At 48.1% G+C, this 243,793-nt stretch overlaps 2 protein-coding genes and 1 pseudogene across 5 annotated transcripts; 2 read left to right on the top strand and 1 right to left on the bottom strand.

The window, feature by feature from the left end:
- The first annotated feature begins 12,233 nt into the window (after positions 1 to 12,233).
- Positions 12,234 to 223,377, top strand: GLIS1 (GLIS family zinc finger 1). Of its 4 annotated transcripts, none has more exons than XM_016120330.2 (11): positions 12,234 to 12,321; positions 13,334 to 13,634; positions 138,055 to 138,232; positions 143,737 to 144,622; positions 200,107 to 200,268; positions 205,190 to 205,288; positions 209,000 to 209,132; positions 213,921 to 214,074; positions 218,674 to 218,852; positions 219,474 to 219,641; positions 222,033 to 223,377. In XM_016120330.2, exons 2-11 carry the CDS (start codon positions 13,376 to 13,378, stop codon positions 222,188 to 222,190), a joined length of 2,376 nt encoding a protein of 791 aa, XP_015975816.2. In that variant the 5' UTR covers positions 12,234 to 12,321; positions 13,334 to 13,375; the 3' UTR covers positions 222,191 to 223,377. The 4 variants fall into 4 exon arrangements, with proteins under 4 accessions (XP_015975816.2, XP_015975814.2, XP_015975817.2 ...); XM_016120328.2 differs by having other exon boundaries at positions 205,190 to 205,300; positions 222,033 to 223,376; XM_016120331.2 differs by lacking the exons at positions 219,474 to 219,641; positions 222,033 to 223,377 and having other exon boundaries at positions 205,190 to 205,300; positions 216,717 to 218,767.
- LOC118602469 (thymosin beta-4-like) lies at positions 122,795 to 127,971 on the top strand. The gene is made up of 3 exons (XM_036220126.1): positions 122,795 to 122,809; positions 124,211 to 124,280; positions 127,780 to 127,971. The coding sequence occupies exons 1-3, from the start codon at positions 122,795 to 122,797 to the stop codon at positions 127,959 to 127,961; spliced, it is 267 nt and encodes an 88-aa protein (XP_036076019.1). The 3' UTR covers positions 127,962 to 127,971.
- Positions 159,039 to 159,154, bottom strand: LOC118605067 (annotated as a pseudogene).
- Positions 223,378 to 243,793: the final 20,416 nt, after the last annotated feature.

Here is a 243,793-nt window from a genome sequence, read left to right as displayed (position 1 = left end):
CTGCTGTCTATTATTCTTATTTCAAAAATTTTAATGTTTTGTGGTTGCTATTAACTATAATTATTATTAGAACAGAAAACCACATTACTCTTTTAGATCTTCTTAATTAACTAATAAGACTTATTTTTGTTGTCAGCAAATATTTAACAAGCTTTCTGGGGATAGCAAGTAGCTCAGAGTAACAAAACAAAGGCTCTAGTAGGGGGAGATAGACAATGAATATGAACAAACATCATGTGGTGGTGAGTACTCTGAAGAACAAGTAGAAAGTAGGATGGGATTCTATTTTAGATATGTGGTCAGCGAAGGCCTTCCTGATAAAGTGATATTTGGCCAGATGCCTGAATGAGGTAGGAGAGAGCCTAAGTGGTTATCTAGGGGGAGAGTTCCAAAAAGCAGAAGGACCCTGAGGCCAAGAGCATGCCTGATAAGTTCAAGGGATAACCAAGAGGGCAGAGTGCTGGGCACAGTGGGTGAGGGGAAGAGTGGTGGGTGGGGTCAGAGACATAGTGGGACCAGGTCATGTCAGGCCTGGTCGGCTACAATAGGGACTTTGCCCTTACTCTGAGTCAGAAGCAGACATTGGAAAGTTTTGAGTAAAGGAGTAACGTGGGCCCACTTATGTTTTAAAAAAGTACGCTTGGCTGTTCTGCGGAAAATAGACTGGCGAGAGGGGGTGGAAGGTAGGAATGAAAGCAGGGAGGCTAGTGAGGAGGCTATTGCTGTAAACTCAGTGAAAGGGGATAGTGGCTGGGACCAGAGAGACGGCAGTGGAAGCGATGCAAACAGGCCCGGGTCCGTGATGAAGACAGAGTTGACGAGAGCCTACTTCTGGATCTTCTTTTATGTGAAAAATACATAAATAAGTTTCTATGTTATTTAAGCCCCCATTATTTTGAGCTTTTCAGTTATATGCAGCCAAACTCATCTTACCTACCCCCCCCCCCCCAAGGAAACCCATTCCTTTCCCAACTCAGTAAATGGCAATTTCGTTCTACCAGCTACTCAGGCCAAACTCTTGGAATCCATATTAATGATTTGTTTTCTTTCATACCCCATAACCCTTCTCCCACCAATTTTTAGGAAGGTTATCGGGAATTCAGGCTCATTCTAACTCTCTCCTTAGCTAGCCCCAAGGTATAGTCCTTATCCTCATGGTCCCATATGGCTGCTGAAACTAGAGCTATTACATCTGCATTCCAGGAAATGGGAAGGGACAAGAAAAGGGGAATGGTATACACTTTCCCTTTTGGGGAGACTTCCTAAAAGGCCTCATACTTACCCTTGCATCTCATTGGCTGAAGTGTAGTCACATGGCCACATCTGGCTGCAAGGGAGGCTGGGAAATGTCTTTTGGAGGTTATGTGTGACCCTCAAATAAAATTGGGGTACTATTACTGAGACTCCAAATGAATGTTAAAGTTAGGCTGCCAGTAGTCTCTTCAGAGATTCTAGTATGACTTTGGAAGAAATGAGTTCTAGTCTTATCTCTGGCACTATTTGGCTATGTGATTTTGAGCTAAGATTACATCACTAAACCTCTATTTCACCTGCAAAATAAAATAATTGGACTGAGTGACTTTTGAGTTCCCTTCTAACTGTAACATTACATGAGTCTTTGTATTTGTCACTTAATAAGGTAAGTATAGTTTTCAAAAAGAGATAAGTCTTGAAAAGATTATGCAAGAAGATGTCTATCAAATGTCTTAAGATTGATCTTTTGTAATTGAAAGATTCATTTCAAAGTTATTCATGAATACAATGCCATGCTTTTTTCAGAATGCTTTCTTCATACAGGTATAGACGATTTTAACATATGATTGAAAAGAAGCATATAAATTACATAATCTTAGTGCATACTGGAAAACTTGATATTTATTTTATAATAAAAAGTTTTAATAAAAATATGAATAATCAACTATCCCATTCCTTACTGCGTGTATACATTTGTTGTAGCCTTATTTTCAAACTTTTGACCTGTTTAAAAAATTTAGTACGTGTGTTCAAATCTACACACTACTGCTTATTCTCATATAACATTAAAGTCCGTGCCTTCAAGAGGTCTGCAGTTTATTATTGGGAATACAATAATACACAAATAGTATATAATAAGACAGAAAATAAGTGCTCTTTGTGTGTTTGGTGTTTGGTCGGGAGGGGAAGCAGGCTGTATGGGGAAGGGGCCAATTGAGATAAGCCTTGCAAATATGGATAGGGCTGGGTGGGAGTGGTCAGCCACAAAAGCATTCTGGATGGAAGAGGAGAGGTCAGGTTACAGCGAATGTTCTAGTTCAGTTGCGGATGAGGTAGGGTGGCACAATGGAAAGATCAAAGATCATGGTATTTAAGGTCTAGTAAGCCTAGTGCTAAAACCTGAAAATGCTACTTGCTGGCTGAGACCTTGGGCAAGTCAATAACCTATTTGGGTCTCATTTTCCTCATCTGTATCCTCACAGGAGCTAATACTACTCTCTTCATATGTTGTCTGTACTGAATATAAATATGTCCTGTCATCTGCAGTAATTTACATAAGAGAAACTTCCACAGGGCATGGACTTCTGTGCTTCCATAAATAACAGGCCCCTTCTCCTATATGGAAAATTAATATTAGTCCTCATAACTTTTTAAACTCTCAAATCTTGTCTTCATTATCAGTATTCGATGTGCATTTTATATTAAGTCTGATTTCATTTCCCTGCAAATACAGTGATGTGCTGAAAACCAACTAAACTTTTTATGAAAAGCAGTCACACAGTAGTGAGAACATAGAAGAGGTATGACTTAGTGGCCTGGTAATTGTGGCATCTTTGCTTCCGGAAACCACCCCTAAAGATGAAGAATGCCTTGGGCCATCCAGGGGAAGTTCCAAACTCAAAAATTGCTCTTCTGCCAGACACCCAGCCTCTCCTTTTCCCTCACTCCCTTTCACTCCCATCACCCAGGCTTGTCAAGTTTACTGAATTCCAGCCACTCCTCTCCGCCTCCACCAACCCCTGGCGGCTGGGCTCCAGCTCCTTGGCATTTCTCTCTGGGACATCTCCTGACTGTTCTTTCAGCATCCACACTTGCCCCTTTCTCAATCCATTTTCCACACAACAGATAGAGTATTTTCAGAACAGATCTGATCATGTCAGTTTCCAACCTACAATCCCTTCACTGATTTTGTATCCAGCCGTTTTCCTTCCTCGGTCTCATCTGATGCCTTCTCTCCCTTCACTTGGTGGCTCCAATCACGCTGCCCTTCTTTTGCTGCCTGGAAGGAATCTTAGTTCCTATCATTTCAGGACTTTGGCACATACTCCTTCATCTGCTAGAATGCTCTTCCTCAACTCTACCACCAGTGACTTCTTATCCTCTTAGATTCTATTTAATCATCATCTCCTCTGAGAAGCCTTCCTTGACCCTTTAGAGTCCATCAAGCTGACCCACCTCATTACTTAATGTCTTCTCATAGCATGGACCATTACTCCCTCAGGGCCTTTTCCTTATTTCTGAGTATGTATTCATTTGTATGATTAGTTGAATACCTTTGTCCACCATCGGTCAGAAGCTCCATAAATCTCTGGCACCTAGGGCAGTACCTGGGACATGGTAGGTGTTCAGTAGATATTGTTGGATCAGGATGGAGGTGCTCTGGGATAGAGACCTTGGTGCTTCCTACTGCTACTCTTAGCCATTGTTTTTTGACCTCTCTGAATGAATTTCTAGAGGGCCTGTGCATCCTTTAACACATCCTTCATCCACTTTGTTAACTTATGCATTTATTCAACTATCTTTCACTGAGTATGTATGGACATCAGGCACTGTACTTGGTACTAGGGCTACAATGACAAATAAAACAATTTCTGTCTCTGCGAAGCCAGGAGAACTCGAAGGCTTTAAGCTAGGAGAACAATGTGGTTGGATCAGTGATGTAAAAAGACCCGTTTGGCTTCAGGGGGGAGGCTGGGTTGGAGGGGCCAGGCTCGAGGCAGGGGGACCAAGGTGAGAAGCCTGTTTAGTGACTCAAGCTAGAGATGAAGAGGACTGACGAGGGCCACAACTGTGTAGATGGAGAGGAGCACTTATAGAAGGCACCCAGGCAGGAATCACAGGCCCGGGAGTCTGAATGTGGATGGAGGAAGAAAAAGGGGCCTAGAATAACCCCTTGGATTCCAGCGTGGTGGTGTCATTGGTCAGGTAAAAGAAAACACAAAATGAGAAAAGAAGAAAGGAGGAGAGCTGGAAGAAATGAGTTTAGTAGAACTTGGCTTCCCAAGCTCTTCAACAGTTTCTATTTCTAGAGTGTGTCTGATTCACTGGAAACTTCATTCAGAAGAGACTCTAATGTTAAAAATAATCAACTTGACTCTTTTGTTAGTTTTAAATTTACATACAGTAAAAATCCACAGTGTACTGATCTATGAGTTTTGGAAAATGCATAGAATTGTGTAAACACCACCACGATCAAGATATAGAACAGTTCAGTCATTGACCCTTCCTCCCCCAATAGAGAACCATTGACCTGTTCTGTATAATTTTGCCTTTTTCAGAATGTCACATCAATGGGATCATACAATATGTAGTCCTTTGAGTCTGGTTCCTTTTATATACAATAATTCATTTGGTTCACTGATGTTGCTATGTGTATCAATAGTTAAGACAATATTCTTACTGAGCAGTATTTCATTCTGTGGTCTTACCACAGTTTATCTATTCTCCAGTTGAGGGATATTTGGCTTCCAATTTTCGAAGATGACAAAGTTCCTCAAAACATTCATGTACAGGTCTGTGTGCAAACATAAGTTTTCATTTCACTTGGGTAAATATTGCCGGCCTTGAATGGTTTGCATGGTAAGCATTGTGTTTAACTTCATAAGAACGTATCAAACTTTTCCAAAATGGTTATTATCTTTTTGCATTTCTACCAACAATGTTTGAGAACTCCAGTTAATCTATATCCTTGCCAGCATTTAGTATTGTTAGTTATTTTATTTTATTTTTAAATTTTAATCATTCTAATAGGTGTGTATTGGTATCTCAATGTGCTTTAAGATTGCATGCCCTGATGACTAATGAGGATGAACATCTTTTCAGGTGCTTATTTTCCATCTGCATATTTTCTTTGGTTAAGTATCAGTTCAAATCTTTTGCCCATTTAAAGACTTTGGTCATTTTCTTTTTATTAATTTGTAAGGATTCTTTAAATATTCTGAATACAAGTTACTTGTCAAATATATGATTTGCAAACATTTTTTCCCAGTTTTTTTTTTCATTCTCTTAACTGTATTTTGCAGGGCAAAATTTTAAGATTTTTGATGAAGTCCAATTTAACATTTTTTTTTCTTTTATGGTTCGTATCATATATAATTTTGGTATCATATATAATTGGTATCATATATAATTTCTCTTTACTTAACCTGAAGTCACAAACATTTTCTTTTAGGCTTTTTTCCTAGAAGTTGTAACTTTGCATTTGAGCCATTTCGAGTTAATTTTTGTGTAGTGTGTGAAGTATAATCAAAGTTTTTTTTTTTTTTTTTAAGTATGTACGTGTAGCTGTTCCAGCACTATTTGTTAAAAGACTATTCTTTCCCCACTGAATTGCTTTTGTACCTTTGACAAAATCCATTGGCCATATGTGGGTTTCTGTAGACTATGAAATATTGTGTTTCATTGATCTATGTGTATATTCTTTTGCCATTATCACACTGTCTTGATTACTGTAGCTTTACAGTGAGTTTTAAAATCTTTTTCTTTTCAAAATTGTTTTGGTTATTCTAGTTCTTTTGCCTTTTCAAATACATTTTAGAATCACCTTGTTGGCTTCTATTGGAAAAATCTTGCTGGGATTTTGATTGAAGTCATGTTGAATTTATAGATTAATTTGAGGAGAATTGACAATTTAACAATATTAAATCTTATAAACATGATACACCTATTCATTTATTTAGATCTGTTTTGACTTTTCATCAGAGTTTTGTGGTTTTCAACATATATATTCTGCACATATTTGTTAGATTTATATCTATATCATTTTTAAGTGCTATTATAAATGGTATTTAAAAATTTTCATTTCTAATGGTTTACTGTTAGTGTGTATAAATACAATGGATTTTTAAAATGTTAATTTTGTATCCCGCAACCTTGATAAATTTATTTATTAGTTCTAGGAGCTTTTTTGGGGGGCGGAGGGAGGCGGAGAGATTCCACGGGATTTTCCACATAGATTATCATGTTATCTGCCAATAAGGGGTTTTGTTTTCTCCTTTCCAACCTGCATGTCTTTTCCCCCCTTGCCTTACTGCACTTGCTCAGACTTCCAGTGTGATATTGAATAGGAATGTGAAAACAGATGTCCTAACCTTATTCCTGATCTTAGTGGGAAAGCATTCTGTTTTCACCATTAATATAGTACCAGTGTGCATTGTTAGCTGTAGGCTTTTGTTTTTGTAGATGCACTTATCTAGTTAAGAAAGTTCCTTTCTATTCCTAGTTTAGGTTGGTTCTTATTCTCTAACCACGTATGAAATTTCATCTAAAACATCTTTATTGGCTCTTCTTGACTGTGTGCCATAATGAGCTTCGAAGGGTTTGTTTTGTTTTGTTTTGTTTCTAAAAGAGCATTTTATACTTGAAACCTCTAGAATTTTATTAAACAATGTCACTCCAATAAATTTAATAAATAAACAAACAAACAAACAAACAAACAAACAAATAAATAAATAAAAGAGCATCTTTGAGTTTTAAGATGCACTATAGAAATGGTGGGAGAAGTTAATTGGGCATTTCATTAATCATCATCATCACCTCTCATTTTCTAGTTGAGTTTATTTTTTTCCACTTTCTCATTGAGTCTCCACAGAAGTCCTGATGAGTCAGGTACTATCATCTTTATTTGGCAGGTGCAGTATCACAGAACCAGGGATGGTGACTTGCTCATGTCCCTTAGCTTCATAGCACCAGCGTCATAAACATTATAGAATCCATTCTATGGACTGTCCTCAATGAAAGCCTTGAAGTGCAGTGAAGGAAGCCCAGACTTTGAACTGGCAGACAATCTTTTTAATGTTGATTAAATTAAATTTTTTGGTGTTGCACTGAAATTCACATAGCATTTAATTAATCATTTAGAGTGAATAGTCCAGTGGTATTTAGTGCATTTACAATGGTGTGCAACTGTCACTTCTATCTAACTTCCCAAAATTTTCATTACAAGAATTTTATAATTCCTGTAAGAAACCTATACCCATTGGGTAGATACTACTGCCCATTTGTCCCTCTCTCTAGCCCCTGGCAACCACCAATCTGCCTTCTGTCTCTGTGGACTTACCTATTAAGGATATTTTATGTAAGTGCAATCATATAACATGTGACCTTTTGTGTCTAGCTTTTTCAACTACCATACTTTTGAGGTTCATCCATGTTGTAGCATGTATCAACACTTCATTCCTTTTTACATCTAAAAAATATTACATTGGAGATACACACACACACACAGACACACACGCACACACACACACACATATTCAATCACAATTTGCTTATTGCTTATCCATTCAATCTTTGGTGAACATTTGGATTGTTTACACAACAATGTTTTTTGGGTATATACCTAGGAGAAGAATTGCTGGGTCATATGGTAATTCTATGTTTAACTTTTCGAGGAACCATCAAAATGTTTTCCACAGTGGCTATACCATTTTACATTTCCAGCAGCAATGTTTCACTAAATTCTTGCCAACATTTGTTATTTTCTATTTGGTTGTTGTTGTTGTTGTTATTGTTGTTTTTAATTATAGCCATCCTAGTTGGCGTGAAGTAATATCTCATTGTAGTTTTGATTTGCATTTCCCTATTGGCCAATAATGTTGAACATCTTTTCATGTACTTATTGGCCTTTTGTATATCTTCTCTGGAGAAATGTCTGTTCAAGCCCTTTGCCCATTTTTTTGATTGGGTTGTTTGTCTTTTCATTGTTGAGTTGTAAGAGCTCTTATATTCTGGATACTAGACCCCCATCAGATGTCTGATTTGCAAATATTTTCTCCCATTTGTAGGTTGTCTTTTTACTATCTTCATAATGTCCTTTGATGCACAAAAGTTTTTTCAAGTACTTTATGGTTTTTAGCTCTTACATACTTTTGTATATGGTATGAAGTAGGGATCCAACTTAATTCTTTCGCATGTGGATATTTAGTTGTCCTAGCATTATTTGTTGAAGAGAATATTCTTTCCTTAATGAGTAGTCTTGGCACCCTTATCAAAATTCAGTTGACCATAGATGTATGGGAAGCAGCGCTCTTGATTGAGAACTTTGGCAAATCACTTAATTTTGAACTTTTATTTTCTCACCTATAGGAAGGGAGATAACCTCTTTCTCTCAGAGTTGTCAGGATTAAACAAGAACACATACGTAGAGTGTCAGCCATATTACATGGAACATAATAGGTTCCCCAATGAATGTTAATTCGTCCATTAACTGCAAGAAATAGAGGCAGGGTAAGCAGCCTATTCACCTCTATTCCTTCTCTTTCCTTATGCCTCCAGATTGCAGGAGGCCCTGGGCACACAGAAATATCTATTTTTGCCTCAACCATTTGCTGAATATATGCTTACACCCCCAGACGAAGATAGTGAGGGTGGTAGGTCATAATAAGGTGAAGAAGTACTTAGCTAAAAAATGCAGGCAAGCAAATGAAGTACTAGTCTTTAATTATTCAATCAGCATTCAATAAACATTTACCAAGTGCTGATGCCATGCCAGTATCTGTTCTAGGTTCTAGAGTTACAAAGGCAAAAGGCTGCCCCTGCTCTCAGAGAGCTCTCAGTCTGGAGGGAGAGACGGGCTGTTAAAAAAAAAAAAAGTAGTTATAAACCAGAATCATAAGTTCTGAGATAGAATGAAGCAGAAATTGCTGTGGGAGTGTCCAGGAAGAAAATAATTCTAGCCAAGAGATTCAGGGAAGGCTCTGGGGAAAAGTGACATATGAGCTAAGTATTAAACGATTCATAGAAAGGAGTTAGAAGATGGACAAGAGGGAAAAGTGTTAGTATAGGAAACGCCATATGTAAAGCTAAGAAGGCATGAATATATGTTCTGGAATCTAGGAGATGAAAAATATTTTAGGGTGTTTGGAACATAGAGTAGGGCTAAGTAGTAGGGTGAGAAAATGCTTTGACTCTTTAGATGGCTATTGAGATCTGTTAATTATTATTGGCTTAAACAGGGAAGTGACATGGGTAAGTCTATGTTTCAGAGATTGATAGGGAGACTAGTATGGAAAATGGATGGTAGGAAAGATGATGAGGCTGGAGGCAGGAAGAAGAGTTGGGAAGAAATGTAGTAGAGATGATAAGAGGAGAGGGATCGATAGGTAGATTTATAGCCAATCAGATATGGGAGTGTGGGAGAGGAGGAGCCTTGGATGACTCTCAGATTTCTGACTTAGGAGACGTGGCCATGGGACCATTCACCCAGGTAGGAACATCTGAATGAAGAGTGAGGTCAGAGAAGAAAACATGATGTTTGCTTTTGCAGATGGATCCAGATAGAGATATCCAGTAGACAGACAGTATGTGGGACTAGAGAGCAAAAGAGAGTTTGCCTGGAACATGGATTAGTGTTTAAAAGCATGCATTATTTGTCTGGTCTGCTAATGGGAGAAATGGGTTTTATTTGTTTTGCTTTGTTTTGTTCTTGACAATTAAAATATTTGTGACTTTTAATACAAAAAGTATAAAGACAAAAAATTACAGCCCATAATCCATTACTTAAATAACCTCTGTTGAAAGGGAAGGAGGATAATATATGTTGCTAGAAAATACAACAGTTCAGAAAAGTATGAAACGAAACATACAGGCCTCCCTCCAGTCCTCCACTCCCTTAACCACTGTTAACACTTCCTTGTGTTTCCTTCTAGGAAAACAAAATGCATATCTCTATATCCCCAAAGGGGTCTTGCCACATACAGTGTTTAAGAAGTCCATTTTATTGAGAAGGTTAACCTTCTCATTGCTTCTCCAGGCTTCACAGACTTGTCTGTCCTGGTGGGGTGGAGTTGTGCACTCAGTGGGAGAAGACAGGATCTCCAAATCCCTAGCTCAGGTATGGGGGCTGGCTCAGGGCAGGTACTCAGTAAAGAATAACTGAATGAGCAGTTGCTGCATCTTGGAAATTTAGAGGCCTTTACCTGCAGTTCCAGTTGGTTAAGCGACTTATTCAGCAAATGTTTTCAGAGTCCCAACTAAGTGTGCAGTGCTGTGTGTGCACGTGTGTGGTGAAGGAAGAAAGACAGAGGACCTGGCTCCTGAACTTACTGAAGGGTAGAACTGGAAAGGCCAGTGATCTTCCACCTTCTTGCTTTTTAAGGGGGAAAATTGAGGTCCAGGGTGAAGTTATGATTTGCTTAAAGCCGCCAGACTTAAACAATTCATAAAAATGAAAATGCAGGTGGACAAGAGGAAAAGTGTTAGTGCAGGAAATGTCATATACAAAGCTATGAAGTATATGAGCCAGCACTGAAACTTCAGAAGCGTGTGTGTGTTTGAGGGGTGAGGTGGGGCGGGGAGGATCACCTGGTGGCAAGTTTGAGGGATTGGTGAGCTACTTTTGCTTCTTTTCTGCCCCTTCCCTTCTTGCCATGAAAGTATCAACAACCCCTCAACTCTAAATCCCCATCCAGAGGCAAGACCTTTGAGACCTATGCAGCTCTTGGGTATTCGTCTATGTGTAATGGATGGGTTTGGTTGACATCTTGTACCTGTTGGATGGCGTGGCTGGTGCAGGAGGAAGAGCACTGGACTGAGAGTCAGGAATCTTGGATTCTAGTGTCAGCTTTGGCACATTGACCATACTGCTGGGAGCCTGTCACATTCTCTTTCCTCTGTATGTGGGGTGGGTCTAACTCAATCTCTGAGGTCCTCTGTGCTGTTACTGCTCTCTAAATGTAAGATGCCATATTTAATCAATTATAGGAAATCGGATTTTAGGATTCTGTGGTTCTAAAATCCTGGTTTTCAAAGATTCTGGGATTGCTGCTTAAGATCTATTACTCTGCAGAATCTTGTTTTGAGATCTGACCTGTTGTGTAGCAGGGAGTGGCTCCATATACATTTTTCAGCTTGAGACCAAGGCCAAAGTGATCTCTCTCTTCAAAAAGTGCAAAGCCAGATGGGATTCTTGCAACCCACCCAGGTCACCAGCAAATAGTGCAGAGAAGACAGGCTAAGATGAAATACAGGGACCCTCTTAGGGACATGATTGGATCCTCCAGTAACCCTGGCAAATAGTCTGAACCGGGGTGAACAACCTAGTTTTGTACAGGAAGAAACTGACACTCAGAGAAGGGAACTGAGTCCCTGCTTCCAGTTACCCAAAAGTCTTGTTCTTTGTCCAGTGTTCTTTCTACACATTAGGCAGGGGTCCTTGAGACATTGCTGTCTGTGAGAGGAGCCCAGAATGCAGGGGAACCACGTTCCAGGCCCTGGAGGAACTTGGAAGACTGAATCTCAAACCCCCAGGGCTGTAAGATTCTCCTGGAGCTGCCTACTCCCAGGTAGATTCATAGATGCAATTGGAATAACTTCTAGTTGAGATCTGGGATTCTGTTTTTGTTTGTTTGTCTTTTATCCTTTGAGTTTGAGACCCTCTAGCCAGGGCTTTTTCCGGTGAAAAGCACAACAAAAGCAGAAAGGTAAAAAAAAAAAAAAGTGGTCTGAGAGCTCTGGGTTCGGGTCTCAACTTCGAAGCTTACTCGCTGTGAAATCTGTGAGAGCTCTCAAGTGAGCAAGTTGGGTTCCGCAAGAAAACTTTTAAGGCACTTTCACATCTATTACCTTCCCATCTGAGGAGAAAACTGACTAGAGACATGGGAAGGGTCTTGCTCCAGCCACTGGAAGAGACGGACAGAGCCAGGTCGAACCCGCTCTCCTGACGCACAATGAGCTCTGCCGCCCAGGCCGGCCGGGTCCCAACGACTGAGCCCAGCCTCAGTCACCCGTGGCACCGCCCCACCGGCCTGGTCCCGCTTGTTGGCGGGAGGACGGCGGACAGCGCAATGCTGCGGCCGCCACGGCCTGTCAAACCCTCCGCCCCGCCGCGCGGCCAGCCGGGCTCAGCCCCCCAGGCGGGAGGTCCCGCCCTTGCGCCGCGATTGGCCTTATCAGGGCGGCCTCAGCTAGCCAGTGGCCAAAGTCTCTGTCGGGCAGGCCTTGGCCCCGCCCCCACCTCAGGGTGCCGCCCCGCAGGACGCCGCGGCTGCAGCCGCGGCTGCGGGGGCTGCGGCGCCAGTGGAGGCGCCGCGAACAGTGCGCCTCAGGAGCTGCTGCAGCTGTGGCAAGGTGAGAGGGGGCGCGGCCGGTGGCCCGAAGAGGGGTGGGCGCCCGGGCCTGAAATCGGGGGCTAGAGTCCCAGCGACACTCGAACCCGGGGAGCTTTGGAATGGCGCGGGGAGCGCCAAAGGAAGAAGAGAATTGGGGGTGCCAGCGCCCTCTTTACAGGAGAGATGATGGAAGGGCCGAATCTCTATGGAGAGGGCCCAGGACGGGTGCACTAGAGAGTATAGTATATGTAGTACGTCGTGTCCCTGACTGTGCATTAGCGGGGTGTGTGTGTGGTGTGCGTGGGAGTGGGGATGCATTGGCATTACTGAGTTTGTGCGGGTTGGAGCGCGTGATCGGTTCAATTTTTCTGCTGCGCGTAGGAGTGTGCGTGTCTCGATGTCCGCATGATGGGTTCGCCGCACGGGAGTGAGCGCTCATCCTCAGACTCCCATTCGGACTCCCATTTTTCGCAGCTTAGGTGGTTGTGGGTGAATCTCGGAGGGCCTGTGCTTGGGATCCGTGGGTGCGCAGTCCGTTGTCCTTGCGCACAGCCTTGTCCCCCCAGGCGCAGCTTGCGACCCTCCTGGAGCAGTCCCCTCGGCTTCGCCAGAGCCCTACCCCGGGAATCCTGGTTGCCGTCCACTCCTGGTCTCACCGGATGACGCCGCACAGGCGCTCTCCCCTTTCCAGGCCTCAGTTTCCCCATTCGCCCAAAGAGGGCTTGTATGGGTGGAGATGGTGGAGGCGGATTTGGGTGGGAGGGTGTAGGGACTTCAGGGTATGCGCTGTAGTGGCCGGCAGCTGGGATCCCCGACTCGCTAGGGAAGGAAGTGCGAGCCGCTCCTGCCCTCGGGGAGGAGCTTTTACCCAGGGTCAGGTGGGTTTGTCAGGTTAGGGTAAGTTTGGTGGCACTAGTCTTTTAGAGTGAGGAATAAACCAGGGAGTCGTGATCTGTCTAAACTCCAGCCCCGGGACAAGAAGGGGGCCGCTCCCCTCGTACCGACGCTCGTGTGCTGTCTCCCATCCTCAGGAGCCCTGCGCGACCCCCAGCAGTGCGCCCTATCCCGGCGCGATGCACTGCGAGGTGGCGGAGGCGCGCTCAGACAAGAGGCCGAAGGAGGCTCCCGACGCTCCCGGTCCCGGCCGTGGGCCTGCAGGCCTCGGTGCGCACATGGCCTTCAGGGTCACCGTGAGCGGTGGCGGCTGCGGGGATGGGGACCCTCGTGACCTGCTATCCCGGACGCCTGTGCCACTGCCGCATGCACACGACCTCCTCCGGTCCCGGAGCCCCCGAAACTATGGTCCGTCCAAGGTCGCCGCCGCCGGGAAGGGTAAGTCTGGCCCTGCCAACAGGCCGGGCCAGGGGTGTGGAGGGGTGTTGAGAGATTCCGGCTGCCTGGCGTCTCCACCGCACGCCTTTGTAGGAATCCTGGGGAGAACTTAGTGTTCGGAACTTTCTCCTGAGGTTGTCAGTTTCTTTCGTTGTTTGGGACTAGCTTGTCATTCTAAAGCAATGCCTGTTTAGGAACCATCTAATTTAAGCGCAATAAGTCTATTTTGGGGACGTGTGTGTCTATAAAGGTTAGATTACATAATTTTGCTCTTGTATGTTTCCGATAAAAGCTGTGTGAAAAGCGTCAAAATCTTATTATAAATTAGAATGAGTAGGCACTCAAGTATTTCCTCTGAGCGAACTAAAGGCATATTTTGAAGTATTCCAATCTCCCTCAATAACAGAAATCAGAGGTCTTCAGCAAGACCTTTCCCCTCTTGGGACCTCAGTTTCCCCATCTTTCAAGCGAGGAATTAATTATGCGGGATGATTTCTGGATTCCTGATGGAAAATTTTATTAATCTATGAGCCAGCCTAAGTCAAGTTCTGACTTGAAAAATGGCTTTTCTGTACTCAATACTTTAGAAGCATAGTCTTTAGTTAAAAGTTAGTTTGCAATACTCTTCCTTTACCCAGTAAGGTGAAGGCGCCAGTACAGTTTATGGGCTCAAAGTCAGCGATGATGCTAAGATTCTCATGCGCATGTTCTTCTCATCACAGTTAATGATTATTGAGCCATTATTTGTTAGTTTCATGCTGACAGATAATTAACCAGAAATTGGGGAAATTGTTAAGGCAATGTATCCCCCCACCTTCCACCCTTTGTTTTTCCCGTTGGGAGAAACCAAGGCTTTGGGGTTTCATTATTTCCGTGTTTGGGACCACTTGCTTCTATTTCCAAGTGATTCTCAAGGAAGACAAAAAGTTTCTTTTATGGCACTGTAGGCATCACTCCTTTAGCATCAGCCCCAGCAACTTAGAAAAGGTAGAGTTGGTTACTGTTGGAGATGAGAGCTTGTTCTGGGTAAAAAATATCCAACTTTCTTATTCAGGGACTGACAAAATGAAGTAAATTCAAACAGTTTTTTTCCTTTTGAATGAAAACACACAACTTTGTAGGAGAGTGCTGTTTCTTGTCTTTTTGTTTTAAATGTCAGCCTCTTCTCCCAGAAATAGAGATCGTATTTTAGAGGAAAGATATAGAAAAAACACCTTTTAGAGTATTATTGCTGGAATATACATATGAGGTTCTCTTTAAGGAGAGAGGAGAGCTACACAGCAAGACATAATATTTGCTACCCTGAGCTCCCTGGCTTCACCCCCTACATACGTAATCCTCCCTTAAACAGATACCCTCTTGCAACGTTTTGGTTTTGGGAAAATCGGAAAATCGTAGCTGTCATCTGAAGATACTGTCTCCACAGACCTACTGAATGGCTCTCCCGAACAGAGCTTTTGTTCTAAGTCGTGGTTAGAGATTTTTCATCTGGATGCTCTGTGTACGATTTTCCAACTTCTATTGCCCCAGACCCCAGTTATTTTTATTTATATTCCCCTCTCCCCAGTGTCTAAAATATGAGATCTTTAAGTCAAAATTTTATTTGGGAAGGGCAGAGGAAGATAAAGGGATGGGAAGAAGAACTTCTTTTTTTGTACCTTAAAATGGTCATTCTGGTTAAGCTTTTTGTAAGAGGCCTCTAAACTGTTTTCTTCACAGCCTCCAGAGGCTGGTGGGGTACGATTTATCACATCCATTTAAAACATGAGAAAACTGAGGCCTGAGAGTGAGAGAAGTGTCTTGTGTGTAAAAGGCTACCCAGCAGGTCTGATTGGGGGTTGGGGGTCTCTGGCCAACCCATTGCTCATGGACCTGGGCTTGAAGAGGTTTCAAGAGGTTTCAGATCTGGCTCTGTCCGTCTGTCCCTCCCTTCTTCACGGTCAAGTTACCCTGTGGCCTGAGACAAAACCAGAGTTATGGCGACCCTTTTAAAAGTGCCTTAAGGAAACAGCACCTTATTCCCCATTCCCATCAAAATATTCCCCAGACCACATAACCCTTCGAATGTTTGGTGTTTAGCTCCAAGTCTGAGACTTATTGGAAACAGACAGATAGAAATACCAATCGAAAAATATTTATTGACTGTGGTGGAAATTATAAGACCCACCAGTGATGATCTGTGGGACCTTGGGGAGGAGTTATTTCATTCTCTGAGCCTTAGTTTCTTCATTTATAAATCTACTGGGAGACTTACTTTGAAAACTGAGGAGAGCATTAGTGATAGAGTGTGAAAGGGCCACTTCAGTGCCTGATTATTTGGGGAATTACTCTTGTAATGTGTTTAACGTTGTCAACCTCTGGTTTTTTATTTCCGCTAGAATAATACTTATCTCCCAGGGTAAAGGAAACAATAGTTGTAAGAGTGCTTTATAAAAAACATAGAAGGAGTTTCTTTTATTAATTCATGCAGGGCACCATGATACAGATAGTGATCCCTGAGATAAAGAGAGTAGGGCCAGAGGGGAGAAAAGTTTGATTTTTAAAATATTGAATATGTGAAGATCACTAACTGGTGCTCTAAGCAGGGGAAGCTGAGAAGAACCAAGCTTCAGGTCTTTTGTGGTTACTGCTGCCCAGTGACAGATACTGGAATCAGGTTTCAGATGATCTGTCTTCTGCCTTGGACAGACCCTAAGCTGAGGAAGGGAGCGAGCTCTTAAATCCGGCAGCTTATTTGTAAATGTTGGGGTCCTCTGTGTTTCCAGATCTGGAGTCAGGAGGCACCGGGGATGGTGCGATATCATGGACTAACATTATCATCATTTACAATAAGAATCATGATCTGTTTATGGCAGAATCCCGTTTATCCAGATTCCAAACAGCTGGAAAGGCCAATTTACCAGATGTTGCATTTTTCCTTCTTATTTTTAAACACCCGACTCTCTGCTTTTGGAAATCCTAACAAGGAAAGAAGGTAGGGTAAACATCTGGGCTTTATGAGGTGGTCAGCTTTGTGACGATGACCTGATGAGGCTCATTCCCCGTGCGCACTGCTTCACAGTTTTCAGCGTGGGTTCCCACACATTCTCTCATCTGCCCTATACCAGCTGTGTTCTGCCTATCTTGTGGGCTGTTTCAAGGGAACAGATGTAGAAACGCTTTGCAGTGTATAGAGTGCTGGGCGGATACTGGCTCCTATTACTCTGATTCTCATTTTCTAGATGAAGGCATTAAGGTTCAAGGACATGCTCAAAGCAAGAGACAGTAAATGGCAGTTTTCGAGGTTTCCTCTTCCAAACATTTGACTCTGGTGCTACAACTTGTACCTTCTACATGTGTGTGTTGGTGGCTGACAGCAGGCATTTACTATGGCCTCCTTAACATTCCCAGAGAAATGAAAATATTTTTTGCCTTTGGTATTTTTTCTGTCTTGAATCTTTGGAAATAGATAACTAATATCTATGCCATTGTTAGAAAACACCTTAGTTTACCAGATGATTCCATTTGTCTAGAATTACTGTTCCCAGACCAAACCAGACAATAAACTCACTTTTTAATTCCCAGAGACTCACTGGGCCCTTTTCACTGTGCGCTGAGACTAGACATATCCTAGCAATAAAAGGGGACTGATAATCATGACAAATGTGGACTCTGCCATTAGTAAACAGCCATCATAACATGGCTGTAACTTCCAAAAAGTAGTCAATCTTGTAACGAAAGCCAGCATATATATATATATATATATATATATATATATATATATATATATATATATATATATGTGTATGTGTGTGTGTGTGTGTGTGTGTGTGTGTGTATCTCACTGTGTCAAAGGAAGCTTAAATACATATATATATATAAAACAAAAAAGGAAAGCAGTTTTAGGTTGTGTATGGATGTTAAGGGTGGCTGGTACTGGTAAACGTGATGGGTTTGGTGGTGTTACATGATAGAGTTTCTTCTTCTGAATCAGAAGCCACCATGATATTCTGGGGAGACCTTGCAGGGCTAGCGCATCCGTAATAGAAAGGTATGAGTTATTTTGAAAGCATTTACCCCCTCTGGGTCTGGTGGGCAATTTGCTTGCATTTCATCCATTTTAAAGTGCTGGTCCTATGATCCGGAAATAATCAGATCCAAATTTTTTCGGTGCTTGAGGTTTCAAATAAGGGGGAGAAAAACCTGCTGGCCAAATGTCAGGCTCAGTGAGACAAAGAGAAACATGTATGTGTGTGGGTACACAAATAAGATAGGAACATGTTGCGTCTACAGTCCTTGGAGTTACGTATTCGACAAATCTTTTATAGACGTGTAGTGGAAATATAATTCCCAAAGGTTCCCTGAGAGCCTTGTACGGCTAGAATTTCTCTTCCCTTCTTGCCTCCCAAGCTCTCTTGAAGCTGCTAAGACTTGGCGTGCAAAATGGAAAGAGGACCATCATATGGAATTGTAACTTAATTTAGGCTTAGTTGTTTTTGAGTAGTTTACCTGCAGTGCTTAGCTGAGGTCTCAGGACCCTCTTAGCTGTGGAATCATATTGATAGGCTGTGTTGCTCTGTCTGTGATTAAAAACCATGTTTCTTTATATGCCGTGGTTTTCCCTCACACTTCTTCTGAAAAAAAACCAAAACCCACCCCATCTCCCTGTGTTACATTTGCGTGAGAAGCTAAGTGAGCCATCACACTTATTTTTATAGTGCGTTGAAACCCCATTACAGGCATAAGTGCACAATGAATCATTTAAAAAAATATATTCTTATGTTCTTTGTTCCGAACGTTGCATAATTATCATCATTTTCTTCGGTTTTATTTTGTGGAGTTTGGCCAGCATTCTAGAAAAGGAAAGAAACTAAAGTTTGGAATAGGATTTGCAATCCTTTTTTGGATAGGATTAGAAAAAAAAAAACAGCAACAAACAAATACCAACTTTATTTGTAAGTTGACCAGTGACTCTCACTAACTATGGCTTTTGGGTAGAGAGGGTAATTTTCCTTCCTTCTCTCAACTTTCTTGGAAAAGAATTCTCTGTTTTGAAGCCCCATGTGGTGGTATTTCAACAATCTCACCTTATAGCTATGGTTATATTCAAAGTTAAATTATGTGTGGTTTGCTAATTATTTTTCCTAATAACAAATTTTAGTTGCAATTAGTTTGGACCTGGAGAGTCGTGTTGTGTTTTTTGGTAGGGGGTAGTTTATTTTTGTGTTTGAAGAAACAAAGACACTTAGTGCAAGGAGGAGAAGAAATGAAACAAACGTTGCAGTGGGCTTTGAAAAATTCAGCTGCATTATGCAAAGATCATAGCTGTAATACCAGGGCCGGGGGAGAAAAGAAAGAGCACACTCTGAAATATTTGCGCTGCTTGCTTTCACCGTGCTAATGATTCTAGCAGTTTAAAAACAAACTTCTTGTTTATCAACAGCCGCTGCCTGAATTAATAGTTTACAATGAAAAAAAAAAAAAAAAAAGCTTTCGGCATTAGAAGCAAAGTCCAGGATTGATGGCTGAGTTACTGAGTAAGGAAAGGAGAAAAAAAAAGGGGGGGGGGGATGTTTAGTGGTTGCTTTGGTCTCCCAAAGCCTTATTTATAAGAAACTGAAAGAAAACAGAGGCTCGGATGGGGTGAGGGTAGAGAGGATACAGCCCTAACCCAATGGTCTTATAGTTTAAAGTCAATTAAAACATCTGTTCCCCCCACCACAATTCTTTCCCTAAACTCCAAAGGGTTATTCCTTTAGAAGATTTCCAACTGGTCAAGGCGGATCGTGTTAGCATTACGAGCTGTGTTTTTAAAGTCAGCATTTGAGTCAGATGCACTGAGAGACCTTCAGTCCGCTAACTGAATAATGCATTTCCTGTATGGCCTGAATTTATTTGGTGGTTATGGTTTGGCCTGTCTGGAGCAAACACATGCACCATTGTATAGCCTCCATTCATGTAGACCTCGGCTTTCACTTTGAGCCTTGATTTCCCCATCTGTAAAATGGGAAGCAGTTCTATAGGATGATCCATAATCCCTTTCTGCTTTTATGCTCCGGGATGCCACATGAACTGGGCTGGGAAGATTGGAAAAAATCTAGTGTATATAAAGAGGTACTGTCTTTGTCTCAGGCCAGGTTATAGACTTGACCTCTTATTGGAACTCTGACTCCTGAAGCTAACCTCCGAAGGAACCGGAAGAACGGGGTCAACTAGCCTTTATTGAGTACCTATTCTGTTCTAGAGCAAGAACTTTATAGCTGTGATTACATTTAATAATCCCCAATAACCCTGTGAGGACAGGAGGCCTTATTCTAGTTTTAGATGGGGGAACTGAGGCTTGGAAAGATGATTGATTTGTTTTAATAATAAGCTCACTATTTAATTCATAGTGACTTGCTGTGTAGATAGTAAGTAGAAGAGCCTAGGATTTAAACTCAGCAAGTCTGGTTCTTTCCCACCAAAGTATAGTGCCCTCGAGGACAGCCTTTCAATCCTAAGCAGTGGCCAGAAGTCGCTGTGGCTATAGAGTGTGCCCGGAAGCTGGGGGAAAGGCAGCAGAAGGCTACACAGGCTGATCCAGACAGCCATTCTCTAGAGCAGCACTTACTGAGTCTCAGCTAACAGGCCCAAATGTAACTTTCAGGGGAGACTCTATCTCTGTTAGGACTCTCCCCACTGCCCTGCTGCAGAAAAAGGAGAATGATAGCGATTCCCAGTTGTGCCATGGGGTCCTCAGGCAAGGACTCTTTGAGGCTATGGAAGTGCCCCCTATAAGCACCCATTCTCAGAAGCAGTGGCACACATGCACACCTCATTGGTTGAGGTGGATTCTAGTCCCCATTTGAGCCTTTCGCACAGTCTGGGGAGGTTCCTGGCCCAGGCCCTAGTTGCAGTTTCCCTTCTACTGCTTCTGAAGACATCTGTTTGAAGACAATTCCTCATGATTCCCACCACGCCTGGTGGGTAAGAATGCATGCTTCACTGGGCCATGGTGTCTTGAGATCTATTAAATAATTATTTCTTATTAAATACTTGGTGGGGTGAAGGAGGGCTTGGGAGAACAGGCCAGGGATCACAGTGAACTTGAGAGTTTGTTTGTGGGAAATGGGTATTGTGTATCAAATGATGAATGAACCCAAATGACCCCCTATGGAAGGAAAAGGTCCCCCTGCTGGTTTGTGTTTGTGGTCTTGCATGAGGGCAAGTGCATTCATGAGAATGTATGTGTGGACTTTCTCAAGGCATTATACTCATTCTGAAGGTGAAATTGCAGGAGTCTTTATTGCCCAAGGCTTCTCTGCCTTGGAGACTGGATCTGAAACGGAAAGTGGGAATAAGTATCAGCATGGCCCTAGTTATGAGGTGGCCCAGCCTCTCTCTGCCTATTTGTGTCTTTTTAGCAACAAGATTAGTCTTTTAGATATTGTTGCTTTTGTTTTTAAAAACAGGTTTGATGGAAAATAAGGCTTTAGCAAAAAACCAGGGAATATTATAAATCTGACTTAAAAAACACAGATCCCATTTGCTGTTTTAAGCTCTCTAGAGGGCTGGAGATTGGGTTTATTTTGGAACGTTGCTGGACTATATGAATTACTTCTCTGAGGCTTGGGTATTTAATACCTAGTAGAAGTTTGTGTAAGAGTTGATGATGTATTTTGCCGACTTTCCAACCCTGTAAATAAATTACACGTGCCGGCAGAGGCTGCCAGGATCCACTGTGTCAAATGAAGCTTAATTTTTATCCCAAACCACTTAATACTTTTGTCCTAGCGAGCAGAGAAAGTTATAGGGTTCTGCCCAGCAGCGGGCCCATTCCAAGATGTAGACGGCTTCACAAGCCTGTGAACAGGCCTCCGTGGATTCACCGATCTTGACACAGTTTTTGGTGGTTAAGTGGCTTCAGCCCTCTCAAGTCCAACCCTCGAGGCAGAGAATGATAATATAATTTTAAGGGTATCGTAAAAATGAAACTCAATCGCTTCCACTCCCCAAACCTGTCTCACTCCCCTTCTCCCTGGAGAAATCGGCCCGTAATTGTGTGTTTAATCTCAAGACCGCCTGTGCATTTTATCCTGTTTGAGTGCAAAGCCCAGGTAATAACGTTGGCATTTCCAGCGCGAAACAAAATAGGGTTTCTAATTTGGAGAACACTATTAAATATTTCATGCTTCAACCAAACTCAATTCTTTTTCCCTATAATAAGTTTAAATATTAATTCTCTGGAATGTCAGATGCCTAAAGCTAGGCATTTAGTGATCTGCAGTTTCAAGTATCTCGAAGGTTTATGAAACAGGATATTTCTCTGGGAGGGATGAGTAGTGTGTTTCAGTGATACCTGAATTCAAGGCAGCGTCTTCTGATTTACTTTTTAAAGGGAAAAGGTCATAAATAAGTTGCTTTATGTGCTGAAGGATTAAGTGGCTTAGGCTGAAATAACAGCAGAGACTTTACTGTTTTTCCCCGTTATATTTTAACAATGCTTTTTGGGGGAGGGAGTGGGTCATTTTCCCGCCTGGTTGTCTCCTCCCCCCCCAGCCAGATGGCTTTAATTCTAACCAAATCCCATGCTGAGGCCAAATGATTGATCAAACAGTCATTTGTACTTACGTAGCGCTCTTTCTGAGAATATCTCTGCGTTGGAACTTCTCGCTGGGATAGGCTCATCTTTGGGCCTTCAGATGGTTGATTTCCAGCAGATCGAGGGGCTTGGAGTGGTGAGGGTGTAGGGGTGGGTAGAGAGCAAATATCCCAGACCTTGAAACTTAGGAACTCCTTGCTTAAAACTTTTCTGTTACTTCCCATCCCTGCCAGCAGGGATGTTCAAGTTTTCTAAATGCAAGGACAAATTTTTTTTTTTCTGTTCACATGATAGCAATTAAATTTTTAGTGTCTGTTGATGGAAAAAATATCTAATGAGATTACTAGTTTTAAGAGCTCTTTTAAACAGATTTGTATTTTATCAACTACTCACACATCTGTAGAGATACCGATTTGTTCTATAGTCTTGGTAGGTGCTTTAATGTGCTCCCCTGAACTACAACTTGCTTGTAGAATGGAAACCAGTTGGCCAATGGGAAAAATCCAAGCCCTTTGATCTGGTGGTCAAGGCCTTCCCTCCAGTGCAGCTCCAACTCCATCTCTCCCTAATGCCTGCTTGGCCTGTTCTTGAGCATCATAAGACTTTTTCTTAAGCAGCTCAAGACCTGGCATTTTCTCTTTACTTGTCCTTCTGTCCTTTTACACTGTGAGATTCTTTTAATTCATCTTTGTACCTCCTTAAATCATTTTCAGGACAAGTTGGAAAATAAATAGTTATTATTCAAATATTCATCTTTGTACCCAGTACAGTAGAAAGTACACATCTGAGAAGCATATAGGGTGCTCATCGAAGCTGTGGGTGTGGAACCAGGCCAGTAGTTTCAAATTCTGGCTCCAGATACTAACTGGGAGATCTCGGGCAAGTTATCGAGCTCTCTGGGCCTCAATGTCCTTATTGTAAAATGGGCATAATAATACTAATGGTCTCAAAAGGCTGTTACAAGGATGAAATGAATTAATACATGTATATCTAAGTGTTTAAATACCAAGATTGGCACATGGTAAATTACTCAGTTTTGGGATTATTATTATTGTTGTTATTGCTATCATGTAAATGTTTGGTAAACAAAACCCTTGGAAGGGCCTTTCTTCCCTTCCTATCCCCCAGATTGACTCCTGCTTATTCTTTGAGACCCTACTCAAGTGCCACCTCTTCCCAGAAGCCTTTCCTTTCTTCCTAGGCTGGGTTATGCTAGAGCTCCGGCACTCACAACCCTTGTTCTTCCTTCTGCTGTAGCACTGGTAACTCTCTGTGGTGAATTTCTATTTACTTGAGTGTCTTTGAGGACAGGAGCTGAGTCTCATTATTCCTGCTCCCCATGTGCCCATCATAGGATCTGGCTCAGAGTGGGTGTCCAGGAAGGTTGGAAATGGAGTCCAACCTCATCCCTACCCTTAAGGAACTTGTAGCCTATAAAGGAGGAACTGAGCTTTATATTCTTTTTCCTACAGTGTTGAACACACTGTAAGCTCTCAGTATATATGAGACTCCAATAAACACGATGAGTTCTCACATGCAGACACACTCATTTTCTCTTTCCAGCACCATCTTGGAGGCTCTTCATAATGAGGTCTGACCCTCGCTTGCAAAGTAACTTTGGGAAAGTCTTCTCACCTCTCTGGGCCTCCCTCTCCTCTCTTTCCTCCTCCCCTCCCCTCTCCTTCCGTCTTCTCCCCTTCCCTCCCCATTCCTCTCCTCGAAGAGTTGGCTTCATTGATCACAGACCCTTCTTGGTTGCAAGCCTCAGAACTTCCAGGCCAGGTGGTGGAGCAAGGGGCTTCACAGCTGTCCTGGTGTGACTGGCCCAGGATTGTAGACACTTTTGCTGCAAACCTGCCTTCCTGTCTAGGCAGAGTCCTGGGTGCTATAAAATGTGTCTTGTCTTGTGGTTTAAAGAGCGGATATTGGTGGCTGTAACACATCTGACCCAGATTTCTCTAAGATGAAGAAGAACTGGACTAAGTATTGGAATTAGGAGTCAGGAGCCAGCTCTTGGCAGCCCTCCTGGGGTGGAGATTGAGGTACACACCCCAGATCCCCACTCCAGTGCAGGCTCATACAGGGCCCTAGGGGCATTGGCCTCCTCACTTCTCTTTAGGCACTAGTGTGATTTGACCTTTGTAAATTGTAAAGCTCCACCCAAATCATCATTATTTGTTCAATTCTCCTTTGAACAGATGGGAAGACTAAGGTTCAGATAGGCCATGTTGCTTGTGCAAAGGTGGCCACATGATTTTTGGAGTCAGAACTGGTTTCAGATCCTGACTAGACCACTCGCTGGACCGTGGGTGAGTTCATTGGACTCTGAGCCCCAGTTTTCTTCATTGGGGGAAATTCATAAAGTGAGATAATTCTTGTCTCATAGGGTCGATGTGTGGATCAAGATGAGAAGTCTGTAGAGCACCTAGCTAGGGGCTAGCATAGGGCTGGTGTGTAACAAAGCTGAGCTCTCGTTATTGTTCTCACCGAGTGCAGAGCTGGGACTATGTCCCCAGGCCTGACTTTGTCTGAGGCCATTTCTCCTCTACACCACAGTACTCTACCCCCTTACTCTGATTTATATATTTCTTTTTTGGTATAATTAAAAGAGTAAGGACTTTGGAGTCAGAGAGACTGAGGTTTTAATCCCACTGCTAGAAGACACCGATCAGTTTGGTGGGCATCTTGGCTTCACTTAGGGGTAGGGGAAGATTAGGAGCTATGTCCTTTGCCGAGATGGGCATGGGCTACCTCTGCCCAGCTCTCTGGCAGGTCCTGGCCTTGGGGTGGGTCTAAGGCACTCACTCAGCCTGTGGTGGCTCTGATGTTGGCAGGATGGGGTGTTTGTGGCGTAGGTCAGGAGGCTCAGGTCTCCCACTATTCCTGTTTTTTTGGGTTGAGAGTTGCCTTCTGACGCTAACATTCAGTTGAATTACTTTGATTGTACCTCCCAAATGTATGATACCATTACTGTTCTGCTCCCACTTCCTCATGCTGGTGGTCCTCTGTAGTACAACAGCGGCTTGCATTTGTGGAGCCCTGCTGTGAACAGATACCTCAAGAAGCCATTTAATTCTCCTATACTTACTCCTTGCGGGGGGTGGGGGGGAGTATTATCACCTTCATTTTACAGAAGAGGAAAACAGAGTCCCAAAGAGGCTAAATGACCTGTCCAAAGTTTTGGAGCTGATAGGTGAGAGCCACAGACCTGTCTGACTTCAAGACTCCACCCTTTCTCACCTCCTCTCTGTGTCTTCTCTCAGGTCCTCTGGAGGTCTGCTGCCTTGGGTCTAATCTTACCTGTTCATCACACAGTCAAGAGACTGCCTCCTCTGGCCAGAATGACCAAAGCTGAGCTCTTATTATTGGTCTTACTGAGTGCAGAGCTGGGACTGCGTTCCCAGGCCCGACTTTTTCTGATGCCATTTCTCCTCTACACCGCAGTACTCTACCCTCTTACTCTGATTTATACATTTCTTTTCTTCCACCTTCTGACTGCCCTTTGTTATTTTTCTCTCACTGAACAGTCAGGTATATTTGAGATACTTGGCTCCAGGTTTTCCTTCCTGAGGAGCCTGTGGGCTCCTTGGAGCAGGGTCTGTAATGAATGCATCTCTGACTTGCAGAAAGAGTGTGGATCAGAGAACAGAATGAATGCAGGACTCCAGCACAATTAACCTGTCCTTCTCCAGTAAGGTGTGGTTTCCTGGGGTGTTCCCCAAGCAGATTCTCAAGGCAGCAACCCAGAGCGGCCCTCTATTTCTGAGTCTCAGTTTCCCTTTTGTAAAGTGAAGAGAGTGATCCTTACTCAGCCAATTGTTAAGAACATATGGGACAAAGAAAGTGTAAGTATCCTGAGAATGGGAAGGGCTACACCTAGTTGTGGTTGTCGCTTGGTTGTTCATCAGTATATATTAAATGGCTGCTATGCCCCAGGTATAGGGCTGGGCCCTGGGACACCATGGTGGGCTAACAGAGCCCCTGCCTGCACTAAGCTTGCAGTCCGGAGGGCAGATGGACAGTGGGTGAGTGCTCACAGCCTGACTGGGTTTCCAGTTGTCCTCTGTGAAGCTTCATCACCTTATCACCTGGCTCACTATCCTATATTCACTCCTGGGCTCCAGTGAGTTTAAGCCTTGTCACCTCAGGCAATCTCACTGAGCATTGGTTTGCTGGCTCACAAAATGGAAATATTTACTAGCTAGCTCCCCTTTGGAGGCTAGTGAGAGAATCAGTGAGGTCATGGTGGGAAAGGGCTGACTGCTGCGTCCCTGGGGACAGCAGGAATGCAGGTATGTAGAGCAGAGCAGTCCTCTGCAGGACACTGGTGGAGGAGCGCACAGGTTAGTCAGCCCTTTTATTGTAGCTGTTGCTAGTTACTGTTTACTTAAGCTTTCCTCTTGGAGGGAATGTCCTCTCTTCTTGTCTCTGGCAATTTAGGCTGTGAGATTGCATACTCTTTGGTCTCTCCTGTCGCAGCCTTATACCCTCCCTCCCTTTCCCAGTTTTTCATTTTCTCAATAGCTCTGGCTGCTTATGCACTCAGAATACAGCAGAGCTATTTGCTAAGGAGACAAGAGCAGAAGTAAATTCTCATTGTGTGATATTGCCCAAGTTGGTGGGGGCTTTGGGTTGTTAGGGGGCTCTTGTCTTCATCATCATTTTCAGTGATCATCTGTTGAGGACTGCAAGACACCGTGTCATTTTTTAAAAAATTGATCTTATATAATCTTATAACTGCCCTGTGATGTACATGTTCTTATGGGAGAACTTATGACTATTTAAATTAAATTTAATTATAATTAATTTATTCACAGTACGATTAATTAATTAAAGATTCAGTCCCTCAGCCATACTAGCCACATTTCAAGTGCTCAGTAGACACATATGGCCAATGGCTACCATGTTAGACAGAGCAAATATAGAATGTTTTCATCACCACAGACAGTTCAGTTGTATAGTACTAGTCTAAGATATCATTCTTTAATTTATTTATTTGTTCAGCAAACATTTCCTGGAGCCCTATCATATGCTAGGCTCAATAGCGAGCCCTGGAGAAGTAAGTATAACCCAGGCCTGGCCTCTGCCTTGGGTAGAACATCCAGTTAAGAGGGCCAGCAGATGGACATACCAGCTTGGAGATGGGGCTAGCATGCTGGTTACCAGGCCTGGCTCCTGTTCGAGATACAGACATGAGTCCTAGGATCTGTCCTGATGTCAAAGAGCTCACAGGCCAGCATCGGTGAGAGGTATCAGAGTGGGCTTCCTTGAGAAGGGACATTTGAGTGGTTGGCTCTGGTGGGTGTGTTCTGTTGGTTCCCTAGGGCAGCAGCCCAGAGAGGGCAGATGATTCATACAAGTGCATCTCTGAAACGGGCATCACGCTCAGGAATCCTGAAGGCACACTACGCAGCCACTTAGACAGGAATGGGTTCCTGACTTCCAACAAAGTACTCGGTCTCACTCCTAATCCTTCTTTGCTAAGTGGCCGACCTTTTAAAGATAATTTAATTTAATAATCCCACTTATGTCAGCAGTACTTACTTTTTGTTGAAAATCTGGAAACTACAGAAACATATAAAGATGGAAATAATATTTGCTCATAATTTCACCCCCAGTAATGATAACTGTTTACATTTGGTATATTTTATTTCAGCCTTTTTACTACGCTTATCTATACTATATTAAATTTTTTATATCATTGAAATCATGCTGAATATAAAGTCTTGGGTATTTATTTCTAAACTTAATATTCTAACATAATAAACCCTTTCCATGTTATTAAAGTTCTTTGTAAACATTCAAAAATGTATCTCATTTTATTAAATTTGTTAAATTATTTTGAAAAGGCAGTGCATTAAAATCGTTCAAAATTCAGAAAACCCAAGACAGATTCTTAAGAAAAGCCTTCTTCTTCTCTTCCTGCTGTCCCCAGTACCCATGGCTGGAGGCAACTAGTAAAGTCTGTGTTTATGCACACACAAACAAATATGCATGTATATTACTTGTATGTGCATAATGCTTAGGTTCAGTTTTCTCCCTAGTAAAGATAATGCTGCAGTGAATATCTTTATGCAGTAATCTTTATTTGTATCTCTGATTATTTTCTTAGGATGGATTCCCAGAAGTGAAAATTACCGGGCTAAAGGGTAGTAACATTCGACACATATTACCAAATAGCTCTTTAGAAGGTTGCACAAATTTTCACAACTGCAGGCAGTATCTTAGAGCATTTACTTCCCTGCATCTTCACCAGTGTTTCCAAAAGAATTTCCTTATTCAAAGGTGGAAAAGACATTTAGTTATTATTTCATTTTACATTTATTTGATTGTTAGTATAGTCGAACATATATTGTGGTCGATTTGCAGTTCATAACTCCTCTTTTGCAAGTTGGCGTTCATGCTGGGGTCGGAATATTTTACTTATAAAATTAAAAATTTAAATATTTTAAAGTTCTCAATTAAGAATATTAACACTCTGTGCATAGTGTTTGTTGCTAATATTTTTATGAATATGCTGTTTAAACAAGTTTTTTATCATGATTTTGAAACAAAAATATAAAATTAAAAAAAAATTATTATGATGACATTGGTTAACAAAATCCAGTAAGTTTCAGATGTACAATTTAACAGTGAGGCATATATATATTGCATAGTGTAAAAATTTTTATATAGTCATATTTCCAAGATTTTCCTTTGTCATTTTCTTCATTGCTTTTCTTTTTGTAAGGACAAAAGTCCTGTTGTTTGCTGTTACTACTATTTTGGGGAGCTTGTTTTATTAACACTCTAAAAATAAATTCTATTTTTAGCAAAATAATGCTAAACTAGCAAAAATAATGCTAAACTTAGTATTTAAGGAGAGTCCGTTGTCTCCTTTCCTTCACTGTCATGCTCCTGAGAGCTAGCTGACTTCCACCAGGGCTGGTGGGATGTCCACCTCTAGGGGGCACTGCTTATGCCCATCCATGGGGACAGTGTTCTCTGGACTTGAGCAAAATGGTGGCCCTGCCTTCACCTCATTTAGTTTGTCTTTTTCTAATATTTTCTTCCCTATGTCTCAGTTACAAAAATAAAAACGGTGATAGCTAAACATGGTGCTTACCATGGTCCAGTCTTGCTCTAAGCACATTATAAACATCATTCCTTTAATTCTCCACACAAGCCTATGAAAGAGTTCCTTCTATTATCCCTGATTTGCAGATGAAGAAACAGACCCAGAGGAGAAGAGCGACAGGTCCCAGGTTTCCCAGCTGGTGGGTGGTGAAGCGTTCACCACTGTGCTGTGCCTCCTCTAACACTGCTGCTGGTTCTGGATCACTTGTACTTACTCACTGTCTGCTGGCTTCTTGTTAGGATAGATGAGGATTTAGTTCTTTTAAACCACATCTGCACTCCAGTTCTTATCCCACTCGCACTGCCCCTACCCTTCCTGCTCTGGTCGTAGCCCGATTCTTCAGTTAAGCCAGTGCACAGGTGGGACTGCGTGTAACAGGATGCCACTGTGGGGATTTTGCTCGCTTGGTTCTGGCTGAGCCCTGAGACAGTGGGTATTGACAGTAGGTATTGGACATTACCTTCTAAAGTGGGACTTCAGTACCTTCTACTGTGGGACCGTAGGTGCCTAAACCAAACTCTGGTTTTGAGACCCTTACCTGGCACACGCTTCGAAGGTGTTAAAGGGTTGAGGTGGAAGAGACCAAAGAGAGGATATCCTTGGAGAGAACTGTGAGGAAGCTGTGGGTTTTTTCTTCCCCTGTGCCAGGCAGGCGGGGATGGGATTGCTTTCTCCTCACCAGGACTCCCGTGAGAGGGGCTCTGAGAGGCCCACTCAGAGAACTGGGCACAGCCTCTGATGCTGCAGGATGACCATGTTTATCCATGCTTGAAGGTGTCAAAGGTGGAAGATGTGGCTGGAGCCCCTGCCCTGGGGAAGAGTAAAGCGAGACAGCTGGACTGTTGTATTGTGACAGGGCAGAGGGTTGTGTTCCAAGGTATCTATCTGCCTGGAGGTTATTTTCAGACTGACTCACCTGCTCAAGAGGGCTTCCTGCCAGGCAGAGGTGAAAGAAACTGGAGTATCCTATGGGATGCAGTGGAGTGGGAGGCGTTTGTAAACCAGGGGAGCTCTCCCAGGACCCCACAGAAGTGGGAACTGTACATCCGAATCCAGAGATCTTCCACGGTACCTGGCAAGTGAGCCGCTTCCTGCCACTCCAGTAGACAGAGCAAGGAGACTGGAGACATTGCCCCTCCACCCAACCCAGGGTCTCCAGCCTGAGGCAGGCCTGGAGGGGGAGGAGGAACTTGACTGCAAAAGAAGCTCAGAGTGGAGATTATTAATCTGGACGGGACATCTTAATTACTAAACTGAGACTATTCTTGGGACTAAAACTGTCTGGAAGATGTTTTATGACCTGAGAGTGAGCCAAAGAGTTAAGGGAACTGCCATAGACTTCACAGGATGGGGAACAAGTTTGCAGACTGTGTTTTAAAATGGACAGTGATGGTAGTGGGGTAAAGATAAATTGTTTCTATAGCACCCTCTGGAGTTCACTTTTTCAACATAGTGATTACATTTGGAACAGGATGTTGTTGAATCGAGTCATGCAGATGGGAATTTTTCTTTGAGTACAATCTTTTGTTTTTCTGGAGTTAAATATAACTTCTTTTTTTTTTCTTTGCATAGTTTTATTTGTGTGTATTTAATATGGTTTTCCCTAAATAGTCCATCAAATGCCTGTCTTGGTAATTTTCTAAACGCTCAAATGCATTGGGTTATCTTACTTCCATGTCCCCCTCATCCCAAAGAAGTAGGAGGTACTTTTACTGCCCATCTAACCTCTGGGGACTCCTTCCAAAGCTCTCCTGTGTAGGATTCCTCATGTCCTGGCTTACACATGTATTGCACACTCTGGCTGATTTAAGTGGAAAAGAGATTTTTATTACAAGGATGCTGGGTGATTCTCAGAATTTCCTGCTTAGGCTAGAGAACCAGGCTTGGAAACTACATAGCCAAGAACCTTACCTCAAATCTTGCCACAGGACTGTGAAGTGAAAATGCATAGTGAAAGTGGGTGCCTGATGTTGACAGCAGAGCCACCATCACCGGTCACTGGCTGTTGCTGACTTCTCTGTGTTTACTTGTGCAGGTGGATTTGAGTCATCTCCCTAGAGTCATGTTCTGGGGTGGATGCTTCTAACTGGCAGAGCTGAGACCACGTGCTCATGGCTAGGCTGCAAGGGAGGCTGGGAAAGCATATATTTTTTTTATTCGACAAATTTTTATTGAACACCTGCTATGAGCTAGATACTCTTTTAGGGGCTGGGAAAATAAGCAAACAGGCAAAAATTTCTGCATTCATAAAGCTCACATTCTAGAGGGGAAAGATACAATTATCAAATAAATGAGTTTACCAAATAATGGCACCTACTATGGAAAAAAAGTAAGATTGGGGGACTGCTGTTTTATAGTGTGGTCATGATAGGGTGACATTGGGCAAAGATAAAAAATGGGAGGGGTCTGGCATTTTCCATTTCTCTGTGTATTCAGCTGTGTTTTAATGTGTGTATGTGTGTACATGTGTGTACGTGTGTTGGGATGGAATGGGAGGGTGCCTTATAAGACGAGTAATTTTAGTAGTAGCAAGAAGGCATTCAGATGCTGGGAATTCAAAAAGAAAGGCACATGTCCTTTGCATTGTATTTTTCTTTTTCTCGATTTAACCCTATAATTTGTTGGAACACATCCTGCAATGACTTTGTAAGAAAAGTAAGAAGGGACATTTCTTTGAAAAGTGCCTCATTCCTGATTAATAGTTTGGCTGGGAATTTTAATGATAAAAACTAACCTGTAAGGGCTTACTAGGTGCCAGACACAGTTCTAAGTGCTTTACATGGATTCGCCTCACAACAATCCATTGAAGTAGGCGGTAGTGACTATGAGTGCTCATTTTGTAGATGAGGAAACTGAGACCCAGTGAGGTTGAGTAACTTGGCCATGGTCACACAGCTAGTAAGTGTCAGGGCCAGGACTGAGCTCAGGGTTTCTGGCTGATCTGTAGAGCTGATCTTGTTCATAATTTTGAGGATAGTTCCCCATTGTCTCACAGCTTCCCTCAGCTGTTGAGAAGCCGAAAGCCATGCTGATTCCTGAAACTTTGCATAGATTTTTGGCCTCTGACCCCAGGTGGGTGGAAGGCCCTCCCGCTGCTCCTGTTCATCTCAGCAGCGGTCACACTACCTCGTCCATCTCCCCAGGGAGGCAGGGTCATGCTTCATTCACCTTTTTGGTCATCTCTGCACAAGGCCTGGCACAGCTTCCATAGAGGCTTTGTTACTTCTTGTAAGAAAAATGCATTCTTATTAATATTGTCCTTAGTTTTGATACTGCCTACAGCTGGTATAGAAAAAATGGGAGGGCCACAGTAGACCTGAATTTCCATACCGTCTTTAGCACCGGGGCTGCCGTGTAAAATCTCTCAGTTTTTTTTCTTCTGTAAAATGGGGTGATAATCTGTGCCCAGGATCCTGTAGTCTTAGGGAAGATACGAGGTAGGAAAGGACTTAAAAAAAAAAAAAAAAAAACTAAAAAAAACTAAAAAAGAGGGTGTTTGTGTAACCCATCTTGCAGTTTAAATGCAGTGATCATTTATGAAGCGTCTACTATGTGTTAGAACAAGGTACTGTTCTCATGTTTACATAACTCATTTAATCTTTTCAATACTCTTGCGAGGCTCCTGGTGATTTTGTACCCAAAGGAGCTGAGACTTGGAGATGAAAGACATGCTGGTAATTCGTGGAGCTTGTGATGCCTCTGTTTACTTAGGCTCAGCTCAGTCTCCTGTGAGTTTTGGACTTTATTCGTCTTTAGACAGAAAAAGAGAAAAAAAAATTCCAACTTGCCGTTTGCAGTTTCTTTCTTATTTGTCTTTATTTAGTAACTTTATGGGGGAGGAGGAGGATTGAGGAAGAGAGAGGAAAGTGGGGAAAAAAACCTTAGGACTTTCCCTAGCCAGCTACATACCCAAAGCCAGGGGTGGAGGTGCAAGGCACGACACGAAGAGGCCGAGGCGCTCAGGGTACCAGTGTGACATCTTGTGGGGAAGCTGTCATATACCCTGTGGATAAATGCCTTTCGGGATGAGTTAGCTGCAATCTTAGGGGCTGTCCCCGCCCTGTTTTTTATTTCCTCTCCCATCTCTCTTCTTTCCTTCTCTCTTGTTCTCTAGCATGCGCTCCCTCTTCATACCTGGTCACTTCTGTTTTCCTCCTTTTGGTGTCTCTCTCTATACTGTTTTTATTTCTCATTTTCTCTCTCTCTCTCCGCAGCCCCCCCGCCCCCAGAGCTTTCCATGTTTTCCTATCTAGGCTTCTCTCTGCTTCATATTTCCTCTGTGTTTTTTCCTTCCTTCCTCCTCTCTGTTTCTGCCTTTCTGAGTCCACGTTCACATTTAGGCCCCTGATACCTGCTATTTCTGGCAAGAGGCACTTTCATGATTGTGTTATAGAAGATAGTAGCCCCTGGCCCATGGCAGCTCTTTGCTGCATCTGAACTACCTAGAAACAGAGCCCTGGTAGAACCAGGTAAAGCCTCACATGGTCCAGTGAGTCCTGGGGGCAAGGTGGTTTGAGAACAACCTCATTGCCTGTGACCTTATTCAGTTAGGGGACATTCACTGACCCTCCCTATGCAAGTCCTGTGCTGGGCATTAGGACACCGTCTCACCCTTAGGGTCTCTTGCTAAGGACATGGAAACTGCTAGGTAGAAGCACTGGGTAGGTGATTATCAGTTGTACACATAGGAGACCAGCAGGGGCTTTCCGAACCCTGCTGCGGGTGCTGGCTTCTAGCAGAGAACTTGCCTGAGTTAAGCTTTGAAGGATGAGGAGACCTTTTAACATATGAAAAGCGAGAAGGCATTCTAGGTCCCTCGTTTTCACAAAGTGAGGTCTGCAGACCAGCAGTGTGGGATCACGTGGGGGCTTGTTAAACATGCAGAATCTCAGCCCAACCTGGACCTACTGTATCATATTCTGCTTCTTAACAAGATTTCCAGGTAATTCTTATGCACACCAAAGCTGGAGAAGAACTGGTCTGGGCAGAGACTGTGCAAAGGCCTGGTGGGGAAGGAACCCATGTGTGGGGCAGTGGGGAGGAATTTGGTGTGGCTCAAAGTGGCCGGAGATGAGGCTACAAGGGAAGATTGGACTCAAACTTTTCTGGGTCTTGAATGACCCATTGAAGATGAGAATGGAGAGGGGACCATGCCTGCTACTTCTCAGCACCTCCCAGGCCCACAGACCATAGGATGCTATATCAGCAAAGACCTTTTGGGATCATCAAGCCTGTCTTCTCATGAGATGAATGGAGAAACTGAAGCCCAGAGACCCCAGTCACACAGTGAATAAGACAAGGGGCGGGACTAAAAAACATAGCCCACTGACTCCACAGTTAGTGCTTCTTTAGGAATGTGTTTGTTCTGCTACTTATTAAGGTCACACTACAGACCACGCATGGAACCAAATGCTTCCCATTGGGCTAATGAAATAGGCCATTTTCCTATTGTGATCTGCCTTTAATAGACAGGAAACTAAGGCTCTGATAGGCAAAGTCATTTGCCCAAGATCAAGCGACTTGAGAACAGAGCTGGGCTCTGAACGTACTTTTGACTGACTCCAGAGCTGCTGTGCTTACCCACCTGAGGGACAGGCAGAGAAACACTAGCTTTATTCTGGAGGTGTTGGAAAGCCATGGGGGGTTTTTGAGCCAGGGGAAGGACCTGGTCAGACCCCAGGTTTGGGAAGATCCACCTGGTATGGTGATCACTAATCTCTTTGGGTGGCCTTGGGTGAGCAGGTACCTTCCTCTTAGTTTTCTTACCTATTGGGTTTCCACAGCAGTTCTCATAGATACTGGGTCTTGGTCCATTCTGAGTCTGGCTTTGTGTATGTCATGCTATGATGACAGAGCCGCTGGTGGGTAGCTTGGCCCTGGTCCCACAAGAGTTTTCCTATTGGTTTGTAATGGGGTGCTGGTAGCGTCAGACCTGGGATGGGAGGTAGGGTGTGTGTGTAGTCCAAGAGACGTGGCTTAAGGAAAGCAGAACGGGTGGCAGTTGTGTTAGGGGAGGAGACTGACCAGCCCCCTCCAACTCGGCCACCATTGCTGACTCCATCCCACATGTGATTCTGATTAGGGGGCCTGTGTCAAAGTTACCTAAACACCACTCTAATTACTCTGTTTAGGAACATTCACATGCGTGGGAGGGTGCCTGGCACTGGCTTCCCACATGTGCTGGGGGTCTGCGGGGAGGCACCACGTTTGCACGAGCGTGACCAGCACCATGTCGGAGCTCCTCAGCCACCCGGGAATGGAGGATCCTGCAAGACGCGCTCAGGGAGTTCTTCTCAGAGGCCCGGCAGGCAGATGGGTAGGAGTGAGTATTCTAGGCAAGTGCTTGTAGAGGAGAGCTTGTTTAGAGCTCGTTCACTCTCCCTGTATAGTAGGTGGTCTCGTCCCCACGAGGAATGGTGCAGAGCCTCAAAGGAATATACCAGCAACAGAGCAGCAGTTTGGAGTCAGCCAGACTGGTCCTTTCACTGTATGACCTTGCCTTACCTCTTGGAGCCTTGGTTTCTTCATCCATATAAGACTACCTGCCTTGCGGGTTTGCTGTGAAGACAAAATAAGATAAAGCATTGCGTGAGGACTGCAGATGTTGGATAATCGTGTCGGCCCTTTTTGCACAGCTCCACTCGCTGTGTGAACGCACAGACTCTGTGCCACGCACAGCTCCTACATGTGAAGTGTGAAAGGCTTTGGACTGTTTATTTTATGTACAGTCTAGTGAGGGAGATGCCCTCGGGCTGGGTATGATTCGGAGTGCCGCCTGGAGAGGGAGAGGGATGGCATTTGGGGGCCCAGCTGAGAATAGGACAGCTCCTAGGACTCTCTGGAACTTCTGGAGGAAGGAGCCTTTGTCTGAGCTGATGGCAGTCCCAGCGGGGGCTTGCAGCTGGTGGACTATCAGTGTCTCCCAACTTCTTTAGGCTCGGATGAAGGGGTATGTCATCCTTAGGAAAATTGTGACATAAGTAAATGTCTCTTCTGCCTTGTGCCTCCCCACCCAACCTCCTTGTTCTTCTCCATGGACTCCCTTCCCACCCTCTGTACCTCTGTGGTACTCCCCTGGGCCTCTGCAACTTGATACACAGCATCCCCCCTGACAACGAGGCTTTCACCCATCCAGCTGTCCACTGTTCTTTTGCCCACCCAGCCCCACACCCATCTTCATGCCTGTTTGCATGAATACCCATTAGTATTTTCATCCATCCATCCACCCAGTCACCCATCAGCCCCATCATATTCCCTGTGCCTGCTCAGAACTAGATTACACTGAGATGAATCAGAGGTGCCTCTTTGTGAGGGTTCATTGGAGGAGAGTGTGGCTTTCTGTCTCTGACATCAAGGAGAGCCTGACTCTCTTTTGAAGATGAATCAGATCAGAGAGTAAATTTGAGTGAGATTTTCCTTTCCTTCCACCTACTTGTCCATTTACCCATTCACCTTATTCATTCATGTGTCCATCCAACTGTCTGTTCACCCACCTACCTACCGACCCACTCATCTGTATAAACAACCATGAAGCCATCTAACTGCCAGGAACCACCCAACTACCCTACTCCCCATTCAGCCACCCAACTACCCACCAGTTCATTCACTTTCACACCATCAACAAATACTGTATATTTTTAAGATCCCAATATGTATGAGACATGTATTAGATTCTGGAATACTAGCCTAATAGATGACCTGGGACAATTGAATTACTGGGACTTGATATTAACACTCTGATATTCTGTAATACATAGGATAAAACTGGGATCCTACTTTCATTTCAACAAACCATATAGCCAAAAGTTACTGAGTGCCTATTGTGTACCTGACACTTTTCTAGATCCTTGGGATATTGTGGTGAACAAAATGACAATCTTCGACCTTGTGGAGTTTACATTCTAGTGAAGGAGACAGTAACTAGTAAACAAATGAAGATTGTAGTATGTGTCTCTGTGTGCCGGGTATGGGCTAGGTTCCCTCGGGGAGCTTCCAGTCTAGTTAGAGGTGAGACAAGCGTGGGTGAAGGGAACACTCCAGGCTTCGTGTATGTGTGTGCTGTGTTCCAAACTGCAGTGCACTCACACAGCAAGCACTGCAGAGGGTCAGAGGGATAGCCAAAGAGGACTTCCTAGGGAAGGGAGTCCAGAGTGCAGCCTATAGGAGGTTACAGTACCCGGTAATCTGCTGACATGTGCAGACAAAAGGCCATCTGACCATGAGTGCCATCTCAATGCTTGAAATCCAGTGTTGGCCTTGCTGTCAACTTGCAGGGTGAAGCCAGTGCCTTGTCCACTCTGATCTTTCATCCCAGAGCCACAAAATGAAGCATTGGATTGCGTGGGCTATAAAGTCTCCTGGACCATCACTCTGAGATCTATGAATTTAATTAAAAGGGTGGGTGGGGGGAGACATATTTATATCACTTTTTACAGTGGAATTCTTGAATGCACATTTTGGGTAATAATCCTTGCAACAATCCTGTGAGGGAGGAGGTGCTCTCCCCATTTTGCAGATAGGAAAACAGAGTCTTCCCACTTCATCAAGCTGCCTTCGGTCTTTCCTTTTAAAGCTCTGGGGAAAGCGTCGCTGGGTGTGGATGGAGGTATGTGTTTGAAAGCACCAGCCCTGAGCAGGGTTCACACATCAGGGGGACTTGATCCCCATTTTTGTCCATCTAAGATGGCAAAAGCTCGTTTTCATTTCTTTTTGAGGAAAAAACTCAGTAAATGGTTTTGACGTCTTTAATAGCAGGAACACTGAAACAATATGTTGTAATTAACTGCTTTCCTATTAGATGAGGGTCCTACAAGTGGCAGTAGCCACTTGGTCCTAAATGGCAGAGCTGGGACTCGAACTCATCTGTTTCTGAGCTCTGTAAACAGCCTGGGGGAGTGTCAGGGAAGAAAGGGACTGAAAGGGAAGAGGGCAGGTTTTTTATTATACCCTTCTCTTCAGCATCCTCCATATGAGGAAAATGGGGGAAATGCCCCCTCTTTCTAGGGCTCGCTGAGTCTTTTTGTCATGGAGAGAGCCTGTTTTTGGTCCAGTGAGGCATGCTCTGTGATTTAACAGGTGCTGCAGAGGCAGGCTTTTTTGTTGAAGGGCTCTGCATGCACTCGCAGTATACAAACGGGACTGGCTCCAGCCTCCCTATTAATTATGAACATTTAGAAATGTTCCTGACTATGCTCAGCGTTCCTGCTCATGAAACTCCCCAGGTCAGAGGCCACACATGTTTTGATTTTCTTATTTGAGGTATTATGTGTTCAAGGTAGATTTATGCTACAACCTTTGTTTATTGACTTGTACTTTTCCCTGTGAACCTAATGGAACATGACAGACGATATTTACAAGGCACGTGTTTCTGATTAAATCATGTGAGACATTAAAGCTCGATAAATGAAAGGCCCTTTGAAAGGCCAGGTTCAGAGAGAAGGAGGCAGTCCCCGATGGGGCCTCGATGGTGGAGTCACTCCAAGCTGGCTGCAGGAAATGCAGAAGGTGACAGGCAGTCCCTTTGCTTAGATGGGACCCATTGGTCACTACTTTCTAGTTAGGGACCTAGGCTGCATAGAAGTGTGAAAAAAAAAAATGGACACAAAGAGAGCTCTTACTCTCAACAGCCTGAGGAAGAAGGAAGGGAAAAAAGGCTCCTTTTTAGAGCACCTACTATGTGCCAGGCTCTGTCACATAAATGCTTTCCTACAGAGTCTAGCTACAGAACCTTACAACAGCTTGAGGATGTTATCTTCCTGAAGGAGAATCAAAATGGCATGGGGTTAGGAATGTTGACTCTGTCCACAGGAAGACTTTCAGGTCCTGGCTGGCCTTGCCATTCACTGTCTGACTCTGGGCAAGTTACTTAACCTCACTTTCTTGGTCCCTTCACCTATAAAATAGGGATGATAATAATATCTGTTGTTATCTGTGTTCCATAGTACATTAGCCCATATTATTATCATCATGAACTGGAGGCATGAAGAAGTTCAGTAATTTGGCAAGGTCACTGCCTGTAGTGGGTTACAGTCAGAACCCAGGTTTTTGGGTTCCAAAGCCTTTTCTGATGCTGCTCAGCCTGCTCTGGGGGGGATGTACTGGGCAGCAGACAGCCAGTGAGGGCGGCCTGCTGACTTCGGCACCAGGACGTGGGATATTCCCTTGGCCTTTCTTAGGCTTCCTAGGAACATGAATGGGAAAGCTCGGTAGGCAGGATTAGCCTAATCGGGAGTCTTTCTATGGAGGTCAATTAAAGGATTTGGGTAAATATAAAAAGTGGAAACAGCTTGGAAGTTTTCGCCTGCCCTCACCTCCTTCCCTCTCCCTCCTACTTTTGCTCCTTGTCATCTCACAAGGGATCCTGGGGCTACCGATGACCTGTGGGGCTGAGCACAGCCAGAAGATCCATCTTTTTTTTTTTATTTTTTATTCCTGTTCTGGACACCTGGGGGCAAGTGACCTGAGAACTAATGAGAAGAGACTGGGTTTTTTTTTTTCATGTTTAAAATTTCTTTTTAGGACCTCTACTAGCTCAGCTGGTTTATAGGAGCAGAGACTGACACAGACGAGCAGGAAAGACGCGTCCCTGTTTTGCCTCCGTGAATGGAAAAGCTTGCTTTTGGAAACACTGGCTTCCTCTCTAAGAGCCTTTATTGATCATCATCGGCCATTTCTCTGGAGATGGGACATCTGATTTCCGCTGAGTGGCTGGGGCAAGGGAAGACTCTGTGAGGTTGTGGGGAAGCTGGCTTTGGAGTCAGCCCTCTAGGACTCACCCTCTGGCTCTACCACTTGCCAGCTGGGTGGGTACCTTGGGCAGGTTGCTCCCTGCTGAGCCTTGGTGTCCTATGATAAATAGTTGCCTTGGGAGTCAGATGCTGTAGTAGATGTGAAGGTTCAGGACTGGGGCCCACATTAAGTTAAAATCTGCCAGATCTTCCCAGGAGGCAGCACGGGACTAGGAAAACCCCTAAGAACCAAAAGCCTGCCTTCATTCATTGCCTGGTGTCCTGTTTGGCGTGTGCTGGAGGCAAGTGTGAGTTCAAGCTGCCCCTGCTTATTTCCTTTCCCCTGGCCTTTCTTCGCTCATCTGCAAAATGGGGAAGAGAATCCCTTTTCTGCTTCCTGTGAGGTAGTGCATATGAAAGCACCTGGAAAACTGCAGACTGTGCAAATCACAGTAATGATAGCAATGATCATGCTTCATGTGAAAGGTTACAAAGAACATCGTCTCCTTTTAACCTCACAGCACTTATCTAGGGTGACTATCATCTTTCTCACTATGAGGCAGTCCTGGGAGGGGAGGTGACTTGGTTGATTTGGGGGCTACTAGGTCCCACAAAGCCAGGAACTAAACTGAGGTTGGTCTAACTCCAGGTCAGGCCTGCTCTGTCCCAGCCCTGATATCCCACTCTTAGAGAGACCTTGGACTCCTGGACTCCGAATGGCTCATGAAGCAGGAGGCTCTTCTAGCTCCTTCTGTTCTAAATGAGCCCTTCCTTTTTCCTCCCTCTTCTTCACCATAGCTCACGTATACTCACTTGGGCTTAGGATGGTATGGCTGAGTGGTGAAAGATGGGGAATGCACTGAATTAAAAGCTCTGTGAAAGAACAAATGAATGACCGTGCCGCCAACTCTGTGTGTCCTTGGGAAAGTTACTTTCCCTCTCTGTGCCCTTAATGCTCCAGCAAGACAAGATTGATATCACCTGCTTTATTCTTGCCACGAATTTGTTCCAGGGGTTAAAAGTAGCGTTGACAGTAAGCAGGTGGGACCCAGTTAAAAGTGCTGTCAGACAAGGTGCTGTTATGAGCATGGTAGTCCTGGGAGAAGGTCCCACGTTCTGTGGCCTTGGCTGTGAGAAAACGTTTCTTTCAAGTGAAGAGAAAAGGATTTTTAAAGGCCACATACAGTCTTAAATGTGCAAGTGGGAGTGAGGGAGAGGGTTTTGCTTCTTTAGTAGGTAACATTGATTCTCAGACCGAGCTAAACAAATCCCCCTTATTAAAGAATGTTGCTTGGGGCTAGGCTTGATTAAAATCGGAAAATCTAAGAGGCTTAAATGCGTGCGGTTTGAGTTGTGGAGGGATCTGGAGTGCTTTGCCCTGCCCTGCATCTCCCAGGCTGTGGTTATGGAATTGTGAAGCCACAGAGGGTCTGTAGCAGTGACCAGACCATCCAGCACCTTCTCATCCTGGGCACACAATGATCAGAGCACCTACCCTGGCTCTGACTGCCTTGGGTTGGCAAGTTTGTGTCAAGGGCTCTGTGAGGATCTGTTTTCTCCATGGATTCTTTGGGACATGACTGTCCTGTTATTCTCAGAGATCCTAAGCCCTGCTGTCATCTACTCAGGGGATGGAAGACTCATACTTTTGAACAGCTCTGGGCCAGGTGCCCTGAGTAGATGTCTCCTGTACACCTGTCTGTCTTGTTTCCTCCTCTGTAACGTGGGGATAATAACAGTACTTGTTTCATAGGGGAGAGGTGACTGTAAAGTGAGTTAATATATGGAAGGAGCCTAGAATAGTGTGAGAAACAGGGTAAAACACAGTCAATGTCAGCTCTCATGAAGCCCCTACCAGGAAAGGATGGAATTACATTTTATACTGAATGTGGCTTGCGGGTACAGCCATTTGCATGCATTCATGAGTGGCAGAGCAGAGGTTCGAGTCTGGACGGGCTGACTTTAAAGCCAGAGAAGGTCTGTGATGTGATGCCTTTCAGGCAGCAGGAGCACCCCACAAGGTCTCCCAGGCCACTTTCTCCATCAGCCCTGTGGACAGGTCAGGCTTCTGAGGATCCCAAGGTCTGTGGGAGGGTTTAGCAGACTGGCCAGGGCTGGTTCTTGGCTTAGAGTTCTATGGCCATGCAGAGAACACGGCTAGAATTTTCTGTGGCAGATATCCTGAGGTAGATGGTCCCTTGCTAATACAATTCTCATTAATGGGCTGGATTGAGTTTGGGGGTGGACTGCCTAGTGGCAGTAACTCCTGCCTTGGAGAGCAGCCCCTTACCCTCATACCCCTGCTACCTGGGGTTGCTATCAGGGGTGCTCCAGGCCTGGGCTATGAGTGTGACTTGGGGATAAGAAGAAAGCTCAGGTCCATAGGTGAGTGGCTCAGAGTCAGCCATTTTTCTCCTGTTCCTACACCAGCCAGGAAGCCCTGCTACCTTGTGCCATAGGTGATAGATCTGTGCTTCTTCACGTATCAGCAAGGGGGAAGATGCAAGGAGAAGGCCCCCTCATGGGAGCCGATGTACTGTACACTTGTCCTGCACCTGGCACTCCTCCAAACTCTTTCTTCATATCAACTCACTTAATCTTCACCTTAACCCTATGAAGTAGGTACTGTTATTATCCCCATTTTACAGGTAGAAAAGCCTTGGCATCCTCCAGGAGGGTAAGCCTGGTGACAGGGAGGACAATGACCTTGGAGCCAGGACTGGAGTTCCAGCCCCAACTGGACCCTGTAGTGCCCTGCTGCCCTTGATGGAAGGAAGGAGGTAGAAAGGGATTTGAGGTAGAAGTCACCTATGTGAGCAAACACACTGAAGAAGAACGATGTGAAGCCTGCCTCCCGTAAACATTTATTAAATGCCTGGTGCCAGGGGGTGTGGCTCTGGGCTGACCGCAGAGGAAGCTGGGACTTCTCATAGCAGTAATAGCTAATGGTAGTGCAGTCCTTTAGTTTTCAAACAAAGTGTGTTCCCAGCATTGTCTTTTTTGACTCAGGAGGTAGAAGTTCCTGGTGGTTAAGAGCCAGAGCTCTGGAGCCACACTCCATCGTTGGCATCCTGCCTGATTCCGCTACTTCCGACCTTGGGGCAGTCGCTTCTTTCTGTGCCTTTGTTTCTGCATCTGTAAAATGGGGACAGTAATAGGGCTTAGAATAGTACCTGGCACATGACGAGCAGTCTCAGTAAATATTCCTTTTGGTAGGAGAGGAGGGTATGGGACAGGAGGGCCAGGAGGTAGAGCCAATTCTGGAGACTCTGGATCCCAAAGTTTTTCTTTATGAGAGAAGAAGACTGTCTCTGAGTTAAGACTTCACAACCCTGCCAAAACCACAGTGAGATGCCATGGCACATCCACTAGGATGGCTATAATAAGAAAGATAGACAATAACAAGTGTTGGTGAGGATATGGAGAAACTGGAATCCTCATACACTGTTGGTGGGAATGTAAAATGGTGCAGCTGCTGTGAAAAACAGTCTGGCAATTCCTCAAAAGTTTATACAAATAGTTACCATATGACCAGCAATTCTACTCCTGGGTTTATACTCGAGAATTGAAAATATACATCTATATAAAACTTGTACATAGTGTTAATAATAATATTATTCATCATAGCCAAAAAATGGAAACAACCCCAAATATCCATCAGTTCATGAATGGATAAAGAAAATGTATTCTATACATATAATGGAATATTATTCATCCATGAAGAGGAACAAAAATTCTGATACATGTTAAAACATAGATGGACTTTGAAAACACTATGCTAAATGAAAGCCAGACACAAAAGGCCACAGATTACTTAATTCCATTTATATGAAATGCTCAGAATAGGCAACTCTATAGAGACAGGAAGTAGGTTAGCGGCTGCCAGGGGCTGGCTGGGAGGGGGAATAGAGAGTGACTGCTAACAGGTATGGGGCTGAGAAAAATGTTCTGGAATTAGGTAGTGGTGATGGGCATACTACTCTGTGAATATGCTAAAAACCACTAACTAATACACTTTAAAAGGGCAAGTCTCATGGAATATGAATTATATCTTAAATTAAAAAAACGAATAAGGAAAACAAAAGCCTGTCCTGATAAGACCCTTTCACCTCTTTGGGAATGAGAATCCCCCTCGGTTCTCCAGGCGGTAACACCTGGGGCAGTCAGGCCTTTGCTCATTGGCTTCTCCATTCTGTTCCTCGTAGGCAGGCTGTCTTGGGCCAAGAATCAACACTTCATAAGTGATATCTCAGCAAGAAACCAGAGCTTTGGAGACACCGAGCCTTGCATTCTCCCCTTCACACCCTTTCCTCTGGGTCTTAGTTTCCTTCCCTGAAAGCTTGGTGTAGAACTATAGTGAGGAGGAATGAGGGCAGGCGGGGGCCTGGAATGGGTATCAAGAGTAGAAGTATCTGAGTTCTTCATCGTGTATTACTTCCTCCAGGCTGAGTGCCTTGCGCACTGTAGGTGTTCCAGAATTCTTGAGGGTCGTGTAGGACAGTGGTAGAGTCCAGAACCTGGCTGAGCACATAGTTGGGCTCTGCCATCACCTGGTAGAAGCAGCCCAGCTCAGAGTCTTGGTTATGAGTCAGGGAGACCTGGATTTGAATCCCAGCTCTTCTCCTTCTATCCGAGTGACCTTTGTGGATCACTCAACTTTTGTGTTGCGGTGTCATCTTTAGTAGACACAGGTTGTGGTAGGATTGTTGAATTGTGTAGATATTGAATTGTGTCTCCCTGTAATTCATATGTTGAAGCTCTACTCTCAGTGCGATGGCATTTGGTTGGAGATGGGGCCTTTGGGAGGTAATTAGGTTTAGATGAGGTCATGAGGGTCAGGCCCTCATGATGGGATTAGTGCCCTTATGAAAAGAGACACCAGAGAGCTCTCTCTTTCTCCTTCTCTCTGCTCTGTGAGGACATATGGAGAAGATGGCTGTCTATAAGCCAGGAAGAGAGCCTTCATCAGAAACCACATGTCACCTGATCTCAGACTTCCAGCCTTCAGAACTATGATAAATAAATGTCTGCTGGTTTATTCTCCCAGTCTGTGCCAGCCCAGATTAAGACAAGTCATTAAAAACAATAATGAATGTATAGCTCAGAGCACAGTGCTTGGCCTGTGGTAAGCATACCTGCTTTTGCTATTAGTTGGCTCTTTTTATGACTGTGATGGTCATTAGTAGTTGTGGGACCTTGGGTGAGTCACTTTATTCTATGAGCCTTTACCTCCTCTGTAGAATGAGGTCAAGATGCCACCCACGCAGGGCTGCGGCAAGGGTCAGATGAGATAATCTAGGTCGAGGGGCTTGGAAACTGTGAAATGGCAGGCCTGTGGAAGGGGCTGAGTGTTTATGGAATGGAAGCAATGCGAAAGCCCTGCAGAGAAATGTGGACGAAGTGTGAACAGCACCATGATGACAGCAGGTCCAGAGGACACCCCTGGCTAGGAAGCTCTCCATGTGGCCCTTTTGGGAAGTGACTGTTTGGAAGCATCCGTCTACCCATATCCAGGTGACAGTGGCTCAACAGAGGTCCTTGGGATTGACCCCACGGCCTGGTGCTCTGGGCTCACAAGTGTCTCATCACCAAATGGGGAGCCAGGCAGAGAGGAAGGAGGGCCAGTGCCCACAGGCAGCAGTGTGTGCTCAGATGTGGGAGGGAGAGGACGACCAGCAGACAGCTCATGACCTTGCCTTTCGACATTGTCAGATCCAAAGTGAGGGAGAACCTTGGGTAACAGAGAAACCTCACAGGCTGTGGCCAAAAGCTGCCTTTGGGGAGATGAGGAGACCTACAAGCATGAGCCCAGTCGGCTCCTGTTCCCGCTCCATGACATCAGGGACTCGGAAGTCTCTGATGGAAAATCACCGTCTGGAACTCCTTCCGCGTCATCCTCTGGCGTGTGTCCCAAGGGGCTGTTGCCTGTTGCATTTGTCTTCAGAGCTGTGGGCTGAGGTCGTCCCCCACCCCAGCTCAGACAACTCCCCCAGCTCAGACAACTCCCCCAGCTCAGACATCCCCGGACTGGAGTGCAGGGAGGGGCATGTTCCGGGAGAGTTTATGGGATTTTCTGGTTGGTTCTTTAATCGTGTTCTGTTTGTTTGCTGTCTGGTCTGGGGCGGTGGGGTGGGTGGGGTGGGGAGTCCTCGGAATGTTGGGCTAAGCAGCACAGAAGGCCTCTCTAGGGCAGAGGAGGGCAGACGTCAGATGTGGAGACGGGGAGGTTTTTGAAAGTAAAGAGTAAAGGGGTTTAGTTGCTAGAATAACTCTGGTCTGCCCCTACCCTAGGTCCTTATATTTCAGAGGCATATGGCTGTCATGGTTAGAACCACTGGGTCTGAGCCCAGTTCTGCCTCTGATAGACTCTGTGACCTCAGCAAGTTTCTTCATCTTTCTGTACCTCCATTCCCTCCTCTGTAAAATAATAATAGTAATACCTACCTCATAGGTTGTTGTTAGGATCAAGTGAGGTGATAACATGCAAAAGCAATTAGAACAGTGTCCGGCACAGAGTAATGCTAAATAAATGTTAGCTGGATTGTGCAAGCGGCGTGGAGGCTGGGGAGGTCCTTCCAGCAGAACTGTTTCTCCTTCAGCTCCACTAACGTTCCCTAACACCTCAGTGAGGCCAAGTCCTCCGCTGTGAATGGATCCAGTCCTCTGAGCTTATCCCAGAAATGCTCACAGCCTGGGCAAGGGAGGCCCAAGAACAGACAGTGGCTGCTCAGAAGAGGGAGGGATCAAAAAGGTGACACTGGACTGTGTTTTGAAGGATGAATAGGAGTTCCTTAGGCAGAGTGGTGGGGAGCAATTGCATGTGTAAGGCAACTAGAGTAGGAAGGGAAAGTAGAGAACGGGGTGACGAGGCTGGCGACCTGTTCGCAGAGGGCCTTGAATACCAAGTGAAGAAGTCTGAACTCTGCCATGTAGGCACGAGGAGCCACCAAAGGGTTTTAGGCATTGTCTGTCCCCTCAGTTTTCTTACAGAACCTGTCACTGCATCCCTCTCAAGGTTGTAGGCCATGCGAATGTCTTCCCTGCTACCTCGTAAGTGTCCAGAGGGTTCCTCATTTTGCCTCCCCCCAGCTTCCTTTCGGGGTGTTGAGGGAAGCAGGCCTTAGGAGTTATTGAGTTCATTTATCAGTTCACTCAACGTATCTGGATCCACCTCCTATAAAGCCCTGGGCACCATGCTGGGCACAGCGGAGGGGCACACAAAGGAGAATTGCCTGGTGATACCATGTCAGAGGCATTCTGTTCCTACTCTGAGGCAGCTCGCCCGAGAGGCTGTCAGCGAAGACGGAAAGGGGAATGTCTTCAATGAGGCAAAGAGAGTTCCATGAGCGGATGACCTATTTCAGCTGGGGAACCCAACCAGACTGGTGGAGGAGCTGGGCCTTGGAGCATGGATGCAAGGGGCATTCCAGGCAGCACAACCTGCATGGGCAAAGGCCCAGAGGCAGGAAAGCAGAGGGCGGTGTGGGGAGCAGCAGTGAGTCCTGCTTGGGTGGAGTAAAGCGTGTGTAGAGGGCATAGAGGAAAATAAGGTTGGAGGGCCTTCGGTGCCAGGCCAGGCGGAGTGGGGAGCAAGCTAGCTTTGTTTGTTTCCCTGTTGGCACAGGAGCTCCCAGCTGTGCTGTAATACCTTTAGTTTTTACATATTATGTTTCTTTGGAGAAGGGGCAGGAAATGAATTTATTGGTCTTTAAGATGCGGGTGGGTGGTGGATCCTGCATTTGCAGAAAGGTAACTTGTTATGAAGCCATTACAAAAATCCTCCGAGATTTCTGCCATAATAAAGGAGGCAGTTTTTCTTCCATAGATTCTTTAAAATTTGGGTTTCAAGTGGGGAATAGCGACACATAATTCATTTCTCCTGGTGCTTGATCTGGGGTCCCATGGGAAAGAACAGGAAGGAATTAGTGAGCTCTATATTACAATTTAATTGCTTGAAGGAAAAATATTATTTTTTATTGTTAGCCATTAGCTGCTTCTAGTTTTATTAAACTCAACCCTCTGCGGAGCACAGCATTAGCCACTTGGAGCCTGCCGGCTCCCCGAGGGGAGGAAAACCCTCGGAATCGTCCCACCTTGTAAAGCAGGGTTACTGCTGGGATCTGAGCAGCCCTGGGGACACTTGCATTTCAGGCATCTCTGTAGTTGGAGTACAGCCTCATGGTGGTGGGTTCAGCCCCCATTCAGTCCCCTGGCACTCGGGACAGAAGCTAAGGAGGGCTGAGGAAAGGACTCTGGTGCCTGAGTTAAGCCTGAGTCTCTTCTAAGATGGGTGAACTTGGATGCATTACTTAATCTCCTGTTTTACAAATGGGGGTTTTTCATTTCTAGGGGTAGTTGCTAGGGCTAAAATGAAACAGTGTTTGTAAAGTGAATATCTTGGTATTCGGTAGGTGGTTGATAAATGCCAATTAATGGGTCCTAGTACTGTGTACTTCTCCAGGCCATTTCCCTTCCTTGGTTCTGACTCCAGGCTCTAAGCTCTTGCCTACTGAAGCCCTGCCCAGAGGGCTAGCCCCAACCCACTCCCTGTGCATTGGGCAGATGGGAGAGGCCCCACTCAGCCTGACTCCTCCACTATGCTGGGCAGTTCACTTCTTGATGTCAGCTTGATGCCAGCTCCATGCCTGCCATGTGTTAGCACCGAGAATGTTGTGCCTTACGAGCCCTGCAGGATGGGTGAACCTTGATGGTGAGGGTTGGTCAGGGACAGCACTTCGTCCACCTGGGGGACTGGGGAAGGCTTCCTATGCAGGTGCTGGGGGCAGTTCTGTGGGATTAGGAGGAATGAGGTCGCTGGGACAAATGGCCTTCCTTTACTGTCACAGTGCCCTGTCAGCTATTAAAGTGAAAGCATCACACTCCATCTGAGTCCACGCTTTTCTCCACCCTCTTCTCTCTGCCTAGAGTGCCTCATGCCCTTCTTTATTTGGCTAACTCCTGTTGGTCCTTTAAGACTCATTTCAAGGCCACCCTAGAAGATTTGCTCTAAGCCCACAGTCTCCTGAGCATCTCTCCGCATAGCACTGACCACCTGTACCTGTTCACTGTTCGTCTCTCCCACCAGGCAGATCTTGGGGGCTAGGACTGTGCTTATTACTCTGTCCCCAGTGCTTCCTATCAGGCCTGGCATGCTCAGGGAAAGTGTGTCCATTTTAGAAATGATAGAGTCTCCTTGCAAACTGTATTGTCTGTTATATCCAAAGCATGTTCACATCCATTGTCACTTTGAGCCACACAATGGTTGGAGAGTTAGGTAAGGCAGTGGTGAGAAGGTGAGGAAACTGAGGCTCGAGGAGCTGCCCAGTGTGATGGTGGTAGAGCCTGGCCTCCAAGTCATGGCTTACTGTGCTCTCTCCCCTTACTGCCTTCGAGATGCCGCAGATGATGCCAGATTTTGGCGCCTACAGCCTTGGCGACCCCCAGGCCAGGACTGCTTGTAATCAGATGGCCTTCTTCCCTACTGAGCTCATGCTGCTGAAGGGATGGAAATTTGGATCAGTGGGTCGGGGTGAGAGGTTAGGCTGGAGGGGCAGCTCTGGATGGGGATGCTGGGGGACCCGAATGGGATGGGGGCGGCTAAGTGAATACGTTAGAATCAGACTTAGTGGTTTTGGTCTCTGGCTTAGGGGCTACCAAAAACCATCCAGAGTGGTTGGCCTGGTGCCTGCCCCATGTGTCTGGGTGTCCAGAAGGTTTGGATGGCCAACAGCGACAGGGAAGATGGATCTGACCACTCTGGCCTGTTGGGGTTATGCTGGCCATAGTGGTGGCTCCAGAGGCTGACTGCCCAGGGAGACCTGGGTTCAAGTCTCTCCTGGTCAGTAATGCCACTGACTTGCCATGGGGCCATGCGAGTCACTTCCCTTCTCTGTGCCTCAGTTTTCTCATCTATAAAAGGGGGATAATAGTCTCTGAGGGGATTAGTGAGGATTAAATCAGTAAACAGTGCCTGGAATAAACTGAGAACCACAATTATTTGTCTCTGTGAAATGGAGTTGTACCCTACCCTGCTTATCTCTGTGGGTTGATGGAAGGTCCAGATGCAGCAATCTGCATACTGTAAAGTCTTCTCTCAGAAAGAAGGGAGGTAGATGTGGAGGACAGAGCCTGGCTCTCGAGCTGCTTCCTGGGGAGGATTAACCCCAGGAGCTAACCCCAGGCCAGGCTGACATATGAGCCAGTCTGGCCAGTGAAGACTGAGCATCTTTAGCCAGAGCACAGGTGAGCAGTCAGTGGGGTCCAAGAAGAACTGCAGGATTTTCTGAGAGTGGCTGTGCTGGTCCAAAAAATCAGGCCTGCGGGGGGATGAGGGTGGGGGGCTGGGCCGGTGTGTGGTTCCAGCCCAGTGGGGAGAAAGAAAGATGAAGCTGGGTTCTCTAACTTCTCAGCTCTGTTCCTCATAACAACCCTAACTCTATATATCAGGGACAACAATAACACATACTTGGCAGGTTGTGGTGAGAGTTACTATAACTCTGTGAGGTAATGTAAGTAATATCAGTGTTAATATGTATATAGTATGTGCTCAATAATGTTAAATGGTGTTTTTATTGTTATTGTTACATTCTTTACATTACTACATTCTTTCCACGCACATTCAGAACATGTTGGATGCCACTTGCTGTTTTATGGTTGTGCTGAGTGCTGTTATCCTTCAGGCAGTGGGGAGCCATGGAGGGCTTTTGAGCAAGGGTATAGCATAGAGCTGGGCTCGGGGATGATTAATCTGGCAGTGGGTCTAAGCCTCATTAGAGAGGTGTGGTTAGCTGAAAAGGGATTTATTGTTTCATGGGATATTTAAAAATGACTTTTCAATTCTTTCCCTCTTTAGTTGGGGGGAAAAGAGAGATTAGATGAGAAGGAAAAGATAGCTTGTGTTAAGAAAAAAAGAGGCAGTTGGAGGGGTAAGGTATTTAATAGAAATAGGAAGAACTGCATAGTGGGCTATCGACCAGGCCTGGGGTTGCCAGACAGTGTCCCCAGGTCAGGTTGTGGGTATGGAAATGCCCTCACCCTGTCACCCCCATCTACGTGGGACTTGAGAATAATTATGATACAGATCATCTCTTTGCCTTTAGAGAGGCAGACCTCCAGGGTGGGGCTGGTTTGAATGTAGAGCCCAGTAATGCTAGTGAATGTGACTCTGGATTGGGGTGACGGGGAGAAGGGAGGTTGGGGTTGACCATGAAAGGACAGAGGCCATTGAGAGAAACTGGAAGTTCGATAAGGTAGAGCTGTGCAGAGATGAAGGACCCTTTTTCAGTAGATTCGGAGCTCAGCCAGTGTATGATTTGATGTTGGCCGAGTGGCTGCAGGGTGTGGCCAGTGGAAAAGTTAGTGGGGAGGCTGGGAGGTGGGAGGGAGGGAGAGGGAGGAGGCAGGGAGGAGGAGCTAGAGGAGGAAAGGTCAGAGAGGTCGGGGGTGGGGGGTATGGCCAGGCAGGGCACTCAGCTCTGCCTAATGTGTATAGGTTTAGGACCCTGGGCCCAAGATTCTTCCCAGGGTTCATATCCAATAATTCTAGCTCAAGGAGTCCAGGGTGGACCTGGAACTGCATTTAAACAAGATTCCATGGACGGGAGACAAAGGAGCAGTCTCTGAGGAACACTGATTTAGGTCTACCCCCTGTCTCCCACGGTGGGTACAATGGATGATGTAACAGGGAGCAGGTGGTGAGAGGGGCTGGGCCCAGGCATGAGAACAGGGGGAATTCCCAGTGGAGGTGCAGCTGGTGGGGAGGGAGAGAAGGCGGGCCCTAGGCTGGGTGGGAGGGAGGGAGTTTTTGGAGAGCTTGGTTTAGAAGCTGGTCGTGAGTGATGGTAGAATTGACGATCTGTTTGGATCCATGAACTAGATGGGGACTGGACAGGGAATCAGACTGAAGGGTCAGAAGCAGGGGTCCACAGCTAGGGAGACAGAGGAGGGCCAGGGCAAGCCTGCTGCTGGTGTGATCGGTGAGGGTACAGTGGGTCCTGCCCAGAGAGACAGGGCTGAGGTCTGAGCAGGACCTCACTCTGGGTTCCTTGAAACACTTGCAGATCTTCCAGGGGGTGACTGGCCAGGCCCCGGAGCCTGGTGGGGGTGCGGGCAGGAGGAGGGAATGAGCACGCTGTGCTGTGGAGGGGACGTGTGTGTGTGTGTGTGTGTGTGTGTGTGTGTGTGTGTGTGTAAGTGGTCCTAGCCACTGGTGAGGGCGGCAGACCAAGAAGCTAGTATTACAGGTGAGGAGAGATGCCCAGACTCTCCATTCATTCATCCACTGTTTGCTCATCAAATATGAATTAAGGGTCAGGAGCTGAATAGGCAGCTTTCACATGCTCCCTTCATTTTCAAGAGGCAGTGTTTCCTGGTGGTTAAGAAAGAACGGGGTCCTAGAGCCTGGATTAGCATCTCCCTGCTTCTTCACCTGCTATCTGGGCAGCCCGGGGAAAGGCACTTAATCTTTGTGTTTCATCTGTGAAAAGAGGGTAACAATTGTACCAACCTCAAGGGGTTGTCATGAGGGTTAAATGTCTACATACAGGCAAAGTGGTTAGAGTAGCACCTGGTTTTTATTATTCTTGCTCCCGCCACACCCTTGGACAGTCCATGCCACACACCATTGCCACCATCTGTTCCTGCTGACACCAGTCCCTCTGCCGGAATGACCCTTTCCTCCCATCTCTGCACTTTTAGGCCCAGTTCAAGCATGCTGCCTTCTGATTCTCATTTTCTTCTCTATCGAAAGGGGTTAATTGTTCCTGCTCTGCCCGCCTCATTGGGTGATAAAGGGATAAAGAGACAGTGTTGGCGCACCGAACAGCACTGCGCAGTGTAAGCTGCTCGCAGTCTCTGATTCGTTCCATCATTTCTATTTTAAAATGTACAGGTTGAGGCCGAGAAATGCTTACTGGGTTAGAATCCTTCCTCCATCGTGGGTTTGGCTGTCAGTTTAGACAGAAGCCATGTGATGTGTGGTTCTGGGAGGGACCCTCCCGTGAGACCAGCTGAAGCTGTCCCAGCTGTGTCTTATATCACAGATCCTCAGAGAGCCTTGGAGATCAGCCCCTTCCCTATAGAGGTGCTGATGGGGAGACTAGAGCTGTGGGTGTGTGTGTGTGTGTGTGTGTGTGTGTGTGAGAGAGAGAGAGAGAGAGAGAGAGAGAGAGAGAGAGAGAGAGAGAGAGAGAGAGAGAGAGAGATTCTCTGCCCCTTGCCTATCTCTGAAGATGCTCCCCCATGGTGCTGAGCAGGTGCTGAGGGGTGGGGCTCACCTGCCTGATGCCTTCATTATAGCACATGGTTCAGGGGTCAGTGGATCTGCTGCTGTTTTTGATTCCTGGTCTCTGCTCCTTCTGAGCAGTGCTGGATGTTAGGGACCCAGAGATAAATCAGGTCCAAGCCTGTCTCAAAGAGCTCACAGCCAAAGGGTCAGGCAGCTGGATAAGAGATAATGACCACACGGAGTGGTTCAGGGTTGGGGTGTCCAGCAGGAGCCTCGTTCCCAAAGAACTATGAACTCTTCTTATTCTCTTTCCCCTCCTGCCCATGTCTGTACCACCCTGGCCTGGCCCGCCTCTGTGGGATGTCCCTCTGCTCCTTCCCATTAAGGCGAGGACTCAGCCTGGCACACGGTACCACTGCCCTCTGCCATGTCTGCCTTTACTCTAGCCACACTGAACCATGACCTCTTTCCTCACAGCACTGTGCCTTTGCCTCTGCTAGTCCCTTTGCTTAGGCCGCCCTTTATGTTTGTGCCTGAGTACTTCCTACCTGCTTTTTAAAAGTCATCTCGGATGTCATCTCCGTGAAGCCTTCCCTGGGACCGCCTGCCCTCTAACTGGGCCTGTGGCCCTTCTGTGCTCCTGGTACCCCCGCTGCGTTCTCTGCGTCTGTCTTTCTAATTCACAATTGATTAGAGTGCTCGAAGGAATGGATGGATTGTGATTTCAGCTGGTTCTTAACCTCCCTCATCTCATAAGGGTGGTGACAATAAAATAACCTGAGAGAAAGTGCTCAGTTATCTGAAAAGCAAAAGCAGTGCTACCGTTTTTAAAATTACCATGATTGTGTTTTATCTCCCCATCAATGTCTGGGATGGAGTTGACCTCTGACCGGGGAGCGGGGATGTGGCTGGTGCCAGATCTGCCCAACTCCTGGGCCTTCGAAGACTGCCAGCAGGTGCCCCTCTAGAGTTCTCAGAGTGCTAGCCCAGTGAATTCTCCACCCTCCAGTAAAAAGTTGAAAATTGTCAAAATGAGAACATTTATTTATTGACTTACTCGTTTAGCAGATTTTTCTTTAGCACCTCCTGGGGCGCATGACACGTTACTGGTGCTGTGGGCCTGCCCTTGGGAGTTTATAGTTTAGTGGGGAAAGCAAGTATCAGACAAGGGAGGAAGCACATGCTGTGGAAGGTCAGAAAAGGAAGGCATCAGCCCCAGTGGGGGCAAACCAGGGAAGACGTCCTGGAGGAGGGGGCATCAAAAAATGGGAAGGGTTTTATTGGTGGTGATGGGAGGGAGAGCAGAGAGCGGGGTGGAAAAGGCAGGCACAGAGGTGTGAGGAGGACCAGTCCCTGCCCGTTCGCTTCAGCAGGAGCTTGCACATCCGTATCAGGAAGGAAGGAGACTCTTCTTCCCTCCAGCTCTTCGGCCCTTCCACTTCCCCTTCCTTCTACCTTTCCCTTGCTAACTGCTCAGAGCACATGTTGTAGGGACTATTCAAAATATAGACTTAGACAGATTTATCCCCTGTGAGCTCAAGGTCGCATTCCTGGGCACAGGAGGGGTGCGACCTGTGGAGATGTTTGCAGAGAAAACAGAGTCTAACGAGAGTCTGATGAGGTGCTCACCATGAACCAGGGTGAAGCAGGCATCACCTGCCACACACAGGATCAGGCTGCTGGTATAGGAAACACTGCTTATTTGGCAATGAGGCCAGTCTGGCCTCCAGCGGTGTGGCCTTATGGTCCTCAGCCTCAATGGTGATCCCAATGGCACACGGAGGGCGGGGGTACCAGAGGCTTGAGGTCAGGTTATGTGGCAGTCTAGTTCACCTCTGCATCTCTTTTCTCACCTGTGACAAACAATACCAATGGCCTCCCCTAGTTGGAGCCTGCACCTGGGAGCCTCCGCATATGGGGGCAGTGGTCTCTGTCACCTGTTGAAGTGGGGCTGCCATCAGAGCCTGAGGCTGACACTCCCAGTTCACTGGAGCTCCTGTTATCCAGAATCCCTGCCTCATCATCCTCGCCATGGAGAGGAGGTGTCCAGATGGTGTAGGAAAGACTCCTGGAATGGCTGGCAGGAGGCAGGGGCTTTGGCCAATATTGTTGCTTCTTAACTGGGTAGACCCATCATTTGTTGAGCAAATCTTACAAATTCAGGAAGCAAAACAAAACAAAACAAAAAAACTGTCTTGATGGGTGACCTTTAGGACGGAAAGGGTAACAGGGTTATAATAGTATCATTGTGGGGATTAAACTATACAAATCCTGACACAGGGGCTTGGTGCATCGAATTTTGGTAAAAGCATGGCTGGATGGTTGGACCAGGTGGTCAATGTTTTCAGAGTCTCCTTGGAATTTCCGGGATTAAATAATTAATAAAAGAACTCCATGGAAAGTCCTCAGGAGACCTTAATTTTCTTTCCTCCTACCTGTCGCCCCTCCCCCACCAATGCAAGAGGATGTCTGAGAGGCAGAGGTGGGCAGCACCTTAAAGGATGTGAAAGGTGTTGTGAGCTGGGACCCACTCCTTTCCCATGTCTGTGGAAGAGGCGAGTGGCCCCCTCCCAAGTCCAGCTCTCCTGCCTGGTTCTGATTCTGGCTCCTACTACCTCTTGCTCTTCTGTCTCCATCCTGTGAAAATCTTCTCTTAACTCTAGAAATGCTGGATTCCAGTCCAGGCTTTGCTCCTCACAGGCTATGACCTCAGTCAAGTCACTTGGCTTCTCTGAGCCTGTGTCCTCACAGGAAAAATCCTGGCATTGGAATAGCTCTCGGGAGCCTCCTACACACAGTTCTGGAATCCTTTGCATGTCAAAGCCAGAGAAGGGCTCAACACTGTCAGGAAATTCAGTTAGGCGACAGAAATCATGATCCTGTAGGACATGGCCTGACCAGCCTAGCATGGTGGACAAGGTCCTTTATGATTTGTCCCCAGTAAGTTTACCCCGCCTCAATTTTGGTTACCCTGAACTTTCATCATCCTCTGAGCACACCATGTGCTCTTATGCTTCTGTACCTTTGTTCGGTAGCTCTTTTCTTGGCTGGAGAGCTCCTATTTATCTTTCAAAACTCAGCTCAGATGTTCCCTCTAAATTCTTTCCATCTTTTTAAAGCAGAGTCAGTTACCCTGACCAGGTCCCAGCGCCCTTACCCTGTATACTAGTTTATCTGGTCCCATCTCTGTCCTGCCAGCCCCGTCCCACTCCCCCCAGTAGGCTTTGAGCTTCCCAAGTAGAGGGAGAGGGTCTGCTTCATCTGTGCCTCAATGCCCAGCTCAGGGTCTGCACAGACCAAGCAAAGTGGAATGGGGCTGAGCCAGGGGAGAATTGACCTGCTAATGTGCTTCCTCCAGAATGGGCTGCAAGGAAATCTTCATTTGTTCATCCATCCATCCATCCATCCATCCATCCATCCGTTTATCCATTTATCATTTGGTGAGAACCCAGCTTCATGTCAAGCATTGCTCTTGTCTTCAAGGAAACAGTGGAGAATAAGAGAGGGGCTCAGAGTCTGGTGTGAGAGATGATGGAGACAGTGACCATGGGTGGGGTGCTTGGGATGACGGAGAGAAGCCCCCGGGACCCAGGAGCTGGGAGGAGCCAGCACAGCAGCCTGGTGTGGGTGAGCCTGAGCAGGGCGTATGGACGATGGAGGGATGTGAGCTAGATGAAGGGTCTAGGCGGAGGCGAGGGTGTGTTTCTAACAGAACGTGTAGATGGGCATTGATGTGTGTGTGCATGGTGGGATGGGTGGGGCGCGGTCACAGGTCAGGCTGGAGGGGTCAGCAGGGAGCAGTTTTTGTGGCCAGATGGTTGGGGACAGCAGTGGCTCCGATCAGATCTGGTTGCAGTGGTGGCAGCAGGGAGAGGAGGGGAGGATCAGGGCCCTCTATTTGAGACTTGGTGACTGACTGGATGTGAAAGATGAGGGTGAGGGCAACAGTCACAGACAAGTGGGGAAGTGACAGTTGTCTCAGGAAATGACTTGTTGGAAGAGAGGGGAAGGACACAAAGAACTCAGCAGCGATCTCTGCAACTTAGGGTAATTTTGGCTTCGGAGAGCCAGCCCTGCTAATCAGATTGTAAAAATCAGGTACTGGGGTTTCTGCAGAAAATGAAGCAGATCAAAGCCAGGGTCGATTAGGCTCTGATTAAACATTGCCGAGGAGGGTCAGACTCATTACCCAGGAATGTACACAGGCCGGCAGCACTGACGGGGGATAATAACAGATCGCACCCGGCAGCGCAGACACCATGGCGCTCTGGGGACGCGGAGCTCCGCGGCAGGGCGGCCACAAGGAATGGTATGTCCGCAGGCTCAGATGGGAGCGAAGGTGGCAGGGGGCGCGCGTGAAAGTCTGGGCCCCTCTCTGTGGCCTTCCTTCTTCTCTGCAGCCTCTGTGGACAGGACTGCGCTTGTGAGCTGGGCTTCGGCCAAGGCTGGCCAGAGCCCGAGACTTGCTCTTTTCCGCCTTCGTTCGCTTGCTCATCTCCTTTCTGCTGTGCCTCCCTCACTCTCGCCTATCTCCTGTTTTCCTCCAGGACACTGTTTGCTCGCACCTCCTCCTAGAAGTCTTCCCTGACCTCGATTCTGGTCAAAGGTCTTCTCTGAGCTCCCGTAGCCATTGTCACTTGGGGTTGTTATCATCTATTTCTGTGGGGGTCCCCCAACCCCCTCGATGAGTCTCTCAATGGCAGTGTGCATCTCCATATCTTGTGTGTCTAGCTCAGGGCCAGGTACAGAGCGGATGTCAGGCTGAGTTCATTGATTTGGGCAGAGCCAAGTCCCTAAAGCCACACGGCTGGGAAGAGTAAAGCAGGGTTGAGCTCTGCCTGCCTTCCCTGGGAACAGCCCCGGGACCTCTGTCAAGAGGGCTCTTGGGTGGTGGTAGGGTGCCAGGAACCTACTGGTCAGGAACCCAGGTATCTCATTCACCTGCTGCCCAGCTGAGGAGAGACAGGCAGCTGCACCAGGCTGGAGTACATTGAAAGGAGTCATTGCAAGGGAAGATGGGAGTGAGCATCAGGCCGAAGTGTGTGGTCTTGACCTTCTGGGCACTGGTGAGCCACTGAAGGTTCTCGATTTGTGGCACCAACAGGAATGGAGCTGTGCTTCAGGAGACACCTCGGTTTCTTTCTCTGAACCACCAGGTGCCCTGGTGGATCTGACCTCAGCTCACTGCTTCACCTTGCAGTGTAAAGTGAGGCACACCTGCAATGGTCCCTATGCATGGCCTCAGTGTCCTGACCATGCATGGTGTGTCCTGACCACAGAGAGGCCACATCAGCCCAGGAGTAAGAGGGAGCGGGGTTGGGTAAACCTGAAATCAGGCTGAACGTGGTTTACACACTCCACAGACATGCACCTACTGTGTGCCAGCTCTGTGCTGAGCCCTGGGGATGCTCTGAGGTTCTGACGGCCTGGCTCTCTTTGGAGCTGGGTGACAAGAGGTCTGGGAGGCGGGCTGCCCATTGAGGGAGACATGAATGCCTCCAGGCCTGGCTGGGAACATTTGGGGTTTAGAAGGAAGGAACACAAAAGCCCTTAACCTCCCAGCTGGAATGTGGACACTTCATCCAGCCTCCTCTTCTGTCCCTCCTCCAGCACTATAAATGTCCAATTTGGGGAAAGGATTCAGCTCTAAGCCCCGGCAGAATAAGGTTGATTAAGAAGCTGAGCTCCATAAAATTGTCCGTGCTCTGGCAGGCTGGTGGGTTGGGGGAGTCACTGAACCTCAGGCCTGGAAAGGACTGTACGAAGCCCTCATCCTTCTAATCTGGGTCCCCCCAATGCCCCGATCCCTTCGCAGGATCCCCAGCATGACCACCCTGTGTGTGCTCGAGTGTCTCTGGGACAGGTGCTTGATACTTCCCCTGTGTACACACTTTAGGACTGAACACTTATTACCTGATGGGCATTTGCAGGGTGCCTGGGCCATTCTTTCATTCTACATACCTGCCCTGTGCCATGCCTTCCGCCAGTGGTGGAAACACGAATTTGCTAAGGCGAGTGACTTGCTTCCAACCTTTGGCCCACTGTGACCAAGGCATGCTGCTGACTCATTTGTACCATTTGATCTCATTTGGTCCACTTGAGGACTCTCTGCATTAGTTGATCCCATTATATCCCCATTTCACAGGTGAGACCCACTAAAGTAGAGCAATTCACCCAGGGTCACGCAGGAAATTAGAAGCAGAGGTGGTGTTTGAACCCAGGACTCTGACCCATGGTCTGCTCTCGATCATTATGTTCCATGGCTTGTTGAGAGGGAGCCATTGGTAGGGGGCTCAGGCTCTGCAGACTGCCTGCCTGAGTTTATAGTCACACCCACCAGATGTGAGGACTGTCATAAGGGAGTTCTTGGCTGCAGGTGCTCAGAGGAGGGCTCGGCCCTTGGTAAATGCTCAGGAGGTATTGGTGGTGTACACCAGCGGTGCATGTGGGGGAGTGAGGAAGGGTGACCCCAGACTCCACATGCCAGGTCTGAGCTCATCTGATCCTCGCCTACTGTCCCAGACTTAGCGATGGGTGCCACTACCAAACCCTTGGAATTGTTCTCGGTGAGAGCTCTGACTTCCAGTTCCTCTGCAAGCCCTGTCATTTTGACCTCCTGGATCTCGTTTGAGTGTGTCCACTTCTCTCCAGCTCCACTGTCACCACTCAGTGCAAGCCTGGCCAACTGCAGTCACCTCCCTCTTGGGCTTCCTGTTTCCGCTCTAGGCTGTTTCCCACACTGTACTTAGGGTGACCTTTTTATAACACACATCGGATCCCGTCACATACCCTTACCCTGCTTAGGACTTTGCTGCTGTTTTCAGAATAACACTCATATTTTGTACCTTGGCCCCCAGGGTCTTGTGCGATCGCCCCTTTGGCTTTATTCCTTGATGGCTGTCCCCTTATCCTCCATACTCCAGCCACATCTTTCCTTCCTTTCCAAAGCACTGTTACCTCTACCTTGGGCCTTTGCACAGGCTGTTTCCTTGACATGGCATGTTCTTCCTTCCTCTGCTTCAGCCTTTGCTCACTTAATATTTTCTCATAATACATGTCTCAGTTCAAATACCACTTCTACAGGGAAGCTTTCCCTAACTTCTGTGGTCTCGTAGCTTCCAGTACACGTCCTTAATGCCACTAACAGAGATTATTATGCATGTATTTGTGTGATTCTTTGGCTACTTTAGAACCCTCATTAGATGCTAAACTCAAGGCAGGGAAATCCATTGAGCTCATCATTATGTCCATGGTGTCTGGCACATAGTAGGCCCACAACAAATACTTGTTGAATGAATATTCAAAGGAAAGAAAGGCAAGGTACTGGGGCCTTTGGGAGGAGAGGAAGAGACTCCAGCGGAGCTGGCCCGGATCTCAAGGTGGTCAGTATTTCCAGGAACTCTCCCTGTAGCAGCTCCTCTTCATTGTGACACGTGGCAGGGAAGCTTACTAGTTATGGATTTCTTTGGGTTAGACAGCATCCTCCTTCAGCCTCCAGGTCCTCCTTCTGGAAGGCAGGGACACCTGCCACCAGGCGTCAACTCTGCGTGGACTAATGAAGCCTTTCTGCTGGACACCATGCCTGGCTTTCTATCTAGGTCCTGTTCTTGCTTCTCTGAGGCCTGGGGCCACTCAATTCTCTTTTCTGGGCCTCAGTCTTTCTATCTGTAAAACCTCAAGGTTGTCTGAGAAGATCTTGAGGTTTCTTTTATTCTCTGGTAATAGGATTTAATGTGTTTCTGTGCCTGCCCCCCTCTTTTTTTTTTTTTTTTTTGTGCAAGTTAGATTCGAATAGATTGACCGGTGGTAAGAAGACCTCTCTAATTCTTTTTCTTCTTGCCTGGCTCTGAAGTTATTGCTCATGAAGAATCAGTTCAGACAAGAGTGTGGTTGTATTCTAATGAGTGATACCAAACCCACCCTGGTGAAAAGTTAACCAGACTGCAGCACCAGTACTTAGGTCCCCAGACAAGGTTCTTGGCATCTGCTTGTGCCCCAGCATTCCTTATGGGGATACATTGAAAGGTAACCCACAGAGGAGGGCCCTTTTATGATTACATTCAGTTTATTTCGGTCACATCTATAGGATGAGAAGTGAATGACCCTGGGCCAGTCCCCCACCAGCCTGTGAGCGCCTCCCACAGGGACACAGGGAACTGCGCCTGATTGACTTCTCATCCTCTGGCCCGGCCCAGGGCCTGCCACCAGGTGTCAGCTCTGTTGGTGACGGTTTGCTGATTGGCTGAAGGAGAGAATGAGTGGTTACAGAATGGGTCTCAAGGTCGGGGTTGTTGAAGGGGCTGCAGAGAGGGAGAGAGGATCTTTCCTCACCTTTACAGCAGGAAGCATCTGTGCGGCGCTGGTGCCGAATCTGCCTGGAATGGCCCTGGCCGGCCAGATGCCAAGAGTTTATTGCATGCAGCATAGCAATTTCAAATTTCCTTTATTCTCCAAGAACCGATGAATTAGTTGAAAGATTAAGAACACTTGCAAAGTAGCTGACAAAGTGGTTTAAGTTAGTGTAATATAAACTCAGTACAGGAGTGTTTGTGTTTGTGTGTGTTGGCGGGGGTGGAGGGGGGAGCGGGGGCGTGGGATGGTCAGGGAAGGTCCCTGAGAAAACGAACAAATGGCTGACTGGGTGTTTGTGGCTCTGTGGAAGAAGATGATAGGAGATCAGAAAATGATTTTGAATCACATCACTTAGCCTTTGAGCCATTCGGAGAAGGTGCAATGTCCATTATTAGCTCCTGGATGGCATGGGCCATGTCTGGGTCCTCTTTGTGTCCCAGGCACCCACATGTGTTTGTGGGATGAGTGGTCACTGGTGGGCTCAGGCCCTTTCACCTGTCCCTCCCTGATAGGCCTCGAACAGCAGTCACCATCCTAGATCTGTGGAGCTTTCAGGAAGTCCAGTCCGTCACTCTGTCAGCACAGAGAGGATGGAAACATTCTCCTCTGGGCCACCTTGGAATAGACACACTTGCCCGAGATAGGAGCGTCCATTTCTCTTATTTTGCTCACAGTTTTACGTGAATTCTCCCAAGTCTTTCTCCCAGGCCCAGGCCTGTCTCCGGCCTCTGACCAGCACATTCCACTCCACTTGGCATCATCCGTGGAGCACTGAGGCAACAGTCCGGACAGAGACTATGAGGCCCTAAAGCCCTGCCTTGATGGCCTTTGCCCACTGCGGGCTGCATCCCTGGTTCCGGTGAAGAGTGTGCCATGTACACAGCACCCAGTCAGGTTACTCAGAGCTGGGCACACATCTTCATGCAGCCACGAACTTGGAGAGACCTCTGCTCTCCTGGTACAAGTGTGGATCCCATGGCAACCTGAGAGTGCTTTCGTTTTCCTCTGACTTAATTTTGGAGACTTGAAGGCTTACGTGGGCCCTAGGCTCGGTAAGAAGGGCCTGCATGCCTCCCTCTGATACCAGCAGATGGTGTTGGTGTTGTTAGGCCTCAGGTCCAGGAAACCTTACCCCAGCTGTGTCCAGGGTTGAGATTATCTGGCCAATGTCTGTTGTGGAGTGGAGGTGTCAGACAGTGGTTGATGTGTGTGCCATCACCTTTTGGAGAAGTTCACTTTGGGTATGGTAAGAGGTAAAGCTCTTGCCTATGGTTAAGTACAAGTCTTCAGACATGTCTCACCCTGCTCATTTATAGCAGTGGAATTGGAGCTGGTATTTTATTCCAATTGCATACTTATTAGGACAAATTAGTCTTAGCATACATTCAAATGACCTGAACAGCTTTGGTTTTGGAATGTCCTTTGTTCATTCATTCACTCACTCATTCAGCATGTATCATAAACATCACACACACACTTGCCTACACCTAACCTCTCTCCAAATAGGATTGATCTGTTTTCTGACCACAAGAGTTTTAAAACTTTTTCTAATTATAGGAGGATGATAACCCCTCACATTTCCATGTTGCTTACAGTTCACAGACACCTCCCCTTCCGTTATTTTAATTTTAATGTTCATGAGCTGAGAGGATTTTATCTGTTTTGTAAGAGAAGGTTACTGAAGCTCAGAGGGATTAACTGTCTTGTCCAAGGCCATACAGCTCTGTCAGTAGCAGAGGTCTGTAGCTGCCTCAATCTGGTACAGGTGCCATTGGGTGACAGGCCCCCTGTGCTCATGACATGGATAGCATCCACTCCTGTCAAAGAGCAGGGATTTGTGGAAAGGGAAGTAAGTTTTCTCAATTTGTTTGTGTTTCTACCTATGAATGAAACTCATGTGATGGAAATGTCTCTCCTTGTTTTCCCTTATAAGGGCATGAAGGACAGATGCTCTATTTGATATGAAAAAGTTTTAGAGCTCTTAGTAGCTGAGACATGATTGACAGCCTGTGCTGACAGACCCTTGCTGAAGTGAGTGAAGCCTCCTTCCTATCCTTGCCATTTCCCTCCTTCATTCAACAGATGTCTGGGAACCACTACTCTGTCCAGCTATGGGCTGAGCCCTGGGGACCCAGAGACTCCAACCAGGTACCTGACCTGGAGGAGGTCACAGAGCATGGCAGTGGCCCTCCCCAGGTCAGGCTGCCTCAGGCGGGCAGCTTGGGTGACGCTCTTTACAAGAGGAGGCCAACAAGCTGGGAGGAGAAGGAAAGAAGTGGGGCTGGCATTGCCGTCACGGAGCCCCCTCTGCGGTCAGCACCGTGCCAGGTGCTTTCCAGACCTTTCGTTCCCTCCTCACTGCAGTGCAGGAGGCAGGCGTGTGCTGTCCTGGTTTTATAGTTGAGAAAATGGGTTCAGAGCAACCCAGTGACTTGTCCAGGATTGCACAGCTGGCACGAACTCTCATTTCTGTGATTCTGAAGCTCAGACGTATTTCTGGGATGTCTTGCCTCTGAGTAGCCCTCCCGAGTTTCTGTGTAAGCGGGGGAAGTGGACAGATAGAGGTAGAATGCTGGCTTCCTGGGTCCTGACCTGGAGAGGCTGGACGGCCTGTGGTTTGGGGCCGGGGACTGGGTCTCTTGGTCTTCATTGTCCTCTGGGCGGCCCCTTCCCCCCAAGCGTGCTAGGGATCCTGGCGGAGCAGCAGATGCTGCAGGTCAGACGTTCAGTCTCACATCTGGTCTCCCTCCTCCTTTCATCTGAAACCCAACTCAGATTGTCTTAGTAAACAAACAGTAAATTCAACAATACAATCTTCTTGAGATGCCTTGTAGTTATTTTAAGGCTGTTGGGGGGTTTATTTTAATTGCAGGCCCAGCTCCCACAATCATCCAGCTGCTCCTGGGGGCATTTGTGGCTGCTGCATCCCTCCCCCCTTGTGGACTCATCCCCTCCCACCAGAGGCCCAGGGTGGCCTGGGTAGTCAAGGAGAGAGAGTGAGGTATAAGGCCATTCCCTCCCATGTCTGCCCACTCTAAGAACCTGAGGGCTGCAGTGGTCAAGAGGCCAGCTTCAGATGTAGGCCTGCTGAAAGAGAGACATAGAGTTGGGGGTCACTTCTCAGGCTGAGGAGAGGTCACTAGGGAAGGAGCAGTCAGGCCTGGTTGTAGGTTCACACCGGTTACCAGGACCACAGGCACACCTCACTTTACAGCTGAAATGGGATGCAAAGTTGGATCCAATAAAGTCAGATTTTTCTGGTTAGGAAGGGACCCTGGGGTCATCTTGTGTAGTGCATTCTTTTTTCAGTTAAGAAGACAACAGGTCCAGAGAGGGAGGGGGCTCACTACCCCTCCTCACCTCCCCCAGACCCTGAGGCTTCACTCTTGCTCTGCCCCCAGCTAATCCTGTCTGAGCCCTGGCCGATAGTACTACCCTAGTACCACCTGGCCAACACATATACCCCCATCTGAGATGTGCATTTGAATTAGTGGCTCTGAAAGTCAGAAGCCTTTAAGTCCCGGGGGAGCTGGGTGCTCATGGTGGATGTGAGTACTTGGATAGGCCGTGGGCTGATATATCTGTGCCATTAGTGCATCCCTTCAGTGGCCTCTCATCACCGCTTGGGTGGCAGGTACCAGCTCTTTATCATTGGTCTGAATTAGAAGATACTGGGGCAGGGAGTCCAGAGATCTGGCTTTCAGCACGATGCCAGGCAAGTAATCTGACCTCTCTGGGCCTCGGTTTCCCCGTCCTGTGGGAGCTGAACAACCTCAGCCCATTTCAGGCAGTGTCTCCCAAGCCATCAGAGAACTAATCATCTGTCTTGGTGGTTTTTGGAGACAACTCCAAAGCGAGGCTCTTGATGACAGGCTCCCTCAGGGGTGTGATATGCTGATACTCGTTGTGGATCTCCGGGAAGGGGTCGTGGGTTGTCCCCAGGAACTGGATGGTGGGGAGCACAGTCAGAATGATGAGCTCACTCACTGCCTCAGAAGCGTGGGGCGCCCAGGCTCAGCTGAGCTCCGGGCAGTCCACAGCCAGTGAGTCCCTCAAGGGGACGGTGCCATGGAACAGTAGAGGAGGAATCGAGGCCTGTCTTCTAAGTGGCAGGCACTTGCGGTAGGGACGTCAGGTATTTTTTATTCTCACAACAGCACTGGCAGGAAGACACCATTATCCCCATTTTACACATGAGGAGCCTGGGGTTCAGAGTGGGGAAATTAACGCCTGGAGGCCTCACCGCAGGATGATGGGGCCTCTCTGATACCTCGGGAGAAAAAGGACTAGCGGAACCCCCGCAGATGGGCAGTTCTCGAGGTGATGAAAGGGGAGAGGAGGCGAGGAGGCGCGCGGATCCCGCAGATGGCGTGAGAGCGAGTGAGAAGTGAGGGTGCTCCTTTCGGTGCCCAGGGCCAGATCCAGTCGGCGCGGGGCCCGGGCCATGGGAGACGTCTGGTCTGGGCCTGGGGAAGGCCCCTCTATTTATTTGTACATCACCAGATGTAAACTAATTTGTTTAGCAAGAAAAAACACATTTTTATTGCCTTCCAAACTGAGCTGTTTTTCCTCCTTTGGCCGTTGTGCGTCGAACGGCCAGGCTGAGGAGCAGAACTTTTGGGAACACGCTGAGGTGTTGGTGAGGCAAGGCTGTCATTTACAGGGTGTTTCTCCCTGGTGGGCCTCAGAGCCAGCAGATCCAAATTCCAGCCCCGGCTCTATTACCCCTGGCTGGGCAACTTTGGCGAGTCGTCTGGCTGCTTTGTGCCTCCATTTTTTCACCTGGCAGATGAGGATGACTACGTGTTCTGCACGGAAGGAGCCACTCTGGTGCCACCAGTCTCGTTAGTTGCTATAAAGTTGTTTTTAGCAATCATTACCTCCCATTGTGACTAATCTACAAACTGTACCCCGTTGATGGCACTGTCAACCCAGCACGAAGCTTATTATGCCCCTCACATGCATTTGTAATTACGAGCTATGGATAGCAGTGTGCCCTGTCCTCACAGAGAGAGGAGAGAGGAGGAAGGAGAACTTGGGTTTCTTGGGTACCTACCATTGCATCGCTTCATCCTTGAAATTGATGTCACATCACTAAATCCTCGAGATGCTGCAAAATAGGTATTGATATTCCTATTTTGCAGATAAGGCTCAGAGAGGCCAGAGGGCCTGCTCAAGGTTGCGCGACCATTAAGTGGGCTTCAAAGGTATGTTTGTCCAGAGCCTATGATCCTTCCGGTATGACACAAGACTGAGAGAGAAATTTTAATAACTTTCAGTGGTTATTAAAGCTCCTAGCTCCTAAATGTGGCTGAGGAGTGGGATGCAGCCGCGGCTTGGCCCTAGAGGGTACCACAGGGTGCTCTGTGGGAGGTTGGGATGGATGGTGCTTCTGGCCCCAGGACACAAACACCAAACACTGGAATGCTCAGCCAGAGGGTTGGGGAAGGACTGAGCACCTTGCTTCTTTCAGCCTGATTTTTGCTAAAGAACCTCTTTGTGACAGGCCCAGTGGGTGGATGGTTTCTGATTGAGGAGCTGCTGTGGCCAGGGGTCCTTAGTGCCGAGGGGAGGTGGAAGGATCATTAGGGTAGACCAGGGTGGACTGAGGGGTAAGTGGTTGGAACTCTCAGGCTTGGAGGTTCCAAATTGGGTGACTGTGCCAGGATATAGGGAAGAGGTGACACTGGGCTCTCACCCAGCCAGGCTGGAGAAGGAGATGAAGCTGGGAAGGGAGGGATTCTTCTCAGTTCAGGAGTGGGCCCACTGCTCTCAGAGCTCTAAGGAGAATCAGGACTCTTGCCTGAATGGAGAACGGTCTTTTCTTACTCTCTGTCCTTTAATGGTGCCAGTGAGACCAGTGCCTTTGGGGCCTGTGGAATGAGGTTCCCCAATTGTTGCTTCCCACAGACTTGACCAAAACCTCAAACCCCAAACCAGAGCAAACGGTGCTAATTTGCTGAATCCCAAACTGAACCCAAGGATTATTATTTTTTTTCTGAACTGTGAACCAAGTCAATGATTTCTTCCTCAAAATAAAAGAAGGTTCTGTTCAAGAAATTTTAAATCTTAACTGTGCCTCTTTCCCTCCTTCTGCCTTTGCCTGGGGATTCTTGGACGGAGTCCTGGTAGCTGCTGGCTCCAGGCTGGACTCTCTGGGCCAGGTAGAGGGAGGAGGTGGTGTGGGTGGGGTGGCAAGGGCTGCTGTTCCGGGGGTGGTGTGGGAGGAGGTTTGGTGAATGAGGTGGCAGGACAGTGAGAGCCCTCATGGAAGGCGTCCTGGTCCAGGAGCCAGAAGACCTGAGTTCAAGACCAGGCTTTGCTGCTCTGTGCCTCTGCGAGAGCTCCACGTCTCTAAACCTCTGTTAAAACGAGGAAAACAATCCCCTTGCCTATGAGGCCATGAGGAGATGTCCCTTGCAAGAGTCTGCCTTGCAGCCGGTGGCGAACAGTGACCAGACAATGACAGCCACATGTTTGTACATCTCCTCGTTTCCATTTCTGGTTAGATTTCTCCAGACAAGACTGGGGGGTAGATAATATTTTCCCCACTGGCTTTAGGGAATCTGGGCTCACTCAGAGTGGGACTGTGACTTTCTAATCTGGAACCTAATATGGGGCTCAGCCAGGCACAAACCCAAGCTTCTAATTCATGGAAGTGGCGTGAGCATAGGTAGAGAACGAGCTTCAGTGTCAGCCCACCCTGCTCTGCCTCTCTTGAGCTGTGTAATCATAGGCAGGTCCCTTAACCTCTCTGAGCATCAGAATAATGATTCCACATGAACTATTTTCTTATTTTTGCTGGGATTAAAGGCATCTTCACAGAGCCTGACACATGAGAGATGCTCAGAGAATAATTGTTGAATGAGTAAATGAATGAATGTGTGTTTCAGAGTCAGGATTGTGGAAAGAGGCTGTTTTGAGGAATTCCAGGTTGCTGGAGCTTCTACACCCCCACTGGTAACTCCAGACCATCAAAGCAGGGGCCCAAGAGAGCCAATAATCACCAGGTGAGACACTATGGCTCCTTATCTTGACTGTCAGCCCAGGTGAGGTTCCTGGCCAGGAGTGAGTTGGGAGCACTAAGTTGGCCCTTACTGTGTACAGGCAGCCTGTCCCTATGGCTCTTGGGCAGAGGTGAGAGAGGGCACTTTTCACCCTGCAGTGGGCATGTCTGCTCAAAATCTCCCTATAGGCCTGCATCCCAGGCTTGGCTCACCCACACTGACTGGGTGATCTCAGGCCAGGGTGCTCCTCTCTGGCCTCAGTTTCCCCCTGTGTAAAATAGAGTTTGTAGGTTCCTAACATCCCTTATGGAAACAGCTTCAGCTCAGTCCAAGGGCCTCTGGGTCAGCTGTGAGGATTCACTCATGTGACCCCAGCCACACCGTGGGGCACGTCATTACACGTACCTCGGTGTGACACGTCTTTATCCCAAGCCTGATCTCTGGAGAACAGAACCCTAGAGCACAGTGGGGCTGTGTGTGCTGTGTGTGTGTCCCTCCGTGCTTCATGGGTGCTGGTACCCTGGTGTGGGAACTTAGTGACAACGGTCTGCCTGAGACTCTCCTGAGCATATTTATACGCATTGTCCTCGTTTTGCTGAGATGGAAACAGGGGCACAGAGAACGTAAGGAACTCAGACCTATGACTGAGACCAATGTTCTCAAACTTTCCTTTGTAGAAAAGTCGTCTGACGGGCTGTTAAATCCAAATTCCTGAGCCTCGTGCCCAGAGAATCTGCTTCAGTAGATCTGGGGTAAGGCCTGGGGATTTGTAATTCTAGAAGGTTCCCAGGTGATGCTGATGCCATTGGACTGCGGCCAACACTTCGGGTAGCCCTGATCCAAACCACCCTCACACAGGTATTTGCAGTGTTTTCACCATCATCTCAGCTGTTCCTCGCCACAGCCCTGAGGAGCCACGCCCAACAGGCTTCTGTTCATTCTTGCCTTCACTTGGTCATTAGTATCTACCTCATACCAGCATTGCACTTAGTACTAAAGATATAGTTCTCCAGATGAAAAACAGGCCCAGAGAGTAGAACTTCGTTTGTTCTTTTGTTTTCCTACTCATCTCTCCATCCGTCTATCCAACAAATACCTGGTATTCCTCCGTCCCAAGCCCTGAGCTGGGTGTCCCTGACTGGGAGAAAATCCCTGTGTAGTGGGAGATGCATAAGAAACTCAAGGAGTAATGGGTGCCCATAGATAGGGACCAGTGGCGGGGGGTGGGGGGAATTGGAGAAGTTTCCCTGAAGGAGGTGACTTACCCAAGACCACTTGGCTGATAAGCACAGAATCAGGGCTTAGAGCCAGTTCTCCCCTGCATTGTGCTGCCTCTTCAAAAAACCCTTTTGGCTCATTTTCTCAACATGGTTTAATTGGAAGCATGGACTCATTTTGTTTTTCCTCTGTATCTGGGGCTGGGTTTCCCTGGGCAAATGGCCCCAATGTTAATCCAGGTCCTTTTAGAGTCATTTTATCACTGCCATCTCTCTAGACCACTTGAATGTTCCACTAATAAATTCTGTGGGGACCACGTGGACAGGAGGTTAAAGATGTAATGCTTACAGTCCCAAATTGAGTGTGGGCTTGAGGAGTTGGAGGGGGCCTCCTGGGGACCGAGACTGAAATGAGGCTTCCATGACCACTGGCGCCACTCTAGCCTTTATAGGCACAAGATTGTGGGGAACACTGCGTACTTGCCAGCTTAGGGAATAATGTACCCGACACTGGAGTGACCTGGCTAGGCAGAGACCTGGGGACAGTTTGGCCACGCTGGGCCTGGGAGAGGGCCCTGCACTGCCTTTGCCTGGTGGGTGGGGGTAAGAAGTCACCGAGGGCCAAGTGTTCAGTCCCAGCAGAGAGTAGTAGGGTGAGGCTGCAGCAGCTCCCGCGCACTCTCGCTGTCACAGACAGATAGATCTGGGAGGCATGATCCTATTATGTGGCTAGCCCTGAGCTGGGTGCTGTGGGGCATAGGAGAGTGAAAACAGAGGCTTGCGTGGGGGAAGTTGGGTGAGAAAAGCAGGTGGAAAACCTGTTCTCAGAGGCTGCAGGCAGATTTCACAGAGATCTGAAAATGCAAAACTTTAAAGGCCATGTTGGGTTTTGGTTGGCAGGGAGGCTTTGTTGCCAATTCAGCTCACATGGCACCTGCTTCAAGGCCCACAGTCAACTAAATAGTCTAAAAATAGGGGGATGTTCTGCATGCTAGAGAAGCACAGAGTAACTCATCCTGGGCCTAGGAATTGGAGGTGATCAGGGAAGGCTTCATAGGGTAGGTGACGTTGGGGGTGGGCCTCAGTGCGTGGGAGTTCACAGACGGGATGGTGGGAGGGCATTGCAGGCAGAACTGCATGCAGCCCTGAGCTGGTCAAGGTGGGTGGGCGGAACGGTTCTTTTGTACAAAGGGAAAGCGGGGCTTGGGAAGGTGGAGTGGCTTGCCCAAGGTGATGGGGACCAGACCCTCTCATTCCTCATCTGGTGCGCTGCCCACTGCCCACACTGCTTCCTAGGTCTACTCTCAAAGCACCCACAGTAGCTCTAGGAAGGCTCAGGATGTGTCCTGGGCTTCTGTTCCATTTTAGTACCTGGACTAGCGGGAATGACAGGGCAGGGTGTCTTCAGAGTTGCCTGGAGGCCGGGTTTGACTCATTTGGCCTTGGCCCTTTTATCCTCAGATGGGCCACCTCCAGCTTGGCCAGCATGGTCTGCTGTGTTCCCCAGGCCACAGCTCAACTTCTTGACGGAGAGGTTGAGAATCTCCTCATCCTATAGTAGGAGGAAGTCTGAATGAGGATTCAGAGTCTCTTCTTACTAATGAATGAAATATTTAAGAAGTTAAAAGTCAGGAGTGAGGGAAAGAGCTTTGGAGTTAGGCAGATCTGGGTGTGAATTCTGGCTTTGAAAGTTAGAGCAAACCATTTCACCTTCCTAAGTCTCAGTTTCCTCATCTGAAAATCTGTGAAGATTCAATTAAATTACACACACACACACACACACACACACACACACACACACACACAGTGCATTCATTTTTATATAGGTATTCAATAAATATGTTTCATTCTCACAGCATACATAAAATTCATCTGCTTATCTCCCTAAAATATTTCTGATGGTAGGTCTCCAGTCTGTCCCTGAATACTCACAGTAATAGGGAGCTCTCTGCTTTCAATACAGTTCTTATACTGAGCCAAGTCAGGCCTCTTGTAGCTTTTCCCATTGATCCTGGTTCTGTTCTGTGAAGCCACAGGCTCTAAAGGCCAGCGAGCCTTCTCTCATTCAGGGGCCACATCTCCAGGCCGTTAGCCCTGGGCTCTTCTCGGAAAGCAGGTCCCCAAGCTCCTTTTAGAATTTTGTGCCAGGAGCTGAGCCTGGTGAACTAGCTGGGCCTAGCTGGATGAGCAGAGTTTTTACAAATGAACCTTTTTAACAAACACAGCTTCAGATCTCATCAGCTTGTTGACTCAGTGTATACAGATGTCTCCATTCTTCAAATCCCTCTATTTTACAGACATGTTATTAAGACCAGTTTTTACCTTCCTGTTCTTCTGTACCTGACTTAAAAAAAATTCTTCACTGATAACACTAGAGCAATAACTAATTCAAAATGAGATGCATTCTTTCACAAATTCATCCCCATAAAATAATTACCAGTTTCCCCTGCTCATTCACCTTTTATGACCTCTGTCCATATATAGGGTTTAAAAATAGGTTGAATCATGGCATAGGTGATACTTCTGTATTCTACTTTAAAATTTTCCTTTGTGAGCTACATACAGCCTCTCAAGATAAAGGCCACATAGTATTTCCTTACCTGGACACACCCTGATATATGGAATCTTTCCTCAGTTGCTGGACATTTATAGGTCATTTCTTGCTTTTCACTCACTATTGTAAATAATGTGATGAACATCTTCATTTCATAAAGAACTGGGACGCTCCTGCTGCAGGCCAGGAGATGTGCTGGGTGCTGGGGAGCAGAGAGGAACAAGGTACGTTGGAGGAGCACAGCTGGAGACAGGCATGTGAACAGACCGGAGTCTGGTTGGTTCTCTGCTCGGAGTTTACACAGAGGCTAGGCTCTGCTTGGAGGCTTCAGAGGCTCAGTGTGTAGCAGTTTGAACCTTATCATGGGACTTTATATTTAACCCCTTGGGATTTCATCTGGCTTGTGTCTGAGGGGTTAGATGGAAGGTGCCTTCCTTTTAGAGAATTTCTAAGATGTAGAAACCATAAATTTTTATTAAGCACTTCTGTGTACTGGGATCTGGAGCAGAGAAGAAATGAGCGAGACTCACTGTGTCTTTGAATCTGTCACAGTCTTATTGATAAAACAAGGTAGACATCTAAGATAACTTATTAAGCAGTTAGAGGGCTTAGAAAAGGGAGGCATCATATCGAAGTTTGGGGGAAGGAGTGTAACTTTTGGGAGACTTACAGTGTAAAGCATTGTTGCACTATTTGAAAAATCTGACACAGCCTGAGTTATTCTGTCTCTATTTGGTCAGGTGCTTTGTGACTCCGGAAGCCACCTGTCCTCACTGGAGTTGTGGGCTTGGCCTGGGAGAGCACTCAGTTCCCGTCAGCCAAGCCCTTCTTGGCCAGAACTGGTTGAATATTGAATCCAGAGAGAGGTCCAGTCCAGAAATAGGATTCCCGCTTGGGCTATTGTTTTATGCTTCGGGTCACTTAGATAAAACCAGATAAAAAGCTAGACCAATACTCTCCATGTATTGTCATGAAGGTTGTGCAAAAGTCTGTTGCTGATATGAAAAAACAACACTGGGCTGCAAGCGTTGATTAGGAAGTCCTCTCTAAAGCAAATAGAACAGCCTGCACCTCAATCCTTGGACACACCATTTGTTCAGTTCAACCAGCAAAGATCCACTCAGGGCCAGGCTCACGCTGGGTGCTGGGTATAGGGGCAGAGGGAGGAGTTAGACTGGCCTTTGCTTTCAGAAAGCTCTCAGTACATGGGACAGATGCATGTAGAAAGATGCACCCCTACTGGGTGGTGACCATGTGATGGGAAAGGCTGGGAAAGAAGCATGAAGGACATTTTGCCAGCCTGTAGGGTCCACAGAGGCTAGGTTGTGTCTGGACTGTTCATCATAGTACTTCTAGCACCTAGCATGCTGCCTGGAACAGAGTAGATGATCAGGAAATATTTGTGCAATGAATGACTAGGTTGTACCTAACCCAGCCTGACTATGTGGGTAGAGGGGGAATCAGTCATTACCCAGTCTTACCTGGTAGAAAAAAATCTTCTTCCTTCCCTCCCTTCATCTTTCTTTTTTTCTCATCTATTACTTTACTCAGCACCTGCTTGGACCCAGACTTCATGCCGATACCTGGGTATACAGAGGGAAGCTCATGGGCCCCCAGGGAGGAGAACATGGAATGCTGTTCACACGCTACCCCATTCCTGTGAGCCCTTTGTCATGGTCCCCATGACACTTCAGTGCACATCTCTGTGTCCATGCCTCTCATCTAGAGCTCCTCCAGGACAGGGAGGTCCCCTACACAGAAGGGAAGGGCTAGGCACAGAAGACATGTTCAAGGACAATTGTGAACATGTGAGAAGAGGCCCAGATAAACAGCTACTGAAGCACAGAGCAAGGAAGGACTTGTGTTAACTGAAGACTGGCTGGGAGAATATCCAAGCTGAGTCCTGGTTTTCCTCCTGACCAACTGTATGACCTTGGATAGGTCACTCTCCTCATTTGTGCCTTAGTTTCCTAATGTACAGTGTGGAGTGCCTCACAGGGGTGTGAGGAGGGTCAAAGGAGACAGGGGGAATGGAAGCACCTTATAAAATGTAGTGTGCTTTTTTGGAAGTGAGGGGTACAGAGGGACCCAAACCTGATCCTAGCTTTCATATCGTGTCTATATGTATGGTGAGCCTTAGTGCTACTTAACAACACACAATGCGCAGGACAAACCCCATAATAAAGAATGCTCTGGCTCCCAAACACCAGTAGTTCTGAGGCTGAGAAACCCAGCCGTAACTGAAGAACTTAATTGATGGAACAGTAATCCATTTCAGATTACCGTTTCTCTGCGCAACACTGTGGAGAGGACCCTGGTGGGGAGCGGGTATGGCTGGAAAGGCACGGGAATGGAGGGAAGTGAGGCCGCAGAGCTCACTGGGACCACACGGGCTATGGCAATGAGTTAGATTTTTGCCCCAGGACAGCATAGAACCCCTGAAGGCACGTGAGTCTGGAAGACAGGTGAGAAGGTGTTTTGAAAGCTTTGCTCTGGTATCAGGGTTGAGAATGGACCAAGAGGCCAGGCCAGAGATATCGGGGCCTGAACCATGGCCAAGATCCACTCCTGACTGGCTGGGTGACCTTGGGGGTGCAGTTTCTTCATGGGCCACATGGGAGTAATGAGGCCTACCTCGAGAGCTGTGGACGCAGCATGTGAACTAGTGGCCATGCATAAGCAAGGGACAGAGGCAAACAGTTTGGGTGGAATCCTGGCCATCAGGGAGCTCAAGGTTAAGGAGGGTTATGGGATGATAAGCCTCATACACTTAGTGGACTAAGTGTCATTGTGGGTGGGCAGGTCCCACTGGGCTCCTGGTGGAGGCTTGGGGTGGCACACACGCATGCACAGTGCTTTTATGGTTCCCCAAGTGCTTCTAGCCCACTAATCTCTTTTATCTTTATTGTAGTGCTAAGAAGTATACATTAATCATTGTCCCCAGTGAGGAACTGGGCCTCAGACTCAGACACCAGAGGAAGGAGATTCCTGGAGAGAGCGACTGGATGAAATAGTGTAGGGGTGAGCCGCACCGTAAATGTTTACCAGGTGCATGAAAGGAAGTGATGTGCGCTGAGGACAAAGGCAGAACTGAGCTGTTGGTCCCTGAATCTGGGGCAGACTGAGGCTGCAGGGACAGGAAGGGTCACTAGAAGGGAGGCATTGAGAGCGAGGCCAAGTCTGACGTCACCATCCCTGCCCTGTGGCTCCCCAAGACCAGCAGTGAGGAAGGGGTTTGATAAAGTGCTGCGGAGGGGATGGAGGTGTATGTAATTATTTGCACCATCCAAGGGCATGCCTGGACTTGTGCCTCTCTCTGCTGGGCTATAAGGCTGCCAGGCTGAGGCTTGGATCCTCAGGAATGACCGCAGTGGGGTGGGACGTGGGGCAGAAGATGAGGCAGGAGAGGAGACAGGTCAGACCCAGCAAGGACCCAGGAGCTGTTCACAGTGCTTAGGCTATTTGTTAATCAGTGGGATTTGAGGCTCCCAAGTCAGGGTGGTTGGCCTGGTCCCTGCCTGAGCAGAGCGTCTGATCCAGTGGGACCCAGAATGCCATCCTGGAAGCTATCAATTATGGGCACAAGCATCGGAGTCACCCGGACCTGGGTTCCAACACTGGTCTCACCTCCTGCTAGCTAACTCTGAGTTCAGCAAAGCTGGAAAATAACAAGTAACCAGCAACTGGTGGAGGTGGTGTCTGTGAAGATCTACCCCTGGCACACAGAAGGGGCTCAATAAACAGGTGGCTGTATGTCATAGAGGAAGAAACAGCAGAGCAGAGTCATTGAGACCAGAGGCCCTAGGGCCAGGCTGCCCAGATTCAAAGCCTGGCTTCACCATGTGCTGGCTGGGCGAGGCTGGGCCTTTTGGTTAACCCTCTCTGTCTCTTTTTTGTTGTTTTAAATTTGTAACTGTAAGAAATGTCATACTGATCTCATAGGATTGTTGTGAGTATTCAGCGAGTTAATATTCACTTTGTCTCTTCCTGTTTTCTCTTGAATCGACTTCACTCAGACTCTCATCCCCAACATGGGGGTCACCCAAATCAGTCATCGGTGCCCTCTACGTTGCTGCTGAATCCAGGGGTTGGCTTTAGGCCTCATCATATTTGATCTTTCAGCAGCATCCGATGCAATTTCTGACCCCCTCCTCCTTTGAGGACACCTGGTTTTCCCCTACCTCCCTGGCAACTGTTTCTCACTTGCCTTCGCTGGCGTCTGTGCCTGCTCCTGATCTGATGTCCGGAGGCCGGTGTGCCCCAGGGTCCTCTTCCCTGTCTGCATTCACTCTCTTGGTGCTCTCTTCCAGGCGCATGGCTTTCACTATCATCTGGTCGATCCTAAATTTATATTTCCAGCTGGGACCGCACCTCTGAACTCCAGACTGCCCTGTTTTTCAACTGGGCGTCTAATAGCTATCTCAAACTTAGCATACCTCAAGGTGAACTCCTATAACACTGCCACAACAGACCCCTAGGGTCCCCCATTTCTTTACTAGTGGCTCAGCGTAAATCCTTGGAATTCCCTTCTCTCTTGTCTCCCACGTCCTACATCGAGTCCATCCCCACATCTTGTTGATTCTCCCTTCACCATATAGGCAGAATCTGACCCCTTCATCCTTTCTGGCCCACATCTTCATCATTCTACTCAGATTATTATAGTTGCTTCCTGTCTGCTCCCAGCTTCCACTTGGCCTCCCTGCAGTTGGGGACCTGTTCTGACATAAGCCCAATGATGTCAGTTCTCTGCTTGGAATCCTTCGGTGGCTGCACAGCAGAGTCTCTGGTGGGTCTGGGCTCTCCCCTGAGATGGGTACTGTGTGGAGCCTGTCCAGGTTATTTCAGACTCTGGGTGGCTAGGGCTCGACAAGGTGTAGAGGGCATCTGGGTTGTTCTTCTTTATCTGAGCGATGTTCCCTGCCCCATCACCAATCAGTTGGACAAGAGAAAGCCAAAGGAAAGTGAGCATGAAGGGAGGCTGGCCTGGGATGGGGCCACCCAGGTTAGTCTTGTGCTGCACTCCTGGCTCTTTTAAAGAGGTGTCTGGAGCCACATCAGAGGAAGCTTTTCCTAAGACATGAGCCTCATAAATCAAAGCTCCTCATAAAGCCCATTGCCTGGGGCCACCCGGCTGCTGGCCCAGAGGGAGCCACAGCTTAGTCTCCTGACCTAGCTCTGGCACCCTCCCCTGAGAGAAACCTCCATGGAGTGTGGGCAGCCAGTGTTTCTCAAACTCCAGCTGCCAAAGTTGGGCCGGTGTTCCACTGATGTTCACTCCTCTGGCTGCCCCAACTACCCTTCTAGGAAGGGATGGCTTGCCCCGCAGGACAGATGAGGAAACTGAGCAATGAAGGACCGTGAGGGGGGCACAGACGTCAGCCTCATTCCTCCTTTTAAATCATGGCCATCACTCATGCTTGCAGTCTAGAGGAGAAATTCCAGCCGGTGGAGTGGAAGGAGCTTTGTTCTGTCCAGTGACACAATTGTATCGGGAGGGGTCCTTGTGTGGATGAAAATAGATAACATACAGAAAGGACTCAGCCCATGCCTGGCACCCAGGAGCCATCCATTTACTGCCGGTGGCCCCGCCATTAGCCTCAGCAGCCCCCAGGCCTCCTGAGTGCGTTGGTTTGGTTCCATGTGCTCAGTGCTCACAGATGCCTGCCTGCTTTGGGCCAGCTATGCGCCAGAGTTTAAAAGCCTAGAGTTTAAAGAGCCAGAGAGGGCCAAGCACTCGTGTCACTCGCGGTGGGAGTAGCAGGCAGATGGTCATAATGGCTGAGATGAGAGGCGGTGGTGGCCTGGACCAGGGTGGTAGCAGTGGTCGTGCAGCAGAGTGGAGAGATGAGAGAGACATTTGAGAGACTGAAGGATAGTTTGTTTGTTGGCTGTAAATTGCCTGAGTTTGAACCTGGCTCTAGTATTTACCAGCCGTGCGAACGTGGGCAGGTTATTTACCCTCTGTCTCAGCTTCCTCATCTATAAAATAGGGCCGTTAACACTGTTTTCTTTATGGGCTAGGGGAGATGGCCTTCAATAGGGCTTAGAACAGTCTCAGTGCATGTGTAGTGCTAGTGAACATTAGTTGTCATTACTGTTCTTATTGGTGACTAAGTTGGGGACTGGGGCAGAGGGACGCATCTAGGATGATGCCCTGGGTGTCTGGAGGTGGGAAAGGAGGAGCAAGTGTAGGGGTGGCATGGGAGGGAGCTTGGCCATATCCAGGGTGTCTGAGGGGCCTCTTTTGCAGATGGAGCGGCCCTTATGGGTTCAGCCAGAAACTGCTTCTCAGCCACCTCCAAATCAGGAGGCTAATGGCCTCATAGTTAACAGGTCTGCCTTCAGGATCTAAGATTAGATTATTTTTGGCCCCTTGGGGTCCTTGAGTCAGGAGATGGGAGAACAGCGATCATCATCACCATCATCATGATAATGGCAATGATAACAACTACCATTTGTGCGGGGATTTGCTTTTTGCAAAGTGCTTTCTCATCCATTACCTCATTGGGAACACATGGTTCCAATAGAAGGTAAAGGATGCATTTCTCTGGGGTCCTGTGGGGCCCACTGCTCTGAAAGTCTGTTTCAAATGATAAAAATGCTGCATTTTTACAGTGCTTTGTACTTTGCAAAGTGCCCTCACATCCATGCTCTCATTGGGCTCTTACTATTTCTCCTCACAAGGCACATCGACCAGGAATGAACATCTCGTTTGACGAGAAAATCTGAGGTCCTGAAAATTCTAGTGACTTGCTTGAGGTTGTCCCAGCTTGCAAGGTTGTGACTTAAGTGGTAGAATGGGGGGCTTATGGCATCTTCATTTTCAGTTTAGCCCTCCATACGGGGCAGGCCTCTCTTCTGTAGCAGCAGGCTCAGCCACTTGATTGCATTCCTCTGGGATGGGAAGCTCACTACTGGCATTGAGTGGAGGTCTGTCCCCTAATCCATGGCTCTCAGGCCTTCCCACTGGGCCTGGCGGGGTGGTGTGGTGATGCGCAGCCTGGCTGAGACATCAGGACAGGAGGTTTGTCGCCCTTGATGTGCAGCCCTGGGCTGAATTGCCTTTTGAGTGAATAAGTAATATTTAGGCTTCCCCTTCTTAGCTTAGTCCTCATCTTTGTGTTGTGTCTGCCCCGCTGCCTCTGCAGTCTTGTCCCCAGTGAGGGTACATCTTGAGGCTTCCTCAGAGAGGGGACAGAATGGAGACCACGTGGGAAGTGCTGGTGAGAAGGAGCCTTGGCCTGACCACCTGGGGGTCTGGGCTTCGTGTGACCCTTTCTAGGCCTCCTTGAATCAAGAGGTCCCTCAGTAGCGCCCAAACTCAGTCATGACCTCAGCAGCTCTTGCCCCTTTAAAGTCCTTCCTACTGTGTGGGCCTGTGTGGAGAAATCCAGGGGAGCTTAGAAGGCCAGCCATTTGCAGGGGGAGAGGAGGGTTCGATGTTGGGGATTGTCTTTGATGAAAGCATATTAGACTTTTTGGGGCGGAATTTTGTTCTAGGACAAAGGCCAAGTGTATAGCCGAGCATACAAGCTCTCCATGGTGGGCCTGGCCTGCCTCTTGAACCCTTCCTTTGACCCTCTGCTCTGAAAGTGCTGCCTGCAGCTCCTCACCTCCAATGCCCTGCCCAGCTCGAATATCCCTTCTTCCAGGAAGCCTTCTAAGACTTTCTTGCCTTGATAAGGGACCTTTACTGGCCTCCTGCAGTCCTCAGGCATCTCTCTGTCACCAACCATTTGCTTTCTAGTCTTTCTAACAGGCAGGGACCCTGGCCTTGTTCCTGATCCCCAAGAAGTATTAGCATTTCTCATTTTGTACCTCTCCCTATTGTGTCCTATGAGCCAGGCAGTGCTGAAATATACATACTTGTGTACCCACACATGTATACATACATCCCTTTGCTCAATCTTAAAACTCTGTAGGGTGGGCGTTTCCTAGGCCACTCAGTGGACTGGTCGTAGAGCTATAGTCCAAACATGGGTGTGCTAATGCAATTCCACCCTGCCCAGCCACCTCCCCAGTGAATCCCACTGCGCTTGCGGGACTGGGGTCCACTCTGCCCAGCAGGGAGAGCGGGCTTGCTGGTGGACTGCACTTTGTTTTGCAGTGACCCACTGGTCTAGTTGTAGTTGCTCCTCCCCACTGAGCCCTGGAGGACACATGCCTGTAAACCTGCACAGCAGAGAGCCCCTACCTCCCCCATCTAGCTGGATGAGAAGGTGAGAGGCAGGAGCATCTAGGCTGGGCTCTGCTCAGGGGTCTGAATCTGCATGCAGCCCCTAGGGCTGTGCTTTTTCCCCCTCCCTGTCCCACCCAGTTTCTCCTCTTCTCAACCCCAGGGGTCAGATTCAGGGAGACTGTGCTCCAAGCTCTTTCCCACCTCCACCCTTACTCAGTCTGTGGTTCCTGGAAGACACCTGAGGGTGGGCTTGAGCTCCAATCCCTTTTCTGTCTTGTACCAGTGTGACCAAGACCAGTTGCTTCCGCTCTCTGAGCTGGCTTCCCTTGGGCACAAGTGGGGTACGCTATCCCCATTCCTGAGTTGCTGTGCCAATTAGGTGAAATTACACAGGGGAAGGGCCTGGCGCCCTACCTGGCACATAGGAGATGCAGAATACATGTTAGCTGTCCTTCCTCTATTAATAAGAAACCAGCCCTTTTTGCTGAGAAGGGAGGATGACTGGGGAGGGAGAGAGGCATTGTGTGTGTGTGTGTGTGTGTGTGTGTGTGTGTGTGTGTGTGTGTGTGTGAAGTGAGTCAATAGATCTTCCATCTAGAAGATGGAAATGAGGCAGTGAATCCCTGGCTTCCTAAGGAAAGGCCTAATGCCTTTTGAATGTTTCCTGACCTGAGGTGTCTGGAAAAGGGGTGAGGCTTCTTTCATGCTAATGAGATGCAATCCCAACTTGGATAGTACCTTGGAAAACTTAAAGTATATCGAAAAACTTTTGAGCTGACCAGCACCTTTGCAATCACTTAGCCAAAGTGTTCACTTTAGATGGGGCAGAAGGACTCAGAGAGTAAAAGAGACCTTTCCAAGGCCACCTAGCCAGAAGGGAGCAGAGCCTCAAATAGTTAAGAAAAAAAGTCTACAGCTGGCATCTATTGAGCCCTGCAACACTGGGCCTGTTCTGAGTGCTTTCTATCTTTTATCTCATTAATCCTCACATAAACCAGCTGAGGTGGAACCTGTTACTATTACCACTTTACAGATGAGCAAACTGAGGCTTGAAATAGCTGAACAACTTTCCCAGACTGGCACAACCCTCTTGGTGCTGCAGAGCCTTGGGGTTCAGATTCAGCATCAGTAGGAGGCGGCCTGGGGGGGGCATCTGGGAGTAGAGTTTGTCTATAAACCTCCTCATAAACACCATGGGCTCTGGGTCAGCTGAAGAGAGCCTGTGTGGAGTGATGTCTTGACTGGAAGTAGGGAGACCAGGGTGCAAGTCTTATTCTGTCATTGTGTAACCATGAGCAATTCCTTCTGCTTCTCTGGGCCTCTGTTTCCCCACGTGTACCTTGAGGAAGACTGAAAGACCCTCCAGCCCAGACATTCTTGATTTAAGAGGTTATCCAGTGGCTGAACATCTCATGATGGGCTGCTCATTACCTGTCCTGTCAGCCCATCCTCATGCTGGACAGCTCTTCTCCACATGGAGACAAATTGAGTGCTCAAGTGTCTCTGCTACCTGTTCTCTTAGTTGGCCTGCTCTCGCGAAGTGTGGCAGCTAAGCCCAGGGCCCAGTCCCTTGGCTGCAGCTTTGAAAATATTTCCTTCCTTTCTCTTTGCCCTTCTGGAGGCCTTCTCCAGGGTCAGAGCACCAAGGGCCTGCAGTCATCCCTCAGTGACCTCCTGATGTCCAGACTCCTGTTTAGCAGGTACCAGTACACAGTACTCTGTGCCAGGCACTTATCACGCTGACCCTGCCATGGTTCCCGACCACAGACGGGAAGCTGCAGGGTTGCACAGCCAGGATGGCAGTGCAGTCAGAGCTCCACAGCTCCTAGGTTTATTCTTTGGGCCTCTCTGAGCTTTCTTCTGCCCACAGTGCTTACTTAACCTCCCCCCTTACTCATTTTGACAACCAGCCTCTTAGTGCCTGCTCTGGGTGAGGCCCTGTACTGGTCCCTGTCTCTTGGATGAGAGCGAGAACCCAGTTATGATGCCATGGGAGAGGTCAGCTTGTCTCTGACCTCCCCCGGCTGGGCACTGTGGATGCACAGTGGGTGGAGAGCGGAACACATGAGCAACCCTTGTGATGCAGTTAATTGAGTACAGATGATAAAAGTTCAAGGGGCAACCTCAGCCCAGAGGACTCTGGGAGAGCTCTTGGAGAAGGAGACTCTGACTCCAGCAAGTTCTTCTCCTCCAGGAAGTCCTCTCCGACTACTTAGGCCCCAGGGGCTTCTCCCTTCTCTGACCCTGGGTCTATATCATTGCTGTGCTGCTGGTTGGACTATTTTGTTGAAATTCGACTTTTCATGTTTCGCTTTCCTATAGACAGCTTGGGGCCAGGACCTTCACTGAACTTCCTGCATCATGAATTTGTTATTTTATTAACTTATTCTGTAAAACTCTGTTGGACTCTATGCCAGGTACCATATTAGCACTAGGCAGACAGAAACCCAAGAGCTTTTGTCCTCTCCTCAAGCTGCTTCTCGGCCTAATGTAGAATGACAGTAAAGGATGGTGAAGGCTCAAAAAGCCCAGAGGAGGGAGCCGGTAAATGCCCTGGATTTGACCTGGGCACTGAAGGTTGAATAGGAGTTTGCTAAGCAGACGACAGGGAGCACGGAATTGGGCAGGCAGAGGGAACAGCATGTACAACAGCCATGGAGACCTTTCGAGAGTGTGCTCCATCTGGGGAATGATGAGCATAGGGGTGTTAAGGGGAGTGGTGAGCAAGGTGGCTAGAGAGGTAGCTAAGACCCCACAGGGCTTTGAGGTTGGGTGTGATCAGAACCTTGACTTAGCAAGGTCACCAGAGGCCAGGGAGAATGTGGCCAGTAGGGGACCAGACGGGAAGCTGGAAATGAGGCCAGGGTAGTCCTCCAGGCTGAGGTTGTGAGGCTGAGAGGGAAGGAACAATGAGGATGGGGAGGAGGGAACAAGGGTGGATGACCAATTTAGTGGCTTAAACATTTCACTGTCTCAGTCTTGTGGGTCAGGAATTTGAAACAAAAATCTTCTAGGTGACCCTTCTGCTCCACATTACTGGAATCACTCTTGGTGGCTGGTCTGATTGGAGAGTCCAGGACAGATTGATTGTAAGCTGGCACAGGGATGAGGGTGACTGGATGGCTGGGTTTAGCTGGACCCTTCTCCTTCTCTGTGTAGTCTCCAATGGGTATCTCTAGCAGAGTAGTCAGACTCCTTATGTGGAGGTTCAGGGCTCTGGGAGACTAAGAGGGAAGCCATCAGTCCTTAAAAAGGCAGGCTTATAAACAGGCACAGCATCACTTCTTCCATGCTCCATTTGTCAAGACAGTCACAGGCCAGCCCAGATACAGAGAGGGGCACACACCCCACTTCTTAATGGGACGACTGTCAAAGAATTTGTGGCCATCTTTAATGCACGTGCAAACCACATCCCGTTTCACTCAGAGAGATCTGAGCCTTTCAGAGGACTGGGAGATAGACTCTTCCAGATGCTGGTTATCATCCACTTGGTAGAGGAACTTGACTCTGTAGCACATATTTGAATCTCTGATCTGTTAGCATTCACCTCAGCTACTGACCCATTCATTACGCACACCGGAGTCTCTAGCTTTTCAGCATATATCGCGATCGTTAAGAGTTTAATGTACACCATTGATGCTCTAGCCACCAACACACACCATGAGCTCAGGGCTGGCAGATTTCTGCTCTTAGTCCAGCTTTGGCCACTTCTAGGGCTGCCTAGAGAACTGTATTAAGAAGGATTCTGAGCTTATTAGCAGGAAAGAGACGGTGTGATCTATCAGTTATGTCTGCTTTGTCCAAGGAATGGGGAGAGGCACTGTAACTGTCCCTCAGCTCACTGATTGTTGTCCTCTTTCCCCTTAGCACCGCTAGGACCACTGCCATCATAAGGATTCCTCCACAACTCTGCTCTAGCTATGTATACCCAGAGGGTCACTAGATTTGCATATACTTGTCCCTTCAGAAGCCTGTTAGCATGCCTCTGCTCCAATATCATTGCCACAAGTTGGATGTCCAAACCAGTGGCATGTGCCTAGGTTTCGGGTGCACCAGCACACTTGGACCTTCCCCTGCCACCTGGTACCTGAGCTGAAGACACTCAGCTCTACGGTGCTAACACTAGCCGTTATCAGCCTCACACCACATTCCTTAACTTCACCATCTCCCGTTAGCCTCCTCCAACCCCTTTCTCAACCACGGAAGGTTTAATTGTTGCAAATGGAATCCGTGTTCTACAGAAGTCCAATAAATCTGCAGTCTGTCTTCCTGGTAATCAATCACAGATTGCAAATCGCACGAGGAGAAGTCTATAAGATATGTTCTTCATGTCTAGTATGTTGGGTTATTTTCATGTCTTGTGGTTTGAATTTGGCCACTGTCATTTTAGAGGAATTTCCTGCCATCTGCGTTCAATTGGATTTTCTCACAGATTTGTGCTTGCTTGTAAATACTAGGGGCTGGCAGAAAGGGGAGCTTTGTTCTTGGTCACATTTCAGAAATCTGTTAATGCAGCCTTGCCGGCTGATCTGCAGCTTGGCCAGGAGGGAGCCTTGAGGTGAAAGGAAGGTGCAGATTCCCAAATGGCAGCAACGCTTCTCTGGCTCAGGCCGGGCTCAGCTCTGGGGTTGGGGTAGTGTGGGGAGGGGCCGGCTAGGTTAGACTTCTGCCCCTCTTACCTCTCCTGCCTACCCAGGGTCTGTTTTCCTCTGTGTTTCTGCTAATTATGAGGTGTTTTGTGTCTGCCCTGCTATTCTATTCCTTCCTTGTCTGCTGGGGGCAAGAGGACAATCATGGAGAGTCAGTGCCTGTCCTCCAAGCAGCCAGATCCCAGCAGTATATCCTGGCTGTACTCCTGGTGATAGGGAGAGGCCAGTAGCATGGGACTAGGCACCTAGCCGCCCTGGTGTGAGCCGCAGCTCTGCTGTAACTTGCCCTATGACCTTAGATAAATCATGTTACCCCTTAGAGTCTCAGTTTCTCCCATTGTAAAATGGAATATTGATACCCACCTCAGTGGTTGTTGAAAGGATGGAATGATGTGTGGCTCATGGTTGGGCCTCAACAAATGGTGGTTCTTTATTCTAGCAACAGTTTATTGCCTGCCTGCTGTGTGCCACACCTTCGGCTAGACATCAGAAGTAAAAGATGAATAAGAAACATGTGGTCCCTGTTCTTGAGGACCTAACTGTGTGGACTAGAGATTGCTTAGCTGGGGTGCATACAAAGACCATCTATGAGATGGGGAAGAACTATTAGGATGTGATTTCTCTTTATGACATATCTCATTTCTAGTGTAATAACAGTCATGATGATCTTACGTGTCAAACTCTTTTCTGAGCACTGCTTGTTTTTAACTTACATGGTTTTTACAACAACCCTATGAAGCAGGTACTCTTATTATCTCCCATTTTATGGATGAGGAGACTGAGGCACAGAGAGGTTACTCTGGCAACTCACCCAAGGCCTCATACCTAGCATGCGGTAGAGTGTTTTTGATAATATATATAAGCATAATAGTTCATGTCTGCGGTTTATAAGTGAATATGTTTTCCCCTGATAGGGATATGAGAGCAAGCAAGTTTGGAGACTTCTGGTCTAGAGTAGTGATTGTCAAACTTTAGTGTGCATGAAAAAAGATTTAAGGGGCAGACTAAAATGTGGATTCTTGCCCTGCCTTGGGGGTATGAGAGGTTTTTAAGCAGGGGGCAGGTAGGGAAGGAAATTCCAGGGTTCTGGAGGTGCAAGTTAGCGTTTTCAGCCTTGGGGTCTGAGAACAGGTCCCCGTGGCCGCCAGCCTCTGCAGGGTGCAGGTGTCAAACGAACCGCGCACTAGATGCCCCTCACCTGCTCAAGGACACAGCTCCAGCAGTGTGCCTGCTCCTCCTGCAGCAACAATGCTTGCTTTTTGCTGAGTCACTCCCATCCCCGCATGAGCAAGCTGTTATTTTTTACCATATTACAAAACAAAACAAACCTCTCGATCCACTTCCCTCTTCACATACTGCCTTGTTCTTTCCTTTCATTTAGCGCAAAGATCCTTGAAAGAGTTGGCTGTACTTTATGTCCTGTTTTTCTTCTATTCTCTTCTGAGCCCACACTGGACTTTTATGTCCACCACTACTCTGATGCTACTCCTACAAAGGCCTCAATGGCCTCTGTGTCACCCAGGCCACTGTCATCGCGCAACCTCTGCCCATCAGCAGTGTTTGCCCACACTCGCTCCCCTCCTCACTGACGTGGCATTCTCCCCATCTCCCCACCTCTCTGCTTCTTCTGGCCCCCTTCCCTGGTTCTGCCTCATCTCACTGACCTTCTCACTCTCTCAGTGATCTCATTCAGGCTGTGGCTTTGAAGAACATCTATTCGGTGATGACTCCTAAATTTATATGCCCAGCCTAGATTGTCCCCTGGAGCTCAGGCTTGTACATCTAGTTGCCTCCCCTGCATCCCCACCTGGATGGCCAGGTGGCACCTCAGATTAATAAAGTCAGAACTGAGCTGGGGACACTCTGGTCCCCAGACTCACTCCTCTCACAACAATGGTGGCTCCTTTGTCACCCTCTAGCATATTATGTACATTGCTTTGTCCATTTCCCCTACTAAAATGTCAGTTCCACGTGGACAGGGGCTTTTGTCCATCTTATTCCTGTTCTATCTCAGGACCTAGAACTGCATCTGGCACAGAGGAGTGTTCAGTAAGCATCTATTGGCTGGGGTGTCAGGACCTTGGAAATTGAGAAGTGCCACACTCATGTGTGCAGGTGACTAGCATGTTGTTTAGCTGTGGTGTGTTGCATGTCTTGAACTCAGTCTCAGGCCAGGTAGAATTTGGTGCTGTCCTTCACAGAGAGAGCCCCTGCTTCTGCCCCATAGCAGGGGTGGCAGGACTTTGGTTGGGAACCCCTTAGGGAAAATGAAGCCCAGTGGTTCCATGACACCTGTTTATTAGGGTCTGGTCTAGGTGGAGACCTCTCCCTTGGGTGCCCTCTTTCCTAGCTCACTGCTGGCACCTAGGAGGGATGGACCCAGGGAGACAAGAGGTGGGGAGGAGGTGTGATGTACTGGTGATGGGGCCATGGCAGGGATGCCTAGTCTCCCCCTGCCTGTGACCTGGCTCGCAGCTGGGCTTTGGGCTACACCACCTTTCAGCGGGGTGTCTCTCACCCCATCTTCTCTCATTGCTTATCAGCAGCATCTCTCCGAGTAAAACATCTGCAGGCACACCTGTGCCTGTGGGAAGTGAGGCTTTCACAGGGGAATTGGGAAGACAGGCAGGTGATGGGCAAAGGGAAGTAGAGAGGAAAAGAAAGGAAAACAGAGAGGCCAAAAAAAGAGACAGAGACATCAACAGAGAAGGAGAAAGATACCCACCTACAGAAAAAAATAGAATGAGACAGAGAGTCAGAGACCCAGAGAAAGAGACCGAAAGACAGAAAAGAGACATCTAGGAAGAGACAAGGAGACATAGAGAGGGAGGACAGAGACTTGTGCGGGGCTTTTGGCCATGATGCATGCTCTTTACAGGTTCTTGTAGTGGGGGTCACAGGAAGAGTATGGATCTGGGTGTGGGTGTTTGGGGACAGGGCACAGCAAACCACCTCATGAGAGAAGGAAGAACTGAAAACTAGAGGTTTGGGTCTTGCCCATTCTTTCATTCCTTTGCCCTAGCCATATGTCCATTTGTCTGTCTATCAACCCAGTATTTATAAAGCTCCTATTTATGGCAGACATTGCATATCCTTTTCTTCCCCTTCTGCCTCTTAGGACCTCCATACTTACCTTCAGTCTGACCTCTAGCCTGGGTTCTTCCCTGTGGGCCCCAGGGCCTTACCCACAGTAGGTATGCAGTCGAAATCTTCAGAGACAGCAGAGAGGGAAATGGTGAGCTTCACGTGTGTCCAGCACTTGTCATTACCTTCTGTCCTGTCATTTAATCCTCTCAGCAGCCCTGAAAGAGGCAAGATTGCTCGTTCATCACCCCTCTTATATACGAGGAAGTAGAAGCTCAGTGATGTCCTATCCTCCTTTTTGGTGGCTATTGCCTGTCCTCATGGCATCCTGGCCCTAGAGCCTGAGCCCCTCCATGACACCGAGGGTCTTAGTTTTATGTGGGGTGATGTGGGAGGCCTGTCTTACATAGAGATCAAGGCTTCCTCCCAGAATAACTTCCCTCATGAACCAAAGGAAACATACAGAAGATGTTGAGAACTCATTTGTTTATCAATAACCTTCATTGAGTTTTAGTCTGTTCCCAGCCTGGCTGGGCACTTAGGACTTAGGTGACACAGACCCTATCCCTGCCCTCATGGGGCTGATGGTCACAGGCCCTGTGGAGACATGGACATATAAACCATCCATCCCACGTGTACTGGGGCTCCCAGAGAGCCCTCACCTGACCTCCTCAGCTGTCTCCCACTCCCTTTTCCTGGTCAGCACTGGTCTGAGTGGCCAGCAGCTAAGGACCTCTTTTCAGGAATGGTACATGTGGGACTCACTCCTGAGCTTCCAATCCAACCTCCTCTGCCCTGAGCTCCCATAGCATGCTGCACCTCCTGCTGGTTCACCACTAAGGGCAGTGGCCGACTCTTGTCTCTGCGTCCTCAGCACAGAGCTGGCACAGAACGAGACGAAGGGGCCCAATATCAGATGGCCACCTGCTGCATGCCAGTCATCTGCTGGATTCTTTATGGGCAGCAACTTCAAATGCATAGAACGGCTTATTTTACAGATGAAGACACCGAGCCCCTCGAACTGTGAAGTGAGGTATCTGAGATTTAAATCCATGCCTGTGTGACTTCCAGTCCTGCAGTCATCCTTGCCCATGATGGACGCCAACAGTACTTGCTGACCATGTTTCTCTGGAGAGGCCTTGGGACTTGCATTTGTCTCATTCACCCCGAGTCCCCTGCCTCCACTCATGTGACGCCCAGGGCCAAGGGTGCCCCATCCATCAACTGATTGTTGAGCAAAGGGAGAACAGCACTCCACTCGCCAGCCCCGTGGCAGCAAGAAGCAGCTGCCCATCCACACCCTCCCACAGACAGTGTCCCAGGACTTGGGTCTCAGTTTTGGTTGGATCTGCATAGGCCTCCTGGTTACATGTTTCTGAACAACAGCAGCAAACGTTCTAGGAAATTATGTAGTTAATTTTGTGTTTTTGTTTAGACAGGACTGAGAGCGGGAGCCCTTATTAGTATCAGTTTGGAAAAAATACTGAGGCGTTCGCAGCCAACTGCTTAATAGTCTTCATTGAATTAATTTTAAAATGAGAACCTTGTTTCCTTTATTTAATAGTAGAAAACGACTTCCACATTCTGCCCAGTAACAGCCTCAGTTACAGGCTTTCCGCAAACAATGTGCACGTTAAAGGCATCACTCTGCCCATATGTGGAATGAATAATTTTCTGCAAACTATTTATTATAAGCACACGATGCACTTAAACTTTTAAAAAATTTTTTAGTTTTTACTGTCGTGGTGACAGATACAGCCCAGAACCGGACTGTTAAAAAAGACTCCAGCTCTTTCAGGCTGTGAAAACGTGGACTAACGTTTGAGAAACGCCATAGGGCTGAAAGGAAATTGTTAACTCATTTGGCCCAACGTCCAGAGAAAGTGTGGCAAGGGGGTTTTAATAGAGGCTGCGCTAATTAGGCCAGTGCCAGCCGAAAAGAAACGAAAGCGTGGGGAGCGGTTACTGGTCTGTGCATGCGGTGAGATGAGCATCGAGGGCCATGTCCTGCTTCACTTATTCGTCTGTCCACCCATCTCTTTTTGTTCCAGTTTTATTGAGATACATGATTGACATATTGTAGTTGTTTTATAATGACTCGATGTCAGCGAAATGATCACCACAGTAAGTCTAGTTAACATCCATCACCTCGCATAGTTACAAAGTTTTTTCTTGTGATGAGAACTTTTAAGATCTACTCTCTTAGCAGCTCTCAAATATACAATGCAGTATTGGTAGCTATAGTCACTATGCGTACATTACATCTGCAAGACTTGTTTATCTTATATTTGGAACATCCATCTCTTCATTTAGTAATTATTATTGGGGATCTGCCTTGTTCTAGATGCCGAGTTAAAATCAAGAAAATATTTATTTCCTTTACGCTTTGACAGGGCACTCCGCCACTTACTTGTCTCATGGCTCCATGAGGTGGATGGTTGTGTTCTGATTCCAATGATTTCTTCCTGGAGTGTGATCCTATTTATAAATTTATTTTTTAAATCTTAAATGCATGGAATTGGATTAAGCACAAATATTAGTTTGTGTCACTGTCTTCTTTGGTTCATTAACGTGCCCACTTTTCTCTCTCCCTCCTCCTCCCCCATCATTTGAAGATTAACAAGAAAATTATGTTTTCCTATGTGCTCTTCCCTATTTGGTCTCCTGCCTCCAATCTCGAAGTAATCATGTTACTGAATTTGGTTTCTGTTATTTTAATTACCCTTTTTATTCAAGTAAATCTTATAGAAAGTACATAAATCGTAAGTGTACAGTTCGATGAGTATCACAGTGTGAACATGACTGTGAGACCAGTACTCAGATCAAGAAATAGAATATTACTGTCACCTCAGACAGCCCCTCTCACACTCCTTCCCAAGGTTTACTCCCTGCCTTCTTCTCCAAGGTAATCTGAAGCCTGCTTCCTAGCACTGGGGAGAGGTTTTGCTTGTTTTTGAACTTCACATAGCTAGAGTTATATTGTACATACTCTGTCTAGTTTCCTTTATCCAATGTCATGTTTCTGAAACCTGTTCATGTTGTGTAGCTATGGCTTATTCATTTTCATTGATGTAGAGTATTATAGTTTATTGGTCTTTTGCACTGCAGGTGAACATTTGGGTTGTTTCCAGTTTTTGACCATCGTGAGAAGCATTCCTATGAATATATCTGTGCTTACACTTCTTTTGGGTATTAACATACAGGAATGGAATTGCTGAGCTGTACGGTATGGGTCTGTTCACTTTTAGTATATGATGCCCTGCAGTTTTCCTAAGTGACTTAATGCTCACTCTCACCAGCAGAGCAGCAGAGCTCTGTAGCTCATCATCCTTGCTCACACTCGGTGTTGCTTGTCTTTTAGATTTTAGCCATTCTGCTGGGTGTGTAGTGGTGCTACTGTGGTTATGATGTGCATTTTTCTAATGATCGATTATATTGTAAATGATTTCATATTTTTTCTGACCACTGAATAGTCTTTTTTGTGATGTGCCTATTCAAGTCTTCCCCTCCTTAAATAACAACAATTTTTAAATTGCGGTAATGCTGATGATAATATGGTAAGAAAGCAGTCTCATATACTGTTGACAGAAATATAAATTAATTGAACCGTTCTTGGAGACAATTTGTGTATATAAAGAGTCTTAAGAATATTTATAAGTATACTCCTTAACCAAGGAATTATAGTCCTAGAAATTTATGCTGGAAAGGAATCAGTAATGTGCATAAATACTTACATATGAAAGATATTTATGATGACTGTATTTATAATAGATTTTTAAAAATTTGAATAGATTTTGCCAACTCCGAAAAGTGAAAAATATTAAATATCTAATACTAGAGAATGAATAAATATATTGTAGTTCAGTCATTGGATGGAACATAATTATTCAAGCCCTTAAAATTTTATTTTGGATTATTTACCTTTCAATGTATAGAAGATCTTTATTCCAGATTTAAGTCCTCTGCTGGTCATGTGTGCTACTCTGCTCCCACTCTGGCTTATCCTTTTCTTCTCTTCATGGTGCCTTATGATGAATAGAAGCTCTTAGTTTAAAAACAATCTTCTTAATTAATCCTTATATTTATGATTAGTGCTTTCTGCGTCCTATTTAAGAAATCTTTGCCTGCCTCAAATTGTGAAAATAACCTCCTGTATTTTGCTCTTGAAGCTTGCTTGTTTTACACTTTATATTTAGATCTTTAATCCATCTGGATTTGATTTTTGCGTATGGTGTGTGGTAGGGATCAAGTGTCTTTTTTTTTTTTTTTTTTTAAATATAGAAATTCGTTTGAGCCCAGCAGCTTTTAGTGAACACACTGTCTTTTCTCTCTCCATTGCCATAAATCAATTCAATGAACGGGTCTATTTCTGAATTCTCTATTCCGTTTTATTGGTCTGTTTGTTTATCATTGTGCCAACTTCACAGTCTTGATTACGGCAGTTTAACAATAAGGCTTATTATTTAGTAGTGAAAGTTTTTCGACTTTGTTCTTCTTCAGGATTACCCTGGCTATTCTTGGCTGTTGGATTTTAATATAAATTTTAAAATTAGTTTGGTAATTTCCACACACAAAAAGAACCTGCTGGGATTTTGGTTTGGATTGCATTGAATCTCTAGATACATTTGGGAAGATAACTTTGGGATTTCCAAATACACATTTGGAATCTTTTGACCATGAATATGTGTATCTCTCCATTCCTTTAGGTGTTCATAATGTTTTGTAATTTTCTATGTAAAGGTCTTGCACATCTATGTCAGATTTATCTTTAGGTGTTTGGGGTTTTTCAATGTGATCATAAATATCTAAAAAATTTTCTTTTCTGTTTATTATAGATAGACATACAATTGATTTTTGAGTATTCGGCCTACTCATACTGACCTTGTCAACTTTGCTTATTAGTGCGAACAAGATTCTTTTTCACTTGATTGTTATTTGTAATAAGTTTTCTTTCTTTCCCTTTAATTCATATATATTTTATTTCTTTCGACCCTGCCTACCCAGTAAAGGTAATTTTATGTTTGCCATTCTATTTCTTTAACATAGTTCTTATGAAAAAAGTTCTTATCACATACATATGTGTGCTTAAACAATATATTGTTTGGTTTTAGTTGATCTTGGACTTTATATTCTGGGACTTTTTAGATTCGGCATTATGTTACTTGTCACTGCAGGCACCTCCAGTTGATTCATTTCCACTGCTATATAGCATTCCATTATATGCATATCTCACAGTTATTGTCATCTAGGCTCTCGTCCACTTTTCCTGGGGAACATATACAAGGGTTTCTCTATGGCGGAAGCCCTCAAACTTTTTGGCCCAAAGATCTCTTTGCACTCTTAGAAATTGTTAAGGGCCCCCAAAGACCTTTTGCTTTGTGGGTTGTATCTAGTAATGTTCTAAGTAAATGTTTAGCAACTGGCTCTCTGGGGGACAGGGGGAGAAGCCGTGATTGTAGTATTTGCTTATTTCTGTGGTTTGCAGACCCACTTTGATAACCTCTGTTCTTAAATATTACTGAGGTGTGGACTCCCTGGGCTGAGGGATGTGTGATTTCTCCTTCAAATATGTCGCCCAGCAGGTTCACAGAGTGATACACCAGTATGTGTGCCACAGCACTGCACGAAAGATCCTGTTGCCCGTAGCCTCTCTTACACTTGGTTCTGTCAGACTCACTGGTTTTTGCCTATCGAATGGGTATAAAATGGCACCTCACTGTGGTCTTGACTTGGCATTTCTCTGTGGTCCTCGCTTCCTAACACACCTCACGAGGAAGGCCTGGCATGGTCTGACTCCTCCCTCCTCTTTCAGCCTCCCTTTACACGTTTCCGTCCAGACCTAACCTCTCACCTCCAGGCCTTTGCACATGCTGATCTCTCCACAAAACACTCTTCTCCACCTCGGTCCTCGGCCCCCTTGTTCACTGTTGCATTCCTCAGGACTAAGTGTCAGGCATGGCATGACAGGTCAGTAAAGCTCTGAATAAGAACTAGAAGGAGTCAAAGAGATTTGAGTTCAAATCCTAGCTTAAATTCTGAGGTCTTGGGAAAGTTACTTAGCTTCTCTGAGTTTTAGGTTTTCCTCTGGAGTAAAATGGAGATGGTAACACTTAGTCTGTGTGATTACCATGAGATAATTTTCCGTGAAACAATCGGCCATGGGTGGTGTGGCCCTTCCTTCTGCTCTGGTCTCCGCCTCTATGGCTGTGGTTTACAGGGGGTCTTGCTCTTGGGCAGGGAGTCCTTGGCCACCCCCTGCTGCCCTAGGTGCCACCCTGGTCACTGAGGTTGGACCGAAGAGGAAACAGGAGGAATCACTCGGTCATTCAGCAAACATTTTCTGGCCTCCTGCTATGTATCAGTGACTGTCCTCGACACGGGGGATTAACCAGTGAATAAAATAGGAAAAAAAAACCTCTGTTTCTTAGGAGCCTATTTTCTAGTAGATGGAGACAGTAAGAAAGGAAATAATAGAGTATGTCATTTGGTAACAAGTGCAACTGAGAGAAAAATGAGCAGGGAAGAGAGATAAGAAGTGTTGGAGAGGGGTATTTGGCTTACCCTTCTTAATTAGCATGCCTAGGAAAGGCCTGAATGTTCACATGATGTTTGAGTAAAGATCCACCATGAAGATATCTTGGGGAAGAGCATTCTGGACAGAGTTCACAGTAAGTGCAAAGGCCCTGAGGTCAGAGTGTGCTCAGCATGTATGTATGGGGAATAACTGAGAGGCCAGTGTGGCTGTAGTACATGTTTGTTTTAGTTAGTCAGTCATTTCACAGACATTTACTGAGCATCTGTATGTACCCAGCCTTGTTCTAGGCACCAAGGAGATAATAGTGGTCAACTCGGATAAAGTGCTGCCCTCATGGATCTCATATTTTTGTGGAGGAGGCAAATAGTAAACCAGCAAACAAGCAATGAATGATATAGTCTACTCTTAATGCAGCAGCCCGAGTGATCCTTTTACACTGCGAGTCAGATCTGTCACTCCTCTGCCATTAGTACTTGCTGTTGTGAGATGACTCCATATTTCACCAGAGCAGGAGCCTGGGTCCTTACAGTGGCCTACAGTATGATCCCAGGCCCGGGACCCCTCTGACCATAGCATCGTCGTTTACTCCTCTCCTTACTTTCTCTACTCCACTGAACACACGCCCTCTTCAGGGCCCTTGTGCTATCTGTTCCCTCTGCCTGGCATGCCCTTCCCCAGATGTCTGCTGGACCAAATCCTCCCCTTCTCTATGGTGTCCACCTCAACACCATATTTAGAAGTGCCATACCTGCCCCATTCTGGCACACCTAATCCCATTACCCTGCTCAATTCTTTCAAATAACTTTTCACATTCTAACATACTACAGATCTTATGTATTTATCATGTTTATTATTCATGATTCATCTCCCCTTCTGGTGTGTAAGCTCCAGGAAGACAGGGATCTCTGTCTGTTTTGTTCACTGTCACATCCCAAACATCTCTAGTGGCTTCTGGTACATAATAGGTGCTAATAAGTATTTGTTTAATGGGGAAAAATTTGATATCGTGTCTGGTAGTATGCTGTATGGTGATTTAAAAAAAAGAAGAGTAGAGTGAGAGGCCGGGGGTGCTATTTTAGCTGAGTGGGGAGGGCTTTCTAGAGTGGTGTCATCTGAGCAGAGGCCTGGGTGCAGTGAGGGAGGGGGTCCAACACCCTGTGGGGAAGGGTAATAGGCAGTCTGACCTCAGTGGAAGCTACTGATTGGGGTGGGTGGATTGAGGGCAACAGACAAATCAGCTGACCCTAAATGATGGCTTTTAGACATATCTTCTAATATATGTGAGTTGACCCTAAGGTGGATCCTCACCCCTTCCTCCACTTTGCCCCTTCTTTTCAAAACAAGTTAGCTTAGAACGTTCTCTGTCAAGGAAGGAACACTGGGCTTGGCATCGGGTGTCCAGGGCTGGGCTCCCAGCTCACTGAATTACAAGCAAATTAAGCCCCTCTCCAAGCCTCATATCCCTCATCTCTAAAGTAGAGAGTTGATTATGTACCTCTTGGTTTGTCTGAGGGATGATTTTGAAGAATGGGTTTAGAAGGACCGTGTATCCACTTGTTAGTGTCTGATGGCTGAGGGTGGCGGGAGCAGGCCACAGAAGGAGAACAGAGAGGGCTCACCATGTGCCAAGCGCTGGTGTCCACCCTTCTCCAACAGGAACCCTTTTAGTGCTCATAGCCACCCTTGGAGGTAGGTGCTATCTTGGCATGGTTCTCCATGTTGAAATTATGCAAAATGAAGCAGAGAGAGCTTCACTAACTTGCCCGAGTTACATAGGTAGTAAGATTCGAACTTGCAGCCGCTGTGTTATGCTGCTTCCTTGAACATAAATGCTGGATCTGACCTAACTGCCTCCTTCCCCACGGTCATTGCATAGATGAGGAGACCGAGGCCCAGACGTAGGAGTAGCTTGTCAAAGCCACACCCATGTGCGCAGCAGTCGGCAGTTGAACCAGGTGTCCAGGTCCTATTCATTGCACTTTGTTCAGTGACTCGACCTACAGGGTTACCTGGAGGACAGGAGCATCAGGGAGCCCCATCCCTTCCCCCAGTTAAATGGGTGATTTCCTGTTGCTCTGAAGGTTTGTTCCCAAGGCTTGCTGGGGCAAAGGTAAAACTTTACAGAGCTTCTGGAAAGAAGAAACCTGAGTGTAAATCAGGTTTATGGCCTAGATAATAAAGTGTCTGTTCCAACTGATACTTTATTCCTCAGTCCTTGATTCCTTCCATATGAAGCCCTCTGGTTTGGGGCCTTGGCAGTTCTTGGTGGTTTCATTTATTTAGTGACTAGGAGCTGGGTCTTCCTGTCAGTCTGAGAACAGGATACAGAGGACGCAGACCACAGTCTGTGGGCCTCAGATTGCCCTATCACTATTGAATGCATTTCGTCAGCACACATTCTCTGAGCTGGGTGCAAGGCCTGTGCTGGGCACCAGGGACAGAGAGATTCTAGGTTAGGACAGGACACAAATGTGTAAACTGACAATTGGAGTCCAGGGAGCGGGTGCAGGGAGCTGGGTGGCCAGGGCAGTACCCAAGGCAGCCTGGTGACAGAGGGTTTCCCAGAGGAGAGAGCATTTAATCTGAATCTGAGATAGGACAGATGTGAGTTGGAGTTAAAGCAGCAGGGAAGGCAGAAGGAATGACATATGCAAAGACATGAGAAAGATGGAGCTTAGCTCATGTGAGGCTGGAGAGACAAGCCTTATAGCAAGAGGAGGGAGTGTTTTACTATGTGGGATGCTCAGAAGGCTTCCTGGAGGAAATGGCATTTGAGCTGAGTGTTACAGGATGGCTAGGACTTCATCAGCATATAGAACAACCTCTGCAAAGGCCTGGAAATGTTAAATGGCATAGTGGGTATGGGTGACAATGAGCACTTCTACTGGAGTTTTATAGAAGTGGGGGCTGGAGAGGTCCGGCCTGTGATGGAAGGCCATGCAGCAACGTGAGACTCCCTAACAGTGTGCCGGGAAGTCAAACCAGAGGACCCCGGCTCCTCCTGCCTACGGTGTCCAGAACAATCTAAATCGAGCTGCTCTGCCACTTGCCCCCATCAAAGCAAGGCTCTCCCCCCATCCTGGATTGCTGAGCTGCTGATGTTTATAATTACGGCATCCCACCATCAGAATCTTTGTTCATCAGACTTCATAAGCCTGATTTATTTGACAAGCACTGGTCCTCGCTCATAATGGGGAACAGAAGCAGGGTAATGTGCTGCGTGGGGATTCCTCAGGGTAGATGGGGCCCGGCCCAAGGGGCTCTGAGCCTGCTGGGCCACTGAGGTGTCCTGGCCCTGGTCAGCTGGCCCCAGGAGCAGCCTGTGAGGCCCCATGGCTGACAGCACCTGAGGGTGGAGTAGACACTCTGTCAAAGACAGCTTTGGGCTCAGCCTACAATGGGAGACACGGAAAAACACAGGCCCTGAGTGTGAGACCTGGGTCGAACATCTCACTCCTTGACATCGGTGGCTCCCTCGAGAAAGAGAGGTATTAGGCACCCATTCCTCTTTGGGGCTGGGGAATTAACTGAGGTGCTAGCTGCGGCAGTTTCCAGCACAGATGGACAGACAGACTATTCCTTCCCGAGAAGCTCAAGGAGAGGTAGACAGGTGTCAGGAAGATGTGTGAGGAATATTACCCTCACTCCACATCTGAAGTTGCTCATCCCCAGTACTCCATCGTTATCACTACCCCTCCTCATACTGTCTTTATTTATTTAAAGCTCTATAATTCACAAAGCATCTCCATGCCCTCAATCTTGTTTCACTTGTGTAACAGCCCTACAGGGCAGAGCTTGTTACCCACATTTTTTCATGTGAGAAGCTCAAGGCCCAAAGAGGGAAAGAGAGTTCCCCAGGGTCACACAGTCGGCAAGTGATGGAGTCAAGACTTGCACCCAGGGCTCTTCCCCGAGTGCTGGCTCCTCTGGCCCTCCCTGCCATCCTCTTTCAGCAGATGCTGCTCGATACTGTGGGCACTGGGACATTGTGATAGGAAAGCTGTTCTGGCCCTAGAGGAGCTTGTCCATGGGAGTCGACAGGTGGGCAGAGTCATTCCACACTGTGCCAAGCAGAGCATGAGAGAAGACAGCACAGGAGCACAGAAAAGGGATCAGAGAATGCATCTTGGAGGAGGTGAGCCCTGAGCCAGCCTCCAAGTATGAGTTCTCCCAGGGAAAGGGTCTTCAGGGCAGAGGGACCAGCATGTGCAAAAGCCGGGAGGCCCACCTTTGTTGAAGGATGGTAGCCTTATTTATTCATGGAAAGACAACTGACATTTCTGGGACATTCTGGTTTTGCTGCTCATAGATCCCTTTTAGGTAATGGCTCACGAAAACAAGTGAAGGTTCACAGGCAGGTCTGGATTTAGACCTTGTTTACTCCAGGACTGACTGAGTATCTTTGGGCACGTCCTCCTGTGCCTCTGGACCTCTGTGTGGGACATGAGGTTGGAGAGCCCCAGATGGGAGGGGTGTTTATGGTATGAGCTGCCATTGGGTGGGGCCCCTGGATTTTCCCAGGCCTGGGTTTTGGGGATTCTCTCCGCTTTGGGTTTAGGTTTTTCCAAGTGCAAAGTGGGAGTAGGGACATTTGTTCTTGAACTACCCCAAAGAGAAGCCGTTGGCTAAATGCTCTAAGGCCAGGCAAGAGGCAGGGGATTAACAGGGCTTCGGTTGGGAGGCATTTTTGACTTTTATTGGGAGATGGACAGGGAACAGAGCAGTGTCACTGGTTGAGTGGGAAGGGAATACTGTGTGTGTGTGTGTGTGTGTGTGTGTGTGTGTGTGTGTGTGTGTGTGTGAGAGAGAGAGAGAGAGAGAGAGAGAGAGAGAGAGAGAGAGAGAGATGGAGTGAACATCTAATTCTTTAAAGATTTTCATTCTCAGAGCTTCAAGGATATTGGATCAGACATTTTGCTGTTCCTCTCTGAAAACTGACCCTCTAGGAGTTTTGTGTTTGAGCCTGCTGTGGCTCCCTACTGCCTCAGATAAACCACAAGCACCTTGAGGAACAGGAAACAAAATGGCAAATGATAGGCACTGGGGTCAGACAGACCTGGGTGTGAGTCCTGATCTGGCCTCTTTCCATGGAAAGCACATTGCGTAGGGTATGACTCCAAGTGTTCATTTTAAGGATCCCAGTGCCCCAGTGACCATTCATCTGTTTGTCCATCTAGATAGAGCTCACGTGGCCAGGGTGACCTTCTGGAGCCAGGAGGCCTGGATGCTGCTGGTTGTCAAATCCCAGCTGGGCCGCTGATTGTTCAGAAGAGCTGGGGGCTCTTTCAAAGGAAACTGTAGTCAATTAGTGGAGAGTGGAATTTGAAAGGCCCAAATCCCTTTTTTCCCCCAAACTTCAAATCTGGTTTTCGTCAGTGGCTTTGAAAACAAATACCAAAAGAACCCTTTTTTATTATTTTTTTCCTTCTCTCTCTTTCCCTCTCTCCCTTGTGTGCTCTTGTTTCCCGGGCTTTTATCTCTTTGCAGAGTCAGCTCTGTTAGCCCGGCCTGCCCGGCCTGGCCACACCATCATGGCTGAGCAGGTGGCCGGCAGGATGTCACAGGCCCCGCCCTTCCAGCCCTGGTCGTTGATGACGGAACCCAATGGGACCCTTTTACCTGTGATGTACAGCCCCCCCTCAGCCCTTCTAGTTCATGTTCTTATGCCCAGCCTAGGAGAAGTTACCAGTATAGGTGTCCCGAAGGAGAGGAATAAGGCAGGCAGATGGGTAAAATGCTGCCACATACCTGAGAGGGCTTCACAGTGGGGAAGGAACAGAGCTGGGTCTTTAGGGAGCTGTTCTAGCCACCCATTTCTGTCTCAATGATCTGTTAAGTGACTGACTTATTTATGCCACGAACTTCCACTGAACACCTGCTCTGGGTGAGGCCCTATTCTGGGGACTCCAGGTAAACAGATGCAACGTCAGTCCTGAAAAGAGCCTGGTTTAGTGGGGAAGAATGTGTAACAGCTGTGTCAACCCAGAGTGAGCAGGGCAGGGATGGAGAGAGGCCGGGAGTGGCCAGAGCCAGAAGAGGCACTGATAGAACCTGTAGTAATCAGAAAAGGCTTCCTGGAGGAGGGGGCTATTGAACTGAGTTCTGAAGGATGAGTAAGAGTTTGCCAAGGAAAGTGGTGAGGAAGGACATTCTTGGCAGAGAGAGCTCAGAGAACAGAAGCCTAGAGGCAACAAAGAGCCAGACTGCTCTGTAAGTGATTGGGTATGGTGTACACTGAGAACAGATCATGGTGAGAGGTGGGCAGAGGCCAGGCCATGGAGGGCCTCGAGGGTGAGGCTGAGACTTGTGCTGTCTTGTCATAATTCTCTATGCTTGGCTGTCCCATCAGCTCCTAAGGTTGGGGTAGCAGTGTCAGGTTCACTTCTGAAACTGTGTCATCTGGTGTAGTTTAATCACTAGGACAATCCTATAAAGCAGGTTTTATTATCCCCATTTTGCAGATGAGGAGACTGGGGCTCAGAGAGAATAAGATCACAGTCCTGCTATGAATCTTACCTGAGACCAGACTTTGGGTGCTGCCTCAGCACAGGCATGAGTGAGTGTGTATATATGTCCATATCTCTGTCAGTGAGTGAGTGAGTGAGTGTGTGTGTGTGTGTGTGTGTGTGTGTGTGTAGGGGGACAGGGTAGAGGTAGGGTGGCAGAATGGCTCAGGGGCCAGACTGCCTGGGTTTCAAATCCAGCCTTTATCTCTCTGATGATTCTGGGCCAGGTACTTAACTTTTCTGCATGATAACGTTTCTCTTCTATGCAGTGGGCACAGTGATGGTGCTCCCTGCCTCACAGGGCTGTGATGAGGAGCAATAGTACAAGTAAGTGCTGAGCATGGAGCCTGCACCTAGTACGTGCTCAGTAAATGGCTCTGGTGTGATTCCACACACCCATCTGACAGGCAGGTTCAGATCCAGGCCCCAGGGAAGGGCAGAGCACAGGGGACCTCAGAAATCCTGCTGTCAGATGAAAAACTGAGACCCAGGGAGGGGCAGGTCAGGATAGTAGCCAAAAGAAAGATGTGGAGTAACTGGATTGCTTTTAAACCAGACTCATGGCCTTTTTATTCCTTCCGTTTGGTTACTTGAAAAGTAGTCACGTTACTAACTTGTTCTGGATGCAGACTCAGATATTTTCCTTTCTTAATGTGCATTCTTCATAAAGGGGGTTTGTGGGACCTCGGAAAGGCAAGCTGGCATTTGCCCTGAAGCCTGGCTGCGTGGGAACAGGCTATAAAGGATAGCACCTTGACTCTGACTTTAGAGTGTCACATCCCTGCTTCACAGGGCAGGGCCCAGCACATAGGCACACCCGTCATGGTGCCTTTTTCTCTCCTTTTCTACTCATTGACTGGCTGCCCAGGTGCCCTGCATATTGGGAGAGGACTAATCATCCAGGAGGCGACAGAAAAAGCTGAAAATAATCGTGGACTCTGGAGCCAGACGTCGGAACTCCTCTGACTGTGCTGTGACCTTCCCTTCTCTGAGCGCCCATATTATTAATACTAACAGTGACAATTTATCAAATATCTAAAATGTGCCAGGCCTTGAGTAAGCTAGTCATGTGTTTTATTTTAATCTAAATCTCACCTCATTATGATTTATTGCCTATATGATCTCTGTTTATAAAACAGAAGTATAAACAGGCCCAGTGAAGTATCAGACCTGAGGTTTGAACCCAGGCCCATCAGCAGCAAAGCCACCACTTTTAGCCATATCCACACTCTACCGGTCTCCTCAGGCAGAGCCTCAGGGGCAGCTGTGAGAAAAATGGAGTCCTGTGGGAGAAGGCATTCATGGGCTGGGAAGCCCACAGCAGTGCTGGCATCTTTGTGACTGGCTTCCCCAAGCCGGGGTCTGTAAATACACACTGAGTAAACCTGGGTTTGCTGTCGGCCTAGAATAGAGGGCTGGAAAAAAAACCCCACCCTGTCTCCAAGGTAAGACAGGAAAGAAAATATTATCGTCATCCTCTGGTGGATCCAGGCCCGGTCCCGTCAAATTGTGAATCACCTGAGAGAGTCTGGTTTCACGGCAACCACAGAAAAGGGCCAGGGTTCCAACCCAAACAACTTGTGCGCGGCTGCTTGGAATTTATTGATTGATTTATAGGCCGGTCCTGCCAGCCCTGAGGAGATGGACAAGCCTTCTCAGAGCTGCCACCCCGTGGGCCGAGGAGAACTCCTCTGAATGAAGGGGGAAGCTGGCTGTAGCTTGGGAGGTTTTCCCTAGCAGCCTGGCGTGATGGCAGCAGGCTTGGTGCAGCTGGGAGAGGAAGCCAGGCCATTTGAGCCCACTGGCCACACCTTCCCCTGGCCTTCCCCAGCTCCCTTCCTTGTAATGCTGGGGAATGCGAGCATCATCAGTTGTGTGGCTAGTCTATGTTGCCTGGTGAAGTTTAATCTCTAGAACAATCCTAAGGGACTTGTTATTATTCCCAATTTAGAGATGAGTAAATGAGGCCCAGAGAGAATAAGGACTTGCTCAAAGTCACACAATTCACAGTGGCAGGTCCAGTTTCAATCCTTTCATGTTAAGGCTTGTACTGAAAGCTGAAAGGCCTTGGGAACATCTGGTCCACTTTCTCCCACTGTCCTCCACTCTCTGCTCCTAGTTTGTTGATGAGGAAATCCAGGCACTTAGAGGGGCTGTGACTTGCCTGAGGTCTCCCCATTGGTCGAGGCAGACCTGGAGCCCCAGCAGCCCCCTTCCTGCTGGTTTTGCTGTTTTCTAGCCCTTTGGTGAGACCCACCTCTTCCAGTGGCCTCTCCCCACCAGGGTCGCTCCTGGTGTTATGTCCCCTTCACTCCTACTGCCCTCTTCCTTTGGTCTCTGGGTGTGTGAAATTTGGGGGTAGGAAAGGCACTTACCGACGGCTGTCTGGCCCAAGGTGGCAGTTAGGTGAGCTGGCCAGGAACACACAGTAGTGTGCAGCTGGGACATGGACATAAGGCTCGTGGGTCCTTGTTGCTGATCCCCACTGCCTCAGTGGCCCTTCTGGGATTGAGAGACAGCTGGGCTGGGGTAAGTGGGGAGGACAGACCAGATTCCAGACTGGCATGGTCACTTAATGACTCCGTGACTCTGCAGTGGCCCCTGGTTAACACTGTGTGGTTCTTGTTCTCATGTCAGCCGAGGGTGGGACCTGGACTTCTGATCCTCTGGGCCTGGGCTGACCTGGAGCAAGCCTGTTCTTTTTGGCCAGTATCTATTTCTCTCAGTCTTTCCTTCCTACAGCCAACACCCACTACAGGGGCTGTAATGGTAACGAGCTGGCTGGCACCCTTGCTTTTAAATTTTTTGGTATGCAGCACCAAGGAGGCCTGTGGTTATTATTTGCCAAAATGAAAAGAAACAAGGAGATACCCTGCCTGATCCCCCCTCCCACATATATTGCCTCTCTCAGGTAAAGGCCCTCTTAAACATAGCACAGCAGTCACCACCATGGTTATGGATCCATGTTTATACCCACCCAGAGTGATCTCTCTAAACTCACATTGGATCCTGGGTTTCTCCTGCCCTCAGAATAGCATCCAATCTCTGGAATCTTGCCCAGGGGCCAGCTTCTCCCAAGTATCCTGGCATTGGAGCCTCCAGTCAGGCCCCTGAAACACAAGGTTCTTTCATGCCCATGTCCTCTGTTCACATGTGTCTTGTTTCAGGATCATCCTTCTCTCCCCTGCCTGTTTGGCACATGTCTGTTAATCACCACTTGACACATGGTGAGTGCTCAGCACTTCTGGTAGCTGTGGTGGTGCTCACAAGAGGGATGGTGACATTTCCTTCCTTGTGATGGAGTCATTGCAAGACCTCTGTGGGGCATATTCTGCCTTGTGCTATGAGCCGAGGCCTGCAAGACCTCTGTACTGTGGAAGTGGGGTGTCTGTTAGCCGGAAGGTCAGCCTTGGCCCTGGGGTGGTTATTTTGGATCCTGGCCAAGATCACATGTGGCAGTAAACAGCAAATGAACCCCAGTTGTACCTTTTCCCCCTAAGTCTGGAATAATTTGATTTTGCCATTCTCAGGATAGAATTCAAACTTTTAGAACCTAAGGTTCCAGGGTGAGCTTCGAAGTGTGTGTGCAATGTTGTGAAAGTGTTCATGCATTTTTCTGGGGAGAGGGCCAACAGTTGCACACACTATGGGAGCAACCCCCTCTGGTCTCATCGCTTTCTACAGACTCTACCCTCAGGGACCCACCTTAGCTCTTCAGCCCCAAACATCCTCTCACCTACACCATCTTTCAGACACTAACACCTGCTAATTTACAGAGCTCAGTTTAGAAGCCCCCTCTTCCTGGAAGTCTCTCCTGACCTGATAGGCCGGGTCAGGCCCCTTCTTGCCCTCACCACCCTGGCTGAGATTGTCAGCCCAGGAAGGGACAAGGTCTCACTATGCTCCTTTGTGTCCACAGTGTCCACCCAGCACAGAGCCCATACAGAGCTGATAGGTGTTGATGCAGCAGGAAGGCCCTGCCTGGGAGACAGAATCCTGCTGCTGCCATCACACTCCATTGACTCATTCATCAGTCAGTCAGCAAGCACTTGTTGGGATGTGTTATATGTGAGGGGCTGGGGCACAGGTGAAGCAGACCTCGTCCTGCCCATAGGAACTGAAGATGCCGAGGTCAGTTCAGTGTGGCTTGCAGAGCAATACCGAGTGGTCCCTGCTCCCAGAATGCAGTCTGTGAGTAAGGGAAGTCAGAAAAACGGCACAGGTGCAGAGCAGTGTGAGGCAGAGAATGTCAGGGGATGAGTAGTTCACTAAGTGGGCATTTACTGAGTGACTGAGTGAGGGCGTAGGGGGAGGACTGAAGACAGATAAAGCTAAGGTTGGAATCAGAGGTAGGAGAATTGTGTGACCTAGAATTAGGGAAACCTAGGTATGGATGTCAGCTCTATTCATACATCCTTAATCTTTCTCTTCTCTCTCTCTCTCTCTCTCTCTCTCTCTCTCTCTCTCTCTCTCTCTCTCTTGCCTTTCCATGCTGGCTAGAACCTCCAGAATATAATATACAGTATTATTACATAGAATATAATATGAGTGGTGGATAGAAGGTTGGAACTCAAGGATTGAGAGCATCTTTGTCTTGGTTCCATTGTCAAAGGGAAAGCATTCAGCATTTTACCACTCACTGCAAAATTTATCATATTAAGGAAGTTCCTTTCTTCTCTAGGCCAACGGTTTTCTTTTTAAATCATGAATGGATGTTGAATTTTATCGAATGCTTATTCTGCAATTATAGACTTTCTTATTATATTATTTTCTTTCTCCTAATGTGGTGAATAACATTAAATGATTTTCTAATGTTAAACCAACTTTAAATCCCTTGGATATATCTAACCTGGTCATAATGTATTTTTCCTGTTAAATACAGCTGAATTCAATTTGTTCATATTTAGAATTTTTGCATCTGTGTTTGTGAATTAAATTAACTCATAATATCCTTTCTCCCACTGTCCTTTTCGAGTTTAATATCAGGGTTTTTCTAGCCTTATACAATGAATTGGAGAGTATTCCCTTTCCTAGTCTTACAGATTAAAATTATTTATTCATTCGGTGTTGGGTAAAAATCACTGGAAAAGCCATCTGGGCCTGGAGGTTTCTTTGTGGAAAGATTTTAGACTATTTACTCAATTAATTTCTTCTTTAATCAGTTTTGGTAAATTATACTTTCCTAGGAACTTGTCTATTTTGACTACATTTCACAATTATTGACATAAAGATATTCATGATATGCTCTAAACATCTTTTTATTGCTTGGAGCGTCAAGCATGCACTCATTTTTATTCTTGATTTTAGTTATTTGCTCTTTGTCCTTCTTCCATTAGATCTGTCCTATCAGTTGTTGTCAATCTTATTTATCTTTTCAAAGAACCGGTTTTAGACTAATTTATCAATCCTCTATTTTGTGTATTCATGTGTGTATACTTCCTATATTTTTGATTTCTGTTCATATCTTTATAATTTCTCTTTTTCTGCTTTATTTTGCTATTGTTTTTTTTTAACATCTTGAAACGAATATTTAACTCATAAATCTGAACACTTCTTTTTTAACAAAGGCATTTGAGACATTACAATTCACAAATATTTCTTAAGTACTGATTTAGTAGCTTTGATATGTAGAATTTTCATTATCAATCAGTTCAAAATATTCTCTAATTTCCATGTATATTTGACCCTTGGTTATTGGGCATGTTTCTTAATTTCCAAACACATGAGATTTCTACTTCTTTTACATTGTGTTCAGAGGACGTGTTCTGTTCATTTCAGTTCTTTGAAATTTATTGAGACTTATTTTGTGGCCCAGCACATGGTCAGTTTTCTAAATAGGACTGTGGATACTCCTCTCACTAACCCAAGGGCACCACATCTCCAGCGATTCTCCCTTGTCTCTCCTGCATCAGTTTTTGCCTCCTTCCTGAATCATTTCCATTAGTATACAAGCATGCTATTATTTCTAACATCTTAAAAAAAAACAAACCAGAAACCAAAGACTCTCTTGAGTCCATGTCCACCCCAAACCTCCTTGTCATGTCTCTCCTTGACATTTGTCTTAGCGTGGCTCCCCTGAAAGCCAAGATTCTCATGCTCTGGTGCAGGTAGTCTCCTTGGGAGGTGATCCCAGGGAGCATGAGTGAGAGATGGGGGCATGAAACAGGGCAGGGAGGAGACCTTATCGAGAGTGCATTATTGATCTATGCTTTCTGAAGGACCTGTAAAATGCCTGTAAAAGGGCCTTTAAAAGTATCATCCATGGATGTTGATACCCACCAGTCCATGATGCTCCAGAAACATCAACCTCTACCTACTTTAGGTCTGAGTGTGTGAGTTTACATTGCATGCACTTGCTTTGTAGGAGGTGCTATCAAGCTGCCCCTGCCTGAAATGGGGAATCCTGCCTGCAATGGCTGCTGCAGCAGTGACAGCAATAAGAGGTGGGGCCAGGAGGATGGCAAAGCTCAAGAAGAGTCTGCAAACCCTTTATAGGGAACAAAAGAGCTGCCATGTTCGAGGTTTCAAGCTTCTTTCCTCCCGTTCCCTCATGAATGAACTCTACTCAGGCTTTCACTCCACCATCGCCCCCAAACAGTGACTTTCATGTTGCCTATTACAGTGGACAACTCTCAGTGCTCATTTTAGTTGTCCTATCAGCAGCTTTGGACGCAGTTGATCTCTCTTTGTAACACTTGAGTATATCACTCCTTGTAATATTTCCTTCTCACAACTTTGGGACACTTCTCCTGCCTAGTTTTCCTTGTACTCCTATGGCCTCTCCTTTTCAGCTATCTGACTTCTAAACATGGGTATACCCAGGGCTCAGTCCTTGAACTGCTTTCTTTTCTGTTTATATTCACTCTCTTGGTGGTCTCATCCTGTATTGCTGCATTTCAAATACCATCGATTTGCTATTGCTCCAAAGTAATATCTCTGGCCTTGATCTGGCCTCTAAACTCCAGACCTGTAAATACAGTTGCTATTCAGCATCTCCATTTGCATGTCTAAAATGTTTATCGCACACACGTGACCAAAACTGAGCTCCTGATCATCTCCCTCACAACTGGTTCTTCTCCTGTGGTCCCCCATTTCAGTAAATGACAACTCCATCCTTATAGATTCTCAGGATAAAAACCTTGGTGTCACCCTGGATTTTTCTCTTTCTCTCATTCCTCATCTGTCAATAAATCCTGTTGCCTCCACACTCACAGCATACGCACCGTCAAGCCACTTCTCACCACCCTGGCTGAAGTTACCATCATCCATCTCTCACTGACTGATTGAAGTAGCCTTTTAGCTGGTTTCTCTGTCTCTGCCTTTGCCTCCATCAGCACAGTGGCCAGAGTGATCCTGTTAAAGCAGTAGTTCTCAACTGGGGGTCAGTCTTGCCCCCAGAAGACATTTGACAATGTCTGGAGACATTCTTGTCATAACTGTGTGTTTGTGTGTGTGCGCGTGCGCGCGCGCGCACACACACACACACACACACACACACACACACGAGCTACTGCTGCTAAACAGCCCCCCAGAACAAAGAATTTTCCAGCCCCAAATGTCAGTAGTATTGGGGTTGACAAACCCTGTGTTAAATATTAGTAATGTTGTTCTTCTGCCTTAAAACTCACCTAAACTCTTCACCTCATTCAAATGTGGAAGTAAAGAAAGATCTGTAAAAAGGTGCACGCACACACACGCATACATGCACACACACACACACACTCCCTCATTTCTCTGGTCTCAGCTCCTCTTTTGTGCCATCAGGCTTACTCTACTCCAGCCACACTGGCTTCTTACAGATCCTGGAGTATGCGGGTTCTCTTGCTGCTTCCGGGCCTTGGGACTGGCTGTTTCCTCTGCCTGTAATATCCTCCCCCCAGTCCAGACATCCACATGGCTTAATCCCTTACCTGCTTCAAGTCTTTACCCAAGTGACATTTCTTGAACATCCTATGTAGAAGTGTGTCCTTCTGAAAATACTTCCTATGCCCCTTCCTGTTTTATTTTATTTATCACTAACATTCTGTATCATTTACTTACTTATTTTATTTATTTTACATGACCTCCCCATTAGAAGGTGTGCTCTGTGAGAGCAGGGATGATTATCTACTTTCTTCATTGTGGTATTCCTAGCATTTAGAATAGTCCCTAGTGCATAGCAAGCACTCAACAAAAATGTGATGAATGAATGATGAATGAATAATGTTTGTAAAATGTAAGTGCATACATGTGATGCTTGTGATTATTATTCCACTGTGGTGCTACTAAGGAGATGGTAGAAACCCTGCCATAAGGGTCTTGAAAAAAAATAACACAGATGGGGACAATTGGTTAACTATTTGGGGAAAAAAAATAAAATTAAATCCTCACCTACATTATCCTGCAAAATACATTCCAGATGGATTAAAGAGTTAGTGAAAAATGAAGCTACACAAAAAATTAGAAGGCATTATAGGGAAATATTTATCTTATGTCTGGTTGGAAAAGGACTAGCTTAACATAAAGCCCATGGAAGTGATCTCAACTAAAGACTTAGATATGACTACATGAAATATTAGAACACCCTTATTGTAAAAATTTATAACAATAAAAAGCAATAAAGAAACTGAGAAAAGCATTTGCTGCAGAGAGCAAGACTGATATCTTTAATATATAAATAAAGCATCCCAAAATGATAAGACAAATGGAGGAAGGACAGGAATAGGCAGTTGACAGAAGAAATACAGTTAGCCAGAAAGTATTTTCAGTACGTGCACCTACTAGTAATAAAATCCAAATAAAAATAAAGCATCACTTCAGTCTCAGGGGTTAGCAGAGAGATGGAAAGCCTGTTGCTCTTTGCTACAATGTGTAATGAAGTTGGCCCTCTTGCCAGTCAGTCACTGGCAGAGTGCAGATTGGGACAGTCTTTCTGGAGGGCAGTTTGACCATGTGTTCTGTGAGCCTGGAAAATATTCAATCCCTTGACCTAGGAATTCTTCTCCTTGGAAGTTATCCTGAGGAAATATTTGGAGATGCAGACAGTGATTTATGTGCAAGGGTGCTCATCGCAGCATTATTTATATAACAAAAAATGAGAAACGACCTAAATATCTAATAACAGGGAATAGCTAAATGAATTATGGTGCAATCCAATGACAGAATACTATGTGGCCATTCCAAAGGGTTTTGAAGAATCCTTAGTGACAAGGGAAAAATGCTCGGGATTCGATATTGAGTGTAGCAAATACTAAACAAATGTCAATATGTAGTAAGATGCTAAATATTTGCATATATGTGTGTATGTATATTTATACAGACATAATCACATAGGTGTAGTGAAAAAAAGAACATATCAAAATCTATACAATCTGAGAGATGAAATTATAGGACTTAAAAACCTTTGAAGGTTTTTTCCTAAAATTCAACCACAAATAAACATGCAGTCAGCCATATATATATATATATATATATATATATATATATATATATATATATATATATCTCAGAAAGGAAAACCCAAGGCTCATATATTGGATGGTCTAGTATGGCTTTCTCAAGGCCTGTGTGTGTGTGTGAGCAGGAATGATCGAGTCCACTTGATTTATCAAATTTTTATTGAGTCCAGAGAGAGTCCCCACCCTGGTGGAGCTTGTGTGTTCAGGGGCAGACAGACAATAAGCAAATAGAATACTATGTGGGTAATGTTATGTGCTAAGGAGAAAAGCAAAGCAGATGAGGGAATGGTGAGTGATGGCGTCTGGGGGAGATCAGAGGAGACTTCTTACAGGAAGTGAGATCTGAATGACCAGGAACAGCCATCTGTGAGCTGTCTAGGGCAGAGCACTTCAGGCAGAGGAAACAGCTAGTGCGAAGGCCCAAAAAGAGGAGAGGCTCCCGGTATGGGCTGAGGCCAGTGTGGCTGCAGCATGGTGGGGAAAGTAGAACAGGGAGCCCAGTGAATCCTCTCCTTCCCCTCTTTATCTTTGGGCGGAGGCCTGTTCTCCAAGACCATTGCGTGCTTCATTTGTTTCTAGGCTTCCATTCTGAGCCAGGCTCTTGGACAGGATGTCAGACTAGAAAGAGGCCCTAAGTATCCCACCATCCAGTGACGGGGACAGCTGGGGCTCGATGGGGGGTTTATTCACGGGTTTGTGAAGCACAGAGGAGATCTGAGAGGGTTTGGGGTAGGAAACATTTGAGCTGGGCCTTGAGGGATGAGTAGGAATGAGTTCACCAGGTCGAAGTGGGTAAAGCTATCCCGGGAGAGGGAACAACAGCATGAAGCATGAGGTGCAGGTGGGGTTGCGCATTCAGGCATATTGGGCCAGTGGTAAATAGCTGTTAGACCTGGACTGTTGGACTACAGGATGTGTGTGTGTGTGTTGTGTGTGTGTGTGCACATGCATGCAGCCCTGGCAGATCAAACCAGAGAGGTGGTGTTTTGGAGCCAGGCCGTGAAGGGGATTAAAAGTGCCGGTGTCAGGACAAAAGGGTGAGACTTTCTCTTGAAGTTTGGTGGTGACCAAACACGAGGTAGGGCGGGCACCAGGCTGGCCTCTGGAGCGCTCATAAAAGTACAGCTTCCTAGCCCATGTCCCTGAGACTCTGATTGATGTATCTAGGGCAGGACCCAGATATATTTTTTAAAAGTTCCCCAGTTGTGATATGCCAGAGAATTTGGGGGCCCACTGCTGTGGACAAGGAGCCTTTGAGAATCATAAGCAGGGTTGGCCAGGACTCTGTCCTCTGCCCTGGAAGCCTTTCCATATGGCCACCCCTTCTGACCTCTCAGGGTATTGTTCCCCGCCCCTGTGTTTGAGGCTTTTGTCATTAAACCTCCTGTCCCCACCCTACATTTTGCACCAAGGCTGCCTGATACTCAGCACACAGTGATGCACTTGGACCTGCTAAGATGGCATGTGGGGTGGGGCTTCAATGGTACAGGCCTGTGACAGAGGAGGAGATGCAGCAGGCCATCTGGATGTGCATCCCACTGGATCATGGCCTAGTTGCTTCGACTTCTGAGACTCAGGTTCTTTGTCTGGTAGATGGTGGTAATTATTCCTCCCCAGGGGTCATAGGGTTAAATTAGCATTTTATAAAGTGCCTGGTACTCAGATGTAAGCTCTGTGTGGGTACTATGTCTGGTTCATGGTTCTGTCTGGGGTGTTGGTACAGAGTCGGCACTCAAAAATGTGTGTTGAATGAATCGGTGAGGTGTACCTTAAATATTTGCCTCCTCTCCTTGCCATAACCCCTGCCCTTGGTAGATATGATGCTGGTATTCAGGGTGCTGGGGCACCAGAGAATTCAATTAACAACATTGAGCATCTTCTGTGTGGCCATAGAAGGATACAGAGGTGGATAAGTCATATTTATTTGAGCTAAGCCCTCTGGGGATAAATAAGACAAATACAAAAATGCTGTAATTCAGGGTACGCTCTTGAGGTCAGAGACCCAGGCCAGGTCCTGGCATGAGCATGAGCTCAGGAAATGACCACCGAAGGCATCTCAGGTAGAGAGCAGAGCAAGTCTAAAGAACCAGTAGTGAAAAAGTGCCCAGGCCAGGTGCAGAAGCTCATGCTCTTGCTGTCTGTCTGTCTCAGGTCCTCTGTGCACTCAGTTAGGCCTTCTCTTTTCCTATATTTGTTGTGTGTAAAGAGTGGAGTCTTAGAGTCTGGGAACTCTGTGGGCTGGAACAAGTAATCTTAGAACATCGTAGAGTCATCATCCTTAAAATGGGGTCAATATTGTCTTCTTCGCATGGTTGGCACTGTGGCTTAAACAAAACAAATCATGCCAAGTTCAGCGCCTGGCACGCAGCAGGTACATAATTGATGCTAGTTCTTATGTTCCTCCTCTCATCCCTTCCCAGCTCTTCTCTGGCGGATAATCAGTCTTAGGAAGTCCCCAGTGGTTTTCCCAGCCAGGCGCAGTTGTCTTGCATTCTGCTATCTCTTCGAGATAATAAATACGAATAAAACCGAAATCCATTATTAGCTTCTTCTAGACTGTCTGCATGATTTATGGCTTCAAAGTGTCTCTAGTTAATCTGTCGAAAGGGATTTTAAATTTCATCCGTCTTCTCTGCTGGCAGCCTCTCTACCTTGAATTCAGCTGTTTGACATGTCTAGTACTGGGGTCCCATTTTAAAAACATTTACAGTGGGCCGGCAGGAAAAAAAAGTCAGAGATGGAGCGGCAAGCAGGAGGCTCAATTTGGCACATCTGCTTTTAATTCTACGCATCTCCAAAAGTGCAAATAACTTGAAAGTTCGCTCAGGGAAGAGGTCTGCTGTGCCCACGAGGGCTGCCTTAGGTGACTTTAAAAGAGAGAGGGATAATTACTGAAAATGAATTGTCACTGAAATAGAACCTTCCCGATTGCAGGGCTGACCATCTGCTTCTCACATGTGCAGGCTGCTCTCTGCACCTCCCCCTCCCAGGACTGCGGGGCACTCAGCTCTGTGGTTTTCTTAACCTCTGCCTCCCAGGCCATTCAGGTAATGAGTGGTTCAAGACTCACACCAACTGTGGTGGGAGTTGCACAGTTCCAATGTATGGCTGTGGTTGTTGGACCCAGAAGTCCATTCAGCAGATGTGTGGTAAGGCCCTGTGACCATCAGGCCCTGGAGTGAGTGAGTGAGTGTGTGTGTGTGTATACAGCACTCTACAGTTTATAAAGCTCTTCTATGTTTATCACAGATTGGGAAGCTTAATTGCATTTACTTATTATTCAGTAAACATATATTTGGCTCCTGTGGCAGGCCAGTCCCTGTGTTAGGGGCAGATTGTATAGATGAATCGGCCATGGCCCTGCCCTCAGACACCAGGGGCGGGCAGAGAGAGATGAGGGAGGGGATGGTAAATTCTGTCCATCTGAGGGAGCCAAGTAGGGGTGTCCAGGAAGGTCTCACCCAGAAAGTATCATATAAGCTGGACCTTGAAGGATTCATGTATGGGGCAGATGTTTATTGAATTCCTGTTATGAGCCAGGCAGTGTTCTTGGATCTTGGTGGTGATCAGAACACCAACTCTGTGCTCTCAGAGAGTAAACTATAAAGATGTGAACAAAGAAACAAGATGCTTTTAAATAGTGATGAGCGCTATGAAGATGGTCAAACCAGGGTGATGTGGTGATGAGACTCCCAGAGCATCAGGGAAAGCCTCTCTCATGAGGTGATACTCTCGCTAGTGGTGACTTGAATGGTGACATGGAACTGCATGGGGACCTGGGAGAAGAGAGGCTAGAGAGACTAGAAAATGCAAAGCTCCTGAGGTGTGTTTGAGGATGAGGCTGGGGTCTTAGTCTGTTTGGGCTGCTGTAACAAAATACAACAAACATTTATTTCTCACAGTTCTGGAGGCTGGGAAGTCCAAGGTCAAGGTGTTAGCTGACTCAGTTTCCAGTGAAGACTTGCTTCCTGATTTGTAGGTGGCTGTCTTCTCACTGTGTTCTTACATTGGGGAGAGCAGGGGGAAGCAGGCTCTCCGATGACTTCTATAAGGGCACTAATCCCATTCACGAGGGCTCCACCCTCATGACCTCATCTACCTCCCAAAAGCCCCACCTTCTAATACCGTCACCTTGGAGGTAGGGTTTCAACATATGAATTTTGGGGGGTGGGTACACATACATTCAGTTCATAACAGTGCATGTGCCAGGAACAGAGCAATGAGGGGCTGATAAGGAGGCAGAGAACTTAGCCCAGCCAGTTCAGGTATCCCCTGGGTGCAGGTGGGAGCCATTGGTCCTGGGAAATGGAGGCCACTGAAGAGTGTTTGGAGCAGAGATGGAGGTTCCTGGGGGTGAAGTGGCAGTGTGTAGAGCCTGTGGCTGCCAGGCTATTGAGGACAGACTTGGCAGGAGCTCAGAATAGGGTGTTGGGAGGCTGCCTCCTGGGAATGTTATGGGGGATTTGCCGTTTGTTTATTTGACTTGCCTCTAACTGGATTAACAACCCAATGGAACTTCAGTATTTGGCCCGGGTCTGGTTATGCCAAAGAGAGGTGTAGGTTTGGAGTGGAGGGGGCTGGACCTTGGTACCATGCCCTGTCCCCATCCCCTCCATTGCCATTCCTGAGAGCAGTCCTCACCTGGACCTGGTGATTCCACCAGAAGGCAAAGTGACAGAATGTCCATTGTTATGAACATCTAGAGAAGGGAGTCAATGAGGCCGAGTCCAAGGTCGCTCATCCTGGGCATCTGAGGGTCCACCTAGAATCACTCTTAGGGAAGGTGACTCCACCTCTGATGGGAGAGGCAGTCACAGGCAGGCAGGCGTGAGCTCCTTAAGGGCAGCATTGTGGCCACCTGCACCCCCACAGGTGCCCCTGTGGTAGTCACACCCTGCACTTGGGTACTGTTTCTGGATGGATTGACCTTAATGGGGGTTGGGAAGTCAGGCCTGTGTTTGAAACAGTTTTGCCCTGAGCTATTCATTTCTTCATCCGCAGAATGGAGAAAATGTGAAGATTAAATAAGATTTCACTTGTATAATATCAGACCCAGCTCCTGGAACATAATAGGAGCTCACTCTACCGTGGCTGTATATGCTAGAGAAAGAGCCAGGCTGGAAATAAAGAATGCTTTCTAGGCTGGGAAGACAACAATGTCAACAGTGAGTGTGCAGTAAATGTTTGTTGAATGAATACTTGAGTAAATGAAGAGTGAATGAATGAATGGATGTGGTTTGCATATTGAGATTCAGTCCAGATCTGGGCCGACTGTTAGAACCTATGACTCTATCATGATAGAAGACAGAGTCTAAGGTTACTGATGTGGCCAAATGGGCCCCACCTGCCCCAGCTCTTGCTCATCTTACTTCGTGGGCTTCCTGGTCTCGGGTCTAAAATACTCCAGGCTTCCATATACCTCTGGCTATTGCATGTCTCCGGCTGGATGCTGGACCTTGACCTTTTAATGTTCTTCTCGCCCTGACTTCTTGGCAAATAATGTTTCACGATTTGGCTCAAGGGTCATCAGCTCTAGTTTTTTAATGACTTTGTCCTACTCAGAAGAAAAGGAGGTTCATACCAATGAAGCCAGGTGTGTCATCCAGACCCAGAGCTGCTAGAAACTTGATTTCCACTTTGTTTCCTCTTCAGAACTGGCCAGCAGGAGGACAGCCCTTCATGACAGCAGCAATTATCGGCCCTTCGGTGGGTGTCCAGTTACTCATATTGCAAAAGCTGGCGTTGCTATTGTCCCCTGGTTTTATTTGAATTTCTCTGATGACTAAAGATGTAGAGTATCTTTGTGTTTTCTCATGGACATATTGGCATACACAGATCTTCTTTTGATCTTCTATCTATTCAAATCCTTTGCCCATTTTTCAATTGGATTGTTTATTCTTTTATTATTGAGTTGTAAGAGTTCTTTATATATGTTGGATACAAGTCTTGTTAGATATATGGATGTGGAATATTTTCTCCCATTCTCTCCTTGTCGTTGCATATTCTAAATGATGTTTTTCAATGAATAAAGATTTTAAATTTTATATCAGTTCAATTTATCAACTTTTTCATATTTCCTGTTTTTTTGTCTTATAAGAAACCTTTATGTGTCCCTAGGTATGCTCTCTTAATGAAGTTTTATGATTTTAGCTTGAAGTTTAGGTTAATGGTGCATCCTGAATTAATTTCTTTGTATGGCTGTGTGATAAGGGTCAAGGTACATCTTTTCCAGTTACTTAGTTGGTCTAGCAGCATTTGTTGAGAAGATTTTTTTCACTCATTGGTTTGTCTTGGCACCTTTGTAAAGAATTAATTGACCATATTAGTGTGGGTTTATTTGTGGACTTTGCATTTGTTCCCCTGATCTATATGTCTGTTCTTAGGCCAACACCACACTGTCTTGATTACTGTTCTTTAACAGAAAGTCTTGCAACCAGATAGTATGAGTTCTCCCACTTTGTTCTTTATTTTCAATACTATTTTCATATATATTTTAGAATTAACCTGTCAAATTTTACCAAAAGCCTGCTGGAACTTTGGTTGGGATGGCACTAAATTTATAGATCAATTTGGATAGAATTGACAACGTAACAATATTGAATCTTCCATTCATGAAAATAGCATCTCCTCCCATTTATTTAGGTCTTCTTGACTTTCTTTCAGCAGTGTTTAATAGTTTTCATTGTAAAGGTCTTACACAACTTTTGTTAACTTTGTTCCTAAACATTTTATGTTTTTTGGTGTTATAGTATGTATTGCTCTTTAAATTCTATTTTCCTGTTACTTTCTCTCATATATAGAATTACGGTTGATTTTTATGTGTTGACCTTGTATCTTGCCACATTGTTATGTTAATTTATTCTTTGTATGTTTTTGTTTTTCTGAGATTCTTTAAGACTTTCATGTAAACAATCATGTCATCTGAGAATAAAGAATTATACTTCTATTTTCTTGTCTTTTTCTTTCTTTGCCTAAGTGCACTAGATCTCTAATATAATGTCGAACAGAAGTGGTGAGTATAGACTTCCTTCCTTTGTTCCCAATCTTCGGGGAAAGCATTCAGTTTTTCACCAATAAGCATGATATTAACTAGAGTTTATCATTGATATGCTTTATTATATTGAGAAAATTCTTTCTATTTCTAGTATGCTGAGAATTTTTATCATGAATAGGTATTGCTTTTTCTGCATCTGTTGAGCTGATCATATGGTTCTTTTCTTTTATTCTTATGGTTTAGTAAATTATATTGACTGATCTAGAGCCTTGAATTCTTAGGATAACCTCACTTGGTCATGATGAATTATCTTTTTTATATATTGCTGAATTTTATTCATTAATTTTTTAAAAAGAGGTACAAATGTTCAGTTATAAAATAAATAAGTCATAGGGACCTAATATACAACGCAGAGAATATAAGCAATAATATTGTAATAACTTTGTACGGTGACACATGGTTACTAGAGTTACCACAATGATCACAATGTAAGGTATGTAAATGTTGAATCACTGTATGTTGTACACCTGAAACTAATATAATACTGTATGTCAACTATATTTAAAAAAGAGTAGATATCAAATTTGATATACTTTAACCATAAATATAAAATTGTAAAAAAGGAGTAAAAAAAGTTGGTTGAAAACTATGAGAAGTCCAAAAAGATGAGTAAAGTAATATCTAAGCTAGTAAGTAGCAAAAGCAGCCATGTCACAGTAATTGCTAGAAATAAACAAACTGAAATTGTTTCTTGAGAAACTATCAAAATAATTCTTTAAAAAAGGGGGAAGGGTTGGTAAAACATAAAAGCGCATAAATTAATCGTTAAAAAAATGTACACTCGTTCTCTGAAGCTGCTGTAACAAATGGTCACAAACTTGGTGGCTTAAAAACAACAGACGTTTATTATTCCCTCACAATTCTAGAAGTCTGGCATCAAGGTGCTGGACCTGGAGGCTTGAGGGGAGAATCTGTTCTTTGCCTCGTTTAGCTTCTGGTGGCTGTTGGCATCCTGTGACTTGCGGCCACATTGCTCCAGTCTGTGCCTCTGTGGGTGTGTCCTCTGCTCCTCTGTGTGTCTCTCCTAAGGACTCTTCTCATTGGATTTAAGGCCCATCAGGATTATCCAGGAAGATCTCATCTCAAGATACTTAACTTCATTACATTTGCAAAGACTCTTTTCCCGAATTACTAAAACTAGATCCATCTCCTCTAACACAAATTGTTGTCATCTTTATAAATGGTTCAAATAAACAAGTTTTGGGTAACCGGGTAATTTGGGAATGTAGCCATTTGGCAAGATAATTTGTGGCTAATTGGCTTTTGATGAATTGGTCATTTGACACATTGATTTTTAGCCAACTGGCTCTTGGAGAATTAACGTTCATTCGTTAAGTTGGATTGCCTCCCACACAAGCCTGGGGCTTGGTGTCAGGGGACAGGCTGTGAGGCCCACATGGGCGCCTGGCAGGCTGAGCGCTTGGTCTGGGATCCAAAGATCATCTTAGACCAGGAGGGGAGAATCCCAGAAGACCTGGCCATCCCCCAGCCTTGGCCACACGCTTCATTCTGAGAAATTGCTCTGCCAGGCCAGGCGGTGTGAGATTTGGGGGATTCAAATAACAGAATGAGTGTGACTTTTATTGACTGTGTGCTGGGTGGGCCCTAAGTGAAGCACCTATGTGAGTTATCTCATTTGACCCTCACAACAAGCCCACACAACAAGCATGATCGGTTTGCATTTTACAGATAAGGGAAGGGAGGCTCAGAGATGTTAGTTTACCTGGCCAAGAGCACACCCGCGAGTGAATGGCAAAGTTCAGATTCCAGACAAGTAGGTGTTTGTCTCTTAAGTCTAGGCTATTAACTGCTGGGTTAAAATGGATCAGATGCAGTCCTTGTTCTCAAGCAACTGCTGGTGTAGTCAGCTCATTCATAAGAATTTCCAAGGAGCTCATTGCAGTTTGACAATGGAGCACTTTCCCGTTTCTCCAGATGAGGAAACTGAGGCCTGAGCAAGGAGTGAGATTTGTCGAAGGTCACACAGGATCCTTGTCAGAGCCAGGATTGGAACCAGGTGGGGCCTCATTCCTCCCCACTCAGCTGCCTCCACCTCCTGCCTGGCTCCTGGATTTCTTCTTTTGTGTTCTTGTCTCCGAAAGTGGGACAGACCTCAGTGGCCTCTCTGCCTTCCATCCCCCAGCTCTCTCTGTTTATGTCCCTGTTAATGGGCCTTTGCAGGCTGGCCCAGCTGCTGAGCGTGAGCCAGCGAGCCACCTGGAGCTGCGTCTGCCACAGAATGTTTACGGTGCACGGAGCCGAAACGAAACAACATCCATCTTGTTGACTGGTCCCAAACACTGCACTCATTCATGGCCAGACTGCTGACAGGGTCCCCGTGTTTGGCAGTGAGCTGCCACAGCTCACTCGGCAAAACCTGGCAGTGAGAAGAGCGAGAAGAAAGAAGGCGGATGTTGGAGAAATCACTCCCTGGGCCAAGGCAGCTCTCCGGCCCGTTTTCTCTCCGCCGTATTCTCTACCCAGATGCATCCGTTGAGGTGGTACGCTGCAACATCAGGGTTGGTCTGAAGAAAAGATGCTGGGCACTGAGCTGGCATCAGAAGTGCAGATCTGTGCTGCCTGCCAGGCCTTGGTGAAGAATGATGAGACAGATCATCTATACTCGCGAAGTGTCACATTGTGGAGGCCAGCAGCCCAGCATCCTGGAGAGAGCCCGAGCTTGACCCCAGACAGAGCTGGCTTGAATCTTGGCACGGCCGCATCTCTCCAGCTCCAGCCTTGCAGAGCCGATGGGAGGATCTTTGAGATACACTCGTAAACCAAGTTGTCCTTGTCAGAGTCCTACCTCTTCCAGGATACCAAGGAGAGTGTTACCTCCTCCAACTGCCTTTAAGAGGCAGCAGGGAGGTGCTGTGGAGTGAATGCCTGATGGGGATCCAGAGGATTGGGTCTGGTCTTGACTTGGCTACTGGCTAGGTGACCTTGGACAAGCCCCCTGTTTTCCGTGGGCCTCAGTCTCCATTTTCTATGAAACAGGAAGCTGAGATTAGATTATCTTTCAGGGCTATTTTAGCCTTGACATCTTACACTAGAATGACGAGGGGTGCTTCTCAGGGTATATGTTGTTCCCCTAGGAATCTGGGCCTGTGGGAAGCCCTGTGGACAGGGTAGAGGGTGATCACTACAACCCCAGTGACAGCCAAGTACTGCAGTGTGGAGTGACTAGCCCTAGAATTGAATGCCGGGTCTGCTTTTTAGGCATGTTGCTCAGGAGAAGTCATTTCACCTTCCTGAGCCTCGGTTTCTCATCTGTAAAATGAGCTACTTGATCTACCTAGCAAGACTGTTGAGAGGCTTAGATAAAATATGTAGCACAGTGCTCTGCTCTCTGAGATACAGACACAACACATACATCGCGTGGTAAGATCTAGAGGGGAGGGATTCCAGCATGTGTGAGAGCGGCCAACCACGTGGGAGAGGTGGCAGGGTCAGGGGAGCCTTCATGGAGACGGTGACCGCACTTGGGGCAGGATATGGGAAGGCAGGTATGCTCCCTTGTCCAAGGGATGGGAGAATTTTAGTCCCAGCGCTGATCCATCCTGGCATCCTTTTCCATTTAAGGATCCACGAGTTGCTAGGCTCTACTTCACCACTTAGCGGGCCTTCCCCCAAACTCTTGACCTCAAATGTCACTTACCAGACTATGGGCTCCTGAGAACAGCACTGGTGCTTGGCTCATCTCTGTCTCAGAGTCTAGGACAAGCACATAGCAGGAGCTTGGGGGTGTATGGACAGATACTGTCTGTGGCTATTCTAGAGAAAGCCTTGGGTTTCTGTGGAAAGTAGCAGGCCTGTCAGGTAGTGAGGCGTCCCAGCTGTTGGGGTCTGAGGGCGGGAGAGGTCCACCTCTTTCCTAGTACCAGCTCCTCCTCTGATCATGAGGCCTTGTGCCAGGGAATTCCCAATGGCTCTCTGAGGCTAGAAGAGATCATGACCATTTAGTGGCACCTCCAGTTTCCTTCCTTTGTTTTACTGCAAAGGAAACTGAGGCCCAAGGCCTGGGGGCTGCTCAAGGCATGTAATGAATCTTCGGGGAGCCAAAATGCTAGGCTCTCCTTCCCCGCGCAGGGGGCCTTTCCCCAAACCTTTGACCCGAAGTGTTAGAAAGGAGGTCAGGACTAAATGTGGGGGCTACTGGACCAAAATACACAAGCAGCGATTTCTATATTGTGGTAGAAAATGGGCTCCCTCCTCATGGAGGCGAAATGTGACCTGTGGGCAGGCTTTCTCCTCTGCAGTTGCCCAGCCATGAGTGTCCCTGATTGGACTGCCCTATCAGCTGTATGTCCCTCAGGGTCAGGGCAGTGTGGTCCTGCAGGGGCCGGTGCAGCCCAGAGCAGAGCCCAGGCTGTGCCGGGCTAAGTCTGCAGTCTTCCCGCCCTTCAGAGTCCTGCTCCTGTTGGGCATAAACACACTGCTAGGTATGCTTCATCTCATGTTCCCTCAAACAAGTGTGTGGACGTGTTCATTATATTTCCATCCTCTGTCTATCCAGGGAATTCAATGGGTTTCGACCAGTAAAATGGTAGTGGCTGGAGTGGGGTCTGCAGCCTGGCTAACCCACCAAGGGGCTGCGTCTTAAAGAGAAGGCATCTCCCTTTCTTGTCTTTCTAGGTCTGTCTTTCCTGGCAGCAGAGGTTCAAGGGTCACTCAAGTCCTCACTCAACTCTCACCTGGTGTATTCTTTTCTGCGTTTGTCCTTCAAACTGGCATTTGACACACTTCCACGTGAGCGACACTACACAGTGCAAGGAGAGCTCTAATGGGGCGCGTACAGGGCTGGGGTAGCACAAAAGAAGTAATGAGGGTGTGCTTGGTGTGGGGGGACAAGAAGGGCAAATGGGAAAGAATAGGGCAGGTCTGGGGAGCTGTGAGCAGTTGGGCACAGCTGCAGGGTGGAGAGCGTGTTGGGAGATGGCAGGAAAAGGGCTAGACAATGGGAACGAACAAGGTACAGGGTCTCATTTGCCTGGCTTAGGCACTGGGAGGGTATGCAGTGGTTGGTGGGAGGTTTAGGAGCATGGAGAGACGACCAAATTTTTGTGCTTAGAAAAGCACTCTGGCTATGGTGGAGTGGATGGGTCTCCTTTAGGGAGGAGAGGAGACTGTTATTCAGGTTCGTGGATGGTTTGAACAGAGGCAAAGATGGTGAGGATGGGGAGGAGGGATGGATCGAGACCTGTTAAGGGAGGAAAAAGGGGGTGAGGGTGAGAAAAAAGCTGAGACAGGGAACACAGCAGGAGAAGGGGAAGGTTCGGGGTGGAGGAGGAAAGTTCGGGGTAGGGAGGTGAGCTCCATCTCAAGGTCTGAACCCCCCAGCCTCTGCTGATCAGCCAGGCCTGGGAAACTGCACCCCTTCTAGGTCTGTCCATCCCAGGACATTCCGCAGTCAGCCCGGCACATCCCACCTCATGCCCCCAGCACAGGGCCCGGACTGCCCACTTGCCTTCCCTGAGGAGTTCCCTTGGGAGCTGTGTGCCTGCCTTCTCATGGATCTGTCTGGGCTCAGGGATGTCTATTTGATGCTGAATCCAGAAACAGATCCTGAGATTCAAAGATATCAAGACATGGACCTGCCCTTGGAGTGTCTCAGTGCTGTCGAGTCAGAGGCACTTGGCCAAATCCTGGCTCTCCCATAATCATCTCATGGTGTGATTTTGGAAGAGACCTTGCTTTCTCCATCTGAAAAATGAGGAGTTGGCTTGGCCAGTGGTTTTCAACAGCATTTCGTTTTTCCAACAGGGCCTCCTTTACTCTCCTGAAATAGAATTCATAACATGTAACCTGCCTTCACCAAAATTCTTTAAAATTCTGTATAACATTTCAATTGCATTATAAAGAAGAAATGCAAGGGAAGTAACTAAGTAATGTCTGTTTCCCCATATGCGTGCTCAGGCATGCCTGTGCCAGAAGGCAGGCTAAAGTTGTCAGTTGCTTGCACCCTGTGTGCAGCATCCCCGAACCTGACCACCACAGACACACAAACGTCACAAGCAGAGTGACCAAGGGTGACGTGGTTTTCTCGAATGATGAATACCTCCTGTTTAAGTTCCAAACAAAACACAGTACAGTCTCTCCTCAATTTACATGGTAGTTCCATTCCTGGAAAATTCAGTGTATGTTAAAAACATCAAAAAAGTACTTTGTGTTTATGTGTAAAATGGGGCTGTGTTCTAGGCTTACATGACCAGGTTGCTCCCTTATAATTATTTTGAATATCTGGCAAGATATTCAAAAGTTAGTGTCAGGCTGACCCACTGTTGGCAGTGAGTTGTCCATCCCTAGCTCCGCCCACAAAATTATTAGTTCTCAGTCATTGCGACCACCAGACCCCCTGCCTGGTGATTTTTAGGATGCCGCCTGGGGTGGAGGCCTCACACTAGAGAACCCCCGCTGCCATGATGCCCCTTGTGCTCTGCCAGGTGAGGGTGCAGACTGGAACACTGGCTATAATAGGTCCTTAGGGAGGGCAGAAGAAAACAAAAAGCCCTGTGGGACAGGGCTGGTCAAGGAGGGCTTCCTGGAGGAGGGACCCTGGGAACTGAGTGGTTTCAGATCTGGGGAGTTTTCAAAAGCCAAAGCCACTTCTGTGACTTCCCCAGTAGGCTTTGCCAGCCTTTCTGGCCATACTGTGGAACACGTCTTTTCTACAGAGAACAGAAACTCAAGTCTCTCTGAGAGACAAGGAGCCGTTACCCTGGCCTGCTTCGCGCTGTGCTTCTGATGGTGCCAATCCTGGAGGCTGAGGTGTCTTCCTGCAGGATCGTGGTATTTTCTCAGTCAGAACAACTAATCCTTCCCAGAAAGACTCAAGATGAAGGGAGGGGATTTTCAGGTGCTGGAATTTCTTGTACCTACCCTATTCTAGCTGCCTGGAGCGATGCATTTCCCCCCAACTACCTTTATATCTTCCTTCTTTACATATTTTATAGAGGCTGGAGGACAGGGAAGGGACCAACATGGTCATGGGCAAAGGAGTTAACTAATTAGCTTGATTTAAGTGGAGGATGTTAAAAAACAAGGCAAAACATGAAATAATAAATGTATATGCCCTGACATTAATATTAATGGTTCTATACTTACTGAAAACACTCAGATAGAAATGTTTGTCTTTGAAAAGTTTTTATAGATTTCAAATGCCGTTTCCTCTGGATTTCTTGTCACCCCATTACTCTCCTGGCTGTTTTGGACTTAAGACTAAAACAATGAGTTTGGGGTGACTATCACTATGGCTCCCTGATGATCTGGGCCAGGCGTGGGCTTGTGTGAGGCTCAGGACACCCTAGGAGGTGGCAGGCCTTCCTATCAGAGAGGCCTGGGGTTTTACAACCTCAGAATCAGAGAATCTCCTTGTGTCTGATCCATGACATCAGAGAATCTGAGAACCATAGCAATGTAAATACTTAGCTTTATAAAATTGTACCATATTGGAGTGAGAGAATCATGGAATTTTAGAATCCCAGATACATGGAAATTTCTAATCTTAGAGTTTGGAAACATGATGGCTCAGTATGATGAGACACAGAATCTCAGCATTTTAGGGGATACCAAAGTGTATTCACCAGGCCACCCCTCCCTCACCCCTGGGAGAGAAATATACTAAATACAGGTAGTACTTACTTCTGCCGGCTCCTGGGCCTCTGCTTTGTGCTCCCCCCTTTCCTACCTAACCTGGAATCTCTGCCCCTCCTGCAGGGGCATTAGCGGTCATTTACAATTGGTGTGGGTGCAGCCTTTCCAGGCGAGGAGGTGGAAGGAGGAGGAGAGGCCCAAGAGGCTTCCAGACGGCAATGGGAACGGAGAGTGCAGATGCTCCCAAAGACCCGCCCTGAGGAGAGGTAGTCCCGGGTCCTGAGGCCGTACTGACAGCACATCCCTCCCGTCAACAGCCTTATATGCACATGCCTGTCTCCTTTGGGCTGTCCTCTTTGGTAAGCTGCTAAGAGGAAGGCCACCCAGGGGTCTCCAGGGCCAGCATTTGGGAGTGACCATATTCCCCCCACCATGGAATTGCTGATGAGGGAGTTAGAGGGACAGGGCCTGTTAGCAGACCAGTGCACTGGGGCGTGGTCCACCGCAAGTTAGAGGCAGCCATCCACCCCAACCCTATCTAAGTCTGTTTTCAAAGATGGTTTTTGCATAGTTTTTTAAAATTATTAAAACAGTATGAAATATTTAGCAATACGGAAATTTTTAAAAAACATTTTAAAATTTACGTAGAGTAACATTCGCTTTTTGTGTATATCAATGAACGGTGCTGTGAATTTTGACCAATGTGCAGTCATTACATCAGGAATGTTAATACCATTACAATCAGGAATTGGGACAGTTCCCTCATCCCAAGAAAGAATAGGGATTTGAGGAAATGCTTCTGAAAAAAAGCCACCTCTCTTCCTGCATCTACTCTTTTGCTTCTAGTCTTTTTCCAACACAAAGCTCATATCATTCCACACCATAGGTCAGGCCTGGTTGCTCACGCTCTCACCCTCCAGTGGCTTCCTACCACATGGGTATAGAACCCAGATCCTCACCAGCACCCTCTAGACACTGCAGGTCAGCCCAGCTTCCTCATCACCTGCCTCTTTCATCCTTGCTTGCCAGGCTTCAACCACACCTGGCCTTCTGGGTCCCTCCCTTGAAGAGCAGTCCTGCCTCCTGCCTGTGGACTTGCTGCTCTCTCTGTGTGAATGCTGTTCCCCAAGGTGTCCACACAGCTTCTCCTTCCCTTCACTCAAGTGTCTGCACAGATGTCAGCCCCTCGGAGAGACCTGATTGCCCCTACCTCTGCATTTTCTAGCTTCTTATCTTTATTTTAATTTACATTTACCCCTACCTGATATTGTAGTGTATATTTATGTTTACTTTTGAAATCGTCTTCTCTCTTATTAGAACGAAAACACCATGACAGTGGAGATATTCCTTTCTTATTCATCCTTGTGTTCCTGGTGGTACCTAGAACACTGCGTTTTCTGGTGCTTGGAGCCTGGTCCTGGTACCCAGTAGGCATTCAGGATACATGTGTTGAATGAATGTTTAACATTTGATGTATTGATTTTTCGGTTTTTTACTAGTCAAGTTATTTCTATGTATGTGGAATTTTGATTCCTGCTCTTTTACAGTTAATATAGTTCTTATAAATATTTTCCCTTCTGATTAAAACTTCTAATAGCTCCAGTAAAATCCATGATACGATGCCTTTGTGATGAGGCACATTCATGTAAAACGTGACTGGCAGTTAGCAGTTCCTTCTGTCCAGCCTCTTCACGAATCAGGTAGTGAGAGTTCTCTCCTCTGGGAGTTTCAGAGGATCACGATTTTAAGAAGTGACTGCCTCATAACCACTTGAGACTTCCTTAGTTCTTTGTGTGGCATGTACTTTGTGATAAGTGGGCTGTTTCCAACATATCTAATAAGTGAAAACATTTTTCTCCCACACATTAACTGGAAAAACCACCAAAAATATAATTTTTAAATTAAATACATAGTAACACAACTCTGTGTTTTTAAGTAATTGAAGGGTTTTGACCATACTTACTGCTCTTGGTGGAGTTTTACTGTTGCACGTTTAACGGCATCCTTAAATTTCTGAGAAATGTTACTCTAGTATACGTGATCATTCTTCTATTACCAAATATATAGTCTATCTCCTTTTTTTCTATTATAAATAACCCTGAGCTGGTAAATTAATATTTTTTTTTAATGACAATACTGAGTGGTGAGAATGCAGAGAAAGAAGTGCTTCCCTATACTGCTGATGGTGTAAATGGATAGATTCCTTTTGGAGAGCAGTTTGAGCTGCAGGTAGCAAAATTCTTAAAATTTTGCATGTTCTTTGGCTCAGTGATCCCACGTCTAGGAATTTGTCTTAAGGCTGTAAATATGAATGGACATAAAGACAGGTCGTGACCAGTAGCCCCTGAGCAGGTGGGATTCACTCCTTGCTGCCTCGCTCTGCTTCCTCTGCATCAGCGTCTGACAAACCCGATGTGACTGAGATTGAGAAATTCGATAAGTCGAAATTGAAGAAGACAGAAATGCAAGAGAAAAACCCACTGGCACCAAAAGAAACGACTGAACGGGAGAAGCAAGCAGGCGAATCGTGAGGAGGCAGGCGCCGCCAATATGCACTGTGCATTCCATGAGCATTATCTTCTTATTTTACTTCTTTCAGCTGTTTAACTTTGTAAGATGCAAAGAGGTTGGGTCAAATTAAATGATCATGCTGCCCCCTTTTCGTATCCACACCTGCCTCTCCCACCTGCCTGTCTGGCTGGCAGGGAAGGGAAAGAACTTGCATGTTGGTGAAGGCAGAAGCTGGGACGACAGCGAAATCTAGAGTGAAAACCAAGCTGGTCCAAGGTGTCCTGCAGGCTGTAAAATACAATTTAATCAGAGTGTCATTTTTGTTGTTGTGGTTTTAATTATTGGAAGGTACAGTTTTTTAAATATGCAAGTAAAAAGTTTTAAACCTGGGGGAAAAAAGACAGGTCTATAAGGACATTCATTATCTAATTGTTTGTAGTTTTAAACTTTTCTAAATAATCTTAACCCAGCGATGGATAATAGATTAAGTAACATATATACCACCACATAATGGAATACTAGACAGTCATTAAAATTATTTGTTGGAAGGGGCTTTTTGCATCTGGCTATACCAAATAAGCTGTATCAGATATTCCTTCTAGACAAAGTATAAAAACCAACTGTTTGAAGGCATCAAAGAATAACCAGAACAGCCACAACTGGAGAGGCCAACATTCTGAAGAGAAAGGAAATGCAGTAAGGTGACTCTGACGTTCTGTGCCTCTTCTTCCTTTCAGGTATTTGCCAATTAGCGAGCAGTGTAGGACCAAGTGTCAGAGAGCTAAACAGAGCTTTCTGCAGCCTCACATGCTAGAGAGACAAAAACTGGAGTTTAGGGCTATCATGATAAGTAGATCTTGGCGGTGGTGGTGTGTGGGGGGGCAAGATTTCATGGAGACAGGAAGAGAGGAAAAGTGAGCCTAACATTCACTGTTGCTTTTCCTTCCAAGATATTTGTTGATTCTTAAGCAGCATAGTCTAAGAAACTAAGAAATCAACAAAGTGTGGTAGTTAAGAGGTTGAAATGCTAGGCAGAGCTTTCAACAGCTTCTGGTTCTGGGAAAATATATTGAAGTTCAGTGTTAACTAAGGAGGAGGAGCCCGGGCATCCAAACTCTCAGTTGGGGCCCCTCAAGTCAGCATCCTAGGGGAAAGGTTGAACATGAAATAGCACAACCTTTACAAAGCCTGAAGCCCAGCTCTAAAACAGCTAAATCCCAAATTGGATAAAGATGATATTTCCTTCTTTTAACTGCCCATAAGAAGCAAACGAAAATTCTCTCTGGAGGAAGATAATGACATCTGGAGCCTGTTCAAATTTCATACACAGTGCTGGACATTCAGTCAAAAATTACCAGGGATATCAGGCTAAAGAGAAAAAAAACATGATAAAAACAGACTCACAGGTCTACATGTTGGAGTTATCAGACACAGGATTTAAAATGACTGTGATTAATATGTTCAGGAAAATAGATTACCAATTGGAGAATTTCAACAGATGTCTGAAAGCTATAAAATTAATCAAGTGGACATTTTAAAACTGAAAAATACAATAAATTTAAGAACTCAAAAGATGGATTTAATAGATTAGATATAGTTAAAGAGAAGATTAATGAATTGGAAAAATAGATTAGCAGATAATGTCTAGACTGAAGCATGAACATTTTTAAAAGAAAAAATTCAGTAAACAGCATAGAGATATATAGGATGTGGTGAAAAGGTCTAACATATATTGTTTCCCAAGAAAGATAGAGGAAAAATAATAGACAGAAGTAATGTCTAAAGTTATAATGGCCAGTAATTTTCTAAAATTGACAGAAGACATCAAGCCACATTTTTAAGAAGCACTAGGAACCTCAAGCAAAATAAATACAAAGAAAACCACACCTAGGCACATCATAGGCAGTCTACTGAAAACTAAACACAAAAAGAAAATCTTAAAAACAGGAGTGAGGGGAGTAATACAATGTCTTCAAAAGTCTTGCGGATAACTTTCCAATGGAAATGATGAAACCCAGAAGACTGTGGAAGAAATCTGTAATATACTGAAAGAAATTAACTTCCAGCCTAGGCTCTATACCCAGTGAAAATTTCCTTCAGAAATAAAGGCGAAAGAATAATATTGCCAGACAAACAAAAGTTGAGAAAATTTCTTGCTAGTAGTAGGCTCAACAGATTTTTAAAAATCTTTATGCAGAAGGAAATTGACTCCATACGGAAGGAGGAAGAAAGGATAACATTTAAATAAATATTGACCGTAAAACATTGATAATATCTGGAGAGATTTAGAAGTATATGTAGAATTGAAATACATGACAATAGAGAGAGAGACAGGCAGACGGACAGACAGACAGACAGACAGACAAATAGACAAAACAGAGTTAGAGCCCTGAAGTTCTTGCACTTTCCAGGAAGTGGTAAATGTGCTATTCTATATTAAAGTGCTAAATCAAGGATAGATGCTGTAATTACTAGGTTAACTGCTACTAATAAAAAGAATGTGTCTTAAGCAAGCTAATAGAGAACACAGAATAATAAAACTAAATTTGATTAATCTGAAAGAAGGCAAGAAAGGAGAGAAAAAGAATATAGACTATGTGAGATAAATAAAACACAAATAGGTCATAGATTTAAACCCAAATGTAAGTTAGTTACATTAAATGTGAATGGTATAAATGGACTAAATACTCAAATTAAAAACAAAGATTATCAGAGTAGATAAAAATTATTTTACAGAAGAATATTTTATTAATAAGCATGCTTCGGGTTGTAAGTGGCAGAAAATACTTCAGAGACGAGCTTAAAACACTATAGGAATTTTACTGTTCACACAAGTTTTACTGTTTCTTGGTGCTACTGGTACTGTGACTTAGTTTCTCTTTCCTGGTCGAGATGCTGTGGTTTATTGACATTATCCTCTAACCAGCTTCCCTTGGGATGACAGAGTGGCTTCTACTAGCTAGCAGGGCCACATGCTTCCTTATTCATATATAGAAGACAAGAGGCTGTTTTTCCCCCAATCATTAAACAAAAGTTCCAGGCCTCTGTCTAATTAAACCAACTTGTGTTACATGCCTATCTTGGAGTCAGTCACTGTGGCACTATGGCTAGGGAGGTGAGATCATGCTGATCAGTTCAAGCTTCCACAGTCCACTTTGGAGTGGGTTTAACCATGAGAACAACCATGAGAGCAAACACAGACATAGGCCTACTGTGTGTCATATGTACTATTCTAGGTACTTTATATATGGTATATGAACCCATTTCAACTTCATAAACTGTGGCACAAAGAAGCTAAGTAATATGGCTTAGACACGATCACAGCGAGTAAATGGCAAAACCGGGATTCAAAACTAGTTGATTGGGCCTCAGAATCTATACTTTTATCTGCTATGTGATACTGTTTCTCCTCAAGGTAGATATGGAACTATGGGACTCTATTATAGGGAGGGGGAAAGAGGGAATGAATGACAGGTGTTATGGACTGGGTGTTTGTGTCCCCCACCACCAAATTTATATGTTGAAGCTCTAACATTCAGTGTGGCTATATTTGGAAATGGGCCCACTAAGGAAGTAATTAAGGTTAATTGAGGTCATAAGGGCAGGGCCACGATCAGATAGGATTAGTCTTTGTAAGAAGAGACACCAGAGCAAATTAGTTCTTTCTCCTGCTCCCTCTCTCTCTCCCCCATCCCTCCCCTTCCTTCTCTCCCTTTCCCTTCCAGTCCCCCCCCGCCCCACCCTGCCATGCACTGAGGAAAGGCCATATGAGGGGCAGAGTAAGAAGGTCTGCAAGCCAAGAAAAGAACTCTCACCTGAAACCAAATCAGCAGGAGCCTGATCTTAGACTTCTGGCCTCCAGAACTGTGAGACAATAAATCTCTGTTCTTTAAGCCACCTAGTTTGTGGTATTCTGCGATGGCAGCCCAAGCCGACCAGTATACTAGGAAAGTAATCAGCGGCATTGACTCTGAATCCCTTAATGATATTGAACAATGCCTGGGCCAGCACTCCCCTCCACGTCAGAGAGAGCTGGGCTTGCACCTTGACTCCACGGTTTGCCAACAGTGCGATCTTGGGCAAGTCACTATTCCTCTGCAAAATGGCGTTAGCAATCCTGGCATGGAAAGAGCCTAGTACTGGGTGGGGCACTAACAGGCACTCCATGAACTTTGGTATTCATGATACATCACTAAATGAAAAAAGCAGAGTACAAGAAAATAACTGTCATCTTGCTTTTTTGTCAGAAATATATAGGGATGTGTAAGGAAATACCACAGAGGTTTATGTGTCGCCATGTCTGCTGTGGCCCTCTCCAACTGGTGGCCTTATAGGTGATATCTATTTTCCATTGCTGTCTAGGTATAGTTTTTCTACTTTATCATACACTAAATATGTGCTAACTTGGTAGCAATAAGATAGTCTGAGGGAAAAGGCAGTGTACGTATGTGTTTACATACATGCATGCCTACACCTACGTGTGTAACCAGCCTTGGGCTGCTCACTTCCTGGCCCCGGACTGGGACAGAGCCAAGGGCTCGCTCTGGTTTCTTTGCGGCGCCGTCCTGAGGTGAGCCTGCTCAGGTTTTACTGGCTTGAATCCCTGTAAATCTAGCTTAGCTTTAAAGCAGAATTTATGGAGTTTTTGTGATCTGGGATAAGAGACGACGGGTGGCCATAAACCTGGCATGAGGCCTCAAGCATCAGGCTCTGTAGCTCCGTAGGCGCTGCCAAACTTATAGCCATGTCCTCCCCCCACAATGGCAATGAACTCCTCCCCCACCCAACACCACCAAGGTGGCTCCAGACCTAGTGAGCAGGCCTCAGTGGCCCATCCCACCAGGCTGTAGAGACTGGAGAAAAAGCCGAGTCATCTGCCTTTCTGCTTCTCTCTCAGAAAGCCTCCACTCCCTGCTGTTGCCAAGGTTTTGGGTTTGGTGAGGAGGGAGGAGAGAGGATGATGAGGCAGTGTGGAGAGGCAGAGGGGCCCTGCAGTGTGGATACAGTGGGGGCTTGGCCTCTGTCTGTGTGTCCTTAGGGGGCCGCTCACCCTTCCTGGGCCTGAGAAGTAGGGCCCTTTGTCTCCCACTCACTGAGATCTCAAGGGCCCCTCCTGCCCTGCCTGGTACTCTAACTGCTCTGAGGGAAAGGCCAAAGAGGCTCGGAGAGGGCTGAGGCCCTCCTCTGCACTGACTGAGCCTGCGTAGAGGCCAGGCTCAGACTCAAGACTCTGCCTGAGGCTGCCCTCTGTGGCCCCTGGTGCTCACTGCCTAGGAAAGCAGGCCTCCATTCCTAGAGACACAGATCACCCAGGGACGCTGTGACCATGTCTCTCCTGCCTGTCAAGAAAGCAAAGCAAAGAACCTTTACTAAAATGCTTACTCTGTGCTAGGTACCATGCCTTTACATGTATTTTCTCAATTAATTCTCACAGGCACTCCCTGTAACAGAGATTCTTGTCCCCATTTTACAGATGAAGAAACTAAAGCTCAGAAAGGAAAGTAACTCATCTAGGGTCAAACAGCCAGAAAGTTGATGCTGGAGCCAGGGCTTCAACCTAGGTGTGTGTATGACAAAGCATGTTCCATTTCCCTAAGTCAGTGTCTGGCATATAGTAGGTGTGAATGTGAACTTGGGATAGTCCTTTCAGCCACCTACCTTCCCAGGATTTCCAAGCACCTCCTGTGGAGACGTCTAACTGTGTGTTAGGAATGAGGAGAGTTTCACCAGTGAGGCCCAGGTGTCTAGAGAATTTGCTCATTGAGCAACTGGGATAAGCCTCTTCCTCATCGGGGTCCCTGTTTTCTGTATGTGAAGTAAACTGGACAAAATTATATCTCAGGATGCTCTGACATTCAGCAGTTCTGGGGCTCCATGACCCTTGTCTCTAAGGACTTCACAGACTACGGGGGAGGCAAAGCCTAAATATTTGCTGTCATGCCCTTCATGTACAAGGTTTGCTGACAAGACGGCTGAGTCAGGAGATCCAGTGTAAGTCTGAGCCCTTCGTTTGCTGGATGAGCTTGGGCAAATTGCTTGCCCTCCTTCCCCCTACCCCTGAGCCTACCCAACCCTACCCCTGAGGGTTGTAGTGAAACTCATAGGTGATGGCTGTGAAATATTTTGTAGACTGAAAGTGTGGTACCCTGTCACCAGTCTGGCGCCTGGTGGGCACTAAAAGTCTGCTCTGCCTCGTCCATGAACGAGGAACAGCCATTGTGAAGGCCATCCTAGACCGAGCTGCTGGGTGCTCCTGGGACTGCAAGGAGGCGGCATCTGGGCCTGAGATGCTGAATGCATCATTGTCTCTCTCATGCAGACTTGGCAGGTTTTATCGTACATTAAAATTCCTGTGGGGAGTCACCTTATATGTGGTACCGCTTTATAGCCAAGTCATTACGGTAATTTGCAAAGCTCTGTGGCGTGTAACTGGAGACATTTGCTTCAGATTTGCTGGCTGTGACCTCATTCAGTCTGCCTGGTCCTGCATTTGGTGACCCTCTGAGCTTTGGGGGCTTATCCTTTTGAGTCTGGTCTCAGGGTCATCCAGACCTGACCTTCCTGGGGGTAGAATGCTTCTCGTACAGAGCCTTGCCTCCCAGCCCCATCCTGAGCTTGAGGATAAATGGAAGAAATAATTATCTTTATTATCATCATCACTTTTCAAGTGCTTGCTATCAGCCAGGCACCATGCCAAAGGGATTGTGTTCATATTTCACTTAATTATCACCACAACCTTGTGAGGTTGGTGTTGGCACCATTTACAGATGAGAAAACTGAGAATTGAAAAGGAAACTAAATCAAACACTAGCTTAGCCTTGGGGCGGGGGGGGGGGGTACCATTCCAGGCTCTGCTGTGGATTTGCTGTGTGACAAAGGCAGGTCCTTTCCCTCTCTGAGCCTCAGTTTCTTCATCTATTAATAAAATAGGTGGTCAGTCAGTCTCAGCCCTGACGTTCTAGGTTTTCTCACTAACTTGTAAAAATGAACTCTTCACCCTCCAAGCCTCCAAAGAAGCTTCATTTACATGGGAAAAGCCAGGTCCAGGGCCTGGTCCCTGGTGGCACAGAGGGAGACAGAGCTACTGGGTACAGCCCTTTCCCAGGCAACCCCCAGCCTTCCTCAGGGCAGTGTGGCTGATGTGCCCCTCTCACTTCCTTGCCTCCCCTGAGAAAGACTCTATCCTTATTCCCTGGAGATGGAGAATGAGCAGGGGTAGGCCCTGTGATGCACTTGGGGACAGAGAGGCAAGATGCCAGTAGGCAGAAGGGCAGTGGGAGTTCTCCTGGCTGACTTGAGTGACTAGGAGGTGGGCAGCAATGACAGTACCCATGTCTTTTCAGTGGTGGCAGCATCTCTAGGACAGATATTACAGTCTCTGGTTTAATTTTCAGCCTTTGAGAGAGAAGGTGGCCCAAGGCAGGGTTTGGCATAGGCCTTGGGAGGCCTGGGTTCGGGTCCCGACTATGCCAGCCATTGGCACGTGACCTTGGACAGCTACTTGCCAGCTCTTGTGCTTGTGTTCCTCTGCAAGGTGGGGAGGCCAGTGCTTTCATCCAGGATCTGTAAGAGATAGAGAAGAAAAGGTTTGAATGGGCTCGGAGCCCTGAGCACTGCCAAACTGTGATCCGAGGGGCTTCTTTTTCCCTCCCTTCCAGAGCTGGCTTGCTTATTTATTATAAGAAAACCTCTTGGTGTATCTAGCAGAGAAGCCAACAGGTCCCAGCTGTTCATCAAGTAATGACTGTCACTTCCCTCATCTCAGCTTGGCCTCTGACTCCCTGTGTAACTTTGGATAAACCAGTAAACTTTCCTAAACCTTCACGTGCTTGTCTGTAGACAGAGTGGTCCTACCACCTGGCAAAGTTTAAGAGTCATTGTAATGGTTGCACTTTGACTTCCCTAAAGGCCTCCAACATGATCTTTCATTGGAGTCACAGGTGGGGATGCTTGTTCAAGGGCCCCCAGTTGTCTGTCCATCATTTGGCTGAGAGGCAGCAGAACCGAACTTGGGCTTTAATACCTGAGAGATCTGGGTTTGACCACCTCTTACAGATCCCAGAGCCCGGTCGAAGGCCCCTAATCTTTCCAAACCTCAACTTTTCTCATTTGGAAATGGCCCTGCCTCACAGGGATGGACACTTGAAAGGACTGAATTGCCTGGTGCCTATGAAGGGCTGGATGAATAAAAGCTTTATAAACACTGGGCTCTCTGGCGCCTTTCCGGGGGCCCACCATCTGTCCCACCACACAGCCCCCTAAGTGAAGGAGGGGTGAGTGACCCAGAGGTCCCCAACAAGCCCGGCAGGTACTTGAAGGAAGCTCAGAATCACTTCCCTGACTCAAAGACTCTGGGAGAAAGACCCTGGCAGAACAGCCCGTGTGATGATTAAGCTCTCTCTGCTCCAAATGCTATTAATGGTCATAAAATGATCCACAGTTTTCTGAGGCCCAGTCCCAGGATTTGCCTCAATGGGACAATAAAATCGCATGCAGAAATGATTTGGAAAAGGCAAAGTCCGCCAAGCAGAGACAGAGTTAAACGAGCAGCAGCCTGCTCTCATTAACTCAGGCCATTCACATTTGTTACCAGGGATTTCTTTTTAATTAAAAAACAACCAAGTTATTAAAAAATAAGCTTGTCAAGGGCTGGCCGAGCAGCAGCCAAAGCGAGCAGGAGCCGGAGCGAGTGTTTCTCACAGCAGGACATGGGCCCAGGCTCCGCCTGGGAAGGTGACACAGAGGGCGGTTTCTGAGCATATGTTCATCCAAGCCCTCTTGAGCAGGCTTGCCTGTGGCTGGGAACCTGGAGACTTGTCTGAGTCCGTCACCTAGAGTGACGGACCCTGAGAGTGTTGCATTCTCGTCTGCAAACTGTAAAGTGCTTGGCAGGTGAATACGTGGTGCCTATCCAGAGCTGTGGGCACATGACGAGTTAGCTTGGAGTGTTTGGCTTTGGGAGTGGGCTAGAATTTGGGTGGGGTTGGATTTTTGGCCAAGAGGCCACTTTTTATTACACAGTGATTACAATGTGGGGTTGTGGTCTGGCAGATGTGAGCTGGAGACCTAGTCCAGACCCTTTGTAGTCATGTGATCTTGGGCAAGTAAGTAATCTCTCCAAGCCTCTGTTTTCTCCTCTGTACAATGGGGATAATAATACTCATACCGCCCTCAGAGGTAGTGGGGAAGATCCGCTGAGACAGTGGACCTGCATCCAGGGCCCGCGCACACTCCTCAGCAAATGATGCTTCTGCCGTTCTCCTTGTCCTTATGTTAGGGGCTGATGGTGCTCTGGCGTCTGTTCTTTCCTCATCTTAATGGTTTATCTTGCTTAGTGGGCAATACTCGGGGCTGATAATAATGTTTTATTACCTCTCTGGGGTACTATATTCTTTTCAAAGTGCTATTTGACAGTAAGAACAATTTCTACACCTGGCACACCTACTAGGTGCCAACACTGTGCTAGGGGCTCTGCACCTCAGATCTCAAAACCTCACGGCATCTCTGGACAACTAGGGTGGCTGTCCCCATTTTACACTGTGGCTGAGGATCAGCCTCAGGGAGGGACTTGTCTGAGACATGGGCTTGGTTGGAGCTCACATCGAAGTTCATAAAGCCCCAAAGCCCATGCATGTTCTTTCCTTCTTAGCATAACCCTGTCAGGTGACAAGGCAGAAAGCCTAAGTCTAAGAGTTTCCAGATTAACACCCCCACATTATAGATGAGAAAACTGAGGCCCAGAGAGGGGACGTAATATAACAACCACGCCTAACATTTTTGTCAGCTCTAGATCACCAGCCCCAGCACGTAGCCACGCACCTTGTTAGACGAACACTAGGTGATTAACGTGAGGATCACAGATCTTGAGCTCTCAGAGACATGAGTTTGTCTAATTCTCCATTTTGTGAGCCTAGAACTGTGCCTGGTTACGGCCCCTGCTGGTGATTATGGGAATTAAATGAAGTATCCTGGTGCCTTGAATGCAGCAGCAGTTTAGTTAGTGTTGGCTCAAGGGTGCTCTGTCCCATGCTGTACCCAATGACTGCCTCCCTGCACCCCTCTGAAGGCTGTCTCCACTCACTTTGTCTCCTCTTCTTGTTTTTCTCTGCCTAGTGAATGGGAGCTACGGCCACTGCACCCCGGGCTCGGAGAAGAGCCTGCTAGACTTGGACCTTGCTGAGGGCCCTGGCACCACCTGCCGCCAGAGCTTGTTTCTCCCTGCGGGAACCCCACCACCCCGGGGCCACCCCTCAGCCTGTGAGAGGCTGCTCCATTTCCCCCACCCTAGCAGGTATGTGCTCTGTCCCCAACATCAGCTGCTTTCTCTGGGTACTCCTTGGAGGCCAAGGACCAAGGGCCTCCAGACCTCACCTAGTCTGCCTGGATTGTGGGATATACAGGAAACCTGAGGCATAGAATTGTCAGGGACCAGCCAGAGCCCAGTAGCACAATGATGGCTTCCTGGTCTAGGCCCCACATCTCTGACATCGCAGGGTCTTATGAGAGACAAAGATGGTTTTATTGAGATGCACTTTACCATTGCAGAGGTTGGGGTGGCTTTTCACAGAGAATCAATCATTTCAGAAGAAGATTCTAGAGTCGGTTGGGGAAGGAAAACTCAGCTCAGTGCTAATAGTGCCAAACCCTGGACTACTCATAAGTCAGAGAGGGTTCCTTCACCAGGGCCATCTCCTGCTCCAGGAAGCCATTGCCCCATAGAACTCTGCCAGGTAATGATCATTCAGTCAGTGCTTGTACATTTCCAGTGATGTTCGCCTCTGCATAAATGTTCTATTAGATTGCATATTGGGCTGAATTCTGCTTCCTGCAGCTTCTCCTCTGGTCTGGTTTGTGGACAGGTGGAAATCAACCTCAGACAGGCCTCTCTGCCCACCCGCTTGGCCCAAGTGTTCTCCCCACTGATTGGGGCTGCTGACCTAAGGCCAGTTCAGAGATCAGAGACTCTAAAAACTGGCCCAGTTGCCTGTTTGCAGTTCATTCCTTCACCAGCCATTTATCAAGTGCTTACTGTATGCCAGGCACTGTGGGTTGCCGAAGGTGCCTTGGCAAAGGGAGCAGAGATCCTCCCAATGAAGCTGACTTTCTAGTGGGAGCGCACAGTGGGAGATAATACCAAACAGCAGGCTGCTTTTTCTTCTCCCATGGAACCATTTTTCTTTGAGAATTTAGATTCCCTGTGACCTTCTTTGATGTTAGTAAGGCTTCTGATTTATAGGAGTGTATTAGTCTGCTCAGGCTGCCATAACAAAACACCACAGATTGGGTGGCTTAAATGACAGACATTTATTTCTCACAGTTCCGTGGGCTGGAAGTCTAAGATCAAGGTGTCAGCAGGTTTGGGGCTTCCTGAGGCCTCTTTTCTTGGCTTTCAGACGGCCTCCTTCTCCTTGTGTTCTTACATGGCCTTTTCTCTGTGTACACACCCCTGGTATCTCTTCCTCTGATAAGGACACCAATCCTGTTGGATTAGGGCTCCATCCATATGACCTCATTTAACCCTAATTACCTCCCTGAAGGCCCTCTTCCAAAATATAGTCACATTACAGGTCAGAGCTTATGAATTTTAAGGGGACATAAATTTAGTACTTAACAATGAGCAAGCATCTTTTAGACTTTGAACTATACATTATTTGACAATAGTCAAATGCATTTATCTGTTTGATTATTCACTGAGGCTCCCTAGCAGTATCGTTTCTTCTGTGAAATTCTATCTCAGGGTAGGAGCTATGCTAAACTAGGGAGAGCTAAGCAAATGATTTCTTTCCTTCCTTCCTTCCTTCCTTCCTTCCTTCCTTCCTTCCTTCCTTCCTTCCTTCCTTCCTTCCTTCTTTCTTTCTTTCTTTCTTTCTTTCTTTCTTTCTTTCTTTCTTTCTTTCTTTCTTTCTTTCTGATAGAGATGATCAGAAATACCATTTTGTCATTTTGAATTCATTTTGACAATTTAGGGCACAGAAGAGTCTGTACCCAGAACTCTACACCAGTATCAATCTAAACTGCTACCACCTCTGCCACTGAAGTAGTTGAATTTGGTCAGGTACTTTCTGACTCCCTCATTTTCCTAAAGAAAAAGAGGGCCCAGCCTCTCTCCCACGCCCAGTTGAATCCCATCTCTTCGCAACCCACTAGATTGCCTTGTGTTTGCGGCCCCTCCTCTCCATTCTTGCTGTCCCCTCCTGATCTCTGATATCTTGATCCACTTCCTGGGTTCCCGTGGCAGCTGCATCAGCCAGCCTCCTTGCCTCCAGCCCAGGTTTCTAATACTAATAAAATAGCTCCCACTTCCTGAGTGACTGCTGCCTGCACACATTCTCTCATTTAGTCCACACAGTCCCAGGAGGCCCAGGTCCTATTGCTGATAAGCAACAATCTTAGCGTTCTTACTATGTGCCACACTGGGCCAAGCACTTTTTGTGTGTTAACTTGCTTAACCCACAACCACTATGAGGTGGGGAAACTGAGGCCAGAGAGGCTCCAAAAGTAGCCTGAGGTCACCCAGCAAGTGTGAGGAGTTTTAAGAAACTTCAACAATATCCTGATTTTCTCATTTCTGTGCTTAAAATGATTGCCCACCACTGGCCATGGTCAGCAGAATCTGTTGTGAAGTACAGTGTAAGTTCTAGATCCATCACTGGCTCTTTGAGTGAGATGCTGACCCTCTCCAGGCCTCATTTCCTTACCAAAAATGAGGGAAAAAAACAGTGTGTGCAGACCCTAGTAGTGCCAGGAGCTGCCCCTGCCTGCCTACCATGCCAGCTTCTTGACCTGAATGGGCCACACATTTCACATCTTCATGTCTCAGCCTTCCTGCTCTCTTGTTTACCACAGCTCTACCCACCCGTCAGCAGAGTTTAAGCGTTCCCTCAGGGGCTGGTCCTCAGTCCCTATTAGAAGGGGAGCTTCTCAAGACTGGGGACCTGGGCTTTGAAATGTCTTGAGTCCTCAGCATCACCCAGCAGAGTGAAAAGCCTGTGGAGTAAACTCGCTGACCCTCAGTCCAGGGCACAGCCCCTGAAGCAGTGGGCATGTAGACCCCATGAGGCCCGAGATCACCCTCCTGTCCCTTTGAGTCTCTGCTGGTGAAACATTGATTTTCCCAATTTTAGCAGCTCCCTTCCAGGGTCCAGGATGACAGACAGACAGAAGCACTTTTGAGTCCTTGAGACTCAGGACATTGAGTCCGCCAGGAAACATAATGGTCATGAAATTAGCTCATTTTACAGATGAGGAAGCTGGGGCCCCAGGCAGTAGAGTGTTGTAGGAAAATCCAGGCTCTGATTCAGACAGATACAGATTCAAATTCCTGCTTTATCACTGACTGCCTCTGATGCTTGGGCAAGTTGCTTCAGTTTTCATAAGCGTAAAACAGATGGTGGTCTCTCCCTTGAAGAATTTGGTCATGCGTTCAGCAGATACCAGGCATCATTCTCCTGTGTTAAGATGGCACGACACAGCCTTTGGGAAAGTGTCTAGCACATGAGGCTGCTCCGGGGTTGTTTGCTCTGTTTGGGGACCCTTGTTCACAATTTCTAGAGGTGTGGTGGGAGTTGCCTGCGATGCACAGGGCTCAGCAGCAGAGCAAAGGCAAGTGGGGTCTGCTTCAGCTAACATTTGGAGCCATGGGACACGAGGACTAGAGCCCCCTCCCCACCTGATGTCACTCAGGGTTTTGCTGTTAATTTTTCAGGTGGCTCAGTTGCAGAATGCTACAGCTATTTTCTTCTGGTGGGGGTTGCTTTAACCTGGCACTGTTTTTAAAGGGATTGCTCGAAACAGTCTTGCCTTGCTGCCCTTCCCTGCCCATGCCCACCTCTGCCAGGCCCAGGATCACAACCATGCAAAGAGCAGCTGTGCGTTTATTTATTTTTTAAGCTCCACAGAGTCACAACTTGTATATCATATCTTTAAGCTATTCGGAGCTTTCTGCTGGCGATGGTGGGCCCAGCGACCCCAGCCCTAGGGAAGGGGTTATGTGTTTGCTGTCTACCTCAGAATCCCAAGTTCCTTCTACTGCTGCCCACTATCCACACTCTGAGCAGCAGAGTTCCTAGGAGGGAAGAGAGGTCTCTGGTGAGCTAGGTGGAGAATTATTCAAGTGTAGATGAGAAACAAGTAGAAGAGCCCCGCTCCCAAGCCTTTACCCAGGTAGGGCTTCAGGTCAGTTCTCCATAGGAGAAAGGCACACAGATAGGTCAAGGGGATCCTGGGTTCTGGTCCCAGCCCTGTCACTGCTTGCTGCTAGTGACTGTGGGCAAGCCCTTTGCCCTCTTGGATCCTTTCCTGTCCCAGGTAGTGATGGAGTTGGTGGTGGTGCTCTAAGGGCTCTGGGCTCTGACTTTCCTTCTCTGTCCCTTCCCTTCCCCTCCATCTGTGACTGGAGCTGGATAATGCCACAGCTGCACAGCCAGAAAGGGAGGGGCTGCAGGAAGTAACACTGGGAAAAAGAGGGACAAATGATGACCCCACGGCCCCACAAGCCTGGCTGCAGAGAGCCTGAGGACAGTGGCAGTGATGATGGCACTGTTTGCCCTGCCGTCTTCTTTCCAGATGGCTGTCATGGCATCTGTCCTCTCACTCGATCCTGGCAGCTACCCTCTGAGGTAGAGAGAGCACTGGTCCTTGTTTCACAGGTGAGGGAAACAAAGCTCAGCTGGGGCAAAGTGTGACATATGGGGTATCTTAGTCAGAGTTTAGGCACATAAGCAGGCTTCCTGTCTGCCCAGCCAGCCAGTAGGAGCTTCTCTGACCCAAGGCCCAGCATAAACTTGCTGGCCTCTACCCTTCCTCTGGTAACCAGCTGGCCCTGGGGTCTCTACCTGCACTTACTTGTCTCAAATTTGGGAGATACGTTCTCTAGAAATACATGTACCACCTGCGTGATGAAGACACCACCTCAGTGAGCCTAGATCTGCTCATCACACCATCACGCCATCCTCACCCACATGAGAAGAACCATATTCTGATATTGGGGTAAGGAGAGAGGCCCAAAACACTTTGTTCAGGTGTGCCTAGCTGGGAGTAGCTGCACCCTGCCTGGAAACCAGGTTCCCTGCCTCCCACGTGCTACCCCGCCTGGCCTGCCTACCCATGGCTTCTCCCCAAAATTGTGTCTCGTGCAGTCATGGTGTCTGGGCTTGAAATTCTGGGATATCTACCCACCCAAGAAGCTTTTCTTCAGTTATTTCTTCATGATGATGCATCCCTCGTCATGACTGATGTTCACAGTGGAAAAGGCAAATTGCTTGGGGCAAAACGTCACACAATTAACATTTTTAGAGATTGTGAAAGATTACAAAAATTATTAAAGATTTAAGAAAGAGGTAAGCAAAATTTAAAACAAACTGGATCTGGGCGTCCCTCAGAATGTCGGCCGTGGCCTTCCTCCAGAATGTACTAGAAGGTCAGGAGCAGGGGATCAGGGCAGATTCTAGGAGGGCCTCAGAGGCAGGACGAGATGGCACCCTGGGCTGGAGGGAGTGGGCTGGACTTGGTAAAAGGATGAAATGGTGCTTCTTCCAGCATTCTCCTCTTTAGACCTCCTGTCTCTTTTGAACCTCTCCCCAGCCCCTTTTTCCTCCACATTCTTTCCTGCTGACCAGACAACCAGTTTCTACCTCTCCCCTGCCCCCTACTCTGTCTGCTTCCAGCCCTCAGCCTTTCTCTTTTGTTCTGATCTTCCCTGGCCCTCAGTCCTCAGATCCCCTATCACTCCCTGCCTGGACCTCCCCACTGTGGAGTGCCCACCTTCTCATGAACTCTCTGGCCACTGTCTTTCAGGTCACCCCGACCCCAGGCCGCATATATGAATGGCAGCCTCTCGGCCACACAGCATATCAAACAGGAGTCCCTGCCCAGCTACCGAGCCATGATGGAAGCTCGATTACCCCTGTCTGCTCACTGCCGGGCCCCACCAGCCACGGGCCTGCACACAGACCTGGACCTCCCAGGCCGAGGCCTTGCCAACCCCACACCTTCCTGCTACCTTCTGGGTAGTGAACCCAATACCAGCCTGGGCCCCCCACCTGAGGCCCACCTCCCTGAGGGTGGCCTGAAGCGCTGCTGCCTCTTGGGCCTGCCCCCCACCTCTTCAGCCTCCTCCTCCTCAGCCTGTGCCTCCTCCGACATCACCTCCATCATCCGCTCCTCCCAGACAGCTCTGGTCACCTGCGTAAATGGACTCCGGGGCCCCTCTCTGTCGGGAGACCTGGGGGGCCCTCCCAAGCGGGCCCGGGCCAGCCCTGCGACCACTGAGAGCCATGAAGGCAGTTTGCAATTTGAATCCTGTCGGAAGGCAGGCTTCTTGAAGCAGGAGCCTGTGGATGAGTTCTCAGAACTCTTTGGGCCTCACCAGCAGGGACTGCCACCCCCTTATCCCTTGTCTCAGTTGCCACCAGGCCCGGGCCTTGGAGGTCTGGGACTGGGCCTGGCAGGGAGAGTGGTGGCTGGGCGGCAGGCATGTCGTTGGGTGGACTGCTGTGCAGCATATGAGCAGCAGGAGGAGCTGGTGCGGCACATCGAGAAGAACCACATTGACCAGCGCAAGGGTGAGGACTTCACCTGCTTCTGGGCAGGCTGCGTGCGACGCTACAAGCCCTTCAATGCCCGCTACAAGCTGCTTATCCACATGAGGGTGCACTCGGGAGAGAAACCCAACAAGTGCATGGTGAGTTCCCATGGCCACAAGGCCACGCCTGGCTGACCAGCAAAGCGGCATCCTTTCACTGCCTGGAGAGGCCTACCTGGGCCTATTTACCTGGGGCCAGTTTAAATGTCCTGTGGTTGAGGAGGGAAGGACCAAAGCTATGGATGTGACCACTGATCAAGATGGGCAGTGCTCCTGTCACTAGGAACCTTGGCAAAGGGCCCTTTGTATTCTCCAGGTACCCCATCTCCCATCCCAAGGTGTACTACATGGCCTGGTGTCACACACACTTGTTTGAGTGGTGGCACAAGTGTTCTGAAGTCAGAGCAGCCTTGGCCAGCTTCCTTTCTTCTATCCACATGCTCAGTGTCCCACCTGATGACAGCCAAATGAGTTGTGGGAGCATGCTGTCCTGCTGGGCGTTCATCTGGCGTCCTTCCCATGGAGGCTCCCTGGGTCTCCTGGAGCATCCCACAGATTTGAGCACTGGGTCCTCAACAGGCATCCAGCTTGGGTCCCTTGAGCAGGCTTTGGGGTATGGCCAGAGGTTAACAGATAAGGCCCTGGATAGCGCCTGCATTGTTCTGGTTGGGGTTGAGACTAAGGCTTCCAGGGAGATAAACACATACACATTAATTGCAGGCACTGGGGGCTCCGGCCCCTCTGACTGATCATTTCTGTGTCTGCTCATGCTGTGGTAAAAATCCTTATCAGAGACTGGGAATGTAGGCTTAGTCCTTGATATTCTCAGCTGAGCCACCATGCCTACACCCAAGGCCTGGCCAGCTCACCAGAAGAGGTACCTGCCTGGAGTGGAAGGGCTGGAAGAGCCACCAAGACCCAACTCAGTCTTACCAGCTGTTGGGGGATTGGTGAGGCAGAGGAAGGTAGCAGTATATCTGGTTTGCAGGGTCAGAGTCATAGCCAAGGTCGAGTTCCTCCACATTCGTGTGCTGTCGCTGTCACTAGGCCCTGCCTCAAGGAGCACTGTCTGAGAAGGGGTACAGGGGGAACAGGGGGCACACATCTGTCTCTGCTCAAAGCCCAGAGCAGCATTTGTATGGACCAGGGAGGAAGCAGGAAGCATTGGCAACTGGCGACATAAACTCCGTCTTGCTGGGACCAGGTATTCGCCTTTTGGTTCCCATCTCCTTGTATTGCTGTGAGCTGGGTATCCACTGGCCCAACTCTTTCAGCTTCAAGGAGGCTGGGTTTTGAGAATGAGAAGGAATTCACTTTATAGACAAAACGAGGGGAAGTGAACAGCCTCTGCAAAAGACCGGAAGTAAAAGGGAACCTGTGGCTGGCGTGCTGGTGTCTCCAGGAGAGGCTGGAGAGAGCAGACTGAGAATCTGAGTTTATCATGGGCCTTTGGCCCAAGAATATGCTAGAGGAAGAGATGGTGGCCAGGCCAGTCACCGAGGATGCCCCAGTTCACTTGGGGTGTTGTGACACATGGCTTGCAGAAAGGCATATTCCTGCCTGGAAGGAGAGAACCAGTAGTCATCACAGGCCAGGGCTGCTGGAAGACAGAGGGGCCCTGTCTCTCTCTGAGACCCTTAGCTGACAGCTGCTGAGCTACAGTTATCCTTTCTGTCATCTCTCCTGTGGGTAAAATCCCACAGGTGTCTACGGGGGCCTATATGGAGGCTACACGACCTGAACCCCAGTGTGGTGTGGTTAGTGGCCTTCTCACACTACAGCCTCGCATATGGAATCATAGTATCCGGGATTTTCTGTGTTGGACATTAAGGCCCTTGGAGATGATTGAGGTCTTCACTGCCCGTTTTCCAGTAGGTAAATGGAGGACCAGCAAGTGGGTTGAAGAAACCCAGATTGCTCAGTGTAGTCTCAGGATCTCTCTCTAGGGTTCTTTCTCCTAGGCCAGACTGCCAGGATCTTACTTGATTCAGCAATCACTGGCTTATACCTAGCTTATGCCTGGTTCTGAGTACTCAGACAGGAACCTGCCAAGGTCCTTGCTCTGGTCCTTGCACTCACCGTCAGGGATGGGCAGGAAGTGGGTGTGGAGATCAGTGACAGGTTCTGGGATGGCATTTGCATAGTTTCAGAGAAGGAAGGCCAGAAGGGCTTCAAGGAGGAGGTGATATTAAAGCTGTAGTCTGTACTCACCCATGGGTGCGTTTAATCTTCACAAGAGTCTTGTAAAACCCACAGTTTTTACAGACGAAGAAACAAAAGTTCACTGGGGGCTCTGCTGGCCTTCCACATGCTACTATAAGAACAGTTCATCTTGCCTCTTCAAGGATTTGGGATTATGGTGATGATACCTGCACACAGCTTCTGGGTGTGGACCGTTTGCAGGGCCTAGTCTAAGCGGTAATTCCATGCGATCCTCACAACTACCCTATGGGTTAGCTACTGTTCACTCCCATTTTGCAGAAGAGGGAACTGAGGCTGAAAGATGTTGCATAATTTGCCCCAAGTCACACAGCTAGTTAGAGATGAACAACAACAACAAGAATTATAAAGGCTAGTATGATAGTGATAATAGTAACAACAATAAATAAAAACAACTCGCCTCAGATTACACAGTTGGTAATCATCGGAGTGCAATCTGAACCACATCTTCCTAAACTGTGATGCTCTTTCTTGTGTAGATCTTCTCTTGTTCAGCTGATTATCCTCCGGGGTCCTAGGGCCAGCCCTACTGGGTGCCACCATCTGGAGATGGTAGCAGAGGTCTCCTCTGAGCTCCTCCGGCTTGCCATGGGAGCGCTCTCCCTTCCTGAGATGCTGGTGCAGTAGGCAACCCCTGGAAAGGGGAAGGATCCAGCCCCCACCCAGATAAATAAAATCACCCTTCCCTGTAAAATTATTAATTTCTCATGACAGGCCTCTGCTACCATGTGCTGTAATAGACAAAGGAATTTTGGACTGGGAGCCTCTGGAGAACAGGAAATAGATGAGACACTTTGATTGAAGAGTAAATGGCCCACTAAAATAGCAGTTAATCCTTTTATTATCTTTCCAGCAGCCGTTTCCACAGTTCTTTCATGAGGTAAGCCTTCCCCACCCCATCCAACTGTAACACTCCCATCCTTGCAGCTGGTTTACATTTAACCTAAGTGTGGAGCCTGTGCTCCCACACCAGGCTGGCCTCGGGGTGTCTCAAAGAGCCCAGCTCCCCTCTGCCCAGGCTTCTTAGTCCTCAGACTGAGCCTGGGACCAGGACTCAGCTCGCTGGCCCCTGGGGTAGGCCACACCATCCGTCTTCCACCCTGCCCTCTCCCGACGTCCATGCTGTCCAGAGGAAGCACCCTAATCTCATTGCAATATCCTGTTATGTTTCTTACATTGTCCGAGTTGTCTTAGCCTTATTAAATTTGAGGTTTCATCTGCATTACGATAGCAAGGTTACGTCCAACCCAAATACTGCCGCGACGCCTCGAAGACGTTAACTTTGAGAAGATTAATTTCTTGCTTTCTTAGGTTGGCTCTCCCAGACGGTTGGAATTCTGATTGTCTGAGACTGCAGAAATTAGCAGTCTGTGTAGTTTGCTTTTCTCCGCATCAGGAAAAAGAGGCAGAGTGAAAAGGAAACTTCTCATAACGTTGGGTTTTATAAGAAATAATAGTGACAGCAGTTCCTGACTTTTGTGAAGAGCTTTACCAAAGCTGTAGGTACATTATGGAAAGTGTGTGTAGGCAGGTGAAAAGCCTAGATGTGGAGTGACATGGACCTGGGTCTCTGCCTGGCCCTGCCACTTACCAGCCGTGTGACCTCAGGCAGGTGACTTAGCCTTTCTGTACTGAAGCACATTTGGTTGTAAAATAGGTCAATAATAGTACCGGCCATTTATGATTATAGTTATTGGGGTTAAAAGAGATGACATAGGGAAGCACTTAGTTAATTCTTGCCTTCCCCCAGCACACCCTTTCATGTTGATCATCTCGGGAGATCTGTACAGTAGCCCTAGGAGTTAAGACAGGATCATGTGTGGCTTTTTTTATAAATGAGGAATCTGAGGCTCAAAAGAGCCAATCAGTGATGGAGCTAATTCTAGCAGCCTTCGCTGTTGGTGATGTGGACAGGGCTGTCATACGAGCTGATGCCCTTGTTGTCAGGTGTCTGCCAGTGATACAGAATCCTGCTCTGCACCAGACAATGTCTGTCTAGGGTGATCAGAGCTGGAAGGGGGCACTGGGGGAGAGGTACAAGGGGGAGGCTCTGGTCTGTACCCTCCCAGTCCTGATGGGCAGCTAGAATCTCAGGGCTGGGCTTCTATCAAGCTTGGGTTCCTCTGGCAGCTATAGCCACACTGGCCACTGGTCTCCATTCCTCTCTGATATTTGCCAATCTGTTTTGGGTGTCATTGGACCTGCGACCAGGTAAATGCATTTGACCAAAAGCCAAGAACTATCAATTGGCTTGAATTCAGAACACCAGCCCCCTGGCTGGACCTCCTGGGAGGGCCTTGCTCACCTCCCAGAAGGCCAGCTGGACCAAATTCATTCTCATCTTCCATAATTCTGGGGCTTCTGGCTTCCTTTCTTTTGCTTTGCCCCAGCCCTCCACTTCTTCTGAGAAACAAAACCTTGGGTACTGTGAGGGGTGGGGAAGGAAAGAGTTTCTCTTTATTGAGTTTCAGAGATTCAAATATACCCTGGCTAAGTGATGGACACTCCCTATTTCATCTTCAGAACAAAGCTAGTGAAAACTCAGAGGCCTAGGGAGTCTAAATCACTTTTCAGGGTCATACAGTCTGCCATGTAGCAAGTGATAGCTACCGACTACCTGCCCAGCCAGGCTGTGGGGTGAGAGTCAGAGGCTTGACTGGCGGTCTGGGATCATATCTCATGGGAAGTTCTGAGAGAGAAGAGAACAAATATTCTGAGACATGCTATGCCCAGCCATGGGTTACCATGGCCATTTTACAGAAAAAGAATCTGACATTCACAGATGAAATGGCCTGTTCTGTATGACCTGGCTTAGCTGCCTGGACCATTCCACAGGCTGGCTGCCTTCTACCTACTCGCCTTTGCCCAGTCTCTTCTTTCAGCAGAGTAGAATCCTCTGTGCTTTTCAAATCATAGCCAGTGGAGTTCCTGGGCATCGCTCCTTCCCCACCACCCATGGCCTGAGACCAGCCTTGTGGGCTGGGCATGTTTCTAGAACAGCAGCAACCACCCCTGACTCACCTCAACATCTCCGGCTCAATCCCGGGAATTATCCAGGAGCATTATCTCAGCAGGCAGGTCTGCCAGGCCTTCTTCATCATGTACAGAGAGGGGATGGGAGGACAGACCCCGAGAGGGTGATGTGGGGCCTGAGAGTGCACAGCAAATGGGCTTCAGTGGGCAGGGAGTTTCCCGAAGGGGCTGCTAACCAAAGTTGGCAAAGGTGAGACTGTGGGAAAGTGACCTTCAGATGAGGGAAGAATCCTGCTGAAACACTTGCCTCGCCTGAGGAGCAGGCTGCCATGTACGCAGGGCCTCGTGCTGGGATGCGGGGTTCCAGAGAGGAGAAGATGTGAAGCGAGACTTCTGGCACCGTGGGAAAGAAGCTGCCCTCGAATCTTGTGATATTATTGCTGGACAGTGGAGGGAGGGAGGGGAGCCAGGAGTTGAGGATTTGAGGCCTGGCTGCATAACCTTGTCCAAGTCGGTCAGGGGGGATGGGAACATTATTGAAATACTTGTTGGGTGTTTTTTTCATTTTACATAGGGCTTCCCCACGTGCATGATCTCAGCCCTCAGAACATTCCTGGAGACTGGGATTATGATCCCCATTTTGCAGATGGGGAGAGGGCTGTCCAATTCATTCTCAAGTTCAGGCCCCAAGTGCGTCGTGAGTCAGATTTGAAACCAGGTCTCAGCCTGACCTCAAAGACTGTGTACCCGCCATGACCCCAAGGCACTTTTCAGACAGAGAATCATTAGTCTGCTTACAAATATTAAGAGAATATCCATATCTGAAATCCATTCAGCAGGCCATCACTGAGCACCTCCTGTGTGACAGGCCCTGAAGACCATAGGGTCACAGAAAGGAATCAAAGCCAGCCTGGCTGGCCTCAAGGAGCCCTCAGTCAAGCAGAGAAACTGATAGACAGTTGCATTTAACTAGTCTTCCCAAGCCAGGGCCCCAGTCACCTTGAGAGCCTGTTGCCAGTCCCTTACCCTGCTGACATGATGGTCTTTTGTTCTGTCTTGGAGGAGAGAGCACTCATAGAATAAGGAGTAAGACATTTTACCTTTAAAATAAAAAAAGTCACCTGAAAACAAGTTTCCTTTCTGGAGGCTGGGGTTTCTGGGGAGATTAAAAAGCTGCAATTTAAAAAACTCCTGCCCTCAGGAATCCTGCTGTAAATGAGTGTGGAGAGGCCAAGCTGGTCTCCACCAGCTCAGTTTGCCATGTCTACACACTTTGGAAATGGGTGCCTGAGCCTGCCTCATTCCAGAGTGGAAGGGTCTGGATAGGAACACCTTTCTGGGCATAGGCAGCCTTCAGCTTGGCATCCAGATGTGCCTCATTAATGACTCCTTTGGGGTGGCCCCTGGGATCATGCCAGTTCTTGTGTCTACTCATTATTAGACAGGGAAGCTGAAGCCCAGAGAGGGGGTTCTGTGGCCCGGTGTCACCCAGAGAGTTAACAGTAGCCCTGGGATGCCTGCTTTACTTCTCCCTGCTGTGAGGCTTCCTCTCCTCCCAAACTCGTAGAAAGTCTTTGCACATTCCAGATTCTTTCACTCCTCTGGGCCTTGGCTTTTGTTGGTTCCTCCATCTGGAACGCCTTTTCCAGCCCAGCAAATTCCTAACCATCCTTCACAACACAGGCTGCTGTCACCCTCTCCCCACCTCCCTTTCTCTGTGCTCCCTGCTCTCCCAGCACGTATTGTCCCATGTATAACACTGTTTGTAGTGTGGCTGAGCATCTTTGGGACCACATGCCCCTTGATGTCTGGCCTGGCTTTGGAGGGAGAGAAGCTGAGCTTGCTCCCTACTACAGAGGTTCTGCCCTGGGGGCCATCCAATTCCTCTACTCCAAGGCTATGTGAGGATTGCCTAGACACTGTCCTCCAGAGTCTTGAAGTCACAAGATTGGAGGGACCTTAAAGATGGTCATATTCACCCTCTAATCTGGCGCTTGAGGTTTTCCTGCAAGATACCCTTAACTTGAAACTTGGCTTTGCTACCTACCAGCCTGTGATTGTATGCAGGTAACTTGCCTTCTGTAAGCCTGTTTTCTTACCTGTAAAGTGGAGGGAATGAGACTGTGGTCAGGCTTCCATGAGATACTGTACATGAAGTTCTTATGCAGTGCTTGGCACACAATAAGTGCACAACACATGGATCTGACTGTTCTGGGAAGTTTGCATTAGGAGAAGAGAGAAGGGAGAGTCTAAAATAGATAGTGGCCCTGCGGTCGTCAGTGTCCCCAAATGAAAAAAAAAGGCTCTTGTAAGTCCCTGCTCTGCCATGGACAGGCTCTGTGATCTTGGATGGACTTGGCTATGCTGAGCCTCAGTTTTCTATGCTGTGAAATGGGATAATGCCTAGCATTCTTTGTTCAGTGAGGGCCCAACAGATTTGAATGCCCTTTCCCCTCCTGTAGCCAAGATTTCAGCTCCACAAATCTGGGCTTATGCCGGGATGCCATCTCCTCTACCCTACTTTTTAAAAGGAGCTTGCTGAAGCTCCAGCCTTGAGATCGGTCAGATCCTTGAAGGCCCCCTCTTGTCACTGTACAGAGGGGAAAACTGAGGCCCAGGAGGAAATGACATGTCTGGAGGGCAGAGGAACTGGAGACACATGGAGTTAGACACTCGTCCCAGCTTTGCTGCTCACTAGCTGTGCAACTTTGGACAAGTCACTTCGCCCCTGAATCTCAGTGTCTGCATCTATAAAATGGGGCTTGTGATTCTCACCCCAGAAAAGTCTCTGTGAGGGATGGAGACGCTGTGCTCTGTAAACTACAGAGTGCTCCGCAGAGGGGACCAAGTTGAGTTCCTGACTCCCACTCCGGTGCTCCTGCCTGTAGCTGGGCCTCGGAGTACCCAGTCACCCTCACAGGTGTGTCCCTCCCAGATAGGTTTCCCATCAGGCATGTGACTTGCTAGCCACGCGCTCCCCAAATGCAGTTTTTGGCCTTTAAGCCTCTCTCCACAGCTCTCCTGTGTTCCTTCCTTCCCTGCCCCATGGCCCACTTCTACCCCATTTCCCACCCCCTCACCACTCCTTCCACCCCTCACCCCACTCTATTCCCTTTCAGCTCCCCATCCCCACCCCTACCTCATTTCCATCCCTGACCCCTCCCTCACTTTCTTATTTAAATTATAAGCCAGGAATTGGTGAGCCAGGGTGGACCAACAGTTAAGTGCATAGGATAATACTTGGGTCCAAATCCCAGCTTTGCTCTTCAACCAGCTGTGAGATCTCAAACAAGTCACATGGCCTCTCTGAGCCTCAGTGTCCTGCTTTGGGGAAGAGTGTTGTGAGAATTCAATGAGATCGTGTACGTGGAGCACTTACCTCAGGCCTGGCAAATACTTGGTGCTTGAAAGCAGAAGCCCTTGTTCTTTTTTTCCCCTTTCCTTTCCTTTTCTTTTCTTTTTTCTTTTTCCTTTTTTTTTTTCTTTTTGAGTCATCAAACCCGAGTTCTCACAGAGATGAGAAATCCTGGGAGTACCACACTTGAGGAATGCTGGCCAAGTTTGTGAATTCAACACTGCTTTATGGAATATGAAAAAAATTAAAGATTAAAAACACACACACATACAACCCTCTGAATTGAATTTAAAATAATAAAAGTGTCGGGGGGGGGGCAAGCTTTCGAATTAAATGTAAATGGAATTGAAATGATTCTCTTTCTGGAATGAGAAAGTCAGATAAAATCAACAGCGACTCTAAGAAAGCGTCTAGACCATGTTTTCTAAGAGGATCGTCCTGGAAATTGTCAACTTCATGATGAGCATTAATAGGCTCTGTCTCCGCTGATGGCAGATGGGTTAGCTGCGCTGACTTCGTGTGCCTCATTTGGACTGCTGCAGCAACAGACCTCAGCGTCTTGTCTTCATCCGTTAAATGCCTGATGGGTTGTACAACTCCTATGGCCTTGGTCACCTCAGATGTTCCAAGATCCAGGATGCTCAGGAGTCCTTACCTGTGCCCCTGCCTCAGGAGAGAGCCTTAGGCTCAGCTGTATCATCTTCACTTGCCAACTTTTCAACACTGCCTTGTTGACACACTGTACCAGGTTTGACTCTAGAAGCAGGGGGTACAGCATCGAATGTGGATGGTGACAAGGAGGGAACTAACTGAGTGCCACAGAGACACAGGGGAAGGAGCAGGCTTGCACAGGATGTTATAGAGCTGGGATTTGAGGGGAGCATAGGAACTTTTCAGGTGCAGACCAGGATGAAAGGAATTTGAAGGAAAGAGAACAGCATATGCAAAAGTTTTGAGATGTGACAATCTTGACTCTCGGGGTGAATGTAGGTGTCCTCGTGCTTGGAGTATATTACATGCATGGGAGCTGGGAGCAGAAATGGCAGTTGGAATTGGACCTTAAAGGGCCTCAAAGTCCAGTATGCGGAGCTTGGACTCTACCCTGAGGGCAGTGGAGAAAGTGTCGAAAGAGTTCTGAGCAAGAGAGTGACATGATCAGCATTAACATTTAGAATGTTGGTCGTGGAGTGTGGGTACATTGGAGGGGGAGCAACAATAGGCAGATGAGGACACAGAGGCCCGTCTTCCTCAGGTCCGCCAGAGCATTCTGGGTCAGCTATGCCCCTAGACAGCAGTGCTTGGCTGTCAGCCAGGGCCTGGGCACCTCGGGCCAGGCCCGCTCAGCCCAGTGGGCTGCACCAGAGTACAGTGTCTGCACCCAGTCGGGTAACGAAGCCCAGTCCCGTTTGGAAACAGCGTCCAGCACATTTACCAGTGGGAAATGGAAAAGGCATTTCCCATAATGTAGCTCCGTAAAGTTTGCACAACTGTTCTTTGTTTTCCATCCATCCCCACAATAAATCTTCCTCCACTGCCAGGACTGGGGCCAGCACAGTCTGTAAGTGATTACAGCACTGACTCGTGCAGCGCTGCCTCCTCCTCGTTCTTCTGACGTGGCTAATGATAAAATGAGAGTCCATCACCAACACTTCATGGCCTTGAAAGTGGCTATTTCTAGAGGGCTGGGAGGTGGCCGCCTGAAGGAGCACAACCTGCTCTTGCCCCCTCCACAGACCACCCCCGGCCTCCCTTAAGTCTGCGTGTTGGGGGCATAAGCCTCAGAGGGCTAGTGGTACAGCATTGCTAGGTTGTACATTTCTTGCCGATGGGACAACGGGACTGACTAGAGGTCTCTGCAGGACTGTGTATTTCTCGGGGCAAGACTGGGAGGTCTCTGCTGGTTGTGGAGCAAGGCAAGCACCCAGTGAGTGCTCAACTGATGAACCGTCCACCAGAGCCAAAACGCATAGGATTTTCAAGCTGAGAGTAACAACTGTGCCTTCCCAGTCATGGCCCGGCTGTGGGCAAGGACCCAGGATGCAGAATTTTGATGGGCGCTTCCAGGAATGCACAGGAAAGTGGCAGGATCCCTGTTTTACAGTGGGGTCACTGAAATCTAGAGTGGAAGCTACCTGGCTAGGTGTCACATCTGGGACTCTACCTCATGTTCCTGCTCCATAATCTTCCCACTGCCCAAAGTTGCCTTCCGCACCCTCATTTAACCACGAGTCTGTGCTTTTTTGACCTATGGGGCTATTTGTGAGCAGGTATAGTTGCCATGGCCATAATAACAATTGGAAGTCAAGGGAGTTTGGCCCCAGGAAGAGAAACAAGTCTGCTGTGCCTCATACTTCCTCAAGATTCCTTCCTCTCCCCACTGCAGCTCCCCCACCTTCCCCACCCCGACTGCCAGGTCTCATCCCTTCTCTCCAGGTATCCAGGACAGTAGGAGTTGATTCATCGAGGCCACAAGTCCTAATGCCTATGTTTCCATGTTTGTTTATTGCCAGTGTGGAAACTGATGTGCATAGAGAGGATTTGGCTCACGGACAGTCACAGAGCAAAAGTGATCTAGAGAACTAAGCCCAGTCCCTTACCTCCCAGCCCAGTGCCCTTTCCACTAGCAGACCCACCATCTGTCGAATACCTACTGTGTGCTAGGCCAATACTTCCATTTGTACCATCACTTCCTCCCATATTCCGAAGGACACTAGCTGATATTGGGTTTGCACCAGGGAAGAACGTTTCAAGGAATCTCATCTGAAGTTGCTCCCGACCCCTACAGTGCCCTTTGACAGATGGGGTCCCAAGGCCCGGGCAGGATGATCTGTTGGAGGTCATGCAGCGGGAGATGGCTGATGACTAGTGCAGTCCACACGTGTCAGAATCACCTTCCCTCCTGGCGGTCTGTTACATGAAGCATTGCCCAGTAGGCTCCAGGGACTTTTAACCAGCAGTGAGTCTCAAACATCACACCTCCTTACGTGCATGAGAAAAGCATGGTGATGGATCGTTGTGCAAGGGCGTACACAGGCATGCACCAACACTTGAGTTTCCCCTGCCCCTTACTGTCTTCCTGCACACAGAGCCACCTGGCCTTGGGTCCCCAGTTTTGTCATGTGCGTGATGAAGATTTTGATTAGGATTTTGAAAGCCCTGAAGTCTCCTGACCCTGATTTGGTCAGTCTTGACAGAGAGCGTGAGCCAGGGGTTCAGAGCTTCAGTTTCTTCCCCAGCTCTGCACTTGAACTACTTTGTTCTGGGAAAGTCATCAGACCCTTTTGGGGCCTCGGTTTTCTCATCTGTAAAATGGAAGGGTTGGACTCCACAATTCCTAAGATCCTTTGAACCTAAATGTACAGACATCCATAGTTATCTTTCCGTACTCCTAGTCTGGCCTAGGAAAGGAGGAGGAGATGGAGGACGGGAAGGGGATAGGTGCAAAACCCACACTGACCTCTCTGACCTCAGTTTCTTCCACACTCCTCTCTCTCACTCTGCTCCAGCCTCCGATTCCAAGCTGTTCTTCAAACATGCTAAGTTTGTTCACACTTCAGGCTCTTTGTATGGCCATTCCCTCTGCTCAGAATGCTCTTGCCCCAGCCCCACCTCTATTCACTCATGCCTATAGAGGCTTTCATGGACGTCTATGCCACCTCCTCCAGGAAGCCTTCCTTGACTACCTGTCTAAAGTAGCACGCTTGGCCACTTTCTACTCCTTTTTGCTCCTTATACTACCTGATATGTTTGTCTATGATGTGTTCCCTCCACTCAAATGTAAGCTCCATGAATTATGATCTTTTTAGGGTTATTTCCCTGCTGCACCTCCAATGCCTGGAACAGTTCTTGGTACAGAGTAATATGATCAACAAGTATTTGCTAAATGAATGTGATTGAATGGAAAAGGGGAGAGTCTGGCTCAGTGGAGCAGAAGTGATGACGTGTGCTGGGAAGGGCCCAGACTGAGAGTTAGGATTCCTGTCATGTAAAGCAAGGGATTTTGCAACAAAGTCAAAGGTCTGTGGTGAGGATGGCACAAGTTGCAGTACATTTCTGGGTCTGGCTAAAACAGGTAGTGTGCTGGAGAGCCCAGCACAGCGCCTGGTGTACAGTAGGTGCTCAGCACATTAGTTTGCTCCTCCCACTCCATCCCTTACCCTGACTTCCCTCCCTCCTTAATCTACAATTTCAGTGTGAAGGAGAGTTTGTGCCCTGAGTCCAGCAGCTCGTGGAACATCAGACCCAGACAAGAGCTGAGACACCATCTGGCTCAATCCTTTTGTAAATGTGGAAACTGAGCCCTAGAAAGGAGGAGTTTTCATCCAGGTTCCCATGTGATTTCTGGGACTTGGAAAGAAATTTATAGTCAAGTTCTCCACATAGTAGATGTTCAGTAATTAACTGTTGTTGCCGCAGCTGTTTATTATTAATTCCATCTCCACAGACCCTGTTTTTATGACCGTGGGCCCAGAGATAGAGCAAGAGTACAATATTGCATTAATTGACAACAAAAGGACTATTACAGCCAAGAATGCAGCAGGGGAAATGATTAAACCACCCTAACGCAGCTACTTTAAAGTGTGGGAAAGAAATGGCATTTGTTAGGAATGTGTTCTCTTGTCCGTGGTTTCTCAGTGAATCTTTTGATATTGGCATTACTCTCCCATTTGATGGGTGTGGAGACTGAGGCTCAGAGAAGTTAAGTGCTGGGATTCCAAAACCTGGCCTCCTATTGCTTCAGGATACCTTCTGTGTCAGGGTGAGCTTCTGTAATCATGCATGTGCTAATTACTCCCTGTTTTCACTGAGCTCATCCCAGAGGACCTCTGACAAGGGACCTTAAAAGTAATTACATGTAATCTGAGCTTTTCAAGAACCAATCCTTCCACTGCTTGCACCAGGTGGGGGTGGCTGTATCAAGACTCTGCATCATGAACCCAGGTATCCTCATCCTTGTGTCCTACTTCCCTGGCTTCTGCAAGCAGAGATAGCCGACCTCACAGGTTAGGGGATGCAAAGGAAGGGAGGGTTTTGGGGGCAGCTGCCTGGAGCTCCAGCCCTGAGAAAGGGTGAGGGATTCAGGTCAGGATGGAGGGCCTCTGTGGCTGATGACCATATACACTGGCAGAAGAGAGAATGTGGGGAGGTCCCACAGCCAGGAAGAGTTGGGTCAGGACTTGAATCCAACTCAGCCTGCAGGTGGAACCACTCCTCGGGAAGACCTGGACCCTGCTCTCTGGGCTCCTGGATCCAAGCTTGTGTCTAAGGCCTTGACTGATTCCTTATTCACCAGGACCTTGGCTGGGCAAGCTGCGTCTTTGTTCTGGTCTCAATTTCCTTATCTGTTTTGTGGGAATGATAATCTTGCCTCATCTATCTGGAGCTATTCACTGTCTTTCACCTCATATCATTCTCATGTCAACCTCATGTCTTTGGAACCATTGCCCCATCTTTCCACTGGGACCTGAAGAGGCAGGGTGGCCAGTAGAAGGTCACGCAAAGGGTCAGCAGTGATGCCCTAGTTATATAAGGACAGCAGTGATGCCTTGTCACTCAGGGTCAGCAGTGAACCCCAGAGCAGGCCATTCCCCCGTCACACTTCTCTTTTCAGTTCCATTGCCCCTTATCCCCTGGGGGGATGTTTCTTGGGCCAGCTCTGTCCCTGCTCTGCCCCTACAGTGAGCCCGACACAAGGTTGGGGAAGACGAGGTGTGGTCCTTGGGCTTGAGGAACAGAGGGTCTGCCGCCAGCAGTCAACACCTCTGTCAGGAAGTTCTTGGCTCCTGCCTTCAAAGCACCAGTTCTTTAATTGTCTCCACATTGTGAACCCAGGAAAGTTTGTCCTGACAAGTGGTTGGCAAAATCAGTCAGGGTATCCCCTCCCACAGCCAGGCGGTGGTTTCAGCCTTTCAAAAGCTGTCTGAGGTGGTTACTGCAGGGTGTACATTATTTTATTATTATTATTTATGTCTACAGCACCTGGTCTTCCTAGGTGGTCTCCCATCCAAGTACTAACCAGGCCTAACCCTGCTTAGTTTCTGAGATCAGACATCGGGCTTGTTCAAGGTGGCATGGCTGCAGACCATGGACTGCGGCTCTACTGGGGTGCAAACCCAGGACTTTCTGCATTCAAAGCAGACATGCTAACTGATACACTATGGAACCATATCCTGCAGAGTATAAATTAGATTTGCCCGGTAAGGTCTCACTTCTCCCTGGAATGTTTGTGGAAACGCTCTCTTTGGATCCTGTCAGAGAGGGAAGTTCGGACTAGGCCGAGGCTCCCAGGAAGTGGGCAGGTGGGAAGCAGGCGCCTCCCATGCTCACTGGTGAGATGGGCGAAGTGAGCAGGGCCTTGTCATGACATTTACGACCCTGACACTTTTGGCTTTGGCCCCTTCTTCTATAAAAAAAAATGGTAAGAATTATGTTTCATGACAGCATTTATGTAAAGATAACATATTAATATTATGTGTTAAAACATTTTATTTGACTTAAAAGTTCTTTTTTCCTTTCAATTTTAAATTCAAACATTTTAACGGGTCAGTTGACCTTGAGCAACATGGGTTTGAATTGCATGGGTCCACTCATATGTGGAATTTTTAATTGACCCACGCAGTTCAAACCTGCATAGTTTAAGGATCGATCAGCCATGTGGCAGACTCTAGGTATTATGCCTGCTGTACCTAAGTGGACAAGTCGGCCTAGAAGCAGAGGCTGGGAGCACTTGAGGTACAGGCTATGCCTTGCCCCACCCCTCCCCTCCTTTGGGCTTCAGTCTTATCCTATGAAGAGGGATAGGTGGAGGAAACTAAAATTTTGCATTGATGTTCTAGCCTGCTCCCTCCTGTTCTAGTCTATTTTATTTTTTTATCTATTAAGAATTCATAGGTATTTACAATAAAATATCTATGTATAGTTAAACAATCATAGATTAGAGAAAAGAACATAAATACATGAACAACCGAAGCTCATTTACTTACTGTGATTGAACCCTATATTTTCCTGGAGCTTCCTAGAAGCCAAGGCAAAGAGAGCAACTTGTGGAACTGACAGAATTCTTACTGTCTGGGAAAGGAAGCAAGCCACCCAGCTTGTGCATTGGGGTCAGTTTTGTCTGGATATCAAATCCTTATGAGAGTATCCTGAAACAATGGGAAGCCAGGATTTGAAATCCCAGCATTTAATTTCTCTGAGCTTTAGTCTCCTCATCTATAAAACGGATGGCAATGTCAACATCAAAAGATTCACTGAGAAAACACAGACCAAGGGCTGAAATCTGGTATCTGGAGGAGAGAACATTCCTAACAAGTAGAGCCAGGGCAGTGTGGGTGATGATTTTAGTTGTCCTTTCCCAGTGGACCCACTAGATCACATAGTAGGGGTGGTTCAGGTTGTATACTTCCCCTGGGCCCTCTTGGACTCTCATCCATTTCCTACTGACTGTGCTTGCCCGTGTCTCCAACAAGAGCGAGCAGGCTGGCGGGCTGTGCCCTGATGAGGTCCTTCTGTGTAGCAGCTGCTACACTCTGTCCCCAGTGCCCTGAGCTGGCGCAAGGGCCAGCTCAGAGCAGCTTCTGTGCATGTACAACTGTGCTTGTGTGTGTTCATTTATTCACTGCCACATGCCTACTCAGTGCCTGCCTTTTGCTGAGTGTTGGCCACACAGCAAGGAGTCCTGTCCTGGAAATACTTAGAGTCTAGAGCAGGGACAGACTCAGAATCTGAGTTACAAAACCCTGTGATGAATCCCCTGGAGGAAAATAAATGGGGATCCAGAGGAGAGGATCTAATCCAGGGTGGGGAGGCTTCCAGAGGGAAGCTAGGTAAGGGCTAACCAAGTGCAAAAGGATGGAAGGGTGTCTCAAAGAAAGGGAACAGCATAAGAAAAGGCCTGGAGGTGAGAGCTGTGAGTGAGTGGCTCAGACATCGAGTGACGGAGAGAGTGATAGAGAGGTGAGCAGGACCTTATGTGTCAGATGGAGAAGCTCAGGCTTTGACCACAGGGCTGCAGAGACTCAAGGATAGGCTGAAGCAGGGGGGGCATGAGTGTGTGTGAAAATAGACGTGTGTGTGTTTCCTGTGCCTCATGAGGGCCCATGCACACAATTATGCCAGGGGGTTAACTAAAATCTCTATTGCCCTCTTGTTAATTAACAGGTAATGACTTGATTCTAGAGGCTTTTGCAAGTACATAGTTAGTGTATTTGGTTACAGTTTCCCAGGATTTAATGACCCCTTTTCTCAAGATTTATATAGGATACTGGAGAGCACTGCGCTTGCAAGCAGTTTTCCAGCTTGGCCCAAAAGTCCTCTGTGCTGGGCCAGGGTGTCCAGTGAAGGCCCCTGGACAAGATATCAGGTCCAGACTGGGCCGCCCACTCTGCCCCTGGAGTAATTACACCATTTGTGGAGAGGATAGGGGGCCCGAGCTTTGGGTGGGGTGGGCATCCCCCTTTCAGCAGGCCTGTGGTCAAGCCCTGGCAGAACTCAATCTCCTCCTTTTAAGTATATTCACATCTAGACTCCATGCCTAGGCAAGGATCACAATGCCCCTTGTTAATGCTACAGCTGGAACTCTGAATGTGGCTTGGACATGAGGGTAAAGTGGGGCTACTTCTTTTACCCATATTAGGGACCAGCAGACATCAGGACCTCACCAGTGTCTCTAGATGAGGGATGGGGAAGCTGCCTCCTGAAAACTAACCCCCAAGGGCAGGCTGTGCTTTGTGATATTAGGAAAGTTTACCTTTCTGAAGCCTCCGTTTCCTCACTTATAAAATAGTGTATGGGTAGGTGGATGTCTCAGAAGCAGACCCTGAGAAGAGGGTTTGTGTAAAAGTGGTCTTCAAGGGGCGAACAGGAAGGAGGGTCTGCCACCAGTGCCTTCCAGAGTAGGGAGAGGGTTCATTCATTCATTCATTCATTCATTCAACAGTTATTCATTGAGTCCTTGCAATATGCCCAGCAAAGTGTGAAGTGCTAGGCACAGAGGCAAATGGGACCTGGAAGAAAAGCAGGATGGGTAGGGAAGTTGCAACAGAAGCTGACCAAAGGTTCAGTAACATCTGGGGAAACTGAGGCTCAACCAGAGCCTCAAGGAGAGTGACCTTGAGGAACTCAGAGCCAGGACCACAGAAGTGGAGGTCAGAAGTGCAGATGGTCTAGAGTGGGTGAGGCCTCTCCCAGATCAGAGCGTCCTGCTGTCTGGAGTGCCTGGAGCAGGCCAAGGGGTGGTGTAGAGAGTAAGTATCGAGGTCTATGTTTGCACAAACTAACTGGCCTGTGACAATTGCTGCTATAATTGTCATTGTCTTGTAATTTGTGCGATAATTTGTATGGCATGGAATGGAGCAGAGATTACGCCTTGAATGTCTGTTTATGCCATTTCTAAAAAAGCCCCTCAGATGTCAGCCTTGCTGAGCGACCAAGGGGAGATCTGTGGTCTCTGGCATTATCCCCAGCTGCCTTCAAGGCACATATTCAGGGTAAATCAAGTCCATTTCTAGGAAAGCATGAGCGTCCCTCCCTTAAAGTACTCTGATGCTGGTTCTCTGCCTTGTGGAACTCCCAAGTACCTCTGAGGGCCTATGTTTGTATGTATTTGCCTCTCTGGGTGCTTTTCGCCATGTTTCTATCTATATATGCTTGTACTGTGTGTGTGTATACATGCAAACGTGTGCACATGCATATGTCTGCTTCTTAGTATCTGTTGGCCCTTTTGTGTGGTTTAATGTGTTTCCAGGGGCCAAAGTATCTTGTGTGTTCCTGTGAATGTGTTTGTGATTGTGTGACTGTGTGTGCACGTCTCTGTGTTTATCCATACAACATGTATCTGTGAATGTGAGTTCTACACCTGAGGAAGCCATCACTCCTCCTGGCCAGGATGGCCACTGAGTAGGCCAGGCTGGATTTAGGCCCTAGAGAGTGGGTACACATGGGTGTGGGGGAGCTTCTCCTCCCCACCATTCTTGCCCTATTCTCAAAACTCAGAGAGAGTAAACTGTTAGGAAGCAGGTTCAGCTCAGTACCAGAGAGGGCTTTTAACAGGTAGACCTTCTCTAGTACTGAAAAGGGGTGAGGTCCTCATCTCGAAGTGTGGGAGCAGAGGCTAGCCTGCCAGCATCATAGAAGGAGCAGTGGATTGGGAGGTGGGGTGGCCTGGGTCCACTTACTTAGTGCTTAATACATGCCAGACACTGTGCTAAGTTAGGATTGGCTCCCAGTACTCTAGGAGAGAAGTGCCACTTCCCACTTTATAGACAAAGAAATGAAAGCTTAAGAAAGAAGAGACTTGCCAAGGTCACACGTTAGGAAGTAGAGACACCAGGATTTGAACTAGCACTGTTTAGCCCCACCGTCCTTACTCATGTTTACATTTTTAAAAATTATATCATGTTTGGTACATTCAAAGAATACATACAAATATATACGAGTAATAAAGCGTAGCAAAATGAACATCCATGAATTTCTGGAACCGCTGCTCATTTTCTGTTTAGCATTCTCTGCTTTTCTTAACATGGTTTCGTCGCACATATATATCCATAAACAATGTACTGTTTGGTTTCGCTTAGTTTAAAACCGCAAAAAATGGTATCATACTGTATGTGGTCTTTGTAAATTTTTCACTTAATATTACATTTTAAAGATTTTATCTGTATTATTGTGTGTAGCTATTAATTAATTCATTTTCATTCCTGTATAAAATTTCATTATGTGAAAAATCTAAACTTTAATAATTTTTTTGTTGGGCATTTGAGTTGTTTCAGTTTTCTGCTAGTTCACAATGCTATAAACATTCTTCGAGTATCTTTTTGGACCAGTGGAAGATTTTTCACTAGAATGTGTGCCTAGAAATGGAATTTCTGGCTCAGGAAATACGAGATAGTGCCAGATTGTTTTCAAAAATGGTTATACCAATTTACAGTTCCACCTACAGTAGATAGAAATTGTTCCACATGCTCAAAAACGTGCATAACTTTGTTAGTCTGGTGGGTGTGAAATGGTATCTGGTGGTGGTCTCCATTTTCATTTAGCTGATTACTAATGAGACTGAGCACCTTTTCATACTTTGTAGGCCATTCATGTCTCCCCTTCTGTGAAATGTCTTTAATGTCCTTTGCCCATTTTTCTATTTGTTATTTGTCTTTTTCTTATTGACTTATAGTAATTCTTGATATTTTTTGCCAGTTCGTGACATATTTTTTCTTTCTTGATGGTGCTTTTCTGGAATTGAAGGTCTTACTTTTAAGGAGTTGAATTTATCAATCTTTTCTTTACTTGTTCATACCTTTTGTGTCTGTTATAAGAAATCCTCCTCTGCAGCGATATCACAAATAAATCTTCTTGTATCATAATGGGAGGATTTATTTTAAGGTTTTTTAAGTTTTACTTTTATTTAAGACTTTAATCCATTGGAATTAGTTGGAGTGTAGTATTGCGTGAGGTAGGGACCCAATTTAATTTTTTTCCAACAGAATAACTAGTCTTCGATTTGTCCATCCTTTCTTCAGTGATCTACAGTGCTACCCTGTCATCGGTCAGTTTTTATATATTTGAGCCTGTTTCTGTGTGATTCTGTTCCATTAGTCGACTTTCCTGCCCTTGTGCCTTATCACACTGTTGTGATTACCATGGTTTTGTACGTCTTCGCTAATATCTAATAGGAAAGACTATTACCCTACTCCTACCCCAGCCATTTTTAGGTGTTCCTTGGCTACTCTTGGGACTTTACTCTTCCATATATATCTTAGATTCAGCTGTATATTGTTAATGAAAAACTGTTGAGATTTTGATTGGAATTCCATTTACTCTATAGATCAACTAAGGGAAATGAACCTTTTCATGATATTAATTCTACTTGTCTATAAAGATGGTCTTTGTCAGTGATTTTCTGCGAGATATCACATGTTGTTCCATACATGTATTGCATAATTTCTTTTAAATATTTATTCATAGATTTTTTTTTTGTTTTTTTGTTGCTAACACAAAGTATATCTCTTTTTGAATTATATTTTTTTGTTTACTAGTGGTCAATAGAAATACAATTGATTTTTGTATGTTTATCTTATAGTTAGTCGTCCTGACAAATTCTTATTATTTCTATTATTTTTATGTAGAGTCTTGAGATTTCTATATAGACTCATAGACATACATAATGATTGTTTTATTTCTTTCTTTACAGTCTTTATACTTTTTCTTTTATTTCCTTAAAAGAGACAATGATAGTGGACATCCTTGCCTTGCTGCCGATTTTAAATTCTTCTAACATTTTACTATAAGTATAATGCTTCCTGTAGGATTTCTGTAGCTACCTTCTATCAGTCGAAAGGCATTTCTTTCTTTTTTTTTTTTTTTAAATAGGTTTTATTTTTTAGAGCAGTTTTAGGTTCACAGACATTTACACCGGGTTCACAAAAAAACATACAGAGTTCCCATAGATCCTCTGCCCCCAAATACACAGCCTCACCTACTATCAGCATTCTGAGCAAGAGTGGTGCATTTATGACAACCAGAGAGCTTGTATCGACACATCATTATTACTCAAAGCACATAGTTTACACTAGGGTTTCCTCTTGGTATTGTTCATCGTGAGGTTGAGAAATGTATACTGACATGAATCAGAATATTTTCGCTGCCCTAAAAATTCTCTGTTCTCTGCCTATTCATCCCCTCTCTTCCCAACCCCAGCCAAACAGTGATCTCCATAGTTTTCCTTTTCCAGAATGTCATACAATTGGAACCATACAATAAGTAAGTAGCCTGTTAATATTGGCTTCTTTTAGTAACATGCATTTAAAGTTTCTCCACGTCTTTTCATGGCTTAATAGCTCATTTCTTTTGAGAATTGAATAATATTTCATTGTCTTCAAGTACCAGGGTAAATTTTATTTACCCCTTATCTATTGAGGAACATCTTGGTTGCTTCCAAGTTTTGGCAATTATGAGTAAATTTTCTACAGATATCCATGTGCAGGTTTTTGTGTGGACATAAGTTTCCAGCTCACTTGGGTAAGTTCCAAAGAGCACAATTTCTGGACTGAATGGTAAGAGGATGTTTAGTTTTGTAAGAAACTAACAAACTGTCTTCCAAAATAACCACATGTACCATTTTGCATTCCCATCAGCAATAAATGAAATTTCCTGTTGCTTCACATCCTCACCAGCATTTGGTGTTGTCAGTGTTTGGGATTTTAGCCATTCTAATAGATATGTAGTGGTATCTCATTATTGTTTTAACTTGCAATTTCCTAATGACATATGATGTGGAGCATCTTTACATATGCTTATTTGCCATCTGTATATCTTCTTTGGTGAGGTGTCTGTTCAGATCTTTTGCCCGGTTTTTAAATCAGGTCATTTATTTTCTTATTGTTGAGTTTTAAGAGTTCTTTGTATATTTTGGATACTATTTCTTTATCAGATATTTTGAAAATATTTTTGCAAATATTTTCTCCCAGCCTGTGGCTCATTTTCTCATTCTTTTGACAGTGTCTTTCACAGAGTAGAAATTTTTAATTTTAATGAAGCCCAATTTATCAATTATTTCTTTCATTAATCATGCTTTTGGTGTTGTATCTAAAAAATCATTACCAAACTCAAAGTGACCAGAATTTTCTCCTGTCGTATTCTAGGAATTCTATAATTGCATTTTATATTTAGGTGTATGATCCATTTAGAGTTAATTTTTGTGTAGGATGTAAGTTCTGTGTCTAGATTTTTTTTTTTTTTTTGCATGTGGATGTCCAGTTGTTCTAGCACCAGTTTTTGAAAAGACTATCTTTTTTCTGTCACATTACCTTTTTTCCTTTATCAAAAATCAGTTGGTTATATTTTCAGTGATCCATTTCTGGGCTCTCTATTTTGTTTCATTGATCTATTTGCCGATTGTTTGCCAGTACCGCACTGTTCATTACTGTACCTTTTTAGTAAGTCTTGAGGTCAGATAGTGTCAGTCCTCCAACTTTGTCCTTCTTCAGTATTGTGTTGGCTATTCTGAGTATTTTGCCTCTTCATATAAACTTTCAAATCAGTTTATCAATATCCACCAAATAACTTACTAGGGTTTGGATTGGGGTTGTGTTAAATGTATAGATTAAGTTGGAAAGAACTGGCTTCTTGGCAATATTGAGTCTTCCTGTCCATAAATATGGACTATCTCCATTTATTTAGTTCTCCTTTGATTTTTTTCATTACAACTTTGTAGCTTTCCTCATGTACATCTTGTACATATTTTGTTATACCTATTTCATTTTGGAGGAGCGTTAATGTAAATAGTATTGTGTTTTTAATTTAAATTCCATTTTTTCATTGCTGGCATATAGGAAATAAATTGACTTGTATATAAACCCCGTATCCTGCAAACTTGCTATAATTGCTTAGTAGTCCTAGTAATTTTTTTGTTTATTCTTTTGGATTTTCTACATAGACAATCATGTCACCTGTGAAAAAAAGACAGTTTTATTTCTTTCTTTTAAATCTGTATTCCTTTTATTTCCTTTTCTTGTCTTACTGCATTAGCTAGGACTTTCTAGTTCGATGTTAAAAAGAAGTGGTGAATGGGGACATTCTCGTCTCGTTCAAGACATTTCTTTATATTCCTAATTTGCTAAGAATTTTAGAGTATATGAGCATTGAATTTTATCAAATGGTCTTTCTGAATCTATTGAGATTATTGTATATAGTTTAACTACTTCTATTTGTAAATATGGTAAGTTAAATTTATAGATATTTATGATGTTAAATCCTTCTTACATTCTTATGATCTACCCAACTTGGTTATAGTGTGTTATCTTTTCTTTACATCACTAAATTCAGTATTTTCATGAGTATATTTGTCTAAAGTTCTCCTTTCACATACTTTGCTCATTTGATTTTGGTATCTGGGCATTACTGAGTGGGGGCATATTTCTCTTTTTTCTGTTCCTTGAAGGGTTTGTATAAGATTAGAATGTCATGTTTCTTTAAATATTTGGTAAAACTTGCCTGTAAAGCTAACTGGGCCTAGTGTTATCTTTGTGGAAAGATTTTAAGCTAGTGTTCCAATTACCTTAATTGGCATAGAACTATTAAGGCTTCCTACATCTTCTGAAGTCAGTTTCCCCTCCCCTAGGAATTCGTCCATTTTGTTCATGTTTTCAAATTTAATGGCATAAAATGGTCATAGTGTTCTCTTTAATTTTTAAAATTTTTGCTAGATCTGTAGTTATATCTGCCTTTTCAGCCCCAATATTACTCTTTTTTTCTTAATTTAATTCACTGGAAGATTTTTCTTTTATTAGTCTTTTCAAGAACTAATTCTTGGCTTTGTTGGTTCTCTCTATTGTATCTTTGTTTTGTACTTCATTAATTTCTCCTTTTATATTTATTATCCTCTCCCTTTAATATTTTTAGTTTATTTTTTGTCCCTTTTCTAATTTCTAAAATGGGTCACTTAGCATGTTAATTTTTAGAGTTTTTCTTTTTCTGGTATAATCATTTGCAAAATAAATTTTTCTTTTAATGCTGCTTTTACTGAATCTCAGAATTTTTTATGTGTAGTGGTAGCATATTGTTCAATTCTAAGTAAGTATTTTAAATATCCATTATGATGCTTTGATTGACCCAATGATTCTTTAATTTTCCAAACATAGGGAAATGTTTTCCCTTTTTGTTATTAACTTCTAATTTAATTTTACTGTAATTGAAGAACATTTATTTATATATCAGCCATTATAACTGTATAAAGCAGTTTTTTATAAATGTTCCATATGTGCCTGAGAAGAATGCGTACACTCTTTTTGTTCAATAGATCAAAAGACTTGTATTATTCAAAATTTTTGTAGCTTTATTGATTTTTTTCTTTGTTGGATCCACTAATAATTGAGACAAGGGTGTCTAAATCTCCCACTAACATGGTAGGCTTTGCATTTACATCAATATTTGCAACATCATTAGGTTCCAAGAAGTTTACAACTTTTATCATTTGATAACTTTATTCCTAATTATTGTTTTGGTTTAAATTCTACTTTACCTAGTATAAATATGGCTATGCCACCTTTGTTTGAAATAGCATTTGCATGATATACCTCATTCTGGTCTTTAATTTTCAATTTTTTCATGTCCTTATGCTTTAGGTGTGTTTATTGTAATTAGCAATTAGTGGGAGGTGTTATTTGTTTTGTTTCTTTAGTTCATTATGGTGAGATCTCTTTTAATTAGAGTTAAGTCCATTTTTAATTATTCTGATTATACTGTATTCAGACATGTTTCCAATAGCTTACATTTTGCTTTCTACTTTTGCTTTTCCTGTACTTTTGTTTGTTTGTTTGTTTACTTTGGGTTAGTTTTTTTGTTGTTGTTATTTGTTGTGTTTTATTTTGCTTTTTTGATTGATTAAGAGAAGGTTTTTGTTTGTTTGTTTTCCTCATTACTTTCCCCTCCTCTGCTGGTTTAGAAGTCATACACTCTAATTTTTTTCTTTAAGTTATTACCTTTGAATTTTTATCATGCATACTTAACCTAAAGAAGCCTAAAGTTAATACCTGAACCCCTTTCTCAGCAATTCAAGACCCTTAGAAGGTTGTCTCTAATTATTCCATCCAAACTTATATCCTACTGTTGTGTAGTATTCTAGTTCTATCCTTATTTCAACTCCATAAATTAGAGAGCATTATCATTTTATAAGACAATGTTTGTTTAGATCTATCTGCATATTTATATATTTATAAATTTATTTGCCCTTCATTAATTTTTGTCCCTTTTAGACCTTCCTTCTGGGATAATTTTCATTTAGAAGTTCCTTGACCAAGTCATTCTCTCTTTCTCTTTTTCTCTCTCTCTCTCATTTATTTATCTAAAAATGTCTTTTCTTTTGCCTTCATTTTGAAAGATACGTTTTGGAATACCACCTCTAGGTTGAGAGTTATCTCCTGTCAGCACTTTGAAAATATTATTCCATTACTTCTGGGTTCCATTTCCACTTTGTTGTAGAGAAACCTGCTGATATAAAAGTCATTCTTTTGAGTTATCTATGTTTTCTCTCTATTGCTTTTAAGATCTTTTACTTTGGTGTTCTGAATTTTCACTGCTCTGGGAGTAGCTGTGGATTTCTTTTATATCTTTTTTTCTCCTTGCAGAATATTTGAAAATTCTCTTCAAATATTGCTTCTTTTCCATTCTTTCTTTGTTGCTTTTCGGGCTATGGTTAAAGGCATATTATGCCTTTTTATTCTGGCCTCCATATCTCTTATATTCTAGCTGCTTGTCTCTGATCTGAATTCTGTGAAATTTCTTCATCTCTTCCAATCCAGCTATGTCTAATCTGCTGTTGCACCCATTTTGGTTTTTAAAAATTTATTTCAGCAATTATATTTTTAATTTCTAGAAATTCTTTTTGGTCATTTTCAGATTTCACTGGTTGTTTTTGACAGTCTTTTGTTACTTGTTCATACTTTGTGATTACATCCTTTATTTCTTTAAACATTTCACCCATCCATATTAGTTTATATTCTAAGTCTGATAACTTTAAAATTTGAAATACTTGAAAGGCGAGCATCTGATTTTTATGGTCTTTCTTTCTTTCTTTCTTTCTTTCTTTCTTTCTTTCTTTCTTTCTTTCTTTCTTTCTTTCTTTCTTTCTTTCTTCAGGTTCTCCCTCTGCTTGTTTCTTTGTGTGCTGAGTAATTTTCAGTGTGAGGTCATGTGGTCAATCTTTGTCTCTGGGCATACTAGAGGCTGGAGTTAAACATGCTTTCCTTTCTGGAGGATTAGCATTTGCTTATGCCAGAAACCAGGAGACATTCAGAACTAGGTCACCCTAAACCCCAGCCAGGTCCCCAGCTCAGTCTGAATGTTGAAGGTCCAGCCCCCATGCCTTGCTGCAGCCCTGTTCACAACACCTGCTTCAGGGCAACCCCTCCATGCCCTTGCCAGTCTAGTTTTCACTTATGGTTTCCTGCTTTTGTTTCTCCCTTAGTCTCTGAGATTCTAACAGACCTTCAAGGATATAAGCAACTCAGCAAAAAAACTATGTTTTAAGCACAGTCTGGCCATTCTGCCGCAGAAGGGCACAAAAGCAAAATCTCAGTTTCCTCATCTGTAAAATGGTCACCAATAATAATAACAGTAATAATAACAACTGCCCCACAAGTTGTAAGAATCTTAGGAAATAATATAGGGCAAAGTGCCATAAAAGTGTTATTTTAAGAATAATTGCCATATGTTGTTGATATTTCACAGTGCTGAATACTTTACATGCAATATTTCATTTAATCCTCCAATAGATCTGGTTCTGTCATCACTTACACTTTACAAAAAAAGAACTGAAGTTTCAAGTGGTTAAGGATCTGCATCACAGTTATCATGCTCATTACTGTTATCTTGTTGTTGTCGGAGGAGGAAATGGGAATACCTGTGGGTATATCAGGCTCTAAGGGAGTGGGGTGTGGACCTGCCGCTTGGTTGAGGGGCAACGTGGTACAATAGGGAGTGCTAGACTGAGACTCAGGAGAAAAGGGTAAGGTCGTGGCTCCGACAGGTTCTTGCTAGGTGATCTTGAGCGAGTTCAGCTTGTGGTTTGGGGTGCTGGCTGCGGGAATTCCAGCCCGCTGATCTCTTAGGAGCAGAGGGATGAGCTATGGGTGCTGAACTGTGTTTTCATACATTGTGAGTCACCATGGAGGTATGGCCTTAATTGTTTCCTTGGTAGGTTACATTTCTCTTATGTCCCCAGGTTCCTTCTGTGTTCTACCTCTGTGTGCAGTAGAATTCTTTGAGCCCTGTTTTCTGTTCACCACTTAGCTCCTTGAGTGGCCAAGCTCCTTGAAGGGAGACACTGATTCTTCTTGGCTCTTTGTCACCTGGTCAGGGCCTGGCACACCACAAGTGTTCAGCAGATGACAAATACAGGACTGAACAATGGTCTTGTCTACTGCATTGTGCAGAAACTGCAGCTATAGCATTTTCATAAACCTCTGCTTGTTCATCTGGGAAGCTCGCTCCTTCCCTCAGTATTGTGTTCTGACATCATCCCACATTCAAATGCTCTGTCACATTGTCTTCATAACCGTGCTAGTACTTGTCATTCTTGGTGGACAGATTTTTGGTTTGACAAATATGATCTCTGTATCATATTTGTCTAGGTCCTCTCTTCATGAATGGCATGGGAAAAGACTTTGGAACTAGGCAGCCCTGGATCCAGACTGTGGCTTCTCTACTTGCTGGCTCTGTGGACAAATGACATAACCTCTGTGAAACTTAGTTACCATGTCTCCAAAATGGGGAACGTGGAGCCAGCCCCCCAGGAATGTGGAGTGATACTCATGCTATAGATAGGTTCATGGTGAGGGTAAGCTCCCTCCAGTTTCCCTGGCAGGCCTCTGGAACTACTCCATTTGTTGGCGTGTTCCATACAACCAGAGCTCTCTGGCTCCTGTGGGCCTGAGCTCCTTTGGCCCCACACTGTGGACTGCTGGGGCCACTGGCTCCCTTTGGCCTCTGCCAAGCCCAGCACGTTCTGAGGCTTCCCCAGTGTGGGCCAGGTCCCACCCCAGGCCCATTGCTCCAGTTCTTGGCTGGCCAAGAGGCAGCTGCCAGCCAACTGTTTACCTTGGGAGCATGGTCTCCTCTCTGGCAGCATTTGCCAGCCATGGAGCGAGGGCAGATTTATGAACTTGGTCACACAGAAACTATTTAAGGGCCTGGTTGGCCAACAGTAATGTAAAGACATACAGTGCCTGTTTGAAAAAAGATTGCATTTAGGTGCCCACACTTTGGGATGATTTACAGTGTAGGTCGAGGATCCAATTAGCATTCACAGTCGTCTTTTAGCTGAAACCCAGCGCCTTCCAGGATTATGCAGACTTTCCAAGGGTCTGGGCTATGATGAAATTATAGCTGGAGGCTTGTAAAGTCGTTGCACCATTTATAAATGCAGTATATTCTTAACTGCTCTGCCGCTCAACTTACCTGAAAGGTCTGGGGCCCCCATGGCCTAGCTGTTTATTAAAGTGACCCTAGGAGATTATTGGAAAGGGGGTCCTGGTTTCAATCCTGGTTCTCTATTACTTGCTGTATGACCTTGGGCAAGTGGTTTAGCCTCTCTGAGCCTAAATTTCTTCATCTATAGCTTGACTAGTGTGGCAGAATGTGACTTGGGAAGAGTAGCAGACACTCTGCTTTGTGGGAATCAAACAAACTAGTAATGGCTGTAGATACCCATCACAGTTCCTGGCACATAGTAGCTACTCAGTAATGGTGTGGACGTTAGAGTTCCTGAAAAGTACAAAGATCCAGTAGAGAGCTGGCCTCTTCTCTGGTACTCTGCCTGCTGCCTGGCAGGGACAGGCAATGGAGTGTAATATATTGGCTACAGAACTTGGGGCAGCAAGGCCTGGTGTGGCTGCAGAGTAGGCTATGCGGGTGCTCTACCCTGAAGTCAGACCACAGACTCATCACCACTCATACCATGGGCTATTTCTGAGCAGTCTACTGAACAGGCTGTGGTTGAGGCCTTCTTAAAGCGCCTTCTGTGTGCATGACCACTGCAGTACTAGACTCATAGCAGGCCCTCAACAATTTGCTTCAGTCAGTGGTAAAGCCAGTTATGTTGATGTGCCCTCAGGCCAAACAGACAAGCCCGGACCCTGTCTCTAGTCTTCCCTATGGCCCACCCAGCCCTCCTCACTGCAACTTCTGCCCTCAGTGTGAGGTAGGGTGTTAACTGGTGGATGTTGAAGGGAAGCTGACATCAGGTCAGCATGTGGACAGGTTTCTGCCAATCAGAACCATCTGTCAGTGGAAACTCTGTCCCACAGGAAGAGAGTGAACTCCTATCACTGAGGTGGGGAGCAGGCTGTATGCTGTGAAGGGATTTAATCACTAGACAGGAGTGAGCCTGGTGACCTCTGGGTCCTCCTACTACCCAAGTGCTGGCACACAGCCACTGCCCTAGGTACTCAGCAGAGCTAGCTTTTGTGTGTCTGCCTTTTCTGGTGAGCTGTGAGTTTCTCTGACTTTCGGTTATATTTTTTGTACATCCATCAAGGAGGTGGTCCCTGTCTGCTGCGAAGTCCAGTTAAAAAATTTTTATACTGCTTTGTATCTAGATCCAAGAATACAGCATTGAGAATATAGAGGGGCCCCTAACCCAGCCTGGGAAGTCAGGGAGGGCTCCCCAGAGGAGGGATCACTTGAGTTAGACCTTGATGGATAAGGGAAGAAAGCTGTTCCAGGAGAGGGAATGGTGGGCACAGTGCTTGTGTGTGTGAGTTTGTGTGTGTTTATGTGTGTGTGTGATAGAGACAGAGCACTCTCACGTGCCTGTCAGGGTGGCCGGCTGTGGGGGGCTGAAATGGGCTGGAGCTGGGCATATCATGGGAAGATAGATAAGCAAAAGAAGAGACTCATAGGGGGCTTGGGACCAGGCCACATTAAGGTGGTCAGGCTTGACAAGGGAGCCACACAGTAAGAAAATGGATGGGAGAGGCAGGCAGATGGGTGAATACCATTGGGAGCCTGCCGGTCATCATCCCAACCTGAAGTGGCATGGCAGAGTTAGGACAGGGGCTGAGCAGATGGAGGGATGTTCAGAAGGACAGCCACTGGGACTTAAGGATTGATAAGCAGTCAAGGGAGAGGACCAAGGTGAAGGCGAGTACCCAGAGCCCTTCTAACTCATGGAGTCTGAAGTCCTGGGCCAGTTCTGGGATTGAACACATGACAAGGTAAGGTTATGACCTTGTGAACTCTGGGACCTTGAGGCCCTTTCTTCAGTCAGCAGGCCCCAGTGACTGTCCACTCTGTGCCAGGTTGGGCTCTGAGTGGGTAGGCACAACCAAGAAAGACTCAGTCTCTGTCCTCAGAGAAGCCAGGGCATTTTAGAGAAGCCTGAAAAGACTTCTTATATAAAATGACAGAGGCCACCAGAGCCTGCTACATTATGAGTGACTGTTTCTAAGAAGCCCCAGGGTCTTAGGACCTATCAAATGTGCCAGGCCCTTCTAGTTCTGGGTCTGATTTTCCTCTCTGCTACAGTAAACCTGCTTCATCTCTGCTTCATCAGCCTGGGCTTTGTGTGTCTCCTGCTTTTTGGTTTCTGGATGACACAGTCGAGTCCAGGACTGCTCTCTTTACCTTCAAGCCATAGGACACTGTGACGGGTTCTAGGTGACCCAAGATAGAAGAGTAACAAAGTGGACATATAGGTTGGCCTAAGGGGATTTTGTTAGGAAGAGAGGAAGAGAGGTGGGGACACTGTGAGGGTCCGAGTGTCATGTTCTGAGAATCACTAGGAGACCACTGGAGCCAAAGTAGAGGGCTTAGGGTGGAGAGTAGCAGATAGGAGACTAAAATGGCCAGCTGAGCCCAGACTGCACGCAGAGGAATTGGGACATTGGAGATCCATGCTATCGTCAGGCTTTTCTCGAAAGATTGCTTTGATAGTAAGTGATAGCGTGAGGCTGAACCCCAGGGAATGGCACACTGCATGACCTTAGGCCTGCCTCCAGGGGTCGTTAAACTACTCTCCCTGCACTGGTCCCTTTGAATGTGTCCCTCTGGCCGCCCCCCACCCCCACCGTGCTGCTGTACTTCCTGAACCCAATCACACTGTTTACACATCATGTGCGTTTGACAGTGAGCCCTTCCAGCCTGACAAGCAGTGCCCATGCAGGGCCTGGCACTGCCAGCCCCCACTGGCCCCATCCCTCATCATCCAGAGCCCTGGTCCCCATCTCATTTGTGGCTCCATCCTGCTTCGATTTGGGGCTCTCCTAAGGACATTTGATTGACAGTAACTGGAGTGAACCATAAATTCATGCAAAAAGGAAGATTATTTATGTGTTTTCTGCTGTTCTGTTAACAAAGACTTCAGAGGGGCATATGGAATGGATAAGAGATTATTTAGAAATCAGAAATTTTGCAAGAGACTGGAAAGAACTTGATAAAAACCATTTAGGTACTATAACGTGCTTCATTTAGAAAAAGATATATATTTACCTAGTCTGTCTGATTTTACAGGAAGTGAATTAGGAGAGTTATTCAGAAATGGAATTGGAGTGACAAGATATTTCATGGTAGCTGCTTGATGGTGCCCCACACCCATGCGATCTGCTGTGTGTCTGTTCCCAGGCACACCTGGAGGGGTCAGAGGGCTGTTCTTTCCCAGCTGGCCTCAGCCACATGGCGTGGTTGCTGTGCATTTGGGCACTGGCTGCCACTCCCACCAGAACCCCAAGAGGCTTTGCAGATTCCTCTTTCCCTTACATCTAGTCAGTCACCAAGCGCTGATGACCTGGTCTCCTAAACTTGTCTGTTAATAAACCAGACTGCTTGAGTCTGCTGGTGACTGCAATTGCTATGACTTTGTATCTGAATGAACATGGCAGTTACATAATGCCCTGTGTTTCAGTTTCTTCGTCTATAAAATAGGGGTCCTGGTGATAATGCCAAACACTGGGGCTGTCCTGGGGACTTGATGATAGAATGTACAGAGTGTCCAGGGTGTCCAGCAAGCAAGGCACAAATGTGGCATTGTTTCCAGTCCCAGGCCTAGTCTGTGGGATCGCCCTGGAATTTGGGGGGGTGGTGAACCGGGCTGTGGTGCTGGCCTATGCTGAGCTCTAGGCTGCTGCCTCTGAGGGTGGTCACATGGGCTGTAGGTGGTGGATGAGCGTGGTCTGCAGCTTGGTCCTCTCCTCCCCAACCTGGAAATGGATTCTTCTCCTCATTTTGACTGCTTCCCAGTGGACCTGGTTCAGAGTTGAGCATGAGCAGCCCAGCAGGTTAAGGGCTTTTGCTTCTCAGGCATCTCCTGGAGCCTGAGAGCATAGGCACAATCCCACATACACACACTATGCTCACAATATGCCTGCATGCACACACTCACCTGCACAGCCTCTTCTGGTCCTCTTCAGTCCCTGTTCTGGGCTGTAGCCAGGGTAGTAGTGTCGCATCTCCTTGAGTAGCCTTCAGAGCCACAGCCAAGGTCTGAGGTGGAGAATTTACAGGATCAGTGTGGCCCAGGAGACCATCTTATTGCAACACACTGCTTTGTAGAGAAGGGAGTGACCTAGTCACCTCTGCAGGGAAGAGGGGCGGCCAGTCTTTGGATGTGATCCCTGTAGAACTTTTTGGAACATGCCAGTCCTGCATGTTGCCGAGCCTGGAGAAGCCATTGGTGGGCAGCACTTAAGTCGTCCCAGAGAGCTAGCTTCATGGCCCTGGAAGCTGCCAGTCCCTCTCAGATCCCCAGGTCCCCTGCCCTCCTTGTGAGGCTTTTTCAGTTCTGCACCCAGAAAATGTTTTCTTCAAGCCTCATAGGTTCTGATGGAGCCGAGGAAGATGACAAAGTGTCCCTCAGTGGTGGCTTCAGCAAGATCAGAAAGGTTGTTGGGATGGAGACCCTTCCTGAGCCCCCTGAGGCTCTCAGGAAAGTGTCCCCAGCTTCTTAGAGCTGGCTCCTGGGGTCTGATGACAGGTCAGGATTGGTGGGGCCTATTTCACTGCCTTCCTGATGTGATACATCCCTACCCACAACTTTTGCCCAGTGTCCTTGTCGCCAGCAGGCTCAAATGTGAGTCCAAATCGGCATCAGAAGAGGAAATGTGACTGAACTAATGAGATGTTTAGTTCTGTTTAGTCTTGTGGTGCCAGACCTGCGTCTAGTCTTGTGGTGCCAGACTTGAGTCAAGCTCCTCCTTAGATTTGCTTGTGATCTTGGGCAGGTCACTGCTCCTTTCTCAGCTTTGGTTTTCTACTGTTACAAGCTCTGTAAACAGCCTGGCACATGCCGCCTGCTGCTGCCTCAGTTACCCAACAGGGCTGCGCTGAGGTTGGTGGGGTCCTTTGGATACTTCAAGGAAAAGGCTTGGTTTCAAGTCCCACTCACCATGTGACTTCAGATGACTGTTCTGCCTCTTCATGCCTCAGTTTCCTCATCTGACAAAAGGAGATTGTCATCCCTGAGATCTCAGCTCAAATGCCACCTCTTCAGAGAGGCTTCCCCTGGCCACTCTGTCCCCACTGCAGTGCTCCTGTCACGCCACAAGACCAGGTGCTTTCTCCTAGAGCGCTGACATGGTCTGATGGTATCGTGTTTATTCGCTTGCTTGGTTAATATCTGTGTTACTTCCTGCACGTGAGCTGCACAGGAGCAGAGGCCATCGGTGTCTTGTTAGCCAAGTGGGACACCAGCAGCTGGAATGGTGCCCGGCACTTCACATTGGATGGATGATGGATGGGTGAGCATGTGGATGAATAGATCACGGTTGGATGGAGAGGTGGTGGATGGATAGGAAAAGGCTGACTCGGGTGGGGGCACCATCTCAGTAGGTGTGTAAACCAAGGGGAATGGTCTCTGGCAGGAGGGCATGGAGTGAATCCTTATCCTAGGGGAGCGAGGTAATACCACAAGTCCCTCCAGGCCTGGCTGTGCTTTCCGGTGTACCCTAGGATCTAAAGCACAATCCGTGTTCACCAAGGCTTCCCAGGGTGGGGTTGGCTGCAGCTGCCAGACCAGCCAGGGTAGACCAGCCGGGCAGGGGGGAAGAAAGCAGAGAAGAAAGGCAGAGAAGGTCAGTGGTCCCCCTGCTCGGGCTGTGGAATCGGCTCAAACATCACGTCTGTGTCGACTTGGTTGGGACCGTCATCAGTTGAGGACTGGAACAATATGCTTATTACCTCTAAGCTCAGTTTCCTTGTATATAAAATGGAGATAACACTAGTACCTACCCCCTGCTCAGGATTGTTAAATGTTTAAAATGGCTGATCGAATGAGGATCTCCTTTTCTGTTGCTGAGGTAGTTTGTCTCTGCGTGCCCAACTCCCTCCTCCAGGGCTGATTATAAAAATAAAAATAGAAAAACTCTCCTAGATATAGTCTGACATGGGACTGCAGCCATAGTCTAGCCAGACCCTCCGCCTGCCTCTTGGCCTTTAGGCAGGATGGAGTGGGGGGTGGGGGGGCCCGAGGAGCCATCTCTGGGAATGAGCCGAGGGGCAGAGAGGATAGATGGTGGAGGGGGAACGTTCCTATTAGGCCACGGGAATGTTTGCTTTTCTTCTCCAAGAACTGGTTGTGGTCATGTAAATCACCCTGGAGGAAAATCAGAGGGTCCCCAAACGCATCTGTTGGTTTTTATAAAAAAAGAAAGAAAGAAAGACAACAATCTTTGTGGTTGGCTTAAAAGTATTTTAATCATCAATGAACAAGGGAAGAATAAACCTCTGGAGCAGGCAGGAATGTGGCCAGGGGACCTGAGGAGGAAGATCTGGTAGGGGGAGTCCATCCGCCTGCCACGTGGGCCCCACTCTCCAAAGCTGGCCCATGACTGTGTTTGGGATCACAGGGACGCACCTAGTCCCATTCCCATGGGGACGTGCTGTCCACCCATAAAATTTAAGGTTGGGGTGTGCGGTGAGGTCTGGGAAGCTGGTAAGGGAGAGTCCTGGGGTGTTGCCTCTTTGGGCATGGGCAGGGGCTCTGTGAGATCATATACGTGTGTGGTTGACTATGCCTCGGTATGAGTTAAGTGTCGGGGGAATTAGGAAAGAGTGAGTGTGTGTGTTTATGTAATTAGATCTGTGTGAGTGTATATGTGAGTTGTTTGCAGTGTGATCGGAATGTGTATGGTTGCAGGGTATATGCCTGGGATTGTGACTGGGGTATGTGTGGGGTTTGATGCGGGGTATGGGTGTTTATGCAGTTGGTACATATATATTAGGTATGTGGTTAGGGAATACATATTAGAGATAGACTTATACCCACTGCACACCCCATGGACCACTGTACACATCAACACCCAAAGTATACCCAGGTACCCCCGACATGATACCCAGACATACCTCCAACACCTAGTGAACACCCCCACTCCCCATACATCCTTCCATAACATACTCTCAGACACATTCTTACAATAAATACATATATGTGTGTGTGGTTGGGTTGAGTGAATGTATGTTTATGTATATGTTGAAATCTGAGTTTAAATTTGGTGGTGAGAGGCACGTGGTATGTGCTTATATCTGAGGAGAGTAGTTTGAGAGTGTGATTGGGTGTTTGGGTATGTGTTACATGTACAATGTACGTGTGTGGTGTTGCATTGGGTGTTGGTTATGTGTATATGTTGGGTATGCATGTGTTTGGAGAATCTGTTCTGTATGTTTATGTGTATTTGGTGTGGGAATGTTGTTGGCATTGGGTTTGGGTGTGGGGTGGGATGTTGGATGTGCGTGTGTGTGTTGGGTGTAAGGGTGTTGGAGTAGAGCTCACACCAGCTGGGAGAGATAAGCCTTCCAGTCTAGCTCAGGCTGTGATTTAAACCCAGACGGCTATAGCCCCCCTCCCTCTTTCTCAAGTTGAGGGGCATCTGAGAATATTCCTGGGAGGATATGAGAGCGAGCAGGGCCTGGAGTGGAGAAGAGAGCACAGGTGCTACAAGACATTCTAGGCAGAGGGACCAGGAAGCAGAAGATCACCCAGCACATCCAAGGAAAGCAGTGGGAATGGGGAATGGCGTGGGATGGTGAGGCAGAGCAGAAGGAAGTGGAGCTTGGGTCATGATATGGGGACTGAATGTCAGGCCAGGAGCGGGACTTGATTCTGCAGGCAGAGGGAAGAAGAGCTGGAACAGGCTACACTGCAGAGCTCGCAAATGGAAGAGGCCCTAGGAGTCCTCGAGAAATGAAACCTTCGTGAGGTTTCATATTAGTTCCTCAGGCTCTGAGCTGCCTGCAGTGTGGTAGGGTGACTGTTTGACCTGGCATCCTCCCGGCACCCAGGGAGACCACTGAGTACATTGTCACTCCATTTGACAGATGAGAATGTGAGACCAGAAGGAGAAAGTGACCTGAGGCTTGGGTGTCAGTGGAGGGACTCCCCCTCCTCTACCTGGGTGTCCCCCACCATCTGAGAGGGGTCTCTGTCCTAGACAACAGGGTGCTGAGTGTAGGTGGGCCCCCACAGTTCCCAAAGCACTGCCTCATAATGTCCCCAGGTCTCACTGCCACCCTGAGTGGCGGGTGCTTTGAATTTCTTTGTATAACTGGGACATAATCATATGCTAGAAATTTTGCAAAACCAAAGAGAGCAGATGACTCCAAACCACCAGGGTAGAAAGTTTTCTTTGGGCCTGTTCCCTGTGTGACATAGTGCTGAGTACAATGTCAGGGACATAGCTCGACAAGGAGTGACTTCAAATTTATTGCCAGGATTTTAGAGTGAAAAGGGTCTTAAATGCAGTCCAGACTTCATCTCGGGTGAGGTGTTCACCTCTCTGTGACTCAAGTTCCCAATGGGATTGTGGAGAGCATTATTGATGATAATTAGCATTGATAAATTTAGATTATGGCTAAGAAATTTTCCGTGATTCCATCTAGCATCATAGCCATTGTTTTCCACAGCAGTATTACAGCCCCTCGTGCAGATTGTGGTCCAGTGTACTCATCTGTTCTTGCACTGCGTGATATCTAGGTTGTTCCATCTTCTTGCATAAAGCTTGTCTGATCTCCCGTCTGGGTGGTCGCCCAGAACTGAAATGTCAAAGGATGATGGGACCTGCCCCTGTTCACTCTGTGCACAGTTATATCTAACTGTCCTGAGGGCAAGTCTTTCTCTACTCAGAGCCTTATGTTCCCCCATCACCGCCTCCTTCTAGTCCAGGCCAACTGCAGAGAAAGGCCAAAGATGCTCACTTGCTAATGTGTTAATGGGCTGGGCTCCCTCTGGTGCTGATGGCTGAAAACATCTTTATCCCTGATTTACAGTGGATTGGTTCCTGAGCCAGAGTCTGGAATCTCCTGGGAGAAAATTCCCTTTTCACCCAATTTGAGTATGCATGGCTGCATGGAAACTGAATCCTTCCTGAATAAAATTGAACCCAGATCCTCCAAGGTTAATAAAGGAGACAAAAAAAAACCTCATGAGGTGGGCTCAACGTTGTAGCCTTGGCTCCTGTCAAATCCCCTTTGAGGGGTCTTTTGCCGTTCTGCCTCATGTCAGACCAAGGAAGCACCATGATATTCTCTTAATGCCCCAGAGCTTCTACTTTGCCCCTTCCTAGATGGGTGACCTGAGTACTGCTCTGTGGTACTCTAGGATACTGCTCCATGACTCTGTTTAGTCGTCTGTAATATGCGGATGATAAAAACAATAACAACAACAATAACGAAGAATACCTATTTCTTCTTACAGTGGAGTTGTCGTGGGGATTAAAATACTTTTTACCTGTAAAGCACTTGGAATAGGGCCCAGCACATAGTAAGCACTAAGTATATGTTAGCTGTTGTTATTTTAGCTCAAAAATTACTTGACTTTTGTAATCATGTTTCTGATAAAGGACTTGCATTCAGAATATAGGAACAACTTTTACGATTCAATAATAAAGAGAAATAATTCAATTTTTAAAAGGGCAAAGGATTAAACAGACATTTCTCCAATGAAAAAAACATGGACAAAAGCACATGAAAAGATGCTCAACATCATAGACCACCAAGAAAATGCAAATCAGAATAATAATGAGATACTACTTCATGCCCATTAGAATAGCTATAATCAAAAAGATGAGTAGTAAGTCCTAGAGAAATTGGAACCCTCAAACACTCATGATGGGAATTTAAAATGGTACAGCTGCTTTGGAAAATCATCTGTCAGTTTTGCAAACAATTAAATAGAAAGTTATCATATGATCAAGCAATTCTGCTCCTAGGAATATACCCAAAACAAATAAAAACATATATCTACACAAAAGCTGTACATGAATGTTCATAGCAGCATTATTCATAATAGACAAAAAGTAGAAACACACTAAATGTCTATTGACTGATGAATACATAAGTAAAATGTGGCATATCCATATAATGGAATATTACTCAGCCATAAAAGAATGAAGTACACATAAATGCTACAACAGGGATGGACCTTGACATCATTCCTTTAAGTGAAAGAAGCCAATCATGCTAGGTGCTGCATGCCAGAGACAGAAGGGACCTGTAGGATCATCTTCAGTCCTCTCCCCTTTATTTTACAAATGGGGAAACTGAGTCCCAGAGAGATATAATGGAAAAGAGGAAATACGCTGGAGTCAGGCAGGCCTGCATTCAGGTACCTATCAGCCAGGACTCCTGGGAAGGCCTTGGGCAAGAGTTGTCTTTAAAATGTGAGTTATTAAGAAGGTGAAGTGCGCAGGCCCAGGATCCAATTAAAGCTTGGCAGCTGGAGGGGAGAGATTCAGCCCCTGTTCAGCAGAAACTGCCCCCTGTGCAAAGAAACAACCAGGGAGGCAGGCCAGGCAGGGGGAGGAATCAGAAAAGCAGGAAGATTCTGTTCTTGGGTTTTTTAAAAAATAAATAAATATTTATAAAAGTGTTATATGCTTATGGCGGAGAACAATAAGCTTAGGTTTATAAGAAAACGAAAGTCCTCTCTACTGCCCTCTCACACAGAGAGCCCCAAGTTGGACTTCCTCAGGCTATTCCTGGCTCCTTGAGTAAAATAGAAATGGACTCTTTCTGAAGCATGGTCTGAGCCCAGTTCACCAAGTGTGTGTTCCAAAATGTACGGTCATTCCATTTTAAAATGATGAAAACTCATTGTGGTGCATACAGTTGGCAAATGCGTTTTAAAGTGGGCCCTATGGTTCCAGGCTTGAGTGGGCTTGCAGGGCCCACTGGCAAGCTTTGCCTGTTAGGAAAGTTCTAGAGGGTTAGGTGTATAGGGAGGATTTTGCCTGGGTCAGGGTCTGAAAAACTGGGACTTCAGGGATAAGTAAAGGCCTTCCATTCTTTAAAGGCAGTAACAGGTGATAAAAAGTGGAAAAGCTCAGGACCCAGGAATTAAGAGCTAGTTTGGTGAGGACGCAGGAAGAGGTGGCTCTGCTGCCCTTTCTCTGGGTGTGAAGAGAGCGACCTGGGGCCAAAAGTCAGGGAGCACTGGGCTAGGGGTTTGGAGACCTGGCTCTGTGTCTTGGTATCACCACTGACTTCATGGACGACCGTGAGCCAGTCTCTTCTTCTCCAGTCTGTTTCCCCATCTGTAAAGCAGGCAAGCTTTCTCTAACATCCCTTCCAACTCGGACTTGTTATTTTAAAATAAAAGAGCTTTTACCCTACCCAAGGCAGGGGGTGGGAAAGGTGGGAATGGGACAAGGGTGACTAACCCTGATTGAGCGGATTGTTCCAGTCAGCAAATGTGCCCTGAGCCCCTGCCGTGTGTTCAGTTATTGTTGGGCCCTGAGGTGAGAGGCCAGTTAATGGGACCAGCACCATCCTGTGTCTGACTCATAACCCTAGCTGGTGAGAGAGAAGGATACCGATACCGACAGTTACAATCTTGAGTCCTAGGGACTATTACGAGGGAAAGACAAGGCTGTGGGAACCCAGTGGAACCTAGCCCTAACTATAGAGAAATCCAGGAAGGCTCCCTGGAAAAGGTGATGTATGCACTAAAGCTAGGATGATGAGCAGGATTTTGCCAGGTGAAATGGCAGGAGAAGGGCACTCTAGGTAGAAAGTGACAAGAGCAGAAGCATAGTGGTGTAGACTGTACGGAGTGTAACACCCATCCCTGGCATATTGTATTGCTACATGGAGCCCTGTCCCAACCCTAGAGGTGGTTGGCCCTGCCATCTCTTTTCCTTTGGCCCTTACAATAAACTTACAAGGAAGGAGTGTTAACTCTGTTCTCCAAAAGACAACTCTGGACCAGAGAGGATAAGTAACATGCCTAAGGACACAGCCAGTAAGCTGCAGAGCTGGGACTTGAACCCAGGTCTGCCTGAACCAAAGCCCACACACCATTCAGCCAGCTCAGGGATGTGTCCCCAGACATACAGCTGAGGCTGTAGAGAAGGGTGTTGAAGGAGCAATTGCTCCTTCTTGGTATTCTGTGCTTGTGGCTGCTACTGGGGAATGAAATGCAGCCCTCGCCTGTCCAGGCTTGTGGCTCAGACTTTCCTGCATGTCCTCTGCCCTAGGAGTGAGCCCACCTATCTCCACTGTTTAATTAAGTGGGCCACTCAGGCTCCTGAGGCTCCTCAGTCATCATGGTCACCACGTGTGGAACACTTCAGTGATATCTGTTGCCCTGTGAGGAGTCATCTGTGTCCCTTGGTGCATCCAGTGGGGTGGGCCTTAGGTTCCCTGATGCAGGCACACAGCTGTCATTGTCATGAGCTTCATCCACAGACGTTCGGTCAAGTAGTCACCATCCATGTTTTCTTTGATCTTTAGATTCCCTCTGGAGGTCATTGTATTGCCCTCATATATTTATGCACAAACTGAGTTCAGAGGCAAGTCTTTTGCCCATGTCACATAGGACGAGAGCAAGCATTGGGTCCACATCTCAGATCTTTCTGGCTCCACATGGAGGGTGGGAGTGTCCCCAGGTCCTGTGGGACAGCTCACCCAAAGTCACATGCAGAATTAAGAAGGAAATCTAGTTCTGTGACCTAGATCAGTCTATGAAAGTATTACACTGCCCTCTGTGACTTTTCTTGAAATGTCGACAAAACAGAGTAGTATAAAACATAAAGCGATGAGTGTAATGTATCAAGAGTAGAAAGTGGAGAGTGCAGTATAAAGAAGGAAGAAGTAACCCCTAACTATGCCACTCAGAAATAACCACTATTAACATTTTAGAGTATTTTTTCTAGACTTTCCTCTGTATGTGATAATTATACTCTTTACTAGAATGGAATCATGTTATTGTTTGGTAACTTGCCTTTTTCACTAACAGCGTATTTTGGACATCTAGCTATGTGCACTTAGCTGAGTGAATGAGTGAGTAGAGAAATGAACAAATGGCTAGCGAATGACTGAATGAACTGCAGTCTGCTCTCTGGTGCAACTGGACAAGTCGAGCTTTGTCAACTGCCCAAGCTGCCTTCCCAGAGCCAGGAACCCCTGTCTCTATCGTGTCACTAACTCCCTGTCCTCTGTTTCCTGAGCCCTGTTACTCCGTCTGCACAGGGGGATTGTGGGTGGTGGTGGACGCAATTCCTGATGCTAACACTATGCCGTTGTTACCATCCCCACAATTCAGCAAAGACACTGACTCCCAGAGAAGTTAGATGTTTTCTGCCACTCGCAGAGTTGGAAGGAGATGGGATTTGCACTCAGGCCTGGGTGATTCGGGAGCATTCTGTACTCCAGGCTGCACATGCCGAAGCAGGAAGAGCCTGCTCTGAGAAGAGGGTCGAAGCTGGGGCGGGGCAGGAGAAGCCTTCATCAGCCCTGCCATCTCACTGACCCCATCTGTAACATGAAGGCCCTTGAGGGCCAGCCGGTCCTGACGTTGTATATGAGTCTTGGGTTCCCACACAGCCTGACCCAACCACCCTGGTTTTACTCCAGAGCCAGAATGGACCTGGAGGAGTCTGGCCCAGCACCTGCCCCAAAGCCCAGAGCTTCTGTAGAGGAGCCTCTCTATTAGAGCTGAGCCCTGACACCTGAGGGGAATAGCATACGTGAAAACACAGAAAGTATAGGAAGTTTTTAGAGCCCAAGTAGTCAGTGTAACTGGAGCCTAGAGAGGAAAAGGGAGCTTAGGTAGCCAGCCACAGCTGGAAGGCCCACCTATTCAGGTGGCAGGAGGCTGGAAACGCCAGGCTGAGGGCCTTGGGTTGTGTCTTAAAGGCAGTAGGGAGCCACTGATGGGTTTTGATCAGTGACAAGAACAGGCTTGCAACTTAGGAATCTCTCTGGCTGCAAGGCAGATAGATGATGGATTTGGGGGCAGTGGCCAGGGCAGAGACAGGGAGGCCAGTGAGGAAAGTGGCAGGATGAGCATATAACTGGCACTGTGTGGAGAGTGAGCGGTGGGAAGGTCTCACCCAGGCTCCCAACTTGCTTCCCCCAGGATGGAGCTGTGGACTTATTCTCAGTCCTCAGCCCCTGCTGGCAACCCAGGGGCCCTGGCTGGGCCCAAGTGCAAAGCAGCGATTGATTTTCTGTAAATTATCGGTGCCCAAGTCATAGCTGACTGGCTCAGCACAATGGCATCCTTCTCTTTTTGTCCTCCTTAATTTTAGAAGCCAAGGCTAAATGTTTTAATTTTACAGTATTCCTGACATGATGCTAATGGGTTCCAGGTGTCCTCGAGTCCACAGTGCAGTGCGGCCAGGCCAGGCATGTGGGCAGGGCCCTGCTCCTCGGAATGCCCTCCCGCCATCCCCTTGGTTCTCAGCGAAGTGCCTTGTAGAGTGTTTCTCCTTAAAGACCCCTTCCTGCTTTATCATATGGTTATAATTTTTTTTTTTCAGTTTACACGGTCGTTCTCTCATGTGGTAACCACAGGGTATTTCTCCCCTGCCCAAAGGATGGAAAGCTCCTATGAGGGCCTGAGGGCTTGCCTGTCCCAGCAGAAGGCATAACTTTCCTTTTGGACCCTGGGCCATCTCCCCCAGACTTAACCTGTGTTGGGCTGAACAGCTGGGGAATTTAGGTTGCAAGGGAAATAAACACTCTCAGGGATCTGAAATACGGTGAAGTGGCTGTTATTGCTCTTTTTGGTTATGTGCAACATTTAATTCTTTAGTTCTAGTCATTTCTTTCCCATGGCTTAATGTTTCCTAAACCTGTAGACCACTCTGCTTTTTGCTGACTACGATGTAAGAACAAGGGCAAGGGCTTTGGCATCACACAGCCCTGGTTTTGGTCCTGATGCTGCCCCTACTCCTTGGATACCCTGAGTCCAGGCTCTCTGGGAGCCTCTGTTTCCTTATCTGTGAAAGGATGACATAGCACCTTCCATCCAGGGTACCCTAAAGAGTCAATGAGGAGGTGCACAGAAAGGGCACTGCACAGGCTGACTCAGAAGTAAGCCTTTCAGTGGTATTTTTCCTCCCTTTCTCTCTTTTCTGCATCCCTGTGAGGGGGACAGACGATTGTCTCTGTTTTATGTATGTCAGGTCTGAACCTGAAGTTCTCAAACTCAGGTGAGAGAGAGAAGGAAAAAAAATGTAACTTTAACTTTTTCCTCGACTCTCTTTCTATTCTGAGCTCCCGAATGCTGGGTAGCAAATCGCAGGCATGTGACAGACCACTGCCCGTCTTTTCTCTCGGTTGCCTCTAAGTTCTGGGGTGTGGGAGGCTTACACTGAACCAAGGGGTCCTCAGAGTGTTTTCTCATGCTGGCACCTGCTGAGCCGTCCAGCATCCTGCCTCGTCTTTACCCCAGAGTCCACCTGTTTCCTGTCCATCTCAAAGGCCGCCTATGGCCAAGTCAGACTCAGCGTTTCTCCCATTGTGCTGACCGTGGAGGAGACATCCGTGGAGGAGCCCCGCTTCAGATCCCACAGCCTAGGGCCTGGCCCCAGAGTAAAAGGGCAGAGCTCAGCGCCTTCCTCTTTTAGAGACTCCTGCCATCTACACGTGTCTTCCTTCCCCCCGAGTGTCCCTATCCCAACTGGAACATCGTGGGGCGGCGGGGCAGGGAAGCACAGGAAGCTCTGCTCTTTCCTCCCCATGAGGCATCTCCTGGCCTCCACTAATTTGAGAAGCTCCCCACCCTGCCCCATACCTCCCTCAAAGCTCATTTGTTTGTTGCTTGGTTCTTTCATTCTTTAACAGATATTCACGAAAGCCTGCTCTGTGCCAAGCCCAGTGTTGGGCACTCTCAGATGGGTTTATGGCAGGAAAATGGTTTGAAATATTAAATGCGAGTGACTCATATCTATCTCCAGAGATCTTTCCATTCAGCCCTGAGGCCTGGGATTTTGAAACCCAAAAGCCAGGAATTTGCTCCTGTCCACTCTGCTTTCTGCTAAGTAATCTCCAACCTGAAGCACATGGGTGGAGGTGCAGTGCTATTCCACACATACCCATTTGACAGATGAGAAATGAGGCCCAGCAGGGAAAGAGATTTTCCCAGGATACCTGGCCCAGGGGGCTCCTCTGTGGCTAAACCAGCCAGGTGCCTTGCTTGTAGCTGGATGTCACTTGCTCTGTGGGACAGCTGGGAGTTGGGAGGGGTTGACAGCAGCTCCCAACTGTTGAAAAGCCCCCAGAGTGAGCCTCTGCACCCAGGTCCTGCCTCTCATGGGGTTGCTATGATGCTGCTAGGACCAGGGGAGAGGGGTGTTCTCCAGACTGAGCCGCTTGCTACTGGAAAGGTTTGCCTCTTTCTCTTCCTGGCTTCTCAACCCCTCTATCAGTGGGATTTCATTTTTGTTTGTTTGTTTGTGTAATTGGTTCCTAATTGCAACTGACCTTTCACTAGCTCGAGTGTGAGAGCTGGGCTGTCACTGTTCCTTCTGTCTGCTGTTACTAAGCACCCACCATGAATCCAGGCACTGACCCAGGACCAGCCCACCTTGGGGCTTCTTAGTTGATCTGTGGTGGGTGGGAGGGTGGTGACAACGCTGAAGTAGATCAGACTGGCCTGTTTATCCCACCGGGCCCCAGGTGGGAGGTACAACCCACTTTAGACCATGAATTGGATGGCCCTGAAGGCAACTTAGGAAGCATCTTGTACCCTCCAAGCAGCCTAGATGAACGAGTAATCTCCCGGATCTGTTCCTGAGCACCTAGGAACAGGTCACTCGACTCCTCCTCATAGGGTCCCTCCTGATACTGAGCACAGCCCTCTGTGACTCCCCCTAAGCCCCACCATGACCTCCGCAGTTCCCTGCTGCCCTGGAACTTCCCACACTGCTGGGCTGGCCCAGTCCCACCCCCGCCCCTCACAGGCCTGGTTCTGAATGCTGCCCCACAACCTGGTGTGGGCCCAGAGCTTCCCTGGATATCCTGGTGGGATCTGAGCCCCAGATGTATACTTGGCAGATGGTTCCCACCCACCCACGACCTCATACGGAAACTTTGCATGTTGTACATCTGTAATGATTTCCAGTGATCTGACGTGAGGTTTGCTTTCAGGTGATGGGTTAAATGTCTTGGATCTCTTTCCTCCCCCGACACTGTGGGTCATGCAGGACTGGGTGATAATGCAACTGCCACCTGTGTGACTCTGGTGCACATTCACCCCACTGTCCCATCCATCCTGGGCATGTGGCACTAGGGTAATTAAACCCAAGGAAGGCAGGTGACTGGTTTAATTTCACAGCAACCCGTGACAGAGCCAGGGCTGTAGTCAAGTCTCCAGACCTGATGCTTTCCACATTATGGACCCATCCCTTACTTTTCCTCCTTGGAATTCAGGAAGAGAGTTGAAAAGGGGACTAACTGTCCTATGCCCAGTACCAAGGCCACATCCTGATGTCCATAAAAGGTGTCTGAGGCCAGGTACATCACCCCATTTTGCAGTGAGAACACTGAGATTCACAGGAGCTAGAAAGAGGAGAGAGGCGTGTGGGAGCATGACTATCCATGAGTCTGGCTGTGCTGGAAGTAGAGATATTGGTGTGAGCACATGTCTTTATCCACTGATCTCTCAGCAGCCTTTTCTGGATGTTGTCTCTGGGTGAGTGTCTTCTCTCTGCACACACGAACCCCCGTGAGGCTGTTACATGCTGAGGCATTGGCCAGTTTCTGGCATGTGCTGTGCTATGCCTTGAGCTGTGTGTCAGTGTGTCTTGGGTCTGGGGAGTTGGTATGTTTGTGCCTATGGTGGGGTCTGGCGCTTGAGTGTCCTTGGGTATGTATGTGGGCATGTGTGTGCAGGCCTGTGTGTCTCTGTGATGTGTCATGTGTATGTGAATCAGTGCTGTGTATGGTGTCCTGGGACTATGTCTTTGACTTGCGGCTTGGTTGGGAGGGGAGGTGTCAGAACGTGTGTGTGTGTCTACATTGTCAGATCTGTGATGGGTGGCCTAGTGTATATATATGTCAGCCATTCTGTGCAGTCTGCTTTCTGCTAGGCCCTGGCCGCTAGCCGAGCCTATCTCCACATCTCAAATGATGTCTGGCCACCACTCAGCCCTGAGAGCTCCCCCAGATCCCACCTATCTACTTGGTGAGCAGACTCAGCCCCTCTTACATCCCCTGCTTTGCAGGGGCTCCACACGTCCCTGGGAGGGTGGCCTGTACCTCTTGGCCCTTGCTGGCTGGGAACAGGAGCCCATTTCTTGCCTGGGCAGGACTTTCTGCTGGAGAAGGGCCCAGTCAGAGCTGTCAATGCAGTCCTGGTGAGGAAAGGATGAGGGGCGTGCAGCCCTTGGCCACCGGTCTTGGAAACCTCCTCCTAAGGGCAGACACAACCAGACTGGCCCTTGGAGGGAGGCATGTCTCTGCCTGTCCCTCTGGCCCATTCTCCCTTTGCCTCTTGTGTGCCCCCACTCCTCCCTCAGTCTGCCAGCTTCTCTAGATGGTATGAAGGCCTTGAGAGCTGAGCAGATATGAAGATCTCTCCACGCTGGCCTTGGATCTCACCTCCTCAGTCACGGCTGCCGAGGACACTAGTGTGGCCCAGGGCACAGAATTCAGGCACGGGAGGCAAACCCAGGCTTTATCCCTCACAAGCTCTGGGACTCTCACGCATAAACTCCATGGGCCTTGGTTTCTGCTTCTGTAACAAGGCGGGTTGTTGTGCTGGCCTAGTGGGACTGAAATCGTGTTTAGGGAGAGTTTGGCCCAATCCCGGGCACATACTGAAGGTGACAGCTGCTGTTATGGTCATGGTCTCCTTCCTGCATACATCTGCCTATTCATTCATTTATTCAGGTAGCGCTGTGGACCCAGAGCTAGACCAGACCCTCAAGGGCCTCACAGAGCACAGGCTCTAGGCCAGTGCCCTCCTGCCCCACCTCTGAGGACCCTCTCCACTTTTGTCCCTCCCTTCCTGCCTTGACCTCCCCCTGAGGACTGGCAAAGCACAGGCTCTGAGGAGACCCCACGTAGAAACCCCATGGGGGCTCATTGGACAGTAACCTTAGGGCCAGAGTGCCCCTCCCAGGGCGTGGGGCTAAGGAGTGGACCTCAGCTCCCGGCTGGCTGGCCTTTGGAGCTAGCCAAACACAGAATTATTTGACATCTTGGAGGAGGATCTGGCACCGCACAGTTCTCCCATCCAAATCATTGTTGCAAAGTAAGTTAAAAAGTTTGTACAAAAATGAGAAGCTGATCCCCGAATGGCCTGCCAGACTGTTGTAACCCAATATATTTTACCCTTAAACCAGAAATGTGTTTGTTTAGAAGCAAGTCACTGGCAAATGCCAAAACTGGAGGCATTTCCTCCCCCACCCCCTCTTGTGCCCTGCTCCCCCAAACCCCCTCCTTACCCTTTGTGTTGAGATCCTTAGCCAGAGCATGAGAAACAGGGACCTCCCTCTTCTTTGAGCCACGTCAGCCGCAAGGAAGAAACTTGACGTTCATCAGGCACCCACTGTGTGCCAGTTTCTGCACTGAGCATGTCCTTTTATTTACTTCTGACAGCTGTTTGCAGTGACCCCATTTTAGAGAGAAGAAAGATGAGGACAGAGATGGAAGGTGACTTGCCCGAGTTTATAGCTGTTGGTGGAGCCACAGCACACACCCCAGCATGATCTCACGGCCTTCAGCTTGCAGCAGGGTGTCCCATGCCTCACATGTGAAACCAGGCCCACAATCCTTCCCCAGGGGCCAGAAGCAGAGCACAGCCATGCCCAGCACCAGCTGGCACCGTGCTAGGGCCTCCCTGAGGGATCTCACTTAGCCCTTCTACCAGCGAGGGGAAGGCTCAGAGGGGGCAGCTTGCTAGGTGTGGTAAGCCCGACCTTGCAGATTCTGACATCTGACCCAGTGCCCTCCCCATCTCCCAGCCAGAGCTTGAACGGTCCTCGAGTTGGGCCTGGAGGGGAAGAGGGTGCCTGTTCCCCAGCTTTGGGATGTCTTCCTCCGTCTTTCATCTCCGCCTCGTGGTTCTGTGAGCTGCACGCAGCAGTGGATGGCAGTGGACTTTTTTCAATTAGGTTCTGATTTCCCCTGCCTATTACTATAAAACTCCAGATGGTCTAGGGCTTCACGGTTCCTGGGGTATTTTCCCCCATTATTTTAATCTTTGGTAACACGCCCCACATGTGGGAACTGAGCCTTTCAAGCCTCTGTGCTCTATGCATCGGCGGGGCTCTTCTCTGCTCTTCCGCCTTGATTTTCCTTTCTGTGTGGTGGCACCGCCTCTCTCAGAGGGGCTGGGAAGAAGGAGGGCATCCTCCTTCCCCGGGGCTGGCCACTGGCTGGCTCTGCATCTGATGCGCCTGGCCTTTGCCTAGGAAGGGAACTCAGGACATGGGCCCAGCTGGAAATCACGGTAATAGCTCCTGAGTGCCAGCCCTGTTTTTGGTGTTTTCTATGGGGGTCTCTAAGGCGGCCAAAGTAGTTAGGGACATATACAGATAGCCTTGCACATCAGTCAGACCTAAGATCAGATCCCAGCTCTGCCACGTACTGGCTGTGTGACCTGGAGCCAGTGATGTCACCTTTCTGAGCCTCAGTTTTCTCGTCTGCTGAGTGGGGCTGGGAAAGGGCATCACCAGCAGGACATATTGTCATGAGTAAGTGCAACATGCATAGCCCCTGGCCCCTGACAGGTGTTGAGAGAGTGTCACCCAGTTACATCACTCTGAATTCACCCCAATTTCATCTTAGGATATATTTTTATTTTATGCATTTTAAGGTAAATAATAAAAACCTGATACCCATTCTTACATCTTTTTCTGGACTGTTAGGTATCCTTTCTGTTACTTCTCCCCTCTGTGTGTACCCCCCTTTCCATAGTAGTCACCCTCTCTATTACCCATGGCGCATGAGCCTTGGCTTCAAGTCAGATAAGTCTGTGGTGTGTTTGGTTATTGGAGCCAGTGTATTTCAAATTAACCCTGAATAAGAGGTGCCCAGGTAATTCTCTGGGTGGACACAGATGGCATTAGGGCCCTGGGCCACAGGATGCTACATGCACTCTGTGGTTCACAGAGAGCACCCCTCCACCTGTGCCCAGGTGTGCCCCTTTTACAGATGAAGAATTTGGGCTCTGACAAGTAAGATGAACTTGTCCAAATTCACCTAGTTGGGAAGTGTGGAGGCCAGATTTGCACCCAGACCTCTCTGATGCTGAAACACAGCAGTGTGGGAGTTGGAGGGGACAAACATTACCAAGCCACTGCCAGGGGCCAAGTCACACCAGCCAGAGAGGGACTTGGACAGACCCATAGGCTTGCTGGATACTGGATACCATGTGGAGATGAATCGGGAAGGGAGGGGAGGGGCAGGGAGGGAGGTGTCGTCACCTGGGTGAGCAGTGCTGAGGGAGTGGATCAGGGCAGTGGGGCCGACAGGAAGAGAAGAGGACAGACATGAACGATGTTTAAGAGGAAGCATTTCCTTGGCTTGGTGGCTGTGTGGATGCAGAGGCCTGGGAATGGGGAACAGGCTCCTGGCTCGGGTGGAAGGTAGGAGGCCAGGGGCTAAGGAGTTCAGCACCAGTGTCCCCCAAGTCAAAAGCCTCAGGCCATCCCACTTGCTGGGCCACACCAGTGACTGCACAAGTTGGTCTCTGTGGAGTCTTTTGGGACAACAAAAACATCCCAAACTCATCCACTTCAGAATGAACCACCACCCATGGGTTTCAATGAAGATATTCCTGCAGAACTCCCATTTCTACTTCCTCCTCTCTTTTCATTGCTCCCCTTCTTTCTGGCTCAGCAGATTCTTAGCTGTCTCCAGAACATGTACCACCTCCATCAGTCCCCCTGTGCCCTCCACTCTGTTTGTCCAATTCCTGCCTAGACGTCAAGGCCCAGCTCCTCCAAGAAGGCTTTAGCGATCCCCAGGCATCTCCAGCTGGCACCCGCTGTGATCAGCCCCTTCTTGGTGCTTAATACATTCTAACTTGTCTTGTGGTCTTTGTTGACCCAAAGCCTCAGCTCCCAGCATACTTCCAGGCACACACAGGGGCGGCTGAGTGAGGTAAGAAGATGTGAAACAATGGGCAAAAAAGATGAGAGGCTGAATGAGTGAATCCAAGAAGTGGGCAGGTGGAAGGACAACAGGTGTTCGACAGGACTGAGGAGGGTACGTGGCTGGGGGTGGGTGGAGGGGGGTACACGAGTGACTTTCAGAGCCCTGGGCCTTGTCCAACATTGCTGCCTTGTGTCGAAGATGTATGGGTCACGTCTTCCTAGAAGAGACGGCAGTTCTGCCTGTGGCTTAGCCCAGGCTCCATGCCCTTTGGCACAGTGGGAGCGATTTTCCCACCCAGCCAGGTAGGTACAGTTACCCAACCCTCGTGATTGGTAGGGGGCATCTCAGGAGGTCACTCTGAAGAGTCGTGTCCCTGGACACTGATGGCAGGGAGGAAGGCATCTGACCAGGGCAAAATCCTCCCTAGAAACTCAGAGACTGGGGGGTGGGAGAAGAATGCCATAAAAGCTCTTCCCCACTGGGGTGCAAGCCCCACAGAACCATCGTTACACCTTTGGGTCACAGTGACATTGCCTGAGGGGCCCATCCTCTACCCCCTCAGAGAAACTGAGGTCCAAAGCCACAAATGTGCCTGTTGGCTCCATCTCTGCTCCAAGAAAGAAGACCCACATTTCCATTCTGGCAGCATCTGTACCCCCACAACACAGCAGTGGTGGGGCACCTCTCCCTGCTGCCCTCCCAGCCCCCACACAGCTGACAGACGGAGCTCCTTCAAATCATACCCACCCCCAAAAGGCTGCCTCACTCTCATTGGAGGCTGCTTCCGGTACCCAAAAGGTACCCCATGGGCTTGGCACGACAGGAGTGTTGGGGCCAAACCAATCAATGGCAAACACGTCGACCAGGGGCCCCTGGTGCAGAGATAAGCACTTACCGTGCATTATTTCGTTTAATCCTCACAGCTGCCTTCTATGGCTGGTAGGACTCACTTAGCTTTACAGATGAGAAAACTGAGGCTCGGGGAGTTGAAGGGACTCACCTCTGATCACTCATAAGTGGAGCAGCCCAGATGCCAGCCCAGGTTGTCCCACACCAGAGTGTGCTGGTCCTCCCCACTGAGCACATAGGTACAGAACCCATGAGCATTTCTGTCCTCCATTCTCTGCCTCTGTTAGCCTATCTGTGCAGTTGTTGAATGGGGAGGACCATGGGGACCCTGGTAGGCAGCTGCATACAGCCCACACACCCTCGAGGCCCCTGGCATGTCTGGGATGCTGGCCCTGATAGGGACATTGCTCTGCCAGAGGTACCTGCAGCATCCCTATCCCAGACCAGTCCTAATGGGCAGCATCCCTTCTCCACTGCTGCTACCTCTGCTTCTACCTGAAAGGACAGGCCTCCCCTTCAGGGCACCCTGGCCAGCTGCTCGTTGTACCTTAGCCTGCAACTCAGCTCTGGGAAATTCCTGGGGCAGGGGAGGCAGGACAAGGTTGGGCGGGCATGGGCACAGGGCACATGCACAGGTATGGGGTACCTTAATGAACACTGGAAGGAGAATGTGCACTCATGGGGCACATACACCCCCCAGGCCAGGGAACTCCTATTTTATAGCCCTATTGGATCAAATTTCTAACCCACTCTGTCCCCTGACTGAGATGCCAGCCCTGCCTTGAAGGAACCTTTAGCCTGGAGGCATGGAGAGTAGGTAGTGGGTGTACAGTGAACTTTCTAAACCACACGCTCAGGGTGTGACACTGAGGATGGCAGGGGACATTGGGGAAGGCTTCTCAGAGGAAGTGGTGCTTGAGCAGTAGTATTAGATATCTGCCAAAGAAAAGAAGGAAGGAAAAGAAGTCCAGGCTGAGGGAACAGCTCCAGCAAGGGCTTGGGGGCATGGGAGTTTTTGACAGGTTCAGTGGATCACTCCCATGACTAAAGCAGGCATAATACCCGGGGCGTATGTAGATGAGAGAGGCGTCTGGGGCCTTGTTGGAAGACCGTGAATACCAAGCTGCAGATCCTGGACTTTTGAAAGATGTATGAATTAAACTGTCAGCAAGTTGGAAGGGAGGGTGTCCCAGGAGGGGCACATCCTGAACGAAGGCATGGGGGGTGGGAGCAAATGCGCTGTGACAGAGGGCTGGCCAGACGGGCGTACAAGCCTGTGGGGAGGAGATGCTACACCAGTCTCCAGAGTCCGATGGACCCTTCCAAGCTCAGGACAATCACACAGCACCTGAGGATACTGTGCCTCTGCTTCGGATGTCTCCCAGCTTGAGCCAAAGAGGAACAAAGGGGCCGGCTGGGTGCTGAGGGGCAGCCTGCTCTCCAGCCACAGCTCCTCCATCTCACTTTTGGGTGAACTTGGCATAAGGCCATTGCAGGAGAGCAAGGTGGGGCAGCTTGTGGCCTATTTACTCCCCAACCAGGATTTCCTTCTGGTTTGGAAGCATGGAAAAGGCACAACATCTGGAAATAGGAAGTGGAACAGACCCTAAAACCCGGCTGTGGGCGGCTTGCCTTGGACCAGCCCCAGCAGAGTATGACCTGCACTTGTGCCCCGGCCTTCAAGGGAGAGGCGCAGAGGGAGCTTGCCCCAGACCAGTCACTGTCTCTGGTTCCTGTTCTCACATCTGGCCAGGCACTTCTGTCCTGGCTCCTGCCCCATCCTGCCACCTCTGCCCTGAATCCAGCCTTGGTGACCCTCATCTGTGATGTTACACCTGCCTTATCCTCATCGCCCCCTGCCATGTCTCCTCTCCCAGCCCTAGCTGTCACCAGCAGCCGAAAGGGGTCTTCCTCAAGTGCCTATCTGACCCTGTGCCCTCCTTCCATCCTTAAGGCCTTTCTGTGGTTCCCACTGTTGCCGAGGTGAAGTCCAGGCTCCTCAGCCTGCCATTTCAGGCCCCACTCTCTGGCCTCTGTTCTCTTCACCCACTAGAACCCACCCCACACCCCCAATGGGCAGCCCACACCCAGCCACAGAGGGCCCTCCACAAGGACTCCGTGCCCTTCCCACACTTTGGTGCCCCTGGGCCTACCTTCCGTTGGCCTTCAGTGTCTCTTGCCCTACTCTTTGGTGTCCTGGTCATTGCTCAGAGCTCAGCTGGGCCAGGGACTGAATGCAGTGTTGGGGTGACTGGCGGCATGCCTGCACAAGCGTATCCAGTGCCCTCGCCTCTGCAACACCTGTGCTCTCCTGGCTGGGTGAGGTGCTGCCTCCGTGCAGCCGCCCCGCTCCGCGTCTCCCCGTGGGCCAGCGCTGACTGCTCTGCTTTGTTCTGATGGTGTGTGTGCGCTGCCTTGGGGTTCTGTGCTCCTGAAGGGTGGGACCCCTGCCTGGGTTCTCTCCCTGTCTCAGCCTCGCCCAGCACAAGGCTGGAGCTGGTCTGTACCACTGAACAGCCATCACCAAAAATTACCAAATGTGTTGACCTGCCCTGGATGGGGACACTGACCTCTCGGGGCTGAGAAAATAAGCCAGGAAAACCACTGGGTCTCACTCTGTCTACAGTCTGCTCTCGGCTCCCACCTGTAAACTCACTAACAGATAAGGTACCTAGAAAGTTGGGAGGTGAGAGCACAAAGGAACCCAGTTCCCAGCTCGGAAAAGAGGGAGATCACATCTTCCAAGTGTGGAAACAGGTGGGAGCTGTCAGCTCCTTCTTCCCCCTGCGGATAAGCCCAGAGAATGGGTAGGGAAGAGTGTTTGTGAGAGCACTAGCCCTCGGGGACACTGCTGGCCTGGCTTAGAGGCATGGGGCCATGTGGGTCATGATCTGAGTGGCAGTTCAACCCTGGGGGATGAAACCGATGGCTCAGGAGAGGGAACTGGCCTCCTCAAGGGTTACCTCCCCCTCACCCCTGCCCCAAGAAGGCAACTGGTAGCACAGCCACCTGGGCGTTGGCGCCAGATGTAGCCTGTGGCCTGTCTTTGCCTTGTCACAGCCCTCTGATCACCACAGGAAACCTCTGTCTCTGAGGTGTGGACCGAGGCCACACATTTCACGGGTTCTCTGGTTAAGCATCCAGCACCAGTTCTGGACAGACAGAGCAGGTGAAGGTCATTGTTGGGTCCCGCCTTGCCCGTGGCGCGCATGAGGGAACACGGGCCAGACGGTGGGGAGAGGCAGGAAAGAGCAGCCAGTCCCACTAGGGGACCAGGGTTGGCTACCTCTGCTAGGCAGCATTTGAGCTGGACTTTGAAGGCTGAGGGGGGGTGGGATGGATGGTTACGAGAGAGAGAAAGGACATTCCTTGCTGAGTGACTTGAGTGAACAATGGCTTGAAATTGCCCAGAGGACTCCACTTGTTTCCAGAGTATGGGGTGGGAATAAAGAGGGACAGGTAGGGGTGGAAGTTTCGAATGCCAGGTCCATAAGGCTTTAAGCAGAGAGCAGCAGGGTCCCGTTTCTACATCAGAGACTTCCTCTGGGGAGCAGCGTGGAGAATACAGAGGGAACGTTAGAAGTTAGAGGATCCCAGGGAGAGAGGTTGGAGCAGGGCAGAGGCTGCCAGGATCAGGGCAGCCCGGGGCTGCAGGAGGAGGGTGCTGTGTTTGCTGCTCTCTGTCCACCCCTTCCTCCACCTCCAGCCAGAGGCATCACATGCTTGTGCTGCACCCACTGCATGCCCACTGCCCAGCACGGGGTCTGGCAAATGGTGGGTGTTGGACAGCTAAACGTGCCAAGTGATTAATCAAACACACTGAGTTTACAAATGTGGTCATCGTTCTGACAACAATCAGCACTGATTGCTGTGCGCCATATGGACAGAGCCCGTTGGCAGTCAGTGCCCTACCCCTTGAGACCCTTATATCAGCCCTGAGTGGTGGCCGCACAGTCTCGAATTTGTAGGCAAGGAAATAAGGCACAGGGAGGTCAAGGGCTATCAAATCCAGAGCTATCTGTGCTACAATGTATGCCTGTCATCTGTCCATTCAGGGCTGTGCTGCTGTCAGAGCAGCCGTTGTTTCCAGATGCCATTGGGAGTTGGATCCTTCCAGATCCACAAAGGGAGAGACCACTTTCATCTCCAGCCCTAGTGGCCATTTCTAAGTTAGGGGAACACTTTTTCTGGACTTACCAGGGCTTCCCAGATAGAGTCTGGGCCTTAAGCACTTCATGGGGAGCTGAACAAAGGTTCCTGGAGACCTCAGGGAATGGGGTCTAGCAGGGGGAGGAGGGCAGAGGATGCCAAGGGCCATTTCCAGGCTGGGCGATGGGACCTCTGAGGGCTGCAGACCACCCCTCACCAGCCTCTCCCACAGTTTGAAGGCTGCAGCAAGGCCTTCTCACGACTGGAGAACCTCAAGATCCACCTGCGGAGCCACACGGGCGAGAAGCCGTACCTGTGCCAGCACCCAGGCTGTCAGAAGGCCTTCAGCAACTCCAGCGATCGGGCCAAGCACCAGCGCACCCACCTCGACACGGTAGGCCAAGGCGGGGAAGGGGCTGGAGGTCGTGCACACTCCCCAACTTGTATAAAGCAGGACGGGAGCCGGGGTCCATGCAGAAATGCTGCCTTCATCCTAGAGCCTTGTTGACATTTTGGGCAGGATGACTGAGGCAAGACGAACGTCCCGTCATTATAGGACATTTAGCAGTACCCCTGGCCTCTATCCACTAGATCGTGATTTCCCATTTCCCAGTTGTGACAACCAAACATTTCTCTAGATGTCACCAAACATCGTGGGAGGAGGTAGTAAAGTCTCCCCCAAGTTGAGAACCACTGCTTTACCCTTGTATTTCCCCATGGAGAGGGTGGGCTCACCGTCCTGAGTGCTCCCCCCAGGCCTCAGCGGTCAGCACCCCCAGAGCAGCTCTCCCTGCCCTTCCTTTCCGAAACCCTTCCCGCTCCATGGAGGCAGGCCAGGGGCTCTTCAGGGCTGTTCTTTTACCCTTTGAGCCTGGTGGGTAAGAAGTCGAGGTGAGCAGGGTCTAAGACTCCAGGCCCCTGGAATGGTGACCTGGCCCCAGGTGCCTGTATGTCACCTCCTTTCCTTTTTTTGAGCTAGACAATGGGATAACCTGGAGTTTTTACAGGGTTGGTCCAAGCATTCTCTCTGTGAATATAGACCTCAGCGGTTAACAGAGCACTTCCTCAAACATGGTCTCCCACGATTTCATGCTTACACTGCCAGTTAGGGGGTCACTAACCCATTTGACAGATGAGGGTATGGGGGTGCTGGGAGGTTGAGTGCACCTGCTCAGCTGGAAGGTGGCAAAGCTGACTCAGAGATGGGCCTCACACTAGTCTCATAGAGCCCATGTGAGGGGGATACGAGGCCTGAGAGGACCCCAGCCCCTGCATGCAGCAGCAAACAGGTCTGCAGCCAGAGTTCGCCTCTGGCCGCTGGCCTGCCTGTGTCTCTGCTCTTCATGTAAATGTTTAGGGAGCTCTGCCGATGGGGAGCTGGGAGACCTAAGTGGCCATCTAGCCCAGCCTATCTAGTACATATATAGATGAGGAAACAGAGGCCCAAGAAGGTGACTGACGCCCCTCCAGGGTAAGCTGGAGGCCATGAAACAACAGAGGCCAAAGCTGGAGGCCCTCTGGTCCAAACTCTTTCTCTTATAGATAGGAAAGACAGGACCCCCAAAAGATGGGGGGTTGGCAGAAAATAGTGGGGAAGTCACATTTCGGGTTTAGGCCGGTCCCTGGGCAGAATTCCCGCCCCCCGCCCCCCACCACCATATCACATGCATCCTCTCCCAGTTTAATCCTGGTGATGACCCACAGGGTAAGGGCCATTATCCCTATTCTGCAAAAAAAAAGAAACCGAGAATTGAAGAGATGAAGTCATTAACTGTCACCAGTTGTTAAGTGGCAGAGCTGGGGTGCAAACTTGGGTCTGTCTGACTCCAAGTCCAGTGCCCCGGCTGGAGAAATGGAGCTGAGCAGAGGGGATGAGAGTATTAAGGATTAGTTTGGTCCCCAGCCTGAACTAACCCCCTCTCCCTGCCCCTCCCGTCTCGGGCTTCACTGTCACAGGCTGTGTTGGGGACATGAAGTGAGGAGGCATATGCTAACACATCCCCTGCCTTTATTACCTTCTCGCACGCCAGCTCTCGAGGCCCTTGGGGCCCAGTCCAGACACTGAGGGGGTGCAGCTTGTGTCCCAGCACCCTTGTTATGTCTCCAGAAGCCACAGGAAAGCACCAATGGCTCCAGGTCTCTCTGCACCTCCTCCTCCCAGGCCTGGGCAACATCCCTCCAGGCTTCTCGGGGTCACCCACCCTGACTTACTCCCTTCCTCCCTAAACTCCCTCCTGACTACATTTCCTGGACCCAGCCCCAAAGCAACAGGCCTCTAGCCCCTACTTGGTGAACAGAGCTCCGAGGGCTAGGTCAGATCAGGCTCAGGCCTTCATCACCCCGAAGGTCTAGGAGGTGCGGCCTGGGAGGTGCAACCCCCAGCTCGTGCCCATCCCCACATAAATGTCCCAGGTGACTCTGAGTGGCTAGGTTGCTTTCCCAGCATCCAAGGCTCCGAGGCCCAGCAGCTCAGCCTCCTGCAAGCTGGGTCATGTTTTCCAGAGGGGACCTAGTCATGTCCCCAGCTCCCCTCTGGCACTAGAGAACACGGGATTCTCTCCATGGGCAGGAAAGTGGTGGAATGGACTGGAGAGAACTAGCCTGGGTCCTAACCCTAGCCTTCCACCTGGTCCCAGAAGTGCAAGGAATGAATGCCAGCTAGCCTCTCTGAGCCTCAGTTTCCTCAAACACCTACCTCACAAGAGAGAGATGGGAATCAACTGAGATGACAGATGTATAGGCGCGACAAACAGTCTGCAAAACAAATATAAGTCCCTTCTTTTCTGTTCTCTGGCAGAATGCTGACTCAATCCTGCCATATCCCAGGCTCTTAGTGTAGGGTTCAAGTCCTGACTGCCGCAGACTCCATGAATAAGCCATTGTCCTGCTCTGGCCTAATTTTCCCCAACAGCAAGATGAGGGTGACGATCTTTCCTTTGCCCACTTCACTGGATCCACTGCAGACGAGAGCAGGCACCGTAGCAGAGTGTCATGGGCACACTCTTACCCACTTTGAGATCTTGGGCAAACCATCGGCCTTGCTTTTCTTTTGTGAAGTGGGGATGCTTCTCACGATCTGAAAGATCGTGGATGGCAGGTGCTCAGCACAGTGCCTGCACGTAGGGGACGCTCCGCACGTGAGCGGCATTCATGAGCACGGACCTGGAGGGCCCTGGGCGCCGGGCGCCTCAGTGCTCTGTCCTTCCAGCATGCCTGCGAGTGTCCTTGTTCATTAGCAAGGCTCTGGAGCCTGGGACTTGGCTGCTGCTTGGGACAGCCACAGGGTTTCCCGAGGGCCCACGGGAGGGCTGGGCTGCAGGAATGTTCTACACACGTCAGGCCCTGGAAAAACAAACACGGGGATGGGCCTTGTGCCCTCTTTCCAGGCGAGTGCATCTGCACACAAGGACCTCTGTTTGTTTGCTTTTTGACAAAAGCGTGTGGATTTGTATCAGTGTCCCCAAGGGACAGGGCCCGAGGCAGCGCAGGGCAGAGCCCGAGAGAGAGAGAGAGAGAGAGAGAGAGAGAGAGAGAGAGAGAGAGAGTTGGGATGAGGGTCAGGCCCATGAGAGAGAGAGAGAGAGAGAGAGGCGGGGTGCGTGTGTGTGTGTGTGCGTGTGTGTTCACGCGCGCGCGCATGTGTGCCTCTGTTTGTGCATATGCTGGGGTCGAGGTTCAGGCCCGTGGGAGAGGGGCACAGTGTGTCTGCATGTGCATGCATGTCTCTGTCTCTGTGTGGTTGGGCGGGGGGCAGGCCTGTACCTTCCTTTCAGCGAGGCCAGCCTCTCATTGCTCTGTCTCTTTCTTTTCGCTCTCCTTCGTTTCTTTAACCTGGCAACTCTCCGTGGCAGCACCAAGGTACAGTTATCTCTTTCTGCTTTCCTCTTCCCAGAAGGTCCCTGGGTCCGAGGTTGACCAACCTCACCTCGGTCCGCAGGACAGTTACCTTGAGGTTGAGGGGTGGGGGTGGTGTAGTTCCACGGAGGTGTGTCTGACAGGGACACAGCAATCCCTGGTTCTTAATCCGAGAGGGATCACCTCCTCCAAACGTTCTCCTGTCCCCTACAGCCACTGGAGGCCAGAGGGCCCAGAGAAATCGGAACTGCTAGATGTGTTCAAAAAAGGAAGCCTCAGGGATGTCAAGCCCCAGTAGCAGCTGGAGTCCCTAAGCAGGGTGTTGTGGAAGCTTCTGCGGGAGAGCTCAGAATCCGGTTATAGCCACAGAGCCCCTGCGCCGGGGCCAGCCCCTAGGGCCTGAGGGGAATCAAGGGACCCTCCGCCAAGGAAGACTCGCCACCCTGTAGATAAGGATGCCGGACAACTCAGCACAGGGCAGACAGTGCTGCAGAGGGGAACCCCAGGAGGTGGAGATGGGAAGAAGATGCGAAGAGGGCTTAGAGAGGAAGAGACAAGGGCTAGAGGCAGGGGCAGGGGGAGGGTGAATACTTATGCAAGTCCCGAGGCACAAGGGTCTTTGGTGGCCAGGATGGGCTGTATCCAAGGGCATCGGGGAGTACTGGAGGATTTAGAAGGTAAGAGCATGTCCAGCTCTGTGAGGAAGGCTCTCTAGCTATGAGTGTCGGGGAAGATTGGAGGTAGAGAGAGTGGGTGGGGCCTGGGCAGGAACTGAGGGAGGCCGTGGGCATGGGGGCCCCAAGGGGAAGAGACACAAAGGGCACAGATCTCTATCCTGCCCAGGCCTCTCTGAGATCACTTCCCTTCCGGCCTCCCATGATTGTCGAGGCAAGGATCAGAGAGCAGGCTGGGGACGCTGGTGCCCCTGCCAGGTGTGGCCAGCCACTCCCAGCCTGGGACCCTGCTGTACTCCAGCCTGACCGTGCCCCCCTTGCCCCATGCTGTTCCCCTCTGTTCCCTTCTCCTTCTCTTCCTCCTTTCCAAGGCAGCCGCTCATTTCACTTCTTGTCCACTCACTGCTTCTCTGCAGCTCTGGGCTACAAAGGGTATACTTTTCTCAGAGCCAGTGTCAGAGCTAGAAGAATCCTCAGTTGGCCCCATTTTGCAGAGGAGAAGAGTGGGATTCAAAGATGGGAGGCGATTTTCCTGAGGTCCCAATGTGAGGGTGAAATGAAGACACAAGCTCCCTCCTTCGATACCAGGCCAGGCACCTTCCCTGCACCCGTGGGTCTGCTGGCTGAGTCAGACCCCTCCTGGCCGGGAACATGGAGGGAGGGACAGGGCACGAGCCTGCAGTCTGCCCCTCGTGCAGTCATCCTCCCCACCGCAGGTCCCAAGCAGGACCTGGGCCTGGCGGGTGGCCCCTCACTCGCCCCGTCTCTTCCCTTCTCATGTTGCAGAAGCCATATGCCTGTCAGATCCCTGGCTGCTCCAAGCGCTACACGGACCCCAGCTCCCTCCGCAAGCACGTGAAGGCCCATTCAGCCAAAGAGCAGCAGGTGCGTAAGAAGGTAAGACGCCTCCCTTCCGGACCCACATCTGCAAACACCCCCTCGCCTCCCAGTCGCCCATCCAGCATCAAGCCAGGTACCCACGCTCCTTAAGTGCATTCATCCTTTCACGTGCTTGAGGATGCCGCTGTCCACCGTCCACCATCTGCCTCCCACTGGTACCCCGAATGTACTCCCCGACCCCTGCCAGCTGGACACATCATCTACCTCCTCTCCAATTCACCTGCCCACTCACCGTGGCTTGTTTAGTAAAGGTTTGATGTCAATGAAGATGCAAAAATAGAGAAGCATAGTCCCCACCTCCAACTTGAACCCGGCAGGTGAGAGACAGACATGAAGAGCCAATTCAGGATAATATAATAAAGACTACAACCGAGTTATGCAAGGGATAGTCAAAGGCACAGAGAAGGGGGCCTTAGCCCATCAGGGTGGGGACAGGAGGGTCCTGGAAGAAATGACACCAGCAGCAGTAGGGCCGAGTGGCGTGCGCTCTGGAGCCAGCCTGACAGGCTCGCCACCACTACCCTGGGGCCTAGGGCACGTTTCTTACTGCCTTCATTCTTCATGCCTCCCAGCTGTCCAGTGGAAGCAATCAAGGTCTTGCTTTAAAGGGTTATCATGAGGATTAAATGAGTAAAATATATGTTAAGGGTTTGGAACAGTATTTGGCCAAAAGTAAAAGCTCAGAACAAGGGGTGGTGCATTTTGTCAGTAAGTTCTTGGAGCAGGAGAAAGCATTGGGCAGATGAAGACAGTCAGAAGAGTATATACCCGAGAGTGACTGAAGCTTGAAACGCCATATGCAAGGCCCAGTGGGTGGCCTGCCTGTCTTGAGGCTGGGCAGTGAGGCAAGGAGGAAAGGCGAGGTGGGTGGGGTGGACTTGACAGGCCCAAAGCCCTGCAGAGGAATTTGGGCTGTCCCAAGGACAATGTGTGCCGTCGAGGGGTCTTAAGTAAAGAAGGGACATGTCACCTTGAAAGATGGCTCTGGAGGCAGCTTGCAGAATGGGTTGGGGAAGTTGGAGGGAAATCTGGGACAGGGAGGTCCTTGCTGGGGAGCAGGAGAGATGGTGGTGGCTGACCTGGGCCAGAGCAGGACGGGGAGAGAGGGGCGGGGCTTGGTGGAGGGAGTGCCAGGGGAGCACCAGTGTCAGACTCTGGGGGCAGGGTGGATGGTGGTCCCCTTCATCAGGACAGATGATCTAAGAAAGCAGCAGGTTCTGTTTGGGACGAGGTGTGAGCTGCCAGGGGACCCAGCACAGTGGGAGGGTTGGGGACTACAATTTGGGGCAGAGCCTTCCCTGCTGGGTTTAACCCACATCTCCAGAGGACCGCTGGGGGCAAGGGTATTTGAGTGCCGGGAAGGTATGGAAATAAAGAAAAATTCTAGGGCCATTGGTATGACGGCAGAGGACTATGGGAAGAGCCCATCAATTTGCTTGGTGAGATTTATGAAGCATCTCTTTTCCAAGCACTGTTCTAGGCTGTGAATACAGCCATGAAATAAGTAGAGAAAGGCCTAGAGGCTAGAGAAAGCAGACCGCCTTGGTCCTTGGGATTGGGGGTTTACAGAGATGGGGTGCTGGAGTGAGCAGGCTTCAGTGGGGACAACGATGGGGAGGGGACAACACGGCTTAAAACTTTGGTCTTTATCCCGTGGCAGTGGGAAGCAGTAAAGCAGAGAAAGGATGTAGTTAAAGCATGAGCCGCGAACTAACTTGCCAGTGAAAACACCGCATCCACATTCACCCTGAGAAGGGAAGGCCAAGCCCAGTGCTTCACAGACCAAATCTCATGTAGTCCTCACTATCACCCTAGGAAGTGGACTCTATCTTTTCCCATTTTAGAGATGTGGAAACTGAGGCTCAGTGGGTTCACAAATCTGCCCAGAGTTGTGCCCCACGAGAGTGACAGAGCCAGAATCTTATCTCGGACCCATCTGTCTCCAGGGCCTGAGTTCTCTCGGCCACTCTCAGGCTGAGGGGCCTGAGCAGGACGGGGAATGGCCCAGGCTCAATGCCAGGGAGGCTTCTATCCCCAGCAGACTGGTGCCCGAGGACCAGAATCCTGCCCTGGTTTTCCCAGGCCCCATGCTTGGCTCACAATGAGCCCCGGGGACCTGGGGCCACAGATCTGCAAACTTCTCAACAATAAGCATCCATTAAGAGCCATCGGGGATGATGTATCTTTCTGGGTAAAGCGACCCTTGTATTATGACAGCTCCTTGGCAGCCCTGCTGCATTTCAGAGAGAATTAGAAATGCTTTTCTTCCTTAATTCTCCTCTCCTGCTGCTCCTAATCCGATCGACATTGTGGTCTGTAAGGCATGCCTTGGCCCTCTTTTGCCAGAAACTTAATTTACATGGAAAACAGCTGCTGGGTCAGGGAGCTAAGAGCCCACTGGGAGACTGGGCATGCCTTCCCCAAGCCTAGGTGCTGGCCCTTCTGGCCTGGGAGGGTGGAAAAACCCTCGGGGCTGACTCTTGGCTGCTGTGCCACATGAGACAAGGCTCTTGCCTTCTCTGGGTTGGTTTTGTCCCAGGCAAAATGAGGATTTGGACAAGTCTATCTTCAGGCACTCTAGTAGTCAGGCTTTGGGATTTCCCTGGGAGAAGAGGCCCCTCCCATCAGAGCATATGTCCCCTTATCACTCGGTGTCCCTTGGGTCCCAACCAGTCCCTCCCTGTCCCTATCTGGCCCCATCTGGAGAGGCGAAGATGGTCTGAGGTGTCCATATATTGATCCAGTGTGACCCCTGTCATGTGACCATGTGTGACTCGGCCAGTTAGGGTCAGCCAGCCCTCACACAACACATTCAACAAGTGTGTTTATACCCATCATCTCGTTATTCCTCACAGCAGTCTGGGGTGAGGGGTGATTATTGTTGCTACAGGCAGGGAAGGGTGAACCCGAGAGGTTGAGTTATTAGTCCAGTGTCACACAGGGAGTAAGAGGAGATGGAGCGGGATTTGAACCCAGGTCTTTCGCCCCTAGTCCTGGACTATTTCCGCCATATCTGATGCCAGGAAAGAAAAAAAATATAGTGGGGACAGGTAGTAGAAGGAGGGAAAGACACTGCATATCTACTGTGTTTTACTCCCGTTGCATCAGCTTGCCTCTGAGCAGCCACGAGAACATGCCTCACAGACCTCTAGCCCCGGCTGCTGCACTGTGACACCCATCTCAGCATTTGTGCTGAGGCTGTGTCTCCTGCAGGCCGCTCCCAGGCAGTAACGAAGCATGGCAGGCCCCACGGGATGCCGAGGCAAGGCCTCATCCCAGGAGACACAGGACGCCCCTAACTTACAGCAGACTTTGGCTCCCTGAGGACCCCTTGGTTTCCTAGACTTTCGGAGCATGACCTCCTCTTTCCTTTCCTCCTTCTCTTGGGTCAGACTTGTGACATGGTCTGATGGCTCTCCCAGACGGCTTAGCGCTTTCACACAGGTACTTCCTCTATTAAAATCCTTGCATGGTCAATCTCGTCTTAGCATTTGCTTTTCAGAGCTGAACTAACACAACCTCCCCTGCGTACACAGTCAGCTCTGTTTCACAGACGAGGGAACTAGAGCATAGCAGGGTGAACGGTCTTGCCCTAGGGCCACTGTCCCTTCCTGCCTGGTCCCCTAAAGTGAAGGCTGCCAGTGGGTGGGCAGGTGTCTTTGGCTAACACACTCTCTCCCTGTGCTTGCTCCTTAGCTGCACACGGGCCCTGATACTGAGACCGACGTCCTGACCGAGTGTCTGGCCCTGCAGCAGCTCCATGCGTCCACACAGCTGGCTGCCAGCGAAGGGAAAGGTGGCCGCACCCTCGGCCAGGAGCTGCTCCCAGGTATGCATGCGGGGAGGCAGGGCCAGGCACACAGCCCGGAGGGCCCTTCCGCTGCCACCCGGGCCTGAAGGAAGACAACTCTGTGGGCCACCAGGGGCTGTATAGGCACCACTCGCTGAGGGACGCCCACTCCTCTGGGCTTCATTGCCTCCGCAGCTTACCTTTACTAGGCATACATTCCTTCACACTCGTCTGTGGCTCCCCCTGCCCATGGGGAGAAGCCCAGGCTCCTCTCAGCCTGGCCTCCGAGGCCTCACGGGACCTACGCACCTCCTGGCGACCTCCTGGTCCATACTTGGCACTTTGGACGCAGTTCCCTGATCCCCTTATACTCCTTCTGGCCTCAAAACCACTGTATACACTTTGCCAGCCTCCTCTGTCCTCTTCACCAAGGTAGCTCCTTCGTGTCCTCCAGCACCTGCCTGAATGTTCAGGCCTGGGCCAGGGCTTAGAGCCTCGTGTGCTCCCCACCATGACCCCTTGCCTCAGAGGAGAAAATCTAGGTGCTGAGAAGGTGGGCAGCTTGGCCATTATCACTTCTAGCTCATCACTAAACTCTGTGGCCCAGAGATGGGTCCCTGCAGGCCTATCCAGCTGGACACCCAGAGCCTCTGGTCAAGCTGAGGCAGCCTGTCTGTCCCTCCCCACAGCCGTGAGCCACAAGGCAGGACTTCCTGGTCGTGTGGTTTAGGAATCCAGCCCAGATCAGGGCAGTGTGACCTGTGGATTCCAGATGACAAAACTGTGCTCTACTCTCCTCTCCCCCTGAAGAATCTATAGTATCAGAGCAGAAAGCTCTTCCCACCCTCTGGGATTTCTTGAATTACTCTAACCATTTTAAATATTTTTTTTTTCCCATTTTGTATTCTTTCCTCTCAGCATCGAAGTAGCAGCAGATTGAAAACTATGTTAAAGCACTTACCAAAACAGCCTTAGGAAGAGGAGTTGTTTGCTCTTCTTCTGGATCGCCCTTCACAAGGGCGTGTGCTCAGATAGGCCACAAAGGCAAGGACATCCCAGGAGGATGGGTCCACGGAGGAGGGACCATACCCTTCTCCCTCCACCCAGGGGCTGCTTCTTACAGGGTTAGAGTTGCTAAAATAGCCAGGCCAGCAGGGACCACAGGGATGACCTAGACCAGGGACGAAGGTTTGCATCTCAAGTGCCAGATCTGTACTGCTTGGAGTTCTGTGTTGAGAAAGATTCTGAGGCTCAGCAGGCAAGAGGGCTGTGACTGATTAGCAAAGGCTGCCCTGGGGTGGGGGTCCTGCAGCCGCATCATTTTTACCCTGGGAGGACTCAGGAGAAGGACTGACCCTGGGAGGACTCAGGAGAAGGACTGACCCAAGATCATCAGGAGAAGTCAGCCGCAGATCAAAGCTTTTTCTTCCAGATACCAGCCCAGGGCTTATCCCAAACAGAGGGGCAAGAACCAGCAATAAGCACCTCTTGAGCACTTGGGCCAGTCGCTTTACAAACATCATCTCATTCAGCCCACAGCGAGTCCACGCTACAGATGAGAAACGAAATTTCTGAGACAGCACCACTGATGAGGCAGCACTGGGAGAACAACACGCCTGCCCAGGCCTGCTCCGACAGTGAGCGAGCGGTGTCTTCTCTGCCTTGGGCTTCAGTCCCCCACCCCATCAAGACCTGCTGTGGCAACAAATGTGATCATTTATACAAACCCAATGTGGCTGATGGTTTTATCATTATTATTGTTGTTGCTCATGGTGATGAGAAGAGTAAGTACTCATCCATCTCATAATGGTGCAACAGCCAACCTCCACCAAGCATGTGCAGGAGCCATTCTAAGGACTGTACATATAGATGTTAACTAACATAATCCTCATCAAGTACAGGCTTGTATGCTCTTTCTTTGCCCTGTCCTCGAGCAGCTTCCAGCACAGCAGGGAGAGAAGGACCAGCCAGGCAAACCTAGGAGTCCTGGACCCCCTGAGCTTCGGCCATCAGGTTCTGCTGCAGGCCTCTGGGCAGATGCCTGAAGCTCAGTTAGGAACAGATGTTAGGGCCGGAGGTTAAGCGCTCACAGCTGATGATTGATGATGCTGATTTACAGCCTGAAGTGGTTTGGGGAGAGGCCAGGCAGGCACTGTGGTGTCCCTACTCCCGCTGTCCCTCACGATGTGGTGATTCCCTCATTTGCAACCATTGTCTCCTCACGTGTTCAACACGCCTACTTCGCACACTCAGACGCCCATCATGTGTTTGTCCTCAGGAGTGGTACAGGTGGGGACCAGGACCCGGGAGGGTAAAGGCAGGGGAAAGCAGGGGAATGGATTTGAACAGTGTTAGGACATAAGAGTCCTGAACAGAGGGGCGAAGGTGAGGGAGGAGCTGGTGAAGGTGACATTGAATTTTCATTGTCTAACTATAGGAAGCTCCCTTCATAGGAAACCCTCAGGAGTTTCTCTGGCAGGCCTCCTTTAGAAGGCCCAGGGTACCATGACAGGCAGTGAGGATGTGAGAAGCATGAGGTCAGCATGGCTGAGGGAGAGGGAGCAGGATTTATCAGGATTCTAGGCCTGAGCTGTCAGGCCCCCAGATTGGTCCAAGCTGGTAGGTGAGGCAGTGCTAGCGAGAGTAGTAAGTGGAGCACGCTGTGAGCAGCACTGAGCCAATTCCATCCACAGAAATCCCCTCTGCTGCCTTCCTGACCAAGCTGGGGAGGAACCTGTGGTGGAGGGAGGCAATGGGTGGCTGTACGGGGGCTGCTGCCATGGGAGCAAAGATCCCTGAGACAGCGAAGGATAAGAACTGAGGCTGAGACGCAGAGGGTCTTCAGGAACCCATTCGGAGCCCTAGGGTCTCACAGCCATCCTGCAGTGAAGCCTGAACCAGAAGCCTCTGGCCAAACATCCAGGTCACGGCCTGATCTGGAACCCCGGGCTACTTCCTGGACCTGGCTCTAAGTGATTTTCTCTTGGTTTCACTTGGGAGCCTGATTAGCTGCCCACTGTATGACTTTTGACAAACCATTGATGTTCTTAAGACTTAGCTTCTTCATCTTAAAATGGGATCATATTATCTCCCCTGTGAACAGTGGTCAAGATGGTTAAACTAGTGTGGAAAAAGAGTTTGACACACAGCGCATTCTTAATTAACAGTAACTGTTGTTAATAACACACATTTATTGTAAGAGTAGAATTTCACCTAGTCGTGGGGATGTAAAGTACAGCATAGGGAATATAGTCAATAATGTTGTAATAACTATGTACAGTGCCAGGTGGGTACTAGACTAATTGAGGGGATCACTTCGTAAATTATATAAATGTCTAACTACTGTGCTGTACACCTGAAACTAATATAAGATAATATTGCATGTCAACTCTTATTGAAAAATAAAACTTTTTTTAAAGAGTAGAATTTCACCTAATATAACCCATCCATAGGATTTCTGCTGTTCTAACTCCAGGCCAAGGGTTGCAAACTGTTTATTCTCCTAGGCACAGTGTTTCATTTTTTTTTTCCCTAACAGTTTGAATGTAGAGGCCTTAAGGAGCATAGTCTCTCCACTTTGCCACAGTCCTCACTACTCCCTATTGTTGACTCTTGTACTTTTACTTATTTTGCTCCCTGTCATGTCACCTAAGACATTGAGCTTGCAATCCCTGCCATAGCTCTGCTCAACTCCTTGTAGTAGTTCCTTGAATTGCAGACCTGGGCCAGAGGGGCCAGCTTGAGATGGGCTAGCCCTGGAACCTCAACCACCTGAGGAAATAAAAGTCCCTTTTTTACCGTGTCTATGAAAAAAATCGTGATGTGTTCTCAGATGGCCCTCATTAGGTGGTAAAGAGCACTAGGTCTGGATCTATTAGGACAAGAATGATAATTCAAAATGTAACAGCTGGTCCAGCATGAGCTAGAAAAATCAAAGTGGACGCTACATCAGTGCAGCTCTGGGCACAGCCCCTGGTCCCCAGAGTCCTCCCAGGGCACCAGTTTGATGAATCGATGTCTAGGAAAATGATATCAATTTCTATTAAAATTCAAATAAACATGGCAAGATTAAAGAAGATAGAATAAGGGAATGTCTGAAATTTGCAACTCTTGCTGTGATCCATCTCAGACTCCAGTCCTAGAGTAGTTTATTTTCCCCTCTAGTTGGGGTCCCTTGGTGAAGGCATTTAGGGATCACTGTGCTCAGTGATTATACTCAGATCCCTGATTTGGCCCCTGGAGCAACATCTGACCCTGACCTAGTGTCCTGATTTGGTTCATTAGCCTGCTTACATTCTTAACAAAGATAAGACCCTTAGGAGTAAAAGGTGATAAAAGGTAGTATCAACCTGCAGATGCCTTCTAGAGCTAGAGTCTGCTTCTCTCAAGCTTCTCTCCATTCCAGGATCCCTGCCTGGAATACACAGGGTAAACCCCTTCTTTCCCAGAACTTTCCCAGGGACTTGGGGCAGCCCGCTCCATACAACTCCCCTGCCCCGATACACATGCGCGCGCGCGCGCACACACACACACACACACACACACACACACACACACACTCAGAGCCAGACACTCCCCCAGCCTCTGACAGCCCGTTGTCATACCTCTGCCATCAGGGTAGGACCCAGCCTTACTCATAGCCCTCAAAAGAGCAGAATAGAATCATCGTCTCCTTTGTCTGGGTCCCTAACCTTCTATTTACACAACCTTGCTGGTTCCCCTTCTTATTTTTCTTTCTCCCATAAGCAGACACCCAGCTCCTGGGTTGTCCACAGCCATCTCTAGGGAGTGGCCAAAGCCCAGCAATATTTGTTTGCTTCCCTGCAGGCATGTATCCTGGCTCCATCACCCCCCATAACGGGCTCGCGTCAGGCATCCTGCCCCCCACGCATGATGTCCCATCCAGGCACCACCCACTGGACGCCACCACCAGTTCCCACCATCTCTCCCCTCTGCCCACGGCTGAGAACACCAGGGATGGGTATGTACAGTAAGCTAGCCCTCCTTCGAGGCAGCAAGCGGGCACCTGCATGAGAGGCAGGTGAGGGCAGGCATCCCGCACACTAAATGGTTATTACCGATAATGAAAATAGCCATTTTTTAGGCAGCACTTCCTGTGTATTGCATTTGAACCAAACATTTTGTGTGCACGATTTCACTGGTGCCTCATAGGTAGATGGTATTGGCATCCAGACTTCTTAATGCCTCAGCTTGTGCACCTTCTCCTCCTCTGTGGGGGTGGCCCTAGGAGGACGCTGTGTCCCCACCTGACCCCTGCATTCTGGGCTGCCACACCCAGGCCTCCTTGGGAGCCTCACTCTCGCTTCTCTGTGGCTCACACCGTGCATTTGGTGAGCAGACTGCCCACTGCCCACTGCAGAGGTTCTGACCTGTCCCTCCCCACCATTTCTAGCTACCGCAGCCATGAGCATTGCCAGGGCTATCCAGGAGACCTTCCTGCAGGATCACTGGAGGAAGGGGTAGTCTCTTCCTACATTCAATGTGGTTCCCATCATGGCCACTTAATTGGCTGGAAATGGTGAATGTGCTAATTGCTGGCTTCTAATATTGCTGAAATCTGTTTTCCTTGACCTACTCGCTGCCCCCTGCCACTTTTGCTTATCACCAGAAGGACCGATCAAACTTGTTCGCCAAGGCTTGGCCCCAGTGTCTTCTTCCTCCCCTGCCATTCCTCCCCAAGGCCGCAGCCTCGCCCTGTCTGTGCATGGGGCTGGCCTGGCTTCCTCATCAAAATTCTTGTCCGGGGCTCGTAACTGGGCTCCTCCTGCTGTTCGCCCGTCCTTTTATTCAGTGTCCAGTTGTTAAGTGCCTGGTGTGTGCAGGCCCTAGGCCACCGATGACCCCAACCCTGGAGAAGCTCCCTGTGAGGAGGGGAGGTGGACACACCTGCAGGGGCCGACTACACAGGGCAAGTGCTCTGAGGGAAGGAAGCAGAAGGGACGGGAAGCCCAGAGGAGAACTAAGTGCAGTGAAGCGGGACGGCAGGGAAGGCTTCCTGGGGGTTTCGCTAAGCCGGGCCTCCAAGGTTAAGCAGGAGCTGGCTGCGTGGAGAGGCCGGGAGAAAGGAGCAACAAGTGTCGGCAAGCGTGCTGAGAACTTGGTATGTTCTAGGAAACAGGAACCTTCGTGTGGGGTGACAAGCTCAGGAGAGAGGTTACAGGGCCGCATCACAACGTCTGTGGCAGGACTCCATCTGAAGAGTCTTAAGCAGTGATGTGGCAGGTTTAGGGGTGAGGATATGCACCCTGCAGCATGGGCCTAGATTGCTGGGGGCAGCATCAAATGTGGGGTGAATCGCAGCCTGAGCCATGGCTGGCGTGTGGGCAGGAGATACCCCCAGAAGACATTAGCGACATAGAATTAGCAGGATTTAGGGAAACGCTGGCTGGTGGAGAGAGGACGGGCCATCAGGGTGAGACTGTGTTATAAATGGGTAGAGAACCGTGAAGAGGCAGCCTGACGGGGTGCAGAGGAAGACCCAGAAAACCAAGTCCTCCCTGAGCCTCAGTAAGGTGTACATTAAAATACCCTCTTGCAGGCAGGTAGTAAGATCCCTGCACGTGTCTGATGCTGTATGTGTCGCCTGATACGGCTCCCTTGGGCACAGTGCCCCACCTCCCACCTGCCCATCCGCCCACCAGCCAGCCCAAAACATCTCCAACCGAAGAAAAATAAGCCAGAGGCCTTGCCCTGCTCGGCCCTGTGTACTCTGCTCTGCCTCATTCGTCACCTGCCTGCTGCCTGCATAAGTGCCCATCGAGAATTTCTGCAATGAGAGGTAGAGTGATGACAAGACTGAGACAGACCCCCCAGCCCACCTGCCCAGCCATGCCCGCGGGAGCTGGGGCTCATGCCATCGCAACTGCTGGGCGCCCAGGCTCCTCTGGGCTGCCAGAGAGAAGGGCCCTCGCGCCTGACACCAGGCCCAGGCCCAGCTTGAATGGGTTTCTTTTTTCAGCCCCTGAGAAGGGGTTTGGTGGGGAAAAGTTCTCCCCTTCAGCCTCCCCTTCCTGCCAAAGTCAACAGGGAAGGCCACTCGCAGTTCCCCAGTGGTTTGCTGGGACGTTTAAATAGCTCGACAGAATTATCTGATTCACTCAAAAATATGCTAAGAGGGCCTGACTTCATGACCAAATTTATTTATTCTGGCTCAGGGAAGACGCCGAATAGGGTGGTGTTTTACCTCGGCCCCGTACGAGGTATGAAGCCCCCAGTCTGCCAGGCCAGCGAGGTTTTATATTAATTTTTATGGGTTCCAATTGAAGCAAAAATATTTGATTTAAGAATCATTTGCATGACTCAGAAGAGGAGCTCCAGATGATCTTTTTTCCTTTTAAAGTGTTCAGGTAGAGCAGCGTAACCTCAGCCTTCACGTCTGCTGCAGAGAGAGTCGTGTTCTGTTTAATTTCACTGGCTGTGAAGGTGGCAAATGTGAATTTATGGCAGGTTTGAGACAGGAAAAACAAACTTTGGAAATGCCTGTTTTTTCCCCTTCAGATCTGGTTCTCCTTAATTCTGCAGTGCCGTTAATCTCTGGGTTTTGTGGCAGAGCAATTCAGAAACCCATTTGTTAGTACTTATCAGCTGTTTTCTGTGTGCCAGGCCCAGCGCTGAGCACCGTGTGACTGAGAGGACCGACACCTGGCCCTCTCCAAAGGCGCTTACAGGGGAGCGGACCAACAGGAAATCAGGGAAGAGCTGGAATGTGGGTGCCAGGCCGGGGTGGGCAAAAGGCAGGCGGGCAGCACCCAGCAGGCCCGAAGGAGGATCCACCCTCCTGGCCACACCTTGGCACAGCCTCAGCCAGGAGAACTGGTTATGAGGGCACACAGCTTGTGTACAGCCCTCCATGGTTTATAGAGCACAGTGAAAGAACCTGGCCCACCTGACAGCCCTAAAAGCATTAATGATGATGGTAATGAGGATTCATTCATGGAGGCCTAAGGAAGATTCAGTTCATTAACTTGAGGAGACTGTCGCGGTGCATCCCAGGTGGTAGATGCTTGAGTTAGGGACCAGGGACCCAGAGCAGAGCCCCTCCTGCTGCTGCCTTCAGCACGCTCTTTATAAATGGTGACAGTGCAGTGGAGGGGCAGTGACAGGAGGATGCCCAAGTTGGAGGGAACAGACGGGGACCCAGGAGAGGAACAGACACGGAGCCACTGACCTCTCCCAAAATCTCCTCTCCCTGTTTCAAGATAGTCTTGCTTCCTTAGAGAGAGGATGGGCCAGGATAACATGCTTAGCCTACAGAGGTCACCTGCAGCTGTGACACTGACATCTGCAGTATATTTTAATGTGGACAGTCCAGCAAATCCACGAGTGCAAACAAGAAAATGGAGACTGAACTCTCGCTCTCGCCTTCTTTCTGCAATGTGCATAAATGCTTTATAGGCCAGGAGCCTTCAGCCTGGCCCCAAGGGCCCCCAAGTCCAACTGAGCCCAGGATCATTTTGGTTCCTGTGAACAGACCCCCAGGAAGGCAGGATGAGGAAGGAACATGGTCTACAGGGAAGTGCAGTCCGGTTAGACGGCATACCTGGGCTCAGCTGGGTTCGGGGTGATGGCACAGCTCAGCCACTGCAGTCTTGTTTCAGAACATGAGCTTCCAGCGAGCACAGGCTCCGGCCTGCTTCCCCTCAGACTCTGTATAAATGGAGGTGGTGAGTCCCCCATCACAAGATGTATGCAAGAGGAGGAGAGATGACCGGGGATGGAGGCAGAAGTCACTAAAAGTGCACTGTGCAAGGGAATGGAAGCCAACTTGGACATCAGACCTACCTGCCAATTTTCTTTTCCTTCATCTTCATAATAATGATGATGAGTCACAGAGTAGCTAATATACCTGACATGATACTGGGTGCTTTGTCTACATTGCTTTATTTATTTTACCCTCCCCATAACTTTATATGTCAGTGCTGTGTGGCTGGGACTAACTTAGGCCACCTCTCTGAACCTTGGTTTTCTTGTCTGTGAGAAGGACACAGGAACATCTGGGGTGGGCAGAGGCTCACTGAATGGCGACTTTCTCCTGCTAAGGAACTGCCAACGCTTTCAGTGCGGCTGTTCTTGGGTTCGTCCTCCAAGTAGCCAGACACAGGATTAGTGTCGGGGTCCAACAGGGGGCTGGTGTTTAGCCCTGGCTGATAACAGTTGCAGTGTGTGTCAGGAAGAGAACGCAGCAACCCTGTGAGGAGACCAAGGCTCAGAGACATTAAGCATCTTGCCTAAAATCACATGGGCAGTGAGCAGACCTGGAGTTTTAAATACAGTTCTGTGGACTCCAGAAGTCGTGCATATAAGTGTTTCTTGCTGACTGTCAGTCCTAAATACCAAAGAGAAGTTTTTCTTTTTAGAGCCCAAAGGATTTTAAAATTTAATTCCAGTTTGAAAATAATCAGAAATAAAATCTTCCTCTTCTAACTTTGCTGTTGCAAGTTAGAGCAGGTCAGCTAGTGAGCACGTCATTGCTGGAGGAGAGCAAGCATGGTAGCCATACCTCTGGCCCTCGCAGCCTCCAGAGCCCCGTCCTGCTCATGGCTGTCTCTGTTGTCTTCAGGTTGGGACCCAGCCTCCTGTCACCCATGGTCAGCCCACTGAAGGGGCTTGGGCCACCACCGCTGCCACCATCCTCCCAGAGCCATTCTCCAGGAGGCCAGCCCTTCCCCACGCTCCCCAGCAAGCCACCCTACCCACCCTTCCAGAACCCTCCACCCCCGCCTCTGCCCAGCCCGCAAGGTAAGCTCTGGCCAGGGGCCCTCTCTTATATACACACATCGGCTCCTGCTAGGGTTCCCAGGAGGAAAGGGACACCAACCAAGGGGAGGCAGGTGGGGAACAGAATGACAGCAAGCACCGAGGGCCACACTGGGAGAAGACAGAGTCAGGTGACCCAACACGCCTAGTCAGGAGCACTTTCTGGAGGAAATTTGTTCTGAGCAGTGATAGGGCATCAAAGGGCTCTCCCTGCAGGGGGCACGGCAGGGGGAACAGCGTTGGCAGAGGCAGGGGACAGCCTGCTGCTTGGCGGAGCAGTGAGTGGGTGCTTATCTAAGAAGGGAAGAGGGTAGAGGGCCAGCAGTCCCTTCCCTCAGAGCACTCTCAGCTGCCACGAATCACTGGGGTCAGGCACAGCCTCATGAAGCGGACTCCCCAGACCCCTCCCCGTGCAGGGCACACCTGGGAGGAGGGGCCCCGGACCTTTGCCCCCTTCCAACCTGGGGGCTCCCTTCTCTCGGTCATACCTACCATGCCCGGGCAGGACAGAAAGGGGGTGGTGAACAGCACAGTGGGGACGGTCCCCTCCCTGCCCTGGGCCTTTCCCTGTGTAAATGCAGCCCCTGCGGCCTCCCTCGGCAGGGTACCAGGGCAGTTTCCACTCCATCCAGAATTGCTTCCCCTATGGCGATTGCTACCGGACAGCCGAGCCAGCAGCCAGCGGGGACGGCCTGGCCGGGGAGGCCCACGGTTTCAACCCCCTGCGGCCCAATGGCTATCACAGCCTCAGTGCACCTTTACCTGCCACAGGTAAGCCCCTTCTATATGCTTCCCTTCCCTGAGCACCTACAAAGGCCCAACCCTATGCTAAGTGCTTTATGCACATTGTCCCACAGCCTTGGGACAGCCCTACAAGACAGAGTCATCCCCACTTTATGGAGGGGGAATGAAAGTTTCAGAGAGGTCCCAGGATCCTACGGAATGGGGATTCGCACCCTGCCTGACTCCAAAGTTAGTGTTTCTTCCACACTCACATGGTTTATACATCTCTGGACTCCAGCAGGTTTCTGAAAAACAGAGGAGTCAGACTGGAGCTCACAATCTAGTTGATGTTTCCCTCTGAATACTTACTGAGCACCTACTATGTGCAGGCATGGCTGTAGACACTGGAGATCCAGCAGGGAATGAGACAAATACTGACTCCCATTTAACAGATGAGGAAGCTGGGGCCCAGAGGGGCCACACTGCTAGGAAGGGACAGAGCCTAGAGGTCACATTTGTTCCTTGTGCTCTGTCTGTGTCCCCTACAGGGCCCCTGGGCCTTCCCCAGGTAATGCTCTGGCTGGGGTGGAGAAGCTCAGTGAGAGAGGAGGGCTGTGCATGGCAGAGTCAGGCTCAGATCAGCAGGACCAGCCCTAGTCGGAGCAGGGCACAGGTGGGTGGGGCTGGACATTCCCTTGATTTCCCCAAGACAAGCCCCGGAGCTCAGGTCCAGCTGGAAGCTACAAGGCCTGGGCAGGATGGGATCCCCAAACAAAGGGGAGCCTGAGACCCTGTCCTAGAGGCCCCTTGGGCGGCTCTGAGTGTGGAGGGGTCAGGACGTAGGGACAAGCGTCGAGGCCACAGATGCGCACACACAAAGCTGTGGGCCCATGTTTCCTGTGCACACACATGCTCCCATGTCTGCGTATGTCTTCTTTCTTCACGTGTCTGTGGGATGCATCTTTGCGTGCATGTGTGTGCAGGGCCAGCACAGGTGGGTTCGAAGCACTGTGAGTCCTACAAGTGTCAGGAGTTTGCAGGGCACATGTGCTCATGTCTGCACACACGTACTCACACTGTGCTTGTGCTGATGTTCACGCCCCATCTGTGCACACACACCCGCGTTCCCTGTCCCGTGACCCCAGTGATGTGCACCCACGTGTGCTCCCCATTCCATGACCCTATCTTTGTACGCAGATACGTGCCCAATCACAGGGTGTGCAGGGACAGGTGGGTGTGTTCCAGGTTTACACACACATGGATTGGTGTGCGATTAGGCCCAGGCTGCTGTCCTTAGCACAGCTGGCTCTTACTGCCTGGTCCTCCACCCAGCCCCCGCCAGCCCAAGGCGGGATTTCTTGGTTTAGCAGCAAAGCCTGAAGTAAATAGTTCTTAGGGGGTAAGAAGGGGCTTCCATGCCCCTACACGGGGAAGGCCTCCCCTCTCTCCTGCTGTCTTAATGGCAGCCCAGCAGCCAGTTCCTACTCCAGGCCCCACTCAGCTGCCCACACCAAACTGAGAAAAGACACAAGGCTGAATTCAAGCTGACAAGGTGTGGTCTTGAGGCCTCAGGAATAGTTCAGCCTGATCCCATTGCATGATGGGAAGACTGAGGCCCACCTGTTTTAGGCTATGGAAGTTCATGACAATAGCTCAGGCACAGAGCCCTAAGGCCAGGACCAGACAAGCCAGCCTCTCCGGGCCCCTCTGGGGTTGAGGGCCTCTGAGCAGGAACTCCACTCAGAGACAGCATGTCCAGTGGAAGAGCCAGGTGTCTCAGAGACAGATGGGCCTGGCTTCGAAGCCCAGGTCCCCCACTTACCAGCAGTATGAACTTGGGCAAGTATCTTGCCCTCTCCGAGCCTGGCTTCTCAGCTGTGCGATGGGATGATGAATCCCGCCTCCTAGGATTTTTGCAAAGCTTAAGTGAGATGTGGCTTTACCGAGCTCTTAGTAAGTGCCCAGTGAGTGCTGGCCCCCTTCTTTAGGTTTCTTATGTCTGGTGGGGTAGAGGAACCTGAAATAGTAGGGTGGGCAGGGTCCTCCTGCCAGGGGGGAACCAGCCCCAATGGCCACCCAGCACTTCGCTGCGATAAGCCACTTCCGTACCCCTGCTCTCACCCATTCTGCCCCACAGTCAAGCACTGGGTCAAAGACCCCCCAGGCCACGTGGAAGCCAGCATGTGCCTGTCTTCACAGCTGCCCTGGGCCCCTTGGAACTGCAAGGCCTAGGGCACCTCCTCCCAAGCCTCTCCCCACCAACCACCCACCTCCCCTACCTGGAAGGGCAGAGAGCTTAGAGCAGGCCCTGCTAAGGGAACGCTGTGAGGAGGGGCCCTGAGCAGGAGGGTGGTGTCTGGAAGCCAGGAAGAGATGACAAGGTATAGCCCCCGATTTCTCCAGCCCAGATTCTGTCCCCTCCGTCCAATACACCCATAGGCTACGAGGCCCTAGCTGAGGCCCCATGCCCCACGGCGCTGCCGCCGCAGCCATCTGAAGACATCGTGTCCAGCGGCCCCGAGGACTGCAGCTTCTTCCCCAACGGGGCCTTTGACCACTGCCTGAGTCACATCCCCTCCATTTACACGGACACCTGAAGGAAGGCCCCGCTCCTGCCTGTCCGGCCTCCACCACAGATGCTGCCTTGCCCACCCACCGCGTCTTCCCAACCTCGGAGCACCCAGCCTGAGCAGCCAGACCAAAGCTCTCCACGCACTCAGGGTGCCGGGTTTGCAGCGGCCACCCAGCACTGGCCGGAAGCAATCGTCCGAGCCTGAGCCAGGCACTCGGAGGTACCCGTCAGGGTCCGTGACCTGTGATGTTCCCCCGACTGTCGTCTCCCTTTTCTCTCCCTAGTGGTTTTAAAAATCACAGACCTCGTGTATGTAAAATGTACAGAAATTGTTTTCCATTCCCCTGCGAGTTTTATATTTTTGGTTTTACAAGAAAAACATTAAAAACTGGAAATGAGAGTTGGGGGCCTGGTTCTGCTTAGTCATTCAGCCTAGAGGCCGAAATCAGGAGAACGGTGGAGGAATGTGTAACGGAGCCAGCGTGAGGGGCTCAGAAGGCCACGTGGAGACTAGCTCGGGCGCTGGGTTCCTCCAGTGGGAATGGGTGCCTGCGTCACATGGCCCATGTCACGTGGCTCTTGCCACATGCTGCGGGCCTTACAGACACCAGTACTAGTCCCGGAACCTCACCGAAAGGCAGTCTTATCTCCATTGGCAGGCAAGCAGTCCAAGGCCAGCACTGAAATTGGAACCCAGATGCATTTGACCCAGAACTTTGCTCTCTGCACTGACCTCTCAGCGGGTGGAAAAACGTACTTCAGTTCTGTCCTGGCTTTGGGTAAACAGGGCAGGCCATGGGAGGGCAGTCCAGGCCTTCCAGGGACAGAGCCCAAGTGGCCTCTGGAAGGCGGGGGGCAGAGGCAAGGCTCCTGCAGCCAGGCCAGGGTGCAGGGCGCACCGTTTGCGCAGAGTCCCATCGCAAAGCCAGGGAGGGAGGGCAGAGGAGGTCAGTTCTGAGGGCACCAAGGCTCCCATGGGGCTGCCACTCTCCTCTGCCTGTCTCCCTCCCCATTCTCCAGCACCAGGAACAGACTCACCATCCAGGCCTGTGCAGGTGCCCTGGACAGTTTTGTGCCTCACCAAGTCACCCAGAAGGGCACCTGGTAAAAAAAAATTTTCAAGGAAAATTCCTGCCTTGTCACTACTGAAGTGAAACAAAGCAAGGGAGATCGAATTTACTGCATCCCTACTGTCTGTCGGGCCGTCCCGTGATCTGGAAATAGCCGTGTGGAGGGTCTTTCTCTCCCCTCTTGGTATCGCGTGGCTGGATTAGGTAGCCAAAGTGAGATGGAAAGGTCTAGCCAACCTCCTTCTTAGGGGGGGTGGTGAACTAAGGTTCAGAGAGGCCACTGAGCCACACGGTGACAGATCCTATGATCCATACCTGGACCCTCCCCATAATCTAGGGATGCTGTGATCACACCTAACCATGCCGGGCTAGCTCTGTGCCAGGCCTGCATGTGCTGCTCCATGTGACTCAGCTCTCCAACTCCTGTCCACCCCTCAGGTGCAGAGCTGACTTTTGGGGACTGTGACTGGGGCTTCCTTCCCTCTGGCCGATTATGAGCTTGGCATGGGGTGGAGGGGGACAGGAAGGGTTCCTGGATAGGCTGTGTCTTCCACTGAAGGTCAAGGAGCCCTCTCTACACGGCCCACTCCCCAGAGCAGCTCCTGTCCGCACCTTCGGGTATGGGCTGGGGGCAAATTGTTCCTGCTTTCAGGGGAGGCAGGGCACTAGACTGTCCCTGGTTTTCCTGACTCCCTGCCCACACCATTGTGTGTAGCCCCTTTATTACATACATTCTTCTCAGCTAACCCAGTCAAAGGGCCGTCTGTTTCCTGCCAGACCCAGAGCCTGACAGTTACCCCATCTTACAGATGCAGAGACTGAAGGAAGACGACGTAACTAGCCCACATGGCACAGCCAGCGGGTGGTAGAGCTGGGATTCGAACCCGCAGCCTCCAGCTCCGGAGCACATGCTCTCACCCACTGCACTGCCTGTCCCTTACGGACTCAGGGCCACCTGGCTCCTACCTTCTCTCCCAGCCCTAGCCTCCCAGAGCAGGCCCTGTCCAAGCTCCCAGCGGGGAGGGACTGACCCAAAGTCACCCAGAACATCAGTGTCTGGGATGAGGACCCAGGGCTTCTGACTCCCACCCAGGCCCCGATGCCCCCTCCTGTTGTCCCGTCCCATCCCCCACTGGCTTTATGGAACTAATTAGGTCGTGGCAAAATTCCTTTAACAAGGATGCTCAGGAATCAATACTGCATGTCATTGTACGCACTTAATCCACTCCAGATAAGCAGAATTAAGCTGTACAATGAAGACATATTTCTATTAATAATGAAAGGGGCCGGGCCATGAGCAGAACACACAGAGAGCTGGCAGTTGGATCGCATTTAATTGCAGAGAGACAGAGAGAGGGAGAAAAGGAGACAAAGGCAGAGAAACAAAGAGACAAAGAAGGAGTGAAGATAGACCAGGGAGCCGGAGACAAAGGTTCCTAGAGCCCAGCACACATTAGGGCTCAGTAAGCCGCAGCTTCCATCGCGACCCTGAGCTGTAAATGTGATTGCGCCCCTCCCCTGCCAGGGTCTCTCTGAGCCTCTGCTCCTCCTCTTGGCACATTTAGGACCCCCGCCCTGCCGCCCTGATGCTCCCTGGGTCTCCTAGTCTAAGGTGAGCTGAGCAGTGAGCGGGGCCTCTGGGGTAGGACCAGCAGAGAGACTGGACCTGGGTTCCCTTCTCAGCCAGTGCTTTTGGATTCCTTATTTAGAAGACAGCACAGCCCCTCTTGAGCTATGACCCTTGCCAAGGACTGTAGCAGAAGTCCATGCCATCACAGGGGGCGAGGTTATTGCTGCCCCTAATTGGCAGGAGATGTGACTGTCTATGCTCATAGGGAAGGCTGGGGGTCAGGTGGGAGGGGTCGGTATTTTTCACCTGGCAAGCTCCTGGGGGATGGCCAAGCCTCGGGGCCCTGCAGAGCATTTAAGGCAGTGGAGATGAGTCTGCCCAAGGGGCCCCTAAGGGGGACCCAGGGCGCAAGGACAGTGCCCCGGCCTACCAGGTGGCCATGCTGCCCTTCCAAGCCAGCCACTCCAACCTTTGTCCAGTCCAGACTGAGACTGGCCCAACTCCCCACAGCCTTATCTCTATCTCCACGGGGGCCCTCTGCCTTCTGTCTCCGTGTCCCTCTCTGCCGTCCTTCACTGCTCCCCCTGGTCCCCCCGCAGTTCTCCGTGGCTCTACCTTCCCTCTCTCTGTCTCACCATTTCTCTCTGGGTACCCATTTGTCCCTCCCTCTCTTCTCCCAGTTCTCTCCTTCCCACCTTCTCTTCACCCTTCCCAGCTCATTCTCGTTGTCTGTCTCCTCCCTTTTCTCTTTCCTTTATCTTCTTTAAAGTTCGAGGTCTGACCCAAGATAAGAAAGTCTTTCTTCTCTCTCCTCTTACTCTCCTTTCTTTGCTCCCTCCTTCCTCAGCCTCCCTAATCCTTTGTGACCCAGACACAGACAGCGCCTTGCCCAAGGCAACATAGAGCATTGGTGGCTGAGGCAGCAGGGCTGAAAAGGGGAAATCCTACAAGAGAGCAGGTGTGAGAGGCCTTGGGGCAAAGCGACCCCTCCTCAACCTGAATTCTCCCTGCCATGGGTCTAAGGTGAGTGGGTATTAGGACCTCTGCCTCTGCCCCCATGGCCTGGCCCAGGGTCCCCTTGACACAGGGCCCAGGGATTCCCCATACCTGGCTCCACCCTCCAGGGACTTCCCCTCCGTCCCAATTCTCTGTTCCCGCTGGCCCTTGAGTTCCCCCTGAGCCAGACCATCAGGGCTGAGAGGGCCCCCTGAGGCCACCAGCTTCACCCCTTTTCACTTCACAGATGAAGAAACCCATGGAGAATGGGGCACCAAGCAAGGGGATATAGTTGGGAGGGACACATCAGATTTATACTGAGGACGCCCCCTCCCACACACTGCTGTGGAGGGAACAGATTGGAGGGTCTCCCACTAGAACGTATACCCCACGAGGACAGGTCCTGGTCTGTCCTCACTGCCCCACTGCCCAGCGCCTGGAACAGTGCCTGGCATGCAGCAGGGACTCAGTACCTGTGTGTTAAACCCCTCAGTAGAGCAGGAGAGACAGGAGCAAGGAAACGAGGGCCTATCTGCACAGAACCTCGTGCACAGCAGGGCCACATGTATTTGTGAGCTGGTCGCCCTGTCCAACTCTTCATTTTCCAAATGAGGAGACAGACCCAACTTACAGGGCAGCTCAGGGACCGGCAGTGGAGAACCCAGGCCTAGTGGTCCCTAGCCACACTCTGTCCACCGCATCCTGTCAGTCCACCCAAAGAACTGTGCTTATGGCTCCTCTAGAACTTACGTGACGTCGTTACGACACTCGGCAAACTTAAGTGTATTTACCCCATTTTACAGAGAGGTTACTTGCCTGAGGCCACTAGGAGAGTCAGGGCAGAGCTGGAATTCCAGGGCAGGCTGTGGCACCAGGGCCAGCCTTCAGTCCCTGCTGATCTGCATTACGTGACCAAGACTGGTCCTTAGGAGTTCTGGCACACGCCCCTCTCCCCTGCCGTCCAGAGGGGACCATTACACTTTTACAAGTCCCGATTTATATACTCGCCTGGGCCATCAGCCCTGCCAGGGATTTATAGGTTTCTAAGTGATTGTGTCTCTGGGGAGAAATACAAGTGGAAGGGAAGGAACTACCAGCCCTGTCAGCCCTGCGGCTACAGAGCCAAAGCTCTGATTTATCCCCAGGAGCCCAGTGGTGCAACCGGACCTTGCAAAAGGACTATCAAAAGGCCAGCAAGGAAACGGGCCTCCAGGCAGCCCCGAGCTGGGCTTTGCCACCAAGGAGATGTGTCCTGTCTATGCAGGAGGCTGGGGCTGCCCAAGCCCCCACAGGGTCAGGGAGCCCAGGGCCTGGTGTTGGACTCGGGTCTGGTGGGCACTTTCTACGGTAGAGCCAAGAAATGGAGCAGCCAGGCTTTTACTTAAGTTGGAGGGGGTGGGGGCACACAGGGGAAGGAAACAGTCTTCATCTTGAGCTGAAAGTGCTAAGCTGGAGGACGGACCCACTATACTGCTCTCTAGGGTTCATTATATTATTCTCCGTACTTCCGTGTATGTTTGACATCTTCCAGAAAAAGAACTAACACAATCCAAGTGTGGCCAGGCTGGGACTTTCTCGCTGGCATGGCAGCCAAGACAGGTACAAGAGGCTCAACTTGGCGAGCCCAGGCTAGGGCCCCACTGAGGGAAGGTCTAGGGTCTGAGTCCACCCTTACTGTGCCTGCCTTGTCACAGCGGGAACCATGTTGGTCTGGTACCCAGCACAGGACCTGGCACACAGGTGGTTCTTTGTTTAGGTTAATTAGCCAGAGACAAATAAGAATCTGTGCAAAACAAGGGCCAGGACAGAGAGAGGTGTGCTCACCTCAAACCTGAGGGTGGCTGCTGGTGCTGGAGATGTGCCTGAGAGCACAAGAGACTCAGGGGGGACTTTGGCCCAAACCCCAAAGCTCTGCAGGATGCCCTGGTGAGAAGGAGCCAACTATTCTGGGAGACCCCCAAGCAGGCTGGGGCCAAATCAGATTTCCAAAGGCAGAGCCCTCTAAAGCAGAATGGACCACTTTGGAATGAAGTGAGCTCACCATCCCTAAAGGTATACAAGCAGGAATTTATGAAGCAGCCTTGTCACCGGCTCAAGGGCCAGACTGCACAACCTCTAAAGGCATCTCAGGCCCAACCGGGACTCTGTGACAGCAGAGAAAGTCTCATATCCACACAGGCAGCAGTGGGGTCGGCCGCCCCAGCATCATTCCTAAGGCTGGACATAGGGCAGAGCACGTCCAGGAGATTAATTGAGCATTTACAGGGGAAGCAGGTGGCTGAGGCTTGGGTTACTGCCTAAATATTTTCTCAGAGATTCCAGGCTGGCAGACCTCATACCCGGGCAGCCTGGGACAGCAGGAAGGAGCCACCACGATGGGGGCCACTGCTCTCCACAGCTTCAAGTTCCACTGCAAGGAGCCCGTGCACTAGGAAACTAAACATGGTCTGGAGGCTGGAGGGAAAGAGTCGTGTAGACCTAGGGGCCAGAGGCTGGAGTGCATGAGCTTATGTCAGCGTTTGGAGCCTTGGAAGCAGCGAGGCCACCAGTGGGGCAGCATCTCACCAACAGCCTCACTTCACAGATGGGGAAACAATCCTCCAAGAGATCAGACTGGCCCCTATGGGGCCACCATCTCTACTCCCTAAGGCAGGGCTGTGCCGGGTGGCTGTTATTTACAAGAAGAACAATTAAGTCCCAGAGAAGGAAGGCTGTGCCCAAGGCAGCACAGCAAGTCCCTGGCAGTGAGGGCAGTGCTCCGACCCCCTGCTGCTCGCCTAGTGGCACTTAGGAACAAGAGCAGCGGAGTCTTAGAGGAGCAGGAGCCCAGAGGACGCGTGGGTCACCTTGCCTCTCAGAGGCTCAGTTTACTCACCTTCAGGATGAGCAACTTGAAACAGGTGCTGCACATCAGAATCATGTGGGAGTTTCCATAGCTTCCCTGGCACACAGACCCCACCTCGGAGCAGGAAAATCTGCCTCTCTGAGGGCAGGCCTGGCCTCCCTGTGTGAACAGCTCCGCAGTAGGCTCCAGTGCACAGGGAGGGCTGGGGACTCGGGCCCAGGAGCCACACTGATGGCTACCACTTACCGTGGGCCAGGCACCGTCAGTACTTTACACGTCCTGCTTGTCTAATCTTCACCCAGCCCAGCAGGGCCGGTCCTATTATCATCCCCATTTTACATATGAGAAAACTAACAGCCAGAGCGGTGAGGTAAACTGCTCAGGATCACACACAGCTGAGCCAGGTTGTGGACACGTGTCCTCCCAACTGCAAAGCCCTTGCCCTTGGCCATCCTCTGAGTCCCAGCACTTTGCTGTCCCCAAACTCCTGAGGTGAGGTGCACATGCCAGGTTGAGATGAATTCCCAAGATTAGGTGTCACCCATGGTTACTACCTGCCACTACCGCTGACTTGTGGAAAATTGTTTCACACTCAGGGCTCAGTTTCCTCACCTGGACAATGGAAATCATATGCCCAGCCTACCAGCTCCTGGGGATTTGAGAGCTCTAATAGAACGGGAGATCTAATTTGCAAACTGGGAAACGCTGTGGCCAGGCAACCTGGTATTTTCACCAGAAGTTGGACATTTACCCTCACCCAAGGTTTCCTCCCTGTCATTCACACCTCCACCAAGTGGTGGTGGCCCAGAGGGAGGGGTGTGGCCTGAGCCCCAGGGAAGTGAGGCTGGGGAGGTAGAGGGCAGCCCCAGGCAAAGTCACTAAGCCCTGTGGGGACAGACTGCCAGGAGCGCTGGCTCCCTGGGGCCTGGACACGGTCCCTCCAGAGCAAGGGGCTGTGTGTCGTGCAGCTGTCTCCATGGAGCCCGGCTTCACAAGTGGTTCCATGCCCTAGAGAGGCCTGGGACGTGACGGGCACACACCACACATCGATTTTTACTGATGGAGAAACTGAGGCTCAGGAAACGTGTTGCTCTCAAAAGATGTGAGGCCCAGAGCGCTGACGGCAGGGATTCCAGCGTCCCCAGATCTGCTCAGATTGGGGCGGCAGGCAAGTCACTTCACTGAGTCTGGGCTTCTATTCTGTAAGATGGGACAATGGGCAGATAAATGGGCAGATAAATGGGTCAATACTGTCATATAATAAGTGTTCAAGAAATGTAACTATTATCTTTTCAAGCCGAGGACTGCCCATTTAGACAAATGCTCCAAGCATTTTCCCCGTAACTCTAAATGAAGGTTCATGTTACAAGTGGGGAAACTGAGCCCCAGGGACTTGGTCTGACTTAGCTGGGGACACATAGCAGTTTGGGGGTGGCACTGGTCTCAGGCCCCCTAGGGCAGTGCTCTCATCGCCCCATGCTGTCTTGGGCAGAGGTCTCGTCAGTCACAACACCCCAGCCTGTCTACCCAGAGCCTGGGGCCTTGATTCGAACTCTGGCTATGCAGCCTTAGACAAGTAACATGCTCTCTCTGGGCCTTAGTTTCCTCAGCCGAAGAGTGGAAACCCGTGACCACATATAAGTTTGTGCTGAGAGGTCACATGAAACCAGATGTGGCAGCATTTGGTGCCTGCGAAGAGCCACGGCGGGGGGGAAAAGGAAGGGGGGGGGAGCCTCCATCTATCAATTCGGCAATTAAGTAATTACACCTCGCTTCATTCTAATAAGAGTTTATGGTTGCCATGAGTATTCTTACACCAGTCCAATTAGGTGGGCTTCTGTAAAGGGTTTCAGGGCCCAGCACCCAGAAGGCCTCCAACATGACCTCTCTTCCCATAGCCTGCAAATCTGTCTTCTCTCTCAGTGTCTCTCTGTGCGTTCAACGTGTTCTTGAAACGGACTCTCCATGGAGCCCTTTCGATGCCCAGGAAAAGCACTGCGTTTAGCCTCTCCCTGAGCAAGCTGATAATCAGGGAGGGAATCTGCCATGATCAGAAACGGATAAAATGTGACCCTGCTAGCTGACAGGCCTAGGCTTTCTAAAAGCAAAGCCATCACTCCAAGGTCAAAGCATCTACAATCCATGCCACCTACTCCCTCCCATTGGCCAAGAAAGAGCCTGCCTTAGTTGCCCCAACTTCTAGGCCTTGCTCATGACGACAGGAATTTTCTGAGCCCCTCTGTGTGACAACCACCCGACATGTTAACTCACTCACTCTTCAACACCAGAGAGGGAGGTTGAGCATGAAGAAATCTAGGCTCGGAGCACCAGACTGGGTATGCTGGACCCTAAGGTCACTCTTCTTTCTCCTAGAACAAGCTGCCTCTCTGAATCCAACTTCCTCCAAGTTGGCCTTCATTGTCTTATTCAGTTTTGCAGATACCGGCTCAGAATTGGATGTTTAGCAGTCCACCTCGATGACATGCAAGGGCTCTGCATGAGCTCACAGGGTCACAGGCTCAGAGAGGAGACACCGGGAAGGGTGGGGCCTGCCCAGATCACTCAGCAAATGGGAGAGTGGCAGAGGCTGGACTCAGGCCTCCAGACTCCCAGCCAGGGCTCCAGGACTCCCGCAGCCCCTCCAAGCTAGACAATCTTTCCATGACCTTTTTCTTGGATTATCTCATCTCCCAGTAGTAGGGAGTTCTTCAAGGCCAGGTCATCAGAGTCTTCCTTTCACCATCCGGAGCCCAGGGCTCAGCGGGCCTGAGCCACTGCCCCCCTAACCCTCTTTAAAAAAAAAAAGAGTGCCTACCCTCCTTCCCTGCCTTCCAAGGCCTGTGGCCTGGAATGCAAAGCCCAGGATCCAAGGCCTGTGTCTGTGCCCTGGCAGGGTGGCCCCTGTTCACGTTTACTTGGTTTTATAGAGGAGGGAGGGGCTGGGGCTGGGACAACTATTGGTCAGTAGCCCTTAACTAAAGTAGCCAATGCAAAAAACAAAAAGGCACAAAGGAGCATTCAGTGTGTTACATGCCATGGATGTCGACAGGTTGACTAGTGACTCACGTGTGGCTTCTGGGCCCCACCCGGTGAATGGCCCTAACTCCCGAGCCTCAAGGCCCTCCTGTCAACAAGGCCCAGAGTTTTTCCCAGGCCATCTCAGAAGGGCTCAAGGGGAAAACTATTCAATCCCATTTTACAGATAGGGAAGGACAGAGACTTGCCATTGAGAGTAGAACCCTGGCCAGGATATTTCTGTCACAATTCCTTTTCCTGAAGAGATCCAGCCCCAAAAGACTTTAGACTTAGGTGTTTCTCATCTTCCTCCTGAGCCCCTTGGCTCATGCCAATCTAGCCTTCAAATTATCTCTAAATCTTCTCTGAGCTGGGCACAGGGAAGTGGGATGATTCAGCCTGGTCCTAGCCCTGGATGGCCTCACAGTCCAGGGAGGAAGACAAGCTCATAAACAGCCCCCATTAGAGCCCTTGTCACCTTGTGTGCACAAAGCGAGGTGCTCGCACTCCCACCGGCAAGGCGGCCTCTTTCACCATTGTTTAGTGCTGACCGTGAGAAAAGTCTTCCCTCAATATTCTGGATACATTATTCAGTGAAATAAGGCAGTATGTGCCGTGTGAAAATAATTTTTTAAGAACATATTCATGTCTACAACAAAGCCTAAGAGATTAAGAGTGGTTTGTCTAAGGGAGATGAGGGGACGGTGATATTGCTTCTTCACATTTATTCCTAGTTTCTAAATTTTCTCCGATCTTTTTCAGCCTTAGTTTCCTAATCTGTAAAATAAGGACCAAAATCTCTACCTTACTGGTAGTTATGTACATGGGACAAGACGTATGAAAGTGCTAGAAATACAGTAAACAGTTAATAAACGATATTTATTATTCACACTAGTTACAGAATGCCAGAACCCAAAAAGGGCTAAAGAAAACTTTAGCAACTATAAGTCCAAATCCTCTCATTTTACAGGTAGGAAAACTGAGGCTTGGAACTGTTGCTTGGGGGAGTAAGAAAAGAGGAGAGTGGCCAGCTGACCAAGCCTGAGACCTGGCCCCTGTTTTCCTTCCCTGGAACCCAGCAGGGGCCTGTGGGAGAAGCTGTCCTAATAGAGACTTTGTGTTAAGTTTGTCAAAGTTGATTTTAAAATTTCAAAATGTCGCTAGAGATAAAAAGGGGCATCTTATAGAGATAAAAAATTAAAAAATCAACCCATCAAGAAGATATAACATTTATAAACATATATTGCTCCTAACAGCAGAGCCCTAAAATAGACACAGCAAAAACTAACAATTTGCAGAAGAAATAGACAACTCAATTATAATAGTTGGAGACTTGAAATACCCCCACTTTCAATAATGGATAGAACAACTAGGCAGAGGATCACGAGGTAATGGAAGAGCTGAACAGTACTATGAACCATTAGACCTAAGTAACATTGATAGAATACAGGAGGGTATAGCCAGGGAAATTAGGCAAAGAAATTAAATCAAAGGCATCCAGTTTGGAAAATATATAAAACTATCTCTATTTGTAGATGACAGGATCTTGTATACAGAAAATCTTAAGGAATCCACAATAAAATTATTAGAACTAATAAATGAGTATGGCAATGTTGAAAGATATAAGATCAATACACAAAAATTAATTGAATGTCTATGCATTTGCAATAAACAATCCAAAAATGAAATTAAGACAAAAAAGTCCATTTATCCATTTACAATAACATTAAAAAGAATAAACTGCTTAGTAACCAATTTAACAAAAGCACAAAGTCTATACTTTGAAAACAACATATTGTAGAAAGAAATGGAAAGAAATCCCACACTTATTGATCAAAAGACTTACATTGTTAAGATATCAATATCCCCAAGTTGATCTACAGAGTCAACACAATCTCTATAAAAATCTCACTTGGATTCTTTGCAGAAATTGGCAATCTGATCATAACACTCATTTGGAAATTCAAGGAACCCAAAACAGTCAAAACACTCTTGAAAAAAGAACAAAGTTGAAGGACTCACACTTCCCAATTTCAAAAATAATTACAAAGCTATAGTAATTGAGACAGTGTGGTACTGGCATAATGATATATATATATATATATATACATCAATGGAATAGAATCGAGTCTTCAGAAGTAGACCTTCGCATTCATGGTCCATTGATTTTCAACAAGCATGTCAAGACAATTAAATGGGGAAAGAATAAATATTTTTACCAAATGGTGCTGGGACAACTGGATCACCACACACAAATGAATGAAGTTGAACCCCTAACTCACACCATATATAAAAATTAATGTAAATGAACCAAAGACCTAAATGAGATTTCAAACTATAAAACTGAGAAAAAAAACAGAGGAGTAAATCTTCATGATCTTGGATTAGGCAATATTTTCTTAAATGTAACACTAAAAGTCAAGCTGCAACAGGATGAATTGAATTAGACTAAAATTTTAAAAATTTGTGCATCAAAGGATACCATCAAGAAAGTGAAAAGAATCCACAGAATGGAAGAAAATATTTGCAAATCATATATCTGATAAGAGACTTGTATCTAGAATATATAAAAAACTTTTATAACTCCAATATAAAAAGACAAATAACCTAATTTAAAAAGGGCAAAGATATGAATCAACATTGCTCCAAAGATTTACGAATGGCCAAAAAGCACATGAAAAGGTGTTCAACATCATTAGTCAGTACAGAAATGCAAATCAAAACCACAATGGGATGAAATACCACGTCACACCCACTAGAAAGACTATCATCAGAAAGTCAGATAATAAGAAGTGTTGGTGAGGACGTGGAGAAATCAAACCCTCATACTTTGCCGATGGGAATTTAATAGTGCTGTGAAAAACAGTTTGGCAGCTCCCTAAGAAGTTAAACATAAAATTAGCCATTCTACTCATAGGGTAGAATAAAAATGTAAGGGAAATTAACACATGTCCACACAAAATCTTATACATGAATGTTATTAGCAACATTATTCATAATAGCCAAAAAGTGCAAACACACAAATGTTAAACTGATGAATGGATAAACAAATTGTGGTGTATCCATATAATGGAATATTATTCAGCAACAAAAAGAAATGAAGTATTAATATTGCCACAACATGGGTGAAACTTGAAAATATTATGTTAACTGAAAAAAAAGCCAGTCACGAAGACTACATATTATATTTCCTTTATATGAAATGCCTACAAAAGGCAAATCTATAGAAACAGAAAATAAATTCGTGTTTGTCCAGGAATGGGAGCTTGAGGGGAATGGGGAGTGACTGCTAATGGGTTTAGGATTTCTTTTGGGGTGATGAAAATATTCTAAAGTTGATTGTGATAATGGTTGCAAAACTCCGTGAACATGCTAAAAAAAACCACTGAATTGTGTACTTCAAATGGGTGAATTGCATGATATGTAAATTACATCTCAATAAAGCCATTATTTAAAAAAAAAAAAAAGGGAGCGTGTCTGTTCCTGAATTTATTCTTATGATGACAGAATCCATGCAGTCTAATTAAGTGACTGTCTTGGCAGAAGCACGAAATGACTAATCAATTATTTTTGCCACCAGCACTGTGTTTCTCATTGGTATGCATCCTTGTCCTTTGCTTGGTTAGCTTTCTCACCTCAGAGACAGATAACAGGTTAGGTATTAATTGTAAAGAGAGAAAGAGGGGGGCCGGGTAGAGGGAGGGAGGGAGGGAGGGAATGGCCAGGAAGGGCTGATGGCACAGACTGAAGTAAACCTTTTATAAAAGACAAAAGAGAAAACACACACACACCACCACCACCACCACCACCACCACCACCACCACCACCACCACCACCACCACGGAAAGGCGCTGTTACAGACACAAGGCCTAACACGAGGTGCGTTAAGTCATTCAACGCTGCTCTGGGAACTTGAGTAATCTTTGTTCTTACAAGCAAGCTTTCTCCCAACATCTTTTGTTCCTTCTCCAGGGTGACAGCCTGTGCAAAGGCGTAGAAATGAGAGAGGAAACATGGGGTGAGCAGAGCATTGAGGGGAGTTTAGTTCAATGCAGCAGGTAAGGGTGGGGAGGGAGAAAGGCTGGCAAGGTCAGTGGGCCAGGACCACTGAGGGCTCTGACTCTGGCTGAGGAGTTTGGATGGTCTGAGTGACCTTGGGCAAGTCACCCACATCTCTGAGCCCAATTCCACATCTATAACTGTCCTCACAGGGTGGTAGTAAAAATTTCATGAAATAATACATTATAACAAACTTAACAGGGCTCTTGGAATGGAGCAAGCACTGGAGAACTATTAGCTATTATTAGAATGATGATGACGTTTCTTTGGCTTCCTCAGATTGCCTGACACAAGCAAAGTCTAACTGAAATGGAAGAGAGACTGGATGTAAGCATCAATCTCATCTCTTAAAACTCCATCAAGGTGATGGTACAGAACTGAAAAAGACCAAGAGAACTGGACAGAAGCCAATGGAAGATGGGGCTGGTGAGGAAGTGGAGCCTGAACTAGCAGGGCAAAGGCAGCTCGATGTCTGTGGAGGGGGAACTGCCAGATGGGTTCGGGGTCTCCCACGGAGGCCCAGAAATGCTCAGGACTCTGAAGTACCAAATACTAAGGAAAGTGGGGCAGGGAGTGGATTAAAAAGAAGGTGGCTGGGGGAAAGTCAGTGTGGGAGCTGAGAGATACACTGGTACCCACTTTCCCAGCCCATACAGCCAGGTAACTAGCTCTCCTCTACCAATCACCTTCCACTCCCAGGAGACCAGAAGATGACAGTTCATTCTCCACAGACACAGAACCAGAGGGGTTCCTGACCCAGAAACCCAGAGCAGTGGGTCCCCCCATGTCTACCCCAGGACAAGAGAATGGAGGGTCTTCTTTGGAGTAACTGGCCTCTGGAAATGGGCATATGGAACCTCCTCCAAAAAGCTGACCTGCCACCCGATCGTCCCCGTAGGTGAAACCCATAATCAATAATTCGTGCCCTGCCTCTCCCCTGAAATCCAGGTATACAGCTTCCCATCAGTTTTTTAGTGCCTGTAAGAATCACCAGGAACAAATAGGGAGAAAAAACCTGGAGGAACCAGACAATGCAGGCAGCCTGGCAAAACTTAAACAAACAAAAATGATAACTGAAACTTTTGGCAGAAAGTGTGAATGGTAACATCAAGGAAATCACTCACAGAGTAGGCAAAAATATAAAGAAATAGAGACCAGGAGCAAATAAATAAGGATTGAGTATAAATCCAGGGAGTCAATATCTGACTAATAAAAGTTTCATAAAAGAGAGAAGAGAAAATGAAGTGTTATAAGAAAAATTTCCAAAACAGAAGAATGCGAGCCTCCATCTTGAAAGGGCTCACTGAGTGCCCAGTACAATAGATGAAAGAAAGACCCTCCCCAAGTCATGTCATTTGAAAATCCCGAAGACCAGGGATAAAGGAGGGGTCCCGAAAAGAGGAGGAATGGGAGAAGGGGAGGAAACAGAGGGCCCCATTCAAAGATGTGGATCAGAATGTCCTCACACGTCTCAGAGAAACACTGGAAGGCAGAAAACTGTTGAGCAAAAGTCTTAAAAATTCTGAATGAAAACAATTTTCAACCTGGAATTCTATGCGCAGCTAAACTATTAATCAAGGGTGAGTAAAGAACAAAGATATTTTCAGACATGCCAAAACCACAGAAAAAAGGATTTTCCATGCCCTATTAATCAAAAAGTTAACAGAGGGCTAGCTCCACTAAACTGAGGGAATAAAACAAGAATAAGGATCTTGCCAACAAGGAACCCAGAGCAGGAGAGGTCAAGGGGAAGCCAAGTGGACAGCTATACAACAGAGCTAGAAGGAGCAGAAGGCGAAACCGGGGACTCTGATACACTTGGCAGTGTAGACAGTAGTAACATGGAGAGGTGGTGTACATGGCTGGCAGAAAACGAGACAAATGAGAAAACAAGGCAATTATTACTTCCAGAAAATGGTAAAAGTATGAGAAAAAGAAATTAATCAGAGTATGGCAGTTAGATTAGTGAATATCTACACAGTCGAGATAACGTAATCTATTTAATGAAAATTGATGTGCTGCTATACTTGCTGGGAATCTGGGGAAGAGGAAAGTGGTGGGAGCATCAGAAGAAAGTCCGGTCGTCACTCCCAGGAAGCCAACAGAAACTGTCCCCAAGCGAAGAGCCCCGACGTAGCGGTTAGCAGACTGCACTGAAGCATGAACGTGAACGCAGAAGAAACAGCTCCCGCTTCAGGGTTTGAATGTAGCTGCCTCTGGGAAGGGGCACTGGGATTGGGCAGTTTGAGACTGGGATAGTTTGGGGACTGTTGATTTTTGTTCTCAGTCCATAGTGTACTAATTGAATTTTTGAAACAATGTGTCTTTCTCTGAGACAGATAAAAATGAGTGAGCAGTAGGTATAATTAATTCCTCTTGGTAGGTGAAGACACCGATGCTCCTTTAAGTCTAAGGGGCTTGTCCAAGGTCCCAGCTTGGCCAAGTTGGGACAGAAGCTGAGTCCCCCATGGCCAGGTGGCTCTCAGGTGCCAATGATGGTCAAGGAAAAGATGAAAACTGAAACGTTACCGCATTGAATCTCAAGGTGAGCCTGCTTGACCCTCCAAACTGGAAGAACAGTTTGAAAAAAGTTCAATCTATTTATGTTATGGCTGGTAAAGCCAGCTGGGTTCAGAAGAAACGTATGACCATAATTTGTATTTATTTGATCCAAAAGCTTTACTTTCAAAGAGGGGGAAATATGGGACCAGGGGAAATTCTTCTCAGTGACCGTGAATTCCAAGGCCACAAAGCAGAGGAGACAATTTCCATAATATTCCACCTTATTCTGTACACGTTTCCAAACAGCCTTTGATGCTGAAGTTTAGAAAGCAGCCCAGAGCCTCTCACTCTAAAACAAATCAGCTGCTCCTGCCTACTCCTTCCCCCTTCCCCTCCCACCCTCCCACCTTCTACTTCTGCAGCCTCAGCTCCCACCCGCCCCACACTTCTGGCCCCTCCCAAACTGCATGCCAGTGGGGCAACTCAGTGATGTTTTGGGGGTGCCAGAGCCCCTGCCAGGGGTAGGCTCATGCAGTTAATTGCAAGAGGAGCCCCCAGGCTGGTGAGAAACTTTCAAGTAAAAGGATAATTAAGACGTCCAAGCAACATTACCCCCCACCCCAATGTAAAGTTCAATAGCCTTAGTGAGGCCTCGTTGCACTTCTACATCAGAGGCTTGTAGCTCTCCTCCCAATATACCCTCCCCTCCCAGCAGACCCCATTCTTTTCAGCTTTGCTTCTTGCCTTTGTCTACACTCTTCCCTTTGTCTGGAACACTCTTCCTTTAGCTTCCTAGATCATGGCACTGGTCACATTGGCCTGCATGGTTTGCCATAGTGAGGCATCTCCCCTATAGACTGAGTACTCAGAGGCTGGACCAGGTGTGGTTACTCTCTGAGTGTCTGAGGCACAGAGGGCCTCGTCTAGAGTGGAATCCATTAATGTATGTTGAATGAAGGAAGAAAAGAATGAATGTGTGACTGCTGAGCTTGAAGCACACCCAGCTGGTGCTCCCGGACAAGTTATCTTGGCCTAAAGAGTAGTCCCTCATAGGACTATCTGTGAGCCCTGGTTCAGAGCCACTTGGGGCAACCAGTACAAGTGCCGACTCCAGACCCCTCTAAAGTGCTCTAGGCCTTGTAGCCTGTGCTCAGGCTTGTGTCTGGGCTTAGCACCCTCCCGACAGTGTGGCAGCCTTCTACTGGGTTGGTATTTGTGGCCCCTAAACCAGGTCCCAGGAGTTTTCTGCCTCCCTAAGATACAGTAAATAGGGAAGAAACAGAGCCCAGGTCCCTGGCCCCAAGGCCCAGAGTGCTGTGGGCATTTTACAGCCAGTTTGACTCGCAAGCACTCAGTTCTCTCTCCTGGGCAGCCCACAGCCCTCTACTTTCCACACCCACCCAAGTAAAGAGGGTGCCACCATTGACCAATGGGAAACAGGCCGCAAAAGCTCTGGCAGAGACTTACTCAGAATCTGTGGCAGAATTGGGGATTGAGCTGGGCCTCCTGCCTCCTCTCAAGGACGGGAAAAACCCTACCCCATGACAAATTTTCAAATTCTCATTGCATCTAATAGCCTTTCTGCAATACAGTAAGTAAAGATTAGGGAGCGTGCTCCGGTCAGAGTAGCTGGTTGGCTTGGGTCCTGGCGCCCCCCAGTGGCCGTTCCTTCACCTTTCCCCACCAGCGCTAGGCTGGCTGCTGCGTGAATTGCTGGTGGGAGGAGACCCAGGTCCTGATAGGCTACAGGGCACTAGCCCAGGGGTGGATGAAGGGGACAGAGGCCTGCATGCCTCTTGGATACACTGTGCGACCTGTCCCCAGTTTATATCTTGAAAACTGATATCCCCTTCTCCAGAAAACCTCTGCCTCTTCAATCTACCTAGAGGCCTCCCCAGGCCCTCAGGTCCCAGGCTTCCTCTGTTATAGCTCTGGTCCCTCTGGGTATAATAAAATGCATGCATGTCTGTCTCTTATAAGAATGATGGCTCATCCTTCCTTGGTGCTGTTCTAAACACTTTGCATATTATATAGAATATTCCTATTGTTATCCTTTTTCACAGATAGAGAAAGTGAGGCTCTGTGTCCTTCATCCAAGGCCAGAGAAAGTGAGGCTCTGTGTCCTTCACCCAAGGCCAGTGCCAAGCACACAGTCTGTACCAGGCAGGGCTTCCCAGAGCTGAGAACCGATGACTGCAAATCTGGTTTAAATGGAAACCAGCTTCGAGCAGCTCCCTGCCCCACCACTGCCCCGCCCCTAGCCCTGGATGAAGGCTCCGCGTCCCCTTTCATGCTGTTTATTCTTTTGAACAAATTGTGAGTTTTACAAGACGTTCAAGGCCTGTGGTGGCAAACACATGTTCCCGTGATGAGAGTTATTGGACTTGCTGGGGAGATGGCTGGCTGTGAGGACAAGCAGCCCAGGCGCCCAGCGCCACTTCTGGCCCTGCTCTCCCATGTATGGCAGGCACCCTTGAGCAGGCTCACACCCCAGCCGCTCCTCAGAGCACTGCAGAGAGCCTGCAGCTTCTCCATAGCTCCCCACTCCAACCCCTCGCCACAGCTTCCTCTTCACATGCATGGCTCATACACTCCAAGGAATGACTCGCTCCCCACCCCACAGAAGCTGGAGCCCCTATGACGGGGCTCTCAGCAGAGGAGAAAACAAGCTCAAAGAGGGAATTGGAACTTGGGTCTCCAAGCTCCAATGCTGGAGCTTCCCCTACAGCATCATCCTTGTCTTCAAAGCCACGAAAGTAGAAAGAGTGTGTGTGCCTGCCTTGTGCCTCTGTTTACACTGTCTTGAAAAAACCTGAAGCTCTAGGAAGCAGGGTCATTGCTTTCTAGGCCTACCCCTGTATCACTGGGAAGTCATTCACATCCCCAGACCTTGGTTTTCCCCTCTGAAGAACGAGGGAGGTGGGCCCACTGAGCACTGCAGGCCCCCATCCTTCCAAAGAAACAACATGGCCAGGCTGTGTGGCATCAGGCAGCCCTCACGATGCCCAGGTTACGCACCTCTGACTGGTGACTGTCAATGATAAGGTTCTCCGTTATCTTTACTACCGATTTTATAGCTAACCTTGAGGAGTGTCCAAAACACCAGAGGTTGTTTTAATCTGGCATGCATTCCCAGCCAGAACTTTGCTTTTCAAAATAAAGTAATTGAGCAAGTGCCCCATAAAATGAAACTACGTAAAGACTCAAAATGAGGCAACCCCGTTTTCTGAGGGATAAATTTGAGGAAACCCCACTTGCCTATACTTGAGCATATACTATAGCTGCCCCTCCTCAGAGGCCTGGAGGATTACCCAGACTGCACCATGCCTCATTTGGGGCACCAATCTTAACACGCCTTGAAGGACGGTGGTGTGCTTGGCCTCAGTGGCCTGGCATTTGAAGCCTTCTCCTGTCTGCTCTCAAACCACTTCTGTGGTTTATCTCTCACCCCACTCTTGCTCCCCGTGCTTCAATCACATACACTGCAGTCCCTTCCTGAGCCCCCCAGGAAGATTTTGGACTCATGGGGACAGTTCCTGGGAGGGGAGGGCTGCAGACCTAGGTGGGTTAGAGCAGGCAATTGAGAAGTTGACATTGCACCACAACCAGAATAATGAAGACGAGCTGGAGCAGTGAAAGCATTCCAGGAAGTGGAAACAGCAAGTGCAAAGGCCCTGGGGCAGGGACGAGCGCAGAGCGTATACAAAGAGGGCAGCATGACCGATGTGTGGTGGGCGAAAGAAGAGTGGTAGAAGGTGGGCCGACAGGGGCCTGGGCAGTGATGTCCACAGCAGCGCAGCCCCCCACAGCCAACCCAGAACACCGAGTGACAGCGAGTGGGAGAGCGCGAGAAACCCGGGGTGCCACGTGGGACTATCATGCCGCGGGTCAGGCAAAGGGACTACAGCAGCCCACAACGACGTAAAAGTCAGCGAAAACAGTTAGCCCCAAAGACCGCAGCATAAAATAACTTTTATAAAAAATTTAGAAATACGAATGGATGTAATGGAATAAAAAAAGGAAAGCGAATGAATGAGGCACCAGGATTCAGGATGCTGGTTGCCATGGGTAGGGCTGGTGAGAGAAAGAACCGGGGGCAAGAGGGCTGTATGCAGGAGACTGTCAAGGACCTGGCCTTCGTCTGGAGCAGTGGATTCGCGGGTGCTTATCATGTTATTCCAACAAACAAACAAGTAAATGAAAGTGGGCTGTGTATCGACCAATGATGAATTTGTCTCCTGGGCCAGCTTGGATGGGGGCCACTTCTTCTAGAACTTCGGAGATGCAGCCAAGGGATTGAGGTTTTACTGGAAGCGCAATGGGAGCCACTGCAGGGTTTGGGGCTGGGGAGTGACCTGATTTGATTCATATTTTATAAGGATCATTCTAGCTGTTGACGGAGAATGCAGTGAGGGTACGGAGAAGGCAGGAGGCAAGGTGTCCAGTTAGAAAACCACAATCACCAGGCAGGAGGCATTGTGGGAGTGCAGGGGTCAGCAGCAGCTGATAAAGTCAAGAGCTCTGTTTTGCATGTCGGATTGGGACTGTGAGGCTGGTGACTCTCCCTTTGTCTCTCACACACAGACTCCTCTGCGCCCTGCTCCACATCCACAGGCTGATCCCTGCAAACAGAACCTCCTGGGCTCCTTCGTTCTCTGGCTTCCAGTCAGGGATCGGAGGGTAGGAGGAGATAGAATGTGGAATATTTTCTCTAAAATGAAAGACAGGTGGCTGCACTTCGTACGAACTACCACTAAATAAGAGACATGGAGCTGAAGGAGACTGTTTGGACTTTGGAGGCTGTGTACGCCACACCTGGGGGTGCAGCCTGGACCCATTTCCTGAGGAGCTGGTGAGCCTTCCTGTTTGGGATGAGCCCAAAGTAAGACTGGGGTCTCAGTCCAGACTGTGGTACAAGCTGCCCTGTCCTGTGGGCCTTATGACCCAGCAGATCCGATGTGGCTAGAGTGTCTGAGGCAGATGGGGGTGGGGTGTGGGCTCCCTGGCTTTTCTCCACAGCATCAGAGCATAGACCACTGAGGTTAGGGAGCCTGGCATACGCTTCTCCACTGGCACCTCTTCTACATTAGAAAAGCAGCTCCGTCTGGCTACTGGCTCTTGGAGAGACTGGAACCCATGGCCGCAGGACACCGAAGGGCTGCTGGTTGGCTGTCCTCCTGCTGCCTACCTTCTCCGGCCCGTGTCTTCTCCCCCGCTCTGCACCTCGGGAGGCTAACGTGTGTGGACTGTATCAAGGGGCTTCCTTGCCCTCTGGCTTCTGACTGGGCTCAGCACTGAGGGGCACCAGCAGGAGCCTCGCTGGTGCGAGGGGAAGGAGGCCAGAGCATTTATCATCCCAGCTCCCTTCCCGCAAGAGGTCCCTGGGTGACGGCTCTCTCATAGCAGACTTCTCTACCGACTCTCTTCTTCCAGGTCCCCTAGCTGCTCTGTCCCCTCACCCCTTCAGTCACCTGTAGGGATGCTAATGGGCTCTCTAGGTACAGCACTATCCCTGTGGTTTACTGCTCCCTGCCAGATCTTATTGCTAATTCTCTTATTGAACCCCCTTAA

This window comes from Rousettus aegyptiacus, unplaced genomic scaffold, assembly GCF_014176215.1.
Source record: "Rousettus aegyptiacus isolate mRouAeg1 unplaced genomic scaffold, mRouAeg1.p scaffold_m13_p_1, whole genome shotgun sequence".
In the NCBI taxonomy this organism is placed as follows: domain Eukaryota; kingdom Metazoa; phylum Chordata; class Mammalia; order Chiroptera; family Pteropodidae; genus Rousettus; species Rousettus aegyptiacus.
Note: the sequence above shows the minus strand (reverse complement) of the source record. Positions and strands in the feature narration are given on the sequence as shown.

Excerpts from the sequence above, each read along its gene's own strand:
- LOC118602469 (XM_036220126.1), top strand. Across the intron at positions 124,281-127,779 it reads TGCCCCTTGTGCTCTGCCAG|CAGGTGGGATTCACTCCTTG; the intron begins GTGAGGGTGCAG and ends GTAGCCCCTGAG.
- GLIS1 (XM_016120328.2), top strand. The coding sequence starts at position 13,376 with ATGCACTGCGAGGTGGCGGAGGCGCGCTCAGACAAGAGGCCGAAGGAG. Across the intron at positions 13,635-138,054 it reads GGTCGCCGCCGCCGGGAAGG|TGAATGGGAGCTACGGCCAC; the intron begins GTAAGTCTGGCC and ends TTCTCTGCCTAG. Across the intron at positions 138,233-143,736 it reads CATTTCCCCCACCCTAGCAG|GTCACCCCGACCCCAGGCCG; the intron begins GTATGTGCTCTG and ends ACTGTCTTTCAG.